The sequence below is a fragment of the Rattus norvegicus genome, chromosome 6, assembly GCF_021556685.1.
Source record: "Rattus norvegicus strain SHRSP/BbbUtx chromosome 6, alternate assembly SHRSP_T2T, whole genome shotgun sequence".
NCBI lineage: Eukaryota > Metazoa > Chordata > Mammalia > Rodentia > Muridae > Rattus > Rattus norvegicus.
The window spans coordinates 89,201,003-89,489,360 of record NC_141539.1 but is presented as its reverse complement, the minus strand read 5'-3'; the positions used below and the strand labels follow the sequence as shown (position 1 = coordinate 89,489,360).

At 39.0% G+C, this 288,358-nt stretch overlaps 7 protein-coding genes, 1 long non-coding RNA gene and 1 other non-coding gene across 29 annotated transcripts in view; 4 read left to right on the top strand and 5 right to left on the bottom strand.

Annotated features, from left to right (window-relative positions):
• Window positions 1-16,809, top strand: part of Mis18bp1 (MIS18 binding protein 1) — a 48,828-nt gene extending 32,019 nt beyond the window's left edge. Inside the window, exons 10-16 of one of the 3 annotated variants that reach the window (XM_087554731.1) lie at window positions 2,035-2,833; window positions 7,701-7,873; window positions 10,133-10,293; window positions 12,262-12,410; window positions 14,406-14,505; window positions 15,719-15,773; window positions 15,900-16,809. In XM_087554731.1, the coding sequence (XP_087410857.1) occupies window positions 2,035-2,833; window positions 7,701-7,873; window positions 10,133-10,293; window positions 12,262-12,410; window positions 14,406-14,505; window positions 15,719-15,773; window positions 15,900-15,994 (1,532 nt within the window). In that variant the 3' untranslated portion in view covers window positions 15,995-16,809. 3 annotated transcript variants of the gene reach the window in all.
• A 2,038-nt stretch (window positions 16,810-18,847) lies between these two features.
• On the bottom strand, window positions 18,848-72,238 carry Fancm (FA complementation group M). Of its 5 annotated transcripts, XM_087553216.1 has the most exons (24): window positions 71,661-72,238; window positions 70,799-70,971; window positions 65,815-65,892; window positions 61,039-61,197; window positions 59,296-59,427; window positions 56,976-57,108; window positions 54,953-55,081; window positions 53,770-53,856; window positions 52,815-52,999; window positions 51,175-51,381; window positions 49,388-49,592; window positions 46,832-46,983; window positions 45,804-45,959; window positions 42,518-44,381; window positions 36,809-36,894; window positions 36,647-36,709; window positions 34,956-35,087; window positions 32,986-33,142; window positions 30,752-30,858; window positions 29,181-29,738; window positions 24,181-24,544; window positions 22,748-23,039; window positions 22,182-22,275; window positions 19,278-19,659 (listed from the first exon to the last, which is right to left on the bottom strand). In XM_087553216.1, exons 1-23 carry the CDS (start codon window positions 72,130-72,132, stop codon window positions 22,203-22,205), a joined length of 5,964 nt encoding a protein of 1,987 aa, XP_087409342.1. In that variant the 5' UTR covers window positions 72,133-72,238; the 3' UTR covers window positions 19,278-19,659; window positions 22,182-22,202.
• Window positions 72,239-73,780: 1,542 nt separating this feature from the next.
• Window positions 73,781-85,424, top strand: Fkbp3 (FKBP prolyl isomerase 3). The gene is given in 7 exon segments (NM_001106736.2): window positions 73,781-73,911; window positions 77,431-77,532; window positions 78,349-78,456; window positions 80,487-80,622; window positions 81,565-81,632; window positions 83,703-83,800; window positions 84,919-85,424. Coding segments are annotated over 7 exon segments (675 nt in total). The 5' UTR covers window positions 73,781-73,803; the 3' UTR covers window positions 84,974-85,424.
• A 58-nt stretch (window positions 85,425-85,482) lies between these two features.
• Window positions 85,483-110,320, bottom strand: Prpf39 (pre-mRNA processing factor 39). Of its 5 annotated transcripts, XM_087553212.1 has the most exons (16): window positions 110,171-110,312; window positions 103,752-104,095; window positions 103,190-103,315; window positions 102,936-103,004; window positions 102,670-102,832; window positions 102,423-102,541; window positions 99,258-99,425; window positions 93,974-94,139; window positions 93,353-93,460; window positions 91,969-92,133; window positions 91,524-91,650; window positions 90,762-91,030; window positions 89,640-89,824; window positions 87,546-87,620; window positions 86,375-86,489; window positions 85,483-86,222 (listed from the first exon to the last, which is right to left on the bottom strand). In XM_087553212.1, the coding sequence occupies exons 5-16, from the start codon at window positions 102,754-102,756 to the stop codon at window positions 86,166-86,168; spliced, it is 1,641 nt and encodes a 546-aa protein (XP_087409338.1). In that variant the 5' UTR covers window positions 102,757-102,832; window positions 102,936-103,004; window positions 103,190-103,315; window positions 103,752-104,095; window positions 110,171-110,312; the 3' UTR covers window positions 85,483-86,165.
• On the bottom strand, window positions 90,624-90,708 carry Snord127 (small nucleolar RNA, C/D box 127). The gene has a single exon (XR_015623587.1). It is a non-coding gene; the product is annotated as a small nucleolar RNA SNORD127 (small nucleolar RNA).
• Window positions 110,321-115,936: 5,616 nt separating the features above from the next.
• Window positions 115,937-180,325, bottom strand: Togaram1 (TOG array regulator of axonemal microtubules 1). 8 transcript variants are annotated; one of them, XM_087553209.1, is made up of 21 exons: window positions 178,066-180,325; window positions 164,600-164,756; window positions 162,903-163,037; window positions 160,284-160,580; window positions 158,601-158,863; window positions 157,752-157,990; window positions 154,718-154,815; window positions 150,391-150,540; window positions 149,000-149,095; window positions 147,095-147,270; window positions 145,713-145,866; window positions 138,046-138,199; window positions 134,596-134,701; window positions 133,919-134,154; window positions 131,063-131,221; window positions 126,905-127,031; window positions 125,139-125,257; window positions 121,963-122,152; window positions 119,062-119,281; window positions 118,132-118,218; window positions 115,937-117,102 (listed from the first exon to the last, which is right to left on the bottom strand). In XM_087553209.1, the coding sequence occupies exons 1-21, from the start codon at window positions 180,115-180,117 to the stop codon at window positions 116,837-116,839; spliced, it is 5,481 nt and encodes a 1,826-aa protein (XP_087409335.1). In that variant the 5' UTR covers window positions 180,118-180,325; the 3' UTR covers window positions 115,937-116,836.
• A 224-nt stretch (window positions 180,326-180,549) lies between these two features.
• On the top strand, window positions 180,550-215,857 carry Klhl28 (kelch-like family member 28). Of its 3 annotated transcripts, none has more exon segments than NM_001106735.1 (5): window positions 180,550-180,676; window positions 189,359-190,257; window positions 198,020-198,463; window positions 199,734-199,942; window positions 206,918-208,269. In NM_001106735.1, coding segments are annotated over 4 exon segments (1,716 nt in total). In that variant the 5' UTR covers window positions 180,550-180,676; the 3' UTR covers window positions 207,082-208,269.
• Window positions 215,858-225,266: 9,409 nt separating this feature from the next.
• Window positions 225,267-233,901, bottom strand: Dorip1 (dopamine receptor interacting protein 1). 2 transcript variants are annotated; one of them, XM_087553207.1, is made up of 6 exons: window positions 233,573-233,901; window positions 231,364-231,464; window positions 230,414-230,938; window positions 228,965-229,054; window positions 227,746-227,880; window positions 225,267-227,085 (listed from the first exon to the last, which is right to left on the bottom strand). In XM_087553207.1, exons 1-6 carry the CDS (start codon window positions 233,666-233,668, stop codon window positions 226,902-226,904), a joined length of 1,131 nt encoding a protein of 376 aa, XP_087409333.1. In that variant the 5' UTR covers window positions 233,669-233,901; the 3' UTR covers window positions 225,267-226,901. The 2 variants fall into 2 exon arrangements, with proteins under 2 accessions (XP_087409333.1, NP_001101495.1); NM_001108025.1 differs by lacking the exon at window positions 231,364-231,464 and having other exon boundaries at window positions 226,652-227,085; window positions 233,573-233,655.
• A 169-nt stretch (window positions 233,902-234,070) lies between these two features.
• LOC148005273 (uncharacterized) lies at window positions 234,071-262,344 on the top strand. The gene is made up of 3 exons (XR_015622431.1): window positions 234,071-234,111; window positions 237,289-237,366; window positions 260,781-262,344. It is a non-coding gene; the product is annotated as an uncharacterized LOC148005273 (long non-coding RNA).
• Window positions 262,345-288,358: the final 26,014 nt, after the last annotated feature.

Here is a 288,358-nt window from a genome sequence, read left to right as displayed (position 1 = left end):
ATAATAAACTTTGTAAGTCTCTGGATGTACAATGGAAAAATATGTTAATGATTTAAAGTAGTTATTTATACATAGAATGATTATTTAATGAAATAACCTGTTACTGTAAGTGTGATATTATTTACAGGTTTGACTTTAATGTGATCCCTAGGTAACTTTGTTTCATAAAGTTTTATGTGGTCATATGAATGTTTCCTTTTATGAAATTAATGCCATAATTAAGACTCGATAAGTATCTTGTGTACCAGAAGTTAAAGTGCTTTTTGTCAATATACTAACAAGTTTAAAATTTCGTGTTATGATAAATCCCTGGACCTAGTGGTATTTTTTACTAAAACTGAAAGGTAAAAATAAGAACAATCATCAGAATTCATAAAAGTGGAAGAAATACAGTACTTCTGTGCTACCATATTCAAACAAGTTGAAGTACCTAAAGGAAGCTGGATGACTATTAAAGATTATTAAATAAAGTGAATGACAAGAAACATTGTCACTAGAAATATTTTGTTCAAAGTGAGAATGTTCAAATTTTTTAAAAAAATGTTTAACTAAATGCTTGATTTGATTTATGTAAGGAATTACAAGAAAATAATTTGTAAATTTATGACTTCCATGAAAAATATCGTGGAGACTTATTTTTGGTTTCTTTTCATTAGGATAGTTGTACTAATCAAATTAATTATCGGTAGAGTATAATTTTGAAATTTTCCATCATTATTAACTGTTAACCTTTCAATTTTTGGTTTATCTCTTATGGCATGATATGTGTACAACACCATGATTAAAGGCAACTTAGAAAGAAGCTTGTACCTTCTGGCTTTCTTATAACTTGTGGCTAACATGACAGTAGGTAGGGATGGTGCTGGAGCAATAGCTGATAGTTCACGTATGACCAGAAAGCATGAGACAGAGAGCTAACTGGTATATCTACCATTATATCTTTAACGGCATGGGTTTTTGAAACCTCAAAGCCTGCTCCTTAGTGACATACTTCCTACAGTACCATCAATCTTCTAATGCTTCCCAAACAGTTCCATTAACTGGGAACCAAGGGTTCAAACGTGTGAGCCTATGGTGCCCATTCTGGTTCAAACCACTACAGTAAACATAAATAGGAGTTCATACAGTTAGAATTTCGGGTCGCTTTGCTTCTGGTTTCTCCATTTTTGGATTGGACTGCTGATCTCATTTGCTTTTTTCACCTATGCATGATAGAATAGATACCAAGTTCTGTAGCTTTAGTTAATTCCCACCATTCTTGGAAATTGGGAGAGATTTGCAAAGATGTGCTGCTTTGGCCATATTGAGGATGCAAGTAGAGTGTACAGATAGAGTTTCACATTTTCCTAATTACATCCTTAACTAGCAAAACTTGTTTTGTATCTTACATGGCTGCTTAGTGGATTCCTTATCTCTTTAGCTATTTTACGTTTTGAGAATTGATTTTTAAAACATTTGTTTAGTATCTACTAATTCTTGAGTGTCTGCACTAACATCAGAAAAAATGTTTATAAAAATTAAGGTCTGACATTAATGATTTTCTCAGTCTAACCAAAAGATAAACCTGGTGTAGTACAACTAAAATGTAGGACACCAAAATGGCATTTCAAAAAGAATTGTGGGAATTTAATGAGAGAAAGGGGGAGTTTAGAGATACAGTGAGCTAAAGAATAAATTCAGAGCAAGCAATTGAGGGTCTTACAGATTAAGGAACATTTTAAGGGAGAGGAAACAATGAAAATTCAGACCTTGAGAAATACAAGGTCTAATATCCATAGAGTATAGTTCTAATTTGTGGTCAGTAAAAGACTGAAACTATATTGAAGGCCAGGTAGAAAAGTTGCATGCATGCCAGCCAACTGGAAAGTCAAGTCATTGGCAGAATTGTATACATAAGTACATGCTTACATTTGAAGTGACAGTGATCTTAATAGACCAGTGCTTTGTGTAACCTGTCAGGAAAAAAAAAGTCTTATTTCGTAGAGCATTTTCTCCTGTACTTATGAGATTTTTCTGATTTCCAATGAAATAAAGAGAGAACTGAAGTTTTAAATGTACCCATTGATCCATTGAAGTCACTGGAACAGCCTACCTCCAACAAAGAAAGACACCCGCCTCTTGGTCAGAAGGAAGCTTATGTTTTAATGACACCACTTAGAACCACAAAGTTGATAGAGCAAAGATGTATGGAACACAGTCTCTCTATTGAAGGAGTAAGGGGTTTTCTCAAAGCAAACCATCAAGAAGAAAGTGAGTCAGACGTACATGGAATGTCTACCAGCAAGTCCTCAGAGACCTTTGAACACAGTGTGGATTATAAAGGCAGTTCCAAAGAGGACTGCAGCAAATGTGACATAATCACTGTCACACATAGCATTCCAATACCTTGTCCCAAAAGTAAACAAATGTTCACCAATGACTTTAAGAAAAAGAACAAGTTGCCCTCGAAACTGCAGAAAACTGAAAATCAAATAGATGTATCACTGTATAGTCAGTCCTCATCACATTTGTCAAGTAAAGAGAATGAAATAGAAGTTAAAGGTAAAACCAGAGCAAGAAATAAAAAACAAAGGCTGGATCAGCAGAGAAAAAACACAAACTACATCACAAAAGATATCCTGATTTCAGAATCTTCAGGTGAGAGTGGTTCTTATGTCACACCAAAGAAACCTAGATCTTCTGCTAAAGAATCACATTACAAATCTGATATTACCAAGGACTTTCTAATTGAAGTTAAGGCATCTGATACAACTAACGGGCAACTGTTAGACCATCAACCTGGTTCAACTGATGATGGAGAATGGAATGAACAAGAGTTACAGAAACTTCATCGGTAAGTAGTTTTGTCTCTGGGATGTGTGCAGAATAGTTACAACATAGCAGAAAGGGCTGACTTAAAGATATACTAGTGATGTTAGCGAGCTTTTCAGAAGATGTGAATAATTATTGTGCTTGTAACTCGTGATAAATCACATTCTTTAAGAACTGAAGTTGAGTTTGGCTGGAGAGATGGCTCAGCAGTTAAGAGCACTCATTCACTGGAAGCTCTTCCACAGGACTGGAGATTGATTCTCAGCACTCACATAGTGATTTACAACTTCTAAGTCCAATTCCAGTGGATTTTCTGCCTTTCACACCTCTGCACAGATATAGGTGCAGGCAAAACACTCATTCACATAAAAAGATTTTATTAAAAAAAGAATTGAATTTGACTATAGATACTTAATAAAAGTTTCCATAGTGTGTTAGTATGAAAACCAGATCATAATTGACTTATGAAGCCTAAATAGGAAAAGTAAAGAGCTATGACAACATATGTAGACAAGTCAAGAAAATTGGCAAAAATGAGGACTAAAAATCCATGTGTAATACAAGGAGTATGGAAACAGTGAAAATAATTTGGTTGTTTTGCCAGAGGGTTGATGCTAGGGTAGAGTGGTAGCTGATGGAAGTGATATAGTCAAAAGAAAGGAAGACGTAACTGATAAAGAAGAGGCTGAGAGAAGAACGTGTGACATTTAGCATTCTATTTACTATATGTCCTTAAAAGTGCTTTGGAATACATTTTGAGTCCTTTTGAATGTTCTCTCTGAGACATTTCTATGATACTGTACAACCTTCACTGATATTTTCAATTCCCTACATGATCCCTTTTTGATTATTTCTCAGGCAAATAATTCTTTTTTACTTCCTGAAATTCTTTTTTTTTTTTTTTTTTTTTGTCTGTTTTCTTGCTATGGTATTGTCTTAGTCAGAGTTTCTATTCCTGCACAATACATCATGACCAAGAAGCAAGTTGGGGAGAAAGGGTTTATTCAGCTTACACTTCCACATTGCTGTTCATCACCAAAGGAAGTCAAGACAGCACCACCCACAATGGGCTGGGTCCTCCCCGCTTGATCACTAGTTGAGAAAATGCCTTACAGCTGGGTCTCATGGAGGCATTTCCTCAACTGAGGCTCCTTTCTCTGATAACTCCAGCTTGTGTCAAGTTGACACAGAAAACCAGCCAGTGCAGGTGTGTTCCTTAGTGATCTTTTATCCTCCACATTTCTGACTTTCTTCTTTGTACAGTGGTCCTCAGATTTATCTGTGGCCCTGAATTGCTATATTTAGATTTGTATTTACATTTTGTGGTGAATATAACGATATAAATGTTGCTTAAAGATCTGACCATTAAAAATTGAAAGAATATTTTTATTGATAATTATTTTTGATGCCCTTGGTAATTTTTTAAATTAATTTTTCTTTTCTTTCCTTTTTCTTTTTTACTTATTCACTGTACATCCCTCTCACTACCCTCCCCTCCAGGTCACCACCTCCCACAATCCTTCCCCGCCTCCCCTTTTCCTCTGAGCCAGTGAGGATACCATGGGTCTCCCCTACCCTCACCCCCTATGCATAAGGTGCTTTCTTTCCCACCGAGGCCAGACAAGGCAGCACAGCTAGTAGAGCACATCCACATACAGGCAACCGCTTTGGAGCTATCCTCCATTCCAGTCGTACCTCTGCTACAGATGAGTGGGGAGATCTAGGTGGTAATATTTTATTTCTGAAGATAAAGTCCTTTCCATCAAATATATTTAAACTCTGCCATTATTGGTTTAAAAAAAATCTTATTAATTGCTAAATAGCCATTCCATAGGTCCATCTATGTGCAGCCTATTTTCTTGCTATTCCTCTCTCTCAGACCTCGCCTATTTAATGCCTGAATTGTAGAACCATCTTTGTGCTTGTCATTTGTACTTTCCATCTGGGTAATCTAGCTCAGATATGTTCAGGTCGGGCTTGAGATATCACTGAGACCCAGGCAGTAGCAGTGCATACCTTCACTCCTGGCAGTCGGGAAGCAGAGGCAGGTGGATCTCTGAGTGTGAGGCCAGCCTGCTTTACAAAGTGAGACCCAGGACAGCCAGGTCTGTTACACAGAGAAACTCTGTCTGGAGAGAGAAAGAATATGTAACTGAGAATCTGAACTATCAGAAATTTTCATTCCATTTAATATCACTTCATATTTTATATTCTTCTGCTTTAGGTCAAAAGCGGGCTGTGCTAGCAATTTTACCTTTTCTAGCTGTATCTCTCAGCATTTCCTTATAATACAACTTTTTAACATTATATTTTTTTTTCCAAAAATTTGTTTGTTTGTTTGTTTGTTTGCTTGTTTACTTACTTACTTACTTGCTTTCTTGAGACAGGGTTTCTTTGTGTAGACTTGGGTATCCTAGAACAAGACAAAGCTGGCCTACTCTTCTCAAACTATTGATCTGAGTTTCCCAAGTGCTTGGATCACCTATACCAGCATACAAAGCCCCTTCCTTCCTTCTTTCTCCTCCCTACCTCCTTCCTTCTTCAGTTGAAAACTTCTGGAATGTTACATATCACCAAACCTAGGGTGAATATCCTTTTTCTTTCTCCCTTTTATAGCCTCACCTAAGCTAGACTTAAGGCTAAAAGCAATCAGGAAATGGGCCTTCAAGACAAACAGAAGTTTGTCCATTCTAATTCCCAGTTCTTCCTTTTCTTCTTCCTTGGTAATCTAGTCCAGTTATGATCCCACAAGGATTATCACAGCGCATCTTAGGGTTAGACATACCTAAAACCCAGATGAAGACCATTTTTACCTATCACTTCACTGCAGCTATTTCTTATCACCTGTTCTGATTCCATTAGATGTGATTTCTGGTTTTCTGTGAATAAAAACCTATTCTAGTTCTTGCCAGTGATATAATAATCAGTTAATGAGCATCTGAAAATGCAAATTACTACATTCTACAAACTACATTAATGCAGTCTTACTTAGTGAATTGAAATCTTCAATAGCTTTGTATTTTTTATTGTGTTGATACCCTAGAAAGCAGGTGTTTAGCACATATAGTAATCACTGTAACAAGTTTATATGTATTTATGAGACTGTAAGCACATTGTGACCTACTCTAGATGATATGGGAAAGGTGAAAGATCAAAAGTGAGCCAAAGATTCAATGTAAGTATTCATCTAGAAAGGGAGAGGGCATATTGGGAGGCTGGAATGAACCGAATCCTGAAGGTTGAGGAGAGAGCACATGAGTAAGGGGACTAATGCCAGTCAGAATATCACCGTAAGTTAGAGCAAAGATTTTAATGGCTGTGATTATATGTTAAATTTACCTCATTATTTACCTGGAATAACTTGGAAGATAGTGATAATTACTGACTTTTATTAAATGCATTAAGAATTTTTAATGAGGGCTGGAGAGATGGCTCAGTGGTTAAGAGCACTGACTGCTCTTCCAGAGGTCCTGAGTTCAATTCCCAGCACCCACATGGTGGCTCACAACCATCTGTAATTGAGATCTGATGCCCTCTTCTGGTGTGTCTGAAGACAGCTACAGTGTACATATATATAGTAAATAAATAAGTCTTTTAAAAAAAGAATTTTTCATGAAAAATAGTTCTTTTAGGCAGTCATAGATTTGCCAATAGTTTTATACAGAATTAGGGAACCTGATACAGTTGATGTAACATTGTCATATTAGTTAATTATCCCTAATCTGAAAACTCAGAAGCTCCAAAATCTAAAACTCTTTGTCCTAACAAATAACACCAGTGGAAAATCCATACTTCACCTCCTGTGACAATGGATCACTAAAAAGACTATATGAAACCATCTTCTAGAGGTTGGTATGACTTAATAATAGTATCATGCTTCCAAGCTATCAAAGAAACAAACCTCCGTAATTACTTTTGGTCTGTATGTATGAAGAGATATATGAAACATGAATTAATTTCATGTTCTGACTGGATCCTGAAACACTTGTATCTTAAGTATATGAGATAAGGAGTATTTACCCTGTGCCATTTTAGGGTAATTGCTGAATTAGTTATCTGGCTTAATTGTCACCTTAACCACAACATAACAAGTCTTCATGGGAATACAGGGAGGTGGAAATAGTATGGTAGGCTTTAAAACAGTGATTTGCAACAGAACTTTTAGAGTTTCATTTATAGGTTGAATTGGAACCACCTTGTATTTATACTTTATTAGTTTTTTAGACCCAGTATTACTATCCTTAAATTTTAACTTTTTAATTTCTTTCCTCAACTTTTTCTAGTACGGGTATCACAGGTATATGTCACCATGCCCAGCTTCATTTTTATAAGTAGTCTTAAAACATTTGTATATATTTAAGGATTTTCCTATGCTATTTCTGTTTAATACACTTGTCATGCATTGATCATGCCTATTCAAACCTAATCGTAAAACTATGAAAGAATTAGGAGTTTATCTTCTTGTAGATTTAGTACTAGTAAGACTTGATAGACAATACATAGAAATTAGTATATGCCAGAATTCCCTCAGAGATGAAATCATTGACTAGTTGGACTTAGGAAAAAAATGTTGAAAGATTAGAAGATTTTTCATATCTAATAGAAATAGTTTAAAGGCATTTTACTAGACATATACTGTTATATCTTCATAGTTTATTATATTGTAATAATAAAATTATGGAATAGAGAGATTGGTATCTTTTCTGAACAGTTACCTAGAATGATTTTGTCTTAAAAAAAAATCCTCCAGCTTAGTAAATATCACTGATCCAGTATGTTCTCAGATTATTTTCATTGATTTGAATTTCTTGTTCACTGATTCAGTATGTTCTCAGATTATTTTCATTGATTTGAATTTCTTGTTCTTCCCTGGTTTTGGTCTGCTGTAGTGCTTTTGCATCCCTTCCAAAGCACAAACCTGGCTTTTGGTCAGATGTGGCTATGGCAGTAGGTTCTCGAACTGCTGATGAATGCCAGAAGAAATACACAGAAGAACCCCAAGGCAGAGGATCTCGAAAATATGTCTCTAAGAAAAAGCAAGCCAACTTCAAGGTCCAAAATGGTAAATTTTGTTATTGTATTCTCAGAGTACTTACTGAAGTAGTTCTCAACCTTCCTAATGCTGTGACCCTTTAATGAAGTTCCTCATGTGTTGTGACCTCCAACTATATAATTATTCTTGGTACTTCGTAACTGTAATTTTGATAGTGTTTTGAATTATAATGTAAAATCTGCTATGCAGGATAGCTGATATGTGACTCTTGTGAAATGATTGTTTGACTCCCAAGGGACTGTGACCCACAGGTTGACAACCACTGGCTTAATTATTACTCATAACTGTTTACCAATTACATGTTATATTTACTCATGAATTTGTATCTTTTTTTTCAAATTTTAAAATCAGGAACATAAAAGATAATATTTTAAGCCTTATGTAATGTAGCTAATTCCATCAATAATAGTTTAGAAAGTTTTTTTGGTTTTTTTGTCTTTTTTGTTCTGGGAAGCTTGATATTGGATAAATACTTGAATGTCTGGGGGATAATTTAACTTGAGCATATGCTTTCAGTCCCTGTCATCCTCTATGGAATCTACCAGTTTTCTGTTTTGTAATCTGAGATTTACTGCTGTCCATGACTGCTGGTTAAAGGTGTTCTTTGTCAAGGACGTTTTATAGTAAGCATAGAGAATACCCAATGCCCCTGGTATAATAATAATTAATAATCAAGTGGATCTCACAGAGTAACTTTATTGGTTTTTCTTTCTTTTTTTTAATTGAACTTAGGGCCTTGTTAGACCAGTACTATATGACTTGGCTATGTTCTCCAGTTCCGTTAACAAGTTTTATTGGGGGAGGGAGAGGTTCTTTTCTTTTTTATTAAGTTATTTATTTACTTTATATCCCAGTCACAGCTTCTTCCCCCTCCTCTCCTTCTAGTCCTTCCTTCTCACCTTCCCTTCTACCCTTTCCACCTCTCTTCCCCTTCTTCTCAGAAAAGAGGAGGCCTCCCATGGATATCAAGCAGCCTTGGTATATCAAGTTGCAGTAAGACACATCTTTTATTGAGGCTACACAAGGCAACCCAGTTAGGGAAAATGGATCCAAAGGCAGACAGTGTAGTTAGAGACAGCTCATGTTGCTGCTTCAGGAGACCAATCTGCACAACTGTATGTTAGAGGGCCTACGTCCTTCCTGTGCATACTCTCTGGTTGGTAGTTTGGTTTCTATGAACCCCTATGGGTCCAGGTTAGTTGATCCTGTATGTTTTCCTTTGGCATGCTTCACCCCTCTGCTTTCAATCCTTCCTCCTCCTCTTCCACAGGATTCCTCAAGCTTCACTTAATGTTTGGTTGTAGGTCTATGTAGGTTGTCCTTCCTATGTTCTTTTGCTATCCTAGAACACACTAATCATGTAGACCACATATGTGCTCTATGAGTATCACATGAGCTAATACAGCATCCATTCCAATGTAGGAAGAATTATTTATAATGTGTATGCTACCAGGCTGAGAGTACCTTCTGGCATTTACTTACTTGTTTGACGGGTAAAGGTCTCTTTCTTGTCCAGACTGAGCTCAAGGGACAACAGGCCTGTGTCAAGGTACCATGTTCATAAAGTCACCACATTTTTGTCCGAGCTCTATTAGAGGTTTTGGTCTCAATAAAATAGAAGTTTTAGATGGGAGGTTGTCTCTTACCTTTTCGTCTTTTTTTTTTTTTAATTTAAAATTTTATTAGCATTTACTCGTGTGTGTGTATCTTGTGTGCTTGTTGGTGTGTGTGTGCCAAGTCATAAAAATGGAGGTCAGAGGACATCTTTTGGGAGTTGGTTGTCTCCCACCATGCAGGTCTCAGCTATTGAACTCAGCCTGCAGGCTTGGAGAAGGGTGCTCTGTCTGCTGAGCCATCTCGCTGGCCCACCCTTGGTCTGTATAAGGAAATACAGAATTAGGTTGTCCTTAGGACGAAATATGTTTTGAAAAAGTGAGAGTGGGACTGGAGATGTTTGAGTGGTTAAGAGCGCTTGTTACTTTTGCAGAGGATCCAGGTTTGTTTCCCAACAACTCAGATGGTGGCTCACACCGTCCACAATGCCAGCTCCAGAAGACCACTGCTTTCTTCTGACCTTCAGCAGCGCTAAGTCGGCATGTGGTACACATAAGTCCATGTAGGCAACACACACACGCATCTCAAATCTTTAAAATTTATTTAAAAAATTATTTGTTCTGTAGGAAACTTAAGAGAGCCTTTTATAAAAGTTTTATAAAGCAGGTAATATAAACGACCAAATCATTATCAAAATGTTTTATTGATTCTTAGGTGAGGCAGATGATGCTGATGACAAGCAAACTGTTAAGATAACTGCCAGAGTGGGAACTCTTAAAAGGAAACGCCAAATGAGGGATTATCTGGAACAGTTGCCGAAAGACAACCATGATGACTTTTTCACTGCAACACCCTTGCAGAAACAAAGAATCCAGGTAAGACTGCTGAGTGCATGAAATCTGCACTTTTATATATTGTTAGTGTATATCACTAATAATAAAGGCCAGGATCTGTAGTCTACACAGACATAAACAAAATATATGAAGAGATCTGCTGATAATAATGACATTCTTATCAGTTTCTAGTCAGCTCTTGAGTGTTTCAAAGAGAATTACTGTTATAACCTAAAAAATGAAGAAGTGGGCCAAGGAAATACATGACCTTACCTTTCTTTCACAAAAAATACGCAAAGCGACTGGTAGGCAGGTGCATTTTGAAAGCCTAGGCTTTTACAAGACCAAAGTTGGAATGCATACAGCTCTAGGGGACAGAGGCCTCTGTATTTCCATCCCTGTGTCACTATACTAGACAAGGGCTTATCCTCAGGAAACCAACTAGACCACAGTTTTACTGTTGCTGCAGCACCTAGACAGTGCTCTACAGGAGACGGGTGGGTCAGCTGTGACAGCTTAAAAGTTTCCTATATAACAAGTGAATGTTTTTGTGTGATAAATGTCGTTTTTAACAAAATCTCAAATGTTAAAGACTCCGTAGCTCAAAGAGACAGAGAAAGCACCTGGCTGACTTTTTTCCTCTACCTATGTCCCAAAAGGAAAAGTCAGCTCTCCTTCTCCTTGCCTTTTCAAAAACCCCTCAAATTGAATGTCCTTTCCTTCTCCTTCCTGTGTATCTCTCTGTCCTCCTGACTTCCTGTTACACTCTGTTTTTTCCCTATGTTCACTCCCTGTCAATTGGTTGTTTGCCTCTTGACCTATAGTTAACATTATTTAATCCTGTTTATGGTAAGCAGAAAGACTGGATTAAAGGTGTGTGCTAGGGCTGAGCCGTACCACTAGACACAGGTTTTTCCAGTGAACAATACAATATCAGGGTTCACAGTGTGACCACATATCCTGCAGCAAATACAATTAGTCTACATAATTCTCCTAAAGAACTGACATAATACTAGATGTGATGGGTGCAGATTTTATATGTAGTAGAAAGAGTCCCCCAAACTGAAGAAATTAAGCAAAATTGCAGATCTAAAGCCAACATGTAAAGTTAGGGATGTGTCTTAGTCAGGATTTCTATTCCTGCACAAAACATCATGAGTGAGAAGCAGGTTGGGAAGGAAAGGGTTCCACATTGCTGTTCATCACCAAAGGAAGTCAGGACAGGAACCCACTCAGGGTAGGAACTTGGAGGTTAGGAGCTGATGCAGACGCCATGGAGGGATGCTGCTTACATGGAGGGCTTGCTTCCCCTGCCTTGTTCAGCTTGCTTTCTTATAGAACCCAAGACCACCAGCCAGGGCACACCCACAAGGGGCCCTCCCACCTTGATTACTAACTGAGAAAATGCCTTGCAGTTGGGTCTCATGGAGGCATTTCCTCAAGGGAGGCTCCTTTCTTTGTGATAACCCCAGCTGTGTCAAGTTGACACACAAGGATGTATCTTAGGGATTACATGTGCAGACCCTAGGATCTATCTCCACCACTTCTCAGTGAGTTTAGCCTTTACCTGGCTGCAGGGATTAAACTCAGATCACCCAGCTTCACACAGGGACCTTTACCAGCTGTGCTGTCTTGGTGGCCCTTTCACCTGTTTTTATAAACCAAGTTTTAGTATGACATAACCATACTTGTTGGCTTTCATATTATGTATTACAGCCTTCATACTGCGGTAAGAGACTTGACTAATCGGGACTATATGGGTCATAAAGACTAAAAGCTTTCTACATGCTTAGAAAACACCTGACTACCTCTCTTCTCCACAGCCTTTAGAAATAGATGTAATTATCTTTATTTTGTACAAGAGAAAATTGTTTTTATGGTGACTGTTCTGTGTTCTATTAGTTTTAATTATAAAACTTGAAAAAAATTATAGAAGAAAACAACCTAACCCACAAAATTATTTTGTGATGAGAAAAATTTGAGAACTTGGTGAAAATATTTGTTTTCTAGTTGCCAAGTTTTCAATACAGTCAAGATGATGATTTCCTGCTAGCTATGGACAGGAATCCAGTATCTCCAGCATCCATTACTTCGACATTGACAAGCACTACTCCGAAATGTCAGCATGTCAGTCCTAGTATGCTAGCTTCTATAAACAGGTAAATGTGGTGCTAATTTTATATTCAAGTTAATTTAATATTCAAGAACATTTAAACATTTGTGAAATGATGAAGCATCAAGGGAAAGTTATTTTAAAAAATGAAGAATAAATTTTAAGCATGGTTAGTTTCAGCAAGTTATGGGTTATCTCAATGTATAATATTGGAAGTGGGATTTTAGTTGAAATTTTTCAAAAATATATATTAAAAATTTCAACTAAAATTATATATGATTTTATATATACTATACTGTTTTGTATATACTATACATATTACTATACATATATTATTACTGTTGGTTAAGTCTTTTTTTTTTTTTTTTTTTCTGGAGCTGTGGACCAAACCCAGGGCTTTGCACTTGCTAGGCAAGTGCTCTACCACTGAGCTAAATCCTCAACCCCTGGTTAAGTCTTTCTAACTGAAATGCAAAAACCATAAATCACCAATGAAAGGGTTTAATAATTATGTTTTATCTGCCACCAGTAACTGTCTATAGTATTAAGACAATCAGAGAAAAAACTGTTCTGCTGGGCCTGGAGAAATGGCTAGGTGGTAAAGAGTACTTAGTGCTCTTGAGGAACTTGAGTTAGGATCCTAGCACCTAAGTCAGGCAATTCTGAATTCATTGTAGCTCCAACAGATATGACTTCCTCTTCTGGTCTCCATGAGCAGTGCACTCATGTGCATATCCCCCACCCCAACTCCCACATGCACACAGAATTAAAATTAATTCTATAAAACCTGTTTAAAAGGAATATAAAATAACTTAATACAAAAAATGTTCCCTTTAGCATATTTAGCATTACTGCAAATTAATGAAATAGTAATCTTTTTTGCAACATGTTAAAAACTATAAATCAGTATTACCTGTGCAGTTGCAATTTGTTGGCATCTGTTATTATAACCATGAACTTTGACCCAGGAATCCTACTTTTGTATCACAATGTTCAAAGAAACTAGAAGTTAATTTGATAAGCATGCCTTTAATTCCAACACTTTGGAATCGAGACAAACAGATCATTGAGTTTGGAGACAGCCGGGACTACATAGTAAGATACTGTCTCCAAACCTGAAAAGGGATGTGCATGTGTACAGGGTTACTTTTTAATGACAATTTGAGAACTATTATAAAGTGAAAAACTTGACTTCTGTTATACAGAACAATCCCTTGGAAAGTAAACCTATAGGCTGCTGATCTGGGTAGACCTGTCATTCACTAAGCAAAATATTAGTAGCTGGTGGGTTTATTCATTTGTACAACAATGTTTGTGATTAAGTTATTTATCTTAATATATAATCAAACAAGAGACACAATTATATAGAAAGAAAATACTAGCTAAGTTAGATTGGAACTTGGTATAATTGGAAAATGTAAATTGATAATTTTTAAACCAGGTATAATCTAAAAGAGATCAACTGTGATATTTGGTTTTGATTAATGGAAATGAACAACAAAAGTAGTAAAGATAGGAAGTGAACAGTTTTAGGGATAAACCTAGATGGTATCTTAGTTATTGTTCTTTTGCTGTGAAAAGACACTATGACTACAACAACTCTTCTAAAAGAAAGCATTTAATCAGGGCTCGCTTACTGTTTCGGATGATTATTAGTTCATTATCATGGCAGGAGCGTGGTGGCTTGCAGGCAGACATGGTGCTGGAGAAGGAGCGAGAGTTCTACATCTAGATCAGCAGGCAATAGCAAGAGAAAGACCTTGGGCTTGGTTTGGCCTTTTGAAACCTCAAGGCCACACCTCCTAACCCATCTCGTGTAATACCACCCCTGATGACTAAGCTTACTAACCTATAAGAATATGGGGGCCATTCTTCTTCAAACAACCACAATAGGGTAGTGACCAATTAGCAAAACATAATTTCCTAGGATAGTCATTTGAGTAAAGTTAAGAAAATTTTAGACTTTGATTAATTGCTGTTTAACATATGGGTAGAATAATGATAATGTTGATTTGACATCTTGTTATTTATATTCACACAGGAATGATTGTGACAAATATATTTACCACATGCAAAAAAATGCTAAAAAATATGGCAAGAGTAATGGTAACCTTGTCTGGGGCAACATTAGGAAAAAAACAGTAAGTGTGTTTATTATTTATCCTACACTATACGTAGAACAGCCATAACGCTTGATAAACTGTGGTGATCATAAGTTGTATAACCGTCCTTGCCCTTCAGGAACTTATAACCTAATTTAATTCTAATATGAAGCTATTAGTTATATAAGTACATAAGAACTGTAGGACTATCGATGACAGCTCCTAGACAGAATGAACTGACCCAAGATGAGAATGGGTGAAAAGTCTCATTTGAAAACTGATTAGAGGGTTAGGGATTTAGCTCAGTGAAGGCCCTGGGTTCGGTCCCCAGCTCCGAAAAAAAAAAAAGAAAAAAAAAGAAAACTGATTAGAAAATGCCAGTCCAAAAGGGATGTTTTAAGCAATATATAAAAATATTGTATACCTAGTCAACAACTGATTCCAGACTATTGATTTAAAGAATTATTGACTTTTAAAGAATAAGGATTTCGTCTAATCTTTAATAGCTTTAAAACAGTTTCAGATTTAGTATTTAAAATCCAAACACAGAAAACTAATTGAAGGTAGCCTTAATAATGAATAGACCCTGGACAAAGACATCTTTTTGGAGTGGTGGGAGCATGACTCAGTAATAGAACATTTGTCCGGTATGCCCTGAGTCCAATTCCCAATACTATCTCAGAAACAAACACTTTTAGCACTTTTAGCAATGCTCAAAATTGTGATTTATCCAATTCTTTTCAGCCTGGTGTCTCTAGCCAGTGTTGGCGTGGGGAGAGGAAAGTGCTCATTTCACAGTAACTGGTACCAGCCCCATTACACTAAGCAAGTGACTAGCCTTTCTTAATCTAGGCAAATTTGGATAATCGCAAGGACTTGTGACTGAGTAGTTATGCGAAGTAAATGATGTATTACTGTGATTTTTCTCATCACACAGAGGTAATAACATTGCATTCCAAACTAAGATGCTAAGAACTGAGCACACTTCAGCAACTGTTATAGGTCGCACATATTCTTTGCCTTATGTAGCACTAGTTTGAAAAGTTTCTTATATATGAGTGTTTGCCAACAGTGGAAATCAACACAATGGATTCTGCTCTGGATAAACTCAAGAATTTGTTTTCTGTAGTGACTGAAATTGATGTACCACGTCCATGTTTAAGGTTATGGGAGAAAGCATAGTTGATCACTTGCTTAGTGAGGAGGTCTCACAGGAGATACAACTTAGCTATTAACATGCACTTTTTTACAGGTTGAAACTGATCTCTCATCTCCAACACCAACACGAAAAGCCCTGTTTAACAAAGGTATTTCTTTATTTTGTAGCTTAATTCCATTATAACATGATCTCTATTTGATGAGCTTAGAGTTGTTTTCAATTCTGTTAAAATGACTGGAAATTATTAATCCTTTTCATTAAATTTTCTTTACAGATTTAGGTGAAAACACCGATATTGCAAAGTATTTCATTGATGATAGAGAATCAGATGAAGAAGAGAAAGATTATTACTTTTCCAGTTCTGACTGATAGTAAAACGGATTTGCAGGAATTTTACCATCAAGCAGAATATACTTATACTTTCATTTGATGACTCACTATTCTCTTTGTAGTAAGGGAATGCAGATTTGTCTCCCAAAGATGTCCTATGTTTGTATGCAAGGTAAACGCCCTAAGAGCATTCCTCAGAATGCTGTTACAGCTAATGAGTATGATTATTTTGCCTGTGTATGCATTTGTAAATTGTATGTTTGTAATGTTAATGTATATAAAGCTCAATCTCTTGAACATCCAAGACTGTTTATTTTAGTAATCATGTCTCAAATACATTTTTAAATAAAAATTTAAAAGCCCTTAAATGAAGTGAGGTAAGGGTCTGGATTTAAGAGTGTGGATTGGCAGATACTAGAATGGAAACTTTTAGCATCATGCACAAGCCCGAGTTCCTTCTCTGTCTAAGTTATGTAATTCAAACTGTTTCACATGTTTTTATGTTTTACATGCTTTTTCTTCTGATAGTTTCTCTTAAATTTACTATACATTGGTCTGTTTGTGTCTCTATCTCTAATTCATTGTTCTTTATTATTTTATAAATTAAAGGAACCAGAGGACAGGTTCTGTTATATTCTGTAGCCCTGTTATATATAGTTGATAGATCCACCATTATAAGGAATTATAATGCCAGAATAAACAGGTTTTCCGTTTTTGACAGCTTTAAAAGGTAACTTTCATTCTGCCATTGTTTTAAAGTTTGGCCTGTTATTTGTCCTCTGGCTATAATATGTATTCATCTTCACTTTGCATCCAGTTAGACTGCTCAAATAAAAATGTAAACTTGTGAAGTATTTGTTTTTGGATTTTTTTGTTGTTGTTGTTGTTTTGGGTTTTTTGAAAATAATTTTACTACTGCTTTCTAACTTGTTTCCTAAAAACACACTGGAACCTATAGTAAAACATAACTCATCCATTCCTATTTCTCTGTTTCTGTCTTTCTACCCAAGTCAGGGTCCTACTGTGTAGCTGGGCTGCACTATGTAGAGCAGGCTTTTAAGTTAAGCCTGTTACTAGGCTTGGTGTTTCAGTCATGTAATTAATACCAGTTACTCAGGAAATTGAGGCAGGGGGAACTTCCAAGTTTGTGGCTAACCTGGGCAATTTAAGTTCCCGTCTCAAAAACAAAATTAAGGGAGTGGAGAGATGGCCCAGCACTTAAGAGTACTTGCTGCTCTTATAAAGGACATGAATTTGGTGCCCAGCACCTATGTTTGGTAATAACACAATTACCTGTAATTCCAGCTCCAGGAGCGTGAGTACTCTGCTGGCTGTCACAGGTACTGGACTCCCCCCCCTCTCTCTCTCACACACACATACACACACACACAAAGAAAAAAATGAATAAATGTTTTTAAAATATAGAAAGCCATGATGTTCCTATAGGGAGGGAGGAGGCAGGAGATAGCTGTTAGGACACTTGTCTACCATGCAGAAAGTGCCAGTTTTAATCTCCAATACTACCTCTCTCCCAGATAACCTGCAGTTATTGCTAATTGTAGAACAAAAGAAAGGTTATTTAAACAGTTGTCACTATGTAACATGATGCTGTGCTGGTGGTTAAGGGTGATGGCTAATATTTTAGAATAAAGCCATTAGATCTTTACAGCTAGCACTGGTTTTTTTTTTAGCTGAATGGCTATAGAATATGTGAATTTGGATCTGAGAATTGCTAATTGCACACCAGCCATTATGTTGGAATGCTATTTCCTCTGGTTTAGACAATTAAGAGACCAGTGGCATGCTGGAGGTCAGATTTTAAAGTGACCACAGATGACCGAAATTCAGAATGGAGTACCTTTTGTAAAAAAGAAGTTTGTTTCTGGGTAGTATTTCTAAATTTGCCAGTGTATGAACAAGCAAGTTTCAAGGCCTCATTTTTATGACCCAGTAACAAATAAATTGAAATAGATGAGTTCTGAAGTTTAGGACGAGGGACATCTCTTGGGACTGGAGGCAGGAAGAGCTGACAGAAAGAAGCCTCATATTGCACATATAGACAGAGGCACATCTTAAGATACTTATGACGTAAGTTCATGTTAAATACTGGACTCTACTTGGATAGAGGTTTTATTAGGTGGTAACAATATATTAAACATTTGACTTTATTAGATCATTTGTTTCACATCTATTTTTTTACTCAGTATATATTATTTAAACCTATCTATCATCTATCTATCAATCAATCATTTTAATGTTCGTGTGCCTGTACAATGCTAGTGTACTACCTAAGAAGGCCAAAGACATTGGAAACACTGAAGCTGGCAGTTTTAAGGTGGGGGTGTTGGACATGCAAGAGCAGTGTGTGCTTTTAACCTCTGAGCCATCTCTTCAGGTCCTAGACTTCGTACACTTAAAATGTTATATATTATAATTCACATACAGCACAAATTGTTATTCTTGGAAAAATTCTAAAATACATCTTGCTTTTATGCATTTTTGAGACAGGATCTTGTTTTTAGCCAAGGCTAGCCTCAAAATCATGTGCCTACTGCCTTGGCCTACAATGTGCTGGTATTTCAGGAATGTGTCGTCAAAATCAGCATACACATCTTTTCTGTATATGCATGTAGATGTGAACACAGAGGCAAGCATTATTTGTGTGGCGGCCGGAAATTGACATGGCGTTATTTTCATCTATTTTTGAGACAGTTTTGCACCGAATCTGGAGCTCACCAATTTTGCTATACTGGCTAGCAAGCTCCTGCTCTCCTCAACTCTCTGAAGTCTCTGGCACTGTGATTCTGTCACTGTGTTTGGCTTTTACATGGCTGTTGGGAAACTGTCTTAGGTTTCTACTGCTGTGCTGAAACACCATAACCAAAGCTCAAGTTGCGGAGGAGAGGTTTTATTTGGCTTATACTTCCAGATCATAGTCTCTTCACCGGAGGATGTCAGCACAGCAGTTCAAGCAGGGCTGGCACTTGGAGGCAGGAGCTGATGCAGAGGCTACGGAGGGGTACTGCTTACTGGCCTGCTTCACGTGACTTGCTCATCTTGCTTTCTTATAGAACCCAGGACCACCAGCCCAGGGATGGCACCACCAGTAATGGTTTTGGTCCACTCCCAACAATAACTACTTACAGTAGATCTTTTCTCAATCAAGGTTCCCTCCTTCCAGATAACTTAAGTTGACATTAGACCAGCCAGCACAGGATGAGCTCAGGTCATCAGGCTTGTGCAGCCAACACAAGGCACAACACATGAGGCAGCTGAACACCTCCCAGCTCTTTGCTTTACTTAGATGCTTAAACCACTCTGATCACTTCACACAGTCTTGATTTATTCAGTAAAAATTTGTTTTGGTCTAATCAAAATGATTGTGGAATATCAAAGATTTCCTTTTAAAAATAAATTATATAGTTTATAAATAAAAAAGTATACAATGTAAAGATCATTAAGAGATGAAATATTTACATATTTTAAACTGGTAATCACAAACTACAATGATTATTGAAATATATTAGCATTATGAGAGTTCTTTCGTAGTGACTCAGAGTGTCGAGCATGTTTCTGATTTCTGTCTTTCCTGAGTAAGATCATTTGGTAACATTTGCATATCAAATGTATAGTGAATATATTTATAGATTTCCTCAGCCTTTTGATGAGTTACTTGCGCACATGTGGAGATTTCTTCAGGGGAGCTGAAAACAAAACAAAACAAAACAAAACAAAAAAAACCAAGTGAATTTGGCTTTTATGAAATTACTGTTTTTAACATGGCTCATGATAGAGATGCAACTCAGTGGTGAGCACTCGTCCAGCCGGTAGGAGGCGCTTCATTAGTTACCAGCACACACTCAAAACTTCTTCCACTCCACGTGAGTTAACAGCATTAGGACAGTAGCATGAAAGCTTACTTTGTTTAAGCCTTCAACAATATACTGGGCATGGTAGTACACTCCTGCAATCCCAGCATTTGGAAAGCAAAGTTTAGAGAAAGCATGGTCTACATCTTCCAAGGCTACATAATGATGTCTCAAACAGTCATCTACACAAACTTAAAACTTCAGATCTGCACTGGAGTAAACATCTTGGAAATCTTTCCCAAATTACTCATATGTAGGGCCCTGAAGCTGAGATTGGCAGTATTAGAAGACTGGACCTTAGTAAGAGCACCAGTGGAAGGAGAAGCCCTGGGTCCTGCTAAGACTGAACCCCCAGTGAACTAGACTGTTGGGGGGAGGGCGGCAATGTGGGGAGGGTTGGGAGGGGAATACCCATAAGGAAGGGGAGGGGGGAGGGGGATGTTTGCCCGGAAACCAACCGGGAAAGGGAATAACACTCGAAATGTATATAAGAAATACTCAAGTTAATAAAAAAAAAAAAATAAAATTAGTAAGATTTTCTTATTTTGAAAAAAAAAAAAAAAGAAGACCTTTAAAAGGTGGGAAAAGTCCTTTGTGACTGGGGGTTGACACTTCTGACAAAGTGTGTAAGTTGTTTTTGCTGTCCACTTGACAAAACTTAGAACCACATGGGGAAAAGGGAAACTAAATTGAATGATGCTTGCTAAAAGCCTTTTAGAATTATTCTGTATTATATTTATCTAAGATGACAAGACGTATAGTATGTGTATATAGACAATGCTTCTCACAAGAGCCATAGACTAAAAGAACCCTAGTAGCAGGCATGAGAAACCTCCTTTTGAGTAGTTAGGGGAAGACAAGAGACTCACTCTTATAACAATAGAGGCTATTGATGTGACTACGGTTGCCTCTCAGAGGTTTAAGGTAAGCCCCTGATGCTGAAGATTCCACACATGTAGGACCCAGACCTCAGAAGATTCAAGTAGGATCTGATCCAAAAGCTCCTCTCCTAGATCAAACATCATTGTACCAGACAGTAGCTCTCTACCTAGATATGATGCCTGTGGACTCCAATAGATATAATTTAAAGCTCTTTGCAGCAGACAGAGGTCAGAAAGCCACAACTGGTCAAACTGCAGAGGTCAGCTGATTTTAAGGTGCTCAGACTCATGGATACGTCTACAGCCTCCTGCATGAAAGGCTTGGAGGAGAAGTGGTGAGAGGATAGCAAGAGGCAGAGGAGCAGGAAATCTTTGAGACTCTGTCTCCTAGAAACAACAGGGTAGCTATCCCCCTTGCTACTTAAACAGTACCCAAAGAAGTAAATACCAACAGGCATACTAACATGGGAGGAGGAAAGTCTTTCAGGGCCCTACGCACCGACAATGAACTATAGGCAATTAATGATTCCAGAGAAAGGGACAATTGTTCTTTTCCAGGGATGGGCCCCAATTAGTTGATTTAAGTGGTCAGCCCTGAAGTCATATTCATAAGTAGTACAGACTCAGAAGGTTGTATTTATATAGTTTTGTGCATGTGTGCAACATCATAGAGGCCATCAATATGAAAGTGGGAGGTACAAAATGACATGACAGGGGCAGGAAGGAAAGGGAGGAAATGATACAATTATATTTTAATTAAAAACAGAAACAACCAACTTTACTAGTAACAAGAGAAATGAGATATAAGATTTTTAATCTTTTTTTTTTCTTTTTTCTTTTTTTTCGGAGCTGGGGACCGAACCCAGGGCCTTGCGCTTGCTAGGCAAGCGCTCTACCACTGAGCTAAATCCCCAACACCAAGATTTTTAATCTTAAGACAAGATTTTACAGTCATTACATAGACATAGTATATATGATAAAACCAAGGAAAGAATAACAGATGCATACACATGGAATAAACACACACCAAGACAACTCCAGGAATTACTAGATGGACAATCATGGCATCTTGTGAGCGTGTGTTAGATGAGATCCCAGAGAGAACTCAAAAGAATGACTGTGAACATATTCAAAGAATAAACTTACTTGGAACATAAATAAGCTGAATGAGATAAGGTAATGCAAAATACTAAAGAAGTCAAGAAAAACAATAACAAAAATAGTGAAGACAAACCAACCTGAAAGACTGGAAATGAAAAACAAGCTCCATGAGAAGTCTAATAGCATCAGGACAGGCAAAAAGACAATGAGAGGAGTTGGAACAGCACAAGCTTAAAGAAGACAGAAACCACTGCATAAGCAAGGCTTAACAAGGCGGCATCAATGGACATGCTAATGTACAAGGGGAAATTTTTCCCAGGGTCCCATTCATGAAGAACTACAGGCAAATAATGACTCCTGGGAGAAAGAATTTACCTTCACTAGGGACCAGCCCCCTCACTTGTCCAGTGCAGAACGGTCAGCCTTGAAACTGTATACACACAAAAACCGCTCAGCGGGTTGTCTCTTCCTATATTTGTGCATACAAAATACTTGTGTAACAATAATAAAAGGAGGCTATCAGCTTGGGAAGGGCATGGGATAGGCTTGAGGGAAGGTAGCTGGGAAAGGCTAGGAGGCAGGGGAGGGGTGATGTAAAAAATACTAAGGAACCAGTGGGAATTCCAAGATATCATTCTTAACAACTCTGGATAAGCATAAAGAAAGGAGAAATTAGTCATAAAGGCTTTTTTCCAAACCATCAAGATGGGTAAATGTGTCTGCTGCTGGGCATCATCACTTGGATGTGGTCCCTCAGACTTCACATGGTAGGAGAGAACTGGCAAAAAAACCGGTTCTGTGACTGATGTGAACAGTGTGGTAGGCAGGGGGATGCGTGCACGCATGCACATCCACACGCATGCACATGCACACGTGCACGCACACACTAATACAATTTAAGAAATAGCAACCATTTAAAAATACTAGTAAAGTAGACATACCTGTTCACCATCTTTTTCACAGATGAAAACTGGTGACACATATTTAAGGCAGTCACATAACTTACACCGGGAATACTTAAGTAGAACTGGAGTGCCTCACATGTACCAGTGTCTAGCACTGCTGGAATATGAATCCCGGCATTCTTTCTTTGTTCCACCAACGACAGCTCCTTTATTAAACCTGCAGTTTCTTCTTGTCCAGAGCTGAAAAGGATTCGGATTCCAGCACCAACTAAGGCAGTCAGCAAACTGTCATAGCACTTTGTTCTTCTAAACATTTTTGATATGTCTCCTGAAATTTTCATATTCAGGGAAAATGAAAAGTTGAGTGATAAAATCAGGAAGAACAGTTGATATACTTTATTATAGAATTCTAGCCTCTCATCCCTGAGTTAGTGAGTGGTGCCTTTTACTGATGAGAAACTATAATTAAGCTTTAAATTGATTCTCCAATATTTGATCTGAAATTAACTTACATAAAGATCATTAAATATTGAATTAGTTGATATAAAATTGACTGCTTAGTCCAGTGATTGAAAAAAAAAATACCCGAATGGCCTTCTAATGTTGCCTTTCATTAAGCTTGTCAGAAAGTTATTTTTCCAGCATTTCTACCATATCACTGTCCACTTTGTCTTAAGCGGTTTTCTTCACCGCTTGAGACAAAAGGAGCCGAGCTCTGAAATATGAAGTGGCTTCTCCAAGGCATACAGCATGAGGAAGGAAATGCTGTCCGATTGCCACAAACCACTATTTCCCTTTATTTAAGGTTCCCAAATTTCCATAATGGCTTTCATCACAAGGTTTTATCTCACCCTTCTGACACCCTGAGATGAGCAGGGCACGTAAGCATCTCAACACTAAACACTTGCTATTCAGTCAATGGTTTGTCAATGACCGACGGAGCTGGAGAGAGCAGAAATCAGTGCACCTGCCTGCTCCCCATCCCAGGATCTTTTCTCTGCTCTCATCGGATCCTCCGATTCAGTTACTACTAGAGAAGTCCTTAGCTATAATTCCAATCCCGCATTGGTAAGTGACTTGTGTAAATCCATCTTTTCATGTTTAGAATGAACCCCTCTCCCCCTCAAGTACACCATCACTTATACTCACGGTTTCAGCAAACACTTACTGCCCTGTAACAAAGAAGTTGTTCAGCCCAGAATTACTCAGCTCTTCCCACCAACCCCACACGACCTGATCCTAAGCACCTGCGTCCTCTTTCTTCCCATGGTTGTACTGTTTAGGGAATTCATCTTTTGGCCTTCTCCTTTGGTTTCTTATTGTTCAGTCTTAATGAGCCTCATTGAAATACAATGACCAACGAAAACATAGTGGTACCAAGTATGAAATGACACACTCCGACAACAGGAGAATGAACTAAGCAATAGTTAATTTTGTTAATAGTCTTACAAACATTTGAAAATACAAACCTGCTTTTTCTCTGTCTTTTTCCACAATCACACATATTCTTTGAAACATGCTCTGCAGGCGCTGAATCTGCTCGATGAACTTGTTCTTAGCAGTATTACTTAACATTTCAGACTGAGACTTCCTTTCTACTACCATTCGGTTGCTTACGATGTAGTCACAGCCATTAAGAGGACAAATCTCCACTTGTAACCCGTGAACTGTTCGTAGCGAAGAAATGACTTCCAAACCGGTAGTGATTTCTCGACTGTCTACAAGAATGCAGGCCCTGTTTCCTTCTCGCGGATGTCTAGGGGCTATGAGTACCTCAGCATCAGGTAGCAGTGAAGCAGAGCAGGGTGCTGCTGAAGTGTCCTGATCACCAACCTGAAGAGGGGAAGCCCTGGTCAGAGGCCAGCTGAATGTGCATCAGTGTGTGAAGGTCGCCCGTGATGCTGCCTCGCCCTACTGAAGAATTTCAGCACTTAAACTTTACCATAGCGAAGTGACTAGATAAAACAAGCCACCACTCTACCAAGTCACTGCAAAGCCAGCTGACAGCAATCAATAGAACAGAAAGTCATCAAATACAGTGCAGTCTAGAATCAAACGGGAGAAAACAAATTTTCACAGGGGACACATATTTTTTAAGCTAGAGAAAAGAATGTCTTGCTAACAGGAAAGCAGACTGAAATGCACTTTAGGAATAAGGTCTCGAGACAAAATATTATTGAAAAATTGTGAGATTAGATAATCGGAAACTTTTTCTAGCTGAAAACAAACCTTAGTTGTGTTTGGGTTTCTCTGATCTGTAATCGTGAACCCAGGGCTTCGTGCAGGCTAAACAAGTGTTCTACCATTAAGCTACATCTCTAACCCTTAAGCAACATTTTTTTTCTTTTCTTCTTTTTTGCGGGATGGGCAGGGATAGAAAGGTGATAGTAGGGCTGCAGCTAGGAACTTGCACATGCTAGGCAATACTGTCCCACTGAGCTGTGTTTAAAGCCCAGTAATGCTTTTAATCTAGTTTTACAAGTTCTATTATTACATGATGTATGCATGGGTGCCTGCCCTCATGCACATGTTTCAATCACAGGATAATTTGGAATCGATTCTTTACAACAACCTCTCCAAAGGAACCAAAGCTCAAACTCAACAGGCTTGCGTGGCAAATGCTTTCACCCATGGGGCTGTCTCACCCAACCCCAGTACTGCTTATGTGCATGTATATGTGCCTGAGTGTATGATGTACATCACATGTGTGGAGGTGACCGAAGAGACCCTCAAAAGAAAAATGTGCATGAACCCCTCAAATTGAAGTTACAGGAGTTTTAGGAACTATGGAAAATCGGTACTGGGAACCAAACCTAGGTTTTCTTAAAGAAAACAAATGCTCTTAACTGCTAAATCATCTCCAGTTTCTCAGTAACACTTAAAGAAAGTCAGAGCTGAAGATGTAACGCAGTGTGAGAACACGTCTATATGCAGGCTCCAAGGATCAAGCCCAGCACTGTAAAGAAAACAACAGATCCATGGCTAGCTGACATGCACAGAGGTCAGAAACAAAATAAGAGCCCTGGAAATGAACTGAGCCCAACCAAATCTGAGTTCACAATGAATTCTTTATGTAGAGATGATAGATATGCACACTCAGACCTTGGCTTTTTAAAAAAACAACGTTAAAAAAAAAAATCAATGGGCTGGAGAGATGGCTCAGCGGTTAAGAGCACTGACTGCTCTTCCAGAGGTCCTGAGTTCAATTCCCAGCAACCACATGGTGGTTGACAACCATCTGTAATGGGATCCGATGCCCTCTCGTGGTGTGTCTGAAGACTTCTACAGTGTATTTATGTAAATAAAAGAAAGTCTTAAAAAGATAAATCAAACATTTGGTATAAAAATAATTCTACTACATGAAAGCAGAAAGCAAAAACTAGTTGGTGGAGACAGAGGATCTTCTTAAAATCTGACCCTTTAGCCCAGTGACAGTGAAGCCAAGGAGTACACAGTGCCTACCCAGTTGGCCAATAATAACTACAAGCGTTCTCCCAACAGAAATGCAAATGGTCGTATGTGATTTGCTATGACACCCATAAAGATGCCACCTTGGAACTTTATGTTAACACCTTTTCTTACTAGATAGGTTATATCCTGTTGATGTAGTTTAAACAATCAGGAATTCTAAATTGTTTGTAGAAAAAACAAACAAACAAAAAACCCTGCAAAACCCCATGGAAGTTAGAAAAGTCAGGTAGTGGTGGCCCCCGACTTTAATCCCGGTACTCAGGAGGCAAAGGCAGGTGGATTTCTGAGTTCAACAGCACCTTCATCTACAGAATTTTCTTCCAGGACGGCCAGGGCTACACAGAGAAACAAAACAAACACGAGAATTAAAGGAAAAGAGAGATTGGGCATGGTGGAAAGTTCCAATAATTCTACAACTTAACCCCCTGAGGCAGAAGGACAGCACGATTGAGGTCAGCCTGGGCTAGAGGATGAAAAGCTATCTCAAACAAACAAAACAAACAAACACATGAAAACCCAACCCAAAACTAAACAAAAGAACTTGTCTGAAAACATCAAAGGCTGGAGATGGATAACGCACAGGTTTGATCAGAGACAATATACACAAGCAGAGTGAAAGATTCGGAACATGCCAGATACACATCAATACTGAATGGTTGAAAAAAAATGCTACAACCATACCATAAGGATTATAGAGAAAAGTAACATCTCTACTGTTGTATAAACCCTGGGATGGATATTTAAATGAAAAACAAGTAGAGAAAGTGTGCACTGAACTACGATTACAAGTGTAAATGTATCTTCCTATGTATTTCACAAAGTGGAAATACCAATGCACATCTATTTTAAATTACGTCCTTTGTATAAGAATAAAGGGTATAAAAACAGAGGCAAACTTTGAATTTATTTTATACATTTTCATATGGGACTGTGTAAAGAGGTCACATAATAATGGGGCTTAATTTAAAACAATCCATCACAAATGCAGTACACAGCAATCAATCATTTGTAAATAATTAGGAGTTCTGTAAGTGAAAAGAAGTGCCATATTTAAAAACTCATAAATTTATTCAGTAACGGCACTGTTTCCTACTGAGGGTGTGTATAATCATTGTGTATGTGAGTGCAGAGAGCTCATGCCGCTCGTGGTGTGGGTCAGAGGGCAGCTGTCCTAGCAGGGTGAAACGGTCTCTCTGGCTGTTTTTACCATGCTGCGCACTCCAGCCTAGCTGACCATGATCTGTGGGGTGACTCTCCCAGCTCTGGCAGTAGGGATGCCGCTACAGCATCGGCTTTTTATGTGGGCCCCAGGGAGTTTGTGCGATAAAGTACTGTTACCTGCTGGGCCACCTCCACCAATCACTAACCGCCCCACTGATGTTAACAATGGGACCACTGAAGCAGCCTTGGAATTCCAAAAGTTCCCACTGAAATGGCCCAGAAACTACTCCAGAGTCAGGGAGCAGAAGCAGAGCGACTTGGAGGAAACAGCTGCTTTTCGGTCTACTGAAATGTTAGAGACTATCTTTGCCTAACACACAACAAGCAAGATGCTGGGACTTCCACCATGTCTAGATAATCATTTAATCCTGCAAGTAGAACATAGCATTGAAACCATTTTTCTTGCACAAATTTCACTATTAAGCAAAAGGAAACAAACAAACAAACAAACAAACAAACAAAAAACCCAAATAAAACCAAAATCACAATAGATGTAAAAAGTTTGAAATTACTAAAATTAGCAATATAGGAGGGACCAATGCAGGATGGGCTCACAAGGCCCCAGCCCAACCTGAGGATCTAAAGGCAGTTAATGAGTGCCGTGGGAGAGACATTTTCTGGAGTGTAGCCACGCTTAAGATGCCTGTGCCCTTGTAAATAATCTCTCACCCCTGCTCCCTAAGAGACCATAATGAAGCCTATGAATGACAAAAAAGCAGAGGGTAAGAAAAGGGGACCGGAGGAGCGAAGGGAGACGGCAGTCTATGGGGAGTGACTATGATAATATCAGAGTACAACAGACAAGGATGAAAATGTCAGGACTTGTTCTGTCCAACTAATACACGCTAGGAAAATCCCGAACTTTACAGACCTAAAATGATTATAAAAAAAATTTAATGGTCATCGTCTATAGCCAACGAACTGGACAACCTTAATGGTGTGCGTGAGTTTCTAGAAACACCTAAGTTAGTGGAACTGACTGAAGAATAAACAGAAAATCTGACGGGACCTATAAAGATAAGAATTGTGATAACTGACCAAACCCTCCTACCAAGCCTAGGAGCAGATGGCTTCATTTATACAAGAAGTAAGGCTGGTACTCAGAGAACTTTGCTTGAAAAATTGAGGAGAGTGTTTTTTAATTTGTTCTTCAATATCAACATCTATGGAGTTAGATGAAGACTCAAAGACAACCACAACCAGTATCATTTATGAATCCAAACGCAAAATCCTTCACAAAATATTGGCATCTCAGAGCCAGGTATCATGGCATCCACCTCTAATCCTAGCACTGTGGAGGCTGAAGTAGGAAGCTGAAGGCCAACCTAGCTAATGAGTTTGGGGCAAGCCTGAGCTACATGGCAGGATCCTAGGTTAGACAAATTAACAAACATCGGCACTTATTTGCAATCAATTCAGCAGGTTAGGAATTTTCGTGCATGAGAACGTTATGTACATAGTATGCATGTGTGGTCTATGCACATTTGTGAACAGAAGCATGTCTGTTAACTTTCACAACCCAGAAAGACTTCACGTCCTGTTCTATCACTGTCATATTTTATATGACAGCACTGCTCACTGAGGTTGCCAGTCAGCCTGCCCAGGTTCAAGTGTGAGCTTGATCTGGGCTACCTGAGACCCTGCTACATACAAAACACTATTTTTTCTTTGACTGAGTCATTTAGTATAAAATTCAACACACACACACACACACACACCCCAAATCAACCTTTTTAAATAAATCAACAATGGCACCTTTCTTCCTTTTCTTACATACCTTCAACTGAACTGGACGGTTCCCACACTCCTTCCTTGACTCAACGCTAGCACATGGTGGTGACGTAGATTTGGTTTGATTATGGCTCTGAGCCCTCACATTCAAGGCTCCAGGAACGGCATCCATTATGTTTGGTAGTACCTGTAGTCTCTGCCCTGATGACTGATTCCCTGCTGGATTACAAAGGACCTTGGGCTGCACTGACCCAGATGGCCCTGAAGCCCAGAGCTGGCCCTGCTGTGTGTGCTTGTCAGCAGCATGGCCACCAGCACTGGGATCTTCTCTGCCATTCGCAGTGTTTTCTTCCTCACTTGAATCACTGTCTGGTAAGATAATTCTAGACAGTTTCTTTCTTGACCGTGTACAGTTTTGTTTCTTGTTCATTTGTTTGAGCTTTACTGCATGCCGAGTTTTATACCTTATATCCTCATCTGTGAAGGAATCTTTAGTTAAGTTAAAGTCAACAAAAATTTCTTCTTCACTTGATTGGCTTCGGCAAGACTCTTCTTCAGCAACACAAAAACTGTCCTCTAAATAGTTTTCATCTTGCTCAGGAATCTGTAAGAAAGCCAGGCAGAAATATTTAAATTTATAATTAATCTGAATTTACATTCTTTGAGGCACTAATTCTTATTCCATTAAATGAAGATCTACCAAGTTCATTCATTATGAAAAAAATGGGAACTTGAGAGATTAATAAATAAATAAACAAATAAGCAACATCTTTCCTTCTAGATATTTACAGTGAGCTGCAGGCAGCCAGACAAGTGAATCATAAAAACTTGTGCCAAGTGCTTTAGAACGAGAGATGTGAATACCTTTATTACCCAGCAGGTATCCATGGCAGTTTATGGAGAGAGAAAATATGGCCTACATATGACAGCTATCCTATCCATGCACGCTGCTGTGTGCCTGTAATCCCAGCCACTCGGAAGACTCAAGGCAGAGGGACGTTGAGTTCGGGACCAGTGCATGTACGTGGGTAACAGGGTGGAGGTCCAGCAAGGGTCCAGTGTGCAGCAAGTCCTTGGGTTTGATCCCCAGGACTGCGATTGGTAAGAAAACAGAGCAGCACAGTAATGTCTCATCCAAAACCCACAGCACCCAGAGGAGGCGGGGAAGCTCTGCTTACATGTGGCAGCTTGGATACTTGGCAAGTTTGGCTACACAGTAAAATCCTATCACAAATCACCAATACAGGGGGAAAAAAAGATCCACCTGTAATCTCTAGGAACATTTTTATGAAAAAGGAAAACATTTTAAGAGAAGTATGACATACAAAAAATTTAACTGATCAAATGCTATTCATTTTCTTTAAACTAATTCTCCTAGATGGATAAAAATTCACGTAAAGTAGCTAGCTTCAACTTCCTAAATTCAGAAATGAAATAGAAGCTTTATTAATTGGACTGTATTTCAAATTGCAGTCAAGTGAATCTCCACTATTATTTTTTTTTTCTTTTCTATTTTTCAGAGCTGGGGACTGAACCCAGGGCCTTGTGCTTGCTAGGCAAGCGCTCTACCACTGAGCTAAATCCCCAACCCTCCACTATTATTTTTAAGGTACGTACCTGTGAGAAAATGTTCATGCTGTTATGTTTCTCACGGACCATTTTGTACTTAGTGCTCACCAATGGACTACGCACAGATTTCATGTAAATAGCTCTCATTTCAGAATCTGTAAAGATAAGAATTAATGAATTAGAATTAAGAATTAAAATGAAGTAGCAATATCCGTTCCATGAAAATTTTCATTTAACTCTGACTACTCCAAATTTACTTGGCTCAACATTAAGCCAAGGTTTATAGAGAAGATACACATGCACAAGCATGTGCACACACACACACACACACACACACACACACACACACACACACACACACAGATGTATATTTGTATGTATAGATCAGTTTGGGCAACATGGTAAGATCTCACTCAAAACCCAAATACATCTCAGTATTCCAGAAATCGAGGCAAGAGAATCTATGGTTACACGGCACCTTGGATCTTAGCAAGCCTGAAGACTGCCTGGGCCACAGAGCGAAATCCTGTTGCAACACACCAACAAAGAACTAAAGGATCCTCCTATAATTTCTAGGATAAAATGTTTTTATGAACAATTAAATTTTAAAAGAAACTGATGAGAGAGAAAGAGAAAGAGAAAGAGAATGAGGGAGACAAAGAGTGAGAGAGAGAATTCTAAAAACAATTATTTAAAATGTTGTCAAAGACCAGGTGCGATGGTGCATGCTTTTAATCCTACAATCAGGAGGCAGAGGCAGGCAGATCTCGTGAGTTTGAGGTCAGCTTGCTCTACATAGTGGGTTCAGGCAAGCCAGAACTATGTAGTGAGAGCCTATCTTAAAAAAAAACATTTTTTTTAAAAACTCTCAAAAGAACAATAATGAGGATGTCAAAAGTTTTACCCTCGAAATCACTGTCTGGTTGGGTGAAGAAAAACATTGGGCAATGTGGATTAATCAAACCAATTGAGGAAAACACTAACCTTACTAAACTTATCCAATATGGGAGATCTGCTTTCAGAAAACAACTGGTCAAATAACGTTTGAGCATGCACAGAACACTCAGAGCAAACGAGTCAGACTGCCTACCCATGAAGCGAGAAATGTTCTGATTGGCTCATCAATAGTCCAGCCTTATCAGGTCAGTGTTATTGACTCTGTCTCTGCAGTCCAGTGTAACTTAAAGCAGCAAAGTTTCCCAGGGACCAAGAGATTAAAGAAAAAAATGTGCTTTTGGACACAGTTCTCCACATTTTTTCATAGAATCTGGAATAAGGCTTAGTGTCCTCCATGCTCAGTCATGCACGTGGCTTTTGCAGATTTCAATAAAATCTGTTAAGGTAACAGCAAATTCAAAGTCCCTCAGGCAGCAGCTCTCCTAGACTATACAAGGACTTGTACAAGGATTCAATGTAGAAGGGAAGCAGGCAACGCGGACACCAGTTAGGTTCCAATCTGGTGTTGTTAGTACAATTCCCTTACAGCAGGAAGGCAGCTGGAGGGCTGCACAGCAGCTCAGAGTAACAGAGGCTCCCAGGAGAACAGGACTGAGGAGAGACAATGGTGAGATTCTGGCTAGCACTGACAGGATTCTCAGCAGGAGCAGAGTGACAGATGGACTTTTGCTACACAACTGAGCTCATGAAATGCTTAGAACAAAGAGGAGAGACACCTATCTCTACTTAGGCTCAGCACCTTTCAAAGAAGATCTCAAAGCTTTTTAAAATTACAGAAAAATTCTTATTTTCATGTATTGTTTAACTACCTTTTACTACTACAGTTTTTAAAAACGGTGTCAACATAAACGCTCGTGTCTCCCACTTTCTCCTTAACTAGAAATTATCAACCTTCTTGTGTCATAGAAGCTTTTCAGTACATTCTCCTAGCTGGTCAGCCGTACTTCTTCACTTGCTATTTGAGATTTTTTTTTATTTAAGTACTTCTGTAAGTCGGGTATTGTTGTGAAGTCTTTTGTTTTGAATACAAAGTTGTGGTCCTGTTCTTCACTTTCAGAAGGTAGTTTAAGGTAGACACTGAACCCTGGTTAAATGAACGTCTGATACTTGAGTCATTAAGGGAAATCTGGAGAAACGTGAGGACTCAGAAGCCTGTAAACCAGTAGCTCTAAAAACAGGTATCTCAGAATTTAAATAAAAGTGAACAAATGAAGGCTTTGTACATACTGAATTTAATCCCTATAAACCCAAGTTTATGATGGCCATCTTTCAATAAAGATGAAAATAGACACACTCAAATTGCCGAGTGTCATGACAGCATTTACCATTTATAGCCTGTGAAAGCTGGGTCCGGTCATTTACAAAATCAAGCAGTGAGGAATCCTTCTCGTTCTCAGAGTCATCACCCTCATCTGATGAGACACAGTCCGCATCTTCTCCAGAGACCTCTGCTTCCTCGTCTAAGAACCCCCGAGCTAGAGCCTGTGGAGAAACAAGAAACATGGAGACACCCCATGGAGGTGAAGAAAATTTGTTCACAGTTCTTGTTCTGAGAAGTATATTTTTAGGTCTTTATTTCAAAAATAGAGTTTGTGTGTAACTGTACATATTGCGGTGTACAGAGTGGCACTTGGACACATGTGTATAATGTGTAATGTTGAGATCATGACACCACCAGGACCTTACACATTCTTGATGGGGGAACAACACTGAGCAACACAACTGCGACCCAGAGCTGCCAAAGTTACACACACCGTTGCTGTTAAGGAAGGGGCTTTCTTGTCGATGCTTTAAACGCACGCACACGTGCTCGCTCACGCACACACATACAAATAAAACAAAACAAGACTAAAAACTACAACAACAAAAAGACATGTATATAACGTTTCTTCTGATAATGTTAGATAAAACAGCATTTAGGACACTCGTCGGCTTGCTGGATGGTTCCCAACAGTCTACAGAGATAAAAGTGATGTTTTGGCATGAAAACACTGAGTATCAGAAGCATTGACTAGGCAGGGAAACGTGCTAAGGATTGTTTTTCAAATATTTAAAATTATGAACAAAGATATGGGGAACTGGGATCAGTAAGCTGGCGCCTCAGATAAACAGGACCAAGATGACAACCTGTGCTCCATCCCTGGAAGCCACATGGTTAGACGAGGGAGCTGACTCCTACAATTTGTCCTCTAACAGCCACTTTCCCACTGTGGCATGCACCAACCCCTGCCACACATACAAAGCAAATGATGTCACAGATTATTATTACTGTTTTTTTAATTTATTTATTTTTACTTCCTCTCCTTTTTAAAAAGTTTGAGTTTTATGTTTGTGAGTAGCATAGCTACATGTTTGTCTGTACACCACGTGCATGCCTAGTGTCTACAGAGGCCAGAAGAGGGCATCAGACCCTCTTGAAGTAAAGTCACGGCTGGCCACCATGTGGGTGCTGGGAATTGGACTTTGTTCCTCTGCCAGAGCAGCCAGTGCTCTTAACCACTGAACCATCTCTCCAGCCCCAGTTTCTGTTGTAGTTGTTTGTTTGTTTGTTTGTTTGTTTTAAGAAATTGTTTTTGTTGTTGTTTTTATAAGAAAAAGCAAATTTCCTAAAACTCAGGTCTGGTTCTACATTTTCTACAAAAAATTCTCAATATATTTCAATTTCTTCATTTATTCATTCAAAATAATATACCAGCAATAAGATAAAGCCAGAACACAAAGAAAACAAAAAGTAGTATATTTTGAAATTTTTAATTCCAAAAACAGAAATGCAAAATTAGTGGGAAAATACTTCTTTTAAAAATGTGTTTTCTGGGGTTAGGGATTTGGCTCAGTGGTAGAGCGCTTGCCTAGCAAGCACAAGGCCCTGGGTACGGTCCCCAGCTCCAAAAAAAAAGAAAAGAAAAAAAGGAAAAAAAAATGTGTTTTCTGGGGCTGGAGAGATGACTCAAGAGCACTATCTGCTTTTCCAAACACCCACACTGTGGATCACAATAATCTATAACTCCAGTCCCACCCTCTTCTAGCCTATGTGGGCCCCAGCCTCATATATGGTGCATAGATAATGTAGGCAAAACTCCCATACACTAAAATTCTCTTCTCTCCTCTCCTCTCCTCTCCTCTCCTCTCCTCTCCTCTCCTCTCCTCTCCTCTCCTCTCCTCTCCTCTTCTCTCTCTCTCTCTCTATCTATCTATCACGTGTTTACATAGCATGTGCACATACATGTGGATTCTAATACACATGCACATGTGTGTATGTAGCAAATATACATTAAAAAGAATAAGAAAAGATTACCTTCATATGAATCCGTTTCTTTTGGGCTTTGGAGCCTTTTCTGGTGTTCCTGTTACGATCCTTGAAGTATTCCAATTTTGGACATGGTCTGTGAAAATTCTCACTCTCATCGTCGCTAGATGATAATTCTGACTATAAAAAGTAGTTAACACAGTACTTACATAAGAAAGAAAAACATAACTGGGCTGATTTATTTTATTTCTCAAGAGTGATTTAACTTTAGTTTCGTTTTTCCTTTTTAGTGACTAAGCAGTCTCGTCAACATTCTCAATGTTCTGACCAGTTAGACCGTAAGTGTCAGTAACGTAGTGTTAGTGTACGTGTCACTCAACTTAGTTTTACATCAAACAGATCCTGTGAAAACTTAGTGTTTTCTGTAGATTTTCAAGGATTTCACAAAAGATAAAATTTCATCTAAACATACAGAAAACCTTTGAAATCAAGAAACTTACGGAGCAGTTACAAATTTTAAGAAAGACCTATAACCACCATTCTTGCACAATAATACAAAGCCAGTTAAAGAATGGAAAGTTTATCAAATACCTTCAGTTTGTAGGAATAGTTTTCACAGAACAACTGTCACAACAACTCTGTCTGACTTCAATTCACTTTGTATAAACCACTAGTCATTTTGGGTACAGCACAATGTTAAAGCAATTTTAAAGTGAATATATGAGTATAAAGGTTACTATGGATCAGTGGTGTTTTTAATTAACTTTGTCCAAATGATCCACTAGACAGAAGCTCTACAAGATATCGCCTGCAGATATCTGCTGCTAGAGTAAAACACAAATGAAAGACAAAGATACTATCTTAAGGAGGCAGGCCAAAGTCTCCAGTTCAAGACCTCACAGTGCAGAGGTGCATTTGGGCCCCTACGCGAGCTGTTCATTCGGGTGTCAGGACCGTTCCCAGCCAGCTTCTCTGCTAGCTGTGTTGTACACTCTGTCCTCTCTCAAGAAGTTTAACATACAACTCCTAATGTTCGGGCTAAAGGGTTTTTTCTTAAAAACTACACCTCTGTAACCTGCTTTCTTCTCTATTATTTCTACTTCTGTTTCTTTACTATTTATACTTGTTACCAGCAGGAAAGCTCATAATGAATCCATTTCTTTAGCAGAAGTAGAAATTCTAATCACATAAAATATGGTCTCAGCTCCGTGGTAGTGGTGTACGCCTTTAATCCCAGCACTCAGGAGGCAGAGGCAGGTGGATCTCTGTGAGTTCGAGGCCAATTTGGTCTACAGGGTGGTTCCAGGACAAAGAAACCTTGTCTCGAAAAACAACAACAACAACAACAACAAAAGATATAGTATCTATTGTTCTACTAAGCATTAACCTGTAAGATCAAGTATAATAATTTTTTCTTCTGTGTATGTTTTTCTTATATTACTTATCTTAAACCAATTTAGGTTATTGTGGCTGAAAAGATGATAAAATGGGTAAGAGTACACACTGCTCTTCCAAGCACCAACTTCCAAGGAGTTTGGTTCCCATCATCCATGTCGGGTGGCTTATAACTACTGTAACTTCAGCTCCAGGACATCGGATGCCCTTTCTTGCCTCCAAGGGACAGGCACAGACGCATATAAACACCCAAACACACACACACACACACACACACACACACACACACACACACACACACACACACACATCCCTAGGAATAAAAATGCCTGAAATTTACTTACCCTAAGCACCCTGGACTTTTTTACAACATGAATAGGAGAATCAACTTCATTGTTTTTCTGATCCTAGATGAAACAAACAGGTAAACAGTTTAAAATATAACACAAAGTCAGAAAGGGGAGAGCCTCACCTAACTACATCACTGTGAGGAATGAATGGCTTACCTCGGGGGACTTCAGGACATTTCCTTTTGGTTTTCTAGTTTTTTTCAGGAAAACATCATCTTCGCTTTCACTAGTTAAGTGTTCAACTATAATAATTGAGAAGTAAATCTGGTCAATAGTTTAAAGTTACTCCATCACAACAATATTATTGATGACTGTAATAAAAATTTCTGGGGTTGGGGATTTAGCTCAGCGGTAGAGCGCTTGCCTAGGAAGCGCAAGGCCCTGGGTTTGGTCCCCAGCTCCGAAAAAAAGAACCAAAAAAAAAAATTTCTATATTTCTTAATCTCATTTATTTTTGTAAAAGGTCATTGGGAGGCAAGGGAGGAAGATCTCTGTGAGTTTGAGACCAGTCGGTCTACATAGTGAGTTTAAGGTCAACCAGGGATACACAGTGAGACTCCATCTTAACAAAACAAAAAGATCACCAGAAGTTTGACCAACATCAGTTTACAGAGGCAGTTCTATAAAACAGTGATGGGCTGGGAAAATGGTTCAGTGGGTAAGGGGGTTGATTTTCAACCAGAAGACCTGAGTCTAATCCTTAGTATCCATCCATGCAGCTCACAATGCCCTGCAACTTTGGGCTTCCAAAGACAGACAGACAGACATGTGGCCTGTGTTCTCAAAGACAGACAGACAGACAGACAGACAGACACACACACACACACACACACACACACACACACACACACACACACAAATTTAAAAAAGATTTTAAAAGGCCTTTAAAAAGAACACAGGAGAATAAAAGATACTAGTTTGCTAATAAATAGATCTTTAAGAGCCTGAAGAGATGGTCCAGCAGTGAGAGCACTGGCTGCTCTCACAGAGGACCAGGGCTCAGTACCCAGCATCCACATGGCATTTACGACTCTCTGTAACTCTACTTCTAGGGAATACGACACCCTATTCTAATGTCTAAGGACACTACATGCATTCAGTACATTTCACTTGTGCAGGCAAAATGCTATTCACATACAGGAAATAAAAAAATAAACCTTTCAAAAAACATACTTAAAATGAGGCCCAAACTTATAAAATGTAAGTTTTCTCCTTGAGTGTAGGCCAGACATAGTTCCTAACAAAAGACTTTCATGGAACTGGGGTATGGGGTGTGGTGGGTTATAGCTAAGTTGGTAGAGCACAAAGCCTTCCCTAATTTCCAACCCCAGCACTAACAAAACCAGGAATAGTGCTAAATAAATCTGCTGTGGCTGCCCAAACCTGTAATCCCAGCATCGGAGACACAGGTAGGAGTGAAACTTCAAGGTCACCTTCCACTGCTCAGGGAATTCAAGGGTAACCTGGACTCACTAAAAAAACTAAAATACTTTCAGTTAAATATAAGGGGTGTGTGTGTGTGTGTGTGTGTGTGTGTGTGTGTGTGAAATTAAGCATTTGAACCTGAAGACCTGGGTATGGTCTTTAGAACCTATGGTAGAAGGAAAGAACTCCTAAAAATTATCATTCAACTTCTATACACTCAAAATGGCATGCATCCACTCTCATTCTACATACAGCCCGTACCATACACACTGTTGTGGTTTAAATGAGAATGGCTCTGTAGGCTCATAGGTTTGAATACTTTCCCCCCTCCTCCCAGTTGATAACACTCGGAAACGATGAGCAGGTGTGGAGACAGATTTTAAGGTTTATAAGCCCAAAGCATTCTTAGTTCGCTCTCTGCCTTGTGCTTTTGGATCAGATGTGAGCTCTTAGCTACTTTTCCAGCACCAGGCCTGCCTGCTGTCATGCTCCCAGCCATGATGTTTATAGACTCACCCTCTTAAACTATAAATGCCAATAAATTCTTCTATAAGTTGCCCTGGTCATGGCATCTCTTCACAGCAATCAAAAGTAACTAAGACATGGTTGGAGAGATGACTTAGCAGTTAAGAGCACCAGCTACTCCTCCAAAGGACCCAGGTTCAATTCTTAGCGCCCGCATGGCAGATTACAGAAGTGTCTGTAATTTTTTCCGGAGTATATGATACCCTCATTCAGATACATATGCAGGCAAAATACCAATATACATTTAAAAAAAAAAGGATGAAGGAGGGAGGGAGGGAGGGAGGAAGGAAGGAAGGAAGGAAGAAAAAAGTAATTAGACTGGTTGATTCCTGGAGTACTGCTGTGATTGGTTTGACCATGATGTTTTTGGAGGGATGTGGAAGACTTTAGGACTCGGACTAGGAAAGAGTACATGGATCCTAGAAGCGCTTGGAAGACAGTAGTGTTGTGAGCAATGAGGACCATGGAGGCACAGCTCAGGGATTCAGAGGGTGACAATATTAACAAATAGAACAGAGGTAGCTGGGGCACAAAAGTCCTTACAGCCACAGAACACTAGGAAGATCAGGAATGTTAAACACACCGGGGCTTCTTCTCATTGGAGGGGATAAAACGCCAGCTTTCCTGCCCAGAAGGCTGGGAGTGGATTCTGTTAATGACCTATGGAGGCTATGGAGGTACACAGGTAGTGCCAACTCCCTAGAATGATTATTTCAGACTCTGCCTTCCCTAGGCCGTTTACCTAACCTTAGGGGAGATGTCACATACAATTTATAGCCTGCTGACCTCTATTGGTCAGAGACCACATTAGACTCTAGGCTGTTTGGCTACAGAACCCACCGTCATGGTCACAGGAACTTTGTAAGAGTTTCTGTGTAGTCACAGCTTAAACTTTACTGTGCAACAAGAATCGAACTCATTGGACTGTGCTGCCTGGAAACTTTTCCCCAGACTGTGCCGTGGTTTAAATACGCTGACAATGAGTGCCTGGGACCAGACTCCCCAAAGTCGGATCCAGGGTGACCTGGGTGTTCATCTCTTTACCCAGTTGCTTCTCTATCTGACACCTGCAGGGATCCTCTCCAGAGACCATTCTTGTGATATTTTAGCAATGAATGTAGCTGGCCTAAGATTCCGCCTGAGGTTAAATGGAAGTGCTTTTGACTACCTTTGCAGCAGACATTTCATGACAGTCTAATCTGACTGTTACATAGTTATTAGTGGTCACTCTTATGCAAGTGAAAAGGGGCATCAGGGCATTTAATGTGGTAGCCAACGCTTGTGCTATAAGAGAGAAGGAGAAAGAGAATAAAGGGAGTGGTATCTTCAGGGAGAGACCCCACCCAAATAATCCTGCTATTTGTAAAAAGAGGAGGCCTAAGAAATGATCTGTTCCTAGAGAGCAACGACAAAGCAAAACTGGCATATGTAATTCAAGGAGGGGCCAGGTTTCAGCTCAAACAGGCAGTGGAACTTGGCAGCATCAGCCATATGGTTAAAAAGATGCAGTGGTAAAGGGGTCGTGGAATCTTCCTCGGAGCTAAGGGAAGCTGCTCAAGCTAGGAGGGTGGCAGGAGAGTTCCTGCGTGTAGGTCCAGAGAAGCCATTGTGTGAGCTGTGAAAGCGCAGTGTGGATTGGTTTGAGGAAGCCATGATATTAGAGACGCCAGAGCCTGCCAAGGAGACCTGCAGGTGGGTAGCAGAACCAGCGCAGGAGAGGGTCTTGGGGTAGGCAAGACTGAAGTGTGCAGCCATCTAAGCCTTTTGACACTGGACATAGAGCTAGAGCATTGGGAATTTGCATTGCTGGATCTGGGTCTTGTTTTGGTCCATATTATTCCTCCCTTTTGGAATGGTCGTCTGTATCCTGTGCCATTATAGGTTGAAAGTATGAAATATGCTCTTTGAATTTTACAGTTAAAAGACTGCCTTGGGTCTCAAAAGAGACTTTGGACTTTGAAACTGTTAGGACTGTGAAAGACTCTGACAACTTTTGAAGTTGGACTAAATCATTTTGCCTGTGATAAGGCTTCAAACTTATTAGGTCCAGGGAGTAGAATGTGGTAGTTTGGAGGAGAATGGACCTCACAGGCTTGTATGTTTGAAAACTTGGTCTTCAGTTGGTGGAACTCTTAGGGAGGGATTAGGCGCTGTGGCCTAGTTGAAGGAGGTGCGTCACTGGGGGCAGGTGTTGAGCTTTCATAAGCCCATGCCATTACCAGTTAGCTCTCTGCTTTGTGCTTGTGGATCAGATATGAGTTCTCAGCTACTTTTCTAGCCCTTAGGCTTGCCTACTGCCATGCTTCCCACCCTGATAGTCATACACTCACTTCTTAATTTTAGGCTCCAATGAACTTACTTCCTTCTATAAATTGCCTGGGTCATGACATCTCTTCACAGCAATGGAAAAGGAAAAAGGTAAGACACACACACACACACACACACACACACACACACACACACACACGCACACGTAGATAATATTCAAACTGACTATAATAGGAATGGACGTAGGCTACTTTAAGTCATGCTCATGGGAGGCAATGGAGCATTATTTTTGCTCTAATTCTGTTATGATTTGGGCTGGGAGAAACCAGATGTTATGATTTTTTTCTATGGTGTCCTGGGAGGTTATGAACTCATAGGTTCAACCACACAAGTGACTCGGCTACCTGAGTAGATGGCATCACAGCCATACACAACTATCCTTACAAAGAGGTTTACAAGTAAAAACCTCAAGTCTCTCACCAGAGGCACTGGGAGCAAGCCAGTTTAAAAGCACTTATCACTTAAAAGCAATTATCACTTCAGGAAGCTTATTCTTTAACTGCCTCAGTAGTTTTAAGGAACCCTCCTCCCACACCAAACATAAAGTATGGTAAAACATATTAAAGCCTCTTTCAATTAGGTGAAGCAAAAAGTACTAGCTAAGGATTCCTATATTAATAATTCTTTTACCTATATGCTGTTCATTCTATTGTATGTAAGTGATTGCTAAATATAAAGCAAGGAGAAGTTTTCATTTAGATGATACAAAACCAGAAAAATGATGCAACTATCAATGAGGAGTAATGAAGATGTTATTAAACAGGAACTGAAGGCGCAGAGGGACCAAACTCAGGGGTTCGCAACCTTCCTAATGCTGCTGCCCTTTAATACAGTTCCCCATGTTGTAGTTACCCTTAATCATACGATCATTTTTGTTGCTACTTCATACTTGTAATTTTGCTATAGTTATAAATCATAATGCAAATATTCTGATGGTCTTCAGCAACTCCTTTGATACATCAAAGGGGTCATGATCCAAAGCTACCCACTGAGAACCACCATAACTAGTGAGGAGGTAGTCAGAGCAGTCCCTATGCTATGTTTTAAAAATTAAATGTTATTTAATGGCCATGGCCTGCAAGCCCAGCCTTTGAGAGGTGGACACACAGAAAAGGAACTCAAATTTAAAGCTACTCTGAGACACTGTTCTCTTGATCCTGTGGTCTGATATCAGCCTTTTAAATATGTTATATAAACACTTCAACCCCCCTCAAATTTTCCTTTGTTTCATTAATTTTAACACTTCAATTCTTTTTTACCTTAGACATCTAAATTATATGTACATTCCTGAGGTATCAAACTGAAAGTCAACAATACCCAGGCATACTTCCCAATCTAATGGAACTCAACATCTTTCCTCCGCCTTCTCAACTTCTTAAATAGCCACTATCTTGGCATTTATTGCTACATTTTACTGACATTTTCCAAATGGCTTGCATGTGTTTCACAAACAAGTAATTTGGCCAAATTTCACAGTTCTTTGTGTATTTGACAATAAACAGCATAAAAATTCCTGTGGCATACAATTTCAAATCTCCGAGCAGTAACATCAACATTAAGTCATACATTTCAGAGACAGACTCTTACCTTTAGGGCACCGAGGGGACTGATACACTGAGAGCTGATCACTGCTTTTGGTCTCTTCTACAGAAAATCCTAAATTGTCGAATCTTGGATTCAATGTCACTTTGAAACCCTGTCCACCGGCTTTCTCCTTGGTAGAGTCCAGTGTCTTGAGCACGTGTGCTCCTGTCTTAGAACTCCGATGTGCCTTAGAAAGTGGCGTACTCATGGCTCTCTCCCTCACTGGTAAGGACAGAGCAGAGTGGAAAGGTGCGCATTCCTTACTCTGTGCGCAGGGCGACCACGGCATTTTTTCACTTGGGATGGGTGATATGGTTCCACCCAGTGGACCTGAAGCATGACTGGCATCCTTTACCTCCTTATCGGAATGTCGTCCAGGCACTTCGGCTGTTCCCAGGGTGCTACTCCTATCAGATGCACGTGCTGGGTTTTCATCATCAGAACCTGAACTACAAAATCCTAAGTCAAAGGTAACAGAGAATAAGTCCGCAGAGCAGTCGAAAGGCTGCCCCTCAGTTTTTATCTCTTCATCTCTGCCCTCCACACCTTCCCAACACTTGGTATCACAAATGATTTGATCTTCAGGCTCAGAATCATCATCTAACAACTCATCCGAAATTAAGAAGTGAGAGACTGGAGGCATTTCACTTATGAGAGTTTTATCTGACACACAGAGGGGTTGACTGATTCTGTCCAAGGGAGGAAGGCCCACCCCATTCAACTCTTCAGTACCATCTTCAATATTCTTCAAATCATCTTCAAATAACAGTAAACTCTCATCCTCATCAGTGAACAATACTGGGGGCTCACTATCATCATGGCTGTTCTCGTCAACCAAATTATTTTCAAGGTTTACTTGTATTTGACCATAACTGTTAGATACTAAATTCTGATTTTTAATATTGTGGGTTTCACTATCAGAGTCACAGAAGGAGGGCTGATCAGGAATGTTATTATGAGTTGTGGCAGGGAGACAATCTTTTTCAGAAGGAGGATTAGTATGTTTAGCTGAATTCAATTCTAAGTTTGATTGAGAATTCACAGCAGTGTATAATGCCAGAGAAGCAGGTTTAGGACTGTGTTCACGCTCTGGGTAGGGTGATCCAGGTTTAGGACTGTGTTCACGCTCTGGGTAGGGTAAGCAGGACTCATTGTCAAGTTCAAAACCCTGAGTAACGGCATACTCCACGTCTGAGAGTCCACTGAGGGAAGGGGGAGAATGAGATAGAAATCTCTCCACATTAGCCAGTACCTCTTCTGTCATGGGCTGACAACGATAAAACAGTTCAGCTGCTCTCTCTGTGTACAGCTCTTCTTCCAATGGAAGAAACAAATGTGAGGACAGAGATTTATCATCACTGAAACTACTATAACCAGAATCTAAGGAGTACCTGGCAAGTGACTTCTCTTCCATTAACAATGTTCCTGTATGGCTATCATCTTCAGTAACAGCACCCAGGATGGGGATTCCACCTACATCTGCCACTCTTTCACCACTGGGTGGTACCCGGGAAACAACGTCTGCAGGAGAATTCCTGTCACTGTCTGAAGAGTCTGCATCATCATGGTCGTCATCAGTTTGCTCACGAGTCTGGCCTTTTCCCACTGTTGTGGCTTTTTCCCTTAGAGAAGTAATTTTGGTCCATTCAGAATCCATTTGTTCAACGGTGTCAGCACACCCTTCCTCAGACTCTGTCACTGACAAAGAGCCTCCTGCATCGACACTCGGTCTAAATGAAGACTTCTTGGGAGCAATTCTGGTGACACTGGCTACATTCTTATATCCATTCCTTGGAGCATTATATTTTGAGTAGACATCTTCCATTTGTAGAAAAGGTTTAATTTTCAATTCATAGCTGCATTCATCCTACAAAATGAAAAACAGCAGAAAGTCAGAAAAACAAAATAAGCCAATTCTAAGAAATGAGTTTTACTCCATATTATTTTTCTAAAAAAATTGTTATCATTTGAAGGATTTTGTTTGAAATCCCCTAAACTCTAACAAATCAAGAAAAAAATGTAAATGCCAACACTATGAAATCATTGGCTACTTTTTAATCTCAAGACACAGAGCCACCATAATGGCTAGTCCTGGACAGAACAACTTCAATTACTATGTAAGGTTATAAATACCTAGCATTTAATTAAGAAATTAATTTCCTAAAAAATATACATATAGTAAATTTAAATTCTCAATTGAAAAACCAAGAGAAGCCTTGTTTGTTTGTCTGTTTTGCTTTCTGACATGGTCTGGGCTCATAGCTCAAGCTAACACATCCTTCGCTTCTGTCTCTGGGATTCTGGGGTTAGAGGTTCTGCCAGATTCTGACCAATACAGAGGCAGATGCTTGAAGCCAACCATTGGACTCACCACAGGGACCCCAATGGAGGAGTTAGGGAAAGGACTGAAGGAACTGAAGGGGCCTTATCTCGAATCAATGGGAGGGGAGGCCCTTGTTCCTGTGAAGGCTTGATGACCCAGTGGAATGCTAGGGTGGTGAGGCAGGAGTGGGTATGTGGGTGGGGGAACACCCTCATAGAAGCGGGGTAAGGGGGATATGATTTGCAGAGAGGAAACTGGGAAAGGGGATAATTTAAAATGTAAATAAATAAAATATCCAATAAAAAAAGAAAAGAAACATGAAAAGAGAAAATAAGGAATGATTATCATTTAGTTATTAGCAATGACTTTAGTAGTAATTGGTTGTGTTCCACTGGAGGTTATCATTAAAACTGTTTCCTGCCTACCCCACCCCCACACATCCCCCAAAAAAGCTTAAGGGCTGGGAATATAGCTCATCTGGTAGAGAGCTTACTTAGCACACTGGAAGCTCTGGGTTCTATCTCCAGGACTCCAGATAAGAAACATAGAGGTGTACTCTTGTAACCTACAGAGGTAGAAGGAGGTTCAGAAGTTCAAGGTCATTCTTGGCTACATATGGAAGTCAAAGCAGCCTAGAGTACATGAAACTCTGACACTGACACACACACACACACACACACACACACACACAGAGCAAACAAAGAGTAGGAAGAGGAGAAAGAAGAAGAAATAAGGAGATGCTAAGCGTTCTAGATTCATCAGTACACTAGTGAGAGAAAGCCATAGCTACACAGGACCAGGAGTAGGAGCCCATGCCTGTAATCCCAGCACTCAGGAGACTGAAGCAGTTAGTCTGGATTAACTACATAGCAAGACCCTGCCTCCAAAAACTGACAAGAGAGGAAGGCGGGAAGAGAAGAGATTAGAGAAGGCTTTGGGAATGAGAGAGAGCTGTAGAACCTGTACCTCTTCATGTCTCATTCCTTCTATCATTCGCATGATGCTGATGAAATGGTGGCATCGATCCGAATGCTCAACCTGATGCGTAGGAAGCGGATGATCTTGCCAGAGACTCCACTCGGAGAGAGAGAGCTGGTGAATTCCAGTGGTTGGTTCTTGAGCCTTCATTTAAAAAGCAACAAGGAATGAGAATTCACAAGCCAATTTTAAAGACATGATTCACATAACAAACATAATGTAAACCACTTAAATTCACATGGGCAATCTCAACTAAAATCCTCGAGGGAAAAACAGGAAAATAATTTTATAAAGTATAAGGTTGCTTTTTAAATTACATTTAAAATTAATTGTCATTTGAGTTATGATTTGACCATATTCCTGTTTCTCGAAAAAAAGTATGGTTTTAAAATCACTACTTTGCTATATGTAGATCCCACAATAGAATGGGTGGCATACATTGATCCCTGATGAAGTGATTACAAGTCTTCATGCCCACTGCCACATGCCATTCTCCCTGCTAGTGGTGAAAACACACCTCCATAGGCAGATTTAGAAAGCATCCATGAGCATCTTCTTCCAACTCTCTCTCAGCACGCGAAAGCTGGGCAGCTCTCTCCACTGCAGCTAAGCTCTCAGAGTTTGATCATGCAAGCAATTAGCACCCAACTTAAAGTCTAACTAAAGTTTCAAAAAAGCAAGCCAGTTTGCACAAAGGCACACAGGGCAACATACTTCATGCTAGTAGCACACTGAGGATCTAAAGCACAGCAGGGAAATAGCAGAGCACACTGTGCCGTTCTGCAGGGTGATAATGGTCATGCAATGTTATGAAATCAAACTACAACCTACATAAGAAACGGCTATGTGAAAGCAAACGAGAAAGGAGGTCTTAAAGGTTTGACTTTGGTGTGGTGATTCCCTTTTAAGCGGACCACTACTTTAAGTGAATTAACATTCCAATCATAAGCTTGTGTTACTGCTGTCAAATCCACTGTGCAGGCACCGCACACAGCCACCTCGCACAGCCAACTCACCACTCTGTCCTCCTGTAAAGACAGGAAGTGAGACCGAGGCAAAGCCACTCCTTTAACTGTGTCGCTGTCTCCTAACCTATAGAGTCTGTTCCATAGGTTAAATTCCTCTTCTGACAAGAGCCCATCTTTATTCGAATTACCAGCTTTTATTCCTGGAAGTTCAAACAAGAGTTGGGAGGAGGTTTAAAGTAACCGGCAAGACAAAGGCAAAATACACAGTACCGCCTGAACCCAACCTGCTTTATCTATTTACTTCTGGTTCTGCTAAACCAAGATTCCATTCTGGGAACTAGAACTGGTCACACAAACTTACTGTGCAGTGCTTCTCCACTCTATTGCCTAAGTCTGTCTCACCTCTTTGAAAGGGTCTATCCCATGTAAGAGCTACCTTAGCAATAAGTTCACTAGTGGAATAGAGAGCCACGTGTCGGCTTCTCAGTCTGGCGTCTTTGGAACAGTCATATAAAATCTCTTGTGAAACCGAGTTAAGACTGACTTACACATGAAAACCAGCACTAGCAGAGCAGTATCTGAAGCTTCAGGAGAGGGACAGTAACATTAAGGGGCATTTAGGGTTATGTTTTAAGTGGGGGACAGATGGAAGGAGAAAAATACAAGTGGGGAGAGAGTGCAGAACTGCGGTCCGACTCAGAAAAACCTCAAAGATTACTAATCAGGAACTCAGAAACTTTGGTCTGTACTATTCTTAAATACCGTGTAGGACGTTTTAGAAAAACAACTTTTCCGAAAATGTTTTCCTTTTGTAAAACTAAGAGCTTTAAGTAAATGACCTTGGGGATCTCTGACTTACTCATTTCTTTCTCTTTTATGTATATGGGTATTTTTGCCTACACGCACAGTCCACTGCCCACAGTGTGTATATCTGTGCAGCACATGTATGCAGTTTGAGAGCAGGCCAGAAAAGGCCACTGGACACCCCCCTCCCGTCCCCCTGGCAGGGAGTTACAGACAGTTGTGAGTCAGCATGTGGGTGCTTAGAATAGAAGCCAGGTGCCCTGGAACAGCAGCTAGTGCTTTCAAACACTGAGCCATGTCTCCAGCTTTTTAAATAGGAAGGGACTCCAATGTTTTAGTTACTGAGAACTTTAAGCCTCTACACCTCAATGAATTACACATTAGTGTACATGCATGACGATTTATGAAAAACTGCATAAAACATAGTCATATAACTTTGGAAAGGGGAGTCACAGGCACTGAAACAGTCAGGATGGAGGACAAAGTAGTAAAATTATGCACTAGCAAGTACTTATTAATTTTGCTTTGCTTTGTTTTTGAGAGAACCTCAAAACTGACCTAGAACCTGCCCTTCAGTCCCGACTGTCTCCTAAACACAACAGTGCAAACGTCTGCAAATCAGCAGGTGAGTGATGGAAGGCTGTGTAGCCAACGGTGGTGTCCTTCTATATGAAGGCGAGGTAATCCTGGGAACACGCATGGAAACGGAGCATCTGCCTGGTGTACATGAGGGGAGAACGTCCTTCTTCCTTTGTCATGCAGTAGACTGTGTAAATGCACACGCAATCTAACTGAATGCTTATTCTGCGACTGTTTTCTTTTTAAACTTTCAGTCTCCCTACTGGGTTTCTAGCACTCCATGTCACCAGTGTCTTTCCCTTGTCACATCAATACGTTCTTATCTTTCCTAAGACTCAAAGCACCTTAGAACATAGACTGTTTTCAAAGAAAGATACAGTATAAAGACAGGTTATGCACCAGGCAGTGGTGGCACACACCTTTAATCCTAGCACTCAGGGGGCAGACAGGCAGATCTCTGAGTTTGAGGCCAGCTTGGTCTACAGATTGAGTTCTAGAACAGCCAGGGTGACACAGAGAAACTCTGTCTTGAGTAACCAAAACAAGATGATGATGACAATGACAAAGATGACAGAAGGAGGAGCAGGAAAAGGAGAAAGAAGGATGAGGATGGGAATGCTGTTTCTTTCAGGAGCCAGCACCTTCCATCAGTTCTCCAAAATGACAAAGAGGTGCTGATGCACGCTCTCCAAGTCTTTTAGAAAATAAAGCTGTTTCTTTGGCCACATACGTGTAAATCTACAAAAGAGATTCTACAGATGTTAGGGGATTAGGTACTTCTCAGCAAGGAATCCCTAACTGTTACCGCAGCAAAACGGATCATCCACAATGCCACTCGGCTGCTGCTGGCCTTGTTGTAAACGAGCTCGTTAAGGGCAAGATTCCAGTCAAGAGAAGGAAGGCGCACAGTGAGCGTGGTACGCATGCACTGTAAGAGTCAAGATGGCTTCCCATGATGGACGAAGGGAAGGACCAGAAAACAAACAAAGCCAAAGGGAAGGCCCTGAGGGAAGGAAGGTTCCACTAGGCTCCAGCCTGTTCCATCCAGGGAAGCACTGTGAGAACAGAAAGGAGCCTGAGCTGCTGGAGCCCATGCCACAGGAATCCTGGACTCAGGAGACGTACAAATGGGAATGATAGACCTAGACTGTAAAACAAAAACAGGGCAGACCAAGAATGGGAGGGAGTGAAGAATGTGTCAAGTGCACAAGTTTTGCTTACCACTCCTTGAGGAGAACGACTTTCGCTGTACACTCCGAGCCTTCTCTGATTCATAGACACCATGTGTGATGAACATTTTGTGTAATTCAGGATTGATTTTATCAGGAACCATTCGTGGACTTCCTTGGTATAAACGAAGCACTTGTCTGTTACCTGAAATAGCTTTATAAATATTTTTTTTGTTGGACTGACTCTGATTGTATGTCTGCAAAACAAATACAAAATACAAATTTTCAGTTTTTATAGTAATCATTTAGCTATAATAAGCAATTAATATGTCCGCCAGGATTATTTTAAACATAAAATTACACTTTGATTCACTTAAAGACTAGAGAATAGAATTCCTATAGTCTTGAATGTGAAAACAGATCACTAACTTAGATTCTTGAGGAAAATCATTTTAAAATCTATTACTACAAAAGCTTAACAACTATTTGTAAAGAGGAAAAATACACACACACACACACACACACACACACACACACACACACACACACGAGAATCCTCATGGAACTATGTATTTTTATTGGCTTACTGCTTTTAATACAGCCAAACTTTGTACCTGAGTATAAGGTCATATTTGTTACAAGGGAGATTTATGAGAGAGGAAATGAAGCCTTTATTTCAGCGTGTTCATTTGTCTACATTTCCATTTTCCTCACCATCTTGGATTAGACAATACAGATGATCTAGAGCACGGCACAGCACACATGAAGTGCTCATTAAGGATGAGCCATTACCACCATTTAACAGATCAGAAAACACACACCTAGATAACGACGTTGAGTGGTCTGGCTACATAATAAAATCAGAATGTAGATCCATTGTTTGACATGTAAACATTACATTTATTAGGATCAGTTTATGGATAACACATTATAATCACATTAAGAGTCTTAATGAATGGAATTCATTTTTCAGGTTGAATTGAAGGGTGAATAAAACATTTCAAATCAGTTTCTAAAAACTATCACAGATGTTGAATCTATAATATGAAATTATTTTTGCTTACTGAACTTGTCCCAATGTGTTATAGTTTGTCAATATTTTACTGTAATAAATAGTGTAAAAAGTATAATATCATACTTAGAAAGTTCTGCCACCCATGACTGTAGAGAATATTAGTATAATTCAAGTTCCTTTCCAAATAGATGGGGCACCAACACACCTCAGTGAAAAACTAGAACATCAGTACACAAGCTTTTACATACAGTGTGTTTGCTCTGGTGCATGTTGTTAGCTTTTCATTTATTTATTTAGCTAATTTTATAAAATTCAAAAGTACTATTACGGGAAAACAGTCTGAGCACACGTCTGTTGCAGAAGTACAGAGATGCTGTGCACAGCTCAGTTGGTAATGTGCTTGCCTAGCATGCAGACACTAGGCACACATGAACTGTGACAGCCCTGGGAGTCATAGCGCTTAAGAAATGCAGGCCAGAAGATCACAAGCTCTAGGACATCTTTGGCTACAAAGTGAGTTCAAACCAGCCTGGGATACATCAGATGCTGTCATTAAAAGAGAAGTGTAGGGAAATGGAAAAATGAATAAATATTAGTTGTCATATCATGAGTTATAATGAAGTACCAAAATGTGTTTCTTCAAATGAGAAAAAATTAGGAGAGTGAATTCTGCCAAAAAAATCTTTCTTACAATCAAGACAAACTAAGAATCTAGTAACAATGTCGGCACATTTGCCTAGAGTGCTTGGATTTTGAATGCTAGAAGACTGCCCTTGGGTTGGCTCTCAAATTTCGCTGTCAGCCAGCATACACAGTCCACTTACACGCTCTTCCCGTCCTTCAGCGAGGATGACAACAATCCTGCCTTGCCGTCTGCGGCCAGTTCTACCCATGCGCTGAATGAGGCGGATTGGGCTCTTCTGGGCATCAAAGCATATTATGAGATCCACTTCCCCTATATCCAAACCTTCTTCTCCAACACAGGTGGAAACCAGGGTGTTATAACCACCGTCACGGAACTGTCTCACCACCTCAAACACAAACAACTCAAAAATCACTTCAGGAAAGTATCAGCGATTTGTAGTTTGCATTATTTCCCCATTCATCTTGAAAAGGTCAAATCAGATTTTAAAACATTAAGGACAGCATATGAGGGTGGGGAACATGGGGTGTCATAAGATAACAAAATAAGCCAAAACAGGGCGGATAAAATGGAAAGTTCTAATTCCTTTGTTTTAAATAACGACTGTCGAGTCATTCTGTTAATAACTATGTTTCTTGGTCTATGAGGAAGCCCAGTTTTACCTTTAGCAACACTGAGAGGAGAAGAGGGCAGTGAAAAAGCCTGGGTCCAATTACTCCAATTTATCGTTCCTTAGAACTAAACGTATGGTCTTGTTAGCTAAAGTAAGAATGACTAGTCTGGAATGGTCTTGCTCACTTTAAATCCAAGCATTCAGGAGGCAGATAGGTCTGAGGTGCAAACCAACTAGGACTACAAAGCGAGACCCTGTCTCTACATAAGAAAATCAGAAAGAATGCCTCACATCTGAAAGACAGCTCAGCATGTAAGGCCACTTGCCAACAGGCCACGCAACCTGAGTGTGATCTCTGTGTTGGAAGGGGAGAACTGACTTCCACAGCTTGTCCTCTGATCTCTACACCATGCTGTGACATGTGTGTCCACACACATAATCCCTCAATGTAACAAAAAGTTTAAAATAAGGGCTGTAGAAATGGATCAACAATTAAAAGCACCTGCTATTCTTGCAGAAGACCCAGGTTTGGTGCCCAGAACCCACATCAAGCTCTAGCAGATCTGACACCCTTTTGATCTCTCTTCTAATCGTGTGTGAACATACCCACACACACACATAATTAAGAATAAAAATATTTGTAAAAGTTTAAATAATGCTTCATTACTCCTTGAACTCTGGCACCCCAAAGGCAAACATGGGCTACATGCTAGAGATGTAAGAACAGAAATCATTCAACATTAACAGGTGTAATGGACACATCTGAAATCCTAGTGCTTGGGATGTAGAGGCAGTGGCAGCACTAGTTCTAGGCAAGCCTCAACTATATAAACCAATATCTCAAAACCCCCAAAATAATTGAATGAATAAATAAATATTTCAAAACATATATAAGACACATCTGATCTTTCAAAATGTGCTTATCTTTATTTGCATATTGATTATAAATTTTTGTTGTTGTTGTTGCTGCCGCAGGGTTCTCTTTTTGTTTGTTTGTTTGTTTGAGACAGTCTTGCTATGTAGCTCTGGATGACCTAGAGTACTCTATGAAGACCAGGCTAGCCCTGAACTCAGAGAATGCCTGTCTCTGCCTCCTGAGTGCTGGCATTAAAGACTTGCACCACCACAACCAAATTAGAAAATGGGTTACAACAAAGCTAATCCATCCTATTTTTATCTCATTACCTAAAGAATTAATAATTAATTACCCGCAGTTGTTCCTTCTGGGTGTAACCCTTTGTGTTTTTCCCTGAGGCGTGGCCAACAAACGTCATCACTCTCACACCTGGCTGGTGCTGGGAAAGCATCTCTGCAATTTCCTCAACGCTATCTCGAAACGAAGAGAAGATCATAACTCTGCTCTCCTGGCACTTCTTTTCAGTGGTGTTTTTAGCTGTGGAACAGGAAATATGTTTTTAAAGAAGAATTTAAGGCTAAGAAAATATTTCAGTACAACATGTACAAAGCCTTCTGCTCAATGCCTAAGACTGCACCCAAAACAAAAGAGCATTGTGAGAGCGCCTGCTAGAAAGCACGAGTCTGAAACTACGTACTCATGAACAGCTACTGCAAAAGACATTTTCAACTCCCTATTTCTCCTTGGCTGCCATGAAATAATAGCTCAAGAAACCAGCTCAACACCTGGGTCAGTCCCTGACCAGCCCATCCATTCAAGCACATGCATGTTACTTCCTTTGCAGAGAAGCACTATAGAACTCCAAATGACTGCACCATCCTGTTCCACCTTCCCTACAGGCACTGCATACTCCACAGCTGCTGTCTTTCAGTTCAGCAACGGCTGAACTGCAGCCTGTATCCAGAGCTGGCCAGTGCCTTCGTGCTCAGGAAGAGGTGGGATGGCTGCTGAGGGCAACGCTAAGCGAGGCTGTGCCACTGTCCTGCTGTCTCCCAGTGACCTAGAACCACAGCATTACTAAACCTACCTGAGCTGCTTGATTTTCTATTTCTCTTATATTGCCCCAAACTAAACTTTTCACATAAAACCTTATTTTTCTAATTCCATTATTTCTTTCACTCCCACCTATCCCAACTTCCCAAAAGTTCTAAATATCATTATCCAGAGTAATTAGAATCCACCTCTCCCTAGGAATTTTACTTTTTTTCAGTTACCACTTTGTCTTAAAACTACTAATTGTTACCCACCATTCCATGACTTGAAATGTTCAAGTATAACTTCTTCCAGTTTCTTTAACTTTGGATGACTATAGACAAATTTTTTCTCTTTATTTCCTGAAGAGGGGAGAAAAAACATTTTTTCTATATATTCTCATATCAATTATAGTTTTGAACTTGTAGAGATCTGCCTGCCTCTGCCTTAGGATTGTTGAAGTGAAAGATGTGCAGTGCCATGCTCAGCCCATAGCAATTCTTACTGTGGAGTAACACATCTTTTTGAAAGTACACATTAGGCACGGAGAGGTAAGCAGCAGATAAGAGCACACACTGCTCTTGCAGAAGACCTGAGTTTGGTTCCTAGCACTCATATCAGGTGACTCACCTGTAACTTCAGTTCCTACGGCCTCCACAGGCACCCCCACCCCCATCCTACCCCACCTTCCACCACACACACACACACATATATACACACAAACACAAACATACACGTAATCATAATAAAAATAAATCTAAAACAAAGAAAAGACATATGTTAAAATTTAAAATTTTCCCTCAGGTGTGGTAGTACACAGGTAATTCCAGCACTTGGGAGGTTGAGGAAGGAGAATTAAGATCTCAAGGCCAGCCTCGGTTACAGAGAATGCTCAAGGCTAAGCCTTAGCTACATGAGGTCCTGTCTCAAAAAAAGCCCCAAGCACAAAACCTTATTTCTTTTGCCTACCAAATCTAAGTACCCTCTAGATAGCATGTAAGTGCAAACAAAACCTTTAATTTTGATGAAAATGTTATTCTGAGAGAGAATTCAGAAGGATTCAGCAAAACAAAAGGGAATAAAAAATACATTTTTAGTTAAACTACATTTCAATACTGAGTGGTTCTGGGACTTTTCACTACTACTGATAAATCCATTTAAAGTTTGTTAGCCTGATGTATATTTGTATACATCAATCCTAATACCCTAACTCACTGAACAAAACATTTACGCATTGGCAGGGCTGAGGCTACACAAACATTAGAATGTATACACTGATGTACAAAGTTCCGACTTTTATGAAGGAAAGCAGCACCTGGTAGTGTTTATTTTTCTGCAGAGGTCTCCTACGCTGCTGGGACTGCCTAAAATCTTGGGCTACTCCTACCTCAGCATCCCAAGCAGCTGGCGTTAATGGTACTCAGTTAAAAGAACACAGCTCTCACTGAAATAGCAGACCTTTCTGGAAAGCCGAAGCCTCGCTGGCTGCAGCGGCATCTCGCACGTGGGCAAACACGCTCTGCAGGTGACTGTAGAGCTTCGTGAAGTCCTCATTCCGGCTGAGCTCAGTTTTTACCCTTGTCATTCCTTTAGGAAACATGAACAGATAACAGCATTTCCTCCGTATTGAAAAAGAAATGAAATTTTATCTATGAAGGCAAACGTCTTGAATTGAACATGGAAGTCAACAATCTGTCCTAGTTCCATGTTCACGATGTGGAGTAGAAACTGAAGGGTTGTTTGGACAGTCTATTGTGTTGGATGGTGTTTGAAGTGGGCACAGGTAAAAGACTAAGGCAGACTCCTGAAGAAACGTTTAGCAGAAGCAGACACAGGAGAAAGGATGTTCTGCTAAAGCAAGCATGTGAAAGGACACGTGATGAAGGATTCTTTGAAAACAACACGTGTATTGTTCCACCTTATGCTATGTAGTTGAACGGTATTTGTTGGGACACCATATATAGAAATGCACCAAAAAACTTCTGGCTGATTGGGTACATGTGCTGAGGCAAGACCCATGCTGAGGACACATGATGTTTGGAGGGTATAAATAGGACACACCAGACAGTGATGGGGGTTGAATTAAGCTTGCTTATAGAGCTAGCTATGCAACACTTGCTTGTGGGTCTCGAGCCTTCTCTTCCCTTCTCTGAGAGAGACATAGCCGAGACCTTCTCTTGGCTTGCCTCCTGGTCTCTCCAGCTGACTCAGCTGAGGCCCGGCTGTCTCTGCCAGGTCGTGTCACTGCTGTTGTTAACCCAACTCTACCAAACTGGACTGCTGGTGTATCTGTGAAGTGTATGCGAGTGGATCAAGCTGCCTTTGCTGACCTGTGAACTCAACTGCCAATTTCCAGGCAACAGAGACGGGAGTTGCTCCAAAGAACCTTTCTAATCAAGTCCACTCCCTGCACCCACTCTTTTTTCCCCACTACCTCTGGTGGGTGGTGGGCTAAAAGGAAGGTTAAAACATTTAAGAACTATCAATCAAATTATGGTTTGAAAAAAAAATAAAGTTACAATGATGCACTGTTTTCATCAAGCTAGCAAGCACAATTACACTGAACATTATCACACTCCATCACTTTTAGAAACAAAGCATTTAAAGTTAACTCAAGTTACATAGCAATAAAATGACTATTAAAGACATTCTGGTATACCCATAGGTCATCAGAGAAGATGGGAACTAACATAGACCCACAATGTGTGGAGAACCGGAGACCTTGGGAGGCTCAGTTCTGGATGGGATGTCTTCATCAAACTCCTCCCCTCAGGGCTCAGGGAGCTATGCAGAAGAGGAGACCAAAAGAGCCAGAGGAAATGGAGAACACCCAGGAAACAGGCATTCTGGACGAAACAGGCTGACACACATGAACCCACCCAGTGCTGAGACGGAGTTAGTGGACACAAGCTCCCACCCTAACCTAGAAGCTATCTCCAACTGGCAAAAGCTTGCAGAGAAAAATTTAATTTTCTCCAATGGATATACAAACCATACTTACAAGGCCCCATGCCCACCAACAGATGATTGACACAAAATGAAGTCAATGGTTTTTAAGGAGATTTTTGTTCCAAATTGCTTTGCCTTGGTATTTTTTGCCTTACTGGTCTCTGTTGTTGTTCATGGCTTCTGATTTTGTTTTCTGGGTTTTGCTTCTCTGTGTGCATGTGTTTCCTTTGTTTTTTTAAAACTTCTTGTTCTGGTATTGGGTCTTTTGGTTTTTTGGTTTGTTTTGCCTATTTGTTTTCTGAGGAGTAAAGAAGAATGGAGTTGGATTGGTCGGGGGTGGGGAGGATCTGGGAGAAGACTAAGGAGAGGAAACGGTGACCAGAATACAATTGCATGAAAAAAGAATTATTTTCACTGAAAAAAAAAAAAGTTAATTCACGTTTAAGTGGACTCAAACCTTGGTTTTGGTTCAATCCCTTGAACCAGAACAGCACGTGTCATTGTTTCTCTGAAATAATTTCACACGACTTACCTTTGGTTCCATCCATGATTCCAGAGAGAAAGAAATACAATGATCGCATTCCCAGTTGCTGCAGTAACTCATAACCATGGTATAAACTAATACAGATGGCTAACTCCCCTTCAATTATGCCTTGCTGAACTCCCTGGAAGAAACATATCAATTCAACAGAGAAGAAACGACAATACCCACTCCATGCCACTGTAACACAATAAGGTTCAGATGACCAGAAGAACTATTTACACTGGTTATAACTTGATGGTTCTACTGAGTGTCACATGACAGGGTGTGGCTATGTGAGTGTCACGTAGTTTCAATATGAAGCCCATCCCTTAAAAAAAAAGAAATCAATGGGTTGGGGATTTAGCTCAGCGGTAGAGCGCTTGCCTAGGAAGTGCAAGGCCCTGGGTTCGGTCCCCAGCTCCGAAAAAAAGAAAAAAAAAAAAGAAATCAATAGGAAACTAGCATTTATTATTTTTCTTTATAGGTAAATTATTTACAGTATATAGGTTGGTTCATGTGTCCTTATGAAGCCATTACTAATTATCTACCATAGGTCAAGCACTGACACAAATATATGAGTTATGATGCAAATGGAAAATAGTTGGATAGACTTGGTCCCATGAAGGACAAATATTTTGTTAATTTCTGTGTGTGTGTGTGTGTGTGTGTGTGTGTGTGTGTGTGTGTGTGTGTCTGTGTGTCTGTGTGTGTCTGTGTGTGTGTACCATGGGTCTGCTATATGGCCTCAATCTGGCCTGAACTGAGTATATAGCCCTGTCTGGCTTCAAGAGGCACATCCATAAGAGAGCTTTAGCTCACCAAGACAGACCAGACTTTCATTTTACTGTATTTAATAAAGATACTATTTCCCTCTCCCCCACCCTTCTTTCCTTTCTTCCTTCCACTAATCTATTTTGTTTGTTTGAGATGGGGCTCCCCAAGTACAGCCTAGGTTGTCTTAGAATTCTCAGAAACCCAGCAATCTCCTGCCTCAATCTACTCAATGCTGAAATTATAGGCATCAATCACCACACCCAACTTAAATCCACTTTCGTCCCCTAGTTTCTTGACACAACACTGCAAGTCCCATGTGGCCAAACATTAATGACCTCCATTCCCTGTCTCAGCCACATTAGTGACTGTCCTCTTTCAATTGCCTCTGGCCTTCTGGTGCAGATCATTCTCAGTTCAAAGAACCCAGAGCCTGTCTGTATGGTGAACATCTCTTCTGACTTTGGACACAGTTTGATAAACATTTCATTTCCCCATCCATTCACTATTTTTCTACTACAATTAAATAAGGAGCTGGTGGCTCAGCAGGTCATGACTAGTGACCTGAGTCAATCCCTAAACATGGTTAGAGAGAACTTCCTCTTATGCGTTGTCCTCTGACCTCTACACGCATGTTGTGGCATACACATACTTATATACATATATACATATGGGCATACACACATAAACAAACAATTAAACAAATACAATCAATTTTTCTTTGTTTCTTTGCTTCTTTCTTTCAAGTTTGGTAGAATGCTTCTTCTGACTTCTGGTGTCAAGAGCTTGACTAAATGTTGTTGCTTTAAGTTTTAGTCAGAAATAGACCAAAAGCCTATTTGTTAAAAGCTAAAATGTATGGGAGAGGTAGCTCAGCTCTAGATACGCAAGTCTGATGGCTCAAATCTGATCCCCTGAACCCACATTAAAACAGGTACAAGCTTGGCCCGGCAGTGCATGCTGAGAAGCAGAGGCAGGTAGAGCTATGTGAGGTCTAGGCTAGCCTTGACTACACTCAGTTTAGGGCCAGCCATGGCTCTATAATTGAGGCTCTACCTCAAAAACAAACAGACAACCAGGATGTGATATGACACATCTGTACTTCTAGCACTCCTATGGCAAAATGGAGGGTAGAGGCTGGTGGGCCAGCTAGCCTGGAGTATACACAGAAGCATCACCAACAACAAGACTGCCTCAACAAGGAGGATGGTGGGAATGAACAGGGCACGCGTACCCAAACTCCAAACTCACATATACATGACATCAATTAATTAAACATAAACTAGATAAATCACACCTATTTTTTAAAACATTTTAATGTTTATCGTGTGTGTGTGTGTATGTATGTATGTATGTATGTGTGTCTGTATAGGACAACTCTCCTTGCATCACATAGCCTCCATGACTAAACTCCGGTTTGGTGGCACTCCCTCAATAAATCGTATGTAAATTCTTGCTGAACTAATTAGTATATATCTAGGAAATTATCATTTAGATTTTACTAAGTGCCCAATAAACATTTAGTCAAATACAACAAAATGTATTTAAAAATACATACCACAATATTTGGGGATGGATTTTTCCTAAATTGATCTCTTGCCAGAATTATCTGGTATTTTGTTAGGTTGGGAATGTCTCTTTTCATCAAAATATTTCTCTTAATCAAAGAACTGGCAAATGTTTCCAAAATCTACAAATTTAAAAAAAAATTAATTCAAGTTTACTTTTAAGTCCTTTTTTAAATACAATGACTTTATCATATATTTATACAAGTGTGTGCTATAGTAAAAGATCTATATTTAATAAAATATACTATGAAATTAATTTTTAAACACAAGACATTAAAATTCCAGAGCACTGTCATTTATATCCAGATACCATCCACTTAAGAGTAAACAGAAGTGTAAAATCAAACTATAACTCAAGACCATGTTTACTTTTCATTTCTTTTTCAACACTTAGGGCTGAACCCAAAGTTTTGCACAAGAAAGGCACAAGCAAGTGCTCTATTACTGAACAACATCCCAACGCTATCTCTTTTGTCCCCTTCTTTCCCTCCCTTCCTCCTTCCCCACTTGGTAGGCAGATACTCACTATGTAGCCCTGCTTACCACAATATCATTATACAGACAAGCTGGAACTCACAGAGATCCACCTGCCTCTGCTCTGTCAGCTGTGAGGAATGGTCTCTGTGTCCATGCCTGGCCTACTAGCTTAATTCTAAATCAGGACAAGCCCAAATTTGAGGAAAAGGATACTTTACTTCATCTCTCAGTGGATGATTGGGGGAGGGGGATGGAAACCATTCTTAATCAGTGAGGATGAAGATCTGAAAACACATGGTCTCCTAAGAGAACAAAGGGCAGACAGAACGGCCTTAAAACACTAGCAGTTTCTCAATGGCTGCAATACTGGCATTTGGTAATTGGGCCTGGGAATCCCTTGTTATGGGATGCCCATTCTGTGCATTGCAGGATGTCCTCGTGAGAAATGTCACTTGCACTTTACAACAGCCTAAGTGACTTCTATGTTATCTTAGGGCCAGGTCAAATCCTGACTCCTGTGGGCATTATGGGTTCTGTTCACCCCAGTCATTCTCCCTAGACCTTTGTTTTGAGCATTGTTTCTAAGATAAGCAGAACCCATATGGATAAAGCCATTATGTAGTTTGTAAAAATGTTGTAACCTTTCTTGTACTCATGGGCCCAAGTGAATTGTTATGTGAAAACTTGTTTCCACAATTGTGCTATACTTAAATATGGCAAAAATAAATAAGCTGATGTCAGACTCCTGACATACTGGGCAAACACCAGTTATTAAAGTTGGACCGAACTGAGTTTCAGTCCTCCTTCACCGAGATGTTTCCTGGTGGAGATGTAAAGCTTTCAGGGGCTGCCTGCAATTCCTGTAAGATTGCAGGAATGCTCAAGAGGATGGGGCCAGGGGGTCACAAGTTCCAGTCTAGCCTAGGCTAGAAAAATATAAAGCCCAGAGCCATCTAGATGTATGTTCAGTAGGTACCACAGGCAATCCCAGCACCACCACGGCCAGCATAAGGCTACTAATTTGTTTCACAAATGGCCCATTTTTGTAAACAAAAAATCTTTTAGTACATATGAAAATAGGGCTATCTGTCCCCAAAAGTTTCAATTTCAGAGATTTTTTTCAACTTTATAATGAAAGGCAATGCTGCATATATACTCTACTACACGAAGTACAACATACACTTCTCTAAGCTCTAACTGAGATCATCCCACTACCGGCTGATTTATCATACCCCGACCTGATGAAAACAGCTTACCTGGACATATGTCTTTTGAATGGCTCCTAGTTCTTCCCCAAGGGGAACAACAAGCTTTTCAACTCTTCTTTCGTGAGAGTAAGGCAAAATATCCGGAGAGTCTTCCGAACGAAGCTCTATCTTTTCAATTAGTAGGTTAGTGATCACCTGTTGCACAGCCTACACAGAACCAGTGGGGTATAAGTTAGGCAGCAGCTCAACTATAAATTCAACTATAAACTTAAAGCTAGCCTGAGCTACATTACAAGACCCTGCATCAAAAACACAATGATACAATAATAAGTAGATATTGTAACAGCTTTCTGAGTAAATATCACTCACTTAACAAGTGTAGTGGGGGGGTTGGGGATTTGGCTCAGTGGTAGCGCGCTTGCCTAGCAAGCCCAAGGCCCTGGGTTAGGTCCCCAGCTCCGGAAAAAAAAAACAAAACAAAAAAAAAAAAAAAAAAAAACAAGTGTAGTGGGACTGAGATCTACTGTGTCAGCCACAGCACTGACGCTATGATCAGCAGTTAAAAAGAAAAGAAACAAGCCTGGCCTGAGGGGCAACTGCATGCCTGGCAGGGAGGGCCTCAAGGCTAAGGGCCGCCTGGGCTTTGTACTAAGTTTTAACCTAGACTTGTACAAAATGAGACTCTACCTCACAAACATAAAACAAAACAGAAGGAATTCTGAATTAGTTTAACTCAAAAAGTACTCTGAGGCAAGAACTGCATCTTAGGGTTTGGAGAGATGGCTCAGTGGTTAAGAGAACCATCTGTCCTTCCAAAGGACCCAGGCTCAGCTCCCAGCACACACACAACAGCTCACAACTGTCTGTAACACTCGTTCCAGAGGATCCGACATTCTCTTCTAGCCTCCTTGGGCACCAGGTATGCACATGGTACACAGACATAGATGGAGGCAAAGCATTGATACATATAAGATAATAAAAAACCTTTTCAAAACCAAGCTCGTCTTAATCACCTTTGCATACCCAAAACTTAGCATAGGACAAACGCACCCACTTAGTGCATGAGGTCCACAGATCTAAGTACCACATTTACACCAGTTCATAAAAGGCTTCATAAAAGTTCATAAGGCTTTCAGGGAAAAAAAAATTAAGGCTTTCAGCTGGGTGGTAGTGGTGACAGCAGCGGCACACACCTTTAATCCCTGCACTCAATAGGCAGAGGCAGGTGGATCTCTGAGTTCAAGGCCACTCTGGTCTATAGAGTAAGTTTCAAGACAGCCAGGGCTACTACACAGAGAATCCATGTCTTAAAAAACCAAAGCCAGGGCTGGAGAGATGGCTCAGTGGTTAAGAGCACTGACTGCTCTTCCAGAGGTCCTGAGTTCAAATCCCAGCAACCACATGGTGGCTCACAACCATCTGTAATGGGATCTGATGCCCTCTTTCAGTATGTCTGAAGACAGCGACAATGTATTCATATCTAATAAATAAATCTTGAAAAATATTTAAAAAAAAAAAACCAAAGCCAACCAACCAAGTAAATAAAATTAAGGCCTTCATTTATTATTATCTATTTAATAGAGTCAGGGTCATATTGTATAACACTGGCCAGCCTAGAACTCACTACATAGACCAGGTCAACCTCTGACTCACAGAGATCTGCTTGCTTCTGCTTCCTCAGTCTGGAACTAAAGGCATGTACAAATATATATATATATATATATATATATATATATATATATATATATATACATACATATTCCTATATTTCATTCACTCACAAGTTTCTTGTTGTTGCTCAATAGTTACTTATTATTATTTATTTACAGACAGTGTCATTTGTCATTTTAGCTAGGTTGGCTTGGATCTCACTATATAACCCAGGGAGCTCACAAACTAGAGGCAGTGTTCCTGCACTAGGTCTGTAAGTGCTGGGATCACAATTGTGAGCTACTATACCTCCTCAACAAATATGTGGGTAAATTCCATTGACCAGGCATTCGGTTGGTTAGGCATAAACTACTGGTAGAGTGGGCTTAACTATTGTGTGCATGTATCTTATAGTTTAGTTGGGGCAGAAAGGCAGATTATGATAAATTTTAAATTAAGAAACAAGAGAGCTGGGGTCAATGGTTATGACTGCTTGCTATAAAAGCATGATGATGTCCCCCTGGGTCCACGTAAAGGTCACTTTAAAAACTAGACACCTGGGTGTGACTATGTGTACATTATTACAGCACAGTACTGGGGGACAAAGACAGGGCGGCCAGAGGAGTCACAGGGCTGGATGGCTACCACTGTCCTGTGGGCTCTGTGTTTGAGCAAAAGCAGGAACACCACTTATGCAATTGTGCACACACACAACTATGAGTGGTTGCGATGACTAGCTGTATGGTGTGGAATGTGATGTAGTAATTTAGTTAAAATAGATCTTTTTAATAGGGGATATTTAAACGTGAATAAAGAGGCGAAGAGATGCAATTTCTATTTGTCACGAAGACCATGTATGAAGTATGGAATTACCAAAGAATAAAAACAAAAAGATTATGTGTAGAGGGAAAAAAAGAGGCTTGCAATGTGTCAGAGGTAAAACAACCTTAGAGAACATCAGCAGACAAAGACCGCACTCCTAAGAAACCAGGATGTTGTACAATAAAACTCACGGTCTGACTTGGGGGTCAGGGCATTGCTTCAGTAGCAGACTGCATGCACAGCTTGAAGGCAGGTTTAACTACTTGCACCAAGTGGGGAAAGGCTGCATTTTTTAGTACTGCCCAAAGATACCTGGAGAAACGGTTGATTTCATGGAGCAGAAAAAACCCCACTAATTTGTCATACCAGGGAGTTAAGAAATGCCTTTAAAAAGTAACAGGTAGTGTGGTGTGATGTGTGGTGTGGTGTGTGGTGTGGTGTATGGTGTGGTGTGATGTGTGGTGTGGTGTGGTGGTACACGACTAACAGACACAGGAGTCATTTCAAAATGTTCCCAATAGGCAAAGCTAGGGCAATTGGCAACAAAATAATGCCTGATTTAGTCCTCTGAAAAATAATAAACATACATTAGTGCACACGAACATAGATAAATAAATAGATAGACAGATAGACAGGGTTTTGAGAGAACACAGGCATGTGTGTGTGTTTGTGTGTGTGTGTGAGTGTGTGTGTGTGTGTATGTGAGTGTGAGTGTGTGTGTGTGAGAGTGTGTGTGTGTGTGTGTGTGTGTGTGTGTGTGTGTGTGTTTGTGTGTACTTTCCAACTTGGGCTAGGAATACAGTGCAGTGGTAGAGCGCTTGCTCTAGCAGGCAGAACAACTTGGGCTTATCCCCAGCACAGCATTCCTCTGGCCTGGTGAGTGCATGTCTATAGGACTGGGATTCTGGAAGTGGAGGCAGGAGGATCAAGAGTTCAAGGCCATCTTCAGTTACATCATGAGTTCAAGGCCACCCTGAACTACATAAGGCCCTTTCTCAAACACTAAAAAACTAAGTAAAAGAAACTAGGGAAAGGAAGGAAGAAATGGCAAAGCTGCAAATGTTAAAGACATAACTGCTGCAGCTAGACCTGGAGCTAGATGCCGAAGTAAGACGTGTGCATGTTTTCGGTGACTCTCCCCCGCAAGCTAAGGCAGGTAAGTTTACAATGCAGAAGACCAGAGCTTTAACCACTTAGTCAACAGCATGCATTCCTTGCTAGGTTATGCTGAGAAAGGTTCCAATTCACTTCTAGAACATTCTTGCAAAGAAATGAATAACATTACTTCATCACAAAAGCACCAGACAAATGCAAATTGAGTGATATTCTACAAAACAGCTCATGCCTACTCTTTAAAAGCATACAGTCAGGGCTGCAGAGATGGACGAGTGGTTATGATCACTAGCTGCTCTTCCAGAAACCTGGGGTTCAATTCCCCGCACCACATGGCAGCTCACAAGTGGATGTAACTCCTGTTCCAGGGCATGGACACCCTCATACAAAAACAAAATAAATAAATAATTTTTTTAAAAAGCCTATGATCCTGGGAAGGAAGACTGAGCTATCATCACATCCTGGATGGGAGTGAAGAGACATTCTGACTAAACACAATGCAAAAAACATCTGTGTGTGTGAGTGTGTGTGAAGGGAGCACACTGGAAAAGTTCAGTAAGATTGAGATCTGCAGAGGAAGTATTAGTTTGTCCTTTTTATACTGTGGTTTATATTTATAATTATATCAATGCTAGTATCAGGAAAAAAAAGATGAAAGTCATATAAACATTTTAATCTTCTACAAATTATCTTGATGGCAAAAAATAGTGGAAAAATCAAACTTAAAAACAAAAAAACAAACAAGTGAACAATCAAACAAAAATATATAGCTAGGCCCTTAAGATGGCATGGCCTACAACCTGAGATACTCAGGAGGGTAAAACAAGGATCAGGCCTGCCTAGGGAGACCGTGGCTCAATAAATACTAGAACGAGGCTAGGAGCTCAGAAAAGCAGACATAGCATGCTTAAGGCTCTGGCTTCAAGGTCCAGACCAGCTGCTGTAGTTGGAGCTCAGGCCTGCAGTCATAACCAAGTTGGAGGCTGATCCCTTGAGTAAGAAGTTGAAGGCCTGCCTGACAACATGACCAGAACCAGTCTCCAAACAGGAAAGAAAAGAAGGGAGAGGGGAGAAAAAGAGAGAGGGACAGATGCCACTACTGTAAAAAAAACTTCTGCAGTTATACAAATGCCACCATCCTCAAGCCATACCAGGAATACTAAATTGGAAAGCTGATCTGGCCCTATATAAAAATTTGTATTTCCTTTCACATAATGAATAAAAAGTCATGGTACTTACCTTGATATCACTACCTGGTGTGGCACTAAGAGCCAAGATTCGAAAGTGATTGGTGTATTTGACCAGTTCCCTTACAACCTTAAAAAAAAAAAGGATTTTAACTTCATCTGCTCAATGTGAAAATAATAGTGGTTCAATGAAACAAGGTATTACGTCTGGTCTATTATGGTTATTCCTCCATTGATACACTGACAGTCTGGTATATGGAGCTACCACCAAAGCACTGTATCCCATAAACAAATGACTTAGATTTGATGATACTCAAGCCAAATCTCAACTAATGCTCAAACGTTATTTATTTTCTAAAAAATACTTATTTATTTATGTAAATGAGTACATATCTGTATGTACACCTGCATGCCAGAAGAGGGCATCAGATCCCAGGATAGATGGTTGTGAGCCACTGTGGTTTCTGGAAATTGAACTCAGGAGCTCTGGAAGAGCAGACAGAGCTCTTAACTGCTGAGCCATCTCTCCAGCCCCATTTAAGGTATTTTAAAGATGCTAGGGGCTGGGGATTTAGCTCAGTGGTAGAGCGCTTACCTAGGAAGCGCAAGGCCCTGGGTTCGGTCCCCAGCTCCGAAAAAAAAAAGAACCAAAAAATAAATAAATAAATAAAAAATAAAGATGCTAGACACCACATATAAAGGCAAACCATTATATACAAGGCAGACCTCAGTAGAATTACTCCAATTAAGAATGAAACTGGATATGGTGGGGCACACCAGTAATAACCATAGCACTCAGGAGGCTAAGATAGGAGAATAGCTAAAAGTCAAGGTGAGCCTGGGCTACATGAGTTCTAGGCCAGCCTGGGCTATAGTGAGGTACAGAAACAGGAGGGAAAACCATTACTGATAAAGGCCCACGGTGTAACTAAGTGGGGAAAAAGTGCTTGCCTAGCATGTACACAGAAGGTCCTATGGTTCATCCCAGCACTGAGAAACAAAAAGGTCTATGCAAGATAAAATATCCTCGATGACCATTTGTCTCAGTGTTTACTTTAGTTCACTGTTTGTTGCTCTAGTGAAACACTTAACTAAAAGAAACTTTGGGGAGGAAAGGGTTTATTTCATCTTACAAGTTATAGTCCTTGGGTGGAATGCTGGAATCTAGTTAGAGCAGACACTGATGCAGAGACCATGGAGGATTTCGGCTTACTCACGAGCAAGGATGGCCACCCCACAATACTGTTAATCAAGGTGACCCAAAGACATATCCCTCGGCCCACCTGATGGATGGAGGCAGTTCCTCAGTTGAGGATCCTTCTTCCCAAGTGACTCTACGTGTGTCAAGGTGACAAAAACTAGCCAGCAGAGTGCTAGAGGTGATAGCCTCAGATACCGTATTAGGACGACAAGCGAATATACGGACGGCCGAGACAAGAAGATATATGCGGTGGTTCTCAACCTCCCCAATGCTGGAACCCTTTAACACAGTTCCTCATGTGATGGTGATCGCCAACCATGGCATCATTTTTGTTGCTACTTTGTGATATAAATATCTGATACTCGACCCCTATGAAAGAGTCCCCCCTACCCAAAGGTGTCAAACCCAAAGGGGTCGAGAACCACTGGTGTAAAAAAAAAAAAAACACTCTTTGGATTGGTGCTTTAAAGAACTCTTTTTGAAGATGAATATGGTGGGAGCCTGCAACCTCCGCACTCAGGAAACTGAGGATTACAGCAGGTTCAAGGATAGCCTGGACCACATAAGCAAGACCTTGTCTCTAGATAAGCAAGCAATAACAAAATAATGTAAATAAAAGTTATTGGAGGTGGGGATGAGGTTCAGTAGTAGGCTGTCTAGGCAGTAGGCTGAGGCCCGAATGTCATCCCTAGTACTTCAAATAAAAAAGAAATTGTTGCATGAGAACTAAGATTTCAAGTCATCTTTCAAACAATGAAGACATCTTGGGCCAATTAACCTTCTGTGTTACAACCACCCAGTACATCTACCAAATTATCATGCATGAGAAGTGAGCTGGCAGGTTGCTCATAGCTATACTACCAGTGCTTGGAAGACTGAGGGAGAAGGGCTGCCAAGAGTTTAAGGCTAGCCGAGTGCCTTTAATCCTAGCACTTGGAATGCAGAAGCAGACGGATCTCAACTTTGAGGCCAGCTGCATTTACACAGAGAGTTCCAGGACAGCCAGGGCTATACAGAGAAACCTTGTTACAATTCCTGCCACTACCACCACCACTCCTCACCAAAAAAGCAAAGCAAAACAAAACAAAACAAAACAAAACAAAACAGAAGGAAAGAACAGGTTAAGGCCAGCCTGGGCTATCCAGTGCATGTGTGCCTGTTGTCATTTGTATCTGGAATGATTCAAGGCTGTTTGTTACTACTTAAATCAATGCATGTTCAATTGCATTTATTGTTAAAAGTATAAGACTTAAGGTTTTTGAAAAAAAGATTGATTGTCCACTGAGGAGCCTGTACCCACACTGGGGTATGTCTCTCTTTCTCTGACTCTTCTAAGAGACGCCTACCCATGCTCTCTTGTATGTCTTAACTTCTTCTGAATGCTTCCTATTAATCCCTGCACTGAAGCCTATATTAAAATATCTTTATTAAATCCCAACCTTGCTTCCAAAAAAAAAAATCATGTAATGTCTAGAAAGCTTTTGAAAATAAATGAATTAAATACAAGCTAACTCTACAAATGAATTTGCACATAGCTGGAATATAAAGTTTAAACTGTCTTTCAGGATGGAGGTAGTGAGAAGTGATGTAATCCAGCACTAGGGAAGGGGAAAGGCAGGAGGATTAGTAATAGTGTCAGGTCAGCTTTAGATACAGTGAGTTCAAGCCAGTTCTGGCTCAAATAATAAACAAACAAAGAAACATTAACTATTTTCCCAAATGTAAATAATAATCTGTATTAATCTAGAAAAATTTAAAAAATGAAATAGATATATTTCCTAGATACAGCTAAAATGATAATGGTAAGAAATTTAATTCTCACCATGGTGACACACGCCTTTAGTCCCAGGACTCAGGAGGTAAAGTCAGGCAGATCTCTCAGTTCAAGGCCAGCCTGGTCTACAAAGTGAATTCCAAGACAGCCAGAGCTACATAGAGAAATTCCATCTCAAAAAACTAAAATAAAAAGAAATAGGACTGGAGAGATGGCTCAGAGGTTAAGAGCACCGACTGCTCTTCTAAGGGTCCTGAGTTCAAATCCCAGCAACCACATGGTGGCTCACAACCATCTGTAATTGAGATCTGATGGCCTCTTCTTGTGTATCTGAAGACAGCTACGGTGTACTTAGATATATAATAAATAAAATAAATCTTTTTAAAAAAAAAAAAAAAGAATTTGCTCTTTGGAGCTGGAGAGAAGGCTCAGGGCTTAAGAGCACTCGCTGCTCTTCCGGAGGTCGTGAGTTCAATTCCTAGCAACCATACGGTGATTGACAACCATCTATAACTGGATCTGAAACCAGTGTCAGTAAGATGGGGTAAGATGACAGGCACTTGTCAGTCTTGAGTGTGTGTGATATACATATTCAACATACTTAGCAGTTTGGTTTGGTCATAGAAGTTATTCATCTCCTTAGGCTAAACGGAATTGTCTTTCTCCTTCCTTCTTCTATCTATTAAGTCAGTGTACCCTCATCTCTCCCACCTCAGGATTTGTCATAAAGGCATTTATTTTTTAAATATTTTTTAATTTACTTTTAGCTGTGTATATATGGGTGTGAATAAGTGGGACTGTGTACCTGTGACTGAAGGTGCCTTCAAGTCCAGAATAGGTTGTAGAGCTTGAGTTCCAGGTGGCCAACCTGGGGTTTGGGACAGAACTCTCTGCAAGGGCAGTGTGCACCCTTAACTGCTGGGCTGTCTCTGTAGCCAAAGTAGCCTTTTAAACATGTCCAATTGGAAGGTATCTGTGCTATTGTTACTGTTTAGATAGCATCTCCCCGTGAGTCCAGGTTGGCCTCCGACTGGGAATGCTCCTGACTCAGCCTCAGGCACACTGGCATTATAAGTGTATCAGAACTGGTGACTGGAGATGTATAATATCCATGCAGGAGGTAAGAAGGAGGAGAGAGCTCATTGGAATCTTGACCTCTGCGTTTAGGCTTGTATAGTTACTGCATAGTATAGAAAACAGGAAGTAAAGCTGGCCGTCTTATCACAAGTGCTGCTATTAGGATGGAGGGTACAGAATAGGAAGAGAAAGAAGGAAAGTCAGAGGCTTGATTTCACTGCCAGTTTGTGAGTTTGTAGTTTCCATGGAGACAAGTTAGACTGTTACTGTATTACTCGGTATTGTCCTACGAAGAATTATCATTTGTTTGTTTATTTATTTATTTTTAAAGAATTATTGATTTTATTTTATCTATATGAGTGCACCTTCGCTATCTTCAGACACACCAGAAGAGGTCATCAGATCCCATTACAGATGGTTGTGAGCCACCATGTGGTTGCTGGGAATTGAACTCATGACCTCTGGAAGAGCAGTTGGGTGCTCTTAACCTCTGAGCCATCTCTCCAGCCCCAAAGAGCAAATTCTTAAAGCTGGAGATTCTTATTAGGAAGGAAGGCAAGAAACGGAACCCACATCTGACATTAATGGCCTGTTAAAGTTAAGAAGATAGCAGTGCTCAGTGTGGTAGCATATGCCAGTAGTTCTAGCAGAGGCCAGCAGAGCTCTAAAGTTCAAGGCCAGCCTGGTCTACATAGTGAGTTCTAGGCCAGCAAAGTTACATAGAGAGATGCTGTCTCATAAAAGAAAAAAGAGAAAGAAAGAAAAGGAGAGAAGGGCTGGGAGTTTAAAGGGGGAAGAAAAAGAAAAAAGAAAGGGGGGCAGCAAACACAGATCTGAATGGACAAAGGAGTGGATTTCCCATCACCCTCCGCTCTGACAGAGTGAATGCAAGGCTTTTATAATCACAGTAGCAATATTTCCCATCACTGAGACTTACTTCCCCAAATGTCCCTTAACAATATATGCATTTGACAAAATGATTACCTGGCAGTAAGCGTAGTTCCCAAGAGCCTTATGAGCTTCATCAACCACAAGACACTTTACATGGGCAGCAGGGACAGCCCCTCTAGTCAGGTCATTTACCATAACTTGAGGTGTAAGAAAAAGAACCCTCCTGCTAGACCATATCTCCTTCCTGTTGACAGCTTGAGTTGAACCTGTGAATAAAAGTGACAGTGGAGTAGGGTGTGGGGGCAGTCCCCTGTCATCCAGGACTCTGGAGCTTGAGGTAAGTCATCTGTAAGTTCAAGGCTAGCTTGTTCTACATATGAAATTCAAGGCATACAGCAAAACCCTGTCTCAAAACAAAAGTGAAGAAACACACCGCAGGGCAGTGAAGCTTCAGACCATCATCTATAGACTAAACAGCCTGGCCTACTTTCTGAATACACTCATGCTCTGGTAGTCTACTTAAAGGGAGAGAAATTGGACAATCATCATGTTATATCTTGGAGCTCTGATGCAACCCAAGGGTCAAAGCCGACTATAACTATAAGTTATCTATAACTGCAATGACAATGTTTTTAGAGAATTCCTGCAGAAGAATATAAGATCTGGAGAAAAGCAAATTCTTCAACCGGGAAATACTCCTCAGAAAGGATGCCAAGAAATATGTTCAGCTTACCCCTCCACCTCCACACACAAATGTTTCAAAACCCTGGCAATTTACAAGATACCTCTGAAAGTAACTAGAGAAAGCTTATGCATCAGACTGGGCTTTGCTACCGACAGACGACGTCTTTTGGTAAAGAATGTAAAATGAACACATTTGCACTGGGGAATCTGCCTGCATAGCTATTTCCACAAGAGCAGGCCTTTCCCCAGAAGCCTCGTTTGTCTGAGATACCTGTCATTTCAGCCATGTGAGACTGTGGAATACCCATCACGTGGAAGCAGGCTTCCATCTGCTGTGTCACCAGGGGCTTCGTGGGTGCCATGAAAACCACCTTGCCAGAAGGGAACCAGCGGTAGAAATTATACATGACCACGGCGGCAATAAAGGTCTTCCCCAGACCGGTGGGCAAGCACACCAGGGTGTTGCAGAACAGCGCGGTCCTGGAGATGTCCAGCTGGTAGTCGCGCACGGGGCAATTGGTGGGGTAGATCCACAGGGCGCCCGCAGCCGCGCAGAAGCCGCCATCCCCGGGATCCAGTTGCTGTTCAGCCTCGTAAGCTGCCACCAACAGCACCTCATCGTCCTCCTCCGGGAGAGACTCCGTCACCGCGGGCGAGCGCGGCTGGCCGCAGCCCGGAGCGCCGGCGCCTCGCACGAGGCTCGGGCCCCACGTCTGGAAGAGCGTTCTCTGCCGTCCGCTCATGATGCCCAGCAGCAGCGGGGCTCCGCTGAGGAAGCCGCCCGGACCGCGGTGCAACCGACACGGATCGGACGCCCATCAGTCTCCCGCCAGTGACACAGTGGAACCCGGGGGGCGGGACTGGCCGCAGCCGGTCGGGTTGAAGAATCCGCCGCCGACTTTGCGGCAGGAAGATGATTGGTTGCCATTCCGGAAACCAGCTGAAACGCATGCGTGTTGAGCGAAGTTGGGCGAGTGTCTGGATTTAGTCGCCTTTGCAAGTTTTGTTTTGCTTTGTACTCTTCCCTTTCCCTAGCGGGTTTAAATGTATTCTCAAACCTGGAGTGGTGGCTCTGGCCTGAGGTGATGTCTGGAGAATCATGAGGTCAAGGTTGTCCTTGGTTACCAGAGTTGCTAGGCCAAGAGTAACATGAGTAAATAGAATGTAGTTTTTGCTCTTCTTCAAATGAGGTATCACTGTTAACCTGATACTACTACATACAATGTTAAGATACATAACTTTGTGATCCCAGGGCAAGCATCCATTGTGACCGTAAAATGATTGAATATTTAAACCTGAAGATGAGAGTAAAAGCAAAAGTAGAGTTAAATAATTAATATTTTTCTCCATTTATCCTGTTACAAATGGCAACTTTAATGTTTTGCCTGTCTAAAGAAAGTGAATGTAATCTGGCTCTGTATTGAGAAACTAAAACAAATTTTTGTCATGGTATTTCTTTTTCTGTTTCCCTCCGTATGTTTTTGTTTCACACAAAGGTCTTGCTCGGAGGCTCACTCTGGTCTGGAACTGAGCATGTAGATCAAAATGGTCTTGAGCTGGCCAATGTCCTGCCTCAGCTTGTAAAGGGCTATACAGGCTCCTGAGTGCTTCAGGCATACAGATTTAGAGCAGTAAGCGTTCTTGTGCAGTTCTGTTAGTCATAGCTTTCTGCTTTCAGACTTGGGTACCAGTACAATTTTAGTAAATCTCTGTTCCCTCAGTTACTGAAGCAAAGTACAAACACACGTAGCTCCTGCTGTATCGGAAAGATGTATTTTAAGTGTAGCTTAATTGCATTGTTTTATTCAAGCTTCTAAATTTGTAGGCAAAACTCTGTTGGGGGAGGTTTCCATTTAGTTTTGTGAAAATTGTTTGATGGACAAGTACTAAGTCAATTTAGATAAGATTAGAATAGAACTAGATAAAACGAAACAGAAAACTCGAATGCTGTTATTTTCTTTAAAGAGTTTACAATCTGTACTTTTAAAGACGTAGTAGGCCGTAAATAATAAACAGGTGGGGCTTAGAAAGCGTCAAAATAAGCTTTGACATCATCACTGCGTTCATCAGGCTAACCGACTACCACAGATCTTTCTACTCAACAAGGCTCTCACAACCCAGCCTTGACATCACCCTAGCCCACGTCTCAATCCCCTTTAGGACGACGGCGGCCCCGCCCCTGAGTTTCCCTGCAGGCCCCAAGAAGACTAAGAATGGCAGAAGCCCCGCCCCCTCGAGCATGGCGCATGCCCAGGCCACGCTTCAGGGGTGGGGCTGCGTAGAATATGTGGGCTGACTCAGCAAGGCATAGGACCCACCCCTAGAGCGTGGCGCAAACCCGGGCCACGCCCTGGGGGCGGGGCAGCGCCGGGCTGAGGCGGGCTGGCTCAGTGCAGCAGCAGCAGCGGGGGAAGATGGCGGCGGCTGTTCCGCAGCGTGCATGGACCGTGGAGCAGCTGCGCAGCGAGCAGCTGCCCAAGAAGGACATTATCAAGTTTCTGCAGGATCACGGTTCAGATTCGGTACCAAAGGCTTCTGGGCGGCCGGGCTGGGGCGTCCCGGGGCCACTTCACCCCCCCGGAGATGCCTTACATACCGGATTCCTCCGTGCCCCCGCCCTCGCCTTCTGTGGCCCGTGCTGGCCAGGCCCGAGCGGCCCGCGTGAGCTCCCACCCCTTGGGCCGCCCCAGTTTCTGCGGGGATCAGCCCTTGTTTCCTAGGCCAAGGAGCTGCGATCGTAGATTTAAATCTCAGTTGGGATCTGTGAGGGCCGAGGACCTGAGAAAATGGAACCTTGAAATGTTGGCGTCTCAGGCGGGGGCGAGGAACGGGGAGTGCATGCTTCCCGGGCTCAGAGTGTGCTGGCCACTGGGAAATGGGAGGGGTGTAAAGCTGTGAGGGAGTCTCGTGTGCATCTTGTTTGTCTTACCAGTGTATTAAATACACTGGTCCTAAATACAATGAACTATAATCTGTGATTTTCAAAAACCCATGTATTAGTGTTTTAACTTTTTCGTTCCAAAGCCTTTTACAAAATACCTTAGGGGAATTAAATGCGAATTTTTAATATTGTGGTCTTCTATGATTATAAGCACGCAGATTTGAAAAATTCTAGTTGTATAATGCAGTTTTCAGCCTTGTCTGCATATTAGCCACCCATTTTGTAGTCACAGGATTATTTTGTTAGACTTTGACTTCTTGTCCTTCAGAAAGGGTCATTCATTCCGTCCACCCTCACCCCCCAACTCCTTAATGTGTTTTGGAGGCAGCATCTTACATAGCCCAGACTAGCCTCACACTCACCTCACATTCACCTCGAAAGTGCTAGGGATAACAGCCCTGCGCCATATATGTCCTGTTCCATACCTCAGCTAAATTGTTGAATGATGGTACACGTTGTGCACATATCTACTGTTCAGAAATAGAAAGTGCGGCCTAAATTAGGTTTTCCTACAGTTTTCCAGAATCTAAAATGTCAAAATAGTGAGTGTTGTGTGATTCCAAAGTGAAAATGAATTTGGTGACAGACATTTAAATGCGTATTTTCCAGTCATCATTCACCTATTCATGCCTGTGTTTTTAGAGTCCTGCTATTTCAGTTTAAAAAAGTTTCTGGGTTCCTTTGAAAAGATTGTTTTTTCACTTAAGATCTCGTTGGGAGATTCAGGAACTCTCACACATGGCATCAGGATATGGTTCAGCCCATATTTTGGAGCATGTGCAGTAACCTGGAGACCTGTGTTTGAATGAATACGCAAGGGTGAAAGGGAAAGACACCCTTGCAGATAGACCTGTATATCATTTTACTGGATAGTCTCTTAAGCCATTATAATTTTCAGCAGTAGAGTTAGGCATTTAATACCTGAATACTGTACTTCTCTAAGCTGTCTTTAAACAGCTTATTTATCCCAATGTAAAATGTAAAGTTTTTAATTTTTTCCCTTCTTTTAGACTCTTAGGCTACGCTGACCTGACTTGGACAATTTCAAGGGACTTGAAACAAATAACAGTTTTGTAATAATTTCTTTTCCCCAGTGATCATTCTCTTACCTAAATTAGTTGATGGTCATTATTTTTGTTAATCATAAAACATTAAATAGTTGTATTTTAGATATTTTTCTGGAATCTCAAAGAAATAACAAGAGTGTTGAAGTAACTGATTATTCTATATAACCAGCTTTTATCTCCTTTCAACAGTCCTTCATCAGTTAAAATCAGTTTTTTATAGTAGTAGAGGTCTTGGTGGTCTATGCCTTTAATCCTAGAGGCAGGTAGATCTGAGTTCCAGGTCAGCCTGGACTCCACAGTAAATTCTAGGCTGGGCAGGGTTACAAACAGAGAGGAAGGAGAGAAAAGGTAAAGACAGAAAAATGCAGTGGAGACAAAAACAAAAAGTAGCTTACAGAACTCTTTGGTGCAGGAGACAGCTTGAGAAAATAAGAAGATTTGGAGGTTCAGAACTTCCAAATACAGCAAAGGAAGGAGACTGGAATAAAGGGCTGGAGAAATGGCTTACAAGTGTGATGTTATGTTAGGATGCCCAGGACCACTCTGAAGCTGTAGGAGGGAGTATGTGCCTATACTCACAATGTCTCATGGGAAATGGAGACTAGAGAATCCTTGGAAGCTCTTAGGCCAGTGAGCCTGTAAGAAAGAACCTGTCTTAACATGGAGAGCAACGCCCGCATATGGAATTCTGACTTGAACATACCATGCATGCTTTTTGTGTGTCCATAGGCACTCACAAACACACAAAGGTGTTTTAAAAATTGGGTTTTTAAACACAAGGTTTTTAACCTTCACCAGATTTTAAGATGAACATACTATGAATTTATTGATTTTTTTTTTTTTTTAACTTTTGTTGTTGCTTACTTTTTGCTTCTTGAGACAGTCTTACTGGGAACATAAAGTTGGCCCAGAGCTCTCCATCCTGACTCAGTCTTGAAGATGCTTTGTTATTTTACATTTATATTTATATATTGGCTTAATGTGTGTGGGCATGAGGGCCGTGACACTTGTGGAGTTCAGAGGACAACTTGTAAGAATCAGTTCTCTGGGTGTGGGCTCTGGGGATCAAATCCAGGCTTGTGCAATGTGACAGACTATTCCACATCAATTTATACTTCTGCTAATCTTGTACTGTAGAGAACCTGGGTCTTTTAGACCTTACTCTGTGTGTGTGTGGGGGGGGGGGAGGGCTCAGAAGACAGCTTTCGGGAGCCTGTTCTCTCCAGTTCAGGGCACATGGATTAAACTCAGGTCATCAGACTATCCTCTAGGCCTAAACACTGTTCTTTGAAAAGCTTGGTCTCCAGACTAAGGTAGTAAGATTTTAGTCCAGATAAAATAGTTCCTGGTAGCCATTCCGGACAAGGATTGAGGCTTCCAAAGGCATGGCAGAAAGCACTCTATCAGGAGCAACTGCTTATCGTATGCTAGATGTCTAGGTAATCTTTTCTGTGTATTCTGTAATGGGAGAAAGGTTAGAATGAGTCTGTCTCCCATATGTACTATATAGATCTTGCCCTTTAATACCTGATTTTAAAATCTGCTTTTTAAGAATGAGATTAAAAATAGTGTTTGCTTTATTTCTTCATTATTACTATTAAAAATCATAGCAGCTAGCACAAAAAGATTGTTTCTAAGTTTCTAGGTTTTAAGACAGGGATACCAACTTTTATCTCCTTACTATCTGACCAGACTGGTCTTGAATTTGTGAGCTCAAGGGATCCTCCTGCCTCAGAGTAGAATCATGGCAGGCTCCATTTTCTTTTCTTTCCTTGAGTCAGGGTCTCATGTATCTCAGCCTGGTGGTGAATTTCACTGTATACCTGGCCATGGCCTTGCTGCCTCTCAGTGCAGGGATTTAAGGTGTGCAAATGCAGTTTATGTGGTGTGTGGAACAGAGCCCAGTGGTTTGTGTGTGACAGTCAAGCCCTCTACTTCTTGAGTTAGAGCCTCAGTTCCAGACTCCATTTCTACTTTTAGATCCTTTCCACTTGAGGGAAAATGGTTGAACTAATAAGCTTTTTTCTTTGTAGTTTCTTGCAGAACATAAATTACTGGGAAACATAAAGAACGTAGCTAAAACTGCTAATAAGGACCATTTGGTTACTGCCTACAACCATCTTTTTGAAAGTAAGGTAAGTGATAATATCCTAGTAAGAGAATTTCATTTAGAAATCTTATTTCTATACACAAATTTTAAGTACAGTTTTCTTTTTGAAGGGTAAGTTGGGGTTTTCCCACCTGTAGTTTTTCTTAGCTGTGATCATAATTGGGCTTTCTGTCATATCAAGCAAGGCTAATTTAAAACACAGTTCAGTTTTTGGGCTATTTTCTTTTAATTGGATGTTTTCTTTATAAAGATTTATGTATATGAGTAGCTGTCTTCAGACACACCAGAAGAGGGCATCAGATCCCATTACAGATGGTTGTGAGCCGCCGCCATGTGGTTGCTGGGAAGACCTTTAGAAGAACAGCCATCTTAACTACTGAGCCATTTCTCCAGCCCTTGGGGTATTTTTAAAGGAACCAGATTAAATTCTTAAGTAATAAATCCATTAAGTCAGGTGACATTCTCTACACTCTTGTTAAAGAATTCACTGGTTTAGATAAGCCTTTAAGAAAAACAGATTTTTAAAGAGTTTTAACATTTGTTTACTGTAAAGTGATTATCATTTACAAGAAAAAATTTTTAAGGAAGAGCTATGAGCGCATACATCTCTAGTTGCTTGTCTGAAGGTCATGATGCTTGTTTAGAATTTGTATCATGTAGTGGTTTAAGGGTCAAGAGTTACTGACTTTGTTTTCAGGTGATCCCCTTGGAAAGTTGACTTTTGTTACACTCATTGAGGGATATTGTGTCTTCATTTCAGAATGCTCATTTCCTGAAAGGGAACTCTAGATACTCTTCCTAGTTATTAGTCTTCAGTACTCATTTTATAATTTTTTAACAGCGTTTCAAGGGTACTGAAACTATAAGTAAAGTATCTGAACAGGTGAAAAACGTGAAGCTTAATGATGATAAACAGAAAGATTCCAAGTCTGAAGAGACCCTTGATGAGGTTTGTATACATTTTACCTTTCTCCTTTGTCTTCTTTATGCATACTAGGGATTGAACCTAGGACCTCATGAATGGTAGACAAATGTTATGCCATTGAGCTAATCGCAAGTACTTATTTTAGTTTGAGAAGGGCTTCACTAAGTTGTACAGGCTGGCCCCCCATCACTTGACTAGAAGTCATTTATACCCCCACCTTGAAGCCCACCTAACATTTGCTTTAAGTCTCAAAATAAACTGAGGCATGGTTGAATGCAGCCACTTTCTTAGAACTAAGCTGTGATTTGGACTATAGTGATTTGGACTATAGTGACTCCCTATCCTAGTATAGAAATAAGACAAAGAGCTGGTAGCTTCTGGCTAGAGCTCCCAAGCTTTCTGAACTATTTTAAGAACCTGATTCTGTAGCCAAGTCAGGCTGAATAAAGAAACTTTGTTATTTTTAGCCTTTCTAATGAACATAGTGTGCCTAGCTATGGAAACAGTCCATGCCTGGTTTCAAGATGTGAGCTCATGTCCTATCTTCCCCAGCTCAAGTTTTACATTGCTGTATAAAGTTTGAAGAATCGGATAAAATCTTTTTGTTGGTGAGATACATTTTACTTTGTAGTTTAGGTTGGTTTCAAACTCTTGATTTTTGTACCTTAACCAGTACAAGAATTGTTAAGTTCAGCTATAATAAGCTCATTCCATTGCAGCAGTCAGTATCAACTTTTAAAGCATTTGGGTATGTTTTCACAGAGTGTAAGTTAAGGTGTAGTAAAGTCAGATAGTTATGTGATTAAAGCCAGGTAATTTCATAGCTTTTTTTCCTCTTGGTCAGAAAGCACAAATTAATATCTGTAGGTATGTACACATAAAGCAATTTGGATGAATTTATTATAAGACCGAATAATAGATTGTTGAAGAGTTAAGAACCAGTGGTGGTATATATTTTTAATCCTAACACTCAGGAGGCAGAGGAAGGCAGATCTCTGTGACTTCAAGGTCAGCCTGGTCTACAATAGTGAGTACCAAGATAGCAAAGGCTATGTAGTCATACGTTGGCCCCCCAAAATTTGTATAGAAAGATTTTTCTAGTAAAAACACAATTTCTTAAGAGCCAGAAGCAATTCAAAGAATCTTAAAGGGTTATTTTTAAGACCTGTAGCTTTGACATGTAGAAGCTCTGTGAATACTTAATTTTTTTATTTTCCTGTGTAGAAATAAGACTCTCAAAAAAAAGAGAAAGAAAATAAAGGCTCTTGTTTTATGTTATTAAGTTGGGAATATTGAAGTAAAAAATACATTTTCTCCTTCTTTCTAGATCTCTCCCTTACTAAACCTGTACTCATCTGTTATACTTTGGAACGACAAAGGAAAAATAGTAAAGAAATGAGCACAAATTCATGTGAAGCTGGTCAATTCTTGGCCAAAGTTACAAGACAGTATTTTAAAAATCAGAATACAATTTATTACTCGAATGGGTACTCATGTGGCTCACAAGATGTATTTCTTTTGTATATCTCATCTTGTTACTGACTGGCCTGGAACTCAAAATGTTTATCAGGCTAGCCTTGGGTTCACAGATATGCTGTCTGCCTCTTTGAGTGCTAGGATTAAAGGTGTGTGCCACCATTCCTGGGTCCATCTAAGATTCTTTAGGGGTCATATACAGGTTGTGGATAGTGGCAGCATAACTTTTTATCTTCATTATCTAGGATGGAAAAAATCTAGTAATACAATTATTGGTGCCTGTACAAATCAAATTTTGTTTGATTGTGTGTGTCAGGGGTATCATAATGCCTTAGGAATTTAGTAGTAGTTTTCTGAGACTTTATGGAATGATGAACACAGTCATGCCTTAAGTTTCCAAAGATGCTCTAAGTTATATAACGTTCAGTTATGGCCTTGTGTTTGAATAGTATTCTCATTGTTGAGTTGAAAGTTTCTTATAGGTGTTGGCTACTGGTAGTTTATCACTCTGATCTGACTTTGATAATATTAGTTGTCTTTTTAAAAGGACATAAATAACTATATGCATTTAATTTTAGGGTCCACCCAAATATACAAAATCCGTTCTAAAAAAGGGAGATAAAACCAACTTTCCTAAAAAGGGAGATGTTGTTCACTGCTGGTATACAGGAACACTCCCAGATGGAACTGTTTTTGATACTAACATTCAAACAAGTAAGTGTTGACTTTTGTGTGGTAGACAAATGGCATGCCTTCTTCACCTCCTTTGCTTTTACTTTTCCCTGATGTTTACCGTTCATGGGTTGCTGGTTAGCTAATCTTGATTATTTGGCAAGCAAAGGATGAGGAACTTGAAAGTTTTGTCTGTTTTAGATCTCTTGAACTTGTTAGAGCTTTGGTTTGGCTGTCAGTTGTGGCACTCCAAGAACAGTGGAAGTGGTATCCTCTCCACTCCTGGGTACTTGTGTGGCCATGATTGAGGGAGGTCAGTACTCTCTGCCTACTTTGCCAATAGTGCACTCTTCAATTAACTACTCAGCCCCATGGGAGTGAGGAATTTGTTCCTATAAAAAAAAGCATTAATATTATGCATATAATACCTCTTAAAGGTCCCCTCAAACTTTCAACATAGTGACATTGGGGACCAAGCCTCAGTATCAAGTTAGTAAAGCAAAAAGTAAAGCAAATATTAATGCTTTTTTTTATAGGAACAAATTCCTCACTCCCATGGGGCTGAGTAGTTAATTGAAGAGTGAAAACGCTTTAGGGTTTTAATGTAAAAGATTAAAAATGAGCTGGATATGTGGTAGCTGATATCCTTAATGCCAGCACTCTGGAGACAAAAGGCCAGGTTAGGATCAGAAGTTGTAGCCCAGCTGTGCAGTAAGATTCTCCCTCGCTGGAAGAAAGAAGGCAATAGGGCATGTTATTTAGTAGTCCTGATCCTCTGCTTTTGTGTGTTCACCTTGAGGTTACATGAACCTGTTAGTTAGCGAAAATGTATGGGTATGCATGCATGCATGCAGCACAAAACATACTTCAAATGTTTTAAGATTACTTTTGTAACTTTTGGTGTAGTTCTTAAGTGCCTAATATTACAGTTTAGAGCATAATTAAAACAAAAGTATGTGATTAAAAGGAAAATCTATTTTGCAGGTTCAAAGAAGAAGAAAAATGCCAAGCCTTTAAGTTTTAAGGTTGGAGTAGGCAAGGTTATCAGAGGAGTAAGTAAAGATGGCAAATGAGTATATAGGTATTCTGTGAACTCATTGTTTTGACAGCTGAGTAGTTGTACCACAATTTTTGTATCCATTCCTCTGTTGAAGGGATAGGTATTCTAAATATGTGTTGTTTGTGGTGTAAGGCTCTAAAAAGTTTTGACTGTGGGGAAAGAGCAGCTTTGTGAAGGAACACTGCTTAGCATATGAAAGCATACCTTGGGCTAGAGAGATGGCTCAGTGGTCAAGAGCACTGACTGCTCTTCCAGAGGTACTGAGTTCAACCCAGCAATCACATGGTGGCTCACAGCCATCTGTAGTAAGATCTGATGCCCTCTCCTGGTGTGTCTGAAGACAGCTACAGTGTACTCACATACATAAAATAAATAAATCTTTAAAAAAAAAAAAAAAGAAAGAAAGAAAGCATACCTTGATTAAACTGTAAGTGTACCTTAGATCTGTAGCTATGAACGAACACCATGACCAAGGCAACCCTTATAAAAAGGCAAGGTTGCATTAGTTCATTGACCTCATAGCCAGGAGCATAAAGACAGGGTGCTGAAATAGTAGCTGAGATTTTTATATCCTCATCAGCAGGTACCAGGCAGGAAACTGGGCCTGGAAGGGGCTTTTGAAACCTCAACATACCTCCTCCAAACAAGGCCACACTTTTTTTTTTTTAATGATTTTTTAATTCTATATACATTGGTATCTTTCCTGCATATATTTCATGTGAGGGTGTTGAATGCCCTGGAGCTGGATTTACAGACAGTTGTGAGCTGCCATGTGGGTTCAGGGAACTGAATGAGAATCCTCTGGGAAGAGCAGTCTTAACCATTGAGCCATCTCTTCAGCCACTTTCTTTATCCTTACAGTCATCAGCTGGGGACTATGCACCTAAATGACCCTTTAGGGGACATTCTCATTCACTCTACCACAACACACAGACATTTTTTTAAAGTCCAAAATTTAGGGTTGGTGATACAACAAAAATAATCTTTGAAGTCAGACAGACATCGTACTATCCTTACTGGCTGATCTGGTACAAGTTTTCCACGTGTCAGTTTCCTAATATCCTGGGCCTGGCATGCAGGCTTATACCTAGCATATATAGGAAGATGTAGATAGATCTCTAAGTCAGCCCCTCCTAGATAACAAGTGCAGGCAAACCCAGGGCTACAGAGACCCTGTCTGAAAAAAAAAAAAAAAACAATATTTACAAACCCCAGAGGTATAAACTGAGTATAATTTAATATAATAGGGACTCATACACTTGTGCCTATATATAAGTTTTTACTATTTTTCTTAGTAAGATACTGTGTCAGAAAACAACCTTAAACAACCTTTCACATTTAGGCTTTCTATAAAATACAGCCTTTTTGTCACCTATAATGAAAACATGTATTCCACTGAAATACTTGCAGAAACAGGAATTATTTCTTCCTTCTATAAATAGAATGCTTTTGTTTGCACAAGCATATGGGAAATAACAAAGTAAATCTTAAGAATGTTAGACTTAGTAGGATGAACCCTATCCATTGTTCAAATTAAAGTTCCTCAAAAATTCAAATGATTATAACCAAAATGCTTAGTGTAGCTATAAAAAATGACATACTGCTTTCTGTATGTCTAAGACTCTTATATAGAACTCATATGTCTAAGACTCTTATATAGAACTCAAAAATAATACAAAACACCAAGTCAAATGTTTTAGTTGTGAAGGTGTAGCTTGATTGACAAGTACAAGGTTTGCTCTCTAACTCAACAAAGGCTGAGTGGAGCCTTCAGGGGAGTCAAGCCAGGGCTACATAGACCAGAGTTTGTCTCAAAACACACACACAGATATTTTGTGTTTTGTATATGCTATGTGTATAAATATTCATAAAGGTTAAAAAAGAGGGGGTTTCTTCAGGAGGAGCTGTTTGATGTGGGTTCTGAGAACTGAAGTCTTGTCCTCACTAAGTTCCCATTAACTTCTGAGCCATCTCCATCCCTAATAGAATTAAAAATAGGTATATCTATCACTCTGATTACATGTTTTTTGAAAAAATTGACAAAAATTTATTTTGCTTTTAGTGGGATGAAGCACTCTTAACTATGAGCAAAGGAGAAAAGGCTCGACTGGAGATTGAACCAGAATGGGCCTATGGAAAGAAAGGACAGCCGGACGCCAAGTATCCTTTTTCCTTTGTAGCACACACCCTCCCCACCCCAAGTTTGCCACCAAGCCTTTTAACCCGAATTCCAGATTCTTAGGCCCACAAGTTGTTCTTAGACCTCCATTGGCATGTTATGGGAATGTATAGGATAAGACACAAGCATAGAGTAAATGTTTTTAAGACCACCTGGAGAGATGAAAAATGCTGTTGAAGTAATCCACCAAATCACGATTCCTTTCTAGTCTTCCTGATGTGGACAGTCTTCCTTTGCCCTGGTTGAGGATACAGGAACGTGATACTGACTGACTGGTACTGGTATTTTCTGTCAGTGCAAGTAGTCAGACTTTGTTCTGTTCTTTTTTTCCCTTTCTCGCTTTGTGTTATAGGAATGAAACAGTTTACTACATGTAAAATGAAGGAGACCACAGTAAAAATAAGCATTTTATAAGTATTTATTAATGATTACAGCATTTCTATGATAGGCCCCAATTTGTCAACAATTACAAAAGCAGAAAGGCAATGATTCTAGACCATTTAGACTAAATTGACCTGATAGTTAAGTGGGAAGTTAAGTTTTAGCTGTTGATTTCATTCTTGTTGGCCAAATTAGTTTTGCTATTATAATTGTAGATGATAAGGAATGAGGTTTGAGGTTGGAAGTTCTCTCTGTCGTCTTCAAAATGTTAAATTCATGTCGTGTGAAATCATAAGACTGCATAAAGAAAGCCTTCTCACTTTCTGTTTCTTAGAGATGGTAGCATTGTAGAGAGCAGACTCTCCTTAGAAGGCAGAGGCAGACATCTCTGAACCTAAGTGCTGGGCTTTAAAGCTGTGCACCACCAAGCACACCTAAACTTGTCTTTTAATTCACGGTAGATGAATACATCTTTTGAATACAGTGTTGGTAGCATTAGTGAGGTATTGATCATCAAGTTTACTTTTAGGAAACTCAAGCTAGCCTGAGTCAAATACAAACCTGTCCTCTCAGGAGGACAGTCAAGAGATTGATTGTTACTAGTACAAGCTCTGGCTTTCCCTAGAACTTTTACTTCTGACTTCACAACCCTAATGTGCTATGGTTTAGTGGTTAGGGGAGAGGCACTTTTCAAGTTTTCCTTGACCATTTCCCACAGAATTCCACCAAATACCAAGCTCATTTTTGAAGTAGAATTAGTAGATATTGACTGAAACCACCAGTACATCAGCAAACATAAAAACCTAATGTGGCTAATTAGAGCTTGTTACTATTGTAAGGAAAGATCAACTGGAAAATTTAAACAATTTAAAGCTTGTTTACTTGATCTCAACTTTTGAGAAACATAATCCCCTGTAACTCCCTTTAAGTCTCAAATATTTTCCTACAGCTATGTAAAGTATTCAAGAGAGCTGCTTTTCCTTTACCTCATAAACTAAAGGCTCAATAAAAATGTCATGGATTGTCTTGACTTATTCTGTGTTCTGTATTCTAATTCGGATAAGAGCTAGTGACTTTGCCCAAAGAGTTGAACTGCTTATCAAGCCTTTGTCAAGGACATGTAAAAAATAATACTTTATGGTGAAAGTTAAAAGGCACAGGACTTGAAACAAAACCAAACAACTAAAGCATTCTTGTAAGAAGATAATAAATTTAGTTTACTTCAAGAAAATGTTAATCTCTATTTTGTGTACCTCCCCCAAATGAATTCATGAACAATTGCTGCGTGAGTCTTAATTTTTATTACAAAAATGGTAAATTTGATCAAAATGAAAGCTTGCGTTTTACATGAATATTCTAGATACAAACTCTAAAACATACTTTGATATTTCATTTCTTAAGGGGAAGCTGACATTACACTTTCTCCATTATTATCTAGTCAAAGGCAGTGCATGTCAACAGTTCATCTATCCTGCAGTTAGAACCAAATTCCCCAGTATAATCAAAACATATACATAACTTTGGGGTTTAAGGTTAAAAGTCAATTTTTTAAAAGTCTGTTTTTATAGGAGGCAAGATTCTCACTAACCAGCCCTTTTTTTTCCCCAAAAAAATCTTTTTTAACTGACATGATTTACAGTCAGTTTTCCCCCTACAGTTAAGGCTACAAATCTCCTGCATGAGCTGCAAAAGAATTCTAGACCATTTAATGCAAAAAGATACGATAAAATAAAAAATAAAAATAAAAAAAATAGTTCTTCAATAAAAAGTAAATTTTAAAAATGGTAGGAAAATTTCTATGATACACTATTAATTGACATTTCCTGCTATTAACTAAATAAATGTTACACAGAAACTGGGAAGACAAATTATCAAATACAACAAGCTTATACTATGTTTTACATCCTTCAAAAAAAATAGTTCCACATTGTCTTATATAAGCCATCTGAAATTTACGTGTTCCCTTCAGGTTGGAGGTGGAGGGTAATACTGTCCGTAATTCCAGGGATTCTGATAATTGTACTGAAAAGAAAAACAAATATGTTACCATACTGGAATCACAGTTATGATCCACATATAAAATTAGATAATAGTACTGATGAAATACAGCACTCAACCATAAAAGAAAATAGACCATATAAAACCTACTGTAAAGAATAAGTGCTGTGACTTACCTGATACCAGGCACTGTAATTATATGCAGCTTGATTTGCCTGTAAATCCCCATCAATGATCTGTGCTGATGATACATCTTCTGTGTGTGCTTTCTTTTCTTCTGGTTCTTCTGAGCTATATATAAAAGGTAAAAATAGAAACTCAAAATTCCCACATATATGAACTTATCTAAATGATTACACAATGCATATACATGTTTCAGTCATGTTTTCAATCATCTTTTGGGAGCAAGGGTACTCGTCATTACATAGCCAATAAAGAAAGACAAATTGTGGTAAACAGACTGAAACCTAAGCTCAGTTTAACCTTTACGGAACAATCTCTGAATTTTTTCCATCCTAAGAACTTCACCTACCATTGATCTAATACATTCATGAGTTGATACCCAGTTTAGCTGCCTAGAGCATAGAAGAGACTGACTGATCCCTGTCCTCAAAGGACCAACAACAGCCTACAATTCCATGTACTAGATTTCAGATTCTTCTGAAATAATGAAACCCCTTTCCGCTTGGGTCCTTTTTAGCCTTCTTACTCTCCATAAATCTCTACAACTCTCCATTTACAGGGGGTAACTGCTTGCTGTAAAATTACATGCTCCAGTCTTTATGCCAGAAGTGGCAAACAGGCCTGAGGTCTGGATTATAACCTACTGTTGTTGCATTTGTCTTTGATGTTTAAAAAATGACTTATAAGTCAGGCATAGTAGTGTACATTTTTAATTCTTAATACATAAAAATCAGATTGTCTGTACAACATTCATGTCTCTGCATAAGCAGATATAGCCTAAGCAGTTATGCTGTAGATGAACTAACTTTTCAGCAGCACACAGTTATTCCAATTCTCTGTAGCAACAGCACCCCACTGTGATTGCCACCAGATTGCCTTGAACTGTCATTCTAACAATAAGGCTTTCCCTAAATATGCCCTCAACTTTAGGGTCAGTGACCCAACTCCTAATAGCATTCCAACTCTGATTTGGACCTTAGGGAATAGCAGGCTGAAGGTGGCTTTGATACTTACTTCTGATAAACCATTGATTTTTTTTTTAAACCATAAAAAAGTATACATTATCACAACACAGAGATGACACTCCAGTATGTATTTTAAAAAGCTTTTTCATATTGAAATATTCTCTCTTAAGTATCCTTTACTAACCAAGAAGTTACGTACCCATTTTCAGCTTTCCTTTTTAAAGTGTCCTGTTCTTTTAGAAGTGTTTGATGTTCATCATATGCATTCAGAAGCCTGAGGGGGGGAAGAAAAAAAAAAATCCTTTGGGATGTTTAATTTTTAAGTTATTTCCATATGAGAAACCAGCTATATAAATCTCTAAGTGGGCTCTTTGTCTTATCTTCTAAGATTTAAATCTTTTTTCTTTTCTTTTTTTTTTTTTTCTCTTTTTTTCGGAGCTGGGGACCGAACCCAGGGCCTTGTGCTTGCTAGGCAAGCGCTCTACCACTGAGCTAAACCCCCAACCCCTAAGATTTAAATCTTAGTCCTGATATCTTGACTACACCTAAATATATTCAAGGACCTATATATAGTATCTTTTCATTGAACCAATAATTTGGACATTACTACCAAATTAAAATAATAGTTCATTTAAGTTTGTAGATGCCAGTTCTAAGAGTTTACTGTTGATGGCAGAAGCTCTGAACTTTGAAGGCAAAATACAATCGAGATCCTAGTTCTGGCCAGGTATGATATTCATGCCATTAACCCTAGCTCTCAAGAGAGCAGATAGCCAGCTAGGGCTACAATTTAAAAAACAAAATTCTTTGTTCTGTAGAAGTAGGTTCAGTGGGTCTGTGAATAAAGCACTTACTACCATGTACAAGGCCGTGGCTTCCATAGTTAGACTACTTTACATACTATTCCAGTCATGCACATGTTGCTGTTAACATGTATTTCCCATCACTGTCTGTCCTCTCCAGCAGAATCCAGTAGGAACTTAATGAGACTACCTCTTCTAGAAAGCATGACAAATCTATTTTGATCCATACAGATCAAGTGCATTGTAGAATCGTACCATCCCAACTAAAAGCTACCGCATTACATAAAATCATTTCTTCTGTACACGTTCAGTGTAAAAACAGAAGACACCGACTATATAACATACCAAGTAGTAAGGAACGGAAACTATAAAACGGTCTTATTTCATCCTCAAATACAAAACTTGAAAATTTGGATAGCTGAGCTACTAAAGCAAAAGTATATGAATGAATTAAATGGCTATGAAATCTGTACTACACAAATATAAAATACTGCGCAAGGTTTCGAGAAACAAAATACTAGCTGCTATGTTAAGCTGAAAACATACACACATACATAAATACACAAGTTTAGTGCAGTTTCCATGGAAATTATTCTAAATCAGCTGGCAAAGGTGCATGCCTATTTGGCACTGGAATATATTACAGCAACCCAAACTTTACCAATCAATGTTCTTGGCTATATTTCTATTTTCAGGGTTATCAAATTTAAATTGTAAGCTGAGATCTACACCTATCCTTAGATCACCCTTATCTTTCAGCTTTTTTATGATTTAGTAGGAAAAGGCCACCAGGCAAGATCTATGTGATCACATTATTCAAACCTGAGATATGATGGCATTTCTATTCCAGATTAGTCCTATCCTAGCTCTGTGCATGTTTCTGAGCAATGAATCAGGGCCTTGTACATGACAGATAAGTACCCCACCACTGAACTTTACATCTACTGCAGCCATCCTACTGACCAACCGACCTACTGACCTTCATGTGTGTCTCATAGTTCAATCTTTACCTCACTTCTCTTTCTGTGGGGCCCACAGGGAGGAAGGAGAGAACGAACTGCTACAAGTTGTCTTCTGACCTCCACATGCACAACATGGCATATTCACACTCAAAATTGATTTAAAACAGGAAAATAGTTTGAAGGGATGATAGAACTTATATCCTATACACATATTTACAAAACTAAATTACCTCCACATGTTTCTGAAGGTAAAGTACCCAAACACTTAAATTTAGTATTAGGTTCAATAAGGCAGTTCAGCACATAAAGCATGAGAAATCCTGGTTACTTGAATCTGTTCCCTAAAATCTATGCAAATGGAGAAAAAACTCAGGGAAGCTCTTTTCTGACCTTACATACATCTTGGAACATATGCACACATACATACCGGAAATTTTTAAAAATAAACTTAATGTATAACAACCATCAAATTCTCATCATAAAATAGCAATGCTCGTGTTCTATAAAAAGATGGATTTAAGATCTTACTTATTAACATCTGAGCCAAAATCTTCAAGGAATTCCACTTTTCTTTGAGAAAACGTAATTCTCATTTTAATAGGCAACGAACCATGTATGGCTTTGTCAAAGCAATTGAGGATATTTTCTTCATTTTGCTTGAGGTCACAACTGTATTCCATTTCAAGTAAATTGAGGTATAACTTTGTGTTTTCCTGAGTAAAAAGCAGTATCAATTAATAATGTTCCTATAAGATTTTGATTAAAGCATAAATATTTAAGATTAAAATATACTCATATCTGTTTTAAGTGTATATGTAGCGAAGTAAAATATATTCTTCAGGAAGTGTTTCCTGCCCTGCAGTGCTGGGTGCCGAGTACAATGCATAAGTAGTCTGTTACCTGGTCAGATCCTCATGCCTCTTTACAGCAATACTGATAGGTTGGGACACCACCTGTCATTTTCTATAGTGTGAAAGTGTGCTCTTAAGTTCTAATCAATTAAAGCCCAATATCCTATGCTAGTTATATACTACACCTCTAACTGTGACTATAAATATTTAATTATAAACTTGTATCATCAACAGTTTAAAATCTACAACATGAGCCTCATGTGGCAGCACAAGCCTTTAATCCCAGCAGGCAGGAGTGAGAGGCAGGTGGATCCCTGTGCGTTTGCAGACAGCCTGGTCTACAAAACAAGCGCAGGACAGGCAGGGTTGGTTACACTGAGAAAAACAACAACCCAAACAACACAATCCTAAAAATAAGACAGTTCCACTAGGGTTTACTCCCTGTTATATAAAAGGAATCGCTTGCAAGATGACTATCACCATATTGCTTTGCTACTACTGTTTTGCTTTTGTTCATAAATGATGCTCCCAGGCCATTTATCCTATTCAACAATCATCAAGTTTCTATGATTTCTGAAAGTTAATTACAAAAACCACAATATTTACAACTTTAACAAATTTCTCACACTTTAAATCCAAAGAAAGAAAAAATATTAAAAAATGGCAACATCAGTTTAGAGGGACTGTTGTCCTCATTAGTAATAAATATATTACTGTATAGACCAAATCTTTCATCACAGTTGCCAAAGGGAAAAAGTAATAGCTTTTTATGAAAGATATTGTTAAAAAATATGTATACCTTATCTTTTTCGATTGCTTCCAAAAGTACCTTTCTTGATTTTGGAAGGTTTTTCTGTATTTTGAAAAGATGTCGGGCTAGTTTGATAGCATAAAATGATGACTCATTATTTGATTTGGCATTCCTTATAGCGTCTTGAAGCAAATGTTCAGCTTCTTCCATATTTCCATGCCGTCGTTCTAAACTAACTCTTCGCAATCGAACCATTGCCAATCCTAGAACACATTCTTCAAACGTTCTCAAGATAATCCTGGCTTCATTAATATTCCCTAAAATAGTAATTATATATTTATACTTTTGTTAAAATTTCTGAAATAGAATATGTCAAGCACTGAAAAACATTAGTCTGCAGTCTAAATCTAGCTTGGGGTGGGGAGTAAATACCCATGCTTACATATTTCCTACTGTCTACAGCTGCTCTTAGGATATGGCAAGGCTGAACTGTTAAACAATAAAGCTCTTAAAGAATTGCCAAAATCTTCTTTATACCTCCCTTAGTCCTCAATTCCTGTAACTCCATCCTGACACAAAGTGCTGAAACATCAAGAGAAACTAGAATAAGATTTTAAGATTCAGCAATTAGGAGCACTGGCTGCTGCTGGCGAGGACCCAGGTTGACTTCTCAGTACCCTCAACCATCTGTTTAATGCAGTCCCTGAAATTCCCAGCCCTCTACTGGTATCTGGCAGGCAAAACATCCATTCACATAAAGTAAATACATAAACTAATTAAAATAAATCAATTGAACATTCTTTTCCTTACCCTGTTGTTCCTCAAAAGCTGCCCACAGCATGTGCGCCATGGGCTTCTTTGGGAGATGAACAGTACAGGCTCTGCTGAAGACGTGCCTCACTCCTTCAATGCTGTGGTTTTCCATGTACTTGGCATACTACATACAGAAAACAGGAAATACTGAATAATTTACAGTTGAACACGTGATGGATTAAATATGTGACAGAACGATAAAATTCTATTTTTAAACCCATTCAGCACCTTTATTGAACCACTAGACTAGTTTCTGTAAGGAAGGACGAAGAGAGGCAACGAGGTTGGCATATGCAGCAGTCAAATCTGGTTGCAAGCAGACCATCTCCTAATGCAACAGATATAGTTATATGAACAACATTCAACAGAAGTACAAAAAAGGTTAGTCACTAGATCAATGTTATAATGTATTCAAGTTAAACACACTATATAGTTTTCTTACCTTAATCCAAAACTCCTCATAGAGGGCACAAGATATGACACATCTTTCAAAGAGAACCACGACTCTTTCATGAGTCCCATTTTCAATTTCAAATTCTAAGTATTCTTTCCAGTTTTTTAGCTGAGCCTTTTCCAGTGGTTTCACATGAAAATAAGGTCTTTTAATCTGTAAAAATATTATTGAATGGCAAGAAAAGTAAGCCAAAATCAAAATATTTGAAATATAATGAAATAATTTTTTCTCTTTTTTCTTGGATATTTTATGTATTTATGTTCAAATATTATTCCCCCCTCCCTTCCCCTCTCCCGCTGCTTTTATGAAGATGTTCCACTCCCACCCACCCACTCTCACCTCAGCACCCTGGCCTTTCCCTACACTGAAATAATTTTTAAATACAAATAAAATATTTTAAAACCCATTACTAAATATTTTGAAGTGTGTGTCCTTAAGATTAGGCCTGTACATAGTCCTGGCTATCCTGAAACTTATTATGTAGACCATGCTGGTCTTTTAGAGTCCTTATTTTTATTACTATGGTAAACCATATTGTTTATTTATTAAAGCTATTTTACAGCCAGCCACAACAGACATATAAATCTATTGATAGGCTAGCCCATGAAAGGATAACATACAAAAAACAAGTTACATCAAGCCTTAAGATTGGGGCTGAGGAAGCTAAGGTGCGGGTGAGTAAGTAGGGTTATAAGAACTGAAGAAGAAACGTGACAAGAAGTAAGTCAACTATGCTGACGGCAGTATCTATCTATGAACTAATGAAATGCACACTTCAAATACGTGAATAACCTGCCATGTGAAGTATACCTTACAAACAGTCAGGAAATAGTCAAATTCATAAGAGAACATCATTCCCCTGTAACAGACAGTTGGGTGCATTACCTTCATGTGTCAAATGAGGTCTACTGTGGCACAGGCTGACATGGAGTTTACTCTGTAACTAAAGAGGACTCTCAAAAAAGGCTTTTCAACCTGTTTTCCTCTGGCTTCCAAGTGCTAAGATTATAAGACTTGGCACCTAACCTGGTCAATAGTAGTGCTGGGACCAAACTCAGGGATTCATGTATGTTGGTCAAGCAGTCTATAAACTGAACCCCAGCCCTTCGAACAGCTGCTGTTTTATTGTCCACAAGATTTAACTCAATAAAGTTGATTTTTTAAAGGTATTCATATTAATCAGGAATCTTGCACTTGAAATAAAAATGCAGTAAGATTCTAAAACTGGTCATGGAAAATGTTAAAACACAACTGAGATACACACTTTGAATTATTACTAATACAGACAGAAAAATTCACAATGGTGCCACTACTATAAGAAAAAAAATCTTATTTTTATATTTTAAAGACTATTATAGAACAAAACACTTACACCTTCTTCAAATGTCCACCTCTTACTAACTTCATGCTCATTATAATTAAACATTTCTTGATGAATTTCAATGATTCTATGTCTCATGTTTTCTATTTCAGTAATTAGCTTGAAAAAAAGAAAAAAATTAAATTTTATAAATTACATACTTAAAATTATCAACAGCACACATTCTTTGATTCTTCAGTAGGGAGAGTATTTAATTGCTATATGTTATCACTTTAAATATAATTTTGTTTGTTTTATTTTATTTTGTGACAGGGTCTCTGTATATATAGCACTGACTACCCTGCAACACATTATGGAGAACAGGCTGTCCTGATCTACTGAAGACCCAATTGACTCTGCCTTCCAAATGCTGGCATTAATGGTGTGTGCCACCATACCGCTTTAAAAATGATTTATAACACAACTTCAAAAAGCCAATTTCTTATATAGGAACAGTAGATTACAATCAAAGTACATACTTTTTCTAGACTAAGTTACTGTCAGGTGTCTCATGGTAAAACTTTCTCCTTGACATTCATACTCAAAAGTATTGATCTAAATGTCCAGACCTTATAACCCTTCCATATTGCTACCTAGTTTCTTATCCACTGACTATGTGATTAAGAGGGTTACCTTTGCTGGATCAGTTATGTCTTCAATTCCTGATGGAAGGTCATCACCAGGAGGTCCGTCATCACCATTGTGTCCATTTACAGAAGCTAATTCCCTTCTCAACTGAATAAACTGTTCACCAGTTAAAAGATCTCTAGGCAAGTTATTTTGCACATGTTCTTTAAATCTAAAGGAAGAATTAAAAACCACTTGTCAGATACCTCCTGCACATTATTCCTTCAAATCAACCGAGAAACCAGTCACAATATAACATTTCTCTTTTTCTGCAGTAAAATCCTACCACCTGATAAAATAACTTTTTTTTTATCTATATATGTTGTATTTTCCACTGTCTTCGTAATGGAATGTAGAAGACATCTAATTCCAACTCTCTTTCTCTTCTTAAAATCTTAGTCTATCTATAAAACAGAACATATTTCTCAAATTTAAATGAAACATAGCTAGTTCATATTAAAATTCTAAAGTGATCACCTATTAATTACTTACTCCTTCATCCATTAACAATCCAATGATATTAGCTTAAGGTCACCAATTACGATACATGCAAAGTATAATTTTTTCTTCAGTACAATCTCTATCTTCAGCACTCGAGTCTGCTAACCGTATCTTCTTACTTTTAGAATTGTCTTCAGTGCTTGGTTTATGAGGTGCCACTTTCTTGGTTTTCCTCCAGATCTCTCTGATTGCTGCTTGAGCTCTTTTGGATCCCCATTACTACAGACCTTAACCCTATGTTTCCAAGAATTCTTTTATTCTCATACTTTTTATATACTTTTTATATAATGGCTAAAGTCATTAACAGAGCTTGAAATAATTACTATAATAACAAAACGAAAAACTAAAACAGAAGCCCAAAGCTGTAAAATTACAGATTACTATATCCAGCTGCCAATAGTCTACAGAAAAAGAACATGTCATTTTATATATGAATGTAAATCAGTTTTACCTAATGTATAAAACATTGTCTTTTCAGACACTGACTTACTAGCTGACACGCTGACACTAACCTAAAACTCAAGATCTTTGTATTTGCATTATAGATTATAAGTGATATACTGCTATATCCAGCTAACATATTTTCAATAAAATGTTATCTGTCTAATTAAGTAATTAATTTTTGTTTTTAAACTGAAACAAGGTTTCTCTGTGAAACAGAGCCCTAGCTGCTCTGGACTCACTTTGTAGATCAATCTGGACTCAAATTTAACAGAGACCCACCAGTCTCTACACCTCACCCTATGCTGGGATTAAAGGTCCATGACACCATGCCCCATGCCTTTATTTTTTTTGTAAACACAAAATTTTAACTATAAAAAGGAGCTATACTATTTTTGATCTTGATTTTAATATGGAATCTCCTATACTATATTTGTTTGTTTGTTTATTTGTTGGGCTTGTTTGTTTTTCAAGACAAGGTCTCATTTTCTGGTCCTGCCTGGCTTGGAACTCAGTGATCTGCCTGTCTCTAATTCCCAGTGCTGAGGTTAAAGGAATACTGCCTAGAACTCATCATATACCTGAGACAAGCTATGAAATGATAGCCCTCTCCCTACCACCAAGTAATGTGTCCTAGCTTTCCCAGTTACCTTATCATTCACATTCCATAGGATAACAGATCCTATTGATTCTATTTTCTAAATACATCTTTATGATCTTATTTTCTCCTGAATAAAGGGTCTTTCAACTTCTAGTCATTTAATTCTCTTCCTCCAATGTTATTAGAAATAATTTAAGAAAAATAAAGAGATGTAAGTAGAATGTGGTGGTGACACATGCTTTTAATGCCAACACTGGAGAGGCAGAGGCATTCTAGTATTGGGAAGGTAGATGACAGGATTCCTTGCTGGATTCCAGCTCCAAGTCGGCGTGAGACCCTATCTCAAACAGTAAGGTAAAGAGTGATCAAGAGAAACAAAAAAGGGCTGGAGAAGAACACTGGCTGTTTGCTCTTTCAGAGGACCTGGTTTTGACCTCCAGCATCCTAACTATAACTCCAGTTTCATAGATAATATAACCATATGTGAGGCTAGATGCACATGTAGGCAAAATACTCACACATAAAATAAAAACTTCTGAAAGACCGAAAAACACAAGACTTCAGTCTTTTAATCCCTGACAAAAACATATACAAGTTCCCACCAATATGCAAATAATTTAAAAAAAAAACAATGCTGGGTGTGGTAGGGCATGGATTTAATCTCAGTACAAGAAGCAGAGACACACACTCAGATCTCTTTGAATTCAAAGCTAGCCTGGTCCACAGATCGATACCCAGGCCAGCCAAGGCTACACAATGAGACCTTGTCTTAAGAAAAAGCAAAACCCAACCAACCAAATAACCAAACAAAATATTACATTTCTTGAGCTAGAAAGATGACTCAGGAATTAAGAACACTTGCTGTTGTTGCACTGGACCCAATTTCATTTCCCACCACCCACAGGGCAGCTCACAACTGTCTGTAACTCAGTTCCAGGGATCTGACACTTTTTTATTGACTCTATAGGCACCAAGCACACATGATGTGTGCACTCATGCACTCATGAACACACACGCATGCACACAAGCAAACACAGAGACAGACAGAGAGGAATGTGTGTGTGTGTGTGTGTGTGTGTGTGTGTGTGTGTAGGTCAAATATTCATACAACACAAAGAACAAAAATATTACACTTACTTATTTTGGAGGGGGCAGCAATTTGTGACAGTGAGATTTCTCTTTTTACAATGTAGTTGCCAAAGACTGAACCCAGGTCAAAAGACTTAGAATTAAAACCATAGAGCCACTGACCCATCTTGCCAGGACACAGGTATTCATGCTGAAACACCTAGCAGATCCCAGCACTTGGGAGACAGAATTAGATGGATCGCTGAGTTCAAGGCCATCATAGCCTACAGAGTGAGTTCCAGGACAGCCAGGGCTATACAGAAAATGATGTTTCAGAAATAAACTAAAATAAATCAAACAGAATACTAATTTTAAAAAAGATTTGGAGGGCTAGAAAGAGGACTCACTAGCTAACAGCAGGCACACACCACTGTCACAGCACATCAGAGTTCAGTTCCCAGCACCCATGATTCCAAGAGATCTGACAGTCTCTCTTAGACTCAATAGATAGACAACTCTACTCATGTGCACACATCACTATCCCAAGCCACAAACAAAAAAAATCTCAAAGACTTGCAAGGACTCAATGGTAAATAAAAAGATTTGAGAACACAGAATTCACAAATGGCGACTATCTAAAAGGTATTATCTCATTCCCAGGGATTCCCCTTTCTGTTTCCAGGTAACGATGAAATGAGCAGCTCTGGCCAGCTCCTGCTTCCCACTAGTATGTTCTGCTTCACTCGAGGCACTGAAGGAAGAACCAAGTGGTCATGGCACCTTTAAAATTGCTGTCACAATGGCAGGCAGAAGAGCTCATGAGCACCATCCCCAAAGAACTACTGACAGTTAATGGTTTCTAGGGAAGAGTCAGTTTTCTTTAAGTGTGGCTGCCTCATATTCCAAGTATACCGGGAATATGGGCAGTGAGCAGGATGTAAAGTGTATAGGTAAAAAAAATTTTTAAATAAAAAAAAAAGAAAACACACACACAAACACAATTTGGGAAGGGTAGGAATTAAGGAGTAAATATATCAAAATACAATGTATGAAACTCAAAAAACATAAAATTTAAAAAAGCAATGGTTATAAGTGATAGAAAGCTATCATTTCCTGAATAAAGGTCTTGTAATCTAAACATCACCGTGGTCTATAAAAATGCCCTGTCTCTGACCTTCACTTGTGCGGCGTGCATACTTATCAAGCTTTTCCAAGTACCACGACTTAATGTTGGCAATTTATTTCAGCAAGTGGGTACCTAGGTCATTATGTACTAGAAACCTGTCTGCCCGTTCTAGCTCATCAATAACAGAAACAGAATACCGACCCTACGATGTTTCTTTTTCTTCTTCCTAGTTCCTATTTCTAACACAAATCTATAACTTCTATTTTTAGCATATTGATGTATATACAGTTTATAAATTTTCATTAATCTACTTTTGAAATTCAGAATATCATTTAAAATTTTCTTTAATATACAACATTACTTATAACAATTAACAAGAATACAAAATAGCAGGGTATGGTAGTACATACACACATGAAATCTCAGCACTAAGAAGGTGGAGACTGGAGAATCATGAGTTCAAAGCCAACTGGGGTCACCTGAAACAGTCTCAAAAGAAAACAACCCAAAACAAAGTACATATGTTACATACATTTACACTACGAAGTTTTAAAAAAAATAGCGAAGACACGATCTCACGCTGATTCAGACTTTCTGGGTTCTTTGCACTGAGATACCTTGTAGCTGAGCATGGTGCACACACCTGCAACCACAGCACTCAGGAAGCACAGGGAGGAAAAGATGCAAGGCCAAGGCACATAGTGCCACACGTGGATCCAAGCCATTTCGACCTACTTACCTCCCTATCAAGATCAGACCTCAGAAGAAACTAAAAACCAAAACTGCACATGGAAACCATGGTACAGAGAGTTCTTTTAATAGTTACAATTACCTTGGAAAATTATGAAGTTATTTATACAACTTATAGCCAGAAAATCATGGAGTAAAATTTAAATAGAACGATTCTTAATAAGTTGAAGAATTAATAAAGACAGTAAGGAAAAACTGCAATCTTTGTTGTTCTGGATATGTTTATGCACACTAGGAATGTACATTTTGTAAATCATTAAGTAGTTAAAAAAAAAAGTCAGACATGATAAGCTGTATGTCTATAATTTTAGAACTTGTGATGCTGAGGCAGAGGATTAAAGATCCTAAGCCAGCGTGGAAAACACAGAAGCTTAAAAAAACCTTAAAAAATAATAAAATATCTTAAAAAATAAAATATATATATAGCACTTAATAATCACCAAGTACCATATAAATTTAGTATTACAAATAATCATTACCCAATTTAATAAAAATAGAAAACAAAAAAACAAATAATCATTCATTAAACTCTATTTTCTCATTTCTTCATTGCTCTGAAGTACCTCACATACATATAAAATGAACAAGGAAAATTTTCCATATAAAACTATTAAATCACTAAACATTTCACAAGATACAAAGAAAATCTAAAATTTAAGACATAAAATTTGATTCTCTAGAAAGTTTAATAAGAGCTCATATAATATTTTGAAATAAGAGCTCATATAATATTTTGAAATAAACTTAATACTTAATATTGGGAATTTAGTACCTAAAGATATTTCGAAGACCTTTCAACATACCTCTGAAAATGATGACTGTACAGCTGGGTTGGAATACCAAGAATACGATCGTATACAGCTGTAACTTCTCTCAGATTTCCCTGTTCATTCTCCCAGTTTATATACATTTCCCATAATTTGTCAGATCGAAAATCCGTTCCTGCAGCTAGAACAGCATGCTCAAAAGTTCTGAAAAATTAAATTGCTTTTAAGTTATCTTTCCAAATAAAATCACCTTTAAATATTATTTCTAAATTTAAAAAGCAATACTAAAATCAAAGTTATATTTAGTTGCTTCCTAGGCAAACAGGATTAAAAAATAGAATCATAAAACAGTTGATGGAAAGAATAAGTAAAAACACAAAGGGAAAAGACAAGTGCAGTTTATCTTCTATATAATTACAATGTAAAACTTTCATAAGTCACAGAAGAGGAATATGTAGACACTCCTTTAGTACAGAGAACAAATTTATGGACAACTGTACCTCAATTCACGAAATACGCTGGGCAAAAATAACTCTAACAAGGAACTCAAACTTTCATAACTAATGCGAATATACAAAGGTTCAAAGCACCTTTCAAATACAACAGCTCACTGTGGAAGCAAGTGTTTTAGGTTATTATCTAATTTCAACTTCAGGACTGGAGAGATGGCTCAGCAAGTCAAGTGCAAACTCATACATGTGAGAATGGGAATTTAAATTCCCAGAATCCTTGTAAATACTAAATGATGGGCATGGTGGTCTGGCACTAGGAAAGGAGGGAGACACGGATCCACAGAGCAAACTAGCTGGCTGGAATAACCAAAGTGGCAAGCTCTGGGTTCAACCAAGAGTTCAACTTCAGTGAATAAAGTATTGACTGAGGAAAATACCCAAAAAGTTAACTCTGGGACTACACACACACACACACACACACACACACACACACACACACACACACATGTGAACTCTCACACACTACACAATAACTAAAAACAAAAAAACCATCAGTACAGTTTCAAAACAAGAACCTTAAAAATCAACCACAGGGGCTGGTGAAATGACTCAGTGGTTAAAGGCACTGGCTGATCTTCAATTTCTAGCAACCACAACCAGCTAAGGGTGATCTGATGCCCTCTTCAGGCAGGCAGATATATATGTAGCAGAACACTCATACATTAAATAAATAAAATTGAAAGGAAGGAAGGAAGGAAGAGAAGGAAGGAAGGAAGGAACAAACCACAGGCCAGCAAACTAGCCCAGTAAGTCCTATCACTGGCCAGAAAGCCCCAGGGCCTATTCAAACCCCCAGACTCATGTGGTAGAAGAGAATTGATTTCCACAAGTTCACTGACCTGTGTCATAATATTGTAAAATATTACAAAAATTCAAGTTAAACAAACACCCCCGCCCCAAAACCAAGGATCTCTCACCCAACAGACCACACTTCCTAAATTATCATACAATGTTAATATAATCAAAAAGTTCTAATTTAGGAAGAACAGAAAATTCAAATTTGATTTTTATCTACTATTAAATACTACAAGTGTTTTTATTAAAGGGTAATGACGTAAAAATAAGCATTTCCTGAAAATATCATAAGAGACATTATAGTTTTCCTGGGTACCTGGTAGAGATATAGCACACTTACATATACATAGGTAAGCATTTATTCACACAAAGTAAAATCATAAATCTTAAAAAAAAAAATTAGTGCCTAAGAGAAAACAGAAAAAAGATGTAATAATTTAATGTACATAGAGGAGGCATTTTAAATCAACACACAAAGACTATTTAACAAAGGGAAGGACGTGCACAGCCTACTCTTCTAAAGAACCCAGAATCTCAGCACCCACAAGGAGGCTCAATCACCTCTGACTCTAGCTGGATCTGGATCTGCATCTAACATTCCTTTATGGCCTTCAGACACCACTCACTCACATGTTGCATAGATAGACACGCAGGCAAATCAATCACATGCATCAAATAACTTTTTAAATTAAAAACACAATACAAACACACACACATACACATACACACACACACACACACACACACACACACACACACACACACACACACACACACACATTTTCCCCGTCCCCGCCCTTGGCAAGAGATACACAAAACTCAGAACCCAATAACTTAATTTTTAAAGACAGGTCCCTTATGTAGCCCTGGCTGGCCTGGAACTCACTGTATAGACCAGGCCTATTCTAAATTGACAGGGATCTGTCTGCCCATACTTCCAGAGTGCCAGGATTAGTTATCTGGCATCATCGCTGGCAAGCTGAATATTTTGATACGTTAAGAAAAAAACAATAATAAAAAGACACCAAACAAAGTTTATTTGCTTTTATTTTAAAATATCTTTATTTATGTGTGTATGCATGAATATAAGCAGAGATCAGACTGGATTACTAGATGTCCTGGATTTGGACACGTGGTTTGTAAGCCACCTGACGTGAGTGCTGGAAACTAAACTTGGGTCCTCTCCATTTGTGAATAGTAATTCACCAAAAAACGTTTAAGGACATAGTAATACTAGAAGAAATGTTTACTATAGGAAGATAAAGTGTCCAAGTGTGAGTGTGCATGCAGCTGCATGTTTATATATTAAAGATGTTACTACCCTGGAGCAATGTTAGTGAATGCAGAGAATTACCAGCCACTGAGAAAAGTTGGTGAAAGAAACACGGTGAAGAAAGGATGGATGGATAAAGGTCTGCTTCACCTAGCGTGGGGCTTCTGGCCAGCTGTGAGACTTCAGAACTCAGGTTTATATTCATCAGGCAAATCAGATGTTCCTCCTCTGAAGAAATTGCTTAGTGTAAGCCTTAGACCAGCAATATGATTTCTCCAACAAAAATGTAAATGGTTTTTCAATATTTTTTATTTCAAGGACCCTCTATGAAGAAGCTATTGGTTATATATTTCTACAAGGTGGGCATAAAGTAAGAAAAAGGATCTAACAAACTCCTATAAACAAAACCTGAAATCTAGGAATAAGGTAAAGACATTTGCTAGAACCATGGTGATGAGGAAATCCAAGTATTGTATGGCAGAATGAGATGACAACATTGAGGACATAGAGCTGAACAGAAACAGCTACAAGCAGAAGAAACATTCATGAATAGTTCTCTTATCAACACCTACATACTTATATAAGTCTTAAGATACATTAAGTATCAAATATATAACATACCCTCTTATTGTACTGTTTGTCTCAGGATCACCAGGGTCCAATGTTTCTTTTAAGAAGTTTATATAATGTATCCAAAGATCAACACTAAGAGGTATTGCCTGAAGCCCCCGTCGATAAACCTAAGAAGAAAACAATAAACTGTACCTCAAATTTTTAATTATTTATTAAAAGAGAGGCAACACTGTGTTATCCGGTGAACCTTAGAAATACTAATTACTGGAATTTTGTTTAAATAATCTACCATTACCATTTGGGTGGAGGTTGGATAGAACATGGCAATGTTCTGATCCCCACGTGCAGAGTCTTGATCTTCAAAGCGCAGCAGTCCCTGCATTCTGACCGGGTTGTGTGGGCAGGCTTTGGGTTACAGACCATAGGGCACAGACCCATTAGAGCATCAATGACAGCGTCTGACCAAAAATGCAATAAGACGTAGCAAATGTGACTAGCAAACCAACTATATTGTTTGGAAAATGAGAAATAAATGTAAGTGAGAGAAAAGCCCTGCCCTACTTGTTAAGCTGCAGTGTAATACAGAGGCTTGCACTGCAAAGCTTGACAAACTGTAGAAGTTTAACGCACCTGCCAACAAAGAGAGAAAATATTAGCTACAAATGCCACAATAGTGACAAATGCAAATAAAATACCCTATAAAAAAAGTTTGACCATAAATGGTAGGTACTGCCAGCCAGAAAAAGAAAGTCTGTTTTGTTATTAATTGGCTTACAGTACCTAACAGAGAAAACTGTATTCATTGATATACGCACCTCATCTGATTGTTTAATGTTGTCATGTCGCTTTTCAAGGTCTGCATACTTTTTCCAGTAACCATAGCAATACGGGTAATGTATGAAAAATTTGTCAAATGCTTTTCTGGCAGCCATCAAGTGATTCTGATAAAAATAAAACAATATGTTTAAGCATCTTAAGCTTTTATCAGAGAAAGAAGAAATACTAGTTTTTTCAAATAGCAGAGTAACCTTCCCTTCCTCTGGAAAGGGGGTGAAGCCCAGGCTCTCACTGGTGCCAGGCCAGTGTGCTCCACCTCACTGAACTGCACTCCCACATGCCCAAGGTAACCTTTACCAATTCTGAATAACCTCCACATAAACTTCAATTATTACACTATACTCTGCATTGTGTCCTTAGACTTTGCACAATACATAAATGGTATTTAAATTTCAAAACTAAAATATATGCTTCTAGTATTAGTGAACTTAAACTGAAGATTATTTGAGAGATTAACTTTAATTACACACAGAAAGGCTTGAATTGATACTACTGGATTATTCTGTAATTCTTACATACACCATTTAAACAGTTACTAACCTCCTGTTCTACATACTGAAGCAAATATACCCATCCTGTAAAATCCTGAGGATTCGTTTCTACTGTTTTCCAAAATTTTTCAAACTCTGGAGGGAAGTTTCCTTCTGTTTCTGTCACTGGAAGGTCCACAGCATTTGCCATTTCGTTTTCTTCTGTAGATACACGTACGCTGGGAGAGGCATCAGGCGACTGCTCCATCTCCGTAACGTTCATAATCTCAGTACTAAAATCTGGATGCTCTATCACTACCTCTGAACTGTTGCCTGTGCTGCCATTATCAGAGTTCCTGTACTCATCCATGTGGGAATTTTGCATAGCTATTTATTTGGTCTTCAGTTAATGATCTGCAGAAAAACACACACACACACATACACAAAAGAGAAAGTTTCCAAATGCTGGTAAACTTATTTGTCATGAACAAACACCCTTTTCTTTAGATGTGTTTATTTTTTTTGTTTTGTTTTGTTTTGTTTAATGTGCCTGAGGCATTTGTGTATACCATGTGCATGCCTAGTACCGAAGGTCAGAAATCAATGCTGGATTCCCTGGAACTGGAATTACAAATAGTTGTGAGCAACCACGAGGAATCCAGGAACTGAATCTGGATCTTCTGTGAGAGCTCAAACAATGACCCATCTCTCCAGCTCCACATTTTATTTAAAGCCCTGACTGCCTACTAAATCAGATAGAAAAATTAGTATATTTTATTGATTTATCTATCTACAAAGAATAGAAATTCTATTGATAATAACTACCAACCCTCCTGTCTTAGTCTTCCAAATACTTGATATTGCAAGTATGTACCACAAGGTCCAACACACCTGATAATAGTTCAGGTGTGCCCAACCTTTTGATATTGTAACATATCATTATCACCTACAAAGATAATGCTTTAGAACTCTGGAAATGAATTAATACCTAACTATCTATCCCCAAATTCAAATCAAACAATGTTTTGAGAAAATCTATTTTGTGTTAGATTGCATTTATACCTATCCGTAGACACATATGATCCTAGAGACCAAAGACTGGACACTCTTAGAAGAAATTTATTCACTCTTATTGTATTTGCTCATGTGATATAAAGTTGGCAGCATGTTAACACTGTGGTTCTCAACCTGTGGGACTTGACCCCTTTAGGCAGGTCAAACAGCCCCTTCCAAAGGGTCACCTAGCACACACTACAGATATTTATATTGCAATTCCTAATAGTAGCAAAAATTCAGTTATTACAGGGAGGGGGTAGGGATGGGGTCACCACAATATGAGGAACTGTATTAAAAGGTCATAGAGTTAGGAGGGTTGAGAACCATTAAGTTGAAGGTTTGCAATTGTCATTAATTTTCTTGGCTAATCCCTACAGACTACTCTGTTTGTAGTTTAAAGTTGTTTAAAGAAATGTTCAAACTCAACCAGGAAGAAAATGACATACACAGTCAATACTGTTCTTTTTAAAATCAGAAAAGCAAAAATGTCCCAGAACTATAGCATTTATAGCCTCCTAATCCCCTAAATGGAATTAGGTACACTGCTGCTTTAAACAAAGTAGTTTATAAGTAAATACAACATAAAAGGGATAGTAGTAGATAGGTGACTCTTGTATACAGGATATCATACAACTTCCATATAACTGGGGGGTTATATCGAGCATAACCCCAGATCTGGGTTTTTCATTTTGATCCAAAAGTTCTGGTCAGTATTTGACCATATTTTCACAATGGTGTGTGCCTGAGTGTATGTATGTGCCCACAGAGGGCACCCAATATCCTGAAACTTTAGTTACAACTGTGAGCTACTCAACATGGGTGCTATGAACGGAACCTGGTTCCTTTACAAGAGCAGCAAGCACTCTTAATCATCTCTCCAGCTCATGTGAGTAACTTTTTCTTCTGTTGAGTAAAGGAAATAGTTAAAGTACAATTTTATTGGCACTATTCTAGACTACAGGATCACTGAGATGAGAAAGGATTACTGAAGTGAGAAACTAGAAAGTCTCTGAAATATCTTACTCATTGACTTTTGTGGGGGCACTAAAACTTTAAAATGTCTCTATAAATTACAGCAAAGCCTAGATTTCTACAAACACTGTCATGAAGCTAGAAAAAGAAATATAAAAAATAGCAAGGAATTCCCTTTTCTCTAAAATAATCAAATGATATAATTCTACCCTAATTTAATTAATCAATTACAGATAAACCAAAACACTACAGCATTCATATCAATTTTGTTAGGGAAATAATTTAGCACCAACTAGTGGAATTTCTACAAATTTGACTTTTTAATTATGGGGAGGGGTTGTGCACAGGTGCCAATGGAGTCCAGAAGACATCAGCTTCCTTGAGGTTGGAGTTGCAGGTGGTTGTGAGCCACACAATTTGGGTGCTAGAAACTGAACCCAGAAGAGGCCAAGGTCCCCTAGAACTCTCTCTCCAGTCCCCCAAGTAATTCTAATACACTCTAATGTGTCAATTAACTACTATCAAACAAAAGGTTTTCCTTCAGCCACCATAATGCCACTAAAACCAAGCAGCAAATGGCACAGAATGCCTTTTAAAGCAAGGACAAATGAGTGTCCCAGTACACTGGCACTCTGGAGGCTCAAGAAGAAAGATCATAAATTCAAAGTTAATCTTAGATACCTACGCACTCCTTTAAAAAATAAAACAACAAAACCATCAACAAAGTTGAAGGACAAGCTAGAATGGGATAAAATATTAGATGTCCAATATCTAATAAGGGGCTGATAGTCAATACAGCTAACACCAAAATATTAAAACAATCCAATTTAAAAATAGAAGATTCTTAAAAGTTATCACATGTATTTATTCATATGTATGCACGTCAAGGTCAGAGGACAGTTTTTAGAACCCGTATCTCTCCTTTCATCGTATGCCTTCTTGGACAATTTAAATATCACTTCCTAAAAACTATTACAACTCTTCAAATTAATTAGGTTACTGCTAATGATACACCTCCAGCACAATTCCGTCCTATTCTTCTGAGCACAACCTACAAGATTACAAACTACCCCCAGCCCCTCTGCTTTGAAACAGTGTTTCACTGTATTCCTGTATGCTGTGTTGCTGGAGCTTAACCTGGAACTCACCTTGAATTTGAATATCCTTGCCTCAGCTTCTCTAGAGCAGGGGTTAAAGATGTGTGCTACTATACACAGCAAAACTTACAAGTTTTTGAAATGCAAGAGCAAGGTCTGCCAAAATATAACTATCTAGAGGCCCAGCATACACAAAATTCACCAAATGATGAGTAATGCCAGAGTCCTTAGTCACCCACACTAAAACATTGCATGCTATTTTGATAATGGAAGAGGCCAACAGAACTAGTCTCATCATTTAATCAACTTTGTTACTTAATCTAACTTTACCTATAAAACAACCATACATTTTTATACCTCGTTATAAAAAGTATCTCCCTTTCTGGTTTTGAGAGATGACTCAGCAGTTAATGCTCTGCTTGCCTTTTTTCCAAAGGATAAGTGGTTCAGTTCCCAGTACCCAAGTTGAGTGGCTCACAACCTCCTGTAACTGCAACCTGAAGTTGAAACCTTTTCTGGCCCCCAAGGTCACCGAAGTGCAGGAATGCTTGCAAAAATCTTTAAAAATGTATTTCTTTTTTGATGGCTTAGCAGTTAAGAGCAAAGGCTTCTCTTCCAGAGAATATGAACTTGGTTCCCAGCACTCACATGGTGGCTTAGCACCACCTGTAACTAATTCCAGTGCACATAACACCCTCCTCTGATTTTTTTCAGGCACTAACACAATTGTGGTGAACAAACATACAAGCAAAAATATTTATACACATAAATATTTGAAAAATTTTCTCTTCATTCACATTACTATTAGAATAATTATCATCTTCTGAACATCAATGTTTTATTCAAACTAAAGTCTACTTCCAGCTAGCTTCTTCTCATTTCTTAAAGTAGAAAAACAAAACCAGAAAACATCCAAGTCAGGCAGGTATGGTGTTACAAGCCTCTAATAACATCAGCCTTTGGAAGATACATACATATGTTGAAACAAACAAAGGCCCTGATTGAAAAACATACTCAACTCTAATCTCAGTAACCCGGAAGACTAGCCTGGGTTACATAAAGGCAAACTGAGCCATATAGAAGACACTGTACTGGGACTAGAGAGATGCCTCAGTTGTTTATAGCATCCACTGTTCTCATGGTTGGGTGTTCACTGGCAGCAACTCCATCCACACTTCTAACCTCCATACCCACTTGCACTGACAATACACATAACACCACAGACACATACACACACAGAAGAAAAAGGTTTAAAATTAAAAAGGAGTAGATACACACTTTACAGGCATGTGCTGAGATATACACACACAATTTAATTAATATATACAGCTTCTATTTCGGGTGCAGCAAAAAATAAAATATGCAATGCTATACTATTGATGCAGATAAATAAATAATTCTTTCTATATTAAGAGATTTAGGGTGAAAAAAACTGTTTTGCTCAATGTTGTGTTCCTAGAAACAGTTGAACAAATGACACCTCCATTCCTAACTTAATTTTCTGAACATATTGATTTTACAGTTCTATTCCTTACCACCCTTTCAGGAGGTCAGCACACACTTCCTGTGTGAGTCTTGGCAATGTGCTAATCCTCAGACTACTAAAACTCTTCCTTTCCACAATTCACCACATTAATGGATACTTTTCTTATGCTATGACATCTTCTTATAAAATTATCATGGGGGATGGCAGACGCAAATATGTGAGGTAGAAAACTAAGTATGTATTACATGGAAACACAGTTCCTCTATAGTGAAAATTAACATTTATTTTTATTTAGGGTCTATTAAACACTTGCCTAACAATCAGTATGCTGTTTTAAAAATTAAAAGGCATTCTAGATTACTTAACATGAAACTCATTAAACACGGCACATCTGACCTCTAATACTTTTTTTCCTGATGCTTTACATGCCTCCTATGCCCATGAGGCATATAATACACTATATATCACTGTTCATTACCATAAGTCAAGTAAGTCATTAGTTAGCTAGCTAGCTTTCCAATCTGCAACCACTCATGTCTCAGACAGGGATGAGTCATCCGAATACCTAGGTTGTAAAGGGGGTTATTACAACAAGTGGTTTTGGCAACTGGTTTTTAAAGACTAAGTGGGATGTTCACAGACAGAACTTGTTTCCTCATTTTAAGCAATTATGTCCCAGAAATTGAACCTTACTTATGTATTTACAATGTCTCCATAATCTTCAGAGATTATGTCTTACACAGAATGCTTAACCCGTAACAGACAATTCTGCTCCTCCTTGAAATTAAAAAAAAAAAAATATTTATAAGGGTATTCAAAATCTTTTTATCCTCAATTCAACTATAAGATACAGATAGGACTAAGTATTGAGTCTTTAAAAAATTCTGGGGTTTGCCAGACGGCTCTGTAGGTAAAGGCACTAGCTGCCAAGCCTCGAGAGTAGAGTACTCCTGTACTCACGTACACGAGTAATGCACAGCTCCAGCGTACATGAGTAACACAGAGTAACAGTGTTTAACTCCAGAATGAGGTTATAACCGTGAGAAGAGTAAGGAATTTAACAGCTGTTGTTTATTTCTCTCAAACGACCTAAAAGACTGCCATCAGCCCCACCCTTAGCTTCGAATTTTCTTGTATGAAGCGTATATTCCTAGCATTACAATTTCTAGCAGCTGAAAAATTTTAAGTATTTCTGAATATGTTAGATTAGTTTTCTAGTGTTAAGTTCTTGAACTGAAGGTCGTATCAATACCAACCCAAAAGCGGGCATTTGAATTGGCATAAAGCTACATTAGTATTACTGCATCGTTACTAATACATTACCAATTATTTACTACATTACTACTAATACCTGAAACAATATTGTGACCGCCGACTAGTATTTACTAAAAGACAGTGCGGGTTACTGAACATAAAAGGTAAAAATCTATATAAGGAGATTGTTATTAAAAAGATTCTTCTAGACTGTTTTTCCAAACGTCCACGTCGCCTCCCACCACCACCACGATCCCCCGCATCCCCCTCCGAAAAAAGGAAAAAACCCTCTTGCCTACAGTTTTGCAATGGCAAACGCTCTGGCCCTCAGCTCTAGGGAAACAGGGGATTCAGCCTCAGCAGTTAATGGGTTCGCAAATCCAGGCAGAGGCTCCCGCCCCGCTGTAGTCCTAAAGCGAGACGCCGCCCAAGACGCGAACCCAGGCCTGCTCTTCCCAACAGGTGGGATAGGGAAGCAGACGCGCAGCCCCGCACCAGGCGCACGCCAGGCCTCGAGCGAGACGAGCGGGTGAGGCCGCGGCCCGGTGAGGCCTGAGGCGGCGCAGGCCCTTCCCGTCCGGGCGCCTCCCCTGCCGCCCGCTTCAGGGAGCTAGCCCCAGCTACCTTACGATGGATGCTTCTCGGTGCCATGAGCCGAAGCCAGGGCCAAGATCGCCAAAGATGAGCCTGCCAATGCCTCAGTTCACTCAGCTACCGCAGCCACCACCACAAGCGCCGCTGCCACCGCCGCCGCCGCCGCCTCTTCGGGACCACACTGCGCACGCGCCGCAGGATCCAGAGGCGCAGCGGTCACGTGATGCGCGCACCATGAGCCCCGCCCTATGTGGTCCCAGGTCGCAAACTTGGCTTCACAGAGACTGGGTTCCCAAACCCCAATGGCGCCCGTTGTGCTGGTTGGGCCTGTTGTCCATCGTCAGCCTCCAAGAAAACCTCGTTATTCTTTTCCTAACTGCCCAGGCTTTACACATAAAAATGTGTCAGGAAATTGGCCATAATTTCAGTCTAAAACTTCCTAAAAACACTACGGGCTGATTGAATCAAGTATTGTGAGTGTCGAAACTTGATTTGGGCTTGAAAGTTCAAGGCTCTGAAGGATTTGTACAAAAGGCTTCCAAGGCAGAGAAGCAGGAAGCTTTGTGTTGACGTCAGTTGTTTATAACTTAGTCCCCACTTTTAGATATTCTTTTAAAATCCCATCTTCCCTCAGACTAACAATTGAGCAAGCAAACAATTTTTCACTCACTGGTCTTCTGTCTATGGTTTCAGTAAAATCACAACTGGGTTTTTAACTCTTTCGTCTAGAATCAGTCTCCAGACTGTTTCTTTTAAAGATGATTCGTAGCGGTGTAACCACTTCAACTGCTTCTCTGCTCCCAAATAACCAAATCCTCCCCATTGGGCATTTCGTTTCCATGGGATTGTCAGACTTTTCCCTTTACCCCTCCTTGGGCAGTTTTGTATTCTCCAACAATCAGCAGCTTTTAAATGTATACCATCTGAAAGGGCAGTCAAGAGAAGGCATTTTTTAAAAAAGATTTATTTATTTTATGCATGCGTTTGCCTGTATGTATGTATGTATGTGTGTGTGTGTGAATGTATGTATAAAATGCGTATAGACAAATGCTTGCATTCCTATTGCCAGAAGAGGGCAGTCTTTAACAATCACATCAACTTTCTCAGAGTTTTACCTTCCCAAATTCTAATTCACTGCTCTAGAGCTCTTATGATTTGCCTAAACTGCGCTCATCACCACTGAAAACATAAATTATGCGGGCATCATGGTGCATGTCTATACTCAGACTTTGGTAGCGGCAGAAGAGGTGAGACTAGGCTACACAAAACTCAAAACAGCTGCAGCAGCAACAAAAAGAAAACTACACAAACCACTTTAAAAACCGACTGAGCCATAGTTTACCCTAAAATAAATTGTATATAAAAAATCTAAATACTAAATATAATGAAGAAAGAAGTGTTAGATGAAAATGCTGTGGTTCATAGTCTAATAGTTCTTGACTTTTCTAATGCAGCAACCCTTTAATACAGTGATGACCCAGCCATAAAATTATTTCATTGCTATTTCATAACTCTTTACTACTGTTATGATACCGAATACATTTACTTCTCCTGATCAATTCTATGCCAGCCTGCTCTGTTCTCTGGAGACTGACCCTTACATACTGTATCAGTGACCTTCCCTTGCCCGTAGGCTCCTGTTGGATCTGGCCAGTTGTCCTTGTCTGAATAGCATGAAGGAGTAAAGTTAGGGTATTCAGTTTGCATTCTCTATTTAGGGGTCTTAGGTCTGATGAAAGTGTCTCTGTCCATATAAGCTGCTGCTGCTTTCAGATTCTGCAGTTCCCTAAAGCCTGACTTTGCAAACAGTAACTCCTTGGGTTCTAGTCAGGGTTCTCTAGAGTCACAGAACTTACAGAATGTCTCTCTATATTGAGGGAATTATTGTGATGGCTTACAGTCTGTAGACCAACTACTACAACAATGGGCAGCTGTGAATGGGAAGTCCAAGAATGTAGTAGTTGCTCAATCCCACGGGGCTGGTTGTTTCAGCTGGTCTTCTGTAGAAGTAGGTTTTAACAAATGTGCTGGCAAGTAAATGCAAGCAGGCAAAGAGGAGGAAATCTTCCTCCTTCCAATGTCTTCATGTCTCTAGCAGAAGGTGTGGCCCAGACTAAAGGTATGTACCACCACACCTGGATCTGGGACTTGTTTTGTCCTTCAACTCATAGATCCCCTTGCCTTAGTCTCCTGGAGTTAAAGGTGTGTACTACCTTACCCTGGGCCTAAGCTTTTTATAACAACTGTGCCTCAAGATCTCTATGCCAAGATCCAGGTCAGAAACTTGTGTCTTCCAGCCTCAAGATCTAGATCACAGGTGAGCCCTCTAATTCTGGATTGTAGTTCATTCCAGATATATTCAAGTGGACAACCAGGAATAGCCATTACATTCCTCAAATCCTGATTTTGTTATTCCATCTACTTTTGAAAATATAGACTGGTGAAAGAGCAAAATGGTTCTTTTGAGACTATTCAGAACAAGGCTTCTTTTTTATTCTTTCAAAACATAAGTGGTACAGTTCTGCTATCTCTGCATTTAGGAAGGCCTTTTATTTTTTTCTTTGTCTCGCCTTCTCTTTCCTTTCAAGCATATAATGGGACTCACAGTTAGCAAAATGGTTCTATGGCAAATTAACACACCCATCGTATCACATGGGTTTCCTTGGTGTCTGTGTGTGAGGGGTGTGGGACAGAAATAGCTTAAGTATATTCATTCAAGAGGAATCCCACATAATTTAACACAGTACTATTAGCTATACTTTCATTGTGGATTAGCCACCTTCCTCTATTCATAATATGTATCTGTAGATTCATACTTCCAGGCCTACAGCCACTGCTTTCCCAACTGTCAATCTCATCCCGTGTGCTTTATTCTTTATCATTGTATCTTTGAAGATTTTTTTTTTTTGGTTATGTTTTTTTCCTTCAGTGTGAGATCATGTAGTTTCCTTTCTCTGTCTGGCTTGTTTCACTTAGCATGAAACTTTCAAAGGGAAAAAATTAGTAAGAAAACAAAGAATCCTATTTTTAAAATGTGCACATGACTCAAATAGCAAATAAACACAAATGGAAGAGCACAATCGATCAGAAGATGCTTGCCATTAATCCTAGGAACCTGCGTTCAATTCACTGAGTTCTGATAACAGGAGGAGAATATGGACTTCTGCAAGTTGTCTCTGACCTCCATACACATGCTGTTGGTTCTGTGCTTGTACACACACACACACACACACACACACACACACACACACACACACAAATATACAAAGTAAATCTAATTTTAAAAAGGCAAGTAATTGGCCAACAGATATGTGAAAAATCATATCCATCATCACCAAAAAAAAATACATTTTAAAAACATGGTAAGCCGGGTGTAGTGTTGTGGTCTATACTTGTAATTTCAATTGTACTGGAGGAATTGGCAGGACACTACTGAGGAATTGGCAGGAGAATCATCACTTAAGGCTAGATCCTATCTCAAAATCAAACAAGCAGACAACATAAAAACCACAATGAGTTCTTACACTAGTCCTCTTGGGATTCTTTCCCCCAAAGTCAAAGAGTGTTAGAAAGAAAGTAGAGAAAAGAAGCCTTGTATCTTGTTGGTGAAAATTAAAGTTATGCATACAGTATGATAAACTAAATTGAATTTTTTTAAATTTAAAATTAGAGTAAGTATATGATGCTCTGAATACTTAATTTTTTTAAAAAAAGTATTATTTATGTATATGAGTACAATGTAGCTATCTTCAGACATACCAGAAGAGGGCATCACAAACGGTTGTGAGCCACCATGTAGTTGCTGGGAATTGAACTGAGGACCTCTGGAGGAGCAGTCAGAGTGCTCTTACCTGCTGAGTCATCTCTCCAGCCCCCTTAAATATTTAATTATGCATGGTTATACAGCAAAAGGAAAAGAAATCAACACAATAAGATTTCTTCATGTCCATATTTATTACAGAATTATTCATGGTAGAAGAAATATGATATCTATTGTACTGGAAAGTTTTAAGTCAGCTTGATGAAAACTGAAGTCATCTGAGGGAACCTCAATTAAGAAAATGCCTCCGTAATGTCAGGCTATACTAAAGCATGTAGGGCATTTTCTTAGTGATTGACATGGAAAGGCCCAGGCCATTGTGGATGATGCCACCCTTGAGCTGGTGGCCCTAGGTTCTATAAGAAAACAGGCTGAGCCAGGCATGGAAGATCAAAGGCAGTAAGCTGGACTCCGCATCAGCGCTTGCATCCAGGTTCCAGTACTATTTCAATTCCTGTCCTGACTTCTTTCAGTGACAAACTACAATGTGGCAATGTAAGCCAAATAAACCCTTTCCAACTTGCTTTTGGGCATGGTATTTAATCACAGCAATAGTAAACATAAGACATCCATCTAAGTATCTTTCAATGGATCAAGAAAGTATGGTATATGCAAAAGGTACACACACACAGACACACAGACACACAGACACACAGACACACAGACACACACACACACACACACACACACACACACACACACACACACACTCTTCAGGCATAAAAGGAAACCCTGTCATTTGCTGCAGTTTGGGTGTAACTGGAGAACATTATCTAAGTGAAATGAAACAGGAACAGACACAAACATAATCAAGTGTGTAATTTAAGATGATCTAATGTGGGGTTGAGGATTTAGCTCAGTGGTAGAGCGCTTGCCTAGCAAGCGCAAAGCCCTGGGTTCGGTGCTCAGCTCCGGAAAAAAAAAAAAAAGATCTAATGTATAACCTAAAATGGTTGGATTCAAGGAAGTGGAGGTTAGCAGGACTCATGGGAAATATATTAAAGACACTAAGTTCTACTGAGAATTAGTTCTGTACATCTGCTGTATATCATAATGATTATGGTTAACAATAATGTATATTTTCAAACTGCATAAAAAGAGGCTTTAAGTGTCCTTACCACAAAGAAACACGTGTTATCTTATAATATATTTATAGGAGAGCATCAAATTGTACTCCATAAATATATGTAATAAATATACCCTCGCTTATGCAAATTACAATTATTTGAATATAAGCTTCATTATGAAATTAATATAAAGTTGTAATTTGATTCTAGAAGTTTTACCTTCAGAGTTCCTTAAAAATATTTATTTTCTGACCCTATTCAGAAAAAAAAAATCTTGTCAATTATAAACCTGAACTACAGGCCTATAGTTTACATATAAAAACATATGATGTCTTTGTAATTATAATGATGACTCTTCACTGTCCTCTCACTTACCTTCAAATAGGATCAGACTGTTTTTCTGTTTGCTTCCTCAAAAGTCACAAGTACACACAAAAAGCATTACTTTAGAAACAGGCCGACAGCAGCCAGGTACAGTACATGCTTATGATCAGTAAGCTCCTGGGTTCCTTCCACAGCACACGCCCTCCCCAGAGGCAGCCACAGAAACGGGAAACTCACTGATCCATGAACTTAAAAAAGAAAACCAGAGAATCAGAATTTAAAGATCAGATAACCTAGGAAGCGCAAGGCCCTGGGTTCGGTCCCCAGCTCCGGGAAAAAAAAAAAAAACAAAGATCAGATAAGACCTTAAAATGCATCTAGCCTAGCTCTTAGAAACCAGAGAAAAGAGCCTAGACTCACACCTAAGGCATGTAGCTTGTTTCCTGTAATTCAAGAATGAAAACTTGGGTCTTCTCTTAGGCTGCAGTGATAAAGCCCATGAAATAAAAAAATAGATCAGTATTAAAACTTGTTTTCACTTTAACATATATGAGAGTTAGAAAAATAGGACACCTGTCACACATCTACAGAAATAAATCCTTTTATTTTAAACATTCCTTTTCTTCTTTAAGATGCATACAGTACTTGTAAGCCCAAGAATTCTGAGAAAAACTATAGAAGACCTGGCACTATTTTTGAGAATTACACAAATGGGCAGCAAAATAACACCTTTATAAATGGACAGACATACACAAATTAAAAATTTAGTGTTTGCACACAAAAATAAAGTTACATTCAGCACGTTTCTTGAACGTGCGTTCAAATGTTTAATGTTTTCTAAGCTTTGGTCATCATGCTTTATTATAACTCTTAAATTTCACAATTGTGCAGATGATTAAACCCAAAAGTTTAGCGCATATATATATATATATATGTATACATATATATATATATAAACAGCAGCTATAGGAAGCTAATACTGCATAATCAGATTAGCAGACTGATTCAAAAACATGTTATTCACAATCAGCACACAAAGCTTATTTTGTGATAACAGTTAATTGACTTTTCTTCCACTTTATAAAACAAGGCAGAGTAATGAGACATAGCAGAACATGATTACATAATAAAAAGTATATTTTTAATTACAAATCTAATTGTACATATGGGGCAACAAATTGCAGTTTCTATAGAATAGTGCAAATGAGCAGGACTTTTCCCAAAAACATGTAAAATTTAGTTCATCCCAGGTGCCACAGATTTCATATCAGTTTATATTTCCTATTAATTTATATTCATTATTTTAGGTTTTCATGTGATGGCTATAAGGACAGATCTGTACTCACAGGTAGGCAGCAAATATACAAAGCCCCTGACTTAATTTACTGGACATGAAATTCAGGCACTCAAAATAAAAAATGTAACTTTAAAAAGATTTCATCTGTCATCACATAAATTGTTCATCATAACTAGTTCATTAAAAACTCATAATTCACTTAAAACTGTCACATCAAGTAATTCCTCTAAACTTTTTTTGATATGTGGTGGTTGAGATGCAGCCTGATTTAATAGATTCTGACCCATCTGTGTGAAAAGTGCTTTTGATAATTTAGCTGTGGCTGTTCGTATATTTCCGCCAGCTCCAGGCAGGGAGCCACTGTGTGTCATAGTTCCTAAGAGGTGCCATAAAACCACCAGCACTTTCTGTTCTGTGGCATGAGGCTTCCTTTGATAAAGCTCCATGACAATATCTGCAACAAAAGAAAGCGAACAACAGTCAGAGCTTCCCCAGTAACCCACGGATGTTAGTAACAAGGGTCCAGATATGGGCTTCCACCCTGGGCAATTGTCCTAAAATGTTAGGCCTTAATCACAAAACAAAACAAACAAATAAAAACAAGCAGGCAACGCTTGGAAAGATTGAGATTGTCAGGTGTCAAGGGTGCCCTATATATGACAACTAGTTCAGGAAAAAAAATGCTAAAGAGCTCAACATTTTCCAGATACAGGTAAATACAATTTATAGAGCTCAACTCATGAGCCTTTCATCAAACAAACAACACGAATCCTTCCTTCTTCCACAAGCGTCCACATTGACTCTAATGCCTGTGTAACAAATGACAGACTTTTCTCTCTTCCTTTCCCCTCTCCTCTTTAAACACTCCAGTGTTGGGCATCAAACCCAGATGTTCAGGAGTGCTAAGCAAGCAATCCATCATAGAAAGAACTACAACCTCAGTCCTAGAATTATTTTAAAGACTATTTTGGAGTACTATTTTGTAGACTATTACACAATTTATTTCTACTCTGAATAGCAATCATATTGAATTGACAGCTATATTAAATTAAATGGAAACACCCATCAATTTATCCTTAATATTATCTGCAGGAAAATAAACATACCTGGTGATCATCATATATATATGTCAATGTATATAATTTACTTACATAAAAATGGCTTTACATAAACTCTGTGCTAGGTATAATGAATATATCTCAATTAAAATTCATATTAAGAGTATATTACTTTAGAAATTATTTCTTAGGACTGGGGAGTGGTGACACTCCCAGTACTCAGAAAGCAGAGGTAAGCGGATCTCTATGAGTTCAAGGACATCTTGGTCTACAGAGGAAGTTCCAGGCTAACCAGAGCTACAAAGAAAAACTCTTGACTCCAAAAACAAAACAAAACAGCATTAACAACAACAACAACAACAACAACAACATAAAATAAACCCAAAAAACAAAAAGAAAGAATTTATCGCTTAAAGCTATTTTACCAGCAAGCTTTTCTGTCATATCTTGTTTTGCTTTTCCATTTAGAAACTGAGCTTTTGTGCAAAATGGCTGTAGAAGCAAGTAATTATCTAAAATAAAAAAATAAAAAGAATCATGTCTAAGAATGAGATCTCAATAATTCTGACTTAACAGCAATAATAAGAAAAAGAAGAAATTTCAACAATGCAGATGGAATAGCTTAAGAAGCCCACACACTTAATCCCTCCTTAGAGTTTTCTGTAACAGGTAAAGATGAAATGAAAATATCCATAAGACATTAAGGAAGCTACTACAGGGCATCTGGACATCTAAATTTCAAATGACGGTGGTGTTATTATAAAACAAGAAAATTGTTTTTTATGGAAAAGTGGTTTTTACATTTAATGATATTTTTAGAAAAGTATTTTTTTATCATAAATACATTATTTCTCCCTTCACTTTTCTCCTTCTAAACTCACATTTCAAAAGATTCACAACAAGTTATTCAGATCTCTGATTTCAGGGCCAGCCTGGTCTACAGAGTAAATTCTAGGACAGCCAAGAAACCCTGTCTCGAGTTAAAAAAAAAAATCAAAATACAGGTAGGTCCATGCAACTATTAATTTACTGACATGCATGAATCATTCTTTTAGAATGATTCTTATAGCTGTATTATATTCTATGTCCTGACATAGTTTCCATGTTGTCCCAAAGCATTTATGCTTTATATTTAAATCTATAATCCATTTTAATCTCATAAAAATGAGTTAAAGAATAAGCACACAATGAAAAAGATAATCAATTTAAGTATTTCATCACTTAATTTATGAAAAAAGTTTTAGATACACTATTAAATGAAAAATATTACTTATTTCAATATATAAAAATACATAGGACTAGAAAGCATGAATGTTACATCAAGATAATTTGAGTATCAATTTAGGATTCCTTACCTACATGTTGACTCAGGGCATGAACAACATTTGTGGCTGCAGCATAGATGCCTGGATTCTTGGAATTCAGATTGTTATCCACAATTGCAGGAATTAGCATATTGATTATAGGAGACAAGTTGTCTCTAAGCAAAGGAATCATTTTATGCATTGTTTCTAGAGCCACCAGATTCACTTTGCTGTTAGAATCATGAAGTCGAGACTTAAAAGCATCAAAGATCTGTAAAGTAAAACAATTGTTTATCCTATTGTCCTTTTTGCCATTTCATTTCTGCTTTACTCTCTCTCTACACACACACAGACACACACAATTTAGAATGAACTTAAGATAATAGAAACTTCAATTTGTTAAATTTAAATTTTACAAGTAGTAAAAATTTACTCTAAAAGATGTTTTAATGAATTAAGGTTACAAATGTGGCTTGAGGCCACTGTGAACCTGACTAATGTGCTATTAGCTTGAAGATGTGGATCAACCTCATTTGATGCTAAGGACTTGGAGAAATTGTGTATATCTTTATTCAGAACAAAAGATGAAGAAATTTTACTGTAGATAGTTTATATAACTTTAGTTGAAATTGTTAGGACAACTAGATGTAATGTCCCTCCCGGCCGTTAACTACAGTAAGAACCAAACCGCAGGCCGCAGGCTTCCACGCTAGGTAAGTGTTCCCTCACTAGGCTGGGTCTCTAGTGCCTAACACTCTCAGTTTGGGGTTTTTTGTTTGTTTTTGTTTTCCAGGCTGCTCTTGAACTAGCATGAAGCTAAGGATGACCTGGAACTGCAGGCATGCACCATACCCTAGTTCATGTGGTACTGGTCTCTAACCTTTGTGTGTTTTAAGCAAGCACTCTACATCCAGTCTTCTCAGAATAACATTTTATCAATACTTTAACAATTATTCCTTTTTCTTCAAATTTGTTAACTTTAATAATCTCAACACACTATATAATGGATGTTAAGTAAGCTTTAAGTCAGGTCAGGCAATCAAAGAGCTATTCTATGAAGCTAAGGCCATTAACTAATCATTTCTTATACTTACTTATTTTTAATTTTTCATGTTAAAAATAATTTAACCAAGAGATTTACTTTTATTTAACAGATACCAGAAACCTACTTACTGGAATATAGAAGTAATTATGGTATATTTGTCAAGTTTAATGTCAAGTTTTAAGTTTGGCAACTTAAAATGGAATTTAATTAGATTACTAATAGAATTAACTCAATTAACTTCTAGTAAACAGAAATAACCTGTGCTCTTACACTACATGTTTACCGATCTCCAAGCCCTTTGTTTATATAAAGATACATAAAAACAAAAATTATGTAATATATAAAGTAGGATAAAGTATATATCCTGATTTTGTATAGATTTCTAACATACATAAAAATGTTTTTTAAATTCTATTAATTTTTTTTATTTATACAAGCACACTGTGAATGTCTTCAAACACACCAGAAAAGGGCACAAGACCTCATTAGAGATGATTGTTAGCCACCACGTGGTTGCTGGAAATTGAACTCAAACCTGTGGAAGGACAGCTCTTAACCGCTGAGCCATCTCTCCAGCCCCCACATAAAAAGTTTTAATGTCTGTAATGAAGCCATACTAAGTTTCTTAAATTGTCATGTTTTTAGAGTATACACTTAGTCTCTCAACATATATTTACTAAAGCCAGGCTGAGAATTCTCAAAATATTAGTAGCTTACCAATATGTGGGATGTTTCAAAGAAACATTGATTTTCTTTTTCTTTTCTTTTCTTTTTTTTTTAACTATTTATTTATTTGTATATATATGAGTACACTGTTGCTGTCTTCAGACACACCAGAAGAGGGCATCAGATCCCATCACAGATGGTTATGAGCCACCATGTGGTTGCTAGGGATTGAACTCAGGACCTTTGGAAGAGCAGTCAGTGCTCTTACACTGAGCCATCTCACCAGCTCCCGGCTCCTTTCTTTTTAAGAGTTTCATTTTTATTTATGTATATGTGTGCTTCTGGGTATGTGCGTGTAAACAGGTTCCCTCAGAGTTTCAGGCAGCTACAAGCTGCCAGAGTGGGAGCTGGGAAACCAACTCAGGTCCTTTGAAAGAGCAAACACTCTGAACTGCAGAGCTATCTTTCCAGATATGACATATGACCATTTTCATATTTTTTTCTATTTCATTTTAGTTGCCACAGCATGTCAAATCCTATGTGATCCATAACTGACATCAAACTTACGTTTAACACTTTTAAATAACATATATAAAGCTCCATGGTTTTGGATAATTTGCTATACTATTTTTTTTTAATTTTTTTTCTTTACTGGCTATAGATTACAAATGAAAAGTACTCTTGAAGGGCCATGATGCCAAAGCCAAGGACCTGAATTTGATCATTGGATCTCATATGTGAAAGAAGTGAACTACCTCTTAAAGCTGTCCTCTGAATTCCATGTATGGGTAGGTATGACTCATGTACATACACATGTGTACACACACACACACACACACACACACACACACACACCACAATGCTTAACAAAGTTAACTTTGAGGTTTTTTTTTTGTTTTTGTTTTTGTTTTTTTATTAACTTGAGTATTTCTTATATACATTTCAAGTGTTATTCCCTTTCCCGGTTTCCGGGCAAACATCCCCCTCCCCCCTCCCCTTCCTTATGGGTGTTCCCCTCCCAACCCTCCCCCCATTGCCGCCCTCCCCCCATAGTCTAGTTCACTGGGGGTTCAGTCTTAGCAGGACCCAGGGCTTCCCCTTCCACTGGTGCTCTTACTAGGATATTCATTGCTACCTATGGGGTCAGAGTCCAGGGTCAGTCCATGTATAGTATTTAGGTAGTGGCTTAGTCCCTGGAAGCTCTGATTGCTTGGCATTGTTGTAAACTTTGAGTTTCTTACCTTCACAATGTTGCCTACAACAAGCTCTTGATTGTTTTCAGTGTCTGATAAAAGTTGTTTAATCCCATTAATACGATCACGAAAGTCTTTTGCATTTAATAGCCCTGTTATGACTTTAATATACTCAGCACTTTCTAAGGAATTACGAGGAGCTGATTTTCTGGGGACTTCTCGAACTTCAGTTACTTCCCTAAAATGAAAGATAGTTCATTTTTACTTCCCTACAAAACCCAAAATTAAAAAATCTTTTTACAAATTCAATTTTTATTTTTAAGAACTTTTGTAGCCCACCTGTGTTGGGAACTCCAATGATATACTAGAAAGACTCATAAAATCAACATAGTTTTACTAATGGCTGAGACTTATAAACACAGATACCAATCAAATCTGCAGAGGGAAGGCACATAGATCTAAGACTAAAGAAAACCAGACACAAGTTTTGTTGTTGTTTTGTTTGTTTTGCTTTGTTTTGCTGAGACAGAATCCCCTACATAGCTCCTTGTTGGCTTGGAAATTACAGACAAGATTGGTCTCAAATTCACAGAGATCTACTTTGGCTCTGCCTCTCCAGTATTGGGATTAAAAAATGTGTGCTACCATGTCTGGCTAGACGCAAGCTTTTAAGGAACCTGTCACAGCAGCACTGCTTAGAACATGTGAGATATATTCTAACAAGAAGATTATTAAAGATAAAGACTCTTCCCTGGATTTTCATTGTGTCTGCCTAGGATGTGACAAAATTACAGACTCCCTGAAGGAAAATAGCTCCTCTATATGTTCTTATATGTTCAGACAATCTATGCACAATAAACAAGCTTAAAAATCAGAGAATAGTGTATATATGCATTGTACGTACACACACACATCTACCAAAAGGAAAGAAGTATCTTTTAATACTGCTGGCCACTGTTGTGGTTTGCCCTGAAGCTATCTGTATTTTGATGCTAATTCCACTGCCCCAAGGACAGCTGCCTAGTCAGTACTCAGGACTCAGGTGATTTCACCAGAACCACCTCTCCATTGAATTTGTAAAGTACAGGTGAGGGACAGGTACAGGATAGAAGGATGCCTGACACTGGAGAAGGAAGGAAGGATGGGTGGGAGAGAAGTTTGAAGGAAGAGGAGGAGACTAGACAGAGACAGGAGACGGAGAGAGGGGAGAAGCCGTGGCAGGACAAGATGGCAGGTGATGTTAAGATTCTGCTCTGTGTATTTACAGGTTGTTATTAATGTTCTCAAGGGATGGATAGTACCGGGCTTTGTATGTTTAAGTGGGCAATTATATCTTACCTATTGGGTCTAAGATTATTGTGTTGTGTGTTCTTTTATGTGAGGGTTTGAGTGTAAGAAAGTGTGCAGCTGGGATGTGTTTCCGCCAAGATATCTAGCAGATATCTTGGGCCCCATGGTGTGGACCCAGCAGGGTAAAAGACCAACCATATTTTTTTTTTTTATTTTTATATTTATACAACAACAGGCCACTTACAGCACTGAAGCTGGCACTCTATTTTCTAATGCTAGTAAAAGATTAACTTTGCAGGCAAATTAAGAAAAGCATTTTGTCCCAATCAATTTACTTATTTTTTTGTTTTGTTTTGTTTTGTTTTATTTGAGACAGGGTCTTTCTACATTATCACTGGCTATCTTCCACTTCAAAAGGAACCTCCTGCCTCTACCTTCCTACCCAGTGCTGGGATGAAAAATGTATACCATCAAACCTGGCCAAGATCAGCAGTTTTAAACTGGATGAGATAGTACATATCTTTAATCCTGGCACTCAAGAGGCAGAGACAGGTGGATCTCTGAGTTTGAGGACAGCCAGGCCTTCATAGAAAGACCCTGTCTAGAATAAACAAACAAATAAGTATATTAACAAAGGAAGACACTGGATGTCAACTCTGGTCTCTACATGTACATGCATATGTGAATGCTCTCGTGCGTGTGTGGTTATATCTTATCTAATATCTTCCTGAAGTCTTAAAGCCATATCATATAGCAACATCGAGACAGGTAAGACAATATGGTTCACTGCCAAAAGATATACTGCCCTATATCTCACCTAATAACCTCACTAACCTGCTAAGGTCAGAGAACCCTCCCTTCTCATCTGGGACATCTCCCCTCTAAAGTTTCTCATTTTTCTGTGGGTTGAGATTGGAACCTTTTATCCCAGCTTCAGTGCAGTAAGTGGCCAGCATTATTAAAAGATACTTCTTTCCTTTTGGTAGATGTGTGTGTATGTACAATGCATATATACACAATGAGTGTGAATGTAGGTCCTTGCATGCCATGGTACTCATGCAGAGTATAAACTTTCATTTGGTATTAAATATATGATATAGGAGGTCCAAGGTCATTATGGGTAGTGTCATTGGGCTGGTGGTCCTGGGTTCTATAAAAAAGCAGGGAAGCCACAAGGAGCAAGCCAGTAAGCAGCACTCTGCTATAGCTTCTATATCAGCTCCTACCTACAGGTTCCTACCCTGTTTGCACTCATGTCCTTAAGTGGAAGCTTAAGCTAAATAAACCCTTTCCTCCCAAAGTTACTTTGGTCGTAGTGTTTTATAACTAGGACACCTATGAGCCTATTCATAAACACTCTTTAAAAATAGATTAAAAATATATGAGATAGGGGCCTTTAAGACTTTATGACATGCTTAAGTAACTTAACAACCACAACTCTATCAAGCTATCATTACTACTTTGCTGGTATGAAGTTTTGAATCATAAGAATTTAAGCTTGAGGACCTGAGTTCAGTCACTGGGACTCATATAGCAAAAAACGAACTGACTCTTAGGAATTGTCTGATGACTTCCACATGCTCACTGTGGCACATGCTTCCCCTCCCAAAGACATGCACACACAAAAGATAAACAATGTAATTTAAAATTTTTTTTGAGAAACTAGGTAACAGAAAGGTCATAATGATAGTTTAAAAGATTTTTAAAATTCTATTATCAGTATATAATGATTGCTTATAGCTTAAAACTGTGTATACAATAATACTTAATAAGAACTCAACAGTATCAATTTTTTTAGTTGGCATTACAAATTAGTTATATATGCTAAAACAGTTTTGTTTAAAAATGTTCTTTCCTACCGAGATAGGCCATTAGAACATCAAGTCGAGAATAAGGGTCAGTTCTCAACAGTGTAGATGATCAGATTATGTTACCTCTCAGAAGAACTGAAAGCATCTCGAGAAACTGATGATGATCTTGTGTTCCCGACACTACCAGTATGAGATCGCCTTCCTTTTGCTGATGGGGTGTCTAGTGGTATCTCTCCCAAACCCTATAAGTAAACACAAAGTCAATGTGAGACTTCTTAAAACTAGCAGTGGAACAGAAATTTTGAAATTGACTTTTCAAAATAGCCCTGATAAAAGACAGGAACTGTTGTAAGGAGCCTGGAGAGATAGCTCAGTGGGTAAAGTACTTGTTGTGCGTTCCAGATGGCCCAACTTCAATTCCTGAAACCCACACAAAAGCTGAGTTGAGTGGAGAACCAATTCTACAAAGTTGTTCCCTAACCTCCACATGCTTACCATGATATGCTCGCAATTATGCGCGCGCACCCACACACAGAAACACACACTAAAAAAAAAAATCAAACATTTTTCTGTTTATTATACTTGAACTGAGGTGCAATATAATAAACTTCAATTTAGTCATTTCTTTGCATGCCTATTTTATTTTTGGTAAGTTCTATATGAGCAAATTCTCTAGAAAATATTAATATGTCAATATTAATAGGCAGAAAATTGGTCATATATATATATATATATATATATACATATATATATATATATATATATATATATTCCCTTATAATTGAGTCCTTAGCCCAAGGTCATTAAAAAAGTGACAGGAAGTTATGATATAAAAATTATATATTAAGCACATTAAAAATGTTTTTTTTACATTTTACATTTTTTTACATTTTACATTTTCTACAGTTATAGAAATGAACTGCTGTACTGACTATTATGTGGTCAGAATTGTAATCCAAGTCTTACAGTTCTAACATAACAAACAACAGCCTACCATATTTAAAGTTTTCTTCAATGTCCTACCATCATTTATATCATCTATTACTTGTTTTTAAGATTTACTTTAAAAATTATTGTCACTATTATTTCTTGTGTTTTTTCTATCGGTATGACTGTGCACCATATGTTTGCCTGGTCCTAGGAGTCCCGAAGAAGACAGTAGTCCTGTATATTCAAGTTACAGACAGTTGTAGGTGCTAGGAATTGAACCTGTGTCCTCTGGAAGAGTAGCCTATGCTCTTAACCACTAAGGCATCTCTCCAGCCCCAATATTTAAGTCTTAATAAGCAATAGACATTTACTCTTTAGGGCCAAATGTACATACATCTAGTGAGAGTTGCAGTGAGCACTACTTCAAAATCGGTTACATAAAAATAATCTAAAAAACAACTGTTCAATTGTTTATATTATTTACCATTAAGGGAAAAAGAAACCTTGTGCTTATTTTTACTTACTCATTTCTTTTTTTTTTTCAAATATTTTTATTTATTATGTATACAGTGTTGTGCCTGCATGTCTGCCTGCAGGCCAGAAGAGGGCACCAGATCCCATTACAAATGGTTATGAGCCACCATGTGGTTGCTGGGGATTGAACTCAGGACCTCTGGAAGAGCAGTTAGTGCTCTTAACCTCTGAGCCATCTCTCCAGCCCTACTTACTCATTTCTTAATCTATTAATTAATTAGTTACTTTATTTATTTATCTGGAGGCTTTTTTTTTTTTGAGACTAGGCATTATGTTGCCAAGGCTAAGCCAGCACTCAATATGCAGCTGAGCTGAGGATACCCTTTCTTCTGATTTTCATGTCTCTGCCTTTCAAATGCTGTGAATGCCTGGCTTATAAGCTTTGTTTTAAAAATTGTTTTACAAAACGAACTTGATTTACATACCTTTTGCCGTAAATTTTTAACGGATTCTTTAATATATGGCAAATCTTTAGATGGGATATACTTTTCAAGTAGTTTTTCAAAGTTAGGATGACCCATCATGAGGAAAAGCATCTTTCGACCATAATACCTATGGATTTGTGAGAAATACATAAATACTTTTGCATGTATTAATAAATTCCGTTTCTGTCCTGGATGTACTTTTCACAATGGATAGGGGCTATGGACAGAGAGACTGCTAAACCCTTCGGTAGGTAAGTCACTGAAACTCAGATATACTGACTGTACTAAAGAGAAAAGCATCCCCTTGCTCTCACATCTTCTCCCTTTTAAAGGCACTGCAGCTTAAATATTTCAGCCATAAGTCAGATGGAAAGTACAAGGTCTGGAAAGTCTTTGTGTGTGTGTGTGTGTGTGTGTGTGTGTGTGTGTGCATGCTTGCACAGCAGTCCATATATAAGTGCAGAATGGATAGCTAAGGGAAGTGTATCATCTCAGCATCCTCATGCATTGACCTTGCTGCTCTTCACCAGCCAAAATATCTTGCCTTTGTTAACCTTCTCTACATCCTGTCTTTCTGACTCTCTCTCTCTCCTTTCCTAACCCAACCTTACCTGGATGTCACTCTTTAAAATTCTATTCTCTATTATTTAAGATACAAATTTTAAGGAGTTCGGGATTTAGCTCAGTGGTAGAGCGCTTGCCTAGCAAGCGCAAGGCCCTGGGTTTGGTCCCCAGCTCCGAAAAAAAGAAAAGAAAAACAAACAAACAAACAAACAAACAAAAAAAAGATACAAATTTTAAAAATGAACCCAATTAAGGTTGAAATGCTACTAAAATTGTGGGATAGTCTTCAAGGTAAAGAAGCCCGATGTCAATCTAATAGCAGAACATCAGGCATCATAGTGGTGCATACTGGAGACATCTTGAGACAGAGATCTTAGTAGGACACTACCATTCCTAAAGGACAGGCCCTGCGACAAGTCAGTTACACTTGTGCCGACAAGTGTCAACACAGGAAACTGTAAGACTTAGAAGACAAGTTCTTGTGAGAACAGAAAGATCTCAGGACAGTCTGTCAACCAGATCTCCTCAGTAATGAACTGAAGAAAAGGACGTGACATCAGAGAAAAGGAACTTTCCCCACAAATAGAGTAAGGCCTCCAGCTATTCAGGAAAGTACACCCACCTACTCAACTGTAACTTAAGAACGATAACCTTGTAGTATAGACTATTAAGACAAAGGGGTCTGCCATAATGCTCAGGAATATTGGAAAGGCTGAAACAAACAAGAATTCAAACAACTGACCTAAAACCCTGAGCACCGATAAAACCCACAGACTAACTGTAAGCATTTTGTACCCTCCCAACTGCAGAGAACACAGGCTGGGTGCATAGCTCTGCGGTGCAGTCCTTCCCTAGTGTATTAGGTTCTACATTTGACCCCAGCACAAAATGGAAAAACACAAAACAAAAAAAGGGTAGACCTAGTAAAAGCTAAAGACATACCACATAATCACTAAGAATTCTTTATTTCTCTTTCTTACTAGTCAATGATTTAATCCTCCTGAACTCTTGTTTTGTTTTCTTTTGTTTTGAAGCAGAGTCCTTCTGAACAGCCCAGGTTACCCCTGAGCCTGAGGTCATCCTGCCTGCTTCAGCTTCCTGAGTTTTAGAATTACAGTACTACTATGCCTGGCTCTCCTGGATTTTTCTAAAAGTTTTTGTTGGTTTTGTTTTTCAACACAAGGTTTTCTCTGTGTAGTCGTAGATGTCCTGGAACTCGCTCTGAAGACCACACTGGCCTCAGATTCAGAGATCCTCCTGGCTGTGCCTTCTGAATGCTGGGATCAAAGGTATGCACCACCACAACTGGGCTTATGGAACTTTTTAAGTGGTTCCCCTAAGCTGCCTTACTCAAATTCCTGGAATTTGTATGAGCCATCACTTGTGGATGGGCCTCATCTAATCAAACTGTCCTTAGAAATAGAAAGTTTCAGTGGGCACTAATTGAACAGGAGGTCAGAGAGACTCTATACTGGGGGAATTCAACATGCTATTGATAACTTGAAAATGTAGGAAGAAATATGCAAATAAGTGCAAGAAAGGACTCTTGCTGCCACCTAGCAAGGGAGTGGGAAACTGGTCCTCTAATCACTTGGTGAAAGCCTTGAAGAAGTTTGGAAGTGACTTATTTTACAGGGCCTCTAGAAATAGCCTAATTCTGCCATCAACTTTATTTTAACCACGTGGAACACTAAGCAGGGGACTCAGTTGGGTCATGCTAGACTTCTCAAGTAAAGAACTGAGTAACTGATGTAGCCCTACACAGATACATTTATGCTGATTTTTTACATAACAATAGAAAGTGCATTTATTCTCAAAATTGGCTTTTGTATAAGGAATCCTACAAGATTAACTCTAGATATATGAATAACAGATATCTTTGTCTTAAAAGGTCAAAACATTTTAGATTTTTTAACTTTCCTGAACAAGGGATGCTCTTTCCACTTTTTAAATTAACTTTAAACAACACCTCCTCCAAAAAACAAACCAAAAAACCCAAAACAAACAAACAAAAAAAAATGAATAAAAAAAACAAAGTCTCTTTAGTTCTGGCTGACCTGGAATTTACTGTCTAGACTAGGCTGACCACTAGAGATCCATCTGCTTCTGCCATCTGAGTGCCTGGATTAAAAGTACTCATCACTACTTCCTAAACACAACTTCCCCATGCTTAGACTGGTTACAATGTTAATCCTTCTAAAACTTACAAAACCGGCCAACAAAGACTACAGAAGGGCAATAGTGATATAGAAAAGGAAATTAACCTAGATTTCTGACTAAATAAAAAATTTCTGCCAATGTTGCAATACAATTCTTGAGCACTATATATGAAGCAGCATATTTTGTAATTAAAATTAAAGTGATTAACCTTAAGGTGATTTGTTTAATAAAGAGTTAACAACCTATAGCAGGGCAGGAGAACACCCAGGGGAAGACAGGAACTCTGGGTAAGAGTCAGACTTTTGAGATTCCCAGCCAGACTCGGAGGAAATTGGACATAAGAAACTGAAGAGAAGGGCTGGAGAGATGGCTCAGCGGTTAAGAGCACCTGACTATTCTTCCAGAGGTCATGAGTTCAATTCCCAGCAACCACATGGTGGCTCACAACCATCTGTAAAAAGATCTGATGCCCTCTTCTGGTGTATCTGAAGACAGCTACAGTGTACTTATATATAATAAATGAATAAGTCTTTAAAAAAAAAAAAAGAAAGAAAGAAACTGAAGAGAGGTAAGGGGCCACGTAGCAGAACACAGATTAAAATCAACATGTTACTGTAAAAGTTTAGAGCTAGTTGGGAACAAGCCTAAGCTAGGGTCTAAAGCATTCATATTAAGAAAAGGTCTCCGTGTCATTATTTGCAAGCTGATGCCTCAGAGACAGTCTGGCAGCATGCCACCACTATAGGTATCATGCTATAAATATTATCTTGCCTTCTTTTGCTGATTACTATTAACCTTCCTAGACTGGTTCAAGTAATAGTCACCAGAAATTCATAAAATATTCTAAGTATAAATACATTATTTTATGTTGCTACTATGTTGACATGTGTACCTCTTTCTTTGATTTTTATCTAATTTCTTTAAACACACAATTTTTCTTAAAATTTATTATGTGACTTTTGCCCAAAATAAAATTCTGCTTCTTTTCTGCTCATTCCAGTCTTGGGTCATTCAATGACTCAAAATCTTACTAAAAATTATGAAGTGGCATCTGTAAATTTGGAGAACGCACCATGTGTTTGTTCAAATTGGCAAATAAGACGATCTCCTAGTATCAATCATTTCTCCATTCAGAAAAACTTTTTTTTTTGTTTTTGTTTTTTAAGTCTCCACTTTCTAAAGCCTTATTTCTAAATCTTTAGAGCCAGCAAGATGACTCTGTGGGTAAAGGCACTGGTCTTCAAGCCAGTTTATGATTAACCCCAAGAACCCGTACATGGCAGAAGGAGACTTAGCAAACTGCTCTTACTTCCACATGCACACCATGACATGTGTGTCCCATGGCACACTGTGTCCCCCTGCTCCCACACACAAAATGAATAAATGTAAATTTTTAATAAAAAAAAGACTTAGAAAATATTACCAGTTATTCACCTGGTTTCTTGTGAGCTGTCTTGAGCAAACTTGGCAGCAGCAGGCAATAAACGTTCAGCCATATCCTTTGCTCCCGATGAAATTCGCTCTGGTTCCATACATTCTACTACATCTGCCAAGTGCTGGGCTGTACATCTTCTTACTGCAATATGCAGATGGCTACAAGAAAACATGACCAAGGAAAACTAAGTTGAGGCACGAACTATTTTCCAAGAGTATTCACGGTAAACAAAATTAATTTGTTAAAAATTTAACAACTCAATAATATTATTAAAAGATTACAATGACAAACGGTTCACATTATCTATCCGAAAGAAGATACACCAAAAATGTCAATACTTTTTCTACTTATTAAGATTTGCTTTACTGCCTATATTGTGATCAATTTTAGAGGTTCTATGGGATGCTGCAAAAAACGTGTATTCCAAAGCTGTGAGATTGCATATCCTGCAGACAGCTATTAAATCCAATTGGTCTGTATTATTAGTGTGTGTGGGAATGTGAGTGTGGAAGCACACATGTCAATGTGCATATGTGGAGGGTAGAAGACAACTTTGGGAGTCGGCTTTCTTCTCCACCATAGGCTCTGGGACAGAACTCAAGTAGTCAAGACAGGCAGCAGAGACCGTTACTTACTGAGCTATCTCATCCTCCACTCAAGCTTAGCACTCAGGTTTCTCTTTGATTTTTAGTTTCGCTGACCTATCAAAAGACTTGCTAGGATAATAAAGTCACACACTAGTACTGCATCAAGATCTTTCCGATCTTTCATTCTTCTTAGTGTTTCTTTTATGAAGTTAGGAGTCTCAACATTAACTACATTTCTAATTATTATAGCTTCTTGATAACTGTTCCCTTCATTAATATGTATTCTGACTAGTTTTGGTTTGAACTCTATTAGGTATCAAAACAGCTACATTTGTTTATGGCTTCCATTTGCTTCAAAGGTTGACATCCATGTTTTGACTCTCAGTTGGTATGTCTTCCAGTGAGGTGTGCTTGCTATAAACAGATGGATTTGGATTTTAATCTCATCAGCTGCATGAAACTTTTATTTTTATCATTTACTTTGAGGCAGGTTTCCACTATATAGCTCTGATTAGTCAGTACTGTTAGGCAGGTCATGCTAATTTCTAACAGTCATCTGCCTCCTTCTGCCGCCCAAGGGCTGGGATGAAAGGAAGCAGCACACCCAGAATGATCCATATGTTATTGATGGGTTGGGCCCATTTGTTTTTAAGGCTATTATGGAGAGGCTGGGAACTGGCAATTCTGTGAACTAGTTCTGGTTGGTTGGACTAGTGTTAGTTCTCTCTTTTCCCTATTCTTTTTTTTTTTTTTTTTTTTTAACTTGAGTATTTCTTATATACATTTCAAGTGTTATTCCCTTTCCCGGTTTCCGGGCAAACATCCCCCTCCCCCCTCCCCTTCCTTATGGGTGTTCCCCTCCCAACCCTCCCCCCATTGCCGCCCTCCCCCCATAGTCTAGTTCACTGGGGGTTCAGTCTTAGCAGGACCCAGGGCTTCCCCTTCCACTGGTGCTCTTACTAGGATATTCATTGCTACCTATGGGGTCAGAGTCCAGGGTCAGTCCATGTATAGTATTTAGGTAGTGGCTTAGTCCCTGGAAGCTCTGGTTGCTTGACATTGTTGTACTTTTGGGGTCTCGAGCCCCTTCAAGCTCTTCCAGTTCTTTCTCTGATTCCTTCAACGGGGGACCTATTCTCAGTTCAGTGGTTTTCTGCTGGCATTCGCCTCTGTATTTGCTGTATTCTGGCTGTGTTCTTTTCCCTATTCTTATCAGGGTTTGCTTACTGTCTGTCCTAGGAATGGACGGTTTTCTCATGCTCACTCTTCCTCTCATGAAATGTATTCTTTCCTGTGCTCATGTGAGTGACTTTCTTTTAAGTGTACAGTGTTCCTTGAGTGTTTTCTTCAGTATTGTTTTGGTTATCATTAATTGCCATGGTTTGTGCATTAGGTTGAAAGGTCCCCATTTCCCCATCAGATTTAAAAGAGGCAGTTTTATCATATATCTTGGTTTGTAGTTATTTACTTTTATACCTTAAACTATATCATTCCATGTTTTCCAGGCTTTGAGCTGTGAGACATTTGATGTTATTCTGAGGTGCCTGTCTTTATAGGTTGGCTGGAAAGATTTTTTTTTTTGGTTGTTGCTGTTGAAGTCTTTTTTTTTAAGTGTGTGTACGTACATCTGCGTACATGTGTGTGGATAAGTATGCTACGGTATGAGCGTGGCGGTCAGAGGACAAGTCGTACGAATTGTTTGCATCTTGCAGTATGTAAATCCTGGGGACCAACCAAAGTCATCAAGCATGGTGGCAGGCAGCTTTGCCAGCTGAGCCCTCTTACCAGACCCTTCATCATAGCTTTTAATATTGTTTCTCTGCTTTGCATTTTTGACAATGTTTTTATTAGCATTTGCTAATTAATACATAATAGATTTCATTATGACTTTTTACATCTTGACTATGATTTGCCATGGAAAAGTTCTTTTCTGGTCAAGTCTATGTGCAGTTATAAATGCCTTTATGTTTAGAGTTGCATTTCCATGCCAGCCTCAAAAACAGCTTCTAGACTATTATCTTACTCTGAAGTCACCACATACCTAGAACTAAAGAACATGACAGACAATAGTTAAGTTTTATTTAGTTTCATATCTTTGAATATATGTGATCTTATTAGAAAAACAATATTATCGTTCTTTTCATGCTGAACACAGTATTGTTATCATGTAGAGAGTATTTGTGCAAAATTTGCTTTTATCCTCACTATACACAGAATCACAATTTAATCTGTGGCTTGAGGATATTTTCAGATTATTTTGAACATTACCTTTGTCCTCCATTGATGAGAGAAATGACTGCACGTGCAGGAGTTACATTATTAACCATAGCTTTCAATGCCTTGTCAACGTCTTCCCTTATGAATGTATTCGATTCTCCAGCCTTGTGCAACAAAGCTCTGACTGCAGTATCTAGTTCTTGATCCATGCTCTTTTTCAGGTATGTAAAAAGATCACCTAAGCACACCACAGCAGCACGGGACACTCCAGAGCGTAAATTTTTCACCTAAAAAACCATTATGAAACAGGACGTTTCACCACATGTTATTAGAAACTCAGCAATATCACTCTGGAATGTGTATTAAGCATTAAAATATCATAAGATTACATGGTTTCTTGTTTAGCTAAGGTCTCTCTCTATAGTCCTGGTTGTCCTGAAACTCACTATGTAGACCATGATGCCCTTAAACTCACAAAGATCAGCCTGTATTTGCCTCCCTGCTGCTGGGATTACAGGCATGCACCACCATGCCTGTTCATAATTATGTGCTGTTATATATCCTAAAAATCAATATCAAATATTACATATTAAATATGCTCTACATTATATATAAGTACACTCAAATCATGTAAGACAGAGTTGTCTAAACAATATGACTATTGAGTTAAGTGTGGTATGTTAACTCCTAATTAATTAAACAATCCTCAACTTATCATAAAACATTACCTCTTGAACTACTGCAAAGGTTGTTTCATGTAATTTTGTGTTCAAAAGGTCAGAGTGAAAAGCAGCTAAGCATCGGACAAAATTCAGCCCCTCCATCTTCTTCTCCCTATGGACATAAAAATAATAAAATCATCTTGAAATGGGATTTAATTAGAATAGAACTTCCAATGTCTTTTCTTTCTTTTCTAATTTTTTTGGGGGGAGGTGAGGAAATTATTTTCTTATTTATTATTTCTTTACTTGTTATTTAGTAATCCCCAAAATCTCCCTATAAAAATTTAACAGTAAAGCCCACCATGACAGTCAAGGTAAGTTATTATTTCTCTCAGTAAAAGTACCATCTTCTTTCTGGAGAGTAGGAGACAAATAACATAACGAGTTAAGAAAAGCAGTAAGAGGACAAGGAAGGCAAAAGCGATTTGTTAGCTCACTGGTGAGGAAATGACTCAGGACATTAGAACCAACAGTGATTTCTATAGTTTGTATTTTTATCTTTCATTTTTCAGACTTAAGGGGTCTGACGAAGGGTAGATACTAACAAAGGGAGGTTGGGACTCAGCTGTCATTTAGGTGTAACATATTTGATCGTTTTCATTTCTATGTATGAAGAATGTGAAGTATGAAACAACTAACAATTTAATTAAAGATACTGCTGGTGTCCATCATGTGTGCACTATGTATGAGTATGGCGCATACCATGGAATGTATGTGGAGGTCAAAGGACTACCAGTGAAGTTCTCTCTACCATGGCTTCTTGGATCCAACTCAGGCTGTCAGGTTTACAGTGCTAGCAATTTTACCTGCTGAGCCATCTCCCCAGCCTAATTTGTTGTTTACTGTTGTTGGTGGTGGTGGTCTCATTCTAGTCCTGCCTGGCATGTGCACATGTATTATTTGTGTGTAGGCACATATGGATATAAGTGGAAAAGCCAGAGATCAACACTGGGTATCTTCCTCAATTACTCTCTACTTTATCCAAACAGGATCTCCCACTTGATCCCAGAGTTTGCCAATTCAGTTATCTAGCTAGTCAGTTTGGTCTAAGGGTCTCATGTATCTGATGATTTCTGAGCAATGGAATTGCTGGTGGGCATCTGGTTCTCATTTTTCAAGGCAGGTATTTTATCCACAGAACCATTTCTTCACTCTATATTTTCAGTGTTTTTATTGTTTACTTTTTATATTCAGATTTATTACTCTTTTCTTCTACCATGTCTAGTCATCAATTAATCCCATTCAGTATATCTGTCATCTCAAAAAGTAAATAAAATAGTTATAATTATAGTTGTTTGTTAAATTTGTGTGTTATTTTCATATTAATTAAAATTGTTTTATATCTTTTTAGACCTATATTTTCCTTTTGTTTTGTTTTTGTTGTTGTTGTTGTTGTTGCTGTTGGGTTTTTTTGTTTTTTGTTTTTTTTTCCAAGCTTTACATCCCTAAGGCTCAGGGAGCACTGTGGAAGAGGGAGGGAAAAAAAAAACCTGTATGAGTCAGAGGATCAAGAGGTTTGCTGAGCAATTGTGTCTCACAGGACAGGTCAGGAGCTATACCCAGAAAGTATCACTGACATGACTACCTAACCATGAGCTAGAGAAGGACAGTAAGGATAGATAAGAATAGATATGTGGAAGGTCGCAGGCTCCCAACACGTCTAGAAATCAGCTCAAGCTGAACTACAGTTATCCTCCTTTACCTACAGGATTTGTCTCCCTGGGCTTTCTCACTATGCTGTCTCTTGCTGTCTTCACTAGTCTCTCCACTCTTCCACTTCCCAAGCCCTGGCTATGTCTAGTCTGCTTTCTTTCCACTCTGCCCTGGGCTCTTTCAGAGGCTTCTGGATCTTTACTCTCTCTTACCTACAATAAGAACCCTCCCCAAATGTAGTGACCATGTCAGCAGTTGATTTACTGTACCCCCATGCAAACACTAAAGTGGATGGGGAAAAGCCCATGGAGTCCAGAAGAGGATATCAGATCTCATGTAGCTTAGTTATAGATGACTGTGAGTCACCCTATATATACTTGGAATCATAACCAAGGCCTCTGCAATTGCAACAAGCATTCTAATCACTGAGTCATCTCTCCAGCCATAGACAGTTTTAAATTCATATGTTCTATTGTCTTGTTTGTGGGGAGTTTTTTGAGGAGGAATGAGGAAAGACATGGTATTATATAACCCATGCTGCCTCAAACTCATTATGCAATACAGTCTGACTTTGAACTCCCAACCTACCTGCTGCCACTTCCCAGTTGCTCTGATTATAAGTGTATACCATCTCAGCACTCTAATATACAACAGTATAGTGACAATTCAATAGAGATATCTGCCATCTAAAATATATACACACTAGTGATTTACAAAAAATAGTTGCCAAAGAAAGATGGTCCCTGCTATCAGAGGACTGAATTCCACAGTACTCCTCAAACAGAGTAGAAGAATCAGAAAGCACAACAGCAGAAAAAGAACCAACAGGCTAATCTTTCTAAGGCAAAATGAATTTACCAAGAAGACAACAACAACAACAACAAAACAACAAATATAGTGGAGATTTAACAAAATAGTGACTAGGGTTTTAGTGAAATGAGTCCTAATTGAAAGACAACTAAAGAAGGTTAATAAATGAACAGGAGGGCTGGAGAGATGGCTCAGTTGTTAAAGGCTAGCCTCATAACCAAAAATGTAAGAAATGAACAGGAGGTAAAACTGTAGAGACAACAGTCTTTTTTTGAGAGCATTCCATTTGAAGGGGGGGAGGCAGAAATGGGCAAATGCATTACTGAGATTTTAAACTAGAAGCCATACATTATAACACACGGTATTTTTTTAGTACTGGGGATCAATCCAAGGGCCCGGCACTTGGCTAGCATTGTGTGTTCAGTGAATAACGCCTCAAGCTCAACAGCATACTTTGATGTTGATGGACACAGTCTGGAAGAGGAGGAATGATGATAAGGATTAAAAATGGACTCAAGATATTTGAGGGAATCCAGGAGAACATGAGAAAAAAAAATGCCACCAGATGCTCCAGCTGAAACCTTACCAAGTGTTTACAGAATTTGGGATTATTTTCCCCCAAGACAGGGTTTCTCTGTCTTGACATGCCCCAGCAGTCCTAGAACTCACTCTTTAGACCTGGCTGACCTGGAACTCAGCAATCCAGATGTTTCTGCCTTCTAAGTGCTGGAATTAAAATCCTGATGGTGTAGTTGTTTCTAAAATTGCTTGTTATACATTATATTCAACTTAATTATGAGATGAACAGTCCAAAACCAAAGGTTTTACATAACATAATGGAGCTAAAATATGCCCTTATGACATATAAGTTAAAACATAATTGCTAATATATCTGGGCCAGAGGTAACTATATTAATAAAGTCAAAAGACTCAGATGCCTAAGATAATCTTCAATGACACTATGAACAGAATTAGGAAGGGTTGCTAACTTACCAGTCCTCATCAGCTAACAGCCGTAAGGCTTCTGTAAGTGCTATTTCTGGTTTAGAAAATGGCCGTAATTCTAATGAATCCATTATCTCTGGACTGTGAGTGACAGAAGACATTCTTTCTTTATATTGTGGAATGACTCCAGGAGATGGTTCATCTAAAACAAAACATTTACATAAAGGAAGTAAGCATATTAAACTATAGGTGCTATATGAGTATTTTCTTAAATAACCTAATAGCATAAGTTTACTGTTAGACAAAAACATTGCAATAAGTCTACATCACATGTACTTAGAAGTGTATCTTTTATATTAATTTTTCCATACAAAATAATAGCTGTATAAAGTACAGATCTAAGTTACAAGAAAACGTTGAAATACACCAGTTAGACTATTTGGGTGAGCAAGACTGTTTGAAAAAGTAAAACTGACACTGAGCAATGGAGTTGCAACCCTAACAACATACTGAGTGTATACACATTCAAAATTATTAATATATTCAATAAAATAAAAATGTTTCTAACACTGCTGAGCCACAAGCAGACCTAGGGTTTTTGTTGTTGTCATTGTCATTGGATTTGATTTTTTTTTTCAAAGATTTATTCATTTATTATATATAAGTACATTGTAGCTGTCTTCAGATACACCAGAAGAGGGCATCAGATCCCATTACAGATGGTTGTGAGCCACCATGTGGTTGCTGGGAATTGAACTCAGGACCTCTGGAAGAGCAGTCAGTGCTCTTTTTTTTTTTTTTTTTTTGGTTCTTTTTTTCGGAGCTGGGGACCGAACCCAGGGCCTTGCGCTTCCTAGGTAAGCGCTCTACCACTGAGCTAAATCCCCAGCCCCGCAGTCAGTGCTCTTAACCTCTGAACCATCTGTCCAGCCCTGGATTTGATTTTTAAGGACACATCTTGATACCAATCATGCTTGATCCATTATTTACTCTACACAGTGAACTCATTAAAGCAGCTCTTCCCAGAAAGAGAATTTCCACATCTCTTCAATGATTCTGAAGCCACACCATGCATCTGCACCACACTGTGACTGTGAGTAGCCTTTTCCAGATCTACTCCAGCTTCTGTCCCCATCCCAGTACAAAAACCATCTCTTGTTGGTGGTGATTTTTGGCCTTAGACTTTGCTCTTAGGAGTTTGTCACTTTATCACTCAGATGGATGCAGGCTAAAAGCACAAAAGCAGTTTGGCTGAGGCTGAGACAGCTAAAAACTATAAGAACAAAAGGAGAGGAGTAGACAACAGGAAATAGTAAAACTCGGCAGAAAACCATCAAATAGAAACATAAAGAATAATACAAAGAATCAACAAAACAAAAGCTGATTCTTTGAGAAAAATCAACAAGACAGATAAACCCCTAGCCAAACTAACTACAGGGCCCAGAAACAGTATCCAAATTAACAAAATCAGAAATGAAAAGGGAGACATAAAAACAGAAACTGAGTTAACTAAAAAAAAGAATCAGACGCTTCTACAAAAGCCTATACTCAACAAAACTGGGAAATCTATATGAAACAGATGATTTTCTAGATGGACTCCAGATACCAAAGTTAAATCAGGATCAGATAAACCATCTAAACAGTCCCATAAAACCTAAAGAAATAGAACAAGTCAGGAAAAACCTCTCAACTGAAAAAAAGGCAGGGGCCAGATGAAATTAGTCCTTCAAAGAAGAGCTAATACCAATAACTCCTCAAACTATTCCATAAAATAGAAACAGAAGGAATACCACTTAATTCATTCTATGAAGCCACAATTATTCTGATACCCAAACCAACCAAAAACCCAACAAAAAAAAGAGAACCCCAGACTAATTTCCCTTATGAATATTGATGCACAAATACGCGACAAAATTCTCACAAACAGAATCCAAGAACATCAAAATGATCATTCACCAGATCAAGTAGTTTTCATCCTAGAGATGCAACACATGAAAATCCATTAATGTAATGCACTAGATAAACAAACTCAGAGGAAAAAAAAAACATGATCATTGTATTGGATGCTAAAAAAGCATTTTGACAAAAATACAATGTTAAAAGCATTGGAGAGATCAGGAATTCAAGGTCCATACCTAAGCATAGTAAAACCAATATACCGCAAACCAACAGCCAATATCAAATTAAATATAGAGATACTTGAAGCAATCCCACTAAAATTTGGGACAAGGATGCCCACTCTCCCCATATCTATTCAATATAGTACTCAAGTGCTAGTTAGTGCAAAAAGACAACTAAAGGAGATCAAGGGGATACAAACTGACAAAGAAGAAGTCAAGGCATCACTATTTGCCTTGATATATGATTATATGAGATTATATGATAGTATACATGAGCAACCCCAAAAATTCTACCTGAGAATTTTTACAGCTGTCAACTCTAGCAAAGTGGCAGGATATAAAATTAACTCAAACAAATCAGTATCTCTCCTTTATTCAAATGATAAACTGGCTGAGAAAGAAATTAGGGAAACAACACCCTTCACAATAATATAAAATATCTTGGGGTAACTAATAAAAAAAGACCTATATGACAAGAACTTCAAATCTCTCAAGAAAAAGAATTGAAGAAGACCTCAGAAAATGAAGAGATCTCCTATGCTCAAGGATTGGTAGAATTAACATAGTAAAAATGGCTTCTGCTGGGGTTGGAGAGATGGCTCAGCAGTTAAAAGCACTGGCTGCTCTTCCAGAGGTCCTGCGTTCAATTCCCAACAACCATATAGTGGCTCACAACCATTTGAATGGGGTCTGATGCCCTCTTCTGGTGTGTCTGAAGGCAGCTATAGTACATTCATATATACAAAATAAATAATTCTAAAAAAATGGCTAACCTATCAAAAGCAGTCTACAGATTCAATGCAATCCTCATCAAAATTCAATACAATTCTTCAAAGACATGGAAAGAGCACTTCTCGAACTCTTTGGCACAGAGGCAAGGGAGGCAGGTAGGAAATTTCCTAAACACAACTACAATGGCTCAGGTTCTACGACCAAGAATTGATAAATGGGACCTCATGAAACTGAAAAGATACTGTACAGCAAAGGACATAGAACAAATCGGTAACCTACAAATTGGGAAAAAAATCTTCAGTAACCCCATATCCAATAGAGGGCTAATATCCGAAATATATAAAGAACTCAAGAAGCTAACTTCCAAAAAACCGAAACAACTCAATCAAAAACTGGGGATAAAACTAAACCAAGAATTTACAACAGAGGGATCCGAAATAGCTGAGAAGCACTTAAAGAAGTGTTCGAAGTCCTTAGTCATCAGGGAAATGCAAATCAGAACAACCCTGAGATTTCACCTCACACCAGTCAAAATGGCTAAGATCAAAAACTCAGGTAACAGCACATGCTGGCAAGGATGTGGAGAAAGAGGAACACTCCTCCATTGTTGGTGGGATTGCAAGCTGGTACAACCAGTCTGGAAATCAATCTGGAGGTTCCTCAGAAAATTAGAAACAGACCTACCTGAAGACCCAGCTATATCACTCTTGAGCTTTACCCAAAAGATGCCCCACCATGTCATAGGGACACATGTTCCACTATGCGTATAGCGGCCTTATTTGTGATGGCCAGAAGCTGGAAACAACCCAGATGTCCCATAACAGAAGAATGGATACAGAAAATGTGGTTCGTTTACACAATGGAGTATTGCTCAGCTATTAAGACTGATGACACTATGAGTTTTACAGACAAATGGATGGAAGCATAAAATATCCTGAGTGAAGTAACTCAGACCCAAAAGTTCATGCATGTTATGTACTCACTAGTAAGTGGATATTAGCCAAAAAACACTACAGAATACCCAGGATACAGTACATAGAACCCAAGAAGTTAACAAGCTTAAGGGCCCAAGTGAAGATGCCTCAATTCTACTTGGGAGGGAGAAGAAAGCCATCATAGGGCAGAGGGAGGGAAGGACCTGGCTGGGAGAGGAGAAGAGAGGGGGAAAAGAGGAACATGATCAGGTACTGGGCAGGGGCTAGGGGAAACAAGACTGAAGCCCTGAGGGCCAGCATAAAGAATGGAAACAGGTAGGAGGTGGGTAGTGGGGGGGGGGATTCTCTAGAATTACCAGACACATGGGAGGTGAGAGACTCTCAGGACTCAATTAGATAGAATGCCAACAGTGCAGAGAGGGAACCTGTAGAGTCCACCTCCAGTAGAAAGACAGGGCATTAAGTGGAGGGATGGGGTTGCCATCCCACAGTCAAAAACTCTGACCTAGAATTATTCCTGTCTAAAAGAACCGCAGGGACAAAAGTGGGGGAAAGGAGGTCTAGTGATAGGCCCAAATTGGGATCCAGCTTAAGGGGAGACAACAAGGCATGAAACTATTACTGATGCTATAGTGTGCATATAGACAGGAGCCTAGCATGGCTGCCCTTCCAGAGGCCCAACAAGCAGCTGAGTCAGATGTAGATACACTCAACCAATGGACAGAAGCTGATGACCCCTGGCATTGAATTAGGGAAAAGCTAGAAGTTGAGGAGGAAGGTGACCTCATAGGAAGACCAGCTGTCTTGACTGACCTGGACTCCTGAGATCTCTCAGACACTGAGAGCCACCAACCAAGAAGCATACACTAGCTGATATGAGGTCCCTGATACATATGCAGCAGAGGACTGCAGGGTCTGGCCTCAGTGAGAGAAGACGCACCTAACCCTCAAAGAGACTTGAGCCCTCAGGGAGTGGGAGGGCTGGTGGGGTGAGGGTGGGGATGTGGGAACATCCTCTTCGAGACAGGGTGGGTGGATGGAGGAGGAATGGGATGAGGAACTGTTGGAGGGCAGACCAGAATAACAACTAGACTGTAAAAAAAAAAGGTTAAAGAATGATAATAATAATAAAAAAAAAGAACAAAGGGAATCAATGATCAATGTGGTCTAATTTCTAAAAACCGTGTGGATATATATTTATTTTACTATACAGCTATCAATTTAAAAATGAAAAACATTGATCTCTATAGAAATGATTATAGCAATGCAGACTTTTACTATTGACATATAATATTTTTATTAATTTATTCTTTGACAACTTTCTATATGTATATAAAATATTATGGTAACAGAATCCCTCCACACTCTATTAATATAGTACTAATGAAGTCCATGTGTAGCAATATAAATGGTGCTTCATCTATAATCATTTATTTACCAGACATTTTCGAGGCACTATCTAAGATATTGGGAAAACATCTCTCAGTAATGCCCTGAGAGCATCACATAAGACTATGTCTAAGTATTAGAAAGGGAGAAAAATCCAAACAAATAAAGAATGGGCTTTTGTGAGAAAAAAAAAATCAACTGGTTCTCTTCATGTAGCGATGTTAAAAAAGAAATTACTAGGGGCTGGGGATTTAGCTCAGTGGTAGAGCGCTTACCTAGGAAGCGCAAGGCCCTGGGTTCGGTCCCCAGCTCCGAAAAAAAGAACCAAAAAAAAAAAAAAAAAAAAAAAAAGAAATTACTAGGTTCTAGAAAATAATTATCATAAAAGATTATTAACCATGATATTGGTAAGGAAACCTTGAAATCACAAGAATAAGAACTTTCATTTGATGCTGTTCTCCATACATACATAGAAATCCTTCAAAATTGAAACTCTCAAGGTCAAGAATGTATTAGCCATATTTTACTGAGTTCTTTATTATAGACCTTGATCAATGTTTTACAGATTCCTTTTTCTTTAGATTTAGTTTATCTGGTATATTACATGAGTCCGTGTGGGTGTCTGTAGAAGCAAAGAAAAAAACGAAGATGGTTGGGGGCCGCTCAACATGTGTGCTGAGAAGTGGTACATCACATGGTAGGAAGATGATGTCAAACAAAAAAATAAACCCCACTTCAATTAGCTTTTCTGGTTCAGATCTACTTTTCATTAGGCATCATGAATGTAAACACACACACACACACACACACACACACACACACACACACACACACACACACACACACCTAGCTTTGAAGTATTCCAATACCAGAAATAATTATATATAAACCAGGGAAACACAGGCTTAGAATCTCAGTATTTGGGAGGTAGAGACAGAATAATCTAGAGGACCTAGAGTCATCTGCGGCTACAGAGTGTGTTTAAGGCAAGCCAATGCTACATAAAATCTTATCTTAAAAGCACTACCACTCAAGCTCCGGTGGGGGTAGCTCTAATCTTATGCACATATGGGTCTACTAATAGGGCTTCATGGATTTCAAAGAAAAGGATATGCAGTTGTGTAATACTCAAGATCTATTCATTGGTCTTAAAGACACCCAGGAGATGCCTCAGTCATTAAATACCCAACATATAAACATTATTTCTAGCCCTAGGATCCATGTAAAAAGATGGACATGGCAACACGGGCCTCTAATTTCAGCATCTAGAAGCAGAGAGGGAAGAATCCCTGATGCTTATAGCCAGCAAGTCTGGTTGACTTGGTAAGCTCCAGGTTTGGTGAGAGACTCCAACTCAAAAAATAAAATTGAAGACTTAGATGCCAACCTATAGTAGGAGTCCATGAATACAAACAAGTAAGTGCACACACCCAAACATGGACACCCTCCCCCCACCCAATCCCCACACACCGCCACACACAGCCACACCCCAAGAAACATGGCACCTACTCTTGCCTATGTGTAGAACATAGTAGAGCTCTACAACAAACTGAACAGATGATCAATAGTGACTTACATTTTTAAAAAATATTTATTTATATTATGTACATGAGTCCACTGTAGCTGTCTTCAGACGCACCAGAAGAGGACATTGGATCCTATTACAGAGGGTTGTGAGCCACCATGTGGTTGCTGGGATTGAACTCAGGACCTCTGAGAACAGTCAGTGCTCTTAACCGCTGAGCCATCTCTCCAGCCCCTTGACTTACATTTTTTAATTACATTTATTTGTATGTGTGTATTCCATGCTGCACTTATGAAGGGCAGGGGATTATTGTTAGGGTTAGTTGTCACCTTTTACTATGTGCTTCCTGGGATTCAAACATAGGTTCAGGTTTGGCAACAAGTACTTTTACCCAATGAGCTAGCTCACCAGCCCTAGCTTGATTGTTCTGAACATGTTTTAACACAAAGTAACTTCACTATCTCAATTACCCTAACTATAATATTGGAATAGCATTTTTTAGTGAAAAAGGATTAATTCTAGTGAGTATAGAAGGGATTGTTGAGTCAATCTGAATCGAAAAACAATCCAACAGTTACATATGCTGAACTAAACTGAAGCCTGTTCCATGGTCTTAAAGCTAGGCAAAGGCAGAAGCAAACCTTAAGAAGCTGGGTGCAAAGAGTACACATGGGAGTACCCATGGCTCTAGCTGCATATGTAGCAGAGGATGACCTTGTCAGGCATCCATGGGAGACAGGCCCTTGGTCCTGTGAAGGCTTGATCCCACATTGTAGGGGAATACCAAGGATGGGAGGAGGGAGTGGGTAGGTGGGTGGGTGGGGAAGCACCCTCACAGAAGCAGGGGAGGGGATATGAGATAGGGGGTTTCCAGAGGGAAACCAGGAAAGGGTATAACATTTGAAATGTAAATACTTAAAATAGCCAATTAAAAAAACAAAGAAGCTGGGTGCATCTCCTCTGTGGTGCTGTTGCAACCACCATATTTTAACAAGCAATCATAAAACAACTTACTCTCAGATGTCATTTTCTCAGTTCCTGGATGTTTTATTCGTTCCCAGGGACTTGTTTCTTTCCGTTCACAATCTTTAGCGTCAAAAAGTTCTTTTTCTTCCTTTCTCTTTTGTCTCATTTTGTCATAAGTAGATTTTGCAATAGAAACTTTAGTCTGCATGAAAAAGTTGAAATATGTAGAATTATTCAGGAAGCTTGACTTTTAAAATATTTTTTTCCTAGAAAAGTGTGTGTATGTGCACAGGTACACAGGCATGGTGAGAAAGAGCAAGTGAACAGGAAAGAAATACATAAGCACCTCAAATGACTATAGAAAACACACTGTACTCTTTGTTTTGAGACAGGATCTCACATAGCCCATGTTGTCCTTTTCCTCTCCTTGCAGTCCTAACATTTTGATGTCAATGATTCTCTGGTCTCTTCTTCCTAACGTGCTAAGATTATAGGTACTCATTATTGATCCTGAACCAACTACATGGTTTTTAATCCTTATTTTAGAACTCCTAAAAATCTGAAAATATTATACAGTACTAATATTCAATTAAATTCATGGTTAAGGTTATCAGTCTGTCTGTGTTTGAAAACACCCCATAAACTGTTTAACATATACACATGCACAACCATAAGTACAGCATAAAAACATTATATATTACAAATTTAAGTGATTAAAAGTCAGAAATTTCGTGGCTCACAACCATCTGTAATGAGATCGGATGCCCTCTTCTGGTGTGTCTGAAGACAGCTACAGTGTACATATATATATAATAAATCTTTAAATAAAAAAGTCAGAAATTTCAATTAACTAAAATATTAAAAAGATGAATCAAGGGTCTGGGGAGACAGTTCTGTGTAGAGAGAGTATACTGTTCAAATTTGCTGAACATAGAAGTGTAGAACACGGGGTTGGGGATTTAGCTCAGTGGTAGAGCGTTTGCCTAGGAAGCACAAGGCCCTGGGTTCGGTCCCCAGCTCCGAAAAAAAGAACCAAAAAAAAAAAAAAAAAAGTGTAGAACACAATAGCACCAGATATAGTGGTTATACTTCTAGTTCTTGTACGAGGTGGGAGGTGGAAACAGTAGAATTCCCAGAAAGCTTATGCAGCACCTAGCCAGGCTTATGCAGTATAGCGATGGAGATGTTCCTTCAAACCAGGTGCAAGTTGTGGACCAACACACAAAGTTGTGTTCTGACTTACACACACACACACACACACACACACACACACACACACACAACACACAAATGCATGCAAACACATGCAGGAACAGGCACACAAGTTCAAAATAAAAATAAAGTTGTTAATTAAAAGAAGTTTATCACCCCACATCTTATATAAAGTACTTCTTGAGATATTTTAGTTAAAGATTAATAGATAACCATACATCTTTGTCATTTTCAACATCAAGATAGAGTGGAGTATTTTGCTGGACTGCTCTTCCATAAATCCCTGAAGGTGGTTCAATGCTTGGTTTCACTGAAAAGGTATCCTCATTTTCCACAGAGGATATCACTGGCTGGTTGCAAGTTGTTGGTGCTGAATTTGGATTTCCAAATACACCTGCAATCAAACCATCAAACAGCTATTGTTTATGTACTGGCACTCCAGATAACAAATTTTAATATTATGTATTTCATTTAAGAAACAAATACACATGTTAAATAACCATGAAATGTACAAACAAATATCCCAATCAAACGAGATAGTGATTTCTGAAAATATAGGTGAAAAACACATATTTAAGTAAAGTTAATGGCAAGACTCATAGGAAGACTGCTGTGAACCATATATTTAAGATGATTTCTGGGCTGAAGAGATAGCTCAGTGGTTAAGAGCATTGACTGCTCTTCCAGAGGTCCTGAGTTCAATTCCACATGGCTCACAACCATCTTAAATGAGATTTGATGCCCTCTTCTGGTGTGTCTGAAGATAGCTATAGTGTGCTTATATACAATAAATAAATCTTTTTTTTTTTCCGGAGCTGGGGACCGAACCCAGGGCCTTGCGCTTCCTAGGCAAGTGCTCTACCACTGAGCTAATCCCCAATCCCTAAATCTTTTTTAAAAATAAAGTTAACTTCTAAGTACAAAGCTTTGAACTGGGATTTGTTTAGATACACAAGGAAGAAAGGAAAACATAAATTCTGAAGTAGATACAGTTATATGGAAAGTTGGACCAAAAGAAAGAAAATAAAAAAACCATGTCCAAAGTATAATGGTTTGAGTAAAAATAACCCCATAGGCTTGTAAATTGTAATCCTTGGTCACTAGGGAGGGGAACAATTTGAAAAGATGGAACTATGGTCTTGTTGGAAGTGTGTCCCTGAGAGTGTGCACTGTGGTTGGTATCAAAGGCCCATGTCAAGTCCGGAGTCTTTCTCTTCCTGCTGCCTGTGGAGAAGATGTAGAGCTCTCAGACATTTCTTTAGCACAGTGTCTGCCTGTGGAGAAGATGTAGAGCTCTCAGACATTTCTCTAGCACAGTGTCTATCTGCATGCTTACCATGCTTTCCTCCACAAGATAATCGACTACACCTCTGAAACTCTAAACCAGTCCCAATTAAATGTTTTCCTTTATAAGAGTTGCTGTGGTCACTGTGTCTGTTCAGAGGAACAGAACGCTGACAAAGACACAATAGAAATTGAAATTATAGACAATAAATCGTCAATAAGGACATTTTCAGAGACGCTGACTGAGATGCACCTTGAAGGTGAGTGGGCTGGGGTCCTATACTGAACAGAAAGCAGGAACTAAGCTGTACATGAATGCTTATTGCTCTGCTCCTTTTTGCAAATGCAGTGTTACCAGCTACCCTGCTGCCATAAGATTTCCCTAACACAATACACTATTCCCTTAAATCATGAGCTAAACTGAACTCCTTACCTCTTGTTTTTTGTAAGGTATCTGGTTAATCATGAGAAAAGTAAGACAGCATTTATATTAAGAAAAAAAAATTTAAAGATACTTAATTATCCTACTTCAAGGTCCTTTTACATCTCTAAAATATATAACATGGGATCATTCTCATTTATTAGAAACAATAAATTTTATATTAAGTTATATTATTACAGAGATAAAGATTCCGATTTGACTTTAAAGCATAATAAAATTATCATAGTTCCCTCAGAACTATGAAGTAGCCGACTACTTTTGAAAGTTACTAACGTGAACAACTCATAATTTCACTCAAGGGCAGCATTCATGGTTAGTTCTTTAAATTTAATATGGATAAGATTTGTTTATGTGTAAAGAATGCATAAATTAATAGGATAAATAACTTTGAAAATACCTTTTCCAACAATTACTACTGAGTCTTCTGATAAGGTATTTGTAGCTGTGAAGTCAAAACTAGAAATCTGCTGTAAATTTGATGACCTTGTAAATCCTAAAACAAAGAAAAAGGAAGAAAAAAGGGGGGAGCAAAAAGACACATTTAAAAATACTACAGTATATTTTAGGATATGTGTCCTTTTAAAATTGAAAATTTATTTCATAAAAAATACAGATGAATTAACTCAATGAATATTTAAAATCAGAATACTCACTATATATTAGCTACCACAGAGAACAACAATAAAACCCTCCTTCCCTCAAGGAGTTTACCCAGGCCAGGGCTGAAGATGAGAGAAACATACAATCATATAGTTGTAGAGTGACCATCAGAAAGCTAAGAAATGACAGTGGAGGAAACAGCTCATACCAAAAAGAGATGAGGCCAATCTCAAGAAAACTGCACTCTTCTACGCTGCTCAAATTGAGTTATTTCCCCAATTTACTACAGGTAAATACACAGCCTAACATTCTTGACTACCTCTCCATCTTTGATTTCAAATGATTAGAAATAATGAAGTACAAAAGTACCCCTCCCCCTTTTTCTTTGTGTCATTTTTTTGAGGCAGAGTCTTGTTATGTAGCCAGGGTAGCCTCAAATGTACAAACATCTTGCTGCTACCTCCTGAGTCTTGAGACTACAGGTATGCACCACTATGTCTAGTTAAAATGTTCATCTTATCAGCTCCACACTTGTCACATGCTCCCCACTGCCCAAAAGTCACCTCTTTAGTTATTGAAACTCACAATGTACACCTGGCTGGCCTTAAACTCGTGGTAACCCTCCAGCCACAAGCTCCCGAATACTGAGAGTACAAGAAGGAACGACTACCTGGCTAAAGAAATTGCTTTAAATGCAGCTGGCATAGAAGAACTTAGGAAATGGACAAAGCACTCACCTACAGTACTGATCACTATTGCAATTTTAAAATATAATAGTTACAATGGCTAGTGACAACAGAGAATTCTGCCTAGCAACTGCCACATCTTGGGTCCATAGTTACCACCTACATAAACAAGTTACTCATGACTTTCTTACTATATCTGAGTGGTGAAAATGCTTATAAAAAAGCTGTTGGTATGTATATACCTGTACATGTTCTTGGGGTGAAGCCCAGTATGGATTCTTAGTTTTAACTAATTTTTACTTCTTTGCATTGGCTCCTTTAGACAAGAGCATAGACCATAAACCTAAAAAGTTATTTAAGAAATTACCTATCAGTAGAATGGTAAATTAAAAACCTTAAAAGTTAAGAATTCTTCGTATTATTTTTTCTTGGTATGCTTAGAGAAGATTCTGACTTAGATATATTGAATATTTAAAGTATAATTTGCATAAAATTTACAAACCTTTTGTATGCTTATGTCTTGGATGTTCCTTATTTTGTATTTTTAAAGCACTAGGTAAAATGTCATGTGACCTATCCTCTTCAAAATCACCACATCCAAACCCATAGTTCATACGTTGACCAATTATGCTTACACTGGATGTAGTTATCCCTATAAAATAAAATAATATTTATTTAAATAATTTGGTAATATTTACAATAGGTATATATCTCTCCTCTAAATCTATTTTGTTAAATACCTTTTTAAAAAGATCAGCAGCATTAGAAATTACGTTAGTAATTTTTAGTTTTACTATATTTTAAGCTATGTAACTTTCAATGAATAAAAATATAATGTTTAAAAGAGTTAATTAAATTATTATATGTTAAACTTGATGTAGTGGTGCATACCTGTAATACTAGCATTCAAAAACTAGAGATAGGATCACAAGTCTGGGGTCAGCCTAGGCTACATAAAAAGTTCAATGACAACTAGGGCTTCAAAAAATGAATTAAGAACTTATCTGATTAAATTAATAAATAACATCCTTAAATTTTCACAAAAATAAAAATAAAAAAATTCAAATGTTATATCAATGGCTCATTTTATACAAAAAAAGAAAAAGATAAAAGAAACAATTCCAAATGTTAAAACAGAGGGATAAGGGAGACTATGTTCTTTATTCCTTTCTCTTGTGCTCCCATGTGATGAGTGTACACTGGTCTGGCTAATGACACAGACACGTCACATGACTAAGAGCTCTATACCTGCAATCATGTTCAATAGATGGTAGATTTCTGCCCTGAAAATTAATTGCTGAGAGATCCTGGTAAGCCATTTAATGTGTGTAAAATTGGAAGGAGAGTAAAACTTTCCCCAGAACTGTCACATGAGTTAACGCAGGAAACTGAATGCTAGACACAGTGACATGTGCTTTAAAAGGGTCTAGAGCTTGGGATGCTGAAACAGGACAGCATGTTTGAGTTTGAGGTTAGCATGGGCTATATACAAAAAGCTTAAGGCTAGCCTGGTCTACACAATGAGGCATTGTTTTATATATCCCCTCTCCCTGGGGGGGGGGGGGGACGGCAAAAACACATAAAGAACTTAGTGTACTGCCTAGCATATTGCAAATACTCAAATAATATAATATCTCTAAAAAAGATAAAATATAACACTATTGTATACATCCCTTTAACAAGTAGCAAAGAATTTACTACTTGTTAAATATTTGAATGTTTAAAATCTACATTTGCATGTTTAAATTGTCTATACCACACTAATATTTTACCACTACTGGAGCTATAAAATGTTTTACTAAATAAAATTCCTATTCAGTATTTTTGCATCCCTTACCATTTTTAGACATAGCTCCAATATAAAACAGCAAGCAATAATATACTTCATGTTTAAATAATGTAATACTTGGGGCTGAAGAGCTGGCTCAATCGTTAATAGCACTGAGAGGTTTTCCAAAAAAGACCCTGATTCAATTCCCAGCAGCCACACGGCCCCGACAATTGTTTATATAACTCTAGTTCCAGGGCATCTGACACATTCACACAGACTTACATGCAGGCAAAACACCAGTACGCAAAAAGTAAAAATGAATTATTAGTAATGTAATACTTTAATGAAAACAAAATAGCTGAAAAAGTGCTGGGTATTGGAAGCTGAGCTAGGAAGAACAGGAGATAAAAGGACTACTTACACAAACATGGCCCTAGGTTAGATTCCCCAGTACCATGCGAGACTGGCATGGGCACTACTAATATTTGGCAATAATGGTATGTGAAAGTACTTTAGGAAATTCAGTATTAGTTACAGTAAAAGATAAAATATACGAGGAAACATTCCCTGGAAATACTGCAGTGAGGTATGCTGTCTTTATCATCTTTATACCACTTCTGGATTTAACTTCACACAATCTCTCTTTTTTTTTTTTTTGGTTCTTTTTTTCGGAGCTGGGGACCGAACCCAGGGCCTTGCGCTTCCTAGGTAAGCGCTCTACCACTGAGCTAAATCCCCAGCCCCACAATCTCTCTTTTGATCAGTATTTTTTTCATGTTTTACAATAAAAGTACATTTGTAGGAATCACTTACTTACTGATAACAAAGCAAGCTCAAATGAAAATGATCCTAAATATTATCAACTTAATAGTTTGACAACTGTTAAATTTATCAAGGATATCTTACAGTAAACCCAGTAACAATAGTGGTTCTAAAGTTTGTCACTAGAAATCCCCAAGAGTTGAGAAGAGTAGCAATTTCTCATCATAAACAGATTGTTTAGTAGGTATAAGGTGTGGCCTCAGAATCTATTCACGTGCAAAAACGAAGTGTGTATGGAAATTAACAAATACTTGTTAATTTTGGAAAAATACAACATATTATACATAGAGGTAGATGTTATTATAGTCAATCACTGATTGATATAAATACCACCTAAGTTCTCAAAAGTAGTAGCAGAAAGGAACTCAAATCTAGGCTTTAAATAAGTCACTTTTCTAATCCTAAAGTAAACTTCCTGAAGTGTTCCTTTTATAATTAGATTCAATCTAGGAATCAGCTGCCTCTTCAACCCTGCACAAATGTATTTAAAATTATAAATAATGTTAGAAATGCTCAGTAGTAAAAAAGGATTAGAGAATTTAAGATTTTTCATGTCCCTTCCTGTGGTGATATATACTAGTGAAAGCCATCAGGTACTTTATATGTGCTATATGCTTAAGGCTTTATTACTCTTCTCCAGCTCTTTCTGATTAGATTGAGAAACAAGGTTGCAGAGTGGTTAATTTGTACAGGGTGTGACTATTATTATATATTAATTTGGAATTATAGTGGTATTCTTTAATACACTAAAGCTAGTAAATAGTGACTCTGCATGTTGAGTATATATGTCTCGATGTTGAATATTAGCTTTTGCAAGCCAGAAAGCCAAGCACACTCATTTAAGTCAAGTATTCAAGATTAGGTCAGGCACTTGGCAGTTAACTGAGGAATACAATCATTGGAAACCAAGAATCTGAGAATTACCTGGACTCAGTGGCACATGCTTATAACCTCAGCATTCAGGAGGCTAAGGAACAGGTACTGTCAGTTCCTGTTAGTGTTACACAGAGACTACATGAAAATAACAATTCTAAAAAGAATTTGAGAGTTAAAGAAAAAAATATATAAATGCAGTAGCATAAATGAGCATGTGGCTCAGTGGTAAAGGACTTGCCTAGTATTTACATGACCACACAAGAGAACCAAACATACATGCAAAAATCTTATTTGCAATACAACATTATAAAACATATAACCAAAAAAACAAAAAAGGTTGGTTATCAATACTGTCTGTGAAAGAGAGAAAGCAACTGAGCCAGGTGTGGGATGGGTATACATTTCAACCACAAGAAATGTGTATAAATGCTAAAGGATAGAAAGTGGACCAAATGTGCTCTGAGTCTACCTGGTCTGAATGACTGAGTCAAGTGATCCGATAGGAAGAAAGGAAAAAGAGTAAAAATGAACTGGGAAAGGTCAGCAGGAATCAGATCGTTGAACAATCAACAATATAGTTTACAAGGAAATGGATTATGAGTGGAACTGCCTGAAACTCTGCAGTTGAGCAGGCTAACTAGGTAAGAAATAGGAATTGTGAAAGAAAGCTGTGGAGATGGGATTAAAAATGATAAAACTAAAACATGTCTAAAAGCAGAAAGTTAATTATCTTATAAATAAATAATCATATACAGGTAATTATAAATCACCTCTAAAATTATTAGTAGTTTTTACATGAAATCATATAAAAATATAGCCCAGTTTGGTCTAATTTAACCATGATTCAATATAGTTTTACTAATCATCAAGAAGTCATATCCAGGTTCAACTTTTAACAGAGTATAAATATTTTTCAAAATGATTACTAATTTCTAAAGGTATTTTATGAGAAGTGATAATCTCAGGTTCAGAAAACTGTAATACAGGCATACAAACATATTTACTAGTCCATGTACATGTTAACAAATAATAGTTACCTATTATCAGCTAGTAGTAACTAGGTGAATATATCTATTGTCATCTGAAATACCTGGTATTCTTGAATTATGTTATATAATAGAAGGAGGAAGAGAGCTCTCAAAATGCTGACAGTCAGGTCTCAATTCACACTGATTAAACAAAATATCTCATGAAGGAATCTGGCATATCAAGACCAATGACTGGGTCAAGTAAGTATTTTTTTCCCAAGGTTATGATTAGTTACAAACTATTAAGTACAAAACCTAAATCTAAAATGCTTTTTTTATATTATAAAACAATCATATTCTTTATAAAGCATATTCACAAAAACATAGAATACCTGCACTGGAACTCTGTTCAGCAGCAGGGGAGATCTTCTTTGCAGAAGAAAGTCTTGTTGAACAGGGTTTTGATCCAAATGTTGGAAATATGTCTGACCTAATGAAACAAAGTAATTTCAATAAACATTTACAATTCAGAACTATGCAACATTCCGACACTCATATCACTTATGTATATTCTTTTCCTTAACTCATTAGGGTTTTAGGTAAACATGAAAACAAGAATGAAAAGATATGGCTAGGATTGGGGATTTAGCTCAGTGGTAGAGCGCTTGCCTAGGAAGCGCAAGGCCCTGGGTTCGGTCCCCAGCTCCGAAAAAAAGAACCAAAAAAAAAAAAAAAAGATATGGCTAAAAAGATGTGTTGTTTGTGTGGAGTCACTTGGTTTGACTTTGACACTAAGTCTCACTATGTACTCTTGGCTGTCCTTCAATTCACTATCAAGGCGCAGAGATTCGTTTCCTTCTGTCTCCCAAACAAAACAGGATTAAACTTGTATATGACCATGCCTGGACCAGCTAAGTACTTTTTACTGCCTGAAGCATAAAGTAAGCAGATCATCTCCTAAATTACTATACACATGTAATCTACCATTATAAGGAGAGAAATAGAGACTGGACTATATTATGAACAATACAAAAACTGAGTTTTGTAAATGCCATTTTCTTAAAACTTTTCTTTGCTCTACCATTCACATATTATGAAGGCCCAAGGGTCTTGCTTAACAAAGAAAGTACACCTTCATCATTAAATAATATTAAATCTGGAAAGGAAAGAAATCTAGTAAATGTTATAATACGATGAGTGACAGACATTTCACAAAGCAACACAATTTACTAACTAGTTACCACATATATTTTCCATTGGCCCTATTAAGAAATCAAATTAAGTAATTAAAATTTTAGTATTTATTTTGTGTCCACAAATGTATGTATATGTGTGTGAGTGCATTTGTGCAACAGTGTCTATGTGGTGGTCAGAAACTGTTTCTTTCCTTCCACTATGTGGGTGATGTTAAGCACCATTACCTGGACAGTCAGCCATCTTAATGGCTTATATTGAAGCTTTTGAAAGAGCCATTTCTCTAGACTACTGCAAATGTTAACATCATACTGAGTATGTTTTAGCTGCATGAAAGAAAAATCTTCATTCTAAAAGTATAGTTTTCAACCCTGTTTCTCTTTTTACTCACTGAGAGATGACTTATCTCAGGAGATAGTGATGTTCTTTGCTCATGACCCTTGAGGCAAGATACTAGTTGGTTAAGAATAATTATTCTATACTCAGGAAGCTGAGGCAGGAGAATTCCAAGAGTAAATCCATCCTAGACTATATAGCAGCCTAGACAACTTGGCAAAACCATTAAAACAAATAAAACAAAACAAAACCCTGAACCAGTTGTAGTCAGGGATTCCATGCTTTTCTCGAGCAGCTGCAAGCCCCTGTTCGATTCCCAGGATCATCCACATCCCCCAAATGACTGTATCCCAAAGCTGTGAAACTCAAAATGTAAAAATCATAACTTCATTAAGGGTAATGAGGTCAATCTTATCTAAAAGAGTTCAACATTTGAAGAAAATAACTGAGACATACTTCTACATGTTAGAAATATAAAATGAACTTCTCTTCCCAATTGGTTTGAAACTTAACATTACGTTGCAACTGTAAGAGTTACAACACAAAATTTCATCTTCTTAGAGTACTAAGGAAGGACATTGGTCTAAAAGAGTCTAAAAATGACATGTTTAATGCTCATTATAAGTTGTTACTTTGTTAAAGTCATTGTAGATACATTATATAAATATATTCCAATATTCTATGTAGGAACAGTGAAGGAATTTCCAGGAATAAAAGGTTTCTGAGTATAAGTTATGATTTAAGTTAAAAATGTGAAGGAGAAAACTATAGAATAAGACAAATTTCTAAAATTAAACATAAAAATTCTGTTAAATTCTATATTGCTGATATTTTGGCAGTCTCTACTTATTTGGGAGAGGTTTATCAAATTGAAGACAATCTTAAATAATTCTGATAGCTGTATAATACAAAGTCAAATGAAAACAAAAGACTGACATCAAATTTTAGCAAGAATGAGCAACAGTCATAATTTCACATTACCAATAGGAGTATAAAATTACATTATTACCAAAATAAACTATTTAGTAACTGTTTAAATATACATCTATCTACCCACGTCATGGCATTTCTACTATTGACTTTCGGTCCCAAACAAAGGGAGAAGTACTTCAAATGAAGTATTCTGTGACTATGAAGTCACAGAAATGCCCAGAATCCGGGGTGAGGTCACTTTTTCAGAGCAGAGGTTTTCTGGGAATGTAGGTATAAGGTAGCCAGGACTTGAATCTCAGAACTGTTAATGCAGGCAGGCCAAATCCTCACTGGGCTAAATGAGCTACAAGCATGGAGACTGAAACTTTATAAGATAATGGAAATAAACTATAAACAACAGTGGGTCAACAGCTGTGCAGAGCCTACCCATAACCTAGAGTGAACTTGTGCTGACCTAAAAATAAAAATATTATAAGTCAACTGGAAAAAAAGCAAATGACCCAGAAAATAGCTAAGGAACAAAGAATATCAGAATAAATCTTAGGGAAACAACTGGATCATTTGATACAAGGCCCATAATAACAAAGTTACAGTTACAGTCACATTCTCTTTCTATCCCTACTCCACTAAAAGTAAGCAAGGTGCCAGTGGTAAAATTCTACACTGTGCTTTAAAGGTATTAAACGGTTTAAGGGTTCTAAACTGCTTGGTTTTGTTTGAAATGTGGTATATATAGCCCTAGCTAGCCTGGAGCTTGTTATAAAGACCAGTCTAAACTCAAGCTCACAGAGATCTACATGCCTCTGCCTCCCCAGTACTAGGATTAAAGACATATGCCACCACATCCAGTATATTTAAACATTTTAAGAAAAATTAAATAGCTTTACTTCTTTCCTAGATACAATGTTAGATGTCTAGATCACAAATTATTGGTGAATATCAACATGTCGGAAAATAAAATACATTATTCTCTTCCCCTGGGGAGTCGTAGAAAGAGAAGACGTCAATGATTCTTGGCTATAAACTCCACTTTCACTGTAAGAGCTGATGTTTGGAGAAGAGGATCGGGACGGGGAGTCAATGGTCAGCTCAAGCTTCATGGCAGAGTCGGGACTGTCGACATCAGAGGTACTGCTGCTGCCACTCAGTTTGGCTCTTTTCTTAGCTGCACTATTACGAAGGGACCTAAGAGAGCTCTGCATCTAAGAAAAAGAAAAAGGAAACAACTCATAAGATCAATTCTTATATGTATAAGAGCTATCCTTAGATTTTTGAACTTCATTAATTAGCCAACCCTCCACCTAGTACAAACAAAATAGAAGAAGAAAAGCCAGATTTCATTGCCTGGGTTAATTCATAAACAACCTATAAGGCTGTGAATTGCTATGAAGACAGTGTTCCACTATTAGTAACCATGACACTTTTTGGCAAAAGGCAAAATGATTGAATATGTTGTATGAATGCAATTAATACTCAATCAGTGACTCTGAAATCACAGATTCCAAGTAAAAGAAGCTAGTTGGCTGCTCCAGCTCTCCAGATTCTAGAGAGGGTAAAAGGATTAAGACCCTTCATAGAATGGGACATTTACATAAAACCTGCAAGGGCTACACTTCATAGTAATGGGTCAACATACAGAACTTCTAAAGTGAGCAACAGGTGACTTACACTGCCAGCCCCAAATATGAATTACTTTTTATAAAGAAGAAAAAAACCTTTATGGTCTTAAAAGTAATACTTTTCCCATTGTGTGCTGACTATATTACAAAATATAAAAGTTTTTTAATGATTAAATATGATAACGGTTCTCACCTCTTCCTGATCCAAATCTTTATCTCTGAAATTCAATTCTGAAAGATCAATTGTAAGATTATCTTTTTCACTTTTCCAAATATCATCAGGCTGCTTCTTTATGTGTCCCACTGTGCTTAAGTCAGCTTTATCAGGCAAAAGGCTTATTCCCCTTGGTATGGGAGGGACAGGTTTTGTCCCATTTAGGCCTCTTCGGGAAGAAGGTGATCTCACCAAGGAAGGTATGAGTTGAACTGGAGTAGTTTTTTCTTGAAAATTTTCTCCTGCATACAAACATATATATTTTGTTTTCTCTTATTTTCACGGGAAGAATGTTTGAGTCATAAGTATTTAGAATGCAGTTATTTTAAATTAAGGAATATATTATATTAAAGACTATATTAGAAAGATGAAATAAAAGCATCACTATTCAAACAAAAAATAAGTGTATGAAATCCTTCATATTATATAAATACTATATATTAAGCTACATTTGGAGTTATAACTAATATTTGTTAGTGGTAAAGTTCAAAATAAGCCAGAAAGTTAACACATTTGGTCTCATTTAATTATACAAACAGTATTTAAGTGACTGGTATATGTTAAGCAGCATTGGAAACTGGGAAGAACAAGCTAACTCACTCACTCTCTCTCTCTCTCTCTCTCTCTCTCTCTCTCTCTCTCTCTCTCTTTCTCTCTCTCTCTTGAGATTTTAGGGATCAAACTCAACACTTCACATATATTAAGAGCAAGAGCTCTACCAATATGTTACACCCACAGACCAAAATCTGCCTCTTTAATATGATATTTGATCTTATATGGAGAACAAACAAATTAATAGAAAGGTATGAAGGGTCAGTGTGAAGAGAATATTGTGATATAATTAATAGGCTGAGTAGAAAATCATTGAGCTTATGGTTATAAAGTGAACTCTAGGTTTGTGAGTAACTTAAAAGCAGACCAACGTAGCTCAGAGGCTGAGGATAGAAAGGCATTTAGAATATAGGGAATGCCTTTAAATAGAGTTTATTTGGAAACTGGATTTGTCTAAATGAATTTACCTGCTAAGGCCATGATTATGGCATAAGATATTATTATTATAATTGGTTTGTTTCTGTGCTTTCAAGACAGGGTTTCTCTGTGTAGCAAAAACTTAGCTGTTCTGGACTTACTCTGTAGACCAGGCAGGCCTGAAACTCAGAGATCTGCCTGCCTCTACCTTCCAAATGCTGGGATTAAAGACATGTGTCATCATGCCCAGCAAGGTGTAAGATATTATGAGAGAATATTTTAGTTAGTAACAAGAGAAAATTCTTTACAATCTTTTTTTAGCAAATAATAAACATTTACTGAATGTCAAATACATGAATAGGTATAGGTATCATAGTAAAATATGAAGGATTTTTATATTTTCAATGTGAAAAACTTGCAACATGTTCTTTTATACTACAAAACTGTTACTTTTCTAGTTCTAAAAAAAATCTTAAAGTGGCAATATAAGTAAAGAAATGGCCATTTCAAATCAATTTTTTACTGTTTATTTGCTCTATTAAGTATATTATATACTGCCTAAATATTTGTAGGCCAGAGGAAAAACATAACTAGCCAGGTTTTAAAATTTAATAATGTTATATATTAACCTCAAAGCATTAATTAAAACATAAATAAACTTAAGTAAAAACTGATCTTTACCATTGCTCCTACCTGTAGGGTTGGATGATTTCTGGTTGGCAAGCTTTTTCTGTGGACTTGGCTTTGATAGTCCTTCGAAGCTCTTAAGAGGCCAAGAGTTGGAGAAACTAGTGGAATTATCCTGAGACTTCTTTGGAGACACAGAAAGAGGAGATGCGTGCTTTGGACTAGTTCGAGGTGAGGAGAGAGGATAGGATGGAAGAATAAAAGGTCCTGGGCTTGCATTTGAACCAGAGTATGAAGAAGTTCGTTCTGATTGACTACCAAATGTTTGCTGTGACTTACTGCCAAAATTAAGGCTAGCACATACTGTAACAAAACAAAAAGAGTGTATGTTATTTACATGCACACATCCATCATCTCAGAGTTCAAAGGCTTTTTCCCTTTCACATTTAGATTCCCCCATACAACATTTCTATTTTGGGATGGTGTTGGCAAAAGCCTTGAGAAAAACACTTCACATCTTCAAATCCAAAGCTTTCTTAGCCTCCTGAAATTTTCTACTACATTAGTAGTTATTTTCTTCTTATAATTTTATAAAATTGTATATATACAAGCCTATATATGCATTTATATCAAATATATATTCAAAAAGAATATTTTAGTGACTTATTTTAATTTTGGTGGACATATTTCCATATCAACATATTTATTTTTTGAGCATATGTCTATTGTACCTTTCCCACATTTTCTTTTCTCTCCAACTTAAATGTGTGTTGCATTTAGTAAAGAGTCTTTCACATGTTAAGCAAATTATCAACCATGGAGCTGTATCCCTCTCATTAGCATCCCCCAACCCAACGCACACACATAATGCAGCATTTCAGAGGAAGAACCCATCTGATTGCATTTCTTTATATAGTTAGTCCATGCAAATGCATGTGGAGAACAGAAGTTTAAGTCAGTTGTGGTCCTTAACTGCTTGCTCTCCACTTTATTTTTGAACTAGGCTGAAGCACTCTGAAAGCAACAGACTGTATTAAACAGAAGAATCACCCTCTGTCTTGCCAATACTGGCATTATAGGGCACATTCCTGTGTCTGAAATTTATACAGGTGCTAGAGATTGAGATTAAAGGTACACATGCTTACACGATAAATACTTTAACAACTGAGCCATCTTTCCAGTCTCATCACTATAATCCAAATGGTAAGTTTTTCCTATTTATGTTGGTGGTAATTATTGGTAAGTTTGATTTAATTCTATGATCTTATCTTTGTTTCTGCATTACTTTTGTCCTAGTTTTTGTTTCTGTTGGTTGGGAAGCACCTTCAAACTTACTGCATAGCCTATGCTGGACTTGAACTTCTTACTCCAAAATTCTACCTTGTTTTTTGGGTTTTTTTTGGTTTTTTTTTTTTTTTTTTTTTTAAATAATGGTTCTTGGGTGAAACCCAGAGCCTGTGTTCTAGGCAAGCAGTGTTGTACTAAGCTACCATAAGAGTCAGACCAATTCTACTATTTGTTTATATCATCCTCTTACACCTCTCTCTACATTTTTTCCTTTTGAAATAGGCTCTTGTGGGAAAACTCTGCTAATAAGGTCAACATCCACCTCAAAGCTTGGCTCAATATGAACTGGCAGGGCTTCTCCTCTCACCTTGTCAGAAGCATTCTAACCCTCCACACCCCTCTACCTGAGAATCTGTAGATTAGAGGATCAATTTGCTTTCTCCTGATAAGAACCCATTTAGCTAGCACCTGAGATTCTTGAAATGCTTTCCCATGGTAATGAGGCATCTCAGTACCCTAATTCCTCAGCCAATGACCTTTGCTCATCCTGGATGTTCCTACCCTCAGATCCCCAAAACTTTATAAGCCTTGAATCACCCAAAGTAAAGTTGCCTCCTGTTAGCCAGACCCAGTGTGGTATTCTCTATAGGTATACTCTCAGGGCTTCTGAAGCCTCTGCCCCCTTTGCTCACGTGAGCATTGTCAGTCAAGGGTCCATGGGGGTGGGAAGAACCATAAGGTCTCACCCTGTATTGCCAGTTGACCCAGACTTTTTTTTTTTTTTTTTTTTTTTTTGGAGCTGGGGACCGAACCCAGGGCCTTGTGCTTGCTAGGCAAGCGCTCTACCACTGAGCCAAATCCCCTACCCCCAGACTTTATTTTTATGTCATGGTAATTTTCCTGCCCTGTCCCAAGTGCTGGGATCACAGGCATAAGTTACCATGTCCAGCTCATATCCTGTCTTATCTGAAACAACCTGGCAGGAAGTATTTAGTTCCTACGAATACAATAAATTCTATGTAGCTTTAAAATTTAAATAAATGCACGTTCATATAACTATTTAATTAATGTTACTTTCTTTTTTTTTTCCCCCAGAGCTGAGGACTGAACCCAGGGCCTTGCGCTTGCTGATAAATCCCCAACCCTTAATGTTACTTTCAATTCATGTTAGCCTTTATCATAAGTTTGGTCATATTTAAATCAAGATTAAAAAGTAACATTTTAGAATAATTATAAAAAATCTTAATATCATTAAATTCTAACAAGTTTTCATTATGGTCAAACTAGTGTGTGAGTTAGTGTCATAATGATGCTGGTGTAACATTATAGATAACATTATAAGTGTTACTTATAATATGTAACATAAATAATGTTGCTTTGTAAATCTAGAGCTTATACCTTTATCTTGATGGCCATTGGCTGTCCCCAGGAACTGTAAGTCAGAACCCACACTGCCAGTTTTACAACCTATCTGTGACAATCCAAGTTGCCCACATTTCCCGGGAAGATTTGTCTGAAGAGTTGCAGTATTACCTTTGAAAAAAGAAGGCATAGAGGAACAAAGTTAAAGTAAAGGTTATTTTATGATACATATTTCATAAATATTGGTAAAATTATATTCTGGAATTTAACTCAAGATTATAGAATTTTCCAATGGCAAATGTCATCCTTTTCTTGCTTGCTTCACTTAGGAGGCCAAACACACACACACACACACACACACACACACACACACAGAGGCACGTGCACACACACACACACACACACGTGCACACACACACACACACACACACACACACATACACACGGGCACAGGTACATGAAAATAAGAAAAATTCTGCCTTTCACAGCTCATAGAGCACTCAGGAAACAGCAGAGGCAGGAAGATCTGTGAATTCAAGGCCAGCCTGGTCTACATAGTGAGTTCATCTGCCTCTTGAGTGCTGGGATTGAAAGCATATGCCACTATAGTCAGCTAAATACCTCTTTCTATGATAATTACACAATTAAACATCTTTCCAATTTCTCTGGCAATTCTTAGATTCCTTTTTACTTCCCTTTTCTTGCTTTCTGTGAGGAATCTATCAGCAAATCAGGTCAACTTTACCTATGACATGTAACCAGAATATAATCGCTTGTCACTACAGTCACTGCTGTGCTGGTTAAAGCCTCTATAAACCTGAGGCAGGATTCTGACAAGGAACTCATTCAGTTCTCCCTCTTTTGCCCTTTGCCTCCTTTCACTTGCTTGAATATAACATCCAAAATGCATGGCAGAGAAACGGCAAGTGATAGTACTACTTCAAAATTCTTCTCAGAACAGGCTAGTTCACTAGGCAGTCTAAGAGGTCTTACACTGAGGCCTTTAAGTTTTACACTTTCATTTCACTCGACCATCTTGGTTATTCTGCCCTGAAATCATTTGTTCTTCACTCTTCACATCTAGTTTGTTTCAAATATTCTCCTCCTGAATAGAACTGTTTAAAATATTCCTGTTCCTCTTCCACATCACCATCTATTATGTCTTAAATTGATTTAATATTTGTTCCCCTGCTCTACTAGAATTGATGCTTTTCTGTTGTTTTGGTTTTGAGACAGGGTCTCACTAAATAGTCCTGGCTGGCCTGAAACTCTTTTGTAGACCAGCCTAGCCTGGAACTCATAGAGATCTGTTTGTTTCTTCCTCCTGAGTACTAGCATCAAAGGTGTATACCACCACGTCCATCACAGAATACTAGCTTTTTCGAAGTATTATACCTTTCTTGAAAGCTACATCCCTAGCATTAAGAAACATATCTAACATGTAGGGATGATGCTCAAGAAATATCAGTGTCTTATTAAGTGACCATGGCCTTACATTACTAACAGCCTACAATGAGATGACCTATGACCTCATGACACAATTATGTCAAAGTGTTTTTTAACCAATCTTCAATAAGCATTTATTAATTTATTATTTATATATAAAAGCATAATTTATTAAACCTGACTCATCCATTGGATTGTATCTACTTTCTATAAGCCCTCAAATGAATTATGAAGTTTAGAGAAATCTTTAACTTAGTTCAATACAATTTTTTCAAATATTTACTTACCAGCACCACATGTAGGAATTGAATCTGAGTTAAAATCCCGACTACTCTGAAATAAGTTTCTTGATGACCTTTTTTTGCTAAAACATAAATCATCATTGACTGGCATTCCTTGAGAGGGCTTTAATTTTGGAGATGGGATAAGGTCATGAGCTGAAAACTGAGAAGAGAGTAAGTTAGCAGATTTTTGCTAAGCCTCTGCAGTAATAAATAATTTAAAGCCAATTACAAAACTCAGATAAAGGAAAGTATTATTGAGTATGTAATACAAACACTATATCAGTATGACACATTAACAGTATTTTTCCTTCCAACCAAGATAGAAATGCTAGTTTTTTCTTTCTTTTACTAGACTAGTCTTTCCTTTACCTTTCTACATTATATATCTGGCAGTAAGAGAGGAGACAAAACACAAAGGAAAAGGACATCTGACTCATCAGCAGAAACTCTACTCTAAGCCATTTCAGCATTAGGCAATGAGAAATCTAACAAACAAACATCCTACTCCTCAGACAAGCAGAGGTAGCTATTACTAATGTTCTGTAGCCTGACTAAAACTGCTACAAACAAAGGTGAAGAATATTACCACAGGGCTCTGGTTACAAGCACTTCAGTAGGGCTAGAGATGTGCTCAATGATAAAACTCGTGCTTACAGGCATATGAAAAGTCTGACTAGTAACAAACAAACAAACAAATCAAGTACATTACACACAGTACTTGATGGTTTCCTACTTGCTCATAAACATAGCATGATCTGTAAGTGATAAAGTCAGTTTACGATTTCTACAATTGTTCATATGGTAGGTAGTAGTATAAGTATCACGTGGAATTAAACAGTGAACTTCCAACTGAATACTTTAAAACAAAAGATACATTAACAGATAAGTATAGTAGATGATCCAATAAATATTCTTCACTGTGCAGTCAATTTTACATATTTAAGTTTCCACATTAGACAGAACATGAAGTCCTCTATTTCCATTAACATAATGTTCATGATTTTAAAAGTATTAAAAAAGTTTTCATATTCAGACAGTTCTAGAATTGTAAAAAGTAAAACACTTACTGATGATCTAACATTTACACTGGCAACTTTCAGATTGTTCACAATTCTGACAAGCTCTAATGTAAAGGTTGCCTGTTTTGGAGGGTTTTAAGTCAGGTCTCATAGTTCAGGCTGGGCTCAAATTCATGGTGTCTGTTCACAGCAGTAAAACCCTAAGACAGAGGTTGGTACCAGGGACTGGGATATTGCTGTAATAGGCCTGACCATGTTTTTTGAGACTTTGGATTTGGAAAGCAGTAGAATGCTTTAAATGAGGCTGAATGGGCTATCCCAGGAGAAATATGGAAGACTTTATTCAGTGAAAAAGAATTTCAGTATGTGACCTAGAGACCATTTTGTGGTATTTTGGGGAAAATGTGGCTGCTTTTGGCCATTGTCCAAAGATTCTGCCTGAGGCTAAGGTGAAGAGATTTAGATTAATTGCTTTGAAAAAGGAAGTCTCAGGCAAATGGATGAAACTAGAAAATATCATCCTAAGTGAGGTAACCCAATCACAAAAGAACACACATGGTATGAACTCACTGATTAGTGGATACTAGCCCCAAAGCTAGGAATACCCAAGATACAATCCACAAACCACATGAAGCTCAAGAAGTTGGAAGACCAAAGAGTAGATTCTTCAGTCCTTCTTAGAAGGGAGAACAAAATATTCACAGGAGGAAATACAGAGACAAAGTGTGGAGCAGAGACTGAGGAAAAGCTCATCCGGAGACGGCCCCACCCCTGGATCCATCCCATATACTGTCACCAAACCCAGACAATATTGTGGATGCCAAGAAGTACATCCTGACAGGAGCCTGATATAGCTGTCTCCTGAGAGGCTCTGCCAAAGCCTGACAAATACAGAAATGGAGCTGAATCCTGTGTTCTAGGAGATAGCAGATTAAGGGAGTGGGATTTTGGGGCAAGATCCTACCTGGCTAAATTCAGATTCAGGCAAGGTGGTACACACTTTTAATCCCAGGAGATAAAGCCAAGCAGGTCTCTGAGTTCAAGGCCAGCCTGGTACAGAGCAAGTTCTAGGTGAAGAAAAATTATAAATCCAGATGTAGTGGTACACACCTTTAATCCCAGGAGACAGTCGTGTAGGTTTCTGAGTTCAAGGTCAATCTACAGAGCAAGATCCAGGACAGCCAAGCTTAGGTAGTGAAGGAGTTGGAAAAGAGGAAGCTAGTGATAATGTAATAGAACAAGGGGACCATGTTCTAGTTCCTACAAGCAGCAGAACTCAGCAGCTTCGGCCACGTGGCTCTGACTTTATAGTCAAGAGGAAAAGGAGACTACTGGGATGATTGAAGCTGGTTAGCTGGATTCAAGAAATTAGTGGTGATTAAGAAGAAACCTGTATCACTGAGGTGAAATCGTCTGGAAAGTGTTTGCTGAAAGCACAAAGAAGCTCTGCTCCAGAGATAGCCAAGGTTGTATCTCCTGCTGCGGCTGTACTTGGTAATGTGTAAAAGTCACCCAGGTATTACTGGTTTTGAAGACATGAAGGGGTCATGGACAACAACTGAGGCTTGGCACTGTGAGAGGTCATGGAAGGCCATTGGTGAAGGTACAGCCCCAGTGGCAGTTGACGGTCCAGGACTGAAGGGGTCATGCAAAAGAGTTGAGACTTGGCCCCATAAAGAGAGCCTGTTAGAGGCTAGTGGTGAAGCCTTGTTGCAGTGGGAGACCCCAGTGTATTGGAGATGCCAGTACCATGGGATGATCACCAAGAAAGAACAGGAGTGGCAGTAGAGTGGATCAACCTAAGCTTAGAGTGCTACAAAGAGAAGAGCTGGAGAAGTGACACCAGCCCTTTGGAGGAGCTCAAAAGAACATGTGTGGGTCCCAGACATTGGAACAAGAAGGTTTCTTGGAGACCCCAAGATGTTTGAGATGCCAGAGCTATGGGCTATCTGCTGAGGAAAGCTGCTAACAGGAAGTGGAACCAGCCAGGAGAAAAAGTTGAAAAAGATGAAAAAGGAGTTGAAGATCTGAGGACTGCTTTAACATCAGCTATGAAGATGCAGAGTTTGGACTTTGTCCAGCTGGCTTCTTGTCCTGATTTGGGGATTACAGTTAAGTTCTTTGTCAACGATTGAGGCTCCATGATTTCCCATGGAGAGAAGCATGTCTATTGGTGTCATCCATTAACGGGTCTTATTTTAAGTAGCATGTTAAGGAGCCTTCATTAGTATACAGCTTCTGTAACAACTAAGATGAAATCTTATAGCAGACTTCCCATTCTTCTGGTGTTTAATCTTTCTGTTCCTTGTTCCACTATAATTCCAGACTCTTTGGAGCAGGAGTTGTGTTATAAATGTTTCTGCTGGAGATAGGCACCACAGAGTCACTTGTCTGCCTATATGGGTATACACAATCACTACTTTTGATTGGCTGTGGTCTAATTGGTCTTTTAGTCTCCAATCCCCAACTTCTCTTAGAAATATACAGTACTATTGGTGTGTTTCCTGACTTCTTATAAAAGCCACTTTCTCAAAAAAGAAACAAAAACCCAAACCCTTCCAATTAAACTAGTCTATTTAATCATTGTCTTAGGACTTCTATTGCTATGACAAGACACCATGACCAAAAGCAACTATAGGGGGGAAGGGTTTACTTTTAACATATAGGTTGCAATGCGTTATCCAGGGAAGTCAGTACAGGAACTCAATGCGGGAACCAGGAGGCAAGCCTAGATGCCCACAATCACAGCATCCACCATCACTGCAGACCAAAATGGGGACCAGGTTGCTTATCTGGTGCCAGAGAAGGTCAAGGCTCTTTCTGACAACTCTATTACTAGGACGGACACACACACACACACACATACATACAGACAGACACACACACACACACACACACACACACACACACACACAGGTGTTGTTTATAATGAGTAATCATTGAAGGGTTTTGCAAATGTTTTCCAACTTTACTTTCATGAGTGCCTTGAGGTTTACAACTTAAAATAATTCTATTACACATTTAGAGCAAAACCATATCCATTTATTTAAAAGAAGAAATGTAGTAGGACCTAAGATACCACGTAATGAAATAATTATGGTTGACTTTAAATACATTCTTAAAAGTAAAACTTGAGTATCAAGTATTCACAGTATCAAGGAGGGCAGAAGGTTTAGAGCAGTGGTAGACCATGCATGTGAGACTCCAGGTTCAATAATCACAACAACAACGCAAGCATGTACATGCATGGATGCACACACTTCTTTGTGTAAGGAAATGAGAAATTCTAACACCATTCAAAATATATAAGTTCAAGCAAACTCTTTAGATCCATCAGAGATACTCATAAAAGGCAAATTGTAACAAATACGTAGATATCCAGAATTATAACTGAGAGGAGGAACTTCTAAGCAGAATGACTGCCTTCTCTGAAGCAGACAGAGGTAGGATACAGAAAAGAACTGTTAATTAACAAGTTGCTAGAGGCCCAATACCAGCAAGAGGGAAAGTTAAAGCTCTAGGGGCAGAAGCAAGTCACAGGGGAGTCCCCACATCTTCTGAGTTTATCTCCAGGAACTCTATCATGTCTTCACACTGGATAGAGAAGGAAAAGGTTTAATGTTTCTGGCAAGGAAAGAGAAAATGTAACCATTATTTTCAAATACATGGAGCTTTCCTATGTTTAACAAGGCCTGCCCTGAGAAGCTTTTCCTTTTAAGCAAAGACTGATCTGCTTAAATTTTACTAGAACCTACACGATCTAAATGAAGTGAACAGGTCAGTTATGGTTCCTTTAGTCATCATGTGCAATGCAAGGAGACCTAAGGCTGGAAGACATAGGTGAATCTCAGCATCCAGGAGCACATGCTTCATGGAGTCCTTATCATAGGACTAAAGAACATTTCCTTCACATTTTAACACCTACTTTCTATACTTTCTTTTTCTCTAGTACACTGTAGTCTACTCTCAACAAAACAAAACTAAAAATAAACCTAGTAACAAAAACCACAGAAAGAAGAAAATAAACATGCATCAGAACAAACATCAACAATGTTTGGCAACAAGGCTGGAATAACTAGGCTGGGATTTAAAAAAAAAAACTGAAAAAACAAACAAAATGCAAGAACAGGCTAACATAAACTGAAGGCTGGCCTGTGAGAAAGTGAAGAACGTAAGAGCTCAAATATGGAGAGAGTAAGTGGGATGCCCTCACAGTGTGCTTTAGTAGCTTGGCCTACACAACAGTAACTTCTAAAATGAAAAAGCACTAAAAGGACGACAACAACAACAACAAAAAGGCTGAAAAAAGAAGATATAGAATATGCAAAAATGGTGGGAAACCATAAAAGAAGCAACATGCAGGTTTTTTTTAAAAGCATATTGGAACGTATTTGAGGCATTAATGACCAAGAATGTCCCCAAATTAATATCAGAAAAAGCCACAGAAACTATGTTAGCATATCATCTTCCAGTTACAGGAAATGCTGGAGACAAAGAAGAGGAAAAAACACTCAACTTACACACAACCAAAAGTAAAAATACATCTGACTCCTCAGAAAGCATGGAAGAGAGAAGAAAGTAAATGAAGTAAAATGCCAAGAAAATGAAAGAAAAAATCAAACACCACAACCCTAGGTAGAATCCAGGAAAATTACCCACAATAATGAAGGTCAAAAAGGCATCTACAGACAAACAGAAATTGAGGCATTTTTCCAGTAAGATCTTGCCTTACAACAAATGTTAAGAATTCTTTTTATGAAAAGAAAATTAAATAAGTCAAAATCCTTCATACACACACACAGAAAGCGGGGGGGGGGGGAGGACTGGCAGACAGACAGACTTATACAAGTACACTGTATAAACAATAAGAAAGGCATAATAAAATTTTTAAAATTTTTATTGTGTGTGTGTTGCCTACATGTGTATCTATGCATCATATATGTGTCTGGTACCCAGGAAGGCCAAAAGAGGGTGTCAGATACCTTGGAACTATAATTATAGATGGTTGCGAGTCACTATATGAGTGTTGGGAATTGACCCTAAGTGTTCTGAAAGCGTAGCAATACTCTTAAGCATTAAACCATCTCTTCAGATCCTTTTTTTTCTTATTCTTGATTGCTCTTAAAATAACTAAAAACAATAATATTAGTATTTCTGTTGTGTCTGTAAAAATGTAAATGCATACTCTAAGGTAACTACAAAAGAAAAAGAAAAGCAATTGATATGCTATAAAAAAGGAAAAAACGGGATCATTAAACATCCTTAATCAAATCCACAAAAGACTACAAATGTTATAAGACAGAAATAAACATAAGCAACAATAAAAAATACTATATATACTAGTTTACTAGTATATATAGAAATTTTATACTTACTAGTTTAATCTATACCAATTAAAACATGTGCTATGGGGCTGGAGAGATGGCTCAGAGGTTAAGAGCACTAGCTGCTCTTCCAGAGGTCCTGAGTTCAATTCCTAGCAACCACATGGTGGCTCACAACCATCTGTAATGGCATCCGACGACGCCCTCTTCTGGTGTGTCTGAAGACAGTGACAGTGTATTCATATATATCTCATATATATAAAATAAATAAATCTTTTAAAAAAAACACACACAAAAAAAACATGTGCTATGGAGATAGCTCAGCAATTAAGAGTATTTGATGTGCAAGGAGGAGGTCCTGAGATCAAATCTCCAGAACACAAATGAGAGAGAGAGAGAGAGAGAAAGAGAGATTGATTGATTGATTGGTATTGATTTTGAACATATGCCTGCTGTAGCCTCAGTGCTGTCAGACAGAGACAAGAAAATTTCTGAAGACTGCTGACTACCTCCATGTTCAGTAAGAGACCCTGTCTGAAGGGAATGAAGCACAGTAATAACAGTAGGACAACTGATACCTCCTATATAAACACACACACAGCCTATAGCACGTACATATACCACACTCACACAGAAGAACATTTTTTTAAAGATTTACTTATTTATTATATGAGTACACTGAGCTGTCTTCAGACACACTGGAAGAGGGCATTGGATCCCATTACAGATGGTTGTGAGCCACCCATGTTTGCTGGGAATTGAACTCAGGACCTCTAGAAGAGCAGTCAGTGCTCTTAACCACTGAGCCATCTCTCCAGGCCCCAGAAGAAAATTTTAAAGGAGTTGTCTGAGTAAAGCAAAAAAGCAAAGCCTAACTATATATTTTCTATAAGAAAGCAACTTTAAATATATTAATGTATACATACTAAATAAAAATATAAAGGAATACAGTGCTAATATGAATAAAAAGAAAGCAGGCATGGGGCTGGAGAGATAGCTCAGCAGTTAAGAGTACTGACTGCTCTTCCAGAGGGCAATGATTAGACTACCAGCACACCCCTGAAAGTTCAGAAAAGTCTATAACTCCAGTCTCACAGGATCCAGCAACATCCTCTTCTGGCCCCCAGGAGCACTGTATGTCTGTGACTCACAGACATACATTAAGGCAAAATATTTATATAAATAAAATTAAAAATTAAAAACAGGAAATTGGGCATGACTTAATTTCAGACAAACTGAACTTGGAAGCAAAAAAATTATCAGGCATAAAAGGAGTACTTCTCAATAAAGAGATCAATACTTTAAGAAAATATCATTTTAATAACAATATAGCACCAAACTATGTGATGGAAATACAAGCAGAACTACAAGGAGAAATAAAAAAATCCACTATTGTAGCTGGAAACTCCATCACCTCTTCATCATCAAAAACTGATAGATCCATATGGAGAAAAATAGAAAGGACAACTGAACTCGACAACCTGGATGAACTGAATTTAATTACCATCTATAGATAATTTCATCTAGCAGCACATCGGGTATTCTTCTCGGCTCACATGCATCAACAGTAGAGAATAGCCCGGGCAAAGAAGACAGCAAGCAGGTGAAGAACGTGCTGCACGGGCATGAGGACCTGTGTCCAGAGCACTGTGGATGCAGGGTCTGTAACCCTACTGTGAAGTGGATGGGGCAACACAGGGTGATCCCTGGAGCTTGCTGAAGAACACCCCAGCTTCCAGTTCAGTAAGAACTCACTCCCCTCAAAGCAGAAGGCAGACATCTATAAAGGAAGGCACTAAATGTCAACCTCTGGTCTTTTTTTTTTTTCTTTTCTTTTCTTTTTTTCAGAGCTGGGGACCGAACCCAGGGCCTTGTGCTTGCTAAACAAGCGCTCTACCACTGAGCTAAATCCCCTACCAACCTCTGGTCTTTACATACTCACACTTGAGAAACACACTCTCATGCAGACACACGCACATGCACAGAAAGACACCACACTCTAGGTCACAGAACGCATAAGAAATGTAAAAGAATATGCCAATATAATAGCTGTTCTTTAACTGCAAAGACATTAAGCTAGAAATCAGCAACAAAGAAATAACACTAAAAAAAAAGCACTTCGAAATTAAAAAAATATATATACTTTTAATTCACACAAAGAATTTCTAAGTGAAATTTAAACAAATTTCAAATTAGATAAAGATGTTTCTGGAATACCAAAATTGTTTCTATTATTAAAAACTAAAGTTTTTGGGCCAGCAAGATGGCTCACCAGTTAAAGGCACTGCAGCCAAACCTGATGACCAAAATTCAATCCCACAACTCACATGGCACAAAGAGAGAAGCAACCCTCTGGAGTTGTGCTATGACTTCCATACAGGCAAAAACGCTTCCAATCTCCCTTCAATAAATAAATAAAATGTAAAAAAGGAAAAGAACAAGTTAAAATAAAAGCAAGCAAAGAAAAAAAGTAACAAAAAAGCACAGAAATCAGTGAAAACAGGAAATCAAAACAGACACTTCACAAAACCAAAAGCTAGCTTTTTTTTTAAGCTAGCTTTTTTAAAAGATCAATAAAACTGGTAAGCTTTTAGTTAGGTTAAATATAGAAGATACATTTTTAACAGCAGAAATGAGAGAAAACCACATAAGTCATATCAATATTAAGATGCAACAAATAATTGACCAGGTCTACCTCTAAATTCACTTAATAATCACCTTCCAAAACAGAGAGCATCAGGTACAACCCTGTCATTAATAAAATCTATTTAACATTTGCAGAAGAAATTTTGTCAGTTCTCTATAATCTTATTTAGGAGACATACCCATAAGGCATACTTCCTACCTTATTCTATAGGGCTGAAAGACATGCTGTATGACTGCAACTCCATGAAACTCAGAAAAAGGCCAAAGTGTGAAAATAAGAAAAAAGCAGTGCTTGCCAAGGGATGAGGAGTGGGAGGAAGGATGAGCATTCGTAGCACAGAGGCTATGTATAGCAACTGAACTACTCTTTGTCATCACCATGGTGGATCCTGTGCACATAGATATACTTGCTGAAATCCAACAGAATATAAAACACGGGAGTGAAGCCTAATGTAAAGAATGAACGTTCTGGTTCTTACTGCTGTTCTGTCATTGACTACAATCATATGCGCTCTCTATCAGTAATGTGCTGGACGTTCTGGAGCGAGCTGTTTAAGTGTAAAGAGGAATTCATAAACAACCTGCACTTTTTATTTGGTGTACTATCAACCTAAAGCTGCTCTAAAAACAAACTAATAGTACACAAGACACTTTTTAAAAGCTTCATGTCTTCAAATGTGCATACATTTAGTCCATGCTGTCCTTTTAAAAAACTCGCAGTGTATTTCTACAAGCATTTCTGGGTACATAGTTACAGCTTGATTTCTATGGTAAATCTCAGTTTCATCACAGAAGCTTTCATATATAAATTAGTCTACATGGACATTTCAGATGCCTTATTTTCTAATTCCTGTTGTTATGGTCAGCACCAGAATATTATTCTTTTTATTATAATTATTACTATTATTATTATTACTATTATTATTATTGTTTTGACACAGGGTTTCATGTATCCCTGGTTGGTCTCCAACTCACTGACTAGTCCTTTAACACCTCAACCACCTTGCCTCCACCTCCTACTAGGATTACAAGCATGTGCCACCATCCAGAACCAAATCTTAATACAGCCACCAAACATCTTAGACTAGTGACAGAACAAGCAAGTGCAATAATATTCCTTTAAAAAATTCATTAATGTTTATAATATATAGCAGTACAAAAATCAAATGAAAAAGATGGAACTGGAGATATAGCTGAAAAGAGTGCTTACCTAGTCCATTAAGGCCCTAGACTCAATCCCAGCACAAGAAATAAATACCTAAATACAACCCTTTGGAAAAGGAAGACTAAATGAGCAATGAGAACAGTTAGAAGTCAGTTCCATCTGCTTCTGAGTGCAAATACTGAATGTGAAAATGCACTCTATGCACTGTGAATCCCTGACTTACAGTTTTTACCTTATGGCAAAGCGATATGCACTCAGCAGAAACAGTTCTTTGAATTTTCATCCTTCCTTGCGATGCTGAGCAGCACTGACTCAGCCCCAGGGTTATGAGCAGAAATGACCTCTCCTATACCGTATACTAGGCTGCTAAGCTATGATGTTCAATAGGCTAGGCTTAATAAATGTGTTTTGATCATAACATTTTCAAGTTACGTGAGTTTACTGAGGTATATAAATCTACCATAAGCAGCATCTCTATTTGCCCCACCAAAAGAACTAATTTATTCAAAGTTCTTGTAGGTTGTTAATACTTTTACTTTTATTTCACATTTGTGGTGCTGGAGTTGAGCCCAGGGGCTTGTACATGCTAGGCAAACATTCTGCCACTGAGCTCCATCTTCAGCCCTTTGAAAAGTCTTAATATAAAACCTAATGTGATAATTCAAAAAACAAAAATAACTATGGAGCTAACCATGGGACACACCTTTAATTCCACCTTTAATTCTCTGAGTCTGAGGCCAGCCCAGTCTACATAATGAGTTTCAAGATAACCAGAGCTTTATAATGAGACCTATCTTTGGGAGTATGGGTGTGAGAACCAAAACCACACCAAGCCAAACCAAACCAAAGGAAAACTATGAGGACATCTTGATTTTTATTTACTAACTACTTTGGCCTTAATTTTTTGTATGTTAGGTAGGATACAGTGCATGATTTTGGACGATAGGGTTTTGTTATAAAAGAAGGGAGACCAAATATAGAATAGAAAATAGCAGAAAACTTGTACTGCCAATTCAAGATACTCATAAGAATTCATTTAAAAAAAAGATACCCCTTGGTTCTGGTCACTGTAAGGGCCAATCAGCAATGGCAAGAATTAGCAATGAGTGAAAACATACACAGAATTTGGTCTTGAAATACTTACTACTCTAACATTAGGATCCTGGGTGGAGAGTGGGAACAGCTGATTCCAAGTGGGAAACGAGAAAGATATCAGGTAAGCCTTAGTATTATATCTTAAGATAAGGAAAGACCCAAACACTAACCATGCCAAATATCACTGGGAGCCAGCCATCGGTCAAATATGGGGCAACTCAGCATCAAAAATCCTAATTTGACAGTTAACACAAAATGGTATTTTTAGCAAGTTTTTGTCCCAAAATGCTTTCTCTGAGCATGTACGCCGTATATATAAACCTTACAGGTTTTTGCTTATATACTAGGGTTTCTGGCTTTGTATTTTTATCACATTTTTCAGTATTCAAGTGTTTCTTGTGCTTTTTCTTTGGCTCTTTTTTTTGTTTTTTTCCGGTTTGTTTTTTGTGTCTTAGTCTGGTTTGTTGTTTGTTTTTGAGTTGCCTACTGGTTTTCTAGTGGAGAAAGACTGGATCTGGTGTGGAGGTGAGGAGGATCTGGGAGGACCTGGGGGAAGAGAAGCTGATCAGAATATATTGTATGAACAAAAATCTATTTTCAATAAAAAGTAGAAATATAAATAAAATTTTAAAAAGCTTAATTTGGGGTTGGAAAGAAGGCTCAGCAGCACAGAACTCTTTGTGGCTCTTACAGAGGACAGAGTTTGGTCCTCAACATTTACCCCAGGCCCATCACAGAATCCTGTAACTCCTCAAGTTCAACTAGAGCCAACAACCTCTTCTGGCCTCCACAAATGAACAAACGCGCGCACACACACACACACACACACACACACACACACACACACACACACACAGAGGGAGAGGGAGAGGGAGAGGGAGAGGGAGATGGGGGGGAAGGGGGAAAGGGAGAGAGAGAAAGAGGGAGGGGGAGACTCATACCTACAGGCACATAAATAAAAATAAACCTTAAACACTTTTTAATAGCAAAAATTAAAGATAATGATTACATATAGAAAATAATTTTAGGTAAATATAGAGGAAATGTTTTTGTCTTTGATTACACTTTGTAGCCCCAATGTAATAAATAACTAATACAAATAAAATTATTCACTGGATGTCAGAAGCAATGAGTAAAATGTTGTATTTGTAGAGTCTCAATGAACAGTGAAGGGGAAAATATATCTTTATAATGCATCTTGTCACTTAATCAAAGGATAAACTGAGGCATCACTCAAGGTGGGGCAATTCCACTGTACTGTATCCATTACTGAGGTAATATATTTGCTAATTATTTTTAACCTGAGTCTACTCAAATAGAAACAATCATATAAATTCATGTGAGATATTCCACAAAACAATATTCCCAGCCTTTCAGGGGAAAAGGGACCTACAAAGAAAAATCCATACAAATCACACAAACAAGTAGGGACATAAACTAAGTAAAAAGGCAATACCCACACCAACTATAATTAGATATGGGATGATAACAGTAAAATAAAAAAATAAAATAAAATGTAAAGCACAGTTTGGGAACAAATGGAGAAAATTAAATAAAAGTTATATATAATTTACTTAGTATTCTGAAGCATATATACACTTATAAAATAACTTATTTTAGAAGGAAATAATAAAGGAATGAAATCCAAAACGTGTGCAATTTACTATCAAATGGTTCATAAACTATTGAGCAAAAAAAAAGACAAGATGTTAACTGGGAAACACAGACAAAGTATATAAGTACTGATGGCAATCTGAATTTAAGTATATATTTGTAAATTTTAAGATAAAACCTTTGCAGGGACAGGAATCTGAGTTCAAAGATCGAAACCCTGAAGGCTTTTGTGTTCTTTGTTTTTCTAGTGGAATTAGGTATTCCACGGCACTCTGTATTTCTTCTATTCTAGGACCTAATATGCTAATTGCCAGTTTATAACCTTCTCCAGAAACCACTTGGAATTGCAATTTAGTTCTTTATCTGGTACCTACTGGGTTTCAGTTTTTGTTGTATGGCTGAGGTGAATGGGATATGACTAAAATAATTATGGGTATAACTGACACCCATTTATTGTCCATAGCTCACTGTACCTCAAATTTAATCAGGAACCCATTAAGTAGATTGACATAATCCATACTATTATAATGGATGTTCCCATCAGCACTTAATTCAAAAACTTAATTGTGAATTCTTTCATTTTTAACTTAAGAATATTAAGCATACCTGCTCTGTATCTTTAATGTCCTTGGAATTGGAGGTCTGGTTTTCTCCCATGACTCCAGGCTGCTCATTTTCCCATGGTAATTTATTTTTCCCTTTTCCAGCACTTAAAACCCTTCGGGTACAGATAGTTGGACTGTAGGATCCATACAGTTGCATACTGTCCCTGGTGTGGTCACCACAGTAGCAGTGTGCACTCTGAGTCCTGTTACCAGACATAAGCCAGTCTGTATCTGCTCCATGTGCCAAATGGCTTGACCTACCCTGGGCAGAAGACGGCATGAGAATTGCATACTCCACAAACCCCTGTTCTGTAAGCCGTGGAAGAGTTTTCCTGGCCAGTCGAGCCTGCACTGCATTCATCACTCCATCGCCATTATCCTGCAATTCAACAGTATCTACAGCTTTAAAAAGAACATTGGTTTTCCCTGAGCCCATTGATGATGCCAAAACAGCAAAGGCTTCCAGAGCTGCCTGGCGGACCCTGCGTTTGCTATCCACAAGAGCTGGAGCAAGATCAAAGGACAGTTTGGTTAAGTCAAAATCCTCACTGGGGTAGGTCAGGAGGGAACAGATACAAATGTTCACTACTTCCTCCCGTACTCTGGAATGCTTATGTTTTAGGTTTTCCAGGAGCAAAGAAAGTACCTGCTGAGGGCCTACTTCTTTCATAAGCTTTAGAAAGATTTTCATGTACTCCTGCTTGATCACCAACTTGTTGTCTGCCAGCACTTTCACAGAAGCTGCTATAACTGGTCCCAAGAACTGTTGCACCTGCTCTCCCAGGCGAATAACCAGTAAATGGAGAACTTGAAGTGTGCCATGGACCACTTTGAAATTGGAATCGTCTAGCAAGTTATACAATAAGCTAATGAAACCAACAAGACTAGAATGAGGGGTAGAACTTGGGTTAAATTTTCCCAGCAACTGTTTTAGTTCTTCAACAGCCTGAGTCCTGTTTTTATAGTCTTCCTGATCCAACAATCTTGCATGCAGTTCCTGAGGAATAATCCCAAATTTAAGATTACTACTGGAAAGATTCACTACACATGGGGCAGCATCTTCAGAAAACCCAGAGGCTTCTAGCTCCAAATAATAAGGAACCTGACTTCCATACTGGGACTCCAGGCGACGATTGTAGTGTCTCCTTAGCGCAGAGGGCAAACGAGAGATGTAGGAGTGAAACCTCTCTTGACCAAGTCGTTCTCCAATTTGTTGAAGTGTCGAGAATGCTGTCTCAGATTCTTCTTCCATCTCCTGATCGCCAAGCTTTCGGGCCAGAGATATTATTACTTCAGTGAGATCCAAGCCCAGTAACAAATCCTCAGGAGTAAGCAAGATAGGGAGCAACAGCGCAGTGGAAGCTCTAAGACGGGCATCTGGACTTTCCAGGCCTTGTATAAGAGTTCTCAGGACCTGCCCTGAACTACGTCTCAGACAGATATGCAGGATCTGCAGCGCATCTTTCCGTAGGGCAGGGTTATCTTCTCGCAATGAGACAACTAGTTGAGGCAAAAGCGCTAAACTAAAGGCTTCTTCCAGCTGACCCGCCTCGCCCTGACCCCGAAGAACATCCGAGAGAAGCTGCAAGCACAGCCTCTTCTCATCACTACCGCCTTCCACAAGCACTCGGCCCAGCGCCCGATATAAGGCTTCCTTGCGGCGGGGAAAGCCAAGCCGGCCGCCCCGCCGCGGCAAGGCAGCCTGCAAAGCCTGGAACGCCTCGGAAGGATCCGGTGCGGTGCGCAGGAGTTGAAGAAGCCGAGTCTCCTCCTCATCTCCGCTCGACAGCCCACCCCCAGGACCGGACCAGCTAGTTGAAATAGCCTCCGCCGGTAACAGAAGGGTCGAGGACAGAGGCGATGGTGTCGCGGGGCAGGAGCCATGATCCCCAGCAGCCCCACGGCAGTAGTAGCTTTTCTCGCCTCTCATTGTGCCCCCAGATCGACGACCATCAGTCCCTGGGGCGGAAGGACGACAGCGGCTCAGGAGGCGATAGGAACCAGTGGTTGCAAGAGGCGGCAGAGGGAGCAGCTCGGAAGGCGCGGCCGCCATGGAGGGTCGTCAAATAGCGAGAGCTGGAGGGAACCATTGCCGTCTTGGGAGGGCTGGATGAAGCCCAGCCTTCCAGCTCCTCTCCAAGCCCCGAGCTGCAGAGGAAAAGAAGGAACGGCTCCGGTCAGCTGCCAGGCCACTGCGGCCTTCGACTCCCGGAGCCAGCCTCCGGCAAAATGGCCCCCGCTGAGCCTGGGACCCCACAGCCGCCACCCGGCGTAACCAGGGCCACCACGTGACCAAACCGAGCGCTTCCATGGTGATGCACCCAGAACGAACCTCTTGACCCGGAAATCAACCCACCGCGGTGGATGCTGGGTCATGTAGTCCACTTAGGGAGATAAGCATAAGATTCGTGGAAGAGGAAGTGTGAACTGAGCCAGAATGGAGAGGCGGGGTCAAGGCCTTAAACGGAAATGACGCTACTTTGTCCGGGGCGGAAGTTTTCCGCCCCACCCGTAAGAGTTCAGGTTTGACCGGAGCAAGAGGATCCTATCCCGGGTTCCAGTTTTCCGTGGCTCCTCCTCCTGTTGCTGCAGGTGTTATTCCTCGGACTCAGGTATTTTCCTTTTGCTATTATACAGCGGTACAGGCTTTGGCGGAGTGTTACCTGAGTGCCTTATGAGCCCGAATGAGAGGTAAAGGACTGGACCGGAGCAGGAGAGAGACGACATGTTCTGCACAGTGCTAGCTACCATTGTAAACGTTCTACTCACTGCTATCCTGAGTGAGAGTCTTTCTTCCTGCAGACTGCTTAGCAATACAGGAGAACCTAAGCAAGGCCAAGCACACAGACTGAGCACTTATTTTTTAAACTTCCTTGTTGGGGGACCTTCTTCACCCCGCCCTCTTCTCCCATGCCTCCTTTTCCTCTCTTCACCCTCTGACTATGGAGTGTTAAAGGCGTCTGTCACTTTTCATTGTCCGCATCGCCCAGTTTTCTTATAGATGTGTAGAATCAGTGTTTTTCCCTTTGCATTAGACGGAGTGCTTAAAGCCTTTACCGTGTTGCTCCTCAGTGGGATTTTAACTTTCGCCCCACCTCCACCTCTCCAATCTCCCCTAGGATCCTCCAGAGTCTCTGCAGTCTTTCAGTCTCCTGGAGACGAAAATCGCTAGACAATTTTAGTTGTGGTGCAAGTTCTTGACATTAACGTCCTAAGAGAATTCCAATTGCCCAGAGGATTTAGGTTGATAGACATTATTTTAAGCAAACTGAGAATTTGATGGCTGATGACTGTTTTTTTCTTTGTAAAAGACACTATAAATAGAATCAATTAAACTAAGAGTATCTCCTGTAAGGCCAAAGGGCTTTGGGGTATGAAAGAGCAACTTTTGTTTCTGTTTTTTAAACATAATTGCTAAATTGCAGTGTGTAGCCCAAGCTAGCTTTGAACTCTTGACCCTCCTATCTCAGCCTGAATGTTCCGATTACAAGTGTGCATTGCCAAACCAATCTTGAAAACAGATTTTTGTTGTTTGGCTGACTTTTTAAAGAAATACAATCACTTTTCAGTGAGAAAAGACTGAGTTGTAATTTGAAGTCCCAAGTTTATATTCTTAAGATGCAAGTATTTCTGCCCCTTTTTGTATCAAATGGGTTATCGCTCATTTTCTTCTTTCTTTCTTTCTTTCTTTCTTTCTTCCTTCCTTCCTTCCTTCCTTCCTTCCTTCCCTTCTTCTTCTTCTTCTTCTTCTTCTTCTTCTTCTTCTTCTTCTTCTTCTTCTTCTTCTTCTTCTCCTCCTCCTCCTCCTCCTCCTCCTCCTCCTCCTCCTCCTTCTCCTTCTCCTTCTCCTTCTCTTCCTCCTCCTCCTCTTTCTCCTCCTCCTCCTCCTTCTTCTTTTTTTTTTTTTTTTGAGACAGGGCTTCCTTGTGTAGTCCTGCCTGTTCTGAACTCCCTCTGTAGACCAGGCTGGCCTCCAATTAAGAGAACTGCCTGCCTCTACCTCTACTTCCTAAGTGTTGGGATTAAAGCTCTTTGCCACCATACCCAGCTATATTACTTTTTGAACTCTTGGAATAATTGAGTCACATGTGACAAAGTGCTTTATAACAATAATTAATACTCCTAGTCATGCAAGTTGAAATTGTATTTAAGAGTTTTATTACAGTACAATTAAAATATATTCTTAGGAGTTTTTATGACAGTACAATTAAAATATATTCTTAAATTTTTTTTTATTTTGGGAAAAAGAGTATTGATATAAATGAGGTTGTATAACCATGTATCCTGTGCTTTGGTTTAAAGCCTTGGAAGTTTCTTCACTTTCTTTTATTTCCTGTTTTGTGATTTGCCGCTGCTGTGCTGTCTTGTTTCACTGTCCTGAACATTGAACCAAGGCTTTATTCATGTTAGTGAAACATTCTGCCACCAAGCATCATCCACAACTTTCATTCATCATTTTGATGTATAAGTGGATCTACCTGAGTTTGATTTAGCAAATGTATTTCAGTAGAAAAACTATACCGAAAGTGCCGCTGTCCCCACTCATTTTCTATTTTCAGAGAGTAAGGATGGAAATGAAAACCAAGAGATGGTTATAATGCTTGTCAGTGAGAAAGAATGACTGGGAGTGGCTGGGGATAGGTCTCACAGAGCACTCGCTGAATATACACAAGGTTCTGATGTACACCCACACTTCTACAAGGAGTGGGGGGCAACTAGCAGATTCCCATAGCCAATCTAAAAAGCTTAAATGCATACGTCTTTTCATATGTGCTAAGACCTCAGGAACCCAATCCACATGAAAGGGAACAGGAGAATGATGTATGCAGTAGAATGTCCACATTGGAATGCCAGGTTATGTTGGAATAGAAGGTAATTCTCTCCAGTAACTGGAATTTTCAGATTGAAAAATCCAGCAAACTCTTCATGTATCTAAGAACTTAGGAAGCCAAGTTACTAACCAAACTGAGGTTGTGTTGTAATCAGTTTCAAAGAAAAGGAACTTAGAAAGTCTTGAATGATGTTTCATTATTTGTTATGGCATAAATATAAGAATTTTCCTTTCCCTCTATAAAGAACAATACTGAAGGGACCTGGATCCACAAATCAAGCAGTTGTCCTATTTTTTTTTCCTGCAAGCAAAGCAGAATGAGTCCTTCTTTCTCTCAGGTCCCTATAGTTCAATGTGTGCTACAGATTGTAATTTATTTATGTCTATTACATTATGGCTTGTAGAAAACTTGGAAAATGCATCAGTTTCATTGTGGTTGTTGGGGAAATTAGACTACACTGTCACATATCTTAATACCTTTTAAGATGATCTTATAGAATATTAATCTTATTTAATATATTTTATTTATATCTATTAAAAGTACTTCAGTTTCTTTTAACCTTATTTTTGAAATCTAGGAGTCCTTCCTGTATTTACTAGAAAAGCATTTGTATGTAATAATACAGTTCGATGAAGAACAGAGTTTTCTCTTTTGGTTTTCCAAGACAGAGTTTCTCTGTGTAGCCCTTCCTATCCAGGAACTCACTATGTAAACCAGGCTGGCCTTAAATTCAGAGATCTGCCTGCCTCTGTCTCCCAAGTGCTGGGAATAAAGTCATTTGCTTAAAAAAAAAGTTTAATATGATAATAGGAGTGCACTTTTTGTTGAATTATAAAAATAAACCTCAGAAATGTAAAAGGAAATAGTTAAGACTACACTAAAAGTTGCAAATTTGGGTGCAGCAAATTTTAATGATTTCAAAATAATTTAAAGTTAGCAGATTACAGGAAGGTATTTCATTCTTTGAGCTGTAGTTAAGTAGGGTAGACACAGGTGTTCTAGATACCTGTTTTATTTCCAGAGTCCGAGATAATGAATTTGGTGGGTGAATGTCTTTGTGGTCTTTCCTAAGTTTTATAGGCATCTCTGAAATATTGGAAATGAAAATAAATCCTGTAAACTATAAAAGCCTGTATAATTTAAGAAGTTGTCATTAATAAGTACAATGCAAATGAAATGTTAGTGCTACTAAGCAATTAATAATTAATGAATGACTATTATAATTGTAGTTCGTTGTGTGTTATCTGCTTTGTAAATGCTAACTCATATAATCCTCTCAACAACCAGTAGAGGTTCTGTACTCTTCCTTTGTATTATATACAATTTAAGGAGCAGAGGAAGAAAATAAAACTCAAATTAGTCAATTTAACTATTTGCTTAGAGCTTTTAAAAGTTTGGTGAGAGGGGGAAGGGTGCTAAAACTAGCAGATAAAGTTTGATTTTTTCCATTATTAATCTTTATATTTTATGTATTATTTGATTTATATATTTTGATATATTCTTTTTCTGTGTCTGTTCTGAATCTTACTAGTTGTGTCGGAGCTTTAATAAAGTTAAGACATTTTTAGTTTTTGTTTGATTTTTGTTTTGTTGTTGTTGTGTTTTGAGATAGTCCTTGTTTACTGCTGCATATTTCCACACCCAAGATACAAGGATTCGTGTTAGTGACAAGAAGCTAATTTTACTTTTGTTTCTCTAGATATAATAAAAATAATTGTCAGACAAAATAAAATTTTACCACTTTATTCTATAGATATATACTGGTAAAAATATATATTATAATTGGTTGAATTCTACTATAAGGAAAACTAAACTGTGGGAAGAGGATTTAATGACAGCGGTTAAAAAAATCTGATTGGTTAAATTACATTGGATTTTTTTTTTAATGTGGCTCTTCTTTCGTATTTACATGCTGCGACTGTGATCTATATTTATATGGCGACAGTTAATTGCCTCCCAGCTGATTTCAGCACTGCTTTGTAGCTTAGGTGTCAATTAAGTAGAGAAATACTAAACTTGCAACCTGATCTTTGTTATCTCGGTTATAACAACCTAAAAATATGAAGTCGTCTTTTAACATGAATATAATTAGAAATTAAGTACAGTGCTGTTGCCTTGTTGAAAATTTGAAATTGATACTGTTTGTTCAATATTGACTAATTTAGTTCATAGATACATAGTACTCATTTGGTATTTGTTTTCTTTTAACAAAAGTTTTTAAAAAATATGGCTAGCATGTAGAGGCAGCTCAGCGTATCAGATGTACTATTACACCATCAACAAAGGGAGTTGTTATTACCTAGATTCCTCTTTGGTTTGTTTTAATGCCCGGATGTACTGTTTATGTGATATGGGCATTTACATGTGTGTATATTTATCTTCTGTTCTTTATAGGCTTACATTTTTAGACTTGTTTGAGGCAGGATTTCATCCTCTATTCTGGTTTGTCTAGAACTTACCATAAATCCTCCTGCCTCAGACACCTAAGTGCTTAGATTGCAGGCATGAGCCACCAGTCTCAGTTTGATACCACATTTAATGTTAACAGATATTAAAGTACCCTATGTCTAAGGTCATGGAGCTAACTGTAGGCTTGACTCAGACTTCTCTGGCTCATATTTTATTCCCTGTTCTTTCCTGTGTCCACCCTTCTTGATGAGATAAGTGAAAACAGTAAAGCTATTTGATAGCATGAGTTTTAAAGATCAGAAATTAATTTTTCTTTGAGTTACTTTTAGACAGTTGTGTACAAATATAATCAAAGTTAGGAATGGAAAGAGTTGACCTGATTCTTAATGTTCGAAATGTAAGAATCACCAGGAGAGCTGAAAGCAGGCTGTCTCGCTCCCCTCACCTCTGGGCTTTCCTATTTTATCTTCTCTATTTACAGTTTTAATTGTAATTATTTTAGTTGAGCATTAAAAATAAGATTTATGTAAACTTTATTCCCCATAATTGTTGGTATTAAGCAAGTGTCCTTCTGTGTTTTGGTTAACACAGGCGAGAGTCTCTTAGGTGAGAGACTTGTCTTAAGGCTAGTATTGACTCTGGTAACAAATAGCATCGACCAGTTGTTGGGTAGTATATGCCCGATCACAGAAAGTCACACCCTCTTCCAGTACTGCTTTGGCTGTGCTAAGGATAGGAGAAAACATGAGACTTTAAGATGATCTTCATGGTATCATAAAGCTATTAAATAATTTGGACAATATTGTAATGTGAGCAGTCTGATTCTAGTACTAAATCTCTTATATTGTCATACCTATTTAGATCTGTGTAATATATATGTGTGTGTGTGTGTGTGTGTGTGTGTGTGCTTATATATAGTATGTACACATTATTTACAAGTTATATTATGTTATACTTTTATACCACATGTACCATAGACCCTTGAGTAAATCTCTTCTCCAATACTATGAGCTAGCATAACATAGCTAAACACCACTCAAGTAAACAGCTAAAAAAAAGAAATCATGAATCATGAATGTAAATTTAAGGAAATTGCCAAGACCACAGCACTAGACACTGTTTAAAGCATTTCTTATGTACACATTGATTTAACCCTCAAATCAACCTTACTAAACAGCATATATCCTATGGCTTGCCACAGAACCCTGTTTTCCATTTCTCTGGGCTCAGATTCCTCAGATCTATTACTCTGGACATGATCTGAATTGTTCTGTTCAATGGGTGTTTTGGTTTGTTTCAATTCCCTTTAAAGGATGATGCCCAAAAGATGTGCACCTGATGTGAACCAACATTTCCAGAACAAAATGAAAGTCTCCTTTCTGACATTCTATGTATTATAGTTCTATTAATAAAGCTTAAGCCCACATCAGCTTAGAGTATTAAAGTAGTACTGAAATTAAAATCTCTAAATCCTTAAAATATCCTACAGATTGGTTATTTCTCCTCTTTACCCTCATGCCAATGTTTTGGAATGTTTATATTTTGTCTCTATTATAATTATTATGCTAACTAAGTGGTAGTAGCACTCTATGCCTTTAATCTTAGCACTTGGAGGCGGAGGCAAGCAGATTTCTGTGAGTTCATGGCTAGCCTGGTCTACAGAACAAGTTCCAGGACAACTAGGGCTACACAGAGAAACCCTGTCTTGAAAAAAACCCAATAAACTAAAGAAATATGTTATGTTAAAAGTCAGGTCTTTTAGGATCATTAATTTGTTGTTCAATGTTTTTGCTGCCCTCTGTGGTCACTACATAAAGGTCTTTCAGTTTTATGCACTGGGCATTTGCTAATTTGCTTACCTAAACTAGATTATAATTTTAGATTTGTTTTCAAAAATCTAAAATTCTCTAATTAAACATAAAATAGGCTTTGCTGATATAAAACTCTAAGCTCATCAGGAGAAGAAAAAGCGTCTGATGTGCTTTATTATTGTTTACTCCTTTAGACTAGACTTAATGATCACATCGTTAATAATTTTAGACTGTTATCTGGAGCTAAGATGACTCTTCTCAGACTTTATAAAATTTAGTCTTGCCTTTGAGACTAGTGCCCAGCCCTATAGCACTGGTATTAGCTCAGGGTCTCATTTCCAGGTCTTCGTAACTATCTTGGTATGTAAGTGTTTAGTCTGAGAGAAATATGACCTTATAAAATATCTAGCTCTTCCCTTTCAAACTTTGTATTTTCCATTGGCATTGTTCACTGTTTAGTTTGAATGATTCTCCTCGTTAATGAGACAAATAAGAATGGGTTTAAAAATCTGCACATATCAGAGCTTCCAGGGACTAAGCCACTACCTAAAGACTATACATGGACTGACCCTGGACTCTGACCTCATAGGTAGCAATGAATAGCCTAGTAAGAGCACCAGTGGAAGGGGAAGCCCTTGGTCCTGCTAAGACTGAACCCCCAGTGAACGTGATTGCTGGGGGGAGGGCGGCAATGGGGGGAGGGTTGGGAGGGGAACACCCATAAGGAAGGGGAGGGGGAGGGGGATGTTTGCCCGGAAACCGGGAAAGGGAATAACACTCGAAATGTATATAAGAAATACTCGTTAATAAAAAAAAAAAAAAAAAAACAAAGAAGCATTTAATTTTTGTAATTTCTCTGTAAATTGTTTTAATAACTTCCATTATACTTAAGTAAATTGAAACATAAAATATTTGCATTAACACAATTGTTTAAGTAGCATAACTCATATAAATATTAAAACAAAATTCTGTGTTAGCACCAGTTGTGTTGATGCAGGTCTGAAATACATGGAAAGTGCGTGAGAAGTAGAGGCAAGGGAAGAGAAAATTAGTTCTAGTTTGGGGTATATGGTGAGATTTTTGTCTCAAGAAGAAACAAGAGAGAATATAAACTGTAACCACAAACATTGAAAATCCAGCATCCAACAATCTGAAGAACATAATTATTTTGATCATTATTCAGAAAGAATGGAACATAACAATTCCTAACCTATTGTTCTATTAGAGTAAAGAAAAGAGGGGCTGGGGATTTAGCTCAGTGGTAGAGCGCTTACCTAGGAAGCGCACGGCCCTGGGTTCGGTCCCCAGCTCCGAAAAAAAGAACCAAAAAAAAAAAAAAAAAAAAAAAAAGAAAGGGACACACATTGTCACAGGAATTGGAACCTATCTTCCTTATCATCTTATAATGTAACATCGATAATAAAGTCACTGTAACTTTCTTTTGTAAATGTTTCTACTTCAGTTATGTGTTTCACTGAGGTTTTATATGAATAGATATGAATAAAAATGGTACATTGCAGGTGAAAAAATCTGCACATATGTAATTAAATTAATTGTAATTAAATAAAGGAATAGACTTTTAGAGAAATTTAAATTTGACCTAGACTTTTGAATTTGCATTGTGGAAGAAGGATGAAAAGAGAAAGGTTATAGACAATACCTAGCACTTAGTAAGAAAACATTTGTAAGAGTACACATTTTATAGAGAGCTGTAGCATTAATAATCTCATGAACAGTAGTGGAATGAAAAGCTATTATGGGAAAGGATACAAATTAGTGAACATGGAGGTCATAAAAGAGGAGATTTAATAAAATGAACCTTTACAAAGTCAGTGTCCACTGGTATTGTTGAAGTTATTATTGAGAAAATAGCAAATACCTAGTGTTTCAATACTAATTTGGCTCTAGGTAACTCTTTCTCCACATATTTATTTTATTATGTTGATAGCTGAGTCTTTAATGAAAATACTCAATGAAACATGTCGTTTCAATCTAAAATCCCTCATGGTTTGATACCTATATACAGCATTTTGGTTTTCCACTTTCTAATATATCTAACAAAGGAGTTGAATTAGATGATTATTAAATTCCTTCTAACTCAAGAAGCCTCTGTTCTCATGCTGAATGTTTAAAGCCCAGCGAATTGACAAGTAAACAAGTCTGATTTGTATTCTTTGGGACACAGACTTACATTGGCATGAGTATTTTGAAGTAACTGTTCATGTCTTGTATCTTTCTGTAGATGGACCACACAGCCCCGACCTACATGCTTGCTAACTTAACACACTTACATTCTGAACAACTTCTGCAGGGACTGAATCTTCTTCGCCAGCATCACGAACTCTGTGACATCATTCTTCGAGTAGGTGATGTTAAAATTCATGCTCATAAAGTAGTACTTGCCAGCATCAGCCCATACTTCAAAGCTATGTTCACTGGGAACCTTTCTGAGAAGGAGAACAGTGAGGTTGAGTTTCAGTGCATTGATGAGGCAGCGCTGCAGGCCATTGTGGAGTACGCCTACACAGGGACGGTTTTCATCTCCCAGGACACAGTCGAGTCTCTCCTGCCAGCAGCAAACCTCCTCCAGATAAAACTTGTCCTTAAAGAATGTTGTACGTTTCTTGAGAGCCAACTTGACCCTGGTAATTGTATTGGAATTTCCCGTTTTGCAGAGACTTATGGTTGTCATGACCTTTATTTGGCAGCTACTAAATTCATATGCCAGAATTTTGAATCTGTTTGCCAGACGGAAGAGTTTTTTGAGCTTACACATGGTGATTTGGACGAAATTGTCTCCAATGACTGCTTGAATGTAGCTACTGAAGAGACAGTTTTTTATGCATTAGAATCTTGGATCAAGTATGATGTACAAGAACGCCAGAAATACTTAGCACAGCTGCTGAACAGTGTACGATTGCCATTGCTGAGTGTTAAGTTCCTCACCAGGCTCTATGAAGCAAATCATCTTATCCGTGACGACCGTACTTGTAAACATCTCTTGAACGAAGCTCTAAAGTACCACTTCATGCCTGAACATAGACTCTCTCATCAGACAGTCTTGATGACACGACCTCGCTGTGCTCCGAAAGTATTGTGTGCAGTAGGAGGAAAATCTGGACTCTTTGCCTGTTTGGATAGGTAAATAGAAGGGTTTCTTAAAAGAGTAATACTGACAGATTTTATAGTTTTTAAATGTGACGATTATCTGTATTTAAAAAATAATTTTATTTTCCTTTTATTTGCTGTTTTGGTGTTTTTTTCTCTCCTTTTTATTTCCTAAAATTTACATATTTAATCATTTTCATACATTCTCTGATATTCAATTATTAGTTCTTTCCTCATCCCAAGTACGTACATTTATCTACCCTGATCATATACGAATTTTTCTTCTGTTTCACTATTCCTACCTTCTCCTCCCCACTCCTCTTCCTCTTCTTTCCCCTTCCCCTTAGTCTTAATCTCCACCCTCTCCTCCTCTTCCTTTTGACAGGTTGCTAAGGAAGAGAGCTAGGAACCTGTGAGGAGGGCAGACTGAGGATAAGAGTTGCTTTGAATGAAAATAGTTGGGGTTGGGGATTTAGCTCAGCAAATGCAAGGCCTCAGCTCCAGGGGTGGGATGGGGAGAAAATAGTTAGTTAAAGGAATATTGAAGAAATGAGAAAAATGAGAAACTGCAATGTGAAATGTTTTTCATTGTATTTTTATAAGTTCTTTTTATTTCCCTAACATTTTACAGCAGGATTGCCAGTGTATTTCTCTAAAGAATCAAATAGATATTTCAGACTTGTGGGCCCTCATGTCTTTGTTGCATCTACTCAGTTCCATCTGTGGGATGAGAGCATCCATAGACAGTATGAGAATGTTTTAAGCATGGTTGTTTCAATAAAACTTTATTTGTAAAAAATGCATGGCCTTAAATTTAGCCCATGGCTGTGTAGCTTGCCAGCCTTGATTTAGTTCTGTATGCAAGTTGCCTTTCAACACTGACATCATATTTTGAGGGTTTTGATTTTTTTTTTGTCATTCTTTCATAGAGATCACTTCTGAAAATGTTCATGTTTGATACATTCTTTTAATACTGTTGATTTCTATGTAGCCATTTCCAAAAATCTGGCAAACTCTTTTCTTTCTCCAATAGAACATTTGATATTTCATCAATGGCAATTCACATATTCTAAGTATTTAAACAAGTTTCCCTGTACATTTTCTTTATAGCCTAAACCTCCTGTTATTGAGATTGGGTGACAAGTAGATTATTTGCTGTGTCAATCACCCATGTTGATTGTTTGACTCGTGCTTGAAAGAGTGGAATACTGGCATGAACCAAATAACTGACCTCATGACAGAATTCCAAATATGAGTACATATTGAAAAAAAATCCTTGTTAAATTGCCTCTTGGTTTCTCAAATATTAAAAACATGAACTTGTTCTTAAAAAATCAAAAAAATGACCTTATATTTATATCTAATAATCTATTCCTCACTGAGTCTATCATAGTAAAATTTAAAGTAGCATTTTATTAAGCTGTTTATTACAGCATTAATAATAATTGGGAAAATTGGAACCAAGCTGATAACTATTCAGTTTAATTCTACACTAAATAGTACTAAACAGAGGACCTTCAATAAATTCACAATTGAGTAAAGAAGACACCGTTTGTATATAGTATGCTAATGCAATGATAAAGATAATTCGGTACAACTATTAAGGAGGGGTATGTATTCAATTTAAGGGATTTAGTGATGATTTTATATGGAATTAATGTCTAAGTTAAGTTATTTAAAGGAAAGGAAGAGCCCAGCAAAGAAGGGGAAGAAGAGAACATGTGTGGAGACAGTGGCATGATGCAGTGTAGGTCCCACAAAAAGCTAAAGGCTGAGAGTAAAAAATAAAAAGTTCTGACAAGTGAGGCAGCTGCCATTATATGAGCCATTTCTAATATTATTGTATGCCAATAAGGATACATATATATGTTTGCGTGTGCGTCTGTGTATTGCAAAAGTATTTTAAAGAAAATAGTATAATGATCAGATTTACATATGAGATTATTCTTGCTGAATTTTAGAGGAACACAAAAGAACAGAGATTAGACCCCGAGTGGCTAGGTAAGAAGCTATTGTAGAATTGGAGGCAAGGAAAGCTGGAGATAACCAAGGACTAGTGGTTTAGAACATCGGCTGCACGTGCAGAGATCCAGCACTCAGTTGATGCTCACAACTGTTTGTAACTCTAGTTCCAGGAGATCCGACACCCTCTTCTACACAGCCCCAGGCATGCATGCATACAATTTTTTTAAAGTCTAAACAAAAGAAAGAAAAGAAAAGGAAAGAGAAAGAAAGAGAGGAAGAGAGAAAGAAAAGAAAAGAGAGAGAGGGAGAGAGAGAGAGGGAGAAGGGAAGAATGGAGGGAGGGAAGAAGGAAGGACAAGAGAATAGAGTAGTTTAAGAAATGTTTTGAGAGTAAATTGATGGATTTGGTTCTTAGATGGCTAGAGAAAAGGATGCTGAAGGAGAGGGAGAAAGCAAATATGGATGAGATTTTATAGTCAGTAATGGATTGGAGGGTTACTACTAAGGAGGAATATAAGACAAGGAGCCACTTTAGAGAACAGACACTGTTTAATCTCAGACATAGAGAGATTAAGTGCCTATTAAATATTCAAATAAAAGTGTCCTGCTTCTTGTTGGATGTGAGTATATATACCTGTGACCTTGTTTCAAAGTTTGGAAGTCACACTGGATAAATTAAACTATAGAATCTTTGATGGACTCTTTTACCAGCATAGATGTCTTTTTTTTTTTTTTCAGATTAAGAACATATAGAAAGAAAAAAGAATTGATTAATGAAGGTCAATCTAGAACCATTTTAGGGATTTAAAATAAAAAGCAATGAGTTTCAGGGATCCCAAGGAATTTGTCAAGAAGGAAGGAACATGATCAACATTCAAGTATGAAGAAAGGTCCAGAAAGATAAGGATGAAAACGTAGCTGTTGTACTTGACAGTGTAAAGATTATGAACACCTTTCATGTCAGCAAATTTTTAAGAATATTAAAATGTGTTGAGAATGAATGAAGAAAGTGAAAGTAGAGCAATAGATAGGTCAGGAAGGTTGATTTGTTATATTTCGTCCTTGAATAGAAACACTTTGAGTATATTTGAAAGAAGATGCCCATAAAGAAGGAGTGGGCTGAAAATACAGGACAAGGAATGGTACTGAAAAAGCAAGGTCTTGAAATAGTCGGACAGTAGCAGAAAGTACAGTAATAGTATTGAATAGTCAGAGAAAGACTAGAATATACAGGTAGAACAGAGCAGTGAGAGAAAGGGGCTAGGAGATCCTGTTCTGTGGATTTTTTTTTTTTACTTTTCTGTTTTTCGGAGCTGGGGATCGAACCCAGGGCCTTGTGATTGCTAGGCAAGCGCTCTACCACTGAGCTAAATCCCCAACCCCCGATTTTTTTTTTTTTTTAAATGTATGGCTTAAGACTTGATAGAGAAGAAAGTGTGAGTTAGATCGCCCAGAGGTATCCAGGTTAGATAGTTAGAGGTAGCCAAGATTATGCATAGGGAGTCATAAGGATAATGTACTGAAAATACTTGCAAGTAACTGGGAATATGTTAGATCTTCAATGGTGAACCTCACTCCATGAAAGTATTAATAAAACTGATCACCATTTGCCATTAAAAGACTTATTGGGGGCCAAATGGGGGCTTTGGTCTCACAGCACTGCTCCTACTGTAGAGCTGCAGGCTTTACCAATCACTTTAGTAGTTTAAAGCTTGTTCCCAGGTATTCTGATCTCTCACCACCTCCTTTCATGCCACCTTATTTCAGCACATGTACTCTGTTATAGTTAGAATGTATTCCCAAAATTTGTGTTTAAAACTGGATTTGTTCTAAAAGAGAGAACTCTGCTCCTTTCATTTGTCTTCTGTGTGTTGCCAATAGCTTCTTCTGTGTTATAATGTAGAAAGAGTGCTCTTGTTATAATGTAGAAAGAGTGCTCTTGTTAGAAACCAGCAGTTGATCTTGGACCGCCCAGCATCAAGTACCACGAGCCAAATAAATGGCCACTGTTTATAATATATCCAGCCAGAAAGACTGACAGGAAAATTGGTACACGTAAATGGGACTGTTACTGGAGCAGATGCCCTGAAGTGCGGAAGCAGTTTGGAGCTGGCTAATGGAGACTTGGTGATCAGATTTGGAGGACTTTTCTAGATTTTAATTATCAGAACATTAAAGACAGTCCTGGATTCAAGAGCATGAGACAGTCTCAGTCTTCCTAGACATTACACATGATAGAGCACGGCCGCCATACTGAAAGAAGTATGGATGGTTGTGATGTAGCCTAAGATATGAAGAACATCAGCTTGGAACTTAGAAGAAACACCACCCTTGTTCTACAATTGCAAGGAACTTGCTAAAGATTTGCACATTCCTTATTTTACATAACATAGCACAGGAGCGATGAGCTAGTTTACCTGGCAAAAGAATTTCTAAGCAACCTTTTTTCTGTGTGGCCCTTTTAAAGCAAATGTGCAAGTAAGGTGAGAGAAGAAAGAAATGACCTAAAGATAGAATTTATAATTAAATGACAATCAGAATGGAAACACTGAGAAATCTACAGCTTTTGTATGTAAAGAATTGAAAAGGTTTGTTTGCTTAAGAGCAACCCAAAGCCATGATCATGTGAACTCCACATACTAGAGAGACAGCGTGGATGAGGAAGCCAGCTACTATCATCAAGAAAAGCAGAGAGACCCTGAAAGCATTTCAGTGACCTTTGCGGTTGCTCTTTTTACCACAGGGTCATAGCTCTAAGAGAACCCAGCAGTTTTAGGCATAGGCTCAGGGCACGCTCCACAGACTTGGAAAGCAAGGGTACTTTGGGAATCTGGAGACAGCACTTTGGCATAGCACTTTGACTGTTCCAGCTGTTGTTCAAGCAGGTCCAGCTACAGCTTGACCTAATGCAATCTCTGTGGGCTTTTCTGTGTACATTTCTAAGAATATGTAGAAACAACAGCAAACCAAGGCAGAAATTCATGGTACAGATGAAACAACTGTAGAGAGCCCCCTACTTAGAGTCAGTGAGCATCAAGGACCTGGGAGAGTTACAGGCATTAAGATTTCACATACTGTGAGGGATTGAATAGACTGAACCCAACAAAGCTGTAGAGTTCAAGCTTCCTTATGAGCCTAACTTCTACCCACAGTATTGCTCAGCCTATGGAGTAAAGGAGATTTGGGACTAGTTACTCCTTTGTTGCCTGTTTTCTTGGAAGGGGAATGTCTGCCCTAATCCTTTTTCTCTGTTGTATCTTGGAAGCATATAACTTGTTTTGATCTCCTAAGCTCAAAGGGAAAGTGAATTGAGACTCATATTTAATTTATATGAGACTGCTATTGAAGTTTAGTCTGCTACTCTGTATTGTAATGCTAATTGTGAGCCTCCAAAGTCTGGTTGCCCTAGAGATGAGAGAGTCCACCATGTTATTTCTGATTGGTGAGTAAAGATGCCTACAGCCTATAGCTGGGTAGAATTGAGATATGCATGACTTGGGGTTGCCAGGCTTGGGTTCAGAGGAGACCATGAGGAGAGAGAGAGGGAGAGAGAGTGACCGACCATGAGTTAGGAGTCAAGAAAGAATGGGCATGTGGGCTGGCCAATTGAAACATAGTAAGTAAATCCTTAATGTTACTGATAGGAAATTGAGTTTAATAGCATAGAGGGTAAATATCTCCCCACTTTTAATGTTGATAAAGACTTATTGTAAATAATAAAAGTTGTGTGTCTTTGGGAACTAAATAGACAAATATGGGGTAGAAACCTAGATTGAAATTAAGTATTTCTACAACACTGTGGTTTGAACTCTGACATTGAAATGAGTTGAAATGCTTGTAAATGAGATGAAATGATATTTTACATCATGAGAAGGATATGAGTTTGGGGATCAGGAACAAATATAATACAGTTTGAATGTAACTCCCCCAAATTCATGCATTAGGAACTTAGTCTTTCATGCAACAGTATTGAGAAATCAGATCTTTAAAAGGGGGTTGGGTCATATGACATCACTCAGATGGATTAAGAGCATGCTTTCAGAATCAGAAGCTGGTTAGTTACAAAGTTCCCTCTACCGTGTTACACTTTTCACAGTGTGTAGCGAGAAGGCCCTCATCAGATACAGGCCTGCAGTCTTGAACTTCCCAGCCTCCAGAACTGTGACCAAGTAAATGGCTGCTCTTTGTAATATACTCTGTCTCTGCAGCAGAGAGGGGCCTTAAGGAACACTCCTATGATTCTCCTTCCCTCTGGGAGGTTTGCTTTCACTGCCATCATGCCTCAGACGCCATAGCTTCCCAGCCTCTCCTTTCCTTCATCATATCCTTTGTGTTAGACCCACATGTCTGCTTATGCCATTCTGAGATCTGGAGCACGGCTGGAGAAATAACCCACTGCACCCAGTTCCTGCAGCCCTCAGCACTCCCCAGCAACCACTCCGCATCTCGTTCATCACTGTACTCTTTGACTTCCTTAGACTCCTTAGGAATATCAGGCCGTCACAGTGTGTTCCTTACCCTGTTGAAAAAAATAGAAACAACCATAGAACGGCCCCCTCCCCATGCCCAAATCTCTCTGAGATCACTTCTCTTACCTCAATATAGTCAGGCAGTAGTTTTCTGTCCTGTAAGCAATCTTTTTCTTTTCCAGTTATGCCATGTATCTCCTGAATCTTCACCTCTTCCCCCTGTATCACATCATTGCTTTTAGCACACAAACATGTTCTAGTTCAAGTTCCTAGAGATAAGTATCCTCAATTTATGTGTTGTATTATTTTGCTTTTCATTATAATTTTCCACATATTAATTGTCTCAAAGATAGGAAGGTTTTCATCATTTATATTTAAATATATATCTTCACAGATGTGCTTTCTCACCAGACAGCAAGTTTGTGAGATTCATCTGTAACACTACATGAGGGAGAACTTCATTTACTTTCATGAGTATTCGGCACTATAGTATATGGATATAATATGGTTTTAATTTTAAGTATTAAAATTTTACACATATGCAGAGTGAACAAACCCTACAAGTACAAATTAGTGAATCATAACAAATGAAACAAAAGTTGGTGTAGTAGAATGTGGCCAGCACCCAGAACCAACCCTGAACTCCCCACCTGTTCTTCCTTGCCCAAAGGTAGTAACTGTGTGTGTTTCTGATCCTGGAATTAGTTTTATATATTTGTGAACCTGATACAAATGAAAATATACAGAATTGTTTTAAATTTAACATTTGTTCTCATATGTGTAAAATTCATTTTCACTGTGGTGTGAAATACCATTATTTATCCATCTGATGCTTGATACACATGTGTATTGCTTGCAGAGCTTTGAAGTTATACATGGGACTTATGTGTCTACCCATGTACATGTGGATGCATTTATCCTAGACACATATGGAAGAATGTATCTTAGTCATGGGGCAAACGTATACAACACATCTAAATACTATACTATTTAGCTATTTTCTTTTTAATGAATTGCCGTATTGTGCTCCAATAAACAGTTTTGTATATGTTGCCTACTAAAACAATGGCTATAGCAGATATTCAGTAGAAGAGATATGTTAAGAATAAGTGAAGGTATGTATTCTCCACCTTGTCACATAAAATTATTTTCCAAAGTAGTTTATACCAGTTTGCGCTCTTAGCCAGTGTCTCCATGTTTGCACACTATTATTGCCAATGGTTATTTTCAGCAGTTTGGAAGGTACATCATGGTTTATTGTGGTTTTGATTTGCATGATCTTGATTATTAACACAAGTAAACATGCTTGTTTATGGGCCATTTGAGTTTTTTAATCTATTATTTCTCTTCTTGTTTGTTAGTGTGGAGATGTACTTTCCCCAGAATGACTCTTGGATTGGTCTGGCGCCCTTAAATATTCCTCGCTATGAATTCGGAATATGTGTTTTAGACCAAAAGGTCTATGTTATAGGTGGTATTGAAACTAGCGTGCGTCCCGGTGTCACTGTCAGAAAACATGAAAATTCAGTGGAATGTTGGAATCCTGATACAAACACCTGGACTTCTCTAGAAAGAATGAATGAGAGCCGAAGTACTCTTGGAGTGGTGGTACTTGCGGGAGAAGTTTATGCTTTAGGTGGATATGATGGACAGTCTTACTTGCAATCTGTAGAAAAATACATCCCCAAGATAAGGCAGTGGCAACCTGTGGCCCCAATGACAACCACAAGAAGTTGTTTTGCTGCGGCCGTCCTGGATGGAATGATATATGCCATTGGAGGGTATGGTCCTGCTCACATGAACAGGTATGTAAGTCAGTAATTGAATTGCTCATGATTGTAGAGTTCTACAGAAGCAAAATTTACATTCATTTCTGAGTTTTAAATTTGTATGTATAAATGGACTTTTCCATAAGCTTAAGTAGTATTGACAGATATTTGGGTACTTAGACTGCTCCTAAGTGTAATATTACTGAGATTCAATTCTCTATTAAATTTTATATTCAATTGATGTAGTAAACTGCATTTTAGAGTTCAAAAACCTAAAAAGACAAATTGAGATTTTTGTATGCTGCAATTATGTGTTTATCTACATGTGTGCACGATCTTTTCACATGTTGCTTAGTGGAAAAAAGTAGAAGTGCAATTCTTGTATTCCAGCACATTGTAAAACATTATAAAATTAAAATATTGGGCAAGTTAGATGGCTCAGTGCGCAGATGTTCTTACTGTGCAGCTGAGTTTGTCTTGCAAACTGTGTTCAGTCTTTGGACCCCATGATGGAAGGAAAGAGCCCTATCTCTAGAACCTTTCTTGTCTTGTTGTGGTATATTCACAACCACATTCATGCATACATAATAATTACTTTAAAGAAGCAGCTTTTAAAATTAAAATATTATTTCATATTTCTTTTGGATTCTTTGGTCATACTACACATGTCATCATACTATTAGAATAAGAATGAGAGATTGTTGTATTCTATAATATATTGAATAAAGGAGAAATATAAATAAGAACAAGTAAAGTTTACAAGTTATTATATGTACTGTGAATCACAGTTCTAAACCTTTGTTTAAAATTGCTCTCTACATATTTTTTTTATCTCTGGGAGTAGTGTTTTTTGTTTTTTTTTTTTTTTGGTTCTATTTTTCGGAGCTGGGGACCGAACCCAAGGCCTTGCGCTTCCTAGGCAAGCGCTCTACCACTGAGCTAAATCCCCAACCCCTGGGAGTAGTGTTTTACTCCCTGTGAGCACTGTAATGAAGAAGACTTGTGCTTATATGTACTGCACCACCATTTTGTATGAGGGATCTTGACATCTATTGAACTGGCCCTGCAATCCCTCATGGATATCTAACTGTATAAAAAAAATAACATTCAGCTATTGGATCCTGTTCACAAAGTGAATCTTGTACCTGATATTTTATCTACAGAGATACCTAAACATTTGGGACAGATTATTACTATTTTTATCTGTCTGTTTAATTTTAAAACTGTGGTGGGCCTTAGTTTTTCGGGAGTAGTAGGTTACAAAAATGACCTATGAATTAATTCTTGCTCATGTGAATGCTTTCAGTGTGGAGCGTTATGATCCAAGTAAGGATTCCTGGGAGACGGTTGCCTCCATGGCTGATAAGAGGATTCACTTTGGCGTTGGAGTTATGCTAGGTTTTATTTTCGTGGTAGGTGGGCATAACGGTGTCTCACATTTGTCAAGCATTGAAAGATATGACCCTCATCAAAATCAGTGGACAGTGTGTAGACCAATGAAAGAGCCCAGGACAGGTAACGTTTCTATATTCATTCTTTTGTTTGTTTCGTGATACTAGGGATTGATCCCAGGCCTGTGCATGTAAATACTGTACAACTGAACTACATCTTGAGCTGTTAACTCATTAAACTCAGCATCCAGAGCTGTGCTTTATATAGTGATATTCTTAGAATTCTAGCACCTTGGACCTTAACAATAAGCAACTTACTTTACTAGAAAGAAATTACTTGTGTACCTGTGTATATGTGTATGAGAGAGAGACAGACACACAGAGATAAACAGCAAGAGCAAGAGAGAGCAGCAGGTACACAGTGTGGATAACACATGTATGTGAAGGTCAGAGAAGAATTTTACAGGAGTTGGTTCTCTCATACCTTGTTTTGAGGCAGGGTTTCTTTTCATTTCATGTACTATGCTGCATACTGGCCTGTAATCTTCCAGCCATTTCTCCTGACTTCATCTGCCTCTCACAATAAGCCACTATAGCTGGATGCTGTATCAGTCCTACTTGGTTATTGTGGGCAATTCTGTACAGGTGGCAGTCATGGATGAACTGACTTACACTTTCCCCAGTGCAGTAGCAGTTCCTTTTCTGTGTGTCCTTTCTTGGCACTGTTGTTTCCTTGAAGGTTATCCATCCTCACTGGGGTAGAATGGAATCTCAAGATCATTGCTTTGATAGCTAAGGACTATTGGACATTTTCTCATGTATTTAAGATTTGTACTTTTGAGTGGTCTCTGTTTAGTTTGTTTACTCATTTATTGATTGATTTATTTGGACTTTTGTTTGAGTCATATATTCTGAATATTGGTTTCCTATTAGACAAATAGACTAGTTTTTTGTTTTGTTTTTCTGTCTTTTTCCCATTTTTAAAAAAATTTTTATTGGTTATTTTATTTACATTTCAAATGTTATTCCCCTTCCTGGTTTCCCTTCCAAACACCCCTATCCCACCCCTCTCTGCTTCTATGAGGGTGCTCCCACACACCCCCTCACCACCCTAGCATTCTCCTATGATGGGGTATCAAGCCTTCACAGGACCAAGGGCCTCTCCTCCCACTGCTGCCAGATAAGGTCATCCTCTGCTACATATGCAGCTGGAGCCATGGGTACCTCCTTGTGTATTCTTTGGTTGGTAGTTTAGTCCCTGGGAGCTCTGGGGGTTCTGGTTAGTTGATATGCTTGTTCTTCCTATGGGGTTGCAAACCCCTTCAGCTCCTTCAGTCCTTCCTCTAACTCCTCCGTTGGGGTCCCCATGCTCAATCCAATGGTTGGCTGCAAGCATCCGCATCTTTATCAGTAAAGCTCTAGCCAAGTCTCTCGGGACACATCCATATCAGGCTCCTGTCAGCAAGCACCTCTTGGCATCCTAGTATGGGCCACTATTTCACTGGAATCCTTATCAGAGAGTTGTTACCTAATGTGTCTTTTACTTGAGCAATTTTCTGTTTATTTTCTTCTTCCTGCTTTAAAATTTCAATCATATATTAATGTTCTTTTTAATGTATTTTGAGTGGGTTTTTGTACAGGGTGAGAGACAAGCATTTAGTATCATTCTTCTACTTGTAGACTTATAATTGTCACAGTACAATTTGGTAAAGTGGCTATCTTTTTTTCCAACATGTGTTTTTGGCTCCTTTTTCAAGGTGGCTGTGGGGATTTGTTTCTAGGTCCTCTATTATACCCATTGATCTGAATGTGTGGGTTTCTTTGTTTGCCAAACCACTTATTTTTATTTGGGAATTGTGACCATTAGTACTTAGAATTATTATTAAAAAGGCATATAAATTTGGTACTGCTGTTTTCTCAGATTTCATTTGACCTGACACTATTAGTTTCCTGTGACTTCTTGAGTGTGCTTCTCCCTTCCTTTCTAGTATCATTTGTAATGTGTCATGGAGGAGAATTTATTTTTTGGTCTTTTCTACTTGGTGTTCCATAGCTCTCTTGTACCTGGATAGACCTTGCAACAGTAAGTTTGGGAATTTTCTTCTGCAGTTTATTTTACTGAAGATATTTTCTATGCCTTCACTAGGAGTTCCTCTTCCTGTACTCTGCTTGGGTCCCTGAAACATATTTACAGTTTCTATTTAAAATCCTTATCTTGTACATCAACTAAGATTCTTTTTTCAGGGAACATTACAGTTAGGGGTGCTAATTTGTAGAGACACATTGTCTTTGTTATTCACGCTGTGGTGTTTTTGCAAATGAGGCCTAGGCATCTAGAATTTGGTCATTATTGTTTTGTTGGTGTTGTTGGTTGGTTGGTTGGTTTTAGTATGGATATCTGGTCTCATCTTTGTTGATTGGGTGTTTCAATCTTTCTTTGCTATTGCCCCAATTTGTCTGAGTGTGGACCAGCTGAATGGTGCTTGGTGTTCAGAGGCCACTCTCTATCAAGTTGTATGTGAGAATAATATCAGAAATAGTCTAGCTCATCCAGGAATAGATACCACAATGTCTGAGCCTAGGAGCAAACCTGTAAGCTTAGAAAATTCTTATTGCCAGTACTCCAAAGTCTCAGGAGAATTCTCCATGTTCTGTAGTTGGTCCTTGTTGGTATCAGGGGCCAGGGTCACAGTGGGAGTGTGTGATGCTTCACTGGGATAGGGTTCAGGACGTCTTGCTCTCGGATAGAGACAAGTGAGGTAGATGCTGCTAGGCTGTGAATCCTTATCTGGGGTCAGGCTGCAAACACTAGGCAAGCTTGTGAAGCATCTTTGTGCGTTAGTGTGGAGATTGGATTGTGAGTAAGTGGCAAGAAGGTGGATATACTGTGACTGGGAAGCCTCACCTGAGATCTGTGTTGCAGGATGTCTTGCAGTCCTGGGGTTTCAGTTTATTCCGTTCGAGAGCTAAGTATTGGGTGAAATGGCTTCTAGACTACTGGGTGGGTGGTCTGTGTCTAGGCTTTAATTTGTATTCCAAGCAGTCCCAAAACAGCACAGTGGGTTGGGTGGCTGGAGTTTTTATGGTCTTCAAATCCAGAATTACATAATTTTTAAAAACCAAGTAATTATACTTCTTCCTTCCCTATTTATATCACTTTTCATTCCTTTGTCTTGTCCTCCCTCCGCCCCCTTTTTTGACTAGAGAATTTAGGTATTACCCTGAATTAGAATCTCATTGTGTATTATCTCATTTCCTGCTTTTAGTGGAGATGATTTCAGTTTTTCTCCTATCACTTTAGATTTGAGAAAATTTTAGCTCTCTTTTTATGAAAAGGTTTTCTTTGTCTTAATTTGTATCTCAGGCTCTCTTCTTCCTATCCCATAAGTTATTTAGTTTGGTCTCTTGATCATGTCCTAGAGGACTTGAAATCTGTGGCCACCTTGCCATTTCATTGATCTTGTCCTTATCCCTCTGATCTTTCTTCTGCATAATGTGGGTGTCAGTGATGCTTTCTCCTCCGACTGTTTCCTACCCAATGTTTCTCATCTGTTTCCTTTCAGAACCTCAGTATCTACTGCTTCCTCATCCATGCTGCTCTCTTGCCTTACGTCTTGGTGTCCTTCTCGTTCATTTCTTGTTTGTTTTTATTCTCTTTGGGATCACTGATTATTTATAAAATTTTACTTTGAATCCTTTGTTTATTTCTTATTTCTAAATTAGATTGTGAATCATTTCAGAATCTTAATATCTTAGGATTCAGTTATCAAGGGATTACAATCTTTTGGGGTAGGCCTATTGTCTTGCTTTTTTATATTTCTTTGTTTTGTGTTACAATTTTCACATTTGTTGGAATAAATATCTCTTTTGGTTGTTGTTGTTTTAATAGATTTCTTAGTTAGAAACCTTTACTAGGGATCATATTTCATCACGACTCAAAGAAGAAATAGTAGTCAACAGCAACTGAAATAATTTAAAAACAAATTAGGGGAATTTAAATGTAGTATAGAGCAGTTGGACACATAGCTGATTAATCAGGAAGGTTAGAAAAAATAGAGCTAGGACACCTACAGGATAAATTAGAAATTTAAAATTTACTGAAGCTAATTATGGTAATACTTAAGTGGTAAAAAGGGGTGCTGGGGCAAGAAGAAATTGACAAGAAGGAAGATAAGGAAGAAGAAAAGCAGATTGCTATAGAAATAACAAGGCTGTGGAGTGGCTCAGTGAGCGAATTGCTTGGAGAACAAGTGTGAGGATCTAGGTTTGGATCCCCATCGTCATGTTTAGAAACTGGGTTCATAGAGCCAGAGAGATGGGTCAATAATTAAGAGTTCTTACTGCTTGTGCAGAGGACCAGAATTTGGTTCCCACCTCTAATGTTAGAAAGCTTACAACTGTCTGTAGCCCACTTCTCCAGAGGATCCAACACCCTCATCTTCCCTTCACAAACACCCATACAGACTCAGAGAGAAACATACATTAAAAAAAAATGTATGTCAACATACACACACACACACACACACACACACACACACACACAGTGTGGACACAGCACTGAATGCCTGTAATCCTAGCAAGGCAGAAGGACTTCAGAAGCTCAGTATCTAACCAATTCAGCAAGCTCCAGCTTCAGTACGATAACATGTCTCAAAACATAAAACTGTTTAGCAATAGACGACACTTGACATCAACCTCTGGCCTCCTCGTATGCCATGCCACATACCTACACATAGCTACACATGTATACAGCATGCATACACACACCAAAAGGAGGAAAAGGGCAAAGTAAGTAGAGACAAGCAATCTAGAGGAGAGAAACAGAAGAAAGGAAGGGAGGGAAGGATGGAAACTGTCAGTATATCTTTCTTCAGAGAAAGCACACACGAGCACCATATACATACCATATATACACACCATACATAATACAACACACACATACCACACACCCCATAACCATATATCAAGCACAAACCATATACACCATATATACACCACACATGTACTATATACATTATATATCCCACATACCACACTACATATGCCACATACATACACACGCCACAAAAAACACATATATACTATACACCACATATAACACACATACACATATGTGCTGTATACCACAAATACACACACTACACATACACAGCATTCATACACACATACACCATGCACACACTACACATACACACACATGTTGCTGTTTTCTAGATGGGGTATACAAGTTACTTTTTCTTTATAAAGTCCTTACAATTCAGACTACAAAGGGTTATTTCCATCTTATTCCCGTCAGAGTTTATCTAGTGTGTATATAAGCCTGTTAATGTGGAAGTGATGGTTCCACGCTCTGAACTGCTCCCATCAGATGCAACCTCGGACATTAGATGGATGTCTGCTCCTTTCAAAGGCACTCTTATGTGGATTTAGCAAGGGAAATTTCCACAACGTATGTGATCCTCTTGAGACTACACAATTCAGACAAGGCAGCGCTGTCTGTGGCAGCCATAGACAAAGCCTAGGACTGTGGTTATCTTGTGTGCCAAGGCTTTCTTCTCTCCTCTTACTACAGCTTTACCTCTGTGGTGTGACTTAGAGTCAAGTAGATCCCTTTCCATGAATCTCAGTCCAAGTCACAGTGGCTTCTTGGAGTGTTGAGTCATTGAGGAAAGGTGTGGCCTTTGTTGTTTAGAGATGCGGAACGTGCTTTCTTTGCCCAGGTTTGAGTGTGACCTCTCTTGAGATGACTGCCACTCATACTACCAGTGAGCAAGCTTGAGAGTGCAGTCTGTCCCTGCCCTGGAACTTGCCGTGAGCCACCAGCCTCTACATCCAGAGGGCTGGGGTGAAAAGTGTGCACCACCGTGCCAAGCTAGAAATGCCATCACAAACGTCATTTTCTCAGTGTGTCACCTAGTGGACATGTGGAACCTGCCAGATCCTTTCTCACTGGAGGATGCGCCTCTTCCTCTGTGTTTGCTTAGTGCTCTCTGATAGAGTTCTTTTACAAATCTACACTTCTGTGTTTCAATGTTCCACCTGGGCTCTGCCTGCTTACTGTTTCTCTCCGCTACTTTTCCACACCAGCCACCTCTCTCCACAGCCACTTACCTAATGAATTCTTCAGATTCTCGACGATGTCTAAAAGGACTGCGTGTCCCTAACCCACCATCTCCCCTGCCTCCCTCCTCCCAGCACTTTATTTATTTGGTTTTCATATCTCTATCTTTATGTTCACTATCAAATAGTCTTTCCTTTGCAAAGAGGATAGCTCAGTCAGAAAAGAGTTGGATTTTAGGATTTCTAGAGAAGAAACAAATACAGGACTAGGTGTAAGGAGAAATTGATATTTTGAGCCCAAACTCAAATGACATTATTGAAAAGTCAGTTTTAAATGATAGAATGCTTTAGGGGTTTTCACAAAGATGTGAATCATGATTGAAAAAATTCTAGAACCATAGGCACTCAACTGAAGGGACATCAAAAGCACAAAATACAGTGAACCCTTTAAGTGATTAGTATAGCTTCTTTTGTACGCTAAGAAAAGCCATGAAAGCAATGAGAATGTTTAAAATGTAGGTAGACTTACTGTTTTTTTAGAACTATAGATGGTAATATCTAAGGGAGGATTTTTAAGACATAAGTTACATCGTACTATGTATTTGAAGGCACGACCAAATGAATGTTTTATAGAAAACCATACAAATATACATTATAAATATACTCCTTTCTTCCTAGTACTTTAAGAATGCATGACAGTTACCCTGATCTGATCATTGTACAGTGCCGTACTGTACCCTGTGAACATGAACAATTATCGTGTATCGAAACTAAAAGCATATTTTGAAAATGCTTTCCTATAGTGGGCAACTGACTGTTTTGTTAAGGGTCTTTGGTTGGTTGGTTTGTTTGTTTTGTTTTGTTTTGTTTTGTTGGTTTTTTTGTTTCCTAGTAACCCTATACTGTTGTATTACCTGTATAATTATAGAATATTGTTGAAATGGGTTTTGAAAAATACATTAAAATATAAATTATTCTCTGTGAGACATAGTCTACTTCACAACTAACCCGTTTGTTCTTTTCTCCCCACCTGTGTCAGGAGTTGGTGCTGCAGTAATCGATAACTACCTTTACGTAGTCGGTGGTCACTCAGGGTCTTCCTATCTGAACACAGTACAGAAATACGACCCTATCTCAGATACATGGCTGGATTCAGCTGGCATGATATACTGTCGCTGCAATTTTGGATTAACTGCACTTTGACAAGTGTGAATTTGTGGAAATCGCATGAGGTGGTACCACAGGAAAGAATGCCCAGTGTCCTGAACCTGAAAGCTAGCTGTACTGCTTTCTTTGTAACCTGAAGTGGCATGAAGACTCCGTTTTGTTGGGTACTTTGAACTGACTAATAGTTTGCTCTTGATTTTGCAGTGAGTCAATAATTAAACAAGGAAAAAAGACAGACAGACCTAAGCAATGGAATTGTGCACTTTTCTCCACTGAGACTGGGAAAGCTTTTATGTTCCTACATGTAGAAAAACCCTTGCTGCTTTTTAGTTTTGTTTTAAATAATTTAAGCTCTTCTTTCTTGGTCTGTATTTGATTTACTAGAATGAGAGAAGTTTGGACTCCGGAGTGTATCAAATGACTGGACAGAATGTGGGTAGTGATTGTTGGATTTAAATTCAGATGCTCCACGTGGTTGATTTGTTTGTTTGTTTGTTTGTTTGTTTGTTTGTTTTTTTAAAGGGCTGCTTTTACTTGGGGTACTTTTAAGGATTATAATTAACATGTCAATCATCTGAGTGCTCTTTCTGCTAAATGATTTTAGGGCTAATAGTATGTAAGGTTGTGAAACAATGGCTTTTTTTTTTTTTTCTTTTTCTTTTTTTTTTTCGGAGGTGGGGACCGAACCCAGGGCCTTGCTAGGGCCTTGCTCCTGCTAGGCAAGCGCTCTACTACTGAGCTAAATCCCCAACCCCGAAACAATGGCTTTTAGTATCATATTTGGGGCCCTGTTTTGAGACATTACATATTTATTGCTTTTGCTTTTTCATATGGCCTGGTTTAACTGTTTTTACTATCTATGCTTTGACAAGCAGGGACAGAAGACTAATCATGTCTGCTTCAGTTCTTTAGTGCTGCTTAGCAGGCTTCTGGTTGTCGGTGTAAATATATTTGAAAGGTGTTTGGTTACCACCCTTGATGCATACATGTTTTCTTTGATAGATTCTTAATTTGTTTTTTTTTTTATTAAGGTCTTAATTTTGTTTTCAGTGTTCAAATATAAAAATGGTGCTAACTGTAGGATGTATAACAAAGCTATCACTGATGTTATTTGGGTGTTCTATGTTAGATGCATGATGTACTTTGATAATTGTTTTCATTTTTACTGGCTTGATTCGCTTGTGCGTGTGGAAAGTGTTAATGATTATATTCATGTTAACATCCAGAATCATCTGAGTGCTTGAGTTACACTTCCCATGGTTTTTGAATGGTGACTTAGAGATGATGCTTTTTCCCCTTCTTGTTCTGGAGATTACATGTCCTTCAGCACAGAAATGTGTGCACCGCAGCGTGCTAGGCAGGTGTGCGTTACCTCGTTCGTTTCTTAGGTAACTGAACAATTTTAACTTATTGAGGAAAACTGGAACTTGATGTTTACTTGAATAAATGGTTCTAAATTTGGTTGTGCTTTGTTTAAAGAAACTATCTTTCAAAACAAAACTGTTACAGCAGATGACAGCTTATTTAAAGGAAATAGCTAACTTATTTTTGCATGGTTTAGTAAATATCTGTTAGTCTTAAACATATTAACTTGTAGTTTATTACGACATTGGTACTTATATTTTCGTATTTAGTAATTTTGCTTTCATGTTCTTTATGTTGTTTTCTTTTTTACCCACCTATTCTCTCTTTATAATGTCTGTAAGATCAGTGAATATTTTTTCCTAAGAAAAAACTCATCCTGCATCCTTAAGTGCCATATTATTGCAACTTGTTAAGAAGCCATTTGCAATATAACGCCTAGCTTTACCTGTTAGCATACATGTTATGACTGAAAAACTATAGCTGGGCAATTTATAGTTTTTCTTGTTCTTCCATAAATTACCAGTTGTAGATGAGAATATACTATGAAACTATGTAAAATCATCTTTAGTCATAAAGTAACACCATGCTTTATAAATATCTGCACAGATTATGAAGCCTTGCAAGTAACTTTTAGTCTCTACTAATCTAGCACTTAACAGGAGCTAAGAAAACCAACTGAGTATTTTCTATGTCACTTGTTTGAATATCATAATGACACATAGCAATAACTTTTTCATTCATTTGAATACATCTGTTGACTAGGAATAGGTGCACTATGTGGTTGGCCTGAACCTTATTTAAAGAAAAGAAATTTAAATTAGATTTCAGCACATACTTACTTTTAAATCCCCAATTTAGTTTTTTTTATTTATATCAATCAAATTATTATATGTATTCTGTTACACTAACTTTAATATCTTCCTCACAAAAGTGAATTTGAAAGTCTAGGAAGTGATTTTAAATATAAACATAGCTATTCCAAGCATTCTATTTTAATAGTGGTTTACCCATGTATTATTTCTGATATGCAATTTATATATAATCTGTAGCCTCTTGGTAAATTAGATAAAAAAAAAAAGTGTGTACCGATGTTTTTTAATCTAAATATTTTATCTGGCTTATAAACTAAATGCAAAACATTTTGGCCAACAATAGAATCATATTCCTATGAACAAAGTATGAAAACACACAAAGCCAAAATAAAAAACTCATTTAAAATTTAGAAATACGCTTATTTTAAGAATCCTATTACATATAATATCCAGAGCTACTATATGGCCTGACACCCAGTAAGTTTAAAATAAAGATTTCTCTTACAAATTTAAGAAGTTTCATATGAACACTGTGCTGATAAGTTGTGAATTTAAAGTTCCATGTTTTTTACACTAAAAAGGATGAAATGTTAGATTATAAATCCCCAGATTTAATGTTTTTAGAAATATATAATATACATATATAATATCGATACATAGGATATATATGATTATATCATTATGTATATCAATATATATTGATATATGTGTATATTTTCATATGTATAATATATATCAACATATATGTATATGCATATATTCAAGAAAAAGTGTGAAAGCAGTTTAAGACTACACAGAAATATTTGGGGCAAGACTGATAGGGGAAATAGGAATCTGACCAATTGCAGTGTCACCTGTCTTCTATAATTATGTCAAAGAATGTGTATGCACTATTTGGGTATTTAATATTTATTGTCTGTAGTAATTGAACTTACTGATTTTTAAGGTAAACCCAAAGGATATTTTCAAATTTCATGTTTTTGCTAATGAATATCAAATTATAGACATTAGTATCAAATGATAGGAAAATGGCTCTTGGTGTTGAAAGGTTTTTTATAGTTTGACATATGAGGACTCTACTACATACATGTGCGACACTGTGTTAGATGCTATGGTGGCATCTACTGAAATGTAAATAGGATGCAACCATCTCTCAAAAGAATAAACTATAACGGAGTTTATTTACTCCAATAATTACTATGAAAATTGATAGCCTAGTTCCTTATTTCTGAGGTCATAGGAAGGAACTTGAAACCTAGTTTATATATAAACACTTAGTGTACAGTTAGGTTTTGATGACATAAGTAAGACTAATGAAAATCATGTTTATAGACTCCATGTGGGGTCAGCAGACATGGCACAGAGGTAAGACCAACTGTTGTTCTGACAGAAGACTCTAAATTGGTGTCCAGCATGCAGAGGAGCACAGCTGTCCCACAGCTCCAGGGTGGGGTCAGATGCCCTTTCTGGCTTTCCCTGGGTACTCCCTCGACACGTATATACACAAATAAAAATAAATCTTTTCTTTAAAAAAGATTTCCATGTTTCTTGGAATTAGATGGTTTATTTTCTAAAGGAAAAGCAAAATTAAGAAAGAACACACCCGGAACCCATGTTCTAGAGCATCATGGCTCTGGAGAACACTGAGGAGAGTGCGTGTCTGTATCATGCAGTGCTTCAGGTTTTGTTTTATTTTAGTTTCAGTTGTAGTGTTGGATTCCTGGTATTGTCACCAAAGTGCTCATTTTTAGGAAAATCAGATTATATAATAACTTACTGCTGAAAGTTCAATAAATTTACAATGGCCTCTCTAAACCTTCTGTTCAGAAAGTTACACAAGTGTGTGACATGTCAGGTTAACATCCTGGTCTGCTACTTAGCCCTTTATTTCCCACTGTAAACAGCACTTTAATTAGACAAGTTATAATTAGGTAACAATTCTGTGACTGAATAGTTTTGGCTCTCCACTTCCAATATACTGAATTCAATGTTGATATTCACATTTAGAAAATAAGTTTAATATATTTTAAATAGAAGTTTACAAATATTACTAGTGTGAATATGGTCAAAGAAAAATCCAGTTTACATCTCTGCAGAGAGAAAAATTGTCACACAGTTTTTATATTACATATCCACATGTCTTCTACATTTAATTTTGGTCAAGATATCATGTGTAAAGTCCCACTCATTTTAAAATACCAAGCAAAAAGTTCCAAGTTTGCCTTAATATACATGTGAAGTTAAAGTACTGGATGATAATGCTTATATCTTTGCCTTATGACTTGTGCCGTGTCTTGAACCAGAGATGGCTGTGATTTTAACAGGACTCTGAAGCATTGTCAACATGGAGTACCAGTGGGTGTCCTCTGTTGCAAATAGTGTGGTTGGTTATTGGTAAGGTTCATGTTTAAATGTTTTTGTACCTGTATTTTACCTCTGAATAGATACTTTTTAGCATCAGGGTTTTATTTTATCTTTGTTTACATAGTAAAGTGGCATTTAACTTGTTGAAGATTGTATTCTTTTGTTTTTTTTAAGAGTTTTGTGCATATTATTGTGGTAATGCTCTGTAATGGTTATAGTTATATTTCATTTAATGTGAAGAGTTTAAAATAAAACTGAAAATGTAAATTTGTACCATGTGATATTATTGTGAACTGAACTAATCTTGGTTATGTACAACTCTTAAGTCACTCGTAAATTCTTGTAAATCCATGGATGGATAGATGTCTCCAAAGATAAGATACAGAGGTTTCACGATTCAAACTTGTAATGCTAGGGCGAACTTAGATCTGGAAAACAAGGATGGACCAGTCCCTTTAAGAGGGTGTGCTGCTTGCTTCTGTGTTGGACTGTTGGCATGTCTTAACAGCAACTGGAAGGACAATCTAAGAGGAGAAAAGAGCCTACTGAGTGAGGGCATCCCAGCAATGAGTCAGTAAAAGGAGGGCCCAGGACCCAGAGGCCCACAACAAACTCCCATCCCACTGGGGGCTCTTCTTTTTTTTTTTTTTTTTTTTTTTTTTTTTTGGAGCTGGGGACCGAACCCAGGGCCTTGCGCTTCCTAGGTAAGCGCTCTACCACTGAGCTAAATCCCCAGCCCCGTGGGGGCTCTTCTAATAGGAGCTGTATTGTTTTTATTTCCCTCCCACTCCTTCCTTCTCTCTCTCATCCTTCTTCCGTCCCCGTCCCCTGGCTTTTCTTACTTCCTCCCTCCCTCCTCTCTTCCCCTCTCCCCCCTCCTCCCCCCCTCCCATCTCCTGCTGCTTCTTTCTCAGTGACTGACTTTCACTTTCTCACGAAGCATCTGACACTGTCACAGCTCTCCAGGATGACCCTTTAGCTTTCTCTGTGTCGCTCTTCTTCTCAGGGTACCCCTAGATCACTACCCCTATAAACCAAGCATCTATAGAGTAAGATAGGTTTCAGGCCATCCTACTATAGGGAGGTGGCTGTATGTTAACTGCTGCCTTATAGTGTCATTAATAAAAGCATGCCATAGGGTAAATTCTATATTTATGAACCTCTTCAGTAAATGGTTTTGATTTTAATATTATAATCATAAAAGCAATAACTATCAAGGGACTGAAGAGTTGGCTTGGTAGTGAAGGGCACTGACTGTATTTCCAGAGGATGCAGGTTCATTTCCGAGCACATGCATGGCCACTTAAAACTGTCTATAACAGTTCCAGAGGGTCCAATGTCCTTTTCTGACTTCTACAGGTATTGCACACACATACATACAGTTAAAACATCCATATTCATAAAACATCTCCCCCCAAAATAGCTGTCAATGAAATTGTGAAAAACAAAAGTACTCACAGGTGCCAGTTGTAAGTTTATGTTAGAGCCAGACCATGGAAGCCACGTGGAGGCCAAAGAACGAGAGGTACAATCTGATGGATGGAAACAACATGGCTCTGCATCAGAGAGGATGCCCGGTCATCTGTCAGGAAAGGGAGGGCCCATGGGGACTACCGGAGTCCTCAGGTAATAACAGGGTGCTGTGGGCTGGACCCGGACTCCTGAGACATGGCAGCGTGTGTAGTTTTCATTTCCCTGAAGGTTCCGTCCTGGCCAGGGCCTTGGGCCAGCCTCATACCCTGAGTGTGAGTTATGTGAGTGCTAGCTCACGATCCTATGCCTGAATTTTCTTTTCATTTTACAATTTTTTACTATTTTTTTATAGAATATATTCTGATCATGCTTTTTCCTTTCCCCCAACTCCTCTCACCCACCAAACCCATGTTCTCTCTTTTAAAAACAATCAGACAAAAAGCAAAGGAGAAAAAAAACCATGCAAAATGAAGACCAAAATAAACACACAAACAAAAGACTAATAAAACTAAAAGCCCAAACAAAGCAATGTGGGATTTAAAAAAAAAAAGACTACAAAAACACCATTGAGTTCATTCTGTACTGGCCATTTGCTGCTGGGCACTGGCCTTACCTTTACATATGATTACTACGCCCAGTGAGTCCGTTGGAGAAAGTCAGTTTTTCCTGTGGAAATGGGTCGCAGTTGCAGGTAGCTTTTTCTCTTAGTACTGTAACTGTCTGCGTGGCCTTCTGTGTGCTGACACAGTAGTTGTGCCTTCATGTGCTATGCCTGCCTTCTTGATGCAGGAAACTCAGACTTGAATTTGGAACTTAACAGATACAGCCTGAAGTATTTAGAGTGTATTATACATTAGGTCAAGTATATCAAAAAGCATTTTGAAAGGAATGCATTTGAATGTTGACATTAAGATTTCTTCTTTGATAGGGTGTTGTTTCATTTTTTTGTTTTTTGAGACAGGGCCTTTCTACACAGCCCTGGATGTGCCATACATCTTTACATAGACCAAGTTGGCCTCGAACTCACAGAGATCTACTTGCTTCTGTGGGAACTAAAATACTTGTGCACCACCACAGCCAGATGAAATTAAGATCTCTTGTTTTAAGTGGATGTTTTCAAAGTTCTGCCTTTTTTCCCTATGGCATGCCCAGGACATTACCAGAGGTCACTGAAGATCATTCAGTTTGATACTTGCAAGTAATGATGGGAGGAGAAAAGAGTGCAGTTAACTGAACGCTGTTACATGCTACCAAAAATGACAGCATACTCAAGTCCACTCCTCCCCCAGTTCACTCAGAATAAAAAATGGCCTGCTCCAGGAATTTCCACTAGACTTCTTGAGTTCTTCCTTCAACTTGCTAGATGGTTCTTTTGTTTGGGACATTTGTGGCTCAGGGGAGTGGGGAGTAATAATAACCATCGCAAGAGTCTGAATGAATTCAGTGGTTTTTCATGCCAAACCAGCGGTCAACACTAGGAGTAAATGCTGTACTCTGAATACTACATGGTGAGAACCTTTATTAAAAAAAAAAAAAGGAAGAACATTCATTTAAAAGAATTAATTCAGAGAAGCTATAGTGAAGTTCATTTTCTGTAGCCTTGATAATACTTAAAATCATTTCAAACATTTTTGTAATTTTTTCAAAAAGAAAAGTTCAACAGAACAGAACAAAGCTACCTAAATTTAAACCCAAGGTTGTCCGGGAGCCTTTTAATGAAGTAGAATATCCACATTCCTGAGAATACAATTGATTGAAACCACATAGCAGTGGAAGCTCAGGAGAACACACAGTCTGCCCATAGATAGGAGAGAGATCTTTATCACCTATAGAATTTCAGACATTGGGTTGATATCCAGAATTTATAAAGAACCAAAAGAAATTAAACACCAAGGAAATAAAACCACCATTCAACAAAGGGGCTATAAGCTGAATAGAAAGTTTAGGGGGAAAAAAATACACAAATGGCCAATAACTATTTTTAAAAGTGTTCAATATTCCTAGTCATTAAGGAAATCCAAATTAAATCTATGAGACACCACCTCATCCTGGTCAGAATGGCTACTGTCAAGAATTCTGGCATCAAATATTAGGATTTTGAGAATGGGGAGCCCTTATTCACTGCAGTTTAAATGCAAACTAATAAAACCAATGTGATTAATCAGTGTGGAGGCTCCTCAGAAACTGAAAAGGACTCTGTATAAACTAGCTACTCAACTCTTGAACCAGAGAACTCTGTATCCTACCATAATGATAGCAAAAATGTAGAACCATAGGGGTCCCAATGCTTGGAGTTAGAGAAAGGACTGAAGGAGCTGAAGGGGTTTGCAACTCCATAGGAAGAACAACAGTATCAACTAACCAGACCCTCCAGAGCTCCCAGGGACTAAACCACCAACCAAAGAGGACACATGGAAGGAAGCACGACTCCAGGTGCATATGCAGCAGAGGATGACCTTGTGGGGCGCCAATGGGAGGAGGGGCCCTTGGTCGTGGGAAAACATGCCCCAGTGTAGGGAAATACCATCTTGTTGAGGTGGGAGTGGGTGGGTGGGAGGGGGAGCATCCTCATAGAAGCAGGAGAGGGGGCATGGGTGAGGGGGAACCAGCAAAGAGGATAGCATTTGAAATGTAAATACATAAACTATCCAAAAAACAAAAAACAAAAACTAATCCACAGGCTAAGTGAGACCCATGCCATGAAAAGGAACTCACTCTGACACTGCCTGGAGGACCAGAAACCAGAGACTGGATGGCCCTAGATGATTTGTTTATGTGTTTTCCTGACGTGTGTGGCCAAAAACAAATAAATAAAAAAGTAAAACGTTAAAAAAAAAAAAAAGTAGAGCCAAATTAGCTGTCGCTCAGAAGATTCATGGATGAGGATCTGGTGTACAAACAGAATGGAATAATACTCAGCTCTAAAGAAATGGAATGACAACATTTTCAGGAAAACACAAATGGACTCAGAGTATTTTATACACAAGATAATCCAGTCTCAGAAAGACAAACAAACTCTTACTCTCCCTTATATGTGGATCTTAGCCTATAATGTATACATATATCTAAAACAAATGTGTGTGTCGGTATGGTATAGAATTTTAAAAAAATAAGAAAGGGTGATTTTTTAAGAGATAAAATGCAAACTAATGAGTTCACGTGTAAAGTATATATGATCTCAAGGTGTTGGGAATTGGTTCTAATGCTTTGATTTATTCCGGAATCTGTGTGTCCAAATGCTGAAGGTCCTTGTCCCCAATTGGTTTCTGATTGATCAATAAAGATGCCAGCAGCCAATGGCTGGGCAAAGGGAGATTTGTGTGGGGCGAGGATGCAAGAAAGAGGAAGGAAGGAGAATCAGATTTAGAGCTGCAGAAGGAAAATCATCCGAAATGAAGATGGAAAGGAAAGCAGCCCTCGAAAGGGCTGCCTAGAATTCTCTTGGGTAGCAAAGACGAGGGGGCCACCCAGAAGGAACAGGGCAGCCAAAATGGATCATAGATTTAGAGTGTGTTGAGTCAGGAGTATCAGAGGCACATCTATGATAGATTGGCGGAGGATTAGAACTGCCCAGCCTTTGACTAGCCAAGGCATTTTAAAGATAAGCTAATGTGTGGGTGTCTTTCATTCGAGGATACAAAGGGTTCCTGGGTGGGTAGTTGGAGGCATGGCACCTTTTGGGAGCACAAAACAGTACAGCTAAAAACTGCCTGATCCACAAGCCCTAACACATTCTCAATGTGAAATCAGCCCTTAAATGGACAGTGTCTACATGTGATTCCATGAGAGGCTGTAACCTTACCGGGAGACCTGAATTTTAAATTTTGTTTATTGTTTGAATAGTCCTACAGGCTGTAGTTCTTTGTAAGTTCTTTGTAATTATCTTATTATTTTTTATTCTTTAAACATGAATTTTAGCTATACAAATAATAGAGTATGAAAATTGTTAAAACTGTGTTTAAGAATACTATAATTTTTGAAAACTCAGAATTCCTGGGAATACTTATTTATTGTCCCAAGAGTTTGAAAACACTAAAACTCCCTCCCCCCAATATTTCATAATTCTATAAGCTGTTAGAACTGAGAAATGAGTTTAACAAAGTTGCAGTATAAAAATACCAAAAAATCAATATTTACATGTGGCAATAACAAATTATCTGAAAAATAAATTGGAAAGCAATTTCATTTGTAGTAACTGTAAAATACGTCTTGGAACAAGTTTAACCAATGACATGAGGCATCTATAATGAAATCATGACTGATGACAGAAATTAAAGAACACTTACTACACATGCACAGAAGTATCATGAGAAGTTCAGGGAAAAATCAAAATGCTACAATGTCAAATACTCAAAGTGATCTTCAGATTCATTGTAATTGCCATCAAAATACCAATGACCTCACAATAGAAGGATTCTAAAACGTATGAAACTTCACACTACTTTCTTACAAATGTTTTACAAAGCAGCATTATACTGGCATTCAAAAACCAATGGAGTTTGGGTGTAGAAAGACCGGCAAACAAATCGACAGTTTATAGCCAAATTATTTGTAGACAACGGTGGTAAAACATACATTGAAGAAAGGAAAATCTTAAATAGTCGCTGGGGCAATGTAGCGACAGCTAGCAGACTAAAAGTAGGCCACAATGTCTCAGCACTTATCAAAAGAAATGGCATGGGGAGGTAGATCTGCCAGGAAAGTACTTGCTTTGCAAATATGAAACTGTTCACCTGAACCCATGTTTTTAAAAAGAAGGGTGTGATGGTGCCTGTGTATAATCCTGCCTCCGATAAAATTGAAAAAAATATGGATAGCACCTAAGGAATGACATATGAGGTTGTGCTTTGATTTCCACATGATATGCACATGGGTGCACGGACAAATACACACAATATACACACACAAGCTCAGAGTGGATCAGAGGCTTAAATGTAAAACCTGAAGCTATGAAATAGGTTATATGAAATAACTATAACAAAACACTGGTGAAGTGTTTCAGAATGTTATAATGGCAACTATAATTTTAATCTCCGAAAGCCCAGAAAATGAAAACCAAAGAAAACACGTGACAGTATATCAGACAATAAATTGAGGAAAAGTGTACCAAAATGGAGAAGATATCTGCAAACTATACATCTGATAAGGATAAAAGGCAAAAATATATACAAAACTCAATAAAAAACCCAAGTAATAGACCTAAAGAAACATTTCTCAGAATCATATAAATCAATGGAATTATGGAAAAAATACTCAGCATCACTAACCATCATGGAAATGTAAATTAAATTTAAAAATTACTTCCAGTTAGAATCATGGTGATAAAATTTCTGTTGGTAAAAACGAAAAAATATTTACACATAGTTTGTGGATGTGTAAATTAACTATAATGGACAAAAGTATAGACACCTAGTGGCCTAACAATGAGGCTAATGCATTGGAAGCTTCTTTGACAGTTGATAAAAGATTGAAAAGAGATGGGGTCGTGAAAGCCAGTCTTTTGGATTGAATGAATCTTCATGGAGTCATTATCTGATGGCATTATTGGGAGGCAAAACCTAGAATTGTAGGAAACAGGTTACTGAGAATGTCCCTCGGAAAGATACGTCTTGTTCCTGAGCCTTCTTTCTGCTTCTTGGCCACCATAATGGGAACACCCTTTGCTACTTGTCCCCTCTGCCATGATATTCATTTTTTTCTCAAGTCCAAAGCAATGGACCCATCTGACCTTACACTGGAACCTCTGAAGCTGTAACTGAAGAATATCCTTTCTCTTTTACATTATTTCTTTCTGTTTTTTCAATCAACAAAAGATGATGATGATGATGATGATGATGACAATGACGACGACGACGACGATGATGATGATGATGATTATATTAAAGGAAATACCAGACAGAAGAGATGGCTCCGTTGTTCTGAAGGAAACAGGTTTAGTTCACAGCACCCACATAGGCAGCTCATAACTGTTTCTTCAGTTCTTAAGGACTTGATGCCTATGACCTCTGACCTCCTAGGGAATCTGCACTTGTGTGAACACACATAGATACACACATGATTCAAAATAAAAATAAATCTTCAAAAAATGGAACTCCTGTGTGTTCCAACTATCATTCTTCTAGATATGTGATCAAAGGAAATGAATTCGGTATTCTGAGATGATGTGAGCCTTCCTATGTTTATTACAGCCTTTTCAAGGCACCCATGAAATGACACAAGGAAAGTACTCATCAGCTCATGAAATAGCATTACTGTTCTACCATTGAAAGACAAAACCCAGTGATTTAAAACAGTGTGAAGTGATTTGACTGTCAGTATGTCAACAGGAATAAACCAGGTACAGAACCATGTAAGAGCTCATATGTGGAATCTGAAAACGTTGACCTCACAGAAGAATATTGTGGAGTCTAAGGAAAAGGGAAGGGCATGATGATATCAGTTGATGGTAGGAAGTCATCCTTAGCTGATAGAAATGCTTCCTGGTGCTCTGTTGTGCAGCGTGGTGACTATAGATAATGAAATATACTATCTAAGAAAAGCTAAAAGAATCCCAGGACTTGGGGTGGCATAGACAGGATGGCTACAAGCTTCAGGCCAGTCTGGGCTACATATTTAGATTCTGTCTCCAAAGGAGCAAACAAACTCAGAAGTTTATTGTGTCCTTAAGGTGAAAAGGGTTATGTAGAGTAATTAATTCCATTTCCACTGCCCGCCTTTTACCTTATATATTTCACGGTAACCAAATTATTGCTCTGTAGCATTTTGAGTTACTTGCTTTGTAGAATCAAATCTCAGAGAATGGATACTGAAGCAAGGACAGGATCAGTAAACCATCTACAACTTCAGCAGTAGCCACAAGAGCTGGTACAGCCTCACAGACCTCAGAGAGCCGAGAAACCTCCCAGTTAAGCTTGGCATCGCTCAAAGTGGGATGGCCAGGTGTATGTGCTTCAAGAGCTGATGCCTTCCTTGTCTTCCTAATAGATTTCCTAAAATGAATGAATTGGTGGAAAATCGAAATAGAACCAAGCCTGTACACCCAATGGAACCAAGACTTTACCTCTAAATTTCAATTTATAGAAAATTTGACCGAGACAATGATAAATAATGCAAAAACCCACTCGGCCTTATCCAAGAACTGGGGCAACCTACAGCACAATTGCCTGTTTATTTAACAAGGATAATGCATGAAAAGGAAGAGGAGGAGAAATATTTATAAAGAAAGAAATTTAAGAAATTTAACAAATGCAACTATTAATCCTGTTTAGGTTCTGACCCAAAGCAACTAATTTTCTCTAAAAATTAGAGGATTAATGTCAGTAGAACACAAAATGTTACAAAAAAAGCAATTGATTTTTTTACATTGTGATATTATTTGGCCAATACGAAAAAACGTGTAGGAGTCTTTATTAAGTAGGGATAGAGTCTCTTTTACTTATGTGTAATAGCACATGCTCTCTGGGATTCCCCCACCCCCAAAGTGTGGTGAGTAAAAGATTGGCCCTGCAGAAGAGAGGGAGGAAGGATTGTAGGAGCCAGAGAGCCAAGGACACCCCAAGATCACGGTCCACAGAATCAACTAGCCAGGGCTTACAGAGACTGAACTGACAATCAGGGAGCCTGTATGGGTCTGACCCAAGTCCTGTGTGAATATGTTATCATTGTGTAGCTTGGTGTTCCTGTGGGATTCCTAACAGTAGGAGTGAGACAGGAGCTGTCTCTGACTCTGTGACCGGCTTTCGGAACTCTTTTCCTTCTACTGGGTTGCCTGGACCCGCCTTGATAATAAGGTATAACTTATGACATGTTACAATAAGGCCTGGGAGGTCTGCTCTTTTCTGAAGGGAGGGACAGTGAAAGGGAGGGACTGGGACAAGGAATTAGAGATGGGGGGGACTTTCATCAGAATATAATATAAAGAGAATTTTTTTTAAGGGAGTGCTGAAAAGAAACCGCCAAAATAGGTGCTCAATTGGGAGATGGAATTTTATTGTGGATAAGAAAGAGAACATCTGCAGGCATCTGGCAAAGTTCAAAGCAGAGAAACAAACAAACAAACAAACAACAGCAGCAACGACAAAAAAAAAAAAAAAAAAAAAAAAGACTGGCCATGGCCAGGCTGGGGAAGCAGAGAGGAAGAAGAGTCGAGAGCAGGGATAGCAAGAGACAAAATGGCAGAGAAGAGAATAGCGAACAGCAGGTCATAAGGAAGAGAAGGAGCTGGGGGCGAGGGAGCTGGTCTTTATCCTAACTGCCAGCAATCCTTTTCTAGTCATCCTGCCCAGCCAAGACTGTCATTTCTGGACACAGGCACTGCCTATAGAAGTTTGGGTATTGGTGTTTCATTAGGAATGGATACTACCCAAATATGGACTATAACAGCTGAAGCTGTGTGAGAGGAACGTGAGAGTTACATCTCAGTTAAAAGCCAGTAAAAAGTCTATTGACTCAATTGAACTGATGTAGTGAAGTTTCATCACAGCACATGGTTTTATTCCCGGACTTCCATTCTAGTTGGCATTTCAGTATTTCACACTCCTGTAATCCACCCAGCACATTATCTTTCACACTCAAACAAAACACCCTGACTCTTTTTAAAAATTATTTTATTTTCATTCCAAATATTGCTTGCTCCCCTTTCTGACCCCCACCCCATCCCGGAATTCTTTCACACACACACACCCCTGCCCTACCTCTGAGAGGGTGCTTTCCTACCAGCCTGCCTACTCCCCTCCTCCTCCAGCATCCCTCTTCCCTGGGATATCAAGTTTTCAGAGGATTAAACTCATCCTCTCCCACTGAGGCCAGACAGGGCAGTCAAGTCCTCTGCTACATTTGTGCCCTGGGGGACCACAGCATCCCATGTACGCTCCTTGGTTGGTGGCTTAGTCTCTGGGAACTCTGAGGAGTCTGGGTTAGTTAACATTGCTGTTCTTTCAATGGCGTTGCAATCCCCCTCAGCTCCTTCAATCCTTCCTCTACCTTTTTCATAGGGGTCCCAGACTATGGTTGGCTGTAAGTGTCTGCATCTGTCTCAGTCAGCTTCTGGTAGATCCTCTCAGAGGACAGCCATGCTAGACTCCTGTCTGCAAGCACAACATGGCATCATTAATAGTGTCAGAGTTTGGTACATCCCCGTATGGGATGGATCCCATGTTAGGCCGGTCACTTGATGGCCTTTCCTTCAGTCTTTGCTCCTTTTTTGTCCTTGCATTTCCTTTAGACAGGAACAATTCTGGGTCAAAAATTTTGAAGATGGGTGGGTGACCCCTTGCCTTAAATGAGGCCATGTCTATCGACTGGAGGCGGTCTCTTTATGTTCCATTTTCCCACTGTGGGGCATTTTGGCTAATTTCATCCCCATTGAGTCCTAAGAACCACACATCCCAGACCGCTGAGACTTTCTAGAGATTCTACCTGCTTCCCACCTCCCACTGCTGCACATTTCAATTCCTTTTCCTGGCCCTCTGGGCTTCTCTCCTCTCTCCTCCCCATACCTGATCCTTTCCCCCTTTTCTCCTCCCCGCTTTTCACCCAGGTCCCTCCCTCCCTCCCTCTGCCTCCCATGATAATTTTGTTCCTCCTTGTAAATGGGTTTGAAGAATCAACATTTGGGCCTTCCTTCTTGTTAAGCTTCCTACAGTCTGTGAGCTGTATCATGGGTATTCTGAACTTTTTAGCTAATATCCATTTATCAGTGAGTTCATACCATGCATGGCCTTTTGGGTCTGGGTTACCTCACTCAGGATGATAAATTCCAGTTCCATCCATTTGCCTACACGATGTCCTCATTTTTAATAGCTGAATAGTATCCCATTGTGTAAATTAACCACATTTTCCGTATTCATTCTTCCACTGTGGAACATTCAGGTTGTTTCCAGCTTCTGGCTCTTACAAATAAGGCTGCTGTGAACATAGTGGAGCACATGTTCTTGTGGTGTGGTGGAGCATCTTTTGGGTACATGCCCAGGAGTGGTATAGTTGGGTCTTCAGGTAGAACTATTTCCAATTTTCTGAGGATCCGTCAGACTGATTTCCAGAGTGGTTGTACCAGTTTGCAGTCCCACCAACAATGGAGGAGTGTTCCTCTTTCTGCACATCCTCACCAGCTTGTACTGTCAATTGAGTTTTTGATCTTAGCCATTCTGACTAGTGTCAGGTGGAATCTCAAGGTCACTTTGATTTGCATTTCCTTGATGATTAAGGATGTTGACATTTAATGTTCTCAGCTATTGGCGATTGCTCCGTTGAGAAGTCTCTGTGTGCCCGAGTCTTAATTACTCCCAATGTGAGACCCATCTACCATTTTTACAAAAGAACCCGAGCTACTTTCTGAGGGAGCAAGTGGAACAGAGAATCGACCTCTATCTTTCCATTTGCACAAAGGACTGCAGGACATGGTTCATATTGCTCTTTTATATCTTCCTTCATGACTTGAAATGAGGCTGATTTTACAATGGTTTCTGCGTAATATGAAAAGTTCTTTCTGCATACCTTTACTTTAAAAAGCAGAATTTAAGAAGTAACCACTTAACCAAGAAATCACAACATTTTAGTATGTGCTCGCTTTCAAATACAAGGTATGTATCTTATTTTATGTATAATTCAAATAATTCAGGCTGTATTAGTTCCAACTTGCGACTGTAAATTGCTCTCACCAAGAATGCAGCTGAGAGTCTGGAGAGGAGGCCGTAAAGACAAGTCACCTGACATTCTGGTTTAGGGCAGCCTAGGGCCTCTGACATGCCAGATCACAGTCTAGTCACTGAACTGCATGTCTAGGTCCAACTGAGTTCGCTAAGAGGACTAACTTTCACCATGCTTTTAAGAGTTCTCAGCCTGGCTGACAGCAAAGTGTCAGCTTCTAGTAGACCACTTCAAGGCCCTAGATCCCTTGCTCTGGGTTCTCCAGTTCTACACAGCTGAACATGTAGTCATTTAGTGTCGCGCCCACCTCGTCCGGCAAGGAAGACGCAACACGGTTGGATTCTTCTCAACAGCCTTTACTGCAGGACACCTTCTTTGTTGATACAGGGAGGCGGCGGCAGCCAGCCCTAAGTGTTACAGCTCCAAGTGTTACAGCTTTAAGTGTTACCGCCGAGCGGCTGCCGCTCAGCTTATATACACAACAGTATGCTAATCTTCTTTCAGGGATTGGTGGGGCACGAGTCACCCCACTGCCATCCTAGCTACTTGTCCTCCAGAGATTGGCGCGGCATGAACTCCCATTTAGCATAGTACCGCCCCAGCCAGACTGACGGCAGGTGCAAAACCCCACACATGCTCAGTACTGTTGTTAGGAGGGCGCCAGATTCACCTCATTATCATATAGCTGCTGCGCCGCTCCCTACAATTTAGAAAGGCTTTTACCATGTAAAATAATCATCACGGCACTTAGAAATGATAAACTTTCCTTTTCATGTATTTTATAGATTGCCTTATACACTTAAAATGAAAAATTCCAAGTTAAAAAATAAAGCTACAGCCAAGTGTATAAGCAGGTTTCTACCTTTTCTGTACTGCACACAAACATACACAAACACACATGCAAATATACATACATACAAGCGCACACACACACACACACATACACACACACTGCACACAATTTAACTTGCATGCACAAACACAAGCTAACACATACACACACAATCTTACTTTTCTATACCTGCACACAAGCTAATACGTACACACACACATGCATACAAACCACTTTGAAAAAAATAAGTATAAGATTGGCATAAGTTGAGGGTAAAACCACTCACATTAATCCACACCCAAGCATAGCCAACTCTATAAAATTACTTCCTTGACACATAAAATATGGTAGTAGTTTGTGATACTTTGATTAAGGAGATATTATTCCCTTTCTTCTGACCCCCTTTCTTCAGGTTGATTTTCAAAGGGTGTTTTGCTTTATAAAGAAAATGCCCCTCCACCACCACCACCACCACCACCTTCTATACATATGCTATTTTATATTCGACTTTACCTACAGTTTGTCAGGTTGGGGGGAATTTCTTTTCTAGAAGCCAGCGAGCAAGGTAACAACAGATGACCTGTTCTTCAGCCCCAACTTCTCAGAGTCCAGAAGTCATAATTAAACCCCACCACACATAGGGATGAGCCACAACTGGCTTTGTTTAGCAATATGACTATCTAAATAATGTTTTAAATTGTAAAACAGAATCTGGGAGATTGCCTATATACAAGAGGTAGAAATGTTTTATTAGCATGTTCAAGGTAGTCAAAATTTTAACATCTTAACCCTCACAACAACCCTGTGAGGTAGGTAAGTCGGTTTACAATAAACTAATATCCCAAATAAAGTGCAACTCCCTGAAGAATCTGTATTAAGAGTAACTAGTCAATAATATAGCCATACCATTTTGTATGTAGACACTAATATTTGAGTTCTATAGAGTTTGATTCATGCAAAACGCTGTTATTAGAAAAGCTTGCTGTAAATCAAATCCCATTTACTATATTTGGGGGACTATTTAAATAAACCCCGGGGGATTTACAAAAATACTACCATTCTTATCTTCTATTAAAAATAATTTTCCTAATATTTACTGAAAGTGAGATAATGTCAGCAAGTTTACATCCTCAGCTGCTGTCCTTATAGCAAGTTGTCTGAACAGGGCACCACAGCACGGGAAGATCAGAACGAACCCTTAGCAGTCTGGTATTCGGCAGTGAAGTCTGCTGTCTTCAAATATACTGCACCCAATCTCAACCCCACACATAATGTTATCTTACTGTAAACACTAAAATTAATGATAGTTAATCAAGTATTCTCCCTAAAAATATTTTCCCTTTAAATGGCAAAAAGATGAGTGACATTATGTTATTTACAACAAAACATGAAATTCAAATGTTTTGACTTTGCACCTGTGGCATTACAAACCCAAGCCTCCTGGTGTCAGTAAGCAGTTTCAAGGGAACCAGATGTTAGTAATTTTTTTAAAAAATATTTTTCCTCTGTGCCACTAAAACACTGAACTAGTAGTATCAGTAGATACCCTATTTCCCCCCCTAAACATGTAATACCTTTTTATTGTTAGTCCCACACTAACATCCAGTGGCCTAATGTTTGATAGTTGCCTTGCTTGTAAAATAACTTAATGGAGAATTTTCATTAATTTAATGAGATATTTACAACTGTTATAATTTATTTGTAATGCTTACATAACTAAAGTTTGAAGCTTAGCTAATGCCTGAAATGTGCTGGTGGGTTTACACTTTGGCAAACAGTTACGGTAACTTGCTACTACAAAGAAATGGTTTAATCTACAACAACAACAAAAGCATATATTTTTAAAAATTGCCCCAAGGAAATTAGCAAGGGGTAAAACAAACTAAGCAATTGGTAAACTAAGCCATCCATTCAAATCCTACTAGATCCAATGCAGTGCACTTTGAAGGTAAGGCAAAGAAAGTCAGATAACCAAAATAGTGACTTTACCCTAGGTTTCACTCCTGTATCTAAAAAGGGAAATTTAGAATTCAAATGACAAAGTATTTTCTTGGACTTAAGGATAGAAGTGTAAAAAACTGTTGAGGTATATATAAATAAAAAGTACAAAGGCCACGAGATACATTTTATTTGAACTTAACATATGCTTGTATAAAAATAACCCAGAAAATACTTTAAAAATACATTTTTGCATAGATCGTCCATATAAAACATTTACCTGGGGCAAAACAATGAAAAATCCATCTCTGAAACTAGTATAGTTGAACTGTCTCCTTGGATACCAAGTATATACAGAACAAGAGCCCTTCCTCTGGGGAGCACGGGCAGGCGGGAGAACAATTTAATTCAGCATCAGTCTATATTTATTTCTCTGTTGCTCGAATATAAACCAATGATGACAAGAGGAGAAACTCTGGGGGTTTATTTAACAAAATTAAATTCACATTTCTGAGGCCATCATAGTGCATCCAATGTCCGTCGATCTGGAAAGCTGCAGAGTAATGGTGTTCCTCTTTGTTAAATAAAGTGGCACCTTCCAGCAAATATCTGCAAATATACGACAGCATAGAACAGAATGATTAGATTTCATTTTTATGATAAAGCCTTTTTTTTTCTTTTTTTTTCCGGAGTTGGGGACCGAACCCAGGGCCTTGTGCTTGCTAGGCAAGCGCTCTACCACTGAGCTAAATCCCCAACCCCAATAAAGTCTTTTTTTTAAAAAAAAATATTTATTTTTACAATATATACCACCATTTAACTGATATGTATGCTAGTAAATAGGTCCTGTTAAAGGCTGGATTAGGGTTTGAACACAGTCCTGTTCTACAATCAAGTCACTGATCATTTCACCTGTGCTATCACACCTCTTCATAGTGGACTCTGATCCCAGGCAGAATCCAGAAATCTAAAAGGCCTTCAGGGTTTTTTTTTTTGTTTTTTTGTTTTTTTGTTTTTTTGTTTGTTTGTTTGTTTGTTTCGTAGGGTTTCACTGTGTAGCTCTGTCTGGTCCAGAACTCTCTAGTACAATGGGTTGGCCTTACACTCACAAGAATCCTCCTGTCTCTGAGTCCAGAGTGCTGGGGTTCAAGGTCTATGCCACCATGTTCAGGTAACAGTATCTTAATGGCTAGTAAAAATCATGGTGAACTAGTTTTTTTCTCTAGTTTTGTAAATCAAGCAAATAAACAAAAACTATCTACTACCTACTTGTGATCAGATAAATCCAAATAATAGGGTACGTATGCCAGATCTTCAGATTTCCAATGCTGCATATTTAACACAACAAAAGGGGGTGCCCCGTGGCAGAAAACTCGTTGGGAAAATTCTCTTAAGCCACCACACCTAAAATGAAAATTGGGCATGAACATTATTACACATGGGACAAACTGCTTCTCAACACTTCTGGATATAATTTCTAGTAAGCAGAGGTATACTATTATAATGGGTAATGGAATGACTGTTTTATTACCTTATTTTCCTAGTTCTGGTTTACAGGGTTCTCTATACTGCAAGTGATACTTTAATAATTCCTGGAAAAGTTGATTGTTTATATTTATATTGTTATAAAAGCATGAATCTGTTGAACCATCAAATAGCTTCCATTTATGCATACAGTTTTCTCCAAGGTGGATCCAATAATGACTGAGGGAAAATGCCTCCTCTTTAGGATCTTTATTAACATGAACTGAATTCTTCCCCCCACCTCTAAGTATTAAGCATATAGATCAAATGCAACTTTACAGTAAAATCTCGATTAACCGGAATGCTCAGAGCACAGTCCTCTGATTGAAAAACATTATTAACTATACCAAGTTAACCAGAGTCATTTACTTCACTATGTGTTGCTGAACTATTTAGGCTCTTTTTTTTTTCTAAAGAGTCTTTAACATATGTATCTTTTATCTTTCCTTCTTTTATGATCAAGATCTTCTATGGTTTTATAAAACCATTCTTCAAAATATTAACTCCTAATGCACAAAATAATGTGAACTTAGAAATTTCTAAAAGATTGGAATGAATGTTTATGCCCCTCTTGATTTCTTTTTAACTGTGTTAAGTTTTTTACCTTTATCCTAAATGAGGAATGCAGAAAAAAGTCCATTTAATTGAGGGTCCTGATTAGCTGGGTTCCGGTTAACCGAGGTTTTATTGTACCTACTCAGCAATGAGGAAAAAGAGAAAAGGTATTTGCTTGTATTCTTCACCTGGCAATAGTAACATACTTTATATATTTTATATCTAATAACAAAACACAACATATGATGACAAACTAAACTATACCAGGAGCACTGAAAACTGTCAGGCTACCTAAATATTTAAGCATTGCTATTTCAGATTTGTAATAGCTTCAAAGAGCTTATCAGCCTAGATTCCTTCATTAACGCAACAGAAATACTTTTATTTCAAATGTATATCATGCACTCACCCACGCTCTTCACAAAGTTCAATCTTGGAACAGAATAACTCATCCACAGCCAGTCGTATCAAGTTTCCATGAGGAATTTCTTGGGGAGGACTATAATAATAGCAAAATGCAAGTAAGGATGGCTTTTAACAGTTCACTACAGTCCACTGTAGAGGTCAATGCAGTAGGAGCAGAACTAGCATACAACCTCTGCTGTCTTCGGGATTTTTGGCTGTTTGATTTAAGATAGGATCTCACTCCTATAGCCCAAGACAGCCTCAAAGTCACAGTTATCCTTCTGCCTCAACTCTCTGCATGTTGGCATTATAGCCATGCAAGGGCATACCTGACCAACCTTGTTTTAGGCAAATACTATAGAAGCGGCTCAACTAAATAAATACTGCATGGATAAAGCCTATGTCCTCATGTATGCTGTTGCTGCTACTGTGGGTTTAAAGGGGAAAGTGCCTCAGCAGATGAGGAGAGTTGGACGGAGAATCCAGACAGCAGCTGATGAGTAGACTAACCACTCCTCTAGCAACGGGGACTTGTGCTAGTTGCCTTATCTGTTAGAAATGCTTGCTCTACAAACTTCAGAGCCTGCTTTAAATAAAAGACTAGGAAAAAAATGACCTTAAAAAAGTTCTAGAGTAAGATGAAAAGTCTTTTAAGTGGGAGAAATACAAAACAGTATTAGCACAGAATTATACTTATAAAAATTTATAGATTGACAAGATGCTAAAAGATTATGAAACGCTTCAGTCTATTACGACAGAGAAACATTTCCTGATAGGACTTCAAATTGACACCATCTTATCAGCAATACAGAAAAACAGATGGCACGTGTGTATGAACAAGGTACATTTCGAGTCTATTAAGCTGTTTATTTTCCTGACTAGAGCCAAATTCACCTCTGACAACGTCTGGATTTGTTTGTCTTCCCCCAGTATCAACCCTCTTCCCTAGCAGGACCCCAAGACTTTAAGGTCTGCCATCAACATTCCAGCAGGTCTTCTCAGTTTGGATTCTCTCCCATCTTCTACTATCCTAGAAGTCTGTTCTCTCTCTGAAAGTCAAAGTCACTCAGCTGCCTCCACTCAGTGTTAACTGTTCTCAGAGACAGCCTTTCCAGATATGAGAAGCCAAACTTGGAGTTTCTGTCTATAAATATGCCCCGGGCCTTGCCACAAAACAGTACTTTTAAAGTTTTCTTATTCATGTAGAAGTATTCTTCCTGACAGGACCATTTAAAAGATAAAACACTCAAAACATTAAAGTGCCCTTTGAGAGGGTAAATCTTTGCCATAAAGAACCTAGTAAGCTAGGACCAAGAACGATTCACTTTGCATATTGAATAATTTATTTCTTTGCTACTAAGAAATTACTGGGTAGTTTTGTATGTAGATGCATTATAGTTAGGCAAAGCCCCTTTAAAAGTAAATGTGACAGAACAGAGTTGAGACAACTTACTTTATACTAATTGTGCGCTGCTGATCTTCCTGCACTCGGGTAGGGCAGCGCCAGTTAGAACAGTAACTCTCTTGAATGGTAGACATAAGATTTTCAAGATTTTTGGTAAAATTATCATGCTCGTTCCCAAACAAATCAATTACTAAGGAAGCTTTATGAACTTCAGATTTGTATTGCTGTTTTTCCATCTTGTCCCAAATCCAAAGCAGCTTCACAGTTGTAAAACTGTAGGTGTCCATTAAATAAAGAAAACAGTCGACAAACTCCCTGCCAAAATGCAGAGAGAGTTCCCTGGGGAAGTTGTCGTTCTCATTAAGAATGACATACAGTAACATCAAGAATCCATCTATGGTGCAGGTATTTTTCAGTCTGATCTCAACATAGAGGGGTGTACAGGATACTGCTTTGCGGCCAGCTTTGATAGTAAAAACTCCTCCCCAAGGAAGAACAGGCCTCCAAAATGATCGATCTTGGTTATAGTTATTTTTAATTGATGCTTTGATCTCTTCAAACAGTGTCTTCATCCTGAATTTTGAAAGTGAAAAAGAAAACATATAGAAATGAGATTCTTTAAAATAAAAATGACTTCACTTACAGTCAAATTACATTATTAGAAGGCTTCCCAATATGAAAACAACAGCAATTTAATGCATTTGAGGGTGTGGGGCAATATGCATTGATCCCAGGAACCTACAGAAGGGTGGAAAGAAAGAATTGACTCCACAAAGTTCCCCTCTGATCTCCACATCCATGCTGTATTATGTACGGCCATGGACAGATGAATATACACACACAAAACAAAAAAATTTAAAGAAGTAAGCTTTGATACTTAGGCTTTTTACTAGTTTTAATAGATACGGGGGGCAGAGAGATGGGTAAGTAGTTAAGAGCACTTGCTGTTTTTGCAAGACGACTTAGGTTCGGTTCTTAGCACCCACGTGGAGGCTTACCACTGCCTGTAACTCCAGTTCCAGGAATCCAGTGCCCTCTTCTTGCCTCTGGGAGCACAAGGCATATACACTGTGCACATGCCCATACACAGGTAAAATACCTGAATACACAAAATTAAACGAATGTTTAAAAAAAGCCAAATCTCTTTTTAAGATTTAGAATAATCATCAGATGGACCTTTGTATTAATTATATTTATAATTATTATGTGATATAGGAAAACCTTATAATAAATGAAAATAAAGTTACTAGAAGGTATAAACTTATGAAAATGTGAGAGAAACACTACTTTTTAAAGTTAACATGTGCTAATAAAGACTAAAATTACAGAGTATATTTTTTATTCTAATGTAGACTCTTTCTACCTCCCCAATTAAAAGCTGTGCTCCCGTTCCTTGTTTATACAGGCAGTTCCACTTAAGAAATTGAAATGGCACGCTCAAATGTTTTCAAGTACAGAAGAGCATCTCGTGGTTTTTATATTAATGATACTGCAAAGTGTTATCTATACTATAAAACGAGTACAAAATGATCTGTTGCTGTAGATGAAGGATAATCTGGCATTTAGACAACAAGAGGAGTAACAGCACTTCAAACAGTAGCACAGTTGGCATTGCTATTCCCTTGGGGATATTTATTTGCAGCCTAGAATTGTGCTGATCTGCATTTTAACTAGAGAGGCCACGTTATGAAACTCCCAGAACTTACTATCCCGATTCTTCCCTCTGCCTGTTCTAGGAATAAAATGGAGTGTCCTTCCCCTTTAAACTGCCTCCTCTCCTTCTCCTAACCTTGAGGACAGCCAAACACTGTCTTTAGAGTCACTGACACTATTTTAATAAGGGTGTTTGCATCCTATGTATGTTACATAAGCAATTAAAGAAAAAACAGTCCCTGTTGAGATTGTTTTGTAAAAATAGCCTGGCTTTATTTGGGAAAAAAAACTATATATAACAACATTGCTTTCTAGTGTTACTTCCAGAGGTGTTTAAGGGCATTTATCTGAGTGACAAAAACCAGAGAAAGAAATGGCTTAAGTCAGTCTCTCACTTGGACCACCTTTTCTTTTCAAATATCACATATTCCTAAAGCTAACACAAACCCAACTCTAAACCTGAGTTTTACGTCCAAAATTAAGTTCAAAACTATTCTGTGGTAGCAAATTCCGTTGTACATTAAACACATGTTCACTGCTTCCTACTTGAGACAAGATACTGCATTCTAAATTATGTAGTACTATATTTGGTTAGAATCCCGGGTGTTTAGAGACTGTTAACATTGGCTCTCATCAATCACTTTGAAATAGCAGTGTGACAAATCTGGAAACATGAGGAAACAAGTTTCTTAAGATAAACTGATCAGTTTCATTTAGAGTTAAAAAAAAAACCTAAGACATTCAAGTATTTTTTTAAAATGATAAAAACTTTTTGCGATCTGAATTTTATCTCTTGAATTTTAAAGAATTTCTGTAGCAAGGTTTAGATGCTTGACTTTGGATTCCTAAATATTATACTGGGAAAGGAAGCCTAAATCCTTAGCGTTTCTGTTGAAACTAAAATTGCAGATTATATTTTTTATTCTAATGTAGATCTCTTTCTACCTCTTGGATGTGGTCAAATGAATGGTAACCAGAGCTCTGAAAAGCAATGATTATAATCTGCACCATTTAGACCGCATGATATATAAGGCACAAACCTAACTTTAGAGGCAAGGCTGGAAGCTCTTGGGAACACTTAAAATTCTAGCAAAAAGTTGGTCAGTTGTTCAAATGTAAATTGCAGTAATACTTAAACAAATAAAACTAAAGAAGGAAAGAAAAGGGAGAGATGGAGCAAAGAGCTTTAATGAAATAGCTCAAACAGCTCGGAGTTTTTGGTACGTAGTCACTGATGGATGAACTGGGCTGGTTCTTACCTGCCTCCATCCCAGCGCCTTCAGGTGGACTGAGCCTGGGAAACTCCCCAACCTCAGTTTCTCCGCTAACAGGACCCCCTTTTCCCGAGCTGTCATACCCAGGGGGGTCACACTGCATTCCCCAGAGGACTGGACCACCTGTCGCGGGAACCGAACACCGCACTACCGAGGGGCGCGGGACTTGCTGTCCGGGGGTGGGGGTGGGAGTGGGGGTAGTCCATGCCCGCGCGGCCACGCCCACCCTCCCGCCGTGGCAGCCAGGCCTCCGGGCCGCAGGCGGGTCCTCTGCGCCTACCTCCCGCGGGACCGAAGACCGCCGGTGCCGCCGCACCCGTCGCCGCCGCCGCTCGCTCATGGAGAGCCCGGGCCGCCGCCGCCGCGGCCGCCGCATCTACCAGCTCCTCCGGCTGCCTTGGCCGGCCCCGGCAAGCGTGCGGGGCTCCGGCACGGCCTCCATCGCGCCCGCCGCGGCGGGAGCCACCGCAGCCGCAGCGCCCAGCCCCACCCGAGCGGCCCACGCAGCCGGGACCGCGGGGCGCGGCGCGTCGCTTGTTACGGAGCAGGATTCCGCGGGCCGCCCCCTCCCCCCAGCCCGGCCAGGCCAGCCGCCGGCCGCGAGGCTACGCAGGCGCGAAGGCCCCGCCCAGCGTGCGCGTGTCGGGTGTGTGTACAGTCTTCAGACTTGCCCAATCGGAGACAGGATCAGGTGTAGGAGGGCGGGTCCTGACGAGAGGGGCGGGGTCCCAGCGTGACAAGGTGGGTGGGGTAGCCGGAAATGGGCTGGGTTTTGCCTGAGCCGCAGCTGTCTGGGCTGGAACTGCTTGGCCTTTTGAAGTTAGTACCCATTTTGGACCAGTATTGATTTTAGTTTGATTCTAGGTCTTTGGAATCCTTAATTCAGAAAGAGAAAGCATACATGTATTTTTCTTAGCATCTTATGACTATGGGAGAATAATCATTTGTATATGTATATGTATTTGAAATAAGTATCTATGAAAAAAATTGAATTGCCATCTTAAATACTGTTTAAGATTAGCCATAGCATATTTTGCAGTGGAAGGGAACGCTATTAATACGTAGATAGCTTAAGCACCATTGTAGTGTTCAAAAAGTTAGAGATAAGGTTCTACACAGCAAGTGACAGATGCTCAAGAATTTGTGGCTTTACTCACAATTCATTTCATTAGTAACTTTTTAATTTCCAAAGAATTAAAGCCCTGTGTAGCTCTGTACCTGGAGAATACTCCTCAGAAACACTACCTCTACTCTCAGGCAGAACTGGAGATGATGAGAGTACCATTCAATCTTTGAATAAAGACTGTATAGGGGTCTGGATTCCCTAATCCAGGAGGGCAGATGCGAAGCGCTGATCGCCAGGTCATTAGATGGGCATTTTCACAGGCTGAGCTTAAGGAAGGTGGACGCCTTCTCGTATGGGACCTTCTTGAACGATACAATGTTTATGCAAGGCTGTAGGAGGACTTTATACACAAATCTCTCTAGATGGAGGTATGCAGGCTGGCAAAAAAGCTTGGGTGCAGGTAAGGGTGAGAGGAAACATAGTTCTCTAAGCAGAGAGAGGAAAAAGATATCCAAAGAATTCTAACTACAAGGCATTCTTTTTAATTTTCTGGCTTCTGTAGATTCTTGCTGCGTTTTACAGATGAGAATTACTGATACTATGATAGGTTAGACAAATTATTGTGTTGAAAAGGTTCACAAGATGCTAAACTTACAAACCTTGGTAAAAGAGCACTCCTTTAGAATATTTGTAAATGCCGATCGTGTATTTAATTCACAATCTCTCCAAGATATCAAGTTCACTTTACAGTAAGCAGTTCATTGTTCTCTTGAAAGCAGACGTAGGGGGTCGAGGGTGGAGAAGAGCAGCAGGACGTATCATTAAAGTATGCAGCATTCTTGAGGTGTAACTGGCATGTGGACCATATTTAAAGTGCATCATTTGTTGAGTTTTGACGTGTGTGTATGTGTGTGAACACGTGCTTCACTCTCAAGTATCCTTGTACTCCTTTATAGATTCTTCCTTCCTGTCCCCATACCCAAGCAACCATTGTTGTGTTTTAGTATGTATTCATCTCCATCTTCTCAGGGGTTACATCAGGACAGTCTAGGAGGTGCCCTTTTGTTTGTTCTCTTCCATGCATTGGGTATTCAGCTCTCTGTACAGTAGTTTCCCTTTTATTGCTAAATGGACTTCGCTGTGTGGATGAGCTGCAGTTTCTTTTCTAGTCACCAGTTTCTGGACAATTAGAGTGCAACTAGTCGTAACCACTTTTCAAGAGAGCTCCAATGACGATGTTTTGTGGAAGCAAGTCTGCGCATACACACATTGCCTTTGCTTTTGTGTGAATGACTGAAGTACAAGGACCGGATCATACGGGAGATGCATGTTTAACTTTTTAAAAAAATGCTATATTATCTTCCAAAGTGGGTGTGGGACTGTACATTCCCATCATGAAGGCTCTGCTTGCTCCATATGCTCAGCAGTATTTGATACCTTTAGAATTCTTCCAAGGGGTGGTCGTGACAGTTTTATGAATTGTTACATGTTAAAAATGTAGGCAGGCAACCAACCAGAGCTTCCAGGGACTAAGCCACTACCTAAAGACTATACATGGACTGACCCTGGACTCTGACCTCATAGGTAGCAATGAATATCCTAGTAAGAGCACCAGTGGAAGGGGAAGCCCTGGGTCCTGCCAAGACTGAACCCCCAGTGAACTAGACTGTTGGGGGGAGGGCGGCAATGGGGGGAGGATGGGGAGGGGAACACCAATAGAGAAGGGGAGGGGGAGGGATTAGGGGGATGTTGGCCCGGAAACCGGGAAAGGGAATAACAATCAAAATGTAAATAAGAAATACTCAAGTTAATAAAGGAAAAAAAAAAGGAATAAATACAACCCCCCCCCCCCAAAATGTAGGCAGGTCGGAATCTAGAGGATGGGAGTGACAGAGGAACTAGCTCTCAGTCGTCAGTAAAGTGAGGGAAAAGGACCCATGGTTAAAACTCCCCGCACCTCACATGTGTCCCAGTAAGGACGGACTTTAGGGTTAAGGGGAGATGAAAGGTTAGGATGACAAACTATGGAGCACAGAAGCAGATGGACATGAGGGCTTAGCGTTGGGTACGAATGTCAAGCGAGACAGACAAGAAGAGAGAGACAAGGCTCTAGGCTAGTGTCCCCAGGCTGCCTACCTGTTCACCCCCAATCAGCCTCCCAAAGCCCAGGAAATACAGTATCTATGATAGTATCTATAAGGTGCTATTGATTGTCCTTCCATGTACTCTTGCTTCTGGTTAGGTAACCAACTGTAGCAGGCTAAATTGTAGCTGTAACGTGAAGCTTCACTTAGGAGATCACCCAAGACAGGGCTTCACTGACAGGGAGCCAAATGTGAGAAAAGCAAAAACTGCAGCAACATCTCGTTGGCTGTGATAGAGTTAACTTTGTGCTACCAAGGGAAAGTTGCATAGTGGCCAGGGGAATGTGCAAACAAGGGGGAAGTGGTCTAATTAATGACAAGACAACTACCGAAGTTCACAGTGGCAACACCACACCAGAGAGCAGACGGTCAAGAACAGCAGCTAATAAAACACACATCAGAAGTGGACTGAGGAGACATCAGCCTCTCCTGACTGGGCAGGCAGCACATGAATAGCAGGCGATTATCTTCCTGGTTGGGCCAAGAGAACACATAAAGAACATGTGGGTCCTCCATGGGCTTACCCCATGACAATCCAGAGAGTTAACCAGTCTCGTACCAGTTACCCTAACCTTTATTTCGTTTCTGCCTTAATCATTAGAAGAACCATGGAAAGGGGAGTTTGGTGGGTTTTTTTTTGTTTGTTTTGTTTTGTTTTGTTTTTTTGCATTTAAAGCCATTCTACTATGGGGGAGTCTCTATTAACTTTTCTTCTTACCTTCCCGCCATTTCTCACTTTTCTGTAATTCTCCTTACTAAAGCTCCCTTCATTTTGTGTACTCCCAGGAATGTCTGTGTCTTTCACCTTCATTGGTATGACACAATGAACTTGGAAGCCCTGTCCCCGTTTGACCTTCAGTGACAGTGAGTATTTGTGCCAGGCACCCTAAATTCTTGGGTCTTGAATGACTAGACCGTGAAACATTTCATCATAATAAAAAAAATCAGAATTCAGTAATGAATAATAGTAATGATAACAGCCAACTCATTGAGAGGCCCTTGTTTGCTTGATATGAAAACTCATATTCAGGTTCTTTTTAAAGTGGGATAATTTCAATCATTTATAATCCTCATTAATTTTTCCTAGTGTTCCTGCTTTAAACTAAAGCACACATTACACGACTCTTGTCTCCTCAGCTCCCTTTTGACGTGAGGACCATTTTACTAAGTGGCATTAGCTGTTCAGCTTTCAATAGTCCCAGCCTCAAGCCTTACACTAGACACTAATTAGACTGGTAGTGTGTCTGTCTGAATGATGTAGCTAATAGAGGGCCCATGACTCTATGTCTGGATCCATCCCATATACAGACACCAAACCCAGACACTACTGTGGATGCCAAAAAGTACTTGCTGACAGGATCCTGATATAGCTGTCTCCTGAGAGGCTCTGCCAGAGCCTCACAAATATAGGGGCGGATGCTCTCAGCCATTGGACTGAGCACAGGGACCCAAATGGAGGAATTAGAGAAATGACTGAAGGAGCTGAAGGGGTTTGTAACCCCATAGGAAGAACAACAATATCAACCAACAGGCCCCACCCCCCTGAGCTCCCAGGGACTAAACCAGGAACCAAAGAGTACACATGGAGGGACCCATGGCTCCAGCCGCATATGTAGCAGAGGATGGCCTTGTTGGACATCAATGGGAGGAGAGGCCCTTAGTCCTGGGAAGGCTGGATGCCCCAGTGTAGGGGAATGCCAGGGCAGGGAGGCAGAAATGGGTGACTGGGTGGGGGGAGCACCCTCATAGATGCAGGGGAAAGGGGATAGGATAATGGGTTTCTGGAGGAGAAACCAGGAAAGGGAATAATATTTGAAATGTAAATAAATAAAATATCCAATTAAAAAATTCCTTCATATCTCACAACACTTTTGACTCTTCGGCTGGTCCAAAGGTTTATTAATTCAAGAGGTTGAATATAACATCACAAATGTGTGTGGTCTTTTCATATATACTGTTGTATAACTTTCCAGGAAAACAGATGTCTGCCCACCCCAGGTAGCCACAAACCAAAAATCATAATTCCACCCAAACCTAACTTAGTAAATTGGTGGATTTATTGGGGTTGCTTTCAGGAGTGTGGGTATGGATTGACTCAGGCAGCTGCATCACTGAGAAGACCAATCCAGTGTGGGACATGGGTCACAAAAGCTGTATCCATGGAGCTCCCTATATGCAGCTCTGTCTGTCAGTGTCTCCTCTCTCCAGCAACTGCTTACTACTGTTTACTACTGTGTATAACCTTGGAGAATGGCTTGTGAACCTTGGAACTTTCAAGAGTTTCCTGAACTTAGTAAGTTTCATAAGCTGTCTGGATCTCATCAGCATTTGCTCTTTCTGAAGAGAATGTTCCAAGGAAATAGCTACCAGAATAATTAGCTCCCTTCCCTCAATGCTGTAAAACAATAAAACATTCTCTCTGGAACTCTCATCTCTCTGTGAGTACATACATGTATCTGCATGTTTAATCTCTCCTTTACCTCCTATGATCCAGATAGAAGATGAGCTATCTAGTCACTGCTGCCTCATCAAATTTTGTCTTATTATGAAGATGAATTTACTGTGTCACAACGTTTATTTGTCTCACTAATTAAATTTTTGTTTTATTTTTGAGCCAAAGCATACACACTATTTTAATGATCTCTCCTGGCTGTTTCTACGAACAAAGCTATCATTGAAATGTATTTTGCCTGTCTTCTTTTCCTGAGATTTGATCATCACAACACACTTCTGAGAACTCCTGTAATCTATTTGTGACTCCCAGGAATGAATGTAACTGCATTCGTTCTTGCTTCTATACCAGAGAAGATTAGTTAGTGTTATCAGAATAATAGTTACAGCAAGGAGCTTCATTCTTTCAGTTGGCTATTTCTGCTTGCCAAGCAGATGCTTTAGGGTCAGGATCCATTTGTCTTCCTGAATTATTCAACGTCTGTTATGTAAAAATGTGTGGACTCCAGCCCGCTAGCATGTAGGAAAGCTCTTCACAAGTTCGCTGAGGCAGTCGCTGCTCAAAATGGCCTTGGTTTCTGCCCTACTTTTGATTTTGTGGCTGTGATAAAATATCCTGACAAAGCAACCCAGGGAGGAGAGGTTTATTTGGAGTCACAGTTCCGGGTTACAGTGCATCCATGTGGGGAAGTCACAGCAGGAGCAGCAGCCGGAGCTTGAGATAGGCATCCCAGCACACCCACAGTCAACTGAGACAGAGGAAATTCACACATGATTATTTTCTCTTATACAGCTCCTGCTCCCAAACAGGGACTGATGCTGCTGACTTTGGGGCTCCGTCTTTCCACATTAACTGAAGCAATCCAAACAGTCCCCAGTAGACATGCCCACAAGCCAATCTGATTTAGTCCCTTATTGAGAATCTCCCCCTCCACGGTTCTGGGTTGTATTAAGTTGATAATTAAAACTGTCAAAACTCACCACCCTTTCAACCTGACACATAAACACTTTTCTTTGTGTCATAACCTCCCATCACTTGTCACAAGTTTATCTCCAAGTATAAAATATAGTTCAACTTAGTTCCCAGAGTCTTTAAGCATTCCACAGTGACAGATTTCACTCACTCCCATCTCAGTCCCCAGAAACTTGAAGCTCCTATTGCTACAAATAGAAGCGTTCACAGGGTGCATAGGGGCTTCCCCCACCAGAACCGAAAAAGCTACAGAAGCAGCAAAGATTGTTTTCTGAAATAAACTGTCATTGACTTTGGATTGCCTCAGTTGCTACAGAGTAACAAAAAACAAAACAAAAACAAAACAAAAACAAACAAACAAACAAACAAACAAAAAACTCTCCTTCACAAATGACCCAAAGAGTGGCATTAGGCGTTAAATATTATTTACATTCTTCTTAGAGACCTCAGTCCTCTAGAAAAGTAGGAGGAGCTAATCAAACCTTAAAACATAGCTCAGCCAAGCTTTGTCAAGAGGCTTCAGAAAAATAGACAACCAGGTTTCCCACCACCTTCAGGACATGGAACACCCTAGAAATTCAAATTAGAAATTTGGAGTGTTTTATGGGAGACTGTGCTCATATAAAGACTTAATAGCAGACCCTGAGACTGGATAGATGCTAAAATATCTTACTAATTAGGAACAATTTCAGAGGGAAGGCAATGAGAATTTGCTATCCAGGGTTTCCCGGTCTCAGGTCTTAAGATCAAAACGTAGGAACAGGTCCTAATAAAAACTTGCAAAGAAGGCTCCCTGTCAGAGCAACTTACTCTAAAATGAAAGGGACTCTGTATTGTCATCCTGGCTGCTCCAATGGCAGTGAATGTGATTGGGATAGACAGCTGGCTTTATCTTAACCAAGTTAAGTCTGCCCCATGGACTCCAGAACTAAGAGAGCCAATAGAATACTCCTGTGTGCCCACTGAAAATCTATACCTGTTCTCTAGAAAGTAATCCACAGATAAGTGAAACAACTTGTGATGGTGTCAGTCAAGCTTGCCCCGACGCTGGTCAGCTCTCTAAGCTTCCCCCTTAGTGGTCTCGGGAACCTCATGCATGTGGTTTGATAAATATCACCAAGCCTTCCACCCTGGGAAGGGATTATGAGCAGCCAACAGCAGCATAAGTCTGGACACTCGTGGGGCCTATTTACAAGGGCACACAGGCTTAGTTGAAACCCATCAGTTATTGGCAATCAGTCTGAGAGGCGAACAGAAAACATAGCCCATTCCTGAATTAATCCAAAATGTTAACCTCTTCCTTCCCACCTGTCCATTAGTCACGCATCTAACTTGGAACTCAATTGCCAAGTTCCCCACTTGCCTATGTAATGAAAGGCTTTGGGTGCCTGTGAGGGAAGCTTGCCTTCAGGAAGCTCTAACCTTGTCAATCTCAAGACTCAACAACAGTCTCTTGTGAACTCTTCTCCTTCCTCGTTCCCTGCTCCTGCTCCTTTCCACTTGCACTCTACTCAGCCCAGACTTCTGCTTTAGAAGGCCCATCCACAGACCAGTACACTCCCTCCCCACACAAATCCACCAAGGATAGTGTTTTCTTCCTACAGACAGTCACAATTCTCTCTGTTCCTAGTGATTCCTAAAGGATGTACTTTGTACTTTCAGAGGCTCATCAAACCCAGTCAAAGCAACTCCAAGATCCCCCTTCTGGTGTATTCTAGCTTTGCAGCATAGAGAGGAACTCTATAAGTCCCAGCCTGGAAGTTATGTACCCAAAGCTGCCATCGGGATTCCTTATTGGCCACACACAGACCCCCAGAAAACACACTTTACAGTTTATACCATACAAGTTGCCTGACTCATAAATGGAGTTTTAATAAGACCTCCTTTGTGCCTTGGAGTATGTAACACCACATATTTCCGTGGCCCAAGACAATGCCTCCCTGCTCCTACCTATCTCTAAAAACCCTAGTGCCCACAAATGAGCAGCACCATTGATCCCACTGGCAACCACTTCAGGATGGCTTGGTAGGAGCAGGAAACTTTGCAGTGGTGGAGTCATATACACATCAATAGTTTAAAAAATAACTGGCAGGACCATGAAACAGACGAGCAGAGAATCTAGCCCGAAGTAGAAATCAAATAGGTTTCCCGGCAGCAGTACTCATCTAAACTAGGAGAGCCTTAGACCTACCCACTGCAGGGCAGGGCGGGGGTTGCTTATAATTCCAGGAAAAATGTTCCTTTTATGCTAATCCATCTAAGCAAGTATAACAAAATGTCAAAAAATATCCTGAGGAGTTGAAGCAACTAAAAATTCCTCTCCGGTTTTGAAGTCTGGGCACCTGATATAGTTACTCTTGCAGTTGCTAGCAGATGTAGAGAAGGGGTGCTGAGTGATGGTGAATCTCTCAGAGGCAGGCATACCCACTGGTTTGAGGCGATACCTTGCCAGTCAGGAAGGCTCTAGGAGGCAAGAGTAGATGCCAATAGGCAAGAGAGAAGCCTCTGGGCTTCTACTGAGTGGCTGATCTCTGGTGTTCTGCTTCAGTGCACTGAGGGATTTGCCCTATTCAGCATGTGGAGGAGGATGGTTGAGTTTGAGTTAAATCCCACACTAAACCTTTGATTTCAGGACAGTTTTGTTTTTGTCGTTGATTGATTGTTGTTGATTTTTTTTTTGGTAACATAATGATCTTTGAACCAACGAGCATGCTACTTGTGAATAGATTTTCAGATAGCGCATCAAATTATCCTTTCGGCCAAGGCACTCATCTGTGTACCACAGTGTCTGTCAAATACAATTTTACTTGGCCTCATACATATTTTGATGGACAATAATTGGATGATGGGTACAACTGCTTTATGAGTTGTTTTGTTTTCTTGACAAAAAAAATTGGCTGAACATCAGGAGAGATTCTCTTCTTGCCAGGTCCATCCATTAATTATTTGTTTTTAAAGTGAATCAATGAATAAATGGTTCAGTATTCCAGGAAATATGTGTCAGTCAGCCGTCTAATTTTTAAAATGTATATTGAGGGTCTAGAGAGATGGCGCTGAGGCTAAAAGCACTTATTGTTCTTTCACAGGATCCAAGTTATATTCCCAGCATTCACATGGTAACTTGCAACTGAAATTCCAGTTCCATGGGCTCTGATATGTTTTTCTTATCTCTGTGGGCAACAAACATGCATGTAGTACAGAGACATACATGCCAGCAAAATGCTGGCATGCGAAAATAAATGCATAAAAGAATAAATATTCTAAAAAGTCATCATTCGAAAAATTCAAAAGTAGGGCTGGAGAGATGGCTCAGCAGTTAAGAGCACTGACTGCTCTTCCAGAGGTCCTGAGTTCAATTCCCAGCAACCACATGGTGACTCACAACCATCTGTAATGGGATCCAATGACCTTTTCTGGTGTGTCTGAAAATAGCTACAGTGTACTCATATAAATAAAATAATAAACCTTTCAAAAAATTAAGAAATACATATTGAAAACTTGTTTAGCTCAAAATCTAGAGGAAGTTGAAGGTCAGTCATTGTATCTGGGAAGGGCTTCAGTGAGTGTGTGTGTGTGTGTGTGTGTGTGTGTGTGTGTGTGTGTGTGTGTAGAGAGAGAGACAGAGACAGACAGAGACAGAGATAGACAGAGAGACAGAGACAGAGAGACAGACAGATGGATGGATAGATAAACAGAGGAGAGAGAGAGGAACCAATGCAAGTGTATGAAGGGTGCAGCCGAACTCACACTAACATCTTAACATCTCACTTTTGAATTGGCCATTTGCTTTTGTGGGAACTGCATTTAAACCCTTCCTTAAACATTTTTTTTCAGTTTTTTCTTTTTACCATCTTTATTAAATTGGGTATTTCTTATTTACATTTCAAATGTTATTCCCTTTCCCAGTTTCCAAGCCAACATCCCCCTAACCCATCCCCCTCCCCATCTATATTAGTGTTCCCCTCCCTATAATCCCCCCCATTACCGCCCTCCCCGCAACAACCCCGTTCACTGGGGGTCCAACCTTGGCAGGACCAAGGGCTTCCCCTTCCACTGGTGCCCCTACTAGACTGTTCATTGCTATCTATGCAGTTGGAGCCCAGGGTCAGTCCATGTATAGTCTTTGAGTAGTGGCTTAGTCCCTGGAAGCTCTGGTTGCTTGGCATTGTTGTTCATATTTTTGTCTCAAGCCCCTTCAGCTCTTTCAGTCCTTTCTCTGATTCCTTCAACAGGGGTCCTGTTCTCAGTTCAGTGGTTTGTTGCTGGCATTCCCCTATGTATTTGACATATTCCGGATGTGTCTCTCAGGAGAGATATACATCTGGTTCCTGTCAGCCTGCACCTCTTTGCTTCATCCATCTTATTGAGTGGCTGTATATGTATGGGCCACATGTGGGGCATGCTCTGAATGGCCGTTCCTTCAGCCTCTGTTCTAAACTTTGCCTCCCTATCCCATCCTAAGGGTATTCTTGTTCCCCTTTTAAAGAAGGAGTGAAGCATCAGCATTTTGGCCATCCTTCTTGAGTTTCATGTGGTCTGTGCATCTTGGGTAATTTGAGCATTTGGGCTAATATCCACTTATCAATGAGTGCATACCATGTGTGTTTTTCTGTGATTGGGTTACCTCACTCAGGATGATATTTTCTAGTTTCATCCATTTGCCTATGAATTTCATGAAATCATTGTTTTTGATAGCTGAGTAGTACTCCATTGTGTAGATGTACCACATTTTCTGTATCCATTCCTCTGTTGAAGGGCATCTGGGTTCTTTCCAGCTTCTGGCTATTATAAATAAGGCTGCTATGAGCATAGTGGAACATGTGTCTTTGTTGTATGTTGGAGCATCTTTTGGGTATATGTTCAAGAGAGGTATAGCTGGGTCCACAGGTAGTTCAATGTCCAATTTTCTGAGGAACCTCCAGACTGATTTCCAGAACGGTAGTATCAATCTGCAATCCCACCAACAATGGAGAGGTGTTCTTTCTCCACATCCTCGCCAGCATTTGCTGTAACCTGAGTTTTTGATCTTAGCCATTCTCACTGGCATGAGGTGAAATCTCAGGGTTGTTTTGATTTGCATTTCCCTGATGACTAAAGATGTTGAACATTTCTTTAGGTGCTTCTCAGCCATACAATATTCCTCAGCTGTGAGTTCTTTGTTTAGCTGTGAACCCCATTTTTTTGATAGGGTTATTTGTCTCCCTGCAGTCTAACTTTGTGTGTTCTTTGTATAGTTTGTATATAAGCCCTCTATCAGTTGTAGGATTGGTAAAGATCTTTTCCCAATCTGTTGGTTGCCATTTTGTCCTAACAACAGTGTCCTTTGCCTTACAGAAGCTTTGCAGTTTTATGAGATCCCGTTTATCGATTCTTGATCTTAGAGCACAAGCCATTGGTGTTTTGTTCAGGAAAATTTCTCCAGTGCCCATGTGTTCGAGATTCTGCCCCACCTTTTCTTCTATATGTTTGAGTGTATCTGGTTTGGTGTGGAGGTCTTTGATCCACTTGGACTCTGTATAGGGTGATAAGAATGGATCAATCTGCGTTCTTCTACATGCTGACCTCCAGTTGAACCAGCACCATTTGCTTAAAATGCTATCTTTTTTCCATTGAATGGTTTTGGCTCCCTTGTCAAAACTCAAGTGACCATAGGTTCATTTCTGGGTCTTCAATTCAATTCCACTGGTCTATCTGCCTGACTCTGTACCAATACCATACAGGTTTTTTTTTTTTTTAATCAATATTGCTCTGCTTGAGTTCAGGGATAGTGATTCCCCTTATTGAAGATAGTTTTAGCTATCCTGGATTTTTTGTTATTCCAGAAGAATTTGCAAATTGTTCTGTCTAACTCTCTGAAGAATTGGATTGGAATTTTGATGGTGATTGCATTGAATCTGTAGATCGCTTTTGGTAAAATGGCCATTTTTACTATATTAATCCTGCCAATCCATGAGCATGGGCGATCTTTCCACCTTCTGAGATCTTCTTCAATTTCTTTCTTCAGAGGCTTGAAGTCCTTATTGTACAGATGTTTCACTTGCTTGGTTAAAGTCACACTAAGGTATTTTATATTATTTGGGACTATTATGAAGGGTGTTGTTTCTGTAATTTCTTTCTCAGCTTGTTTCTCTTTTGTGTAGAGGAAGGCTACAGATTTATTTGAGTTAATTTTATACCCAGCCACTTTGCTGAAGGTGTTTATCAGGTTTAGTAGTTCTCTGGTGGAACTTTTGGGATCACTTAAATATACTATCATATCATCTGCAAATAGTGGTATTTTGACTTCTTCCTTTCTAATTTGTATCCCTTTGATCTCTTTTTATTGCCTGATTGCTCTGGCTAGGACTTCGAGAACTATATTGAAGAAGTAGGGAGAGAGTGGGCAGCTTTGTCTAGTCCCTGATTTTAGTGGGATTGCTTCAAGTTTCTCCCCATTTAGTTTAATGTTAGCTACTGGTGTGCTGCATATGGCTTTTACTATGTTTAGGTATGGGCCTTGAATTCCTGTTCTTTCCAGGACTTTTATCATGAAAGGGTGTTGAATTTTGTCAAATTTTTCCTCAGCATCTAATGAAAGGATCATGTGCTTTTTATCTTTCAGTTTGTTTATATAGTGGATTATGTTGATGGTTTTCTGTATATTAAACCATCCCTGCATACCTGGGATGAAGCCTACTTGATCATGATGTATGATTGTTTTTATATGTTCTTGGATTCGGTTTGCCAGAATTTTATGAGTATCCAGTTTGTTAATCTGTTTCTTTTTATTGGGGGAATTCAGTCTATTGATGTTGAGAGATATTAAGGAATAGTGAGTGTTGCTTTGTGTTATCTCTTATTTGGAGGTGAGATTATGTTTGTGTGCTTGTCTTCTCTGTGATTTCTTGGAAAACAATTAGTTTCTTGCTTTTTCTAGGGTGTAGCTTGCCTCCTTGTGTTGGACTTTATACCATTTATTATCCTTTGTAGGGCTGGATTTGTAGAAAGATATTGTGTAAATTTGGTTTTGGTATAGAATATCTTGGTTTCTCCATCTATGTTAGTTGAGAGTTTTGCTGGATACAGTAACCTGGGCTGGCATTTGTGTTCTCTTAGGGTCTGTATGACATCTGTCCAGGATCTTCTGGCTTTCATAGTCTCTGGTGAGAAGTCTGGTGTAATTCTGATAGGTCTGCCTTTATATGTTACTTGACCTTTTTCCATTACTGTTTTTAATATTCTTTCTTTGTTTTGTACATTTGGTGTTTTGACTATTATGTGACGGGAGGAGTTTCTTTTCCGGTCCAATCTATTTGGAGTTCTGTAGGCTTCTTGTATGCTTATGGGCATCTCTTTCTTTAGGTTAGGGAAGTTTTCTTCTATGATTTTGTTGAAGATATTTACTGGTCCTCTGAGCTGGGAGTCTTCACTCTCTTCTATACCTATTATCCTTAGGTTTGATCTTGTCATGTGTGTTGGATTTCCTGTATGTTTTGGGCTAGTAACTTTTTCCATTTTACATTATCTTTGACAGTTGTGTCGATGTTTTCTATGGAATCTTCTCCTCCTGAGATTCTCTCTCTTCTATCTCTTGTATTCTGTTGGTGATGCTTGTGTCTACGACTCCTTCTCTTCCTTTGGTTTTCTATATCCAAGGTTATCTCCCTTTGTGCTTTCTTTATTGTTTCTATTTCCATTTTTAACTCCTGGATGGTTTTGTTCATTTCCTTCTCCTGTTTTGTTTTTTTTTCCAGTAGTTCTTTAAAGGATTTTTGTGTTTCCTCTTTAAGGGCTTCTAGTTGTTTAGTTGTGTCGTCCTGTATTTCCTTAAGGGAGTTATTTATGACCTTCTTAAAGTCCTCCATCATCATGTTAAAATGTGATTTTAAGTCTAAATCTTGCTTTTCTGGTGTGTTTGGATATTCAGTGTTTGATTCGGTGGGAGAATTGGACTTTGATGATGCCATATAGTTTTGGTTTCTGTTGCTTGGGTTCCTGTGTTTGCCTTTTGCCATCAGGTTGTCTCTGGTGTTACCTTGTCTTGCTGTTTCTGACAGTGGCTTGACCATCATGTAGGCCTGTGTGTCAGGACTGCTGTAGACCTGTTTTCCTGTTTTCTTTCAGCTAGTTATGGGAACAGAGTGTTCTGCATTCAGGCGTGTAGTCATTCCTGTCCACTGGCTTTCAGCTGTCCCTGTAGGTGAGAACCAGAAGGGTCTGCCCCTCCTTCTCCTGGGTCCCTTGCACAGGGGGCCCAGATGGCACAAGGTGTTTTCCTCTTGAGTCAGGAATGTGGGCAGGGAGTAGTCTCCTCTGGTTTCCCAGGAGTGTCTGCCCCTCTGAAGGTCTAGCTCTCCCCCACACTGGATTTGGGTGCAGGGAGCTGTTTGACCGGTTCGGTTCAGATCTGGGCACAATCTGGACCACAGGGCTCCTGCTGCTTGACTGCTCCTATATTCTTGTGTCCAGAGGCACTATACAGTTTCCTCTTGGGCCAGGGATGTGGGCAAAAGTGGGCAGAAGTGGCAGTCTCTCCTGCCCTGCAGTCTCAGAATTGCCCACACTTCTGGGTGATCAGCTCTCTCCTAAACATTAAAAAAAAATTTTTTTTACATTTGAATCACAGTTTCCCCTTCTTCTTCTCCTCCCAGTCTTCAACCCCACCCTACCCATCCACTCCTCCTCCATTTCTCATCAGAAAAGGGCAGGCCTCCCATGGATAGCAGCCAAATATGGCATATCAAGTTGCAGTAAGACTAGGCACATCCACTTGTCTTAAGGGTGGACAAGGCAACGCAGTAGGAGGGAAAGGGTCCCAAAAGCAGGCAAAAGAGTCAGATAGTTCCTGCTTCCACTGTTAGGATTGCACCAAGAAGACCAAGCTACATGACTGTAACATATATGCAGATGGCCAAGGTCAGTGTCATGTAGGCTCCCTGCATTTAACCCCTTCTTGAGGGCAGAGACCTCATGATCTCTGTTTATTTTTAATTGGCACACATCAATTATACATATTTTTGGGATATGGTGTGACATTTCAATACATGTAGATGATGTGTAATGACCAAATCAGGGCGACTGGCCTATCTTCTCAGACATCAATTCTTTGTGCTGAGAATAACTCAAATCCTCTCAACTGCTATGCTGATTCAATTAGTTGTTGACAACCATATTTATCATCTTGAGATTAACCATCCTTTCTTTGGACTCAAGAGGGTGTTAAAACTGACCACACCACTGATTTCTCATCAATTCCTCCCTTGATGAGAGTCCTTGACATAATTTCTCAAGGACATGAACAGATTTTGAAATTTTCCATTCTAAGAAAGGTAGAGAGAAAGATAACGAACTTAGTCAAACTCTGGAAATTATTTTCTTAGCGCATGGTCCTTCTGGAGCAATTGGCTTCTGATTTCATACCTCAAGTGATTGGAAGCAATGGCATCTGATCATTAATGTCACTTCTTCTTAGAAGCCTGAAAGCTGACTCGTCTTAGGAAGTGATTAACAAAGCAGCACATATACAATGATTCCAATAAGATTCTGGTCTTAAAGACTTCAGAGCTTTTCCTTTCATTCTCTTCCCTTGGATGGAACATAAACCATCCTGGGAAAACAAACTGGCCTAACCTAAGCCTTCTGTACCATGCTGACAAATGCCAGTAGGCAAGTGGCTGTCTCTAAGTGTAAAGAAAGCATGGTGACATTGCTAACAGTGTCACCCGGGGGTCTCTCAGCCAGGGGTTTCATCAGCCTGAAGCCCAGTCTCAAGGCCATTGCTTTAGAAATGTGCTTCATTATTATGCTTACCAAAATGTTAGAATGAAAAATTAATTAACCAGTTTGTTCAGATGCAGGTATAAAATCTACAGCTCAACTCTGCTTTTTCCTTTGAATACAAACATTTTCATTAGATGGTCATTTTAATTAAGATTTTCCCTGTGCTACTTTAATGGTAGAGAATTGAGGGCCCATTAAACAAGTATTTATGACCACATTTTGTGATTATAATGTTTCTCCAGCCAATGATATCTAATTATTAATTAAAATACAAATCAACAGCTGTTATATAAATACTTACAATAGTTCATTGATTTGTATGTCGTAGGAAACAGAGCTTAATGTTAATTAGTAAAGGGATATTTGTTGCTCTTGCAGGATTTTAGATGGAAAGGTCTAGGCCTCCTATTCCAGTATTAGAAATGTGAAGTGAGATCTATGACTAGCTGACCACATTCAAGGGGCTTCAGAATAATTTGGGCTTATCAAAGTAAAACACAAAAGCTAGACATGTTGACACAGGCCTGCAATCCCAGAACTTGGGAGGTGAGGCAGGTGAGGCAGCTGAGGAGATGGAAGTCAGTGTGGTCTACATAGCAGTGACCTGTCAAAACAAAATAATATATATTAAATGGGAAGATTCTGTCCTGCTAGAGATTTCTGAAGCATTATGACTGGATAGAACCTAGCAATGTGTATTTTCATAAAACCTTTTTAGTAGCTACTGAATTTCACAGTTGGAGAGTCATTTAGAAATCCAAGTTGCCTAGAAATAGGCTTATATTAGGACTCTGGGTTCTAAGAAAAACTTAGAAACAAAGCAATAGCAAAATAGAATTTACAGAGATGCTAAGCAACATCATTCTCCCCCCTTTCTTTTTCCCTCTCCTCCCTCTTCCCTTTCCCACATCCTCCACTTCCCCTTCTTCCCTCAATTCTCCCATAGAACCTTTTTCTGTGGTAGGGAAGGAGGCCCCTAATAGCAGTAAACTCTCATTTTCTTATTCACGTTTCAAAATGAAAGAAACCAGACTTCTGCCCTCTCAGTCTTCCTACATCAAAGAGTATTAGTGGACTCTGGCACTGCATGTCTTCTGTATACACCCCTTGACTAATTGTGAAAGGGATGGCCATGTGATTACTCTGACATCAAACAAGGTTGCTAGTTAACAATTCCATCAGTCACATAAGATGGAGAAGGGCAGTTTTCCAGTGAAAACAAAATTTTCTCAGGTGACTAAAACAGACACTTCCTACAAATTTCACCCATCTGGTGGTAACATAAATACCTTGGTGATATAATGACTTATCTTGGGATATTCTTAATACAGAGGATTTATCAAAATGATACACACCTTTTAGGTCTCCAAGTCTCAAGTGAAATTTCCACATTATGTTGTAGGCTAAATATAGTATCTATCTGTATAATTTAAATCTGTATCTTCTATCTCTTACTCATTTCTCTTTTTTTTTCTTTTTTTTCTTTTTTTCTTTTCTTTTTTTCGGAGCTGGGGATCGAACCCAGGGCCTTGCGCTTGCTAGGCAAGCGCTCTACCACTGAGCTAAATCCCCAACCCCTCTTACTCATTTCTCACCTGTAATCTTCATGGGCACTTGAGACAACCTTCTAAAAAGTCTCCCAGTTGCCCCCTTTTGATCTTTATACCCTGGTGTAATCCTGTCGAGGGTGGAATGTACCTTATGCCTTTGCCCTCAGGGATAATTATGGATTATTACTTCCAAGATTGGATTAAAGAAGACTGATGTAGGTTTGTTGTTGTTGTGTGTTTTTTATTTGTGTGTGCATGCCACAGAGAGAGTGACATGTAGGTTAGAAGACAATTGGAGGAGTCAGTTCTCTCCTTCATCATATGGTCCTAGGGGCTGCACTCAGTTGGTCAGGTTTGCTGGCAAGCACCTGTACCTACTGAGTTCTCTTGCCAGCTTCTTTTGATGAAGTGTTAGAGAGGACTGAATAGCGAAGAACTCTGCATAACCTATGGTCAGTAGTCAGCCAGGAACTGAACCTGGTCAAGAACCATGTGAATGAACTTAGAACCCCATCTTTTCTCAGGGAAGCTTTAACATGATCACGGTCCTAATGTCTTGATGGCATCTGTCAGTGACCGTTAGTAAGAACATTTAATTCAGAAGCCAGTGAAGCTGTGAAGTGGTAATTCCTGAGTTTTCAGGTACTTATCAGCTCATTTTTATGGAGGTTTGTTAATAATGGATTAATTCAATAGAGGCTTAAGCTAAAATCTTATATTTTGATAAAATGTTATGGAGTATTTGCACGTGACGGGACACATTGGTCATTGGTTACCCAGTGATAACAACTGAGCTTTTGCATTATCTGGTGAGTCTTTTGTTTGTTAGATCTGGATTTCTGTGCTTTGTGTTCTGTATTTTCTGAATCGTGATGCTTTTTACTTCATATATTAATTCTCCAGAGTCCTGGGCCAGGGTTAGGTCGTTCAGATACTAGAGAACAAAATGAAAGCCCCAAGGTGCCACACATTCTGCTCCGGGGTCTACTTCAGTTGACAGATCTGGCTTTGGTCTTGGTTCTGTCAACCTGTTCAATCTTAGATTATGTAAAGACTTTAAGGTTTATCCTGTGCCCATGCCTAGGTAACTGTCTAGTATGTGTATACCCAAGTGTGTGTTTATGTGAGTAGGAATCTATGTAAACATTTTTTTCAGGAAGTAACTTATTTACTTCACATCCTGATCAAAGCTTTCCCCTATGTTTTCTCCTCCTAGTCCCTCCCTGGCCTTCTCCTCAGGAAAGGGGAGGCCACCATGGGTATTAACCCACCTTGGCATAGAACTGATGCATCTTCTTCTATTGAGGCTAGACAAGGCAGCCCAGTTGGGGGAAGGGATCCAGTCAGAGATAGCCCCTGCTCCTGCTGTTAGGGAACCCGCATGAAGACCAAGCTGCACATCCGTTACTTTGCAAACATTTTTACCCACTGTTTGTCCTTTGCCTAGTGTTCCCTAACCAAGGAGTGAAATGTTGCTCCTTTACAGGGCTACAGCTGTTCCCTGTGGGCAGGTAGATATTTTGAACTGTTTATATTTGCCTAACAATTCTTAGGTTGAAATCATAGCCTCCATTTTGATGAATTAGGAAACTTGGTCTTTGGGCAGGTGACTTAGTCATGAGGTCTGCAGTGTAGAAGAAGACTTGTCTCTGATCATACTGGCACCTTATTAACCTTGACCTTTCTGCATTGACAACTGTAAGAAACAGATTTTTTTTTTATTCCTAAGTCTCATTCCTGATGTAATACTTTGTTTTTGCAGCCTAAAATGAAGCAGTAGGGACTGTCCTGCAAGTGTTGCTTCTTAAGTGTGTTTCCTGTTTTGTTCTTGCTATGTTCAGGTGTTAGGCACATTAAGATTTTTCTGTCCTGTAGAACAAAGCAAGTAATGAACTCTCCTTGTATCATACCCCTTGAATTGATGCATTCCTCTGCCTAGACAAAACCTCTCTGCCTTTTGTCTTCACCTTGCTGGTATTTGACTGGGTTGTTATGTAATGCTAGAGTTTCCTCTAGACATGACCGCTTTAGGGTGTGGACTTGAGATGTTTCATTAGGGACTAGGCTAGGCTTTTTAATACAGTTCCTGTCCAACCTCAGTACTGAAAGTTCTTGGGTGCTGATTTGGCTGTTAGTTAGGTTGTGATTTTCTAAATGATGATCGTCTCTTTTAGTTGGCAAATGTACAGGAGAGGTGGGTATGAAGGAGCAGGTTTTGAATTCAACGTCAGCCTAATGCAATCCAAATCCCATTTTCTTTTCCCAGTAATGCTGTTCTCTGTGGGATCGAATGCGTAGAATCAGAGAACCTGGGATTTGGAGGCAGAGTGCTGTGCGGGAAGACTGGCTTTTGTCTGATGTGCAGCAGCTGGCTTCAATCGTGGCAGCCAGCTGCAGCAGAGCTTCAATCGTGGCAGCCAGCTGCAGCAGAGCTTCAATCGTGGCAGCCAGCTGCAGCAGATGGTGTTGCTGGAGTGCAGCTCAGCTCGAGTTTGGCATGAAGAAAGGTTCATTCTGAGGTCAGGACTGATTGGAGACTGCTGCTTGAGAAAGCAGGAGTACAGTTCTGACAGCACTTTCATCAATCAAGGAAGACTTCTTCCATTGATTGTGACCTTGCTGAGGTTCTGATGGTGTGAAGACAGAGCACACGGCAAGGACAGCCTCTTGATGGAGCCAGAGAAAACTGACCTCAAAATGTCAAGGCTCTGACACTCAGGCACTTCAGGGATCCATTTAGCTACTTGCCAGCCCGGGCCGTTTCCTCTCTGCCTCATGTTCAGATCTGTCTTAAGAGGCACTAGATTGCTTGGTTCTCCAGAGACTATCGGGTCCATTTGCAGTAAAACAGTATGATGCAGGAGTACTTGTTATTTATTTGGAGTTTTATTTTTAATGTGGTTCTTAGAGGATGATGATTAACTCAGGCCCCAGGAGTTGAAAGCAGATGAAAACAAAGTGTCGGTGAGAAACAACAAGGACAGTGTTTGGTTTTAGTTGGATCCCTGGGAGCAGAGTCCACAGTAACCTAGCAGGTTACAAACACTAAAAGTTTCTGTAAGCCTTAGATTTAAATGAATTTGGTTAGGTGTAAGTTCCTAAATTGTAGTTTCCAAGTACTTATCATTGGGAGATAGCTTACTGGCAATGTAGAAATCAAGAATAAGTTCTCAGGGGCTGGAGAGATGGCTCAGTGGTTAATAGCACCGACTGCTCTTCCAGAGGTCCTGAGTTCAAATCCCAGCAAGCACATGGTGGATCACAACCATCTGTAATAGGATCTGATGCCCTCTTCTGGTGTGTTTGAAGACAGCAACTTATATATAATAAATACATCTTTAAAAAAAAGATTTAGCTAGTTCTAAAAATGTAGGTTTTAAAAAAAAAAAAAAAAGAATAAGTTCTCAGGTGAGATGGCGCAATAGGTAACCGTGCTTGCTGCCATCCCTGACGACTTGAGCTTGATCCCTGTGCCCTGTGGTGGGCAGAAGGAGAGAACTGACTCCTACAAGTTGTCTTTTGACTTCCACACTTGTACATGCTATTACATACACATACAGAGAGAGAGAGAGAGAGAGAGAGAGAGAGAGAGAGAGAGAGAGAGAGAGAGAGATGGAGAGACAGAGACACAGATAGACACAGATAGACACACAGCGAATAAATTTCATTTTCTTCCCCCCTCTTTTATCCTCTTTACTGAGAGAAGACCAAATTTTGGAATTGTTGATTTGGAAAATGTCACAGGGCAGCATTTGCTTCTAAATTCTGAGGCTGTGGAAGTGGCATTGATACCCATATGTCTTCCTACTGTTTTGAATCTGAGAAATAAGACACCTAAAGGCTGGTGGTAGGGTTAATTTAAGTCTGATGATGCAGAAGGAACAATAGTAACTTTAAGGCAGGGGTAAAGCTATAGCTGAAGACAGTGGGGTCCCCCAGCCTCTGTGATTACCCACTGGATGACACTCAGCAGAACAAGAGAGTGGAGGAGGAGAAACACAGCTCTAATGACATTTAGATTATTTTTTTTTATGAAAACTTAACAATGAACTTGGCATAGTTAAGAAAATACAAATTTAGAGTTAGTGTAATATCATGGTGAATTCACCCTTTTAAGATGTCATAAAGAGAACCATATCTTTTGGTTTTAATTTCTGCTTTTAAAGTTTTTTTGATATTGCAATTAATATTTTTCAGCTAGTGTTTAATAGCACATCTTTTTATGTGTTAATACCTTCATCTTTCTGTGCTTTACATTTTATTTTAAAAATCATTATTATTATTTCTTTGTAATTATTTTGAAAAGATCTTATTTTTTGTAACATTTAGAAATTAAAATATAATGACATCATTTCCCCTCTCCCTGTCCTTTCTCTTATCCCCTCTCATATTCTCTTCCCACTTCACTCAAATCATGGCCTCCTTTTCTTTAATTATTATTGCTTTATATATGTATAAATGCATAAATATATAAGAATCTGCTTAGTATTGCTTGTGTGTATTTGTTCTCAGGGCTGACCATTTACTACTGTATAACCTATTAATAGGCTGGCCCCTGGGGAGGACGAATTCTCTCTTTCTCAGCAGCCATTGTTTGCCTATAGGGGTGGGGCCCATGAGATTTCCGATTTCCACATTAGCGTATCTATAGATAGTATTTAGGCAGCCGCATTGCTGACATTTCCTTCAGATGGCTTCCTTGTCATTTCTAGGAAACACCGTCTTACAGCGCGCTTCCTGGCTGTTATATTCTTTCGGCCCCTTCTTCTGTGATGCTCTCTGAACCTTAGGTGAAGAGTTGTGTAGTTGATGTCTCAGCCACAGTTGGGTGCTCTGCGGGCCTGCTGTTCTCTGCTGAAAGGGGCTCTACTACAAATAGAAGGCTCTTTGAAGAGGGAAGAAGCTGCACTTGTCCGCGAGTATAAGGATATGTATTTAGAATGTAGTTAGGAATTATTTTGACTTAGTAAAGTAGCAGTGGAAGGCTCTCCACTGAGATCCATAACCTCACCAGCCACAGATAGTTAAGTTTACAGCCGCATGCATAATATCCCTCCTCTCCAGAGGGCTTAAGTCCGGTTAGACAGCTGTTAGTTACTAACAGCCTTTAGGAATATCTTGCTGTGGGCTGGTCACTGCTGTGGTTCATAGGTATCCTTGCTGGGTAGGACTGTGGATTCTTACCCACCTTGGTAGCTTGCTTAGCAAATTATGGTGTTATGAGAGCTAGTCCTCAGGGAGGAGCCCTTTGGGTCAATCCTACCTTGAGTCCTGAGTCAGAAGTGCATGGCGTCTGTATTAGGGACTGACCTTTAACTTCTAGGAGGCAACCAAGGGCAACAACTGCCTATGTTTTTCCAAGAGTCTCTTAGACTTCCCTAACCAACAGTGAGAAAAGAGGTTTCTCATGTCTCATAGTGGGGTTTTTGTTAGTCTGTGGTTCTGGGCGCGGGTAAAGGGCATCAGCAACCCAGTATCATAATGTCATTGAAGCTATGGACATATGTTTAGACATACGGTTGTAGGTGTAACATCTAACTTTAGGGACATGTAAAGTAATTTGATTTCCTGTGACTTTTTCAGATATCATTAAGTGATAGTCCTTGCTCGTCCTGTATTGGCATTCCTCCCCTCTCCTCGACCAAAGACACCTCCCTGCCTTCCTGTTTCATCCTTTACCCTGCCATCCCCATGCAAGTGCCCCTCCCTGCCATTCCATTTACCTCGATGGTTTTTGCATCATCCTGGGTTATATATCGACACCTGAAGATTTGGAGCTAGGAACCACAAATGAGAGAGAACATTTGACATTTGTCTTCCTAGGCCTGGGTTACCTCACTCAATGTGATCTTTACAGTTAAATCCATTTACCTCCAAGTTCAGTCTACATGTGGATATCCAATTTCCCCACAGCCATTTTTTTTTTTTTAATTTTCCCCCTTTAGTGTGCTTTTGGCCTCTTCATCAAACACCAGATGGCTGTAGCAGCCAGTGAGCCCTCTCGAGACCTGTGTAAAGGGTGGCCTTCCAGGTTCATTCACATGGTTCTTGACCAGGTTCAGTTCCTGCCTGACTATTAACCAAAGACTATGCGGAGTTCTTTGATTCTTGGCCCTATCTAATAGGTGGTATACTTCATTATCATCTTCAATGCTGCTGCTGCTGCTGCTACTACTGCTACTGCTACTGCTACTGCTACTGCTACTGCTACTACTAGCAAATACTCTGGTACCAACTAGATTTTCAGTAGGATTAGATTGTTGACTTTGTAAACTCTTTGTATGTTTTCTCTCCTTGTGTTCAGGTATACTTTGGCCCCTCCCACCACCTTGTTCTTTAATTACTAGCCACGTCTCAAGATTTTGGGTTGCGTCCTTTAACCTAGTTGCATTTATGCATTTATTTCTTCAGAGAACCTAAAAGATCAGTATCATTGGCATTAGAGGTCTCCTTATTACAGGTTTTTTTTCCCCCTTCCTAAATAGTGTTTAAGATTCACAGGAAGTCAGGTGTGAATTAAGCCCTTACCTGCACCTGAGCATACTAAGAGCACAGAAGGAGTTTTTTTAAGCCTAGTACTAGGGTTTTCTTAGGTAGCCTGTGACACTTGTGTTCACACCTTGATTATTAGTTTGCTACAAGTTTTATTGATCTCATGTGTATGAGGAAAACACATCCTCTCCTTTGAAACAGTCTTTTCATTTTTTTCTGACACACAAATTATTTTCATTTCTGATTGCAGTAGGAAACACTTGAAAATGTTCTAGAATTTTACATCCTGGTCTACTTGAATTGTATTTGCATATATTTTAGAATTTTCCACTTGTTTTGTTATAATATGCACTCATGCAGCTAAGCCACTAGGTGTCAGTGTAGTACCACCAAAGGAGGGCATGCTTTCCTGCGAGCAGTCCTGGCGGAGCTATGATGCAGGTGTTTTCTGTTTCCACAAAGATGACCTTCATTTGCCAATGATGGTGTCTTTTGTTTTCCATATTTCCCTTCTGGTTCACTACTAAAACATCTGATCACTTGTTATATCTGATATCAAAGTGAAATTTGTAAAACATCACCGTAACTACAGGATGCTAGATCAGATCTAAGGTGGCCATTAAATCTAGTATATTTTTTTGTATTTAATTTTATTTTTATTGGATATTTTATGTTTTTACATTTCAAATGTTATCCCCTCCCCTCCCTCTACCATTCCCCCTCCCCCCTGCTTCCATGAAGATGCTCCCACTCCCACCTCAATGCCCTGGCATTCCCCTACATTGAGGAAACGAGCCTTCCCAGGAAAGGGCTTCTCCTCCTATTGATGCCAGACAATGCCATCCTCTGCTACATATGTGGCTGGAGACATGGGACCCTCCATATGTATTCATTAAACCTAGTATTTTTTAATGATGAAAATACATATTGAACAGAATATTAAAAATTATTTATCATGGATTAATACATTATTAATGTACCTAGCACAGAAACTGAGTGCTGGATAGCATTTGATATTAGTAAAGTCTAAATATTTACTACCTGTAGTTAGCATTTTTCTTATTTTTTAATTATTACACATGATCGCGTGCCCTAAGAAGTTGGACATTTTGTTGTGACAGGAATGTTTATTATGGAGTCGGAATAAAAAGAGATGAGAGTCATTTTTCCATTCATTTCCTTCGTCAAGCCAAGTAAGCATGCTGACAGGCACCTTTGTCTCTGTCGATGGGTTGGATCCCTTGTGAGCTAGTGAACTTCGGCTCTTTCTGTGACTTCAGCCTGAACACTGAACTCTAGACAGCCCCTTTGAAAGCCCATTATCCTGGCCTTGAGGGGGGGTAAGAAGTGGGAAATTGTATTCTCAGTGCGAATACTTCATCACTAGTGCACAGTTAACCCAAATCCTCACCGGCACAGTTTAACCACTGTGATCAGTGTGGTCAGGGTGATTGATGGACTGAAGGCTGGCTCGAAGGGTTATGGATTATGGCCTGGATCAGTGTATCACTCGCATACCCTCGCATACTTTCTGGCTACTTCCCTTCTTGCGTCTAGCCCTTCCAGGGCTTGGTATCTCTTCCTAATAAATTTTTCATTGTACCCTTACTGCCAAATAAACTCCTCAAATACTCTAGCTACCTTTTGTGATGTGTTCCCAAGACATTTTCACAGTGGCCTAATAACATGACAATGAAGGAGCTGAAACCCTTAGTGCTGTAGGATTTTATTCTTGTCATAAAAATGCCAAATTCTCTTGAGGAATAGTGCATCCCCTACGTAACAGGCCCGATCCTTCCGTATTCCCGGGAGAAATGTCAATGCTTTCAGTGTCTGCTTAAACATTTCTGTTTCCTGTCTTTGGAATATGTGTCCCCTTCACTTCCATTTAGGACAATTGAAATTGTATGAATTCTTCAGAACTGGGCTGATACGTAGCACCTCTTAATAAATGTTCTGCTATTCTCAGTGTCTGAAGCGAACTTCCCCTTCTCTTGTCACCAACAATGCATTGCTTCTGTCACTTGTCTTGTCATCCTTGTGGGATGGCAGCCCTTTAACGGACAGGGTTTGTTTGTATCATAGGACCAACAGACGAGCATAATAGATTCTGCTTATTAACATATAAACATACATATGTTTTATAAAATTACATGTATATAACCTATGTTAAATGAGGTTTTTCTACTGATATGTAATTTTGGATACATTTTCAAGGCTAATGATGAAGAATACGAAATCTTCTCACTTGTTAAAGAATTGCTAGGCACTTGGTGTGAGATCTTGATCCCCTCCCCAAATAACCACCCTGCCTAGGTCCAGATTACATTCCCTGTAGCCGGCTACTTAGATCAAGCTGGGCATATTGGAGAGGAGAACTCACTGAAGGAGAGTTTCGAGTGGAGGTTTGACATTTATTGATTACACCCTTGTTTTAGGCATGTGTTTATGCGGTTTGCTGACACCCTCAACAGATAGTGAGCGTAGCAAGTGGGAAGGAGGCGCAGGAGCAGCACGATGGACCCCTGACGGCTCAATTATTAGATCCAATTCCCTTCAGAAACTTTTATACAGTACATTGGTGATATTCTTTCTCCTCCCTCATCACCTCTCAGGTCCCAACTTCCTGTTCAACCAATTTCAAACAACACACACATGCACACCCCCACGCACATATGTGTGCCCATACATAACAAACTAAATGCAAACGAAACAACCCATGGAGTGTGTTTCCTGTTGGCCAGCTACTCCTAGGCATGGGCCTGCTAGTCCTGGAATGTGGTTGATATGCCCAGTATCACTCCATTTATCTAATTTCCCTTTTTCAGGCATGAATAGAAAAAAATCCTTTCTTGCTTATAGGTGGAACTTTATGCTCATTTCAGTCTCTTTTCTTGCTGGGATTGATTTGAATGTCTGCAAGTCTTGTGCATGCTGTCACAGACTTTGCGTTCACATGTTTATTAGCCCAGTTGTGTCTGGAAATGGATGTTTGCTTGGAGTCACCCACCATCTCTGTTTCTTACGATCTTTTTGTTGTCTCTTTTGTATAGGTCTCTGGGCCTCAAGGGGAGGATATGATACACTTGTGGATCTCAGTGTTGATTCTGATCTACTGCAGTAAGAAGCTTCTTTGATAGGCAAAGATTAAAACAGAGACAGAAGGAACACCCATTCAGAGCCTGCCCCACATGTGGCCCATACATATACAGCCACCCAATTAGACAAGATGGATGAAGCAAAGAAGTGCAGACCGACAGGAGCCGGATGTAGATCTCTCCTGAGAGACACAGCCAGAATACAGCAAATACAGAGGCGAATGCCAGCAGCAAACCACTGAACTGAGAACAGGACCCCCGTTGAAGGAATCAGAGAAAGAACTGGAAGAGCTTGAAGGGGCTCGAGACCCCATATGTACAACAATGCCAAGCAACCAGAGCTTCCAGGGACTAAGCCACTACCTAAGGACTATACATGGACTGACCCTGGACTCTGACCTCATAGGTAGCAATGAATATCCTAGTAAGAGCACCAGTGGAAGGGGAAGCCCTGGGTCCTGCTAAGACTGAACCCCCAGTGAACGTGATTGTTAGGGGGAGGGCGGCAGTGGGGGGAGGGTGGGGAAGGGAACACCCATAAAGAAGGGGAGGGGGAGGATTAGGGGGATGTTTGCCCAGAAACCGGGAAAGGGAATATCATTCGAAATGTAAATAAGAAATAGTCAAGTTAATAAAAAAAAGATTTGATATCAAAAAAAAGAAGCTTCTTTGATGAGGTTCAGCAATGTATTGATTTAAGGGTGTAATAATATGTCATCAGGAGTGATTTTATTCCTATGTTACTTTAGCAGGATAATTGTCATAGATTTTTCCCCTAGGGTCTAAGAACTTTAGTAAAAGATAGAGTAGTCATGGCAAGAGCTGCTTTGGATGGAGAATGTTTCATAAGCTGGGTCAGCACAAGAGTCTGGCCATCCGATCCTCTCCAGTCCTGCATCAGTAGTAGTTTCCATTAGCATCAAAGAGGGTCAAAGGCCTTGTGAACCGAATGCTCTAGAAACTTAGCAGATGGACTGATGAAAAAGCTTTGGCTGGTTCAATGGGACATAACAAGAATAATTAATGAAAATGTTTTCTGGGATATGAAATGTATACCATTTAATAAGGCAGGGTTAAAAAAATCATAAATTATATAGCAATTTTGTGGTTTGTGCAACATTTCCACCTGGAATTTATCTTTCTATTTCAGAACATGATTTCAGAACAACTTTTCATTCTAGAAGTAAGCGAGTGTGGCTGTGGTTCTTTGCAGCTGAGGTACAGACATGCTTTGTCAGTGCACAAACTTACATGGCTGATCAATGACAGCCAAGGTTTGAACTCAGGGTCTGTGTCTCCTATACCAGTGTTTTCTCACTGTCCTTTGAGAACACTGTAGAAATCACTAGCACTTTAAGTTGTATCCCCAGGAATGATGACTCTCCCCAGCAGACAAGTTGTAGACAGTTATCGAGTATCTGCACAAACCAGACATTATTCTGCATTTTCTACCTCCAACTCCTAGCTGTAGTCCTCAAAGTGTTAAACAATTAATAAACAGTGACTGAAATTCATGAAATTAAGAGCTTTTTTGTGATTTTATTATTGCTGAAGAGCTTGTAAGAGGAGGAATACCAGGTGGCTGGTTTGCTTCTTCTCACATTTGAGACTCTCTGTGCATTCTCATTGTCTGTTTTGGGGGAAGGTGGTCAGTGATTTTTAATACTAAGAATGAATTCTAAAGTATTCTGAGGCTTAGAAGGAGTTTCTCACTTAAGGCATGAGGAAGAATACATAGAATACATAGAATAAGCTTCAGCGGATGTTATACCTAGAATAGCATTTCAAAGATGGTTTAGGTAACCTTATGGTCATCTAAACCTTACCCTAATTTGCCAGATATTTTCCTATTAAATAATACTAGGAAGCTAAATCTGAAACATAATTTCCAGACCTGATATAATTTATCTCCTAAAAGAGTAGTGAGAAATCTCACTCTTGCAGCATGGAACTTGAGGACTCAGGTATGTTTAAACCCACTCATTACTTGAGATATTTTTATGTGAAAAATATAAAAAAAGGCAAAACTTCCTTGTTAAGCTCCTTCTTTGAGGGCTACTTCCTTGGTACCATCTGGCTTCAGCCTTGGTTTCAATGGTCAGCCTGACATGAAACTGAATCTGATACTGTGGGCTAGAGTTTCCCAAACTGCTAGATTATAGCAATTGCCTGAAACATTCATAAAAAAAAAACAAAAACAAACAAACAAAAAAAAACCTCACCTCTGACCAGGGCCAATTCACCCTTCCTTAGCTGAACTTGTGATGCCCCCACTTCTAGAAGGCCATCATATTGATGCCTAACTTCATGTGAAAACACATTTAACTCTCTAGAGTCCTGAACAAAACACCAATGGCTTATGCTCTAAGAATCGACAAATGGGATCTCATAAAGCTACAAAGCTTCTGTAAGGCAAAGGACACTGTGGTTAGGACAAAACGGCAACCAACAGATTGGGAAAAGATCTTTACCAATCCCACAACTGATAGAGGGCTTATATCCAAAATATACAAAGAACTCACGAAGTTAGACTGTAGGGAGACAAATAACCCTATTAAAAATGGGGTTCAGGGCTAAACAAAGAATTCACAGCTGAGGAATATTGAATGGCTGAGAAGCATCTAAAGAAATGTTCAACATCTTTAGTCGTAAGGGAAATGCAAATCAAAACAACTCTGAGATTCCACCTCACACCAGTGAGAATGGCTAAGATCAAAAACTCTGGTGACAGCAGATGCTGGCGAGGATGTGGAGAAAGAGGAACACTCCTCCATTGTTGGTGGGATTGTAGAATGGTACAACCATTCTGGAATCAGTTTGGAGGTTCCTCAGAAAATTGGATATTGAACTACCTGTGGACCCAGCTATACCTCTCTTGAACATATACCCAAAAGATGCTCCAACATACAACAAAGACACATGCTCCACTATGTTCATAGCAGCCTTATTTATAATAGCCAGAAACTGGAAAGATCCCAGATGCCCTTCAACAGAGGAATGGATACAGAAAATGTGGTACATCTACACAATGGAGTACTACTCAGCTATCAAAAATAATGATTTCATGAAATTCATAGGCAAATGGATGAAACTGGAAAATATCATCCTGAGTGAGGTAACCCAATCACAGAAAAACACACATGGTATGCACTCATTGATAAGTGGATATTAGCCCAAATGCTCAAATTACCCAAGATGCACAGACCACATGAAACTCAAGAAGGATGGCCAAAATGCTGATGCTTCACTCCTTCTTTAAAAGGGGAACAAGAATACCCTTAGGACAGGATAGGGAGGCAAAGTTTAGAACAGAGGTTGAAGGAACGGCCATTCAGAGCATGCCCCACATGTGACCCATACATATACAGCCACTCGATAAGATGGATGAAGCAAAGAGGTGCAGGCTGACAGGAACCAGATGTATATCTCTCCTGAGAGACACATCCGGAATATGTCAAATACATAGGGGAATGCCAGCAACAAACCACTGAACTGAGAACAGGACCCCTGTTGAAGGAATCAGAGAAAGGACTGAAAGAGCTGAAGGGGCTTGAGACAAAAATATGAACAACAATGCCAAGCAACCAGAGCTTCCAGGGACTAAGCCACTACCCAAAGACTATACTGCATAGATAGCAATGAATAGCCTAGTAGGGCCACCAGTGGAAGGGGAAGCCCTTGGTCCTGCCAAGGCTGGACTCCCAGTGAACAGGAGTCTTGTGGGGAGAGCGGTAGTGTGGGGAGGATGTGTAGGGGAACACCCATATAAAAGAGGAGGGTGAAGGGTTAGGGGGATGTTGGCCTGGAAAGGAAATAACATTTGAAATGTAAATAAGAAATACCCAATTTAATAAAAATGGAAAGAAAAAGAAAAAAATGTTTTCCTTTATAGGATTTGCCTTTGTCATGGCGTCTCTTACACAATAGAAACTGTAACTTAGACATGGCACTAGAGTACATGACATGTTCGAAAGGAACATCGCAATAAAATGTTTCTTTACATTGAGTGAGGTTGTCTCTTTCCACTGGCAAATGGGAAGCCCCTTCTACCAGCCAATGGGAATCAACACAGAGACACACAACTGAAGAATGTACAGATAGTAAGAGACTTTGGAGCACCTAGCCCTAAATAAGATATCTTGATCAAACCCAAGGCTTGGGGATCTATGCAGATGGGGCTTTGGAAAGATTGCAGCCAGAGGTGATGGATAACACCAGGGAAATAGTGTCTTTCAGACACAACAGAACTGATGCACTTATGAGCTCATACAGATTGTGATATCATATGCAAGACTTGCACAGATTCAAGCCAGACAGCTTCACAACATTGAGAGGAGGAAGTGGACACGGCTTTTATAGTTTTAATAAACATGGCCCCTTATGCTTATATATTTGAATGCTTAGTCATCAGGGAGAAAGAAGTGTGACCTTGTTGAGATAGATCTGATCTTGTTGGCAGAAGTATGTCACTTGGGTAGGTTTTGAGATTTCAAAATCCCACACTAGGCCCAGCCACCTCCCCTCTTAGCTATGGATCAGGATATAGAATTCTCATCTACTTCTTCAATAGCTTGTCTTCAATACCTTCAGCACCAGGTACCACCATGGGTCCTGCCATGATGATAATGGACTAATCTTTGAAACTCTAATCAAAGCTCCAATAAAATGTTTTCTTTTATAAGAGTTGCCTTGATTGTAGTGTCCCTTTCAAACAGTAGAACAGTGACCAAGACAAGATACTATCCATAAGAGGGTATTTGGAATTGAAAATCAGTTTTCTCCAATGGAGTGTCAGTGTATACATCAGCTACACTCCAGACAGGCCCCATGCTTAGGAATTGTTCACTACAAAACCCACTGTATGCTTTTAATAAAACCTGTTTTTCTATTTTGTCTTATTCTGTCCTGTTCTTTTGTTAGTTTGTTCAGGTCTTTGTGTGTTTGTGTGTGTGTGTGTGTGTGTGTGTGTGTGTGTGTGTGTGTGTGTGTGTGTGTGTTTGCGAGAGGGAAAGAGAAAGAGAGAGGGAGAGAAGGAAGAGGAGGAGGAGGAGGATGAGGAGGAAGAGAAGGAGGAAACAAAGTTGGCTGGGGTGGGAGGTAGGGTGGTTTTGGGAGATATGTAAACCTGACCATGATTGTGTGTGGTGGGCCTGTAGCTCAAACACTGTAGGCACAAAGATAGGCAGATGCTGGGAGCTCACTGTCCAGGCAATCTATTAATAACTCGGCAAGTGTAGGTAGGATCTACAGGATGATCAGTAGGGATTTTGTGAATGTTTCAGAAATTAAATAACTATATTTGCAAAGATAATGGTGAAAGGGTGGAAGACAGAAGGAAGGAATTGCAATTGCCAGGAGCTTCTGATAGTGTAGACTTCTGAGTTATCTTCCTTTTAGCACCTCTTCAGAGTGATTATGTGTCTGCTCCCATAAATAGCATAGAGGACCAGACACTGTTTGTTATAAAGGCAAGTTTATGGATCCCACCTTAGATTTATGACTTAAAAATCTGCCAGAGTGAGAGCAGGGAATAGCACTTTAAATAAGCTCATAACGATTCTTACACATACTGAAGTTTAAAAATCATGACCTTATCTGAAACCTCTGAAGCCTGAAATATGTCTAGACAGGCATTTTACCTGCAAAAATGCAAACCCTCTGGGAAAGATTATGCAGCAAACAGATTACCAGACATTAAAATGAATTCACACTTTTGAGGAGAAAAAAAAATAGCAGCTAAAAGGTAGTGGAGGATCTGGGCGGGAAGCAATTGAAAAGTAAAAGCATAGATTTGCTGGGTGGGTCTCCTGGGTGTGCTTTCTATAATTATAAGAGGGAGATTCATTTCGGGAATAGGAATACTGGAAACTTTGTAAGTTGGTCCCAGCAGCATCTTTGACAAGAACCATGCTGGTACATCTGGGTAGATCAACAGTTGGTTTTTGATTGTGGAATGAAGAGATGAGTTGGGTAAAGTAGTGTCTATTAGTTCTTTTTTGGGAACTTAGGTGATCTCTCCTCTCTCTCTCTGCATATCTATATCTATATCTATATCTATATCTATATCTGTATCTGTATCTGTATCTGTATCTGTATCTATATCTATATCTATATCTATATCTATATCTATATCTATATCTGTATCTGTTTCTCACTGCATCTCTGTCTCTCTGTGTTTCTATCTCTCTGTCTCTGTCTCTCTTTCTTAGTTTTATGTATCCTGGTCTGGTCTTGAACTTGACCTTGAACTTTTGATCCTCTGCCCTCTCTGAGTGCTGGGATTACAGAGGTGAGCCTTGATGCAAAGTTAGGGAAGCAAACTTAGGTCTTCACATATATTAGGCAAATATTCTACAATGCTGACTACATCCTCAGACCTAGAGTCTCTTAATAACTGCTGTAGTTCCATTCTTTGTTAAGGACATCCTAGACCTACTATCAAAACAGGCTTTACTAATTTGAGACTTCAATATTGTCGTTAGTTACAGAATGCATGACTTCCTTAACTCTCCCTTAAATGATCATCTCTAGATGGGATTCTGGATCTGATGAAAATGTCAGCAGTCTCCAGGGAATTTGTAGAAAGGAGGGTTTTGAAATTTTCTGAGAGATTGTATTTTCAGAATTTTGTGTTATCAGGAAATGTACCTCTCTCCAGTTAAAGAAATCAGTATACACATACGGTATTGATTTTTTGTGATACTGACCATAAGGTGTGACTCATAAGTGGAGTAAGAATTTGACCTAAAAATTTTATGAGGAAGAAATTATGAAATAATCTGAAAACTGTCTAACTGCAAACATCTGACATAATGGTTATTTGGCACTGGAAAGCTGGATGGTAAAATACCTGCCAGCCTATGGAACATCCTATGAAGATCATAGATTGATCATATTTTCTGACAAAAATATTCCTAGAGATAAGAGAAAAACTTCGTATTGCTGCCTTGGTTTTGTGTAGAAATACTGTTGTAAGTTTTGATTCCATAATTTAGTGACTATAAATCTACCTAATGACCTATCTTTTTTAATTGTTATTCCTAAGGTTTTCATATACACACACTATTGTTCATTAAACACAACATTTTAGGAAATGCAATCACAAAATGTAGCATTTTAAAAGGCACACGCTTAGAACTTGCCAATAGACACATATATGCTATCACTTTCATAAACTTCATAGACTTTCATTATGTGATATGTCATTATTTCCTACTCTCGGACATTTATTAAATTGCACATGTTGCTAATGATGCACGTTTCCTATTGTATATAAAGCAAATAGAACTGTATACGGTAGTGGAAGGCAGCTTTCTTTTTTTTTTTTTTTTTTTTTTTTTTTTGGTTCTTTTTTTTTCCAGAGCTGGGGACTGAACCCAGGGCCTTACACTTCCTAGGCAAGTGCTCTACCACTGAGCTAAATCCCCAACCCCGGAAGGCAGCTTTCTTTTACAGGCATAGGTATCTAATATTATTTGCTCAATACGTGGATCTATGATCAACCACTTTTCAAATTAGTTTTGATGGTTTACAGTGAATGTTGAAAATGTATCATGAAGAGTGAATATGTATCACTAACTATTAACTTTGGGTGATTCATACACTTGGGTTCTGTCTATATTTTTCAGTGACAAGGATTGACCGTAAGGCCTCATGCATGTTAGGTTCTGCCCTGAGTTATGTACCTATCTTCTCTATCTGTTTTTGAGGCAGGGCCTAACTAACTTGCTCAAGCTGGCTTTGAACTCACACTGTAGCCTAAGGGAGATCTTGAACTTGAAATCGTCTTGCCTCAGCTTCCCAGGTATCTATGAATACTGGCTTATGGCACCAGGCCTAGTCTAAAGACCCTTCTTTTAATTTTCTCTTCCAGAACCAATCATTCAATTTTAGCTTGATTCCTGGAATGCATTTAGCATACAGAGCAAATTAATAAATTGCTGTTTCAAATTGCTTTGATGATCTAGTGGAAATGGCTAGTTGATCTCCTTGAGACTTGTTACTTTGGGTGATAGGATAAAATTGAGCTTATCAAGGTAAGGCTTGATTTCTCCCAGTCAGGCCAGGCTATCGATGCTTCATGTTTAAATAGTTATTTATCAGGTCAGAGAGACAAGTATGTTAGCCAGCTGTTGCTGTGCAACATGGAAAATGTTGCCACTTTAACATCGGTCATTTATTCCAGTTTCTGGAAGCTGCAATTTCAGAAGCAGTTTACCTGATTCTGCCTTGGGTGTCACAGGGGGGACTGATTAAAATGTAAGCTGGCGCTAGTCATTAGACTGCTTGAAGTGGATAGAGGATTTCTCCCTACAGAAGTTTATTCATGTGGTTGGCAAATGGGTCTTGGATCCTGTGGTCAACCTTCCTTTCTATTGGCCTCAACCTCAATAGTCTGTGTGAGTGTCCTCATGATGTGAGGACTGGAATTGTCTCATAGTTAGCAAGCCAACTCACACAAGCAGAATCCACTGTCTCTTCAGTATTCTGATGCTCTAAAACAATGCTGTGTCACTGCTTTAGGAAGTACTTATGTTAGTTAAATTAGCTACTTGAAGTTAACCTTCTTAAAATTTCCTAGATGGTGAGCTATGAAATGAGAAAAATTTGAGTATAAGGAGAGTCATATTTCTTCTTATTTAAAATATGTGGTGACATAGCACATTTGGGATTGACCTAAAAAACTTAGATTGTATGTCTCTGTGTTCTATTTTTGAATTTTATTCTTTCGGGGTTGGGGAGATAAGCAGTGAGACTCATGGATTAAAAAAAATCAAAAAAGCTACTTTGAGGATTTCATGTATATTATAATTTCAAAACCTATAAATATAGTTTATGCATATCTTCCAAGTTGTTTGAGTCAGAATTATTTATTTAGTGTTGTTCTTAACACAATCAGGAATGAATTTCAGAAATTATTATCATTAAATTCATTGTTCTTCTGGCAGTAGTATCTTTGCCACATCACTCTTAGAGGGGATTTTCTTGATAGCATTTGTATCTATGCAAATAGCTATAAAATATAATATATTCAAATGTCTGGCTATCTCAAAGAAGAGGTGCTATGATAATATATAGAAATACATATTTTCCATTTATATATGTAGCAGAAATGTTTATATTTAATTCTACAGACAGAAAGCAGCTAAGTTATATATATATGTATATATATACACGTGTATATATGTATAATATTGTATAGCACAGTGACTTCTCTTTACAGAATATAAAAAGAAAGCTCTTTATTTTAATTATATTTTCTGGCTTTAGAAATGAACTTCTCAAAAAAAAAAAAAAAAGAAATGAACTTCTCCCACTAATCATAGGTGTGGTAAAAGATAACTTTCTTAACTACCATTTATGGTTATAGAAATGCATTATGTTCTGAACTCTTAGTGTAGACTGTCAACTCAGAGTTTTCTAAGAGATTATGAAAGGAGCATAGAGGCTGTTGCTGGGAATCTGGAAAAATGTTTGCTGAGGTCAAAAAGTAAATTTTTAGAGGTTCAAGGTCTTGTGTATAATAAGATGCTGTGAAATTCCATGTTAAAAAAAAAGAATTAGTCAGACGTCCATAAAAATGGAATTATGGTCACATTGGCATAATTATCTGAACCATCTGGTTGGTTATTATGACATAGTATTCAAATTAAATAAATTCTTTTACATGAGTTGATTTATGAAATAGAAATATGTGAGATTTGGAAAAAGAAGAGAAATTGAAGAAAAATTGAAGGTCTTTGTGATGATTAGATACAATGAACTTATGTTTGAATTGATTATTTCAAGTCCACAGATGAGATAAACTGTGACACTAGATCCCAGATGAGTGAACCAATGCTAGAATTCATTTCTTAAAAAAAATTCATAACCTTATAGCCATCTTGTGGTGTGTGAGGTGGGTTGTGGGTCTTAAACCAGTTCTCTACTTCAAACAATTCTATGTAGACAGGAATTAAAGAGACAGGCGTAGTCTCAAACTTGTGTCTTCTTTTGAACTTTCCCCTAACTGTAATTTTGTTATAATATTGAAAGAGAGAGGGAATAATATCTTTGGACTCACAGTTATGGTATCTGGTTTTTGTTAGTTCTGTGATCTTAGAAAAGCTAATTTTACTAGACTTTTTTATTTTCCATTTATTTATATATGTATGTATGTGTATATTTATTTATTTATTTATTCACTTTACATCCCAGTTACAGTACTTCTCTACTCCTAGTCCTCTCTTCAAATAGCACCTATCTCCCTCACCCTTCCCCTTCTCTGAGAAGGGAGAGCCCTTAACCCACCCCCAACACATCTAGTTATTCTAGGAGTAGACCAATCTTCTCCCACTGAAGCCAGCCAGACAAAGCAACCCAATTAGGGGGAACAGGATCCAAAGGCATGCAACAGAGTCATGGACAGCCCCTGCCCCAGTTGTTGGGGGAACTGCATAGGGACCCTAAGGGTCTAGGTTAGTTGCCTCTGTTGATCGTCTCGTAGAGTCTGTCTCCTCTGGAAATCTCAATCCTGCTCATTCCCAGCTCTTCCACAAAGCTCTTGTCTTCACAGTACATGCTGGTGAGGATGTGGAGCAAGGGGAACACTTCTTCATTGCTGGTGGGAATGAACACATGTACAATCACTCTGGAAATTAATTTGTTTCTCAGAAAATTGGAAATAGTTTCTACCTCAAGAACCAGTTATACTATGCTTGGGCATATATCCAAAACATTCCCCACCATTCCACAGACACTTGTTCAACTCTGTTCATAACCGCTTTAGTCTTAATAGCCAGAAACTAGAAACAACCCAGATGTCCCTCTACCTAAGCATGGATAAAGAAAATGTGGTTCATTTATACAATGAAATAACACTCAGCTATTAAAAACAAGGATATCATAAGTTCCTTAGGCAAATGCATGAAACTAGAAAATATTGTCCCAAGTGGGGTAACACTGATCTAAAAGGACATGCATGGTATATACTCACTTGTAAGTGGATATTGACAATAAAGTAGAGGACAACCACACTATAATCCATAGTCCAATGAAGCTAAATAACAAGGAGGGCCCAAGGGATGATACGTGAATCTCCCTAGATTATTTTTTTCTTTTCTTTTATGGGATATTTTTTAAATTTACATTTCAAATGTTATTCCCTTTTCAGGTTTCCCATCCAGAAACTCCCCATCCCAAGCCCCTGCCTCCATGAGGGTGCTTCCACACCCATCCACTTCCTTCCACCTCCTCACCCTGGCATTCCCCTACACTGGGGCATCGAGCCTTCATGGGACCAAGGACTTCTCCTCCCATTGATGCCCAACAAGGCCATCCTCTGCTACATATGCAGCTGGAGCCATGGGTTCCTGCATGTATACTCTTTGGTTGGTGGTTTAGTCTCTGGGAGCTATGGTGTGTTTGGTTGGTTGATATTGTTGTTGTTCTTCCTATGGGGTTTCAAACCTCCTCAGTTACCTCAGTCCTTTCTCTAATTCCTCCATTGGAGACCCTGTGCTCAGTATTTGTCAGGCTCTGGCAGAGCCTCTCAAGAGACAGCTATATCAGGCTCCTGTCAGCATGTACCTCTTGGCATCTCCAATAGTGACGGGGGTTTGGTAACTGCATGTGGGATGGATACCTATGTGTGGCTGTCTCTGGATGACCTTTCCTCCAGTCTCTGCTCCACACTTTGTCTCCGTATTTCCTCCAGTAAGTATTTTGTTCCCCCTTCTTTTTTTCAAGGTCTGATTATTTATTTGTTACTCTTGATTATTTCTTTTTTTTTTTCTTTTCTTTTATTCGGAGCTGGGGACCAAACCCAGGGCCTTGCGCTTGCTAAGCAAGCGCTCTATCACTGAGCTAAATCCCCAACTCTATTTGTTACTCTTAAAGACTTATTTTTGACCGGACTCAGATTTAGAAGTATCTCAGGCTACCCTTTAAGGGCTTTCTGATAACATATTGGTGGACATAATCTTTTTTGGAGAGATTCAAACAATTTCAGATCCTACTAGCTCTTTTAAGTCCCAACCTATGAGGCACAGTAGTATTTGTCAGTCCTGGAATATCCTTCTCTCTCTTTTTTTTCTTTTACAATAACCAAGTTGAGAACACTCAGACTGGCACCCACAATGCATCCACGAACAGACTTGTGCTTCCTCTCTCCAGTTCTCCTTGGTCTATAACAAGAATGCCCCTTACTCAACAGCAGGCACACTCTGCCATGGGTCAAAATGCCTTGCTTCATGGGAAAATCTTGTTTGTCATTCCCACCGCTGATCTGACCACATAATCCTTCCATTCTTCACCAAGGGCATCAGCAGCTACTTCTGTGGCCATGCGCTTCTCATAAAATATATGAGGTTGAGTTCATCATCCACTTCAATGAGTTTCTGACAGCCAGTGGCAGGGAAGGAGACACTCAGCTTCATCTTGACATAGCTGACTACCTAGCTTGTTTCCCCTTCTAAGAAGTACTGAAGCATCCACACTTTTTTTCTCTCCATCTTTATTAAATTGGGTATTTCTTTTTTTTTTAAATTAACTTGAGTATTTTTTATTTACATTTCAAATGTTATTCCCTTTCCCGGTCTCTGGGTCAAAATCCCCCTAACCCCTTCCCTTCCCCTTCTATATTGGTGTTCCCCTCCCCATCCTCCCCCATTACAACTCTCCCCCAACAATCCCGTTCACTGGGGGTTCAGTCTTGGCAGGACCAAGGGCTTCCCCTTCCACTGGTGAATTGTGGTCTATAAATCATATCTTGGGTAATCTGACCTTTTGGGCTAATATCCGCTTATCAGTGAGTACATACCATGTGTGTTCTTTTGTAACTGGGTTACCTCATTCAGGATATTTTCTAGTTATATTCATTTGCCTGTGAATTTCATGAAGCCATTGTTTTTGATAGCTGAGTAGTACTCCATTGTGTAAATGTACCACATTTTCTGTATCCATTCCTCTGTTGAAAGACATCTGGGTTCTTTCCAGCTTCTGGCTATAATAAATATGGTTGCTGTATTTGTCAGGCTCTGGTAGAGCCTCTCAGGTGACATCCATATCTGGCTTCTGTCAGCAAACACATCTTGGCATCAGCAATAGTGACTGGGTTTGGTGTCTGTATATGGGATGGATCCCCAGGTGGGGCAGTCTCTGGATGGCCTTTCCTTCAGTCTCTGCTCAACTCTTTGTTGCTGTATTTCCTCCTGTGAGTATTTTGTTCCTCCTTCTAAGAAGGACTGATGCATCCACACAGATCAGAGTGGTTGCTTGGTTGCCAACGATTTAGCTACTGGGTTCCAAGTATGTCAACTTGGACTGGCCATAGTACTGGTCTCTGGCCTGAGATTTGTAAAATCTGCTTCACAGCACTGGCAAAAAGAAGGCATCTTCCATGTACCCATTCACTACCACTTGTTTTCCTTTGATCTACTACAAATTCTTGGCCTTTAACAGAATTGCTTGAGCTAAGTGTTCAAGTACAGTTACTACAACTGCCTAGAACAGCAGGTTGTGAGGAGAAAAAAAAGGCATCCCTAGGAAATCCACTTGCAGCATCCACTTACCTCCTCAGGCAGCATCTGTCTGGTGTTGTAGAGGGAGCCACAGATCTTTAACACATCATCTCTAAATCCCTGCTTGTTCTCTATTCATCTGGTCAGCATCATGGCCACCAGTCTCACCCACAGATTGCTGGCTATGCTGCTTCTTAAAAAGTATGTAAAACATTGGAGGTGATTACAGCTCTCACCATTGTGATAAATTTAAAAAAATCCCTCTTTCTGATATAAAGTGCTTTTGGTGCTAACACTCAGTGTACATAATATGTTTCTTTAGGTTATCCTCACGGGTCACTGTGGTATGGACATGCAGTAGGCAACACTGGGACAGTAGGTGCCAGAGAGCTCAGATTCTTAAGCTATAGACCCATTCTTAAATTCTGACCCCATAGCAGCATTGCCAATACTAGAATCTGAATCCTCACCCTCTGCTCTGGTGATTTTTTATAGGATATTTCATGTATTTACATTTCAATTGTTATTCCCTTTCCCCCATCTTCCATGCCCACCTTCACCTGCTTCTATGAAGATGCTCCTACTCCCACCCAACCACTCCTACCTCAACATCCTGGCATCCCCCTACACTGGGGAAATAAGCCTACGTAGGACCAAGGGCTTCTCCTCCTATTGATGCCAGAAAGTGCCATCCTCTGCTACATATGCAACTGGAGCCATGGGTCCCTCCAGGTGTACTCTTTGGTTGGTGGTTTAGTCCCTGGGAGCTCTGGGGGGTCTGGTTGGTTGATGTTATTGTTCTTCCTATGGGACTGCAAACCCCTTCAGCTCCTTCAGTCCTTTCTCTAACTCCTCCCCTGGGTCCCTATGCTCAGCCTGATGGTTAGCTGCAAGCATCCTCTTCTGTATCAGTAAGACTTTGGCAGAGCCTCTCAGGAGACATCCACACAGGCTCCTGTCAGCCAGCACGTCTTGGCATTAACGATATTGTCTAGGTTTGGTGCCTGCAGATGGGATGGATCCCCAGGTGGGGCAGTCTCTGGATGGCCTTTCCTTCAGTCTCTGCTCGACACTTTGTTGCTGTATTTCCTCCTGTGAATATTTTGTTAGTCCTTCTAAGAAGGTCTGAAGCATCCAAATTTTGGTTATCCTTCATTTGAGCTTCATATGGTCTGTTATTTTTTCTTTGGTATTCTGAGCTTTTGGGCTAATATACACTTATCAGTGAGTGCATACCATATGTGTACTTTTGTGACTGGGTTACCTCACTCAGAATGATATTTTCTAGTTCCATCCATTTGCCTAAGAATTTCATGAAGTCATTGTTTTTAATAGCTGAGTAGTACTCCATTATGCAAATGTATCACATTTTCTGTATCCATTCCTTCTGTTCCTTTCCAGTTTTTTGCTATGTTAAACAATGCTGCTATGAATATAGTGGAGCATGAGTCCTTGCTACATGTTGGAGCATCTTTTGGGTGTATGTCCAAGAGTGCTGTAGCTGGGTCTGCAGGTAGTACTATGTCCACATTTCTGAGGAACTGCCAGACTGATTTCCAGAATGGTTGTACCAGATTGCAATCCCACTAACAATGGAGGAGTGTTCCTCCATTAGGAGACTTTTAATGATTACTATCTATTTCTTTATGGGTTATGGGACTGTTTAGATGGGTAGCCTGATCCTGATTTAACTTTGATACATGGTATCTGTCTAGAAAATTGTTCATTTTCCCTGGATTTTCCAGTTTTGTTGAGTATAGACTTTTGTAGTAAGATCTGATGATATTTTGAATTTCTTCAGTTTCTGTTGCTATGTTTCCCTTTTCATTTCTGATTTTATTAATTTGGACAAACTCTCTGTGCCCTCTGACTAGTCTGGCTAAGTGTTTATCTATCTGTTGATTTTCTAAAAGACCAAGCTCCTGGTTTTGTCCATTCTTTGTATGGTCCTTTTTGTTTCTACTTGGTTGATTTCAGCACTGAGTTTGATTATTTCCTGCCTTCTACTCCTCTTGGGTGCAGTTATTTCTTTTTGTTCTAGAGCGTTTAGGTGTGCTGTCAAACTGCTAATGTATGCTCTCTCCAATTTCTTTTTGGAGACACTCAGAGCTATGAGTTTTCCTCTTTGCACTGCTTTCATTGGGTCACATAAGTGCCTTCATTTTCATTAAATTCTAAAAAGTTTTTAATTTATTTCTTCCTTGACCAAGTTATCATTGAGTAGAGCATTGTTCAGCTTCCATGTGTATGTGGGCTTTCTGTCTTTTTTGTTTTTATTGAAGACCATCCTTAGTTCTTATCTGACAGGATGCGTGGGACTATTTCAGTCTTCTTGTATCTGTTGGGGCCTGTTTTATGAACGATTATATGGTCAATTTTGGAGAACGTACCATGAGGTGCTGAGAAGGTATATTCTTTTGTTTTAGGATGAAATGTTTTTATAAATACCTGTTAAGTCCATTTGGTTACTAACTTCTGTTAGTTTCTCTATGTCTCTGTTTAGTTTCTGTTTCCACGATCTGTCTACTGATGAGAATGGGGTGTTAAAATCTCCTACTATTATTGTGTGTGGTGCAACGTATGCTTTGAGCTTCGGTAAGGTTTCTTTTATAAATCCTTGCAATTGGAGCATAGATATATAGGTTTGAGGGTTCATCTTGGTGGATTTTTTCCTTTGATGAATATGAAGTGTCCTTCCTTATCTTTTTTGATAACTTTTGGTTAAAAGTCAATTTTATTCGTTATTAGAATGGCTACTCCAGCTTGTTTCTTCAGACCATTTGCTTGGAAAATTGTTTTCCACTCATTTACTCTGAGGTAGTGTCTGTCTTTGTCTCTGAGGTGTGTTTCCTGTAGGCAGCAGAATGCAGGGTCCTCCTTACTTATCCAGTCTCTTCTATGTTTTTACTGGGGAATTTAGTCCATTGCTCTTAAGAAGTATTAAGGAGTAGTGATTGCTTTTTCCCTGTTTTTGTTTTTGTTGTTGTTGTTGCTGTTAGAGGTAGAATTATGTTTGTGTGTCTCTCTTCTTTTGGTTTTGTTGCAAGGAGATTACTTTCTTGCTTTTTCTAGGGTGTAATTTCCCTCCTTGTGTGTTGGAGTTTTTCATCTGTTATCCTTTCTAGGACTGTATTTGTGCAATGATATTGTGTAAATTTGGTTTTGTCACAGAATATTGTGGTTTCTCCATCTATGTTAATTGAGAGTTTTGCTGGATCTAGTAACCTAGGCTGGCATTTGTGTTCTCTTGGGGTCTGTATGACATCTATTCGAGATCTTCTAGCTTTCATAGTCTCTGTTGAGAAGTCTGGTGTAATTGTGATAGATCTGCCTTCATATGTTACTTCACCCTTTCCTCTTATTGCTTTTAATATTCTTTCTTTCTTTTGTGTATTTGGTGTTTTGACCATTATGTGATGGGAGAAACTTCTTTTCTGGTCCAATCTATTTGGAGTTCTGTAGGCTTCTTTATATGTTCATGGGCATCTCTCTCTCTCTCTCTCTAGATTAGGAATGTTTTCTTCTGTAATTTTGTTGAAGATATTACTGACCCCTTACGGTGGGAATTTTCACTCTCTTCTATTATCCTTAGGTTTGGTCTTCTCACTGTGTCCTGGATTTCCTGCATATTTTGGGTTAGGATTTTTTTGTTTTGCATTTTCTTTGACTTGTTGTCAATGTTTTCTACGGTATCTTCTACACTTGAGATTTTCTCTTTTATGTCTTGTATTCTGTTGGCGATGCTTGCATCTATGTCTCCTGCTGTCTTTCCCAGGTTTTCTGTCTCCAAGGTTGTTTCCCTTTGTGATTTCTTTATTTTTTCCTATTTTCATTTTTAGATCCTGGATAGTTTTGTTCAATTCCTTGAACTCTTCGGTTGTGTTCTCCTGTATTTCTTTAAGAGAGTTATTTATGTCCTTCTTAAAGTCCTCTATTATCATCATGAGATGTTATTTTAAATCCAAATCTTTCTATTTGCAGTGTGATGTGGTATCCAGGACTTGCTGTAGTGTGAGAATGCTAAGTAGCCTTGGTTTCTGTTGCTTATGTTCTTGTGCTTGTGTGTTTTCATCTGGTTATCTCTAGTGTTACTAGACTCTAGTGTCTCTGACTGCAGTTGCTCCTGTAATCCTGGTTGTGTTAGAACTCAGAGTCCATCTGTCTCTGTGGTCCTATGATTCTGGGATCCTCTGTTCTTGCAATCCTAGTTGTGTCCAATCATCAATGTTTCTGCTGACATCTGACTTTGTTTTTAGTTAAAGATATATTATATTCTGCCAAGTTCCTCCACTTACACATATACCCTTGAGAGAGGGTCCAAGCCTGAAGGAAATGGCCTAAGTCAACCATAGAATCTGCATACCATAAACTCACCATATAGGCATTGTGGGCATTGCTTAACTTTTTGGAATTGGTCAGAAAGTGTTGTTTGCCTTTAAAAGACACAGTGAAAATACACTAACTGTTGGCATGGTATTGACCAGCAGCCCTTCCATATCTGTCTTCTTTCTGCCTTTCCTATAATCATCTCATTCCCAACCCCCTACACAGCCATGGCTTTTTGTTGACTGACTGACAGGCTCTGGTAACCACAGCAATATAAAACCTAAGATAGGGAGGGAGAGAGGAAGAGGAAGAGGTGGAAGCCAATATGGAGCAGAACCACATGGCCGGGAAAAACTGCAGCTGACATCACTCTGCCAATCAGCCCAAGCCTGAGGACGCAGCAAGAAGCCACAGGAAGTTTTTTGGTGAGATTCTCTCTATGGAGTCCAAAGGAAAAAAGAAAAGCCCAGCAACACAATGTGAGGCAAACCATGCAAAGAATCCTTCATCATGAGTCCCTTCACATGTCTGCCTCAGCAAAACATCCTCTCACCGGTGTCTGCTTCAGGAAAACACTCCTTCACATGTCTGCCTCAGCAAAACATCCTCTCACCGGTGTCCGCTTCAGGAAAACACTCCTTCACATGTCTGCCCCAGCAAAGCACCATCCGACACAACTGACTTTCCAAAGAAACCAGAAGTTTCCACTTAAAAATGGCATAAAACAAGCATGGCACACAGATTAATTATGAATTGTTCAGGCCCGGGTAACTGCTGCTTATCTAGCCAGCCATTTGGAATAAGACTTCCATTCCGAGTGGAGGTCAAATAAAGTTTTAAATTCCCAAGACCTCTGTGGGAATTGGCATCCTACTTGGCAGAAAGAGTCATGTACGTGGGTAACTGACATCCTGGTTGGCAAGTTTAGACATGGATGTTAGGTTAAGGCAAGTCCCCATCCATAATTGAATAACCCAACCAATGGGAGTAGGAGAAGTGTTCGTAAGGCAGTGCCCAATCCCTAAATCCTGACTGGTGGAATAAGTTGGCGCAGATGTTTGTGGATTTCAGGTTTAAGAGCTCCCTAGGATTCTGGCTCATGGTCATAGTCAGCTCCCAAGTCTGGTCTGTGGCCCTGATAGATCAGTCCTGGGGTGAATGTTCAACAAACGATCCCTATCTGACTGAAACTGGCATACATGTGGTTTGTGGGGTGAGCCCTGAACTTCAACATTAATCTGACTTGTAAAAATTTGATTTTAATGTATACTTACTATTCGCACATACATATCAACTCTAGTAGCTGCAATTACAAAGCCCAGTCTTCAAATCTACTGCCAAGGAGACTGACAAGGAAGAGCAAAGCAGGTTGAAGTCTCATCCTAGATGATCCCTGACTGACACCTTGGCAACAGCTGGGTGCGAACATACCATGACTAAAGCAAGTAGAGGAGGAAGGTATATTTCAGCTTACAACTCTCAAGTCACATTCCATCACTGAAGTCAAGGCAGAAACTCAAGCAGGGCAGGAACTGAAGCGAGACCATGGAGGAGTGCTGCTTATCCTACATGTTCTCCCACGACTTGCTCAGCCTGCTTGCTTCTGTATTCTAGGACCATCAGCACAGGAATAGCATCATCCACAGTGGGCTGGTCCTTCACCCATCAATCCTCAATCAAGAAAATGCAGCAGCTGGACACGGTGGTGCATGCCTTTAACCCCAGTGCCTGGGAGGCAGAGGCGGGTGGATCTCTGAGTTCACTGGCCAGCCTGCTTGGTATACAGAGCGAGTTCAAGGACAGCAAGGGCTTCACAGAGAAATCTTGTCTCAAACACACACACACACACACACACACACACACACACACACACAGAGAGAGAGAGAGAGAGAGAGGAAGAGGAAGAGGAAGAGGAAGAAGAAGAAGAAGAAGAAGAAGAAGAAGAAGAAGAAGAAGAAGAAGAAGAAGAAGAAGAAGAAGAAGAAGAAGAAGAAGAAGAAGCAGCAGCAGCAAAGACTTGTTTAGAGGTCAGTCTGGTGGGTGCATTTTCTCAATTGAGGTTCTCTTTTCTAAAATGACTCCAGCTTGGGCTTGGCATGCTGATACACACCTTTAATCCCAACATGAGGACATACATAGAGACATATGGCTCTCTGTGAGTTTAAGGCCAGCCTGGTCTACAGAGTGAGTTTCAGGACAGATAGGGCCATGTAGAGATTTCCTGTCCCTCCAGAACAAACAAACAAACAAACAAACAAACAAACAAACAAACAACACTCTAACTCGTGTCAAGCTGACATAAAACTAGTTAGAATAGATATTTTGTAAGGGTCAGTCTATAAATGATCCATGGTCAGATACTGGGAGGAGGAGGAGGAGAAGGAGGGGGGAGGGGAGGGGAAAGGGAGGAGGAGGAGGAGGAGGGGGGAGGGGAGGGGAAAGGGAGGAGGAGGAGGAGAACAGAGTTTGTCTCTGAGTATAGAAGATTACTTGTAAAAAAAAATTAAAAAAAAAGAAGATTAAAAACCTAAGATAGAAGTTGAAAGCACATTGATGCTTCTGCTCATGTCATGTTCACTAACATTCTTTGACTAAAGCAAGAGTAGTGTCAAGGGGCAAGAAAGCACATTTATCCTATAGTGGGAGATATGGCATAGTGTGTGAAAGTGCAATCCTATTAGCTGAAGAAACTGATTCCAGTAGTCTGATCATGCTCTAGTCATGGGTAGGGAATTGAATGTGAGCTGTCCTGGACTGAGAGAAGGACAGGGAGAAGAGATGAACTATGCTGCACAGAGCAGAAAGAGGGTCAGGTGAGGGGTTAGGAACACTGGACAGAAAAGTGATGTTCTTTTGCCTCCTTCTTAAAAGCTCAGGGCAGATGGTCTATTTTGCAACTTGATTTACATCTATCTCTGCAAATAAAGAGACTATTCTGAGAGAACAACAGCAGCCCAAGACCCTGACTCTATTCAAAACCTCTCAGTATCACATCCAGGAGGAGTCAGAGGCTACAGTTTTGTTCACTGCTCGTTCTCAGCAGACTTTTATGATGTTCATTAAAATCCTGACTCGGATCTCCTTTATTGCAGCACAAATAACAATGTAAGTAGATTTCTTAAAAATTCCACTGCTCACAACAAGGATGCTTTTTAATTCGAGGCTATATTCTGGATCAGAGGCCAACTGTCGGTTCCTTTGGGGTTTTTGACAATACTGCTCTGGGAAAGAGCTACGAGCTTATTGTTCAAGCTGCCACAGATAATATGGAGTTATAACAAAATTAATAGCATTTCTCAGACGTGCAGTTTGTAGCTTAAGGGAGATATTTTAGTGCATGCCAAGGGTTGTACTGAAATTGGAAATAAGATCAGAGCCATATGAGAAAAGACTTAGGGTGTCATGATAGAAAATTTAAATTTCATGTAAGATTGCTGAGAAAGGGAGGAAATAAAACACTGATTGATTTTCTTCAAAGATGCTTAATAGAATGAGAAGAATAGATTTGAAAGGAAACAATGGGTAGGAAGGAGAAGCACCCATTTGGAGTTGATGAGGTGTTTCAGGCATGAGATAACAAGAGCAACCACGTTCTTATTCTGGGGGGCACCCTGTTCCTTTTGAGACCATCTGTTCATAACCTTCTCTAGCACTCTGAATTCTAAAATGACAACATTCTGGGATGGTTTTGATCGAAGTACCATCTGACTTTTATATCTGCATTGTTTCATTTAAAATAGACATGTTTCCTAAGATGTCTGGCTTAGAAGGTAGGAAGTGAACTTCTTTCTTTTCTTCTCCCTTCCTGTTTTTCTGTCTCCCTCTGTGTTAGCAGTTTAAGGGCATAAATGTATCTTTTGCTTTCCATCAGTATCAGCATTCCCATCTAAAGGAAGGGACCCCTTCCCCACCAGCATGGAATGAGGAAATGGCTTTGCTGATAGCCAGTCAAAAATACACGAACCATACAAGAATACCTTTAAGTGAGAATAAAGTCATAAAAGGTAAGGAATGGTGAGGCAGAGTCACGGATTATTATTATTATTATTATTATTATTATTATTATTATTATTAATTATTATTATCAAGCTGTTAAGAGTGTGGTGCTAATCAACTTGAAATTTGGCAGGAAGTCTCTGGTACTTTTGTCTCATAATGAAGGTCGTCTTTCTCTTGTTGTGTAGTGCTTATTTCAGTACAAGCATTCTGCATTTACCTTAGGGCTTCTGGTTGGGCCCGCTGTGCAAATGTCACTGTCCTGGACTGAAGCTCACTGAAGTATTTCCACGGTCTATTTATAAAGCTGTTAAGTTCCAAAGAAGATAGTGTCTATTTTAGAGGGGCTACTGTTCTTACAGCATCCTCCTCACTTTCTTTCCCTGAGTGTAAGTTGTGTGTGCTTCGTGCTGCTACACTAATAATATGACTGTGTCTTAGTTCATTTGGGTTTGCCATAACAGAATATTTTACACCAATGGTTTATAATAACAGTCGCTTATCTGTAACAGCCGGGAGGACAGGGAATCTGAGAGTGAGCACTGGCAGATTAAGAGTGACTGTGGCTTGCAAATACTCATATTCTCTTTGTGTACTTGTATGGAGGAGTGCCAAGGGAACTTTCCATGTCCTGTTTTTTGAAAATATATATTTTCATTAATTGAGAATTCTATCTAATGTATTTTGAGTATACTTAACCTCTAATTTCTTCCCTTAACACTACCACAGTTCCCTATCCACTAAACATCTTAACCTCTTTTTGGGGGTCTCTTTTTTTATCTGTTCAGTTTTTATTAGTATAAGATAATCGTACAAAATAGTGGGTTTCACTGTGACAATTTTATACTTGATTATAGTATACTCTGATTACAACTGATCTCTATTACCTTCTCTAATTTCTCTTACCAAACAGTTTCCAGAATCTCTCTATGAGGGCTTCAGTTTCATTTATAGCAGAGCCCTCCTGGCATAATTATCTCCTGAAGACCCATTCTTCTAATGTGATCACATCAGGTTTCAGCATAGGGATTTTGGAGGGACACAGGCATTCAGTCTATAGCAGACTAGTCTCATATTTCTTGCCATGAGACAGCTGTCTCTGTGCTCTTACTTTAACTTTGGTGGGTCCTAGGAAGCTGTAGTTGTAGTTCTGTCCTACTATTTAAACTTTGCATTTGTACATATAGTTTTTCCCAAGGAAGAGCAGCCCTGAAATTTAGTCAGCCCTGAAAACATACATACAAGTAACATTATACAGACTGAGGCCATTATATGTATGTATATGAACATATATGTATGTAATAAAATTACTAAAAAAAAAGAGAACATATTTGAAAGAGCAGCATATATGAAGGTTTGGTGCAGTGGTTCTCTACCTTCCTAATGCTGTGGCACTTTAAGACAGTTCCTCATGTTGTGGTGAGCCCAAACATAACATTATTTTGTTGCTACTTCATAATTGTAATTTTGTACTGTTGTGAACCATAATGCAAATTTCTGATATGTAGGATATCTGATATGCAATCTTAAAGGCATCAGTATCCATATTTGAGAACCCAGTTTATAGGGAGAACAGGAAAGGGAGAATTAATGTAATTATAATCTCAAAAATTCCTCTAAAATGGATAAATGTTTACTTGGCATAATAACCAATGGAAGGGTTGTGTGGATGAGAGAAGTTCCATTAATGACAACTGAACACACAGCTAGTCTCAACATTTGTCCTCAGATTTATAAGGAATATAGCAGAGTAAAGGTTTTAATTAGTCCAAATTGCAACAGATGAATAATGGAATTGATTTTTTTTTTTTTTTTGGCCATCTTGATTAATGCTCATAGCTTATTTTGCGCTTAGAGTAACTAGAGGTAATTGTAGCGAAACACCCTATACTGAAGCAAAAATAAACACCAACCATACCATATGAGGCCGATAATAAGGCGTGTTTGAGACTTATTAATCCAGTCTGGATACTCTTGGGCCCTGATTTCAGAGTCCGTTTTCTAGTACTTTCCAGTATTTTGGTTGTCTTCAGAGTGCCGTGTTTACCATCCAGATTCTTTGAACTCATCGGCATACCACTTTCCTAACAGATGATCTGAAAAGAGTGGAGGTGAACTTATGTCAAGGGGCACTCCCACAGGAAACTCGCCTCAATATCTCTACTTCTTCTTTTTTTTTTTTTTTTTGCTCATTTAGACTTTTTTTTTTTTTATTATTAACTTGAGTATTTCTTATATACATTTCGAGTGTTATTCCCTTTCCCGGTTTCCGGGCAAACATCCCCCTCCCCCCTCCCCTTCCTTATGGGTGTTCCCCTCCCCACCCTCCCCCCATTGCCGCCCTCCTCCCAACAGTCTAGTTCACTGGGGGTTCAGTCTTAGCAGGACCCAGGGCTTCCCCTTCCACTGGTGCTCTTACTAGGATATTCATTGCTACCTATGAGGTCAGAGTCCAGGGTCAGTCCATGTATAGTCTTTAGGTAGTGGCTTAGTCCCTGGAAGCTCTGGTTGCTTGGCATTGTTGTACATATGGGGTCTCGAGCCCCTTCAAGCTCTTCCAGTTCTTTCTCTGATTCCTTCAACGGGGGTCCTATTCTCAGTTCAGTGGTTTGCTGCTGGCATTCGCCTCTGTATTTGCTGTATTCTGGCTGTGTCTCTCAGGAGCGATCTACATCCAGCTCCTGTCGGTCTGCACTTCTTTGCTTCATCCATCTTGTCTAATTGGGTGGCTGTATATGTATGGGCCACATGTGGGGCAGGCTCTGAATGGGTGTTCCTTCAGTCTCTGTTTTAATCTTTGCCTCTCTCTTCCCTGCCAAGGGTATTCTTGTTCCCCTTTTAAAGAAGGAGTGAAGCGTTCACATTTTGATCATCTGTCTTGAGTTTCATTTGTTCTAGGCGTCTAGGGTAATTCAAGCATTTGGGCTAATAGCCACTTATCAATGAGTGCATACCATGTATGTCTTTCTGTGATTGGGTTAGCTCACTCAGGATGATATTTTCCAGTTCCAACCATTTGCCTACGAATTTCATAAAGTCATTGTTTTTGATAGCTGAGTAATATTCCATTGTGTAGATGTACCACATTTTCTGTATCCATTCCTCTGTTGAAGGGCATCTGGGTTCTTTCCAGCTTCTGGCTATTATAAATAAGGCTGCGAATATCTCTACTTCTAAGACCGTCAGCAACAATATGGAAATCTTGACAGTGCTGATGCTCTTATAATTGTGACGGTGAGAGGATCACAAAGGGGGGACTGGGTAAGAAAACAGAAGTCTTTGGACTCCAAGGAAAAGCCTAACAATCACCCAGCTTTTTGCTAGCATTAGAGGTAGAGCTGATTTTATACCTGTCTAATGGGCTAATTAGTGGCAATTATCAATAATTCAGAGTTGCTTCACTTCAGTGAACACATTTCTAAGGCTGACATTAAATACCTGCCTCTGTAATCAACACAAAACATGCTCTTCAGACTAATCGTGACCCACATTCACCTCTGGAATCAATAAGCATCTTTCAAGAATGTGCTACCTCCTATAATGGAAGGGGTGAATTCACTCCCTCAACCTCTGGCATTGCTAATCTCAACCAAGAAAGCAGAACCTTCATGACCTAATCACCTACAAAAGGCCTTAGCTCCTGACTCAGTTTCAAAGCCAGAGTGAGTGTGTGTGTGTGTGTGTGTGTGTGTGTGTGTGTGTGTGTGTGTGTCTGTGTATGCAGGGTCATTACCTGTGCATGCCCATGAGGGTCAGACCTGAAGGTCAGACATCTTCCTCTATTTTTGCCCACTTTATTCCTTTGAGTAAACATCTCTTGCTGAATCAGAAGCTTTTCATTTTCTTGCTAATCTGGTGACCAGAAAACCACACAGTCCTCTTGCTTTGATGTCTCCCAGAGCAGGAGATTTAAGGTAGCCACACCCAAGTGTCAAAATAAAATTTTAAGAGCACATAAGCACATGGCAACTCTCTAAGATTTATTATCTAACAAATACAACATTTTAAACAATTTTATTATATAAGAGATTAATTTTTATAAGTGAATGATATATTTTAGATAGTTTCCCTCTATACAGACTCTCCTTGAACTGTAGATTTGCCTGTGCCTTCCAAGTGTTGAAGCTACCGATATGCACCACCGTGTCTGTCCAGCCACTTACTTTGAATTGTTTGATTACTAAATTGTGGGAACTAGTTATTAATTTTAATATCTTCCAAGAATATTACAAAGAGATGCTCAGATTTAGCATACTTCAAGCAGTAGGAATTTCTAATCCCCATGACATGGGGAATAATCTTCAAGGAATATTGGCTCACTTAGTATACACCTCAGATTATACTAGTTGGCAACTCTGGATTTCACCCAGAGTTCAATCTCTTTATGCATCAATCTCCATGGATTGAAAGCAATATGAGCATACACATGAAATATTGAGTTGTTACAAGTATAAATTAATAAAAAGCATTGCTTGCATAGCAATGCATTTCTATAAGTAGTTTTGTTGGATTAATTGAAAAGAAAAGCATGACTTATATTTTATATACATTTAATGACAAAAATAAACTGTAGAGGCAGTTACATCACATTTGAGAAGTGTGACTTAAAGATCCCTCAGAGCCAAAAATGAGATAGCTCTTCCTCATGGCTAATATAGTAGTGCCACAAATAGTGTCCTTTGGATGATAGGGGAGAGATGTTATTGTATTATTCATTCAATAATAGAGAGGCTGCATAGCAAACACCTACGTTCAAATGAAAGGAAGATCAGTGCAATGGTTAATCACTCCCCGTGTTCAGTGGACATTGACTTCTGAATATGTTTGTTTCCGAATTCTTTTGTTGCTCATATTTTGAAAGAGTTACAGCAAAAAGATTTTCCTGTGTGTGTGTATGTGTGTGTGTGTGTTTGTGTATGCTTGTGTGTGCATGTGTGTTGTTTATAAATACAACTTCCTTTCCCTTTACTGACAGCTCAGCTTAAGTAGCATTGAAAACTCTCACTCACTTCACTTTGGCTGTTTGCTTCCCTCGTGAGTTTATAATTGTTTAGCATTTAAATACTGAGCACTACACAGACCCACCTTGTGCTGATGATTGCTCTGGCAGCTGGCTTCAGTCTTCATTTTCATTCTGAGCAATGGTCAGAGCTGTGCTCCTTGGCACACATAAGCTTTCCTCTAATAGTGTCTCTCCCTCCCCCTCTCCCTCCCCCTCTCCCTCCCCATCTCTCTTTCCCTCTCTCTCCCTTTTTCTGTCTGTCTCTGTCTCCCTCTTTCCATCCTTCCCTCACAGACTTTTTAAACTTCCCTTTCTCCTTCTTCCCTTTTCTTTTATTCCACTCTCTGTTATGCTTATTTTCTTGGTCCCCATCATAATGCTTCATTCATCCTCTGTCTCCTCACCTCTTCTTATCACTTGCTCTTTCTTGGGGCACACTGTCCTGATTGCACTGGGCTTGATGACTATGTCCTCCCTCCTTCTTATGCCCTTTGTAGGCCTGTTCCTCTACTGGTGCAATGTTAGTTGCTATTTTCTCCATGTCTCTTTCCACTTTCAGACAGTACAATCTTTTAAAGTTCATTGTTAGGTGAACTTTCCAGGTATTTCCATTTCCAGGTATTTTTTACTTCTATTTTGAAACAGTATTTCACTATTGCAGCCTAAGCTAGACTTTAGCTCATGACATTTCTTCTGCCTTATCCTCTAAA

What these genes read in the sequence shown, in the direction of transcription:
- Fancm (XM_087553216.1), bottom strand. Translation starts at nt 72,132, where the DNA reads ATGAGCGGACGGCAGAGAACGCTCTTCCAGACGTGGGGCCCGAGCCTC. An exon ending in ATGTCCTGAAGTCCCCCGAG is followed by an intron (nt 36,710 to 36,808) that starts GTAAGCCATTCA and finishes TGTTTCATCTAG; the next exon opens with GATCAGAAAAACAATGAAGT. An exon ending in AGAAACGGATTCATATGAAG is followed by an intron (nt 33,143 to 34,955) that starts GTAATCTTTTCT and finishes GTTTCTCCACAG; the next exon opens with GCTCTAGCTCGGGGGTTCTT.
- Prpf39 (XM_087553213.1), bottom strand. Translation starts at nt 102,756, where the DNA reads ATGCAGGGACTGCTGCGCTTTGAAGATCAAGACTCTGCACGTGGGGAT. An exon ending in ATCCAACCTCCACCCAAATG is followed by an intron (nt 102,542 to 102,669) that starts GTAATGGTAGAT and finishes TTTTCTTCTTAG; the next exon opens with GTTTATCGACGGGGGCTTCA. An exon ending in TACAGTCATCATTTTCAGAG is followed by an intron (nt 94,140 to 99,257) that starts GTATGTTGAAAG and finishes TTCTTCCTTTAG; the next exon opens with ATTTAAAGAACATGTGCAAA.
- Togaram1 (XM_087553209.1), bottom strand. Translation starts at nt 180,117, where the DNA reads ATGGCGGCCGCGCCTTCCGAGCTGCTCCCTCTGCCGCCTCTTGCAACC. An exon ending in AAGACATAAGCATACAAAAG is followed by an intron (nt 149,096 to 150,390) that starts GTTTGTAAATTT and finishes TCTTTGTTTTAG; the next exon opens with GATTTACAAGGTCATCAAAT. An exon ending in TGAGAAAATGACATCTGAGA is followed by an intron (nt 138,200 to 145,712) that starts GTAAGTTGTTTT and finishes GTTTTGTTTTAG; the next exon opens with ATGAACCATCTCCTGGAGTC.
- Klhl28 (XM_087552677.1), top strand. Translation starts at nt 189,359, where the DNA reads ATGGACCACACAGCCCCGACCTACATGCTTGCTAACTTAACACACTTA. An exon ending in CTCTTTGCCTGTTTGGATAG is followed by an intron (nt 190,258 to 198,019) that starts GTAAATAGAAGG and finishes CTTGTTTGTTAG; the next exon opens with TGTGGAGATGTACTTTCCCC. An exon ending in AATGAAAGAGCCCAGGACAG is followed by an intron (nt 199,943 to 206,917) that starts GTAACGTTTCTA and finishes CACCTGTGTCAG; the next exon opens with GAGTTGGTGCTGCAGTAATC.
- Dorip1 (XM_087553207.1), bottom strand. Translation starts at nt 233,668, where the DNA reads ATGCGGCGGCCGCGGCGGCGGCGGCCCGGGCTCTCCATGAGCGAGCGG. An exon ending in AACTGGAGTTACAGGCAGTG is followed by an intron (nt 230,939 to 231,363) that starts GTAAGCCTCCAC and finishes TTCAAAATTCAG; the next exon opens with GATGAAGACACTGTTTGAAG. An exon ending in GAACTTTGTGAAGAGCGTGG is followed by an intron (nt 227,881 to 228,964) that starts GTGAGTGCATGA and finishes TTTTCATTTTAG; the next exon opens with GTGTGGTGGCTTAAGAGAAT.